At 40.5% G+C, this 288043-nt stretch overlaps 10 protein-coding genes across 10 annotated transcripts; 6 read left to right on the plus strand and 4 right to left on the minus strand.

Moving 5' to 3' along the window:
• Window positions 1-1744: 1744 nt before the first annotated feature.
• On the minus strand, window positions 1745-11155 carry dclre1a (DNA cross-link repair 1A (PSO2 homolog, S. cerevisiae)). The gene is made up of 10 exons (XM_070927575.1): window positions 10732-11155; window positions 9037-9963; window positions 8572-8997; window positions 8348-8481; window positions 7014-7132; window positions 6214-6357; window positions 5792-5937; window positions 4438-4592; window positions 3306-3447; window positions 1745-1911 (listed from the first exon to the last, which is right to left on the minus strand). The coding sequence occupies exons 1-10, from the start codon at window positions 11153-11155 to the stop codon at window positions 1745-1747; spliced, it is 2784 nt and encodes a 927-aa protein (XP_070783676.1).
• A 658-nt stretch (window positions 11156-11813) lies between these two features.
• nhlrc2 (NHL repeat containing 2) lies at window positions 11814-27926 on the plus strand. Its single transcript, XM_070927533.1, has 12 exons — window positions 11814-11976; window positions 14048-14200; window positions 16778-16827; window positions 17455-17860; window positions 19083-19204; window positions 19288-19417; window positions 21566-21659; window positions 21978-22209; window positions 24127-24249; window positions 24483-24692; window positions 24917-25130; window positions 27573-27926. Exons 1-12 carry the CDS (start codon window positions 11814-11816, stop codon window positions 27833-27835), a joined length of 2160 nt encoding a protein of 719 aa, XP_070783634.1. The 3' UTR covers window positions 27836-27926.
• A 6730-nt stretch (window positions 27927-34656) lies between these two features.
• Window positions 34657-35937, plus strand: adrb1 (adrenoceptor beta 1). Its single transcript, XM_070927109.1, has one exon. It carries the CDS (start codon window positions 34720-34722, stop codon window positions 35911-35913), a length of 1194 nt encoding a protein of 397 aa, XP_070783210.1. The 5' UTR covers window positions 34657-34719; the 3' UTR covers window positions 35914-35937.
• Window positions 35938-47002: 11065 nt separating this feature from the next.
• Window positions 47003-67923, minus strand: ccdc186 (coiled-coil domain-containing protein 186). Its single transcript, XM_070927128.1, has 15 exons — window positions 66917-67923; window positions 66410-66536; window positions 64976-65104; window positions 63533-63745; window positions 63128-63247; window positions 62065-62169; window positions 61224-61322; window positions 59586-59672; window positions 59355-59497; window positions 57466-57721; window positions 56861-57050; window positions 55487-55585; window positions 55092-55320; window positions 50024-50243; window positions 47003-48075 (listed from the first exon to the last, which is right to left on the minus strand). The coding sequence occupies exons 1-15, from the start codon at window positions 67909-67911 to the stop codon at window positions 47992-47994; spliced, it is 3096 nt and encodes a 1031-aa protein (XP_070783229.1). The 5' UTR covers window positions 67912-67923; the 3' UTR covers window positions 47003-47991.
• A 3152-nt stretch (window positions 67924-71075) lies between these two features.
• tdrd1 (tudor domain containing 1) lies at window positions 71076-80667 on the plus strand. Its single transcript, XM_070927414.1, has 25 exons — window positions 71076-71232; window positions 71447-71484; window positions 71598-71658; window positions 72197-72311; window positions 72456-72522; window positions 72617-72697; window positions 72797-72976; window positions 73083-73226; window positions 73428-73593; window positions 73735-73821; window positions 74194-74370; window positions 74457-74564; window positions 74935-75105; window positions 75416-75676; window positions 76023-76154; window positions 76263-76370; window positions 76584-76751; window positions 77025-77387; window positions 77466-77582; window positions 77677-77805; window positions 79270-79437; window positions 79559-79948; window positions 80198-80251; window positions 80402-80445; window positions 80596-80667. Exons 1-25 carry the CDS (start codon window positions 71076-71078, stop codon window positions 80665-80667), a joined length of 3558 nt encoding a protein of 1185 aa, XP_070783515.1.
• Window positions 80668-84457: 3790 nt separating this feature from the next.
• vwa2 (von Willebrand factor A domain containing 2) lies at window positions 84458-94124 on the plus strand. The gene is made up of 13 exons (XM_070927461.1): window positions 84458-84509; window positions 87501-87575; window positions 88281-88414; window positions 88495-88604; window positions 90244-90441; window positions 90521-90654; window positions 90806-90935; window positions 91285-91340; window positions 91462-91569; window positions 91684-92262; window positions 92932-93483; window positions 93711-93833; window positions 93976-94124. Exons 1-13 carry the CDS (start codon window positions 84458-84460, stop codon window positions 94122-94124), a joined length of 2400 nt encoding a protein of 799 aa, XP_070783562.1.
• Window positions 94125-95058: 934 nt separating this feature from the next.
• On the minus strand, window positions 95059-130586 carry afap1l2 (actin filament associated protein 1-like 2). Its single transcript, XM_070926587.1, has 19 exons — window positions 130443-130586; window positions 117080-117208; window positions 113644-113709; window positions 111374-111465; window positions 104026-104137; window positions 102622-102833; window positions 101397-101576; window positions 101153-101239; window positions 100876-100960; window positions 100639-100743; window positions 99889-100100; window positions 98572-98717; window positions 98366-98477; window positions 97476-97712; window positions 96958-97255; window positions 96335-96508; window positions 96063-96250; window positions 95772-95942; window positions 95059-95634 (listed from the first exon to the last, which is right to left on the minus strand). Exons 1-19 carry the CDS (start codon window positions 130456-130458, stop codon window positions 95608-95610), a joined length of 2649 nt encoding a protein of 882 aa, XP_070782688.1. The 5' UTR covers window positions 130459-130586; the 3' UTR covers window positions 95059-95607.
• Window positions 109001-110518, plus strand: LOC139302934 (kelch repeat and BTB domain-containing protein 13). The gene has a single exon (XM_070926589.1). It carries the CDS (start codon window positions 109001-109003, stop codon window positions 110516-110518), a length of 1518 nt encoding a protein of 505 aa, XP_070782690.1.
• A 7314-nt stretch (window positions 130587-137900) lies between the features above and the next one.
• On the plus strand, window positions 137901-196034 carry atrnl1b (attractin-like 1b). The gene is made up of 29 exons (XM_070926804.1): window positions 137901-138151; window positions 141497-141580; window positions 142281-142394; window positions 142560-142688; window positions 143195-143403; window positions 144160-144334; window positions 145117-145204; window positions 145664-145925; window positions 146661-146844; window positions 146950-147104; window positions 147660-147744; window positions 147966-148180; window positions 148499-148617; window positions 148932-149064; window positions 150811-150998; window positions 152365-152578; window positions 152710-152901; window positions 156406-156639; window positions 157891-158028; window positions 160375-160468; window positions 166843-166895; window positions 168552-168646; window positions 168969-169047; window positions 170953-171110; window positions 174355-174416; window positions 178436-178514; window positions 189067-189174; window positions 195171-195285; window positions 195565-196034. The coding sequence occupies exons 1-29, from the start codon at window positions 137901-137903 to the stop codon at window positions 195687-195689; spliced, it is 4137 nt and encodes a 1378-aa protein (XP_070782905.1). The 3' UTR covers window positions 195690-196034.
• Window positions 196035-208875: 12841 nt separating this feature from the next.
• gfra1b (gdnf family receptor alpha 1b) lies at window positions 208876-229010 on the minus strand. The gene is made up of 10 exons (XM_070926972.1): window positions 228971-229010; window positions 228331-228639; window positions 227279-227362; window positions 217281-217459; window positions 216462-216634; window positions 215708-215817; window positions 213922-214056; window positions 212418-212617; window positions 209735-209782; window positions 208876-209028 (listed from the first exon to the last, which is right to left on the minus strand). The coding sequence occupies exons 1-10, from the start codon at window positions 229008-229010 to the stop codon at window positions 208876-208878; spliced, it is 1431 nt and encodes a 476-aa protein (XP_070783073.1).
• Between the last annotated feature and the right edge of the window lie 59033 nt (window positions 229011-288043).

Genomic DNA, 288043 nt, shown 5'->3' on the forward strand with positions numbered 1-288043 from the left:
AAGACACAGCATTTTTGACCATTATCATTTCAGTGTTGTATTTACTGAAGCATAAGGTGAGAGCCAAAGGGTATCTAATTATAAAAAGTTTGCAGGGATTCAGTATCATGAATGAACCTGAACTTCCAGCTTCCTTTCTCACCTCATCACCTGCAGGCCAGAACGTATGGAGCCATCGATATCATCAACTCTGAAGAATACACAGGATTATACGACGTGAAGATTCTGTTACTCCAACAACAGACTCCTCATTATTTGTGGATGTAAATATCTTTCAAAATCAGACACCAATAAGACATACCTATTGACTGAAATAGAAAGGCATTTCAACGAGCGCCCCACTCATTCCAATTTCAGCTTGGCAAGAACTCAGGCACGGGAAGGGAAGAATACGATACACCATTATTATTAGAAATGGCTGACTGGGAATGGCTTGCTGTGGGCACAGACAGTAATATAGTGGTTATTACATCAGTCACCTTGTAAAGTGGGTGATAGGCATAATGACACATGTATGATTTTAAACAGGTAGAGAGCCAAGAGGCATAATGAAATAGAGATGGTTTTAAAACAGCGATTTCCATGACGTCTTTATCATTAACACTGCTGTGTAAAAAAAATCATGTACTCATAACAAGTGATGGAAACTTACAGGGAGAGTCAGTGTTCATAAATGTGTCAGGCAGCTCTTATGGTCCTCTTATAAGTGTTAAATGTGAAAATCAAATCCTCAATTAAAAAGTTGCTGTATACACCACTTACTGCACACCCTGGGATATATTGCAGGGATCTACAGCACAACATCAAACCTTTACAATCTACATTTTGACTTTCCTCACTCTTGGCCCCTTTGATTGAACGCACACAGCTCAGGCAGACGGGGGTACGCGGAGTACAGAGATTGAGGTTCAGAAAGCTCCATCTCTGCCGCCTCAGAGATAAACTACTGAAGCATCTGACAGCACATTCTTCAAGACAAGTTTGCCTTTTCAAAGCCGCTACACAACAGCAGCATTCCTCCTTAACACTACATCTGCCTGAAGAGGCATTCCTGAGGCTTCACAAGTTAGCCAACTTTAAAAATAAAAGGAACATGAACAGGTAGCAAAAGAATGAATGAGGGAAACATGGTAAAAGTTTAAAACGTTTATTTTTTTCAGCATAAACACTTTGATGTCGTAGAAGAAAAAAAACAATACAGATAATTTGGAAATTTCACAATTTCAAAGCAGCACTTGCAGTATATTCTTGACAAGAGGAACATTGGAAATAGCCACAGCAGGCAGTAAATGCATCCAATTAATTCAGTTCCAATGTATAATACTTCTGGATGACACGGGTCCAATTGTAGACATGATACATGTCATGTTTACAAAAAACAGCTTCCAGAGTTGTCATTATAATTCAGTCCATCGTCCATAAAAGCAGAACCAAATAAATTGGATCAAGATCGTATACTTGACCTTTTTTTTATATCGATGTGATTAATCCTGGATGCGTTTCATGTTCACCTACTTCATCACAACCCCTCGCTCTGCATTGAAATGCTAGTGTTATGAGCTCAGTAGTCTGAGGCAAGCAACTTAAAAAAAAAAAGTAATAAAATTAGTGTTCAAATAAATGTGGTCCCCATGGTCATACAGCATTTGAAGTATTGAGAATGAATTGCTTTTGCTCTTATGACCAATAAGCAGTTAGAGGGGATTTAGAGGCCAGCTGCAAACACAGTTCACCGGTAAATAAGCTACAGTTTAGCTTTAGTTTCCGTGAGCCACTCACTAAAGCACTTCTCCATAGCCCTCCTGCTAGCCCAGTTGCCATTGTTGACTGTAGGGATGATCTTGAGGGGCTGGAGCCACTGGACGAAACGCTTCAACTCCAGAAAGCTGCTGTGTTCGCTGTACGGGATTCCTGTCGAGAAAACAGAAGGGCTGTCATCATCACGTCCCCAAACGGCACATGAAAACAGATTATCGCTTTAGAAGTAATGCAGCCACGCTGAGAGCGATTCATAAGCCTGAAGATAACCCACGCTTTGACAAGTCCTGTAGGGAAAGAGGCCAGTGGTGGTTTTAGAACTGAACCAGAGGGACTTTTCAGACATGATTTTCACTTTCAAATTGGCTCATTCACTTTGATATTTTTCTTCCCAATTTCTCCATTAACGAACATCAAGCTCAGTGAATAGAGAGGAGATTTGGTTCATGGAGCCAGATGTCTAAAAAGTATGGGGGAGTCAGACATGCAACAGGGCAAAGTCTTACAAAAGGGGACCAGATGCTCAACAAAAGAACACCACGAGCTCATATGCTGAAACATTAAGACGATCAAATGACTCTCATTTCCTTTTGAGGAGAGAATCAGAGGACATCTTGGGACTGCTGCAGAAAGCTGCTGCCTCTTATTGGTCTTCTCCACAGGTTCAATGTGCTCCGCTGCTTTAAACAGATCTAGCTGAAACTAAGCCTACTCAAGTATACAGTCAATCCTCCCACATGCAGAGAACATTAGGAGCAGTAGCAGCATATGGCTGGGAAGAGCGAGGAGGAGGAGATCGACACAAGGCAGAGAGAGCGGGAGAGAGAGAGAGAGAGGGAGAGTAAATTGGCTTCCGCCTGACTGACACACAAACTGCTGAGGAGGAAGAAATGACACGCATTGCAAAAGCCTCTAGCTGGTGATTGTAGGTTACAGGCCAGATGGCTGATGCTATTGATGGATCTATTAAGAACATGAAACAGAGGCCAGGAGGAAAAGCAGGGTAATTCTGCAGTGGCAAATCAAGTCATGACCCATTTCAGTGCTGGGGTTTAATGCGAGGCTGCTGTCCATGACTGAAGATACGAGACCCAGCATTCTCTTGATTATGGTCCCTCTCGTCGCCAAGCTGAAATAACCTTGAGATCCCCCCCAACAGAGGGAGCTGTAGGCTAAATACAACAATGTGTTTTCAGCAGGAGAGAAATGTTGCTCTTGTGATCAAGTGTTAGCTCCATGTGGCTAAATGACAAGATTATATACCATTATATGTTTCTGCTTTTGGTCAGTAAAGGAGAGAAGGGCATTAACAGCTGCAATACCTCCAACCTTGCAGAAGACCTTCAAATACTATGAAACAGTGGTAACAATTACAGTTGCAGCTCTAATTTATACTGCAAAGAGAAGGATTTACTTATGAAAAACAACTCCTTGCCTGTGATTCACAGAGAGAAGCATCTTTTTACTCCCATGTGAATGTACATTTGTTATTCCTTCTGACAAATAACTGTGCTAAAACATGTCAGAGGAAAAAGATAAGTGCATACCATAGATGGAGATGTTGCCACTGATCTGAGGCTGAATATCTTCCACTGACTCCACCTGCTGGCTGAAGGTCCAGCCTGTGGGCTTGAAGGCCACCAGCCGATCGTACCGTCCTGAAAAGCGTGCCAGGTAATCCTGCAGTTTCTGGAGACAAGAATATAACTAATTCTGTTGTTGTCATGTTTGTGCATCTTGTGTGCTCATAAGACTTTACAGGTTACTACACAACACTGGGAAGCATCATCCTCAAATACTGAGATTCAGTGCTTCTTACTCTTAACTAAACCCAAGTCTCATTGTTCCTCTGTGTTTTTGAAAAGCTAACATCCAAACATGAAAAACAAGTTATTCATTTTCATCTCTTGTTTGCTGGCTGATATAAACAAAACAATAAGTTACTTACGATTTACTATAAAGTTAAAGCAAACATTTAACTTACATTGTGGTTTTATACAGTTTTATCTATCAATTTATTTCAAGGTGACTCTGTCCAAGTTGTAGTAGCTCTTCTTGATATACAAAAAGACTCACTACTCAAAGGTCTCATTGCAAACCTGAACTGAACTGAACTGCCCCCCCCCCCCCACCCCCACAAGTCAGCGTCTCTGTACTCAGTGGTGCTTGAATTATACCAACTCTGGGGCTGCTTATCTGTGGTTATACAGATGGCACATTTAAATACTTACATCCTTTTAGAGAGATGATGTGCTTGGTCATCATAATTAGCATTTCCTAATTATCTGAACTCCTGTCCTATGTACTTGCAGGTATGTTCATATAAATAGACCATAAGCAGAATAAAAGATGTGTTTGCACATCAAAATAAACTGTCCATAAACTTGTCCTTTCTTAAAACAAGAGAAACATTTACACGAAGGGTCTGCAGACTATATGAGGAACAGTGTATTGCTATATTAGCTTGTTCTATTACCCTTCATCTCACAAGTATCTCATCTCATCTGAATACCTGGACTTATAGGCAGTGAATACACAGTGCCAGAGGGACATGAGTCTGATGTGATATATTTGCCAGTTGTTTTACTCTAATAAAAGACTTTTACACTCCTGAGGGCCCAGAGTCCCGCCGTAATAACTGTTCTTTTCAGATCAGTTAATGGAAAATGAGACACCTACTTTGAAGGAGAGTTGCATCATGGGCAGCACATGGACCTGGGCTGCCTTCCAGTCAGTGGTAATACGTTGTGTGACTTGCTCTGACTCCAGACAGCACATGGTGTTGTATTTGTCTCTGGAGAGGCACACTTTAGACCCCAGGACCTCTGCCAGTGCTACGAATGAAGCAGAACAAGGTCTGTGTAAGAACCAGGAATGTGGGCAATTCAGCCTTTTCATTTTTAAAAGACCCAGTATATACTTGTGGTTAAGAACCTCCTGTTGTTACCCCCACAAACAATTTGTACATTTCTTTTCAAGAAAATGTTTACTTGCTCCAAAGAACTACAGCCCTGTATTTTATTTTACACCAACTTCACTGAACACATCGTACAAACTGCTAACAAATGTGGATATATTTCATCATTTATTATTTATTTATGTGTGTGTGTGTGTGTGTGTGTGTGTGTGTGTGTGTGTAAAAGCACAAATACTCTTGATGAATAACAGGAGAACAAAGGCGGCTGAGTTCAGTTTTTCAAATGTTTTGTCTTTCCTGGTCCAATTTCATACAGAGCTTGTTGAAGCAAAGGTGATTGCAGAATGAATGTGTGTTGTTCACTTTCTGTGACATTGGTTTTTTGATTGCTCCACTACACCAAAGTGGAACAGACCACTATTCATGCGTCACCAGGGGACCGTCTGCCTCCCCGTCAGGACAACACATATTGAGTGGCTCTCTTCTCAGAACAGACTAATCCACAATTCTCCACACTGCCCCCCAGTTTCAATACAAGACCTAATCTCACGTGACCTTTCAATGGGAGTAAAATGTCAGGTAGTGATATGAGGCTACAGAAACAGCCACTCATCTCATCTTCTCATCAGGTTTAAAAACGCATGTACATTGTGTGTCCAACAGTTGTGCTGGTGGTAATGACTTACTCCGTCATCAGAGTAATATCACTATTCCCAGAATTAAAATGAATAAATTACCATGTCATTTCCAGTAATACAATTAGCTATCAAAAAACATTCAAATTTTCAATCTGTCTAATTATCAGACTGATATCAACCCCATACCATTTTTTTAGTATAATTAATCACTGTCATATCAGCCCACAGGAATAAGTTTGATAGGAATCAATGGAAATGTTATTCCCACTACTTTTTTTTTTTTTTAAGCAAAAGGATGGCCAGAACATTTGACATCTATGTTATGTGTCTGCGAGTTACCCTGATTTCTGGAGGTGCTGCCGCTCTCTAATGAAATTACAGATATTTCAATTAAATTAGTACAAGTGCTAAAATGTATATCACATGGACCCTCAAGGCCATGCAGATGCAGAAAGTATAACTTCAACTAAACACTCACCCAGAAAGACCTTCTCTTTCCCCACAGAGTAGGATCCACACACCACGAGTGTACGTGGGTTGAGCGTCACCAATTCAAAGGCTGTGTTGGCTGCAAAGTTGATGGCCTCTTGCTGTCTGGGAAAGGTGTACTCAGGGCTGCAGTAGCTGCAGGGATAAGAGAGCTTACATTGAAAATCTGAGTTTCCTCAGGGCTTCTTGTGTGAGAGGACTGAGAACATGGAGTGAAAACAAAGTGCACAGTGTTCACATTTTAGCTACTATTGATCCACATAGGCTGAGAGGGGTCTTATTTACAGTAGCCACCCATAAAGGTCATACACACAAAGCTGAGAGCAGTGCAATATAACCATTGTCATTCGGCCATTTGGTAACCTCACTGGTATATTCAATGTGTACGAGAGGAGGAAGACAGATACGAACGTGGTGTCCAGGTAGAGCGTCTGCACCCTGCAGCTGAGTAACTCAGGGTAGGTCTCCATTGAGGGATCAGCTCTGAAGTCTCCAGTGTGGAGGACTGTCTGTCCATCGGGCAGGTAGAACAGCAGCATGGCAGCTCCTGGACAACTGAGAGAACAGACAGAGACAGGAGGTGAAGCTGGATATGTGAAAATTGAAAGAAGTAGTAACTGTGTGACGAGCATCTTCTTAGAGGCTTTGACTGTTAAGCCAAGTGTGGTCAATACTTTAGGCATATATATTAATTTAGAGTATAGAGTAGTGACTGGCCATCACAACTGTTGGTATAATTAGGCTTTGAATCAAAAGTAACTTTCAAAAACAGCTGACTGCAGAAAATGCCCTGTCATACAGAGTTAGAGTTTCCCTAAAAAATGCCTATTAGTATTCCTCAGTGAAACAATAACAATCTACTTAGTTAGCTTGGGGCTGTCTGAATTTGAAATGAGTATGACATTCTACTGAAATTCAATCTGCCTCAGTATCCTTGCTTCAAATGCTTGTTTCACAACTTATATGATAATGATGATGGTCACAGTATCAACTTTTTATGGTCATTTTATATTAGTGCATTTCTTGTGTGAAGTCACTCCCTTGAGTATCCTTTAACAAGTCATCAAACAGCTGAAACCAACAACCACATCTTCAGTGGCTGGTCTACCATTCTCATAATGAAGCACTCACTCCAGACAAACCATTTGGCCACTATTATGTAGCCGATCGCTACTTAATGGGTTGATATTGACGTCAGGTGGATGACTCACTGGTTGGCCTCCAGGAGGATGACCGTGACTCCCTCCACAGTGACCTGGGTGTTCATGGGGAGGATGTGGACATACTGCTCTGCCACCTTCAGCTTGCTCTTCACCAGGTTCCCTGTAATCTGAACCGGAGAGGCAGCTGTCAGCCAACATACACCTTTATGGTTTACTTACATACTGGGAAAAACTAAATGCTAAGTTGGAGTCTATAAACTGTACATTATTATAAAACAAACTTTTCTGGGCTGTTACCCACCTAGCGTCCGAGTTGAATTTCTGTGACCTACCAAACAAACAAACCCCCAATGGAGTCTCAATCAGTCCTTGTAAATCTGTTTTTAGTTGTAATCCCAAGAGAACGCACACTCCACTGAGATAAAACATGACCCATTTGACAGGAGAACTTCAGTAATATGTAGCCTCTTTCACAAATAGATTTTATACTAGTTACTATCTATTGTGATTAGTTTCAGAGGTATGTTCTTAAATATACCAGTAAGATATAGAGAAAATGTACAATACTTGAAGTAAAATACTGTAGACAAATTATATGTCTAATCTGAACCTGAAAGAGGTTCAAAGTCTGAACTAAAAATGTATACATGTTTGGCTATATATCTGAATTCATTCAGTGTGTTGCTTAATTCACACAATTAATTGGTTGCAACATTAGAAACAGTGACAATGTTATAAACAGAAAAAACAACTGATACCCACACAAACTAAATGTCCTGGATATGAAATGTTATGATCCAAAATTGTGTCAAAAAAAACAAAAGGTTTTCAAATTTCAATCAGCTCCAATATGGTCAGAGCCATTCGCAAATTGGTATTCATAGCTGCCAACTGCACGCTAATTTCTTCTAAGTCTGACTCAACGCAGTGCAGTGAGATAACAAATGGATCAGGCATTCACTGTATGAATTCTGTGGAAGAGAGCAGTCGGGAAGCTTTTTAATGAGGTGCAAATAAATAGGATTTTTGAAAATAAATAAATAAATAAAAAGTTTGTTGTAGCACCTTCAAAGAATAAATCTCTTCCATAGTATTCAAGGACTAACAGGCCTTTGAAGGGGAGACTGCCATTTAATAACTACAAAAAAAACTGCAGAAGTATCTAAACTGGCACACTGTTCCTCTCTCTTCCTGTATGAATTAGGAAACTGTGGGATGCAGTTTCAGCACAGGACTAAAATGAAATGAATTCGGGGGGGTATAAACACCATATCAGGCACTGAGCCACCAGATAAAATACATAGAATGAGCAACAACTAATTGAATTAAATAGGACATACAGGAAGCCATTCATATTTTACAATAGCCAAAACTTGACTTACTCTGTTACAGTAGATTGGCAATGTGGAGTTCCTGGTTAACCCTCCATAGTGGTCTGAGTGGAAATGCGTCAGGAAGTAGGCAGTGATGCCCTGAACCTCTCCATACCGAAAGGCATCTATGACAAACTTTGTGCCTAAGTAGAATTTTTACATATATCTTAGATTACAAAATTATTCATCTTCAAATTTATGCAGCAATATATGATATATGGTCACTCACTGACCTGGAATCTTCTTGTAGAAGGGACAACGTGGTAACTCTACTTCTCCATCAGTGTTGCCTCTGTTCCACCTTCTTCCTCTCCATCCTCTGGTCCTACCTTTCCCTGCTTCTCCCTGAGCATCCACTACATTACTATTATCTACAGTCACCGTGCCCTGTGAGGCGTCTGCAGTTGTGTCAGCCTTACTGTTTCTTTGCCTGCCTCTCCTTTGTCGTCTCTGTCCTGAGTTTTCACCAAGTGTTGGAATAGAGGAGGTGTCGAGTTCATGTGGTCCGCTCTCAACCTCTTTCTCCTTCAGTGGTTTGAGGCCAAAAAACACCCCGATGTCGGTCTGCTTCAGACAGGAGGCCTGACTTGCTTTGCTCTGGCCCTTCAGAGGCGGCATGTTTTGAGATCTTTGGACAACGGAGGTTTGTGATGAAGGCACTTGAGGAGAAGTTGCGTGAGGTTGCTCTGATTGGATACTGCTGTTATTCAAGTTTTTAAAATGCAGGCTATCTGAGCTTAAAACAGTTTCTCTCAGGCGCTCTAAAACAATACTTTGTGGAGATTGAATGCTACTCTTACATGGACTGATGGCACAGGTAGATATACCGTGAGCTTCTTTTTCACCTGTAGAGGTCGCGAGCTGATTGGTAGGTGGTAATGAGGTAACTGACTTCAGCTGGGTGTTTAAGGAAGCAGGCTCCTTTACCTGCACATTATTGGTTTCCAAATTATCTATAAATTCAGCGAGAAGCTCATCTTCACTTGAGAAACCATCACCGAACAGCACCATCGAGTCTTCAGCCTCATTTTCAAATGCATCATTATCAAAAAGGGCTTTTCTACAGTCACTCATTTTGACTTCACACTCTGCAGGGAACTCAGAGAGAGGAGAATAGGATATTGCATCATTGTTGTCAGGAGAAGATTCACTTTTGGATAAATCTTCACAAGCTTGTGTTGCACTCTCTGCCTTGACAGGAGTTGATGAAAGCTCTGTTCTATTTTCTTGGGAAGCACTGATAGACTTTTGGCTTTTAGTAGAGGACGACCAGCCTTTCTTTTTCTTAAAATCCTCTGGGCCAGGTGAGCGCAGTAAAAGAAGGCCATTTGTAAGTTTAGACATAGGTGGTCCAGTGTGATTACTGTGAGGGGAGACACTACAGTTGGATAAGGCAGAGAGACTGTGAGCACTGTCCTGTGAAGTCTCTAAAACAGAGCCATCCGCCTCATTGTTTATCGGTCCTGCGAGACAACTGAAGCTGGTCTTCCTGCTGGTTCCTGCCTGCTGGGACAGACTGAGGAGGGCTGTGTCACCATTTGCTCGACTGTGGGCCAGGAGTGTGTGGTTGAATTTCTTGTAATGGTTTGGAATGGTGGAGGAGCACTGGAGGCCATCAGGACATTCTGTGTGAACAGATAAAACACGTAGAAATTAGGCTTATATAAAATCTGCTTAAGCTGTTTGTTAATACAGATATTCAGAGACTATGACATGACATGATATGACATGGACTCAGCATACTGATTTGAAGGATGCAATCAAGCTGCATTATGGGAAAGAGTCTGGTGTTTTTAGAGCTCTGCCCATCCTAAAAGCCATGATATCTCTGCTTCACTGATTTTGACCTCTTGTGATTTTACTTTGTGGAAGTACAGTACTAAATAATAATAATAGAATAATAAGAATATTCCTCCATCTATCCTCCATTTAAGGAGACACCATGCGTGCACCTGCGTGCAGGATAATAGGTATGTAAAAGAACAAATACATGCATGTAGATAATTCGATGAGGGGTTTCTGATGCTGTATGTTATGTTTATCAGAAAGGGAGGAAGAAATTTTATAAGATAAGATAATCCTTTATTGATCCCTCAACAGGGAAATTACTTGTTCCAGCAGCATACAGGATAGTGCAATAGAAACATAAGTAGAAAATCAAGATATAATAAATAATAACAATAAAGACTGTTATAAAAAAGCTTCTAAAACTAAAAAACTGTAGTTTACCAATTTACAAATTCACAGAAGAAAAAAATAAAGGTAATCCCTTTAAAGGGTTTAAAGGGATTGTACTGTATTGCACAGAGGTGTGGTTTTTTTAAATTTATTTGGTATCAAGTGTGTCACTTTTTAGTGACTTTAAGTATGTCAAGAAGTATGGATGTCTGTACCTGTGCAAGTGTCCCTGGGGGTGTCAAGACATTCAGCAACATGCCATCTTTGAGTCTGTACCACCAAAATGAAAAAGGGCATCTGACACATGGGGCAAAAGTCTCCAGAGGATGGTCCCTCAGCAGCACTGTCTGTTTGCACCGTGCCATTAGCAGGAGATGACTTTGAGGTTACATTATGTGCCTCTAAACTGCTATGTCCGTCTGTGGTAACAACAGCACTACAATCTCCACATTCAGGTGTCTTGACTTCCCTGTCAGTTGACTTGACTGAGAAAGAAGTGTCTCTCTTTGAGGTTTTTCTGACAGTGCATCTTCTCTTAGTCACAGTTACAGTCGCAGACGGTGATTCGTGTCTCTTCTTTTTCTTCTCAAGAGGTTTATAATCCCAAATGTCATTTTCAGAATCGTCCTTCTGTGACATTTGCAGCAAAAGAAAGCGTAGCGTCCCTAACGTTACCCGACGACCTCCTCAAAACTCTCGTTATTACACAAGGATTGACGTTAGATAACATCCCGCAGTTGACGAAAAGAATACACGTTATAGTAGATTAACAACTACTGTCCTTGATATTGTGAGCATAATTGTCGCTACGACAATAGTTTATCGTTATTAATAATTACGATATGGAGCTATCATAATTTCCCCTAAAACGTTAGCTACATACTGTATGGTTCGCTAAGATATGTTAGCGCTTACCGCCACAGCACAGCGATGAATGTAACGTTAGTAAAGACAAGTAAAGAAACAGAGCAGCAACTTCCACATATTTTGCAAACTTGAATTACTTAATTGTTGAAGTTAAAGGCTGGGGAATTTACAAATATTTTTTTATTGATCATGTATTCAGTCAAGCTAACCGAAAATTCAGAAAAAAACCTTCTGGTGGATAATATTTATTTGCTGTTGTGTCGAAACACCGATATAAATCTTCGTTGTGAGTTTACCTAGCAGGTTGGTTCTATTTTGTACGTAATACGTCCTCTAACGGGCGTCGCTATTGGTCGACCCCATCGAGGCCCCGCCTGCGCATAGAACTGGCGTTACACCCAGCAACTAGTAACTATTTATTGTTGGAAACATGGCGTCCCAGTGCAGCCTCTCTACCTTATTCCCTATTCAAAGCCAGCTAGATTACGCCCTAGAAGAAGCTACGACGCAGCAAGAGAAAGAAAATCTTGTCTACCAGTATTTGAAAAAACTAGACGAGAGAGAGGATCTGAAGATACCCGATTTCCAGACAGGTTAGACCATCTAGCTTGCTTAGCACTGTGTGTTGCTCTACAGTTTGACTTGAGTTTGCTAACACTGCATTTCATCACAGGACTCGACATGTCCATACAGTGTAAATACTGAACAACCAGGGTTTCCTCTCCTTGTCTCTCCTGGCATTTAAAAGCCAACTCTGACGATTTTCGCCCTCTCTATGTGCCTCTCATAGTATCACATGCCTTCTTGTGTTTTTATAAGTTAGTTAGCTATCTCATCTTTTCCCAAAACAGTTGGTGATACAGTCAGTCAGAGAAGCAGCAACAAAGAGTAATTTCATATTACCTTCAGAGCAGCTGCTTTGTGTTGGTCCAACTTTTGAAAAAGTGCTTCCTGTGTGTTTTGTTGCAACTATCTATCAGCTCTGTCAGTCCATTTCTTCTGTCCGAGTTATTATTTCTTCAGGAAGCCCATATACGTCCTTCTCAGGGCTTTGTCAACATTCTCCACTGTAGAACCTTAATGCTACTTCCAATATAAGGCGTTAAATGCTTAATTACTTTGAAATTTAACTTATAATACACATAACATGTTCGTAATAGTCTTTACTTTGATAGCACCATCATATGGACATACCTCTGCTTCCTCTGTGGTTTTTGTTGTTCCTTTAACAACAGCACAACAATGGGAATAACAACATGACAGTTGTCTTTTGTAGCTGCTGTAACTACACCAAATACTATGAACAGTGTTGGCCCATGATTGACAGATGAAAAGGGTTGCAAAATAAAGCACAGTCATAAAAAATCTAATACTTCTTGTGTCAACACTACAGTTAGGTCCTCTGTTGAGGTGTGCATCATGTTGGCAATATCTCTTCACACCAGTAGATGGGGATCTACAGTAGAACACAAACAGCAGAATCAACAGGGTTTTATGGGATCATAACTGGGCTCCCAAACAACCCCTCATGGCAATTTCTTGCCAGTTTGGGTTTTATAATTATGGGATTATCCCTGACTAACCGGGGAGCACGACTGTAAAATGGTGTTGCTTACCTTAATTACAGAAAGTGTGTTGAAAGTTTAAACCCTCCAGAGCAGTAATATGGACAGGTGGTCAAAAACACGAATGGCGGTTCAAATCATTTGCTTTTAAATGTATTCAACTACTTCCCTTTTGCACAGTCAGAGACTTTTAAGACATACAATATATAACAATATAGATACATTTTATTTGCAGTTTTTGCAATTTTCCTTGGTGCCACAATCTGTTCTTCACGTAGACCATAAATGAATACCAGCTCAGTTTTACACCACACAACTAAGGAAGGGGTTGAGAAATAATTTGGGTGGGCATTTCCCTATTTATACGTTAAACTTGAGTGAAGCAGCAGCACATGGTATATGGACTGTTTTGGGTACCAGACAAGACCTGTAATCACTCTTCAACAAATAAAATGTTGAGGCTTTTTCCTCCTACGAGGCCTGTGCTTGCATCATTCTTAAAGCTGGAAAAAAAGCGATTAAACCTTTATTTAACCAGGTCAAGTGCTACTGAGATTAAGACTCTTTTTCTAATGAGACATTGCAAAGCTAGGCAGCAGAACAAGTAAAACAAAGAGTGTCAAACAGGCCGTAGAATATTCAGAACAAATACCAGGAATGCTGTGTAAACATGTTTGTGGGTAGAGTATAGAGAGGGTAGAGTATTAGTAGTACTTGATGTACTTGATGCTGACACTCAGTATGCTCTAAAATATGAAAGTAAATGTTTTAATCAAGCACGTGTGTTAAGTGTGACAAACATAATTAGACACAATCTGTGAGCTAAGTGTAAAAAATAAAAAAAACATATCAAACACGATCTTGATCTACAGAAATTAATTTATGGCATTTAATAGCTCCATAACACTTCTGAAGCTGTGAGCACTTCCAAGTCATTGCTTTGATCCATTAACTTTTATTCCCATGTGACATTAATGCAGTATGAGTCCAGGCAGATATACTGGTACAGTGATGGGCACTGTAAAGCATTTGCCTGTACTGTGACTAAACATAATTAATAAGATGACAGCATCATTTTCCACTCTGTGATTTGCTCCAGGCTTGGAATGGCTGAACACGCAGGAGCCTCTGTCTTTGAACAAGGAGTTGGCTGGTAAAGTGGTGCTGCTGGACTTCTTCACTTACTGCTGCATCAACTGCATGCACATCCTGCCTGACCTGCACCAGCTAGAGAAGAAGCACTCTGTCAAAGGTATGGACTTGCATTACCAGATAGCTATAAAAATCCTACAGGGTAAAATTCAATTCAAGTCAGGTGTCCTTATGATCCTTCAAACTGTCGAGTTGCATCACATACAAGGAATTTGCTTTGGTATTTTTGGTATTTTCATGGGATTTGCAGTAAAATGTATAGTCTCAATTTAACTGTGCCCAGTGTGTGTAAACAAAGGTATTATTAGTCCCTGTCCAGTGTTTGTTAGATTATAGCTATAGTTAGCTGTAGGTGAATTAAAAAAGTATCTACCCGTGGCAAGTTACCTTTCTTTTGCTCTGCATGTTGAATTGGTGGACAGTAAAATAAAGTACATAAGGTAGGTGAGAGAAAATCCTGCTTAGTACAATTTTCATTCCTCCTCTGCCAAATTATTAAAAAAATGAGTACTCCTAAAAAGCAGAATTGGCTTGCCAGACTGCACGTTTTCTTTTTTTTTTTTTAGGTATTCCTTAAAGTCAGACTGTACAGTTATAATGGTCCTCGCAGGAGGCAGCAGCCTACCAGGGCTTATTCAGGGTACACAGTCCCATTGGTGCCTTTATTATTTGTCATGCTGTGTCATGTGTAAGTTCACTGGGGCAGAGAAGCTGTAGTACATCAACTCTACTTCTCCCCTCCTCTTTTCCAAGAGTGTGAGGGCCCTTATCTCAGCTGTGAAGAGACAGTAACTAAAAATATTTCCACACTGCAGTGTTATGGGGCCCGTAATTGTAGCCTGCTGTAGTTCACTGTATGACTCTTTATATAGCCGCTCCATGTAAAGCATAGTCACATCCGACCAACTCCGGCATCCTGCTGGCCCTTCAAGGGATCATCTGAGGAAGCTGTGCAGCTTGAAATTCAGTTGTAAGCCAGACGGGACACAGAACACACACACTGCAGTGCCACCACATATTATCGCACTTGCCTTATCTTTGGCACTGCTATGGGTACATTCTGTTTGCTGCTCTGGTCAGTGAGGTGTGGGAGCCACCCTGTCCAGTCACTCCCACAGTTCAACCCCTCCCACCCCCACCCACCCACCCATCGTCACTGCAATCTGTGCTGGTGCTATACTGCTTGGCAGAGGCCATGAGTGACGAAATCCTCTGCAGATAGTGCGAGTTTGAAGGTTTGGAATTGTGTGTTTTTACTTCTGTTGAGGGCGGCTCAATGATGTGAGTTAACGTAAAGGAAAGAGTCCATTTATGGAGGACTTTCGCTGAAATCTAAATTGGAATATAAACACTTTGCCTGTTTTGTGTGAGATGAACAAACTAACTTAAAGTGATTGTATGCATCTTAATTATACGAGTAAACCATTTATTTGCTCATTTGAGTGGGTATGAGCCCAATTTTAAGTTCTCTTTTTTCATGATTGCAATTGATATACTATACTTTCAGTTTGTTGCCTGTATTTGCACATCATTCTTGTATTTTAACCTTTTATCACCGACTGTTCTGCCCTCCGGACTCTAGCGTTAAGTAGAACTTGCTTGTAATAAGTATCTTGTTAAAGAATATCAACATGTAATATGTGTATTGATAGATTAAACTTCACTCATACAACAGAAATCTTAAAAATAACGTGTCCCCTCATGTTTAAGGTTGTCTGGCAGTCAAACAATGTCATTTAAATTCTTGTAAACTTTTCCTTTAGACACTTGGGTGTTAAAGGGTTAACAGTTACATATAATCCAACTCTAATATTCTTTGAAAATATTATGATCATGCTTGATTCCATGTGAATAAAGTTTGTTCAGAATGACGAGGTAGCTTTGGCATTTCTGCTGCTCCGCCCTGTTTACATACAGTATTGTCGTGTTTTTGAATCAAGGAATGACATGAGCACAAAAGTGACCGTGTTTCAACAGAGAGTGCCACACTGATTGGGAAACAGGAAGGAAACTTGGCGAGATATCTGCCATGTAAGGCCATTTCTGCACAAATTATAGTACTATGAAAGAGTCTGTTCAAAATAGAGCATAACAAACATGTGTTTTCCACACCTTTGGGCCATTCAGTTGCATAATATTTGAACATCCGCTTGTAACCAATTGTCTCATTGTCTGTACAACTAGTATAGTGTTAGTAGTCTTTGAATGACTACTGAGAAATGACTGAGATAAACATTTACAGCCTCGAGACACTAAGACATTTCCAGGAAGACGTTATATTATGTTGAAGGGTCACTGACTTGATGACAAAACAACACCCTGAAACCTTTTCCAGTAGAAAATTACATCAGTTTCCCTTCTTCCACCCAGTTCTCTTTCTGAACGTGTTATTGATCAGGCTTATGCAACTTGTTGACACGTTGATTTAGAGGAAATATTTTCTAGATGTACGCAAGTTTGATCCATCGGTGTATCTTCCAGTCACTGTCACACAATCAGTTAAGTAACACATTGACAGACACTGCCTTTCTCAAAAAGCAAAAATATGTCCTGAAAATTTGGAAACAGCTAGTTTTGATTGTGAGCACAGTTAAGTCAAACCGCTTACTGCACTTTTGTGTTTGGCTGTTTATATTTTATATTTAGCATTTGTGTCTCTGTTTAATGTCTCTCTCAGATGGATTGGTTGTTGTTGGTGTACACTCGGCTAAATTCCCCAATGAAAAGGTAAGTGTTCACAGCATTCATCATCATTTTTACCATTGGGGTAGGCTGGTCTGGATGTTCTTTCTTTCTGCATTTTCATAACTGAAAAGGGCCGGCAAATATGTGTGATTATGGGCACGCTGTTAGATTTGAGTATGATGCAAGACAGTCCTTTTTCAAAATGAATCACTCTTTGCCCAAGCAAGAAATCAAAGCACCACAGCATTAATCTGTAATACCAGTATACCAGCATGAGAGTCTGATTTTGGCAGCTTGGATGGTATTTATCAGAATTATCATATCTAAAATGATTTTTGTTATCAGTTTAAGACCAGAAAACATGCTCAGATCTTCAGAAAATCCTCCCAATACTGTCTATCTTTCTCTTATTCTTTATGAGGCACACAATAATACGTGACGGTACAATGTGCTTGACGCACACAGATGCTTTTCTTTTTATATATGATAGCATACATTTTTGGACATTATAATCAACATTTTTACTTTTTTGTTATCTATCTACAAAATGATTAATTGAATAATCAAGAAATGAATTGAAAGATTAATTGATAAATAATTTATTATAGATAACAGATTCACAGCTCTTTACTAATTGTTGTTTGTGTGTTTGTCATCGGCCCCTCAAAGGTCGTGGACAACGTTCGCAGCGCTGTGCTCCGCTATGACATCTGCCACCCAGTGGTGAACGACAGCGAGGCGCGCCTCTGGCATGAACTGGAGGTGTCCTGCTGGCCCACGCTGGTCTTGCTGGGCCCACGTGGCAACCTGCTCTTCTCCCTGGTGGGCGAGGGCCACCGCGACAGGCTGATGCTTTTTACTGACAGCGCCCTCCGTCACTACGGGGAGCAGGGTCTGCTGAAGACACACACAGTGGGAATCAAGCTGTACCGAGACTCCCTGCCACCCAGCGTCCTGTCTTTTCCTGGGAAGGTGGCCATAGACGACAGCAAGAAAAGACTGGCCATAGCGGACACTGGGCATCACCGAATTCTGGTGGTGTCCTCGACTGGGCAGCAGTTACATGTCATAGGAGGTAAGAAGCAGGAAACAGGGTGGAGGTATGCCATATGTTGGGGTGTAAATTGTATAAATCAAGGTGTACCCAGTTTAAGTTTTGTGTTTCTTGAGTCAATTAACACAAATACATCATTTCTGACTTGGTGGAGTGAATATTTAATGTGTTAAATGCTGAAATGAAATGTCATAAATCGTTGTTATAATATGTGCTAATTTAAATGTGTTGTGGACAAAAATGAAGTATTGTTTTTTGCTTTGTAATAATTACAGTCTGCATTATTGATATTTTTAGATTAGTCGCATGCCTCAACAACCCTCAGAGGAACCACATGGTAGTCTGTGTTGTCCCGTAGACCAGCAGAGATGTTGGCAACAGCAGGGACTAGTACACTGTGGGAACTGGCACTGACCTAAGTGTGGACAAAATGAGGAGGGGGGGATGCAGGATTTGTATTATTATTTTTGTAGGATGACCTCAACCCAAATTTAATGCATTTATATTTCCGTAAGAAGTTCAAAGCAAATCTTAAAGGTGGTATTTATTAGGACAAATTCCTAAAAAATGTCTTTTGTTTTTGTTCTGTCTATAATGAACTGTCAATGAGCTGTGATCTAGAAGGTTGTGTCCTCCATTTAACTCTGAAATAGAGCACATCTCCCTGACCTAATTAGTTACATGCAGTATGAGCACATTAGATTAAATGGACCACATTCACAAATTTCAATAGTGAATCCACTTACAGAAATGAAAGGCCCTCCGTGTTCCAGCTGTAACTGTGCAAGTAGGCCTACATAAAGTAATCATAAAATCATCCGTCATATCTTTTGTTTTTCTAGAGTTTAGGCAGGGAAGATAAAAATGATCTTTTAAAACTGCTGTTCCTTAGTAACTATTCAATGTCTTTACGAAGCACATGAGACCACAGATGTTTAGTTTCACACAAAACAAGTGTTAAATACCTGAACAAGCCGGGTCTGATGAAGATGCATAAATTTCCCTGCAAAGCTTTATTATGACAGTGAAACATAAACATAGCCAACTGATCTGTCATCAGGGATGTATCCATGTTGTGCAAGTGTTTCTGTCCTTTCATCTTGGCTGATTAAAGAGTCCGTTAAAGATCTTTGGTGCATTTAGTATAGAAAAACACTAAACCTCTGGGTTTAAAATGACCTAAGTGAGGTATTGGCGCGAACCCAGAATCATAATTGTCGTTGGATTATCATTTCTGTCCCAGGACCTGAAAGTGGGAGACAAGATGGCGACTTGTCCGAGGCGTCCTTTAACTCCCCTCAGGGTGTGGCCATTAAAGGGGACACTGTGTACGTGGCCGACACAGAGAACCACCTGATCCGAAAGGTAGTATATTTTTTATTCAATTTGATGTCTCTTGATGTTTATCTGTACATTTATGCCTGTCTCTGTGTGTTTGTGTCTATCAGATTGACCTGTTAGAGGGACGAGTCAGCACTCTAGCTGGAGTAGGTTCTCAAGGCACAGACAAAGAGGGTGGGGCCTTGGGACCTCAGCAGCCTATCAGCTCTCCTTGGGATGTGACTCTTGGAGCTGCCGGTGAGTCTTGTGGTGCGGTCGGACTGGAACTTGAAGGGCAGCATTTTATTGTCTTTGCCCTCTGTGTCTGCCCTTGCTCCCACCGCCTGCCACACAGAATCTCCTCTATTGTGCTGTTTGTTTTCTTTCTGCATGCTGCTATATGATCAATAAATCCTAAGAGAGAGAGGTCGGTCACACCCTCTGTCTCAGACTGGCTGGACATTGAGGTGAAGGTGAAGTGTCTACATCTCATCCGCTTTGAAAAGACAGAGATTGAAGATACAATTACATTGTACACACACAAAATATTATAGCCTCCAACCTTTACCAGATCCACCTTCAAAACAGATCAGTTTCAATATATTACAGTTTAAAAAAGTTCTTCATAATTGCTTTACAGGACAAACTGGGAGCAAGTACATCTATGTCCTTCATTTTTCAAACAGTATTCCTGAACCTGATAGCGAATAGGAAAGGTGTCAGTGCACAAATCACACATAATATTTAGGGATCCTCAGAGGTGGATAGAAAATTGAACGGGCTAATTAAGTTATTGGAGGTGACTTTTTTGTAGGATCTAATTCATGGGGGGGATACTCAATAAACCTATTTGCAAAATCCTAATTTTAGGTCTACTGAAAAATTTTGAGGACAAAAATCTAAACTATGCAAGTCACAAACTACTGTGAAGTACCTGACAAGGTCTTTTATATTCTCACAAAGTAATCCAAGACCTCCACTTCAAAATCAAAGCCAAAATCAGTCCTCTCAAAATGCTCTGCTTTTATTATTTTTGCCTCGGGCTTTCAGACTTCCTTTATTGTTAATCTTTTTTAATATTTGCCACACAGTGCCTTCTTTTTTTATCGAAGCAGGAAGCTTTTTTAACTCAGCTTCTGAATCTCTCAGATAACAGAAGTGTTAGTGTATGTCTTGTGTTTGCCATCTGTTGGCATTCAGACAGCAGATTTGAAATTGAAATAATTGTTGCCATACACAGAGATGCTATGTCAAAATACAGTATTTAAAAGTTTAAAGGATTTTAAACAAACATTTACTTTAGATTATTGTGTCATCTGTTTTTCTTACAACTGCCTTGCCACATTGTTTACTATTAGGCGTTTAAGTGCTTCTTCGAGCCTCAGGTGTTGCAAGAGCCGGCAGTTGTAGTTGAAGTCAAATTTAAGCACGTGTTGGACTATCCTTGTAACATTGTGTACTCACTTAAATCAAACAGAAGATGAAAGTGTTCCCCTGGACAGAGTTGTTTATTTTGGCACTGTCCTCATCACTGTCAGTTTGCATTTTAGAGGAATGGTGATTGAATGATTGATTACAGTCTTGTGCATTTTCAAACGATGAATTATAGAAATGTTACCGCCATTAGCACAATTGTTCTGCCATTGCGTTTGCTCACAGCCTGTACGCAAGAGGTAATCAGTCTTAGTCACATTTCCTGCACAGGTTGATGAATGACACAGCCTGCTGGTTTGCACATCACCACACGGTCTGAGGGTGTGGTATCAGACCTTTTAACTCCACTAACATTGTCCTCTGAGAGTACATCCAGACACTCACTTGCATATTCATGAGCTATTCACTGTGTGTATGTATGAATAATTAAACTGACCAAATCAAGAGGACCCTGCACCTCTTGATGCTGTGAGTCAGGTGCCACAGCTGTCAAATGTTGCAAATGACAGTCCACCAGATGTGACGAAGAAGAAGCATTAAAAATACAACTGAGATACTGTATGTGTATCCATCATGATGACAGTACTGTCTCTGCGGAGCGCATCTGAGGTGGCATATGGCCTTTGTCAAACAGGCTGCCGTCACCTAGGCCTGCAGAGATGCATTTCTGACACCCAGCCCTCACCAAACAATAACATTGCTTTAAAATCAGTAGATGAGTAGAGATATTTATTTTGTGTCTACAAATAATGGATATGTTTATTTATAATAAGATCATAATTTTTCATAGCTCGAAGTAAACTTCACAAACACAACGGCAATTACGTTTTACCTTTAGGACAAATATTAGCACCTCTTCTGGATGATGTTGAGAGTGACTGGTAGACTGCCAAAAGCAGTGACACGGCACGTTTCCTGTTACTCAACTCAAAGAGTGTGTTTTTGTATGTGCGTTATGACTTGTATGTGTAGGCGGTGTGGAAGATAACGTGCTGTGGATAGCCATGGCAGGGACCCACCAGATCTGGGCTTTGTTCCTAGCAGATGGGAAACTTCCCAAAGGAAGGTGAGAGACTCATACATGACCACCATGGCCACTTGGCAGCCACCACCCTTCAAAGCCACTAATAACTGTTCTCTACGAATAAAAAGAATTAAAAGCAAATAAAAACTCTGCCCCACATAACTTGTTTTATGTCTCGTCGGCCATTTCACAGGAAATCAATGACAAGAGTTATGGAATAATATGTCAGCAGTAACCTAAAATAAACATTTCCAGCAGAGTGGATCTACATCATGAGAAATAATCAAAGTTTAGCATCATCAAAGAAGCCATGTCTATGATAGATAAAAAGTTTTGTCGTTGTCTTCTATTTTACAACAGTGAGTCCAAGGCAGGGACGTGCGTGCGATGGGCAGGCAGCGGCAGCGAGGAGAACCGAAACAACTCCTACCCCCACAAGGCTGGCTTTGCTCAGCCTTCAGGCCTGGCTTCAGCCCCAGAGGAGCCCTGGAGCTGCCTGTATGTGGCCGACAGTGAAAGCAGCACCATCCGGACGCTGGCACTGAAGGACGGAGCCGTGAAGTTGCTGGTCGGGGGAGAGAGAGACCCAATGGTATTACTTTGAAACAAACTATAAATTGTCTCATACCTAGTAAGGGTTAGGGTTCTTTTTTGTCCATTTTAGTGTTTCTGTAAAAGGAGAATTTCTTATCTAATAATATTAAAGACAATGCAGAGAACAGCAGCTTGAACAGAAGGTAGAGGAAATTTAAAGTCTCCTCCCAAAGCAGACTGCAAGACCTGAATAACTTCTCGTGCAGTACTCTCAATGATAATATGTCCTGTACCTGGCTCACCATCCATCAACACGCACTGTAAAACCTACGCATTAATCTACCACACTTCCAGCCATGGAAAACACTCAAGAAAAATGTTTCACAAAAGCTCTGGATAACTCTGAGGCACTCACAAGGTTTCAGGGTTTTCTCTTTATAGATAGAAAGTATTGATTTTAAAAAAATAAATCCATAAATAAACACATCTGCTCTTGTTTGTTGCTGAAGCAAATCCTTAAAACAATTTTTGGTAGTACTTTGATGTTCTGCCACACTGGTGTATTTTTGGAAGGTCCCAGGAGCTCTAAAGCTGGTAGTCGCCCATGAGAATGGGGAGTAATATAACTGGAGATTCATATACAGTTTATTCATCATGAGTGGGGTGAATCAGCAATTAATAAGTAGTCTGCTCCACCTCTAAAAGCTCACTAATTAACACATTATATCTTGTTTGTTTAATTCGTACAAAAACAGAAGTCTAAGTACAACAAGTTGTGGTTTTACTGGGGGGTTATGTGCTGGACTATTTCTTGGTGGGATGCAGTGATGTCCTGGAGTTGCCAGGCAACCACATTTTGGTTATTGTACGGATTGAAACGAGATATAATGTGTTAATTAGTGAGCTTTAGAGGTGCTGGTAGGTGTTACATTGTTAGTTTGAGGAAAAAGCCAGGTTAGCTGTTTCCCTCAGTTTCCTTAGCTTTATGCTAAGCTAAGCTAACGGCTTCTAGCTGTAACTTAGGTATCATTACAGTAGGTACCAGTCAGTACTTCCACGAAAAACTTTTTTCCTTCAGCATTACTTCGGGCACATCCTTCACACTGCAGAGCATTATCACTGTTCTGCTAATAGCTGCATCACAATCTTGAAACATAGGTCACACTCCTGCGGTGAAGATGAAGATCATCTGAGCGCGAGTGAACCTGCTGGTGTTTGCGATGATTCTGTTGCGCAATAACAGATTTTCCCAAAGATCTGATATTCTTTTTCAGCTGCCATTGGTGGGTGAACTCTGCAGCTGTGGGGAGAATCATGAGACTGTTTAGAAGATTGTTATCTTGTTTTCTTTGTTTATTGAGCTGAGTTATACAGAATTAAAAGTTATTTCTTTCAATTCTTTACATTTCTCACAAATTGGTTGTTTGGGTGTAATAGTTTTGAATGTAATAGTCTGTTTGGGTCATGTTGGCCTGAAACCATCTGTAGCACTAAGAGCGGTTCACAATTTGCTTCCTCCCCATAATTAGAGAATGTTCTCCTTTGTAGTATTTTAATGACATTTATCATTAATGTTATTGTACTTTTCTTCAAAACTTCAAAAACGTATCTTTCTGGTGTTTCTTACAAATGTGGCATATTAATTCTTGTGTTACCATTCTCGTATGAATTATTCAGAAACCTTTAAGATAATGAAACCAATGTTACTTTCATTTCATATGAAATCTAATAATTTACAGTCTATGGGGAAAGGCTTCAGCTTGGATTTTCAGAAGAATACCTGTTATCTTGATGGTTAAAAGGCCTCCATTTCTTCTCTTTCCAAAAATGAACATGTTTTAAGTTTAGTTTGGACATTCTGTTCTTTAGCCTACGTTGAGCTCAGACATAGATGTCACAAGTTTCAGTTTGGGCATTTGTACGTTTTTACATCTTCATTTGATCTCTTCTTAATGTGTTGTCTTCTTTGAACCAGAACCTTTTTGCTTTCGGGGATGTAGACGGTAAAGGGGTTGGCGCCAAGCTGCAGCATCCTCTCGGTGTTGCCTGGGCTCCTGAACAAAGCCTGCTTTATGTGGCCGACTCCTACAACCACAAGGTAACTGTTCCATGTCACAAGGCAGTTCAAAGCTGTAGTGTGCTCACATTTGATGCTTCCGTCATCATGATGGGCTCCTTTAGGTTGTTGAGTGGATACAAAGTGTGTATCTCCTTTTGATGTGAAACCATATAGGCAACATAAAGGACCTGACCTTTTTTTTTCTTTCTTTTTTTTTTAAATAACCCTGGTTTTCTTTTTGTTTGATTGGGTCTATGTGTGATTATGTTCAGATCAAGGTGGTGGATCCAAAGACAAAGCAGTGTAGCACATTAGCAGGGACTGGAGAGGCTGGAGAAACTCTGGGCCCTGAATTTAGCCAATCCTGCTTCAATGAACCGGGAGGAATCTGTGTTGGTGACAGCGGCAAGCTTCTCTACGTGGCCGATACCAACAACCACCAAGTCAAAGTTCTGGACCTGGCCTCCAAGACTGTCTCACTGGTCAGACCTGTGTGTGTGTGTGTGTGTGTGAGAGAGAGAGAAAAGCTCACTTCCAACCTTGACAAAGCGCTAAACATTTTGTCCACGTCTGTGTCATTAATCTATTTTAAAAGCTTTTGTACTATAAGAATTTGGATAAAAGGCTACAAAGAAAGGACAGAGTGTCAATAGCTTTCTCTTTGCTCCTCTTTAATCCAAACATCCAAATGTCTCTCCTTCACCAGTTCCCCATCTCCATGGACTGCACAGACTCAGTACCTTCAAAGCCTTCGGGTCCTGCCAAAGCCCCTACGCTGCCTAAATCGGCTGCCAGGAAAGAAATGCTGCCAGTGGCCGTGTCTGCAGGCCAGACTCTCGTCATGTCACTCACCCTGACGCTTCCAGAAGGAACCAAACTCACTGACGAGGCCCCCAGCTGCTGGGCTCTCTCAGCTGAGGGTGAGACAGAGTTCAATCATTGTTACAAATGTCACGCGTGTAAATGTTTTATTCAGATTCATCCTAAGTACGTTTGACTTAATACCTGTGAAAGGCGTCTTGACCGTTTGCTAAGCCTCACCCTGTTACTGTTGCTAAGTTTTCCGTTGTCGCATGGCAAATATGTAGTTTACAGTTATAACGGTGGCAGAAATTCTTAGTAATTTTCAAAGCAATGGGTCTTCGATTTCACACAAAGGGTGACTCATTTCTGGCCCGCAACTCGCCGTGTCGCTAGCATGTTTTATCGCAATTTGCTAGCTGAAAAGCATTCGCAAAGGTTAAAAAAATCTTGATATGCTTTTGCTACAGCCCCGTGTACACCCCGGTTTCTCCACCACAACATGTGGAGAAACCCAAAGCTTGACAGACCTGCTGTGGCTGGTTACGCCTGCTAAGCTATGATTGGTCAATCGCTGTTCGGGGGAGGGGTTTAGCAAACAGTCACTTCTGAAAAGATGGCAGTATTTGACAAAGACTTGACAAATATCTGGTGCAAAAGGTTAATGGAGGAGAAGTGGAGGGATTTGAGCGAGAGGACAGGAAGTTACAGTGAAAACAGACAAATGCCATTTCCACACTTCAGGAATTGGCTGCTTTTGTGAAAGTGCATTTGTCTTTCCGGTTGCCCAAACTCATGCTGTGCAAGACATGATTAATATATATTTAGGATGGGCCCTTCATATTGTTTTCAATAGGTTTTAGAAGTAAAAGTTATTTTTCACGCGTCAGAATCAGAGAAACTTGTTCTCAACATTTATAATGACCCTGTTCTGGATGTGAGCCTCTCAACCTCTTCAACTGTGCTTTATTTTGTTCTGTGATCCATGAGTCTGTAAAAAAAAAGAAGTGAATGATGCTTAACCTTCATTTTCACTGTACAGCAAGCAGATTCTCACTCTGCCGGCCCACAACAAGGATTTATAGTTCTCAGCTGAGGGACGAAGGAATATTTAGATCAGTCAGGGACTCTTTTAAAAGCACTAGTGAGGTTATACATGGCATAGACAATTTAATAAATGATTTTAACTGCTTAATGCTATTCAAAAGGCTTTATCCAGTGTTCTCAAATTGTAATCAACAGTAGTCTGACCCCAGGATCGAGTGTGAAGTGATTTGAGATATCATGTGGTTGATGGTGCGTTCATTACGTTTGAAACAAAAGTGTTTCCATCATTCTGAGCGATGCAGCATGCAGCCAGTGATATCAGCAGGCTATTTTTAGAAACATTTTGATAAGACGACGTGCCTTGGTTCACATAATTAGCCACCAGGCTATGTTACGTGATCCTCCGCTGTCCGATTATACCCAGTCTAGACCCATGCTGATTGGATCAGAGCAGAGGCAGGAATTTTAATGGATCATGTTAGACGTGCACGGCAGATTTAAATTGTTTTTTAGTGCCTTTTTAGAAATGGTTTCCCTGGGACCTCATGTTAGGCATCAGCTTCATTAATCACCGCTGGCATGGATTTGACGGTCTCTCTGGCATAATATTTTCTCACAGATGAAGTTCTAGCCTTTTCTTTTTCGACTTTCATTTATCTTTCAGTGGCCGTGTCTCTTTAGATGTGTATGTGCTTCTAAAAATATCCCCTGTGCTTCAGTAAATTTATGTCCCCACCCTCGCTCCGTCTGATTCAGTGGGATGATTTGGGTTTATATTGTAGAGGACTCCATTTAGCAGTGCTGTGTAATGCTCAGACTTGAGCCAATCTTGTACACAGGGTGCACCTTGCCACGCTTCACCATAAATTTAGATGCCTGACAGATGTTTTCATACAGACACATCTGCCCCTTCAGAACATGGCGCATTGTGACTCATCTGGGTCCAAGCTAACGATTGATTTTCTTTTTAGCCATGCTAGTGTTGTGTCTCTGCGAATGACAAAGTTAGTCGGTCGGGTTGGTCCCCCACTAAGCAACTATTGGATGGATTGCCATGAGATTTTGTACTGACATTCATGCTCCCCAGAGGGCGTATCCTAATGACTTTGGTGATCGCCTAACTCTTCATCTAGCGCCACCAGCAGGTTGACATTTGTGGTTTTGTGTTGTGACACATTAATCCAATACTTTGGTTTACGACCAAATACCTGCAAAACTAATGACCTTCCCATCAGCCTCAGCTGTACTTTTTGTTTAGTGCTTATTAGCAAATGTTATCATTGGGAGCATGACAACGTTAGCATTTAGCTCAATGCTGTGAGTACAGCCTCACAGATCTGCTAGGATGGCTGCAGACTCTTGTTTGTTAAATTACAAACAAAACATTAGCACTATTTAGCCGAGTTTTGTGCACAAACTTTATGTCTTTATTTAGTAGCCAGATTGTATCAGACTGTTGATTTTGTCCCTTTGAAAGCATTCAGACTACAAAATTCTGTTTCCTGTTTTCACAGGTAACGAGTGGCTGCTAGAAAGTCCGTTGGTTACTGGTGACATTGTGGATCTGTCGAAGCCCCTCTCCATCTCAAGCAAACTTCCAGCTGTTATAAAGGACTCAAACAGCAATCCAAGCCTCACTTTGGGTGTGTGGGTGTACTACTGTATGGAAGCAGGTAAAGCCTGTATGATGAAAGCAGCCTCCTTCACCCAGCCTCTTCAAATAAGTGCTAATCCTGGAGAGGAAGAGGTCACCGTGGCGTTGGCGCATGCCTTCTAAAACCTCTCACCTGTCTTCAGTCACAGTAGCCACAGAATCATTTTGTTCATATATCTGAAACAAGAAAACATGGATTGTTTCTGGCAAAATGCAGTTCATTCAAATCTGATTTTCAGGTTAATTTAATTTCAAAGTACTCAGAAGCCCCTTCAACAAAACATAATGCATCAGAGCTGTAATGTCATTGACTGTGTGTGACAGTTATTGATAGGAAGTCAAATCGTTAAATCCCCATGCATCAGAACACTCAAAGTTACCTTCTTATTTATAAAACGCTGTCACAGGACGAAATGATTGCAGGAAATAAAAGATATTCTGTGTATTCAATGAGAAAGGTAGAAATGATGATGATCTAATTGGCAGGTGGTGATGATGGTGTCAGCGATGGATAGACACATTTTCTGACATTTAATGATGTTGTGGAGGATTTAAAATACTTTCAGATATTGAAAACAAAGTAAAAAGCCGAAACCTCTGATCAGTTTCACATTTTCACCTGAACCGCCAGACATGAGACTATTTACCGTCAGATGTTGTGAACAAAATATTTAATGTTTTCACAACAACAAGAATTAATTATTGAACAATTTCTGCTTTTGAGAAATTAGCCAAAGTTTGTGTTTGAAACTATCTCTCACAAAAACGAATAGCAGGAATTTTAAACAAAAGGGAATTTTAATGGAGCCAATGTGTGATTCAGACTCGAAGAAGGAAGTTTTATTATGCCTTTGCTCGCACAAGCATTGCTTTTTGAATGCTAATATGGAGTTACGGCCAGTTTCTCAAAAATGTGATATTGAAATCCTTTCATAGGGATTATAAGGATAAAAGAAAATCTTAGACCTTTCCTTTATTCTCCTTCCGGGGGAAAGAAGTAAGTGGAAAAGGACAGAAATAAAACTTGAGAGGTTGATGAGAAGTTATATATGCAGAGACTCACATTTTTATTATCATTAATATATTAGAAATGTCCAGCTCCAGAGTATTCATTTACATCTTTTGTACTTTTTTTGAATAATATATTTCCATGTGTATGTGTGGTTGCTTTAGTTTAGTCAGTTGGATGGCGCCTTCAGGCGCACTAATCAAGCTTTCATAAATATTTGTGTCACCACAGACCGAGTAATCTTAAATTGTTTACAGTTCACAGTCTCAAAAAGGTTACGCTCATAGCTTAAAGCTTTGCTCTGCGTCTCCGCTTCCTGTGTGACTGATTATACTTTAGATTATTATTATTCATAACACAAGGAGCCCTTTTGATTTAGACCATAAAATACTGCTCTTATCTAAGTCATTAATAAAGTGCCTGTTTTCAATAAGGGGATGCAAGCTCCGAACACCGACTGACTGACTGACTTGTGTTAAGAAAACAAAGTCATATCAAAGTCTCTCTATCAAGCATTCACACACTTGGTCTCTAGATGAAGAGATGCTCTAATAATGCGCTACTGTAATCCGTTGTGTAATATAATATGATAATGTGGAAGTTGTTCTTGTCATTTTCCCTTATTGGTTATGAGCTTTTGTCAGAAATGGGCCTGAGATTGTTTTGGTTATCATCACTGTCATCATGTCTCACAACATAATTGTGCTTGTCTGCCTTTTTTTAAAATTATTATTTGGTTTGGATCGCTCGGCCCGAGTGCCTTTCTAAAAACGGGTGTTAGTGTATGGATGGCGTGAACAGATGACACTTTAACTGTATCAAAAGCAATAACAGTATATTTCTGTAATGGGATAAATGTTTTCTTCCCACAAGTTATTTATTTCAAATGAACTGAGAAGGTTCTGCCAGTGTGTTTTCTGTTATCCCTCTGGCATTTTTTAATGAACAGTAATGAGCTTGAGTGGCTGCTGGTGGGCATTAAGTTCCTGATATTGTTTTCCAGCCCTCACTTGATTTCTTCTCACTGTACCGCCTTTTCAGGCTCATTTTGGCATGCTTTTTTCTTCAGGGGGACCTTGTTAATACGTCTGCTTTCTCAATGCTGCACTTAAAGATGCAACAGAGCAACAGAAAACTAATAAAACATTTTTATCATTTTTTTTGCACTGTGTGTTTGCACTGAAGGTTAGGTTCGGTTTCCTTCAAAGACCATTGCTGCAATTCCATACAAATTCCTCTCATATTCTTTTAATACATTTCCAGGCTTTGAGAATCAGGTCACTTAGCATAACTGCACTTACTGCATTAATAAATTGAAAGACTGTAGCTCTGCTTTGTGAGATATTATCAGAAGCCTCACTAATGAGCTAGCTCCCTCCACACATTTCTCACAATACCAGGTTATATGTGAGCTGACCGCAGAGGACCGACCTCCTGTTCATCACATGCAGTAAATACTTCTCATTTCTCATTCCCTTTACTAGAAGCTGCACATTGCTCTCATTTTTGCAGTATTGACGTAATGACCACTGTAGGCTAGTTTTAGTCATAAACAAAATCATACACAATAGGCCTACAGAAGCATGTCTGCATGCCAGAAAATCAGACTCACATAGGTTTGTCAGTCTGCTAAGAGCAATAGTTATACCATGAAAAGTGATCATGTGACACCTTTTTACTCCACTACAAGTAAAAGTCCAGCATTCAAAACCTTACTTAACTAAATGTATGGAAGTGTTATCAGCAACATCTACGTGTATTACAAGTGCATTAAATTTGTATGTTGTATTTAATTTGGAAAGGAGCCATGTTCAATATTAAACATAAATGCTACCATTTGATGTATTGTACCAAAGTTAGCTTAAAGCTATTACATTCAAATTTAAAATCATCATATTTTTGTGTGTTCGTCCGTGTCTTTGCCCTCCGCCCCCCTCAGCTGCTCCCCTCGCCGTCGATCTGACAGCTTCATTAACCCTGTGTGATTCTGGCTGCTGTCTCGGCTGCCAGAGGCCACACACACAGTCTCATCCAACACCACCGGGGGAGTACACTAACACGTTTACGAGGATAAAATACTAAAAGGCCCTCAGGTTCAGGGGGAGTTTGGCATTGCCACCTCCTCTGTTTGCTGCCAGTGACGGTCCTATGTGGTGATATAACCGATTCAAATGAATCTTAATTTAAAAATAAGCAAAACCCTCAAGTGAGCAATAAGGATTCTGTATCTGAGTGATCAGATAAGAGCACACAGCTCCTTTCAGCAGCACAGAAAAGGCTTTTAGAAGCTCTCTCAGGGGCTTGTAACCGCTCTTATGGCACTCATATGATACGTGAAGCTGACACTGGCTAATTGTTACTGACCTCTCTAAATCAATTGCTCATAAAGAAAAAGTGAAAATAAGATGATTTAATTGTAACTGGAGTTATGAAATTATGTTGGCAGGGTGTTTGGCTATAAGTTCAAAACCATATGCAGGTTTAGTGGAGGGGGAAATCACACTTTTTACACATTTTTGATTGCAGAAACATTTATTCGCTCTTCATTCTGGCTGAGTGGGCTCCATTAAGATCATATCTGTGTGAGAGATAAAATATTATTACATATTTCCAGCCCGTGTGACAGTGCAGGAAGAAAGCTAACTCAAAAAGCAGGAAAAGGAGGTTTTATGTTGAATAGAGATGGGGGGAAAATGTTCTCCCACTTCACCTGAACACATCATATCAGTTTGTCTGCTCCTGCTGCTCAACTTCATTCTCACCTCTGCTGAGAAGCTCAAGTCCAATCTATAAACAGGAAGCCATCACCTGAAATGATCACCTTTGACCTTTGACTCGATGGCTACGTTGACAGGAGAGAGCAAGCTGCAACATCAAGTTGAACCTGCTCTATTTCCCTTTAAGCTTGCATGAAGTTATGTGGGAGGCAGCTGCTGTTCAGTGGTCGAGAGCACTTCGCTCAGCTTATTTTTGTGAAAGTGAGGGAGTAGCTGCATGAAAATATGTAAAGCTGAATTACAGCAAAGTGGTACAAATGCTATAAATGTAGCCTCTAAGAGACATCAATACACCAGCAAAGTTGAGAAACTGTTTCAAGGGTTCAAGGGCAATGTTTCTGAGATAACAGCTTTAGAAATACATTTGTTCAGCTTCAAATCCACCAGGATCAGATCACCAAAAGAAACTTTTACCTCAAGTGGTATCTGTTCATGCAGATGGTTTATGTTGTATTTGTCCAGATTTTTTTAATTTCTGCCACCACTGCAGTATGATGATGGAAATTAATTCAAGATGCTCACAGCACTGAAAAATGACATTTTAAAAATTCAACAGCAACACATCTGTCCCTGAATAATCCCACAGACCTCATTGTGAACAGTTTCCATTGGAACTACTTTCTGTCTAAGAGATCCCTGAGAAAGCATGGCTGGAGACCACTAAGCGAGACCTAGAGACCAGACATAAGCATGGAAGTAGTCAGGATTTTAGAAATACTGAGGTCACAAGACCAAATCCTCCCAAAGCAGTCCCCCCCGCGCCCAGAATGTTTTTTTAATTTTTTACCACACACCAAAAATAAAGTCTGCATATTTAATTTCCCACACTATGAGGAATACATTGTGATACTGAATCTTTTTTTATTTGAATTTATTCTGTTTTTGTGTTGTCGACACTAATGTGCACCTGGTAGACAGCTGTGTAGGAAAATGAAATCACGTCAGCCTGAAAGTGGTAAAATGTATATATAACCTCCAAATACCCAGCGTATTGTAAGCAGCCTAATATATCCACCATGTATTCGTTCTTTAAATTGTACCGTGTAACTCCTACCATGTTACTAAAACCCCACATTTTTATTTATATAAATTTATAATATAATATTTAAGTACAGTAGACATGACTTCTGTGTTGTCCATATTGTTTTGGTAATTTAGGTGAAACAACTCTGTGCCACACTTTCTAATAAGCTGTCTTCTCATGAAGTGCACTACTAATGGCTTTATTAATAGTTAATTAATCATTTACTAATGCTTTATAGGTCAGTTGTACGCTCTGAACAAGAACAAATTTTGGGTTTCCAAGTTATGAAAAATCCCTTTTACTGATGTTTATCATTTCTAGTTGGTATTAAGTTGGTTATAAATGTTGGTAAGTTGTTTGTAAATGGATTCTGGTCCAGATCAATGCATATCAATCAATCAAAAGGGAGTTTTCACAACCTGACAACCCAAACGTTGGTCTTATTAATGGCTCATAACTGATCAATAAAGCTTTACTAAATGATTTATTGAGCATTAATTGTAAACCATTTATAAAGGGTGCTTTGTTATTAAGTGGTACCAACACAGATTTCTAATAATAAAATAAAAAGTGTGTTTAGATCCATGAAACAACGACCACCAAGGTCATGAGCAAGGCGCTTAACCTACAGCTGCTGCAATGGAGCTGGATGTTGGCAGACTGTTAGGTTGCTCCCAAAGTCCAAACTGTATGAAAAAGCAACCTGTTGCTGAGACCTGACTAAGCTGACCGTCCTGGACAAGTATTTGAAGCATTTCTCAGAAACCCCTGGAAGCTTGGCGACAAGGCATTATAATTCCATTCTCCTCATATCTCAGTAAGAGAAGCCTGCTGCCTCTCCCAGCATGTAGGTGGCCGCGAGCGCCTGGGGTATAGATCCACGCAGGGATGTTGACTCTCTGAGACGAGCTTTGTTATGTTGGGTCAGGTCGTGTCACAGCCTCTGGCTCTCGGTCATCAGGTTCATGAGCAGGCGCGCTAACCAGCGCAGTCTGTGTGTCACAAGGCCGGTGCAAAATGCTTTCACTGATCATGAAGACGTGTCTTTGAGTTCATTTTGAGTTGTCAGGAGGCTCTCTGAAACCTGCGGGGAATGTCCAGATACAGGCTGCTGTCATTTCAACATAATTTCCCTTACAGTGTGAACATTAATGTTTAAATAACTGAAATTAAATTAAATAATTGTGTTGTGTTAAATGTCTTGTCTCTGCCGTCGTTTCTTTGTCTTCCAGGTCTTCTTTTCGTGCACAACCTTGGTTTTGTTTGAACTGTATGCCAATTCACACCCGATGTTCCTCAGCCTCAGTGGCTGCTTTGTTCAGTTTGTTGACATCCTGATGTTGGGTGGTTCAAAGCACAGAAACCTCGAACTCTTAAATCCTAACTCATCCTGCAGATAATAAACCATCTCAATTTGGATTTTAATGACCTGGAACTGACCTGGATGCTTTGTTTTATGTAATAAAGTATAAAACGAATAGTTTGGCTGTTGGTCAAACCCTGTTTTATAGTTATCTTGACTTGTGACTTAAGATAAGAAGTTTCGTGTAATACAGCTGCTGTAAAGCAAAGAGCAGATCTGTGGTTGGGCCTGACCTCATGGCCATGGAATGTGTTCTTTGTGATAAAAATATAAAATGGACAAGTGGAAAAACAAATCTTGTTTGTGATGGCAAGTGATAAAAACAGGGAAATCCCTGTAGTTCATAATGCCATGGTGGATTTTGGATTTCCATATTTGGCTTCTCATGTTCCCAAAGACTGGCAGATGTTTGACAGATAACAGCTTCAGATAGGAGGCTGGATGTGTCGAAGAGCTGCTCCCCAAAAATGTCCTCTTTCTTAATGGAAGTGTTGTTGATGTGCGTTAACTCATGAAGACATGTTGTGAAACTGAGACTGAATGTATCATTTTGGAGGTTCAGGTGTTGTTTGCTTCCTCAACTTCATTGTCGGGACAATTTGTCCGCTGAGCAGCGTTGATTGGTCCTGAGGAACAGTGATGTCACCGCCTGCTTTGACGTCCCGACCGGTGCGGCAGCTCGCGCAGGCTGAATGTGAGAGAGGAGCTTCAGGTGGAGTTGGCGCGCGACTGGTGTAGAGCTGTGGCTCGTGCGACCGCGACAGACCGGAAAGGCTGCCTTTGCGCTGTCTTGATGAGCTCGACCTGGTCCCGCACACAGCGCAGCAGCCCGTCATGGGGGACGGTGGCGCGTCCTCGCCGGTGAACCTCCAGAATGGCTCGGGGAGCGGCGCGTCGGACGCACCGGGCTCCGCCACAGCCGCGTCCGAGCAGTGGATGGCGGGGATGAGCCTGGTGATGGGTCTGATTGTCCTGTGCATTGTGTTCGGGAACATCCTGGTCATCGTGGCCATAGCCAAGACGCAGCGGCTGCAGACGCTCACCAATGTGTTCATCGTGTCGCTGGCGAGCGCGGACCTCATCATGGGGCTGCTGGTGGTGCCGTTTGGCGCTGCGCTCGAGGTGAGTGGCTCGTGGCTGTACGGCTCCTTCTTCTGCGAGTTCTGGATCTCCGTGGACGTCCTGTGCGTCACCGCCAGCATCGAGACCCTGTGCGTTATCGCCATAGACAGATACGTGGCCATCACCTCGCCTTTCCGCTACCAGAGCTTGTTAACCAAAGCTCGGGCCAAAGCGGTGGTGTGCATAGTCTGGGCTATCTCTGCGCTGGTCTCCTTCCTGCCCATCCTGATGCACTGGTCCCGGGACAGCGTGGACACAGCCTGCTACGAGGACCCTGAATGTTGCGACTTTGTCACCAACAGGGCATACGCCATCTCCTCATCCATCATATCTTTTTACATTCCTCTCCTGGTCATGATATTTGTTTACGCCCGCGTGTACAGAGAGGCGAAAAAGCAGCTGAGGAAGATCGACAAGTGCGAGGGCAGGTTTCACAACACCTTAACCGGGCTGACCTCCAAGTGCAAGAAGAGGCCGTCTAAAATCCTGGCTCTCAGGGAGCAGAAGGCGCTCAAGACGCTGGGCATCATCATGGGGACGTTCACCCTGTGCTGGCTGCCCTTCTTTATAGTCAACGTCGTGCGGGTGTTTTGCGCGGAGGTGGTGGACAAGGACCTTTTCGTGTTCCTAAACTGGCTGGGGTACGTCAACTCTGCGTTTAACCCCATCATTTACTGCCGGAGCCCGGACTTCAGGAAGGCTTTCAAGAGGCTGCTGTGCTGCCCGAGACAAGCCGACCGCAGGCTGCACATCAGCTCCTGCGACCTGTCCCGGTACTCCGGAGGATTCGTCTCCGCCCTGGAGCCCGGCACGCTGGGGATGTGGTCTGATTGCGCGGGCTTGGACAACAGTGACAGCAGCCTGGTGGGGACCGCGAAGCTGTCTCACTCTGAGTCACAGCTGTGAAGGAAAACATTCAACTTTTGTTGAGGTGGATTACAACATCCTGGGGGGGGGGGGGGCGTTGCCTCCTTGAGCATGGGTTTTAAAGGTGTGCTCAGGAGCCGTGGATCAATTTTATATTTGCACCAGAGAAGACAAACACCAGGCGAAATCAGCAGAAATGTGTTTGAAAGCCATATTTTTAAAAGAGGCATCAGGACAAATGTTCTCTCCAAGATGCGCAAATCTCTCCAGGACAGTTTAGCGTTGCATCCAATTTGCCAAATAATATCGACCCTCAAACACGTAGTGCGGTGGATCTGATTAATCACAACGGTGCATGCACTTAAAACAAGATCCACCTGACACTCTTGTCAAAGAGCGCACGGACCTGTATTCTTACTGTATTGAATCAGCAGTTCGGTGCTTTGTTGAGCAGGATGATCTATTAAGGGCCAGATGGTATCCTATGAATTAACCCCGGGTTGGTGATGGGTCACAATGTATTCTTAAGATGACCTCTCAGGCGCACTGCACTAAACTGGTTGTTATTTAAAAGCACTGGACATGAGCGAGGCAGTGACTGTACTGTGGTCATGTAGTGCTCCGCTCACAGTGTGTTTTACCTCACAGCCAAGTGCAATTCGTAAGACAGGTATTTGTTTATATTAAACATTGATGTAAAATAGACATATATTTATTCCGGCTGTCTTTTACAACTAAGAAAGTAAACGGGGGCTGATTCCCACGCCCTTTGTACATATTGTAGTATGTGGTGTTTAGTACTGAAGTGAGGAATTTGAGCCTCCCTCGTTGTCTCTCTCCTTAAAGCTTTACATGCTGTTGTGAGGTGGTGTGTTGACTCCTGTGAAATAAAAAAGGAAGTTCCATTGTTAATTACTGTTTTGAGATTCATTTGGAATTTTATTCTATTAATGATTTGAAGTTTACAGCTACAGTAATCATTGAAAACGCTTGCGGAGAAACCGTTTCCTTTCTTTCCCACTCTTCATTCACAAATAATTTACACAGATGAAAATGAAACCTTGAACAACAGGACATCGATTTGTGGCAACTGATGTGATGTTAAACGCCTCTGTGCTGGCTGGGACTGCTGAGAGCAAGTGGAATCTGATTGGCCTCTGTGGAGAGATGCTTTTTAAACAATGGATTTTATACATGTTCATGCACAGTGGATTAATATGGTCTTGTATGAAGCGTCTACATGTTTAACCTACTTTCATCTCAGCTGTGCCCTGATAAAGGTTCGTCCATACAGCACATCTGCATTATTTTAACTCTGCACAGGCAGAAATCAATCCATCCAAACACTGAACTGTATTTCAGTGAGATAATGATGAATTCAGTTTCAGAATAATAATTTCTATTATTTAAAATGTTAAAGAATTGTTGCTTTTTCACATTCAAATTAAATTGGACTATAAAAGGATCTAATCTGTTGGCTGTTTAATGTGTTTTGACATGCTTGTAAAGAGCAAAGAACATAAGTTACATGTGGCTGTGATTTTCACTATTTTAAAGGAGCACTGCAAGGACCTACTACTGCACTTCTACAAACCTGGGAGACTCATAAGAGACAGAGTTTGAAAAAAAAGAATGGTCTAAATCTGTGCAGCAGAGGCTGAAATATCCTGACTTTTAGTCCCTGGTGTGGGTCATGCTCCAAAAACACTGGAGCCTACATTTCCCATAATGCAACAGGATAGCATCTTTCATTAGACATCCCCTGCCTCTTAAACCCATCAGTTTGTAGCACAAGCTTTCCATTAGAAAAAAAAGTCTCAAGCCCAAGACAAAATAACCCTGATGACATCACGGTGACATCATTCAGGTTGAGGAAATTTAACTTCATGTGTAAAACCGATGGAGTGACGCTTTAAGTGTTTTTATGGTGCAAACATAAGTTAAACAGTTCAGTAGGTTTTACTGGAACATTATCAAAAGTCTTCACACATTAAGATATGTATCTTCTTGTTTACCTTTGCTTTGCCAAACCTGTTGAAATGGTCCAAAATCCGAATAGACCCAAATGTTTTGTTTTTTTTAACTCTTAACTGCATAAAGTCTCATTCAGGAGGTTAGATACCTCTTGAATATGCTGTTTGATTGTTTCATTCACCACGGGCCTCACTCTGAAGGCCTAGAGAAAATGTTTTAGTGAATATCATGACAGCTGGTGTTATGAAGTGGCTCTTACAGAGAGATTTCCAGTTCTTTCTGGGGAATATTAATTAGCCCTTAAGCTGGACGTCTTTAAAATGCATTAGCATGATGTGTTCGGCTAATGATGCTCTCCCTGAAGGGCCGAGCTGCGCATTTCAATTAGACCAGAAAAACTGAATGGAACTGAGCTCAGCTGTTTTGACTGATGAACATTGTTTAGATGTGATTGGCTGAACTAATGTGTGTGAATGAGACCCAGCTTTTAGAAAAAAACAAAACAAAAAAACAACAGCAGTGAGGCCAGTATCATTAATGGCCTCCTGGCAAAGACCCACTTCATTATTAAGCATTGTTTGTTTGGCAGGAAGTTTGTGTTTGGGCAGATTAGCAGTGGGCTCACAGATGGAGAAGCTAATCAGCGGCTTTAAGAATAATTGTTTCAAATTGCATGTGTATGAGTAGACATTTTGGCTGCTCCAAGTCAAAGTAGATGAATTGATAACATTGTGACCTCAGTGGTAACGGAGGTAGTAATGTGACTGGTCAGTGATTTATCCCTGGTGGAGTATTTGACAACCAAATTTATCAAATCATTTCTTTAACTGTTAATAGGCTGAAATATGTTAAATGATGCACTGAATAATATTCATATACTTCTTGAACTGTATTGTATTTGATGCTATTCAAACTTGCTCATATTTATTTATTGTCTAAGGAATGTGGGGACACTTTACAAGACCAGGGGGAACCAAAGGTCCAGTCATTTCCCCCAATGAAAGTCCTCTTTTCCCAAATGTCACAGGAATAGTTCCACATGTTGCAAAGTACGCATATTTGTTTTTTTGTCGAGGATTAGATGAGAAGATTGATACCAATTTCTCGTCTGTACAGAAAATATGGTATCAGTGGTATCAATCTTCTCAGATGACTCCTGGCAAGAAAGCAATTAAGCATATTTGATCCTGTTCAAGCCAGCACCTATTTACTTCAAATTACCATGTTATATCTTATTCATTTAATCCATACAAAAACTGAGGTTAAAAAAAATGACAATTCACCATTTTACACGTTTTATTTCTTGGCTGGGAGCATTTGCCAGGCAACCAGCGGAGACTCCAGGAAGTTACTGCTACGGCCATTAAATAGAAGGTGGGTTTTGAGCAGAGCCAGGCTAGATGTTTCCAGTCTTTATGCTAAGCTAAGCTAACTGGCTGCTGGCTCCAGCTTCAGATGCAAGAGTGGTACCAATCTTCTCATCTAACTCTCGGCTAGAAAGCAAGTGAGTGTGTTTCCCAAAATTTGGAACTGTTCCTTTAATTGTATTTTATTTGCTCCTGTACTCTGTCAAACATATTCAATGCCCTTGGAATATGGGGCCATTTTACAAGACCAGGTGCAACCAAGGTGCACTCATTCCCCATTGAATGTCCATATTCCCAAACATTAATGCACCCCTAACCTAATTCAAACGTGGAATAAAGTCACACATTTCCCATGGCCTCCCAAAATCACCACCTCAACTGAAACTTTAAAGCATTGTCAGGAGTAATTTCAGATCTTCTCAGGCAACAGGTGTGAGGTTTCATTCAGTTATTACATGGACTGAACCTCCTCTTGTCCAGCTCATAAATATTGTCTCTGCCAACCACCTCCTACTGCCATCTGTACTTAATTAAGGACCAACACAAACAGCATAATCATCAAAGAGAATTGAAAACATTCAGAGGGCGAGACTGCTGTGTGAATCTTAATAATCTTATCTTTTTCCAAATGCTACTGTGATATTGATGATATTGAAGACACATTTGATTTATAACATATTTTTCAGTGGACAAGCCTTTAAAGGCACAGTGCGTAATTTCTGCCGCTAGGGGTCTCTCAATCAAAACAATAACAAAAGACGTAATCTGATGACATCATGAAGTAGCGTTGGATAATGGGAGTTGTTGTCGTCATTGTTAAACAACCACCATAGCTGATGAAAATACATCTGACGTGACTCAGGCAGAAATCAGTTTTATTCACATTATTTAATTTAATTCTAATGAAGTAACTCTAGCTAACGTAGCGATAACTTGCTAACTTCCAATTAGATGAAAATAACTTTATGTAAAGGGGATATGACGCCATTGATAATGTAAGTATACAGCTCAACAAAATTTAACATAGGACTAGTCGTTTTTAGACATTTCATTAAATAATGATTTGCCTCGTACAAGCACTGTGTACAAAAAAACAACACTATAAATCAGAGTCAGTTGAAGGGGACTTACATAATACACAACATTCACTGAGCTCCTTTGGTGACGAAGGACTTAAAGGGACCAAACAAAGGACAAAAAATAGGATTTGGACAACAGAGATGAGTAATTCAGCTAATTACAGCAGAGATCCAACAAAAACACAATTATGAAACATGATGCTGTAAAATGCTCTGCAAATACTGTCATTTACTTCAGGAGGCGGTGGGAGGGGAGCTCATTCCAATGCAGAGAGTCAGAAAAACAAAACTGTAATTTTTGAAAATCAGAAATGTCAGCACCTGGAGATAATTATTGCTGATTGCTCATGATTACAACCTTATCAGATCCCAACAGATGCTAAATCCATCATGAGCATGAAAGTGTACCTTTCGCACCCCATTTACCACTTTTCAATAATTTCAAGTATTTTGTTTGTCCACATCAAAAGTAATTAAAGTGTAGTTAGAAATAATGTATATATATGTAAAATAAAATCTATCTTTGTTAGCCTATTAACCCCACCAATTAAAAACCAAGTGATGGACAGATGATGACAGAAATTTTGCAAAATTTATTTTTTATTCATAGTCTTATTCATGAGTGGACAATATAGCTAAATGACAAGCATGAACTTGTGGAGACCCTGTAGCTGGCACACACCTCTGATGCAAAACATTGATAAAACTCAACTTCCATTGGCAATTAAATGCGCTGTAACCCAGTAAGATAAAATTCCCCTGTGATTCTTTCCACTCTAAATCACACTGCGAGTGTCGAGGTGCGGTGCCAAAAGCAGGTGCTACGCTTCATGTGTCCATCTGTTTGGATTCCCATGTGAACTTGGCGCTTGGTGGCCTCCATCTGCCGTACTTTGGCTTGCTTTGATTTGTGGCTCACGTAAAGATTTGGCGAATGTGGTCAGTCATGTTCAGCATTTGTGTTCAGCTTTTATAATGTAAACTGTACTTACAGGGATATGAACTAAGAAGCTGAGCATAGCACACCCATGACTACATAACTCGTTTTAGAAACATCCACAATCCACAAAGTAAGAAATAACAAACGTAACTGGTCCATGTAAGGTCCATTTGTCAAACATATGTCTTGATACAGAAAAAACCTTTGCATGAATAGTGAACTGGGATCAGATTTTGTATCAGATTTGGATAACTGAGTTTACAAAAAGACTGGTGACAGATCGTAGCTCAGCATCTTGAAGGGAAACACTACTTTGATGTACATGTAGAATTTGACAGTGAATAAGATATGATTATATCGCAAAGCAAGTCAAAGCGGCCTTGTGTCGAGTGTTTTGATTTGCTGACTGAGTAGTGCACAGGTTTGTCTCATTAGGGTCCAACACACATCCTTTTCCACAGAGTGTTGATTAGCACCTGCTTGAAAATGCAGAACTGATTGTGAGCAAACCAACCAGGTACAGCTGAATATGCAGTATTCCTCTATATTTTCTCACTCACTGGTTTCTCACTTCAAATGAGAAACCTTTGTCACAGCCAGAACACTGACGCAGTGAGGCTCCAAAAGACTACCCTGGCTTTCTTTCCAAATTGTACCTCGGGGTGCCAACCTCATGAGTCTTGAACTTTCAATAAGCTGATGATTCAGCGTCTGATAGTGCAGGGGTCCTTCTTGATGCCTTGAGTTTTTGTGTACAAGATGACAATGTAAATGTACTCATTAAAGGAGTAGTCCGACATTTCTTTCTCTGAGAGTCAAATCAGAAGACACCACTCCCATATCTGTAAATGTGAAGCTAAAGCTGGGATACGGTTAGCTTAGCTTAGCATAAAGTCTGGAAACAGAGGGAAACAGCTAGCCTGGCTCACGGAGAGTTATGTTCTTGACCGGGTACTTTCTGGGTTTTATTTTCATCTCTGGACAGAACCAGGCTAGCTGTTTCAGCCCCGTTTCCAGTCTTTATGCTAAGCTAACCGAATCCTGTGTCCACCCTCATATTAAATGGACAGATTTGAGAGTGGGATTGATCTTCTCATCTAACATGAGCAAAAAAGTGTATCAGACAAAATGCCAAATAATTTTTTAGCGGTGTGTCAAGTGTATTATTGAGTCCACTTCTAACCCCCGGATCTCTAACCTACTGAGAAAAGAGTAAGGCATGTGCTACTGCTAGTTGGCGAGTTATCTTCTTTTCACCAGCTTACAGAAATCTGACCGCTATTATCACACATGCAAGCATTTTTAGTTACAGATGTTTGTCGTTTAGTTTTGCAGCCCCTAATCTTTTTGAAAGCCTTTTTCTTTTAAAAAGTCATGTTAACAGCCCTGGCCGGTTGGCTGGTCTTCCACAATAACATTGGGGTTCGAGAGGTGGACTTACACACCCATGATGAATGTTCAAAGCCCTTTGAGAGGCCAACCTGATTTCTAAAAGGGGAAAAGTGCCCTTTTGCAAGACCACCAACTGACACTGGGGTTTTTTACCCCTCACAGTAAAGGCCACTGGGTCACACCAGTCGAACATCTGAATGCCTGCTGACCACCTCAACTTTCTGCAGCTTTAGACAATCAATTGCTCATTCTGGAGAAAAATTGCCCCTGTGACTGATATATATTATTATTACATTTTTACTGATGCATCAATGTGTAAGTAGCATTTTACTGTTGTAGCTGGTCACTGTGGAGCTATTTTTAACTACTTTATATACAGTTAGGTAGTTTAGTCCACTGGTTTCCAACCTGGGGGCCAAAAAGCTTTTTCTGTAATATCTTAATCTGAATACTATAGTAGCTACAGTACAGCCATTAAATAATTGTAGTAGAGTTAAAAGTATAAAGTAACATTAAATGGAAATACTCAAGTAAAACACCTTCATCACTGTCAAGGCCCTTGTGCTGCCGTTCTTGCTGATCTTGCTGACTCTTTGCACTCAGCACTGACCCAAGGCTTTGACCCTTATCTGCCTCCAGCATTGAGATACAGACAACACTTTCCAGACACATGCCATGGGTGCAAATTATGTAACTAGTATATGGGAGTTCTGGTGTCAGTATGAAACAAAATACATTTCATTCATGAATCCATTCACGGGCGTGTACTGTGCTGAAACCTGCAGCTCTGCACTTTTTTATAAAATACTAAACATGAAAAAATGTTTAGTTTGCTAACTTATTGCAGCGCTGTTGGAGAAAATGAATCCTCTCAATTTTCACTGAAGCGTCTGAGGAGGCAGAGCAGGAGAGTGGCATGCAATCAAAGCATTACTGAGAGGTTCCACACATAAGAGGGCTGATTTCTCTAATGGGATAGACGGGATGGATACATGAATATTCCCAATTAAAGAGTCTATTTTTGTACACAGACTCACATTAACACTGAAGTTAAAAGACGATAAGTGGACTGAAACCACACTCATTATAGAGACTCATTCATATTCAAATGTTTTTTTTATCTTAATGTTGCAGCTGTAACTACGCCTGAACATAGTAAACAAAAATAGACTGAGAAGGACAGGCTTGTTATCTCCGCACCTTGAGAGCTACTGTCATGGTTGCCGCTGCGTCTAAAGGACACAGGCAATGCTTTATGAATTCAAGGGTGGTCATCTGGGCTGATAGGAGAATCCATTATCAGTGAGCTAAAAATAGCCTGTCAGTAATCATTGTCCTGAATTGGATATTTGAACCTGCCGCTGTGCCTGCAGAGAAAATGGGAAATTTCACCCATTCATGACAAGAATGCCCAAGGAAGCAAAATGTCTTATTTTCCTGTTAAGTGATATATTATTTTAATGGCAGACATTATCAGTTGGTCTGTAGGTGTTTCTCAATGTCTGCACATGTGCATGCGTGGGAAAGAGTGATAGAGAAAGCTCATGCATGATGTTAAATTCTGATGTGTGCAGATTGATGGGGTGACTCAGGACACTGTTCAACAAAACTGCTTTTATAACTGTGATTTGGATCCAAAAGAAAGGACATGGTTCTCCATGTGAACTAGAGCTGTAGCGATTAGTCGATCGACTCATTTATCAGCAACTAATCTGACCATTGATTCGTCGTTTTCAAGCAAAAATGTAAACATTAAAAGAGCACTCCTCCAACACTGTCAGACTCACAATGGACAGTTTTTATAAAAAAAGGTTAGTGATATTATAATTGAACATGAAGCTATTTTAAGACAACACGTGGGCTTTAGCTCTAGCATTTCATGGACCAAACAATCCAAACTCCAGTGCCCTTAATAAACTGGGTTACTTACACAAGAATGACGCTTTCACTTACACTAAAATGACTGTGGAGGAAAGTTGTTTTGGTTTGTGGAAGTATTCCCCATAGCATTGGGTTTTAAATCATCTGAAAGGCTGCCTGGTTTGACTGACAGTGGCGCAGTGATGTGCGTGACCTCCAGCACCGCTGACACTGCTGCTTTTGAAGTGGGCCCTAAAGCTGCATCGCACGAAGACTCACTGTGTGAGAGGTCATCTGTGAGCAAAATTTACCAATTACCTTAATTGTACTTCGTTCCACTGGAACCGGGACAACAGATGTTGTTGTCGACCTTGTCTTTATGGCAAAAAGACAAGACCACTGTGGAACATTCAAGAGACAGTTAAGACTCATCTCCTTTTATTCCCTGGAAACACCATATATACAATCATATTCCAGAATCAACATTTTTAAAAACATCTCATCATAATTTTATAGAATGACATATTTACAAATGTATATTATACTCACAGTTTGGATATTCCACAAAACATAGAGAGCGGGGGGGGGGGGGTCATTGCACAGCAGGAAGAAAAATAATCTTTTCATTTGAAGTCACATTTTGACACACGTTTGACACACCACTTCTTCACATCCATAGGCTCTATTCATTCATCCACACAATGCTGCACCATGGCTTTCGCTTCACGGCTGTGGAAACGTGTAAAATCTTGGATCAGCATGGTTCTTACAGGTGACACACTGTGTCCAAATCAGAAGAAGCGTATTAGCATGCCTCTGAGAATTGTGAAGAATTAATTAGGAAATCCCATGCGAGTGTTTTGCATAGGTTGTATTTTACTGCAAAACAACAAAAGCTGCTCACTGATTTTCACCTACTCAGCAGCAAGTAGCTCATTTCTTGTGATGCATGAAGACACCCAGATGAATTTATTCTGAAATAATCAACTGGCTTGATAGAAACTGAAACCTAAATGTAGTGTGATAAAAGGCAAAACTGCAACCTCACTGAACCTTTTGGAGTTTAAAAGGTTACCAAGTTTCAATATCAAGGAGAATCAAGATGTAATCTCCAGGTTGGCTGTCTGTACGTTTACACACTGATCCCACTTTGCAAAGAAATCAGTTTGGATGAAATAAAAGAAGTAGAGGTACATCAAACAGCGAGCACCCAACTGCAGAAACAGGGAGGCTTTGAGGACTCCATGACCTCAATCCTGGAAACTTTCATCTCTATTCACGTAGTGGGCCTTTTCAACATTGCCTCAGGGTGTATGGGAAGGGGATCGGCCTGTAACCATTCATGGCCCATAAAAGACGGTTTCTGATTGGGGAAGAAAAAAGAAAAGAGATGGAGGCTTATCTTTTGTGACAGCTTCTGGAATCAGATCAAGTAAAGACCAAGGAAACTTTAGTATTGTTGAATCAAACTAGTTGCCTGCTCTATAGCCTTAATCCCGTGTGTTTGTACTAAACAGCTGTGAATGAGAGACAGGAGCAGTATTGTTTATGGCTGTGAGGTGCCAAGCTTCAGGTGTGTGTGTGTGTGTGTGTGTGTGTGTGTGTGTGTGTGTGTGTGTGTGTGTGTGTGTGTGTGTGTGTGTGTGTGTGTGTGTGTGTGTGTGTGTGTGTGTGTGTGTCTGACACACTCTGGTCTAAATGCAAATCATGTTTAACCCTCTGGATGGAACAAATGTCATGGTCAATCTGCTAAAAGCCTATAAGCCCTGACAGCTGAAGCATGTACACAAGGTGTAAACACAAAAGCTTGAGAGGTTAAAAAGGCACACATGCAGCCGTGCATACACACACACACACAAACAAAATTTGGACACTTAAATATTCAGCACAGTTGCATGTTGCATGTACACAAGCATAAAAACAGACATATAAAACAGAGTACTGGCGCATAAACACATTCAGAACAAAAACAGAAATCAATGAAAGGAACAGAATTGCACTTTGTCCCTGGATATATTTCTGTAGGTTCCATTGGCTTTCCTGAGCTACAGCTACACATCTCCTGTCTTCCCTCCGATTCCTCTAAACTTGATTTACTTCAACGGACTCAGTGACACTACAAAGAGAAAGGAGTGTGATAGGAATACCTTAACATTTGTCTTTTTTTCCCCCCACCAGTTTGTATTGTGCACACGGTGCAAAGAAAGTTGGTAGTATGCTTGTGCTCGCGGTTTGAAATAAGGAAGGATGATGATACTAACAAACCATTTTTAGGGAAGCTGAAACATAAACATCTTTAGATGCACATGTCTGATTAAGATAAGTTGTTGCTGGTACTAATGAAATTCCTGCATCAGGAACATTTAAACCGGTTACAGTGAAGGAAAAGCAAAAGTGTTCAAGGTATTCGTTACTTTAAATTAAGAGCAATGATTCTAAAAGAAAGGTGTCTTGAGTGAAAATGCATAATTGAAAACAAATGGATAACCAGACATACTAAAATAAAGATTCAACTTTGAAATGAAAATAAATTAAAAGAAAATAACATTCAAAATGGCTAAACCAAAGACCAGCTCTACATTTCAACCTTAACATGATATTATATTTGTCATTTTACACAGCTTAACATTAGGATACTTGCACGCTTCATATTCGGCTGCGTTCACACTGTCTGCTTCTTTTACGTCTAGCACCGGTGTCACACAGATGGGTGGGTCTGCTGACGTGAGGCACCTTGCTCCCCCAGCTCAGTCGTGAAGTGCTGTGCAGAGCAAGAGATGATGGAAAAAAAAAATGCGCAGGTGGCACGCAAGGTCCCTGAACAAGCCAGGGCTGATCCGTTTTTTCACTTCTGCTTCTCAAATAGGAGTGCTGTGTAGTCAAGCTGAAGAAGCAGTCTTTCCAAAATACATTTGGCTTATTGGCAGATGGACATCAGGAGGGAAGTAGAGAGAGCATGCTGGGCGATGATCATCTCATCTCAGTTTACTTACTGTACGGTGGAGAGAGCAGTGAGTCGCTGTGAGGAGACAATTCATTTTCTATACGATGAATTAATTGGCAAATTTGTTTTACTATTTCCCAGGTAGAATTTGCTATACATTCATAATTATGGCATCTTTAGTCAATTAATTTACAAGGCAGTCAGAGTTTCAAGCTCCAAGCAACTGGCCCGAACATTTTTTTTTTTTTTTAATCTTGGGAAGGCTCAGGGGAGACGGACATTTAGCCAGAGGAAGATTTGTTGTGGAAACGAAGGTGGTACAATGTGGATGGAATAATGACAGTTCAAGTAAGTTCAGACAGGTCAAAATGGACAGAAAGTTCAAGAGGTCCTCCAAAAAGCAGCCTGAGGTGCTACTGGCACTTACAACATTCAATTTGCTCCTTCATATGTTGGGAGAATGAGTGTGTGTGTATTTCATTTTGCTGTTCCTTCAAAAATGATGGGTTTCCTCGAGTACTTCTTGTTCCTTTATTTCCCCTTTTCTGTGATATGGTTGTGTCACTTCCTCCTTACTCCGTCCTCAGGGTCTCTCTGCTGTTTTATGAGCCTCTCGATCTCGGCCCCCAGCGTCTGCAGATTCTCCTGTTAGAGAGAGGAACGACTTTCAGACTCAAATACAACATCTAAGTGACAGCACACGAGAGGGACTGGTGTGCTGTGGCTGTTTATCAGCAATAATAGAGGAAAAACATAAGTAAAATATGCTCAAGCATTTTTGACTTTCTGACATTTATTTCTGAGTGGAAATATTCTGGGAAGAAAACAAAGCATCTTCACAAAAACAAAAAGTGTAAGAATAATACTCTGATTTAAGATTGCCCCTCTCTTGACTATTGTGTTGGTGTTTTCAGTACAGTGTGGTTGAAAATAGGACACATTGTTTCCCAAGAAACCACTTGCTGCCATCTTATACAGTATGAAAAACATTCATCACAGGCTTGAAAATTGCTAAAGCGCGATTATCCATCAAAGTAATTGTGCAGCCTTAATTTGGTTTTGTCAGAGTGTTTTGTTTTATTGTCATTTTATTGTGCCCATGTTGAGTGTTTTTATATCATTACTTCCTGATTGCTGCCAATCACCTTCCATCCACAGAAAGTTATTCGCCCACTGTATTCGACGTGGATTCGAGATGCGTTTGACACTTTGCAGTACGTAGAAATGGTGAAACAAAAGTCAGTTGTATTGCAGTACATAAAGCATGTGTTGCACACTGACTTTGGAATCAGACAGTGGTAAATGGGTCGTAACTCAATTATTAATTCTTCCTGAGGTTAACACACTAATACATATATACTAAGGACAATGAAATATAAAAAATAAATAAATAAATAAATAAATACTCCAGCTGGGTGGTTAATCATATTTCATTGAGTGGAAATAATCTAGTCGCAACAGGCTGCCAGAAGTTTTCTTATGGGTATAGTGTATCATCTGGCAAAATCACCTCTTAAGACAGGCTGCTGTTGTAAACTGAGACCTGAGACTTGAGAGGTGGAACGGATTCATTCATTTAACACATCACATCACGGTTCAGTTGAAATCCTAATTCAATTAAATTATGAAAAAACCCTCAGGTGCAGCAGCTGGACTAAGCTCACACACACTGAGGATGAATACTGTGAACATACTGGCTTAAATCAACCATTTAAGATCATGAACCAGTAAGGAGGAATAGCACATCTCAGTTACAGTGGGGCACGATTTCCTTACATCAATAATGCAGGTTCTGAATTAGACCAAGATATCCATCATGTCATCTCTCTAAAAACTGAGACACTTGATAGACAACCTGGTGAGCACATTTGTCCCGACAGGACTGACAGCTGACAGATGAAACGAAAAGTCACATATAGACGTGCGATACCTGCTATGGCTGACTTTAAAGGTTTGGGAGATATGACCCAAATGTCAGACAACCTCTCTAGACAAAAAGAAGCAGCTGGCTTGACTTTCCCTGTGCCCTCATTAAACTCCCCTTTTATCCACAGGCATATGATTTGTACAACATTTTCATTCTGTCCCTGTTCTGTTGTTGTTTAAGTAAAGCTGTCAAGACGACATTCATTGGCAATATTAATATTGATTTCACATTTTAACTGTGCTATTTCTGTTGTGCAATCCCTTTTTTTTTTTAAACCTGATGGTTTAATGTTTCATTTTTAAGCCATTTGTGACTTAAATAAACAAAATATTCCCCATTAATTCTCAGACAAGTATTCAAGCAATGGTGTCAAAAATATACAACATAAACAACAAAACACAATGGTTTGCATTAGGATTTGTTGCAGTTAATGTATAAAGATGTGAAATTATTTGTTTTAGACCAGAGAAAGCAAATGGTTGAAAACACAATGTTGAAAGGTAACTTCCATGTTTCAGCAGAAATTAATAACTCATCAGGTCAAAAACACAAATATACAAGCTTAAACAATTAGCATCAATATTACCAACGCATGAAAATCAGTTTTGTTTCTGCATTTGTAGCTCAATACTTATGGAGCATGATGCCTGCTGGGGGAGAACTTACCTTCAGGGTAATGTTCTTCAGCAGTGTGTCCTCCAACACAGCCTGCAGCTTCCTATTGATCTCCAGCGACAGGTCCAAGGTCAGCCCGCTGTCCGCCGGGTGGGAGGTGTAAAGCGAAGCCATGATGCCTCCCCGCCGGCTCAGGTGGGCCTTGTTAATGTCTGACGCCTCTGACGAGAGGGCGCCTGACTCCTCTCTTAGGACATAGCTCTGGATAATTCTGTGGGGAGGAAGAGGAGAAGATGAGTCAAACGGAGCGCTTCAAAAAGGAGGGGGGGGACGAAGTGAATGCACGGCATCGGCTGGAGACTGTTGAGCAAAGAAAATTGAGAAAGTGGGATTTATAGGTGGGAGCACGGAGAGCTCCTACAGAGCAATAAAACCGTTTCCAGCGGCAAAAAGCGGCGGACATTTCTGGAATAGTAATTCCAGTGGGATGGCTTATTGAACTGGTGTGCACAGGATGCATTCAGTCATAGTTAGCAAGATTATTATTGTACCAGTCAGAGGAGGAGAGGTAATGAAAACGGCAGCATTAAAATGGGCTGCCAGGATTCAATTAATCAACTACATGCCTGCGTGTGTGAAAGTGAGATAAATCTTCATGCTCATAATACATTTTCTTCTCAATAACAACATTGTGTGGAGGTTAAACTATGTTTGTGTCAGAGAGAGGGAGAGGAGAGAATTCATTAGCTTAACAGCTCTAAACTTCCTGTTGTCCAATTTTCCCAGCGCAGCCCCAACACCGACAAGCAAGTGAGTTTCTGTTTAGAGGAAAACAGACCCAGAGAATTAATTATTGCCTCCTACATTATTATCTTTTTCTTAATATGAGACCAAAGAGAAGGGGAAAATAATACAAAGCAATATTCAAGCTAAAAGGAGATGGTTAAGGAAACTCATTCATAACATTTTTTTTTTTTGTGCACTGCCATAAGAATTAGGATGCTCAGGCTAGACTCCAGGCAACAAAGATAAAAGAGACATGTAGAGGGTTGGAACTACAAAGCTTTTGCAATTACAACTGTATTCTTAATTTTCTCTCAAGACTTGGAGCGTGGGCAGGTGAAGAGGGTTGTGTACGGTCCCACAGAAAAGGTCAACAACCTCCTGTATATCTCTTGAGACAGGTCAGTAATCAGTATTTCAAACCTGCTCTCAACTCGGCTGTATACCTTAAGCACCAACCTGGAACATCAATGATATTCACCCCCCTACTTGAATTGTTTAGTTTAAAATACAGGTTGTGTCTGATCTCTTTTTTTAAAATAGGTGGGTAACTGCAGGATGAGCAAAGGGACGTTCCTGACCGTAAGAGAGATTCTGCAGTAGTTCTCAAGATAACTGGAATGTAGATTCACTGGAGGTGAATACCTAAATGTTGCAATCTCTACTACCACAATCTCTACTGCTACTGCTACTACTACTACCACCACAACTACTACTACTACTGATCAATATCTAGCTATCAAAAATGAAAAAAGGGATTAAAAAGAAGACCACAAAAGAAAACGAAATGAATGGTTTGTGTACTACATCCTTAAGGATATCCCCTCTCTGTGCTGTGATGGCCTTGATTCTTCATGTGTGGCGAATAGAACAGCTCTATGCAGATACACAATATTACGGTCTATAACAAGTCAATAACTTTTTAGTTAATTACACTGACTTCCAGTGGTCTCTTTAAATGTTAAGCGCCAAGATTTTACATGGGATTGTCATTCATCAGGGACTACTAAGTGACTACAAAAGAGCCCGCTGTTGAAGTATTCCTGTTTGGGAAAGCATTTTATTGTTGCGAGTGAGACCTTGGAAGGGGTGTAAAACATGTCAGTGAATTCTGTTAAAGACATTTCAGAACCATACATTAATAGTGGTGGCCATTACCAATATAAAGCAGCTGAATTGTGTTGCGCACACTACTGGGTATGCAGCAGCCTGGGACACTTGAGTCTCAAACTTACTTAAAATGCAGAGGTATTTATCTGCATTTTACCCTGAATGAAGAAAGAGAATTTGCCAACTGTGCTGGTTGGAGTGTACTCTGAAGAAGGGAAGCTTAAACCAGAGAGAACGCATCAATTTCAAGCACTCAAACTGGATCTCAGTATTGACTCTTACTTGCAAGAAAATCAGTCCAATCTTTCACAATGATTAATGTGTTTTCTGTCTTAGTATTGTAAGTCTTTCACAGACGTCAACCCAATATCTGTGCATTACACAAAGCTAAAACTATGTTGCAGTGTGTGCATTACAAAGTAACAAAGCAAATAAGTCTGTGGTGCAAAAAAATTGAAATGATGCAGTAGCTACGTACATTATGCAAGCACTACAAAGACACCATCATCATAAATCGTCCCCATCCACACACACACACACAAACACCTGGGTTTGCACAGACATAAAATGAGACTTACCTCTGACTAGACTTGCAAGGGTCCATATTTGGACCCCAGTTCCATCACGACAGTGTTTAGTAAAAACAAAAAAAGTGACAGAAATTAAAGATGTGGCCACATGGTGTGCTGAACGGCATGCACAGGTCGGCGGGGAGCAGGGACGTGAGCAACAGGTCGGAAGTAAGCAAGACTATTACTTATTTTTGAATTTGTGAGCGATATGTCCATTTTTTTCCCAGCTGAGAGAGTGTGCGCAAAGAGGGCGGCAAGTCAAGCATGCATGAAACGAATGAATATGTTGTGTTGGACCATACTAGAAAGCTTAGTTCTTAAAGTGACTTAACCTTGTGCCCAAAAAGTGTCAAGACAGAAAGAGAAGATGCAGAGAAAGAAAGATATGCCTGCAGTCTGAAAACGTTTCAATTATCAAAGCCATGTTTTATCTCAATCGTACACAGAACTACACAGACTAAAACCATGAGGCAATTATTATTTTCATGTTGAAGCCTTTTTGTTGCAACATGCTCGATAAATGTAGATGATCAAATCTAAATATATCCTCTGTATTGTTTAGAAAACAGGCTTACATATCAACTAAAGCATCAAGAAACTCCATGATAACCTTGAAAGGATCCATTATAATACATCTTACCACATTCAGCAGATGTGGATCCATAATAGCCTACAACAGAGCTCATATCGCTCTGATTTGCAGTTACCACTGATTACAGGCCTAACAGAGTAAAAGGGACACTCGCCAGATACATAGTCGTCCACATCTCCTGGACAGAAGGCCTCTTCCTGCTTTGTTGTCATCTGGTTTGTATTCGCATCATTTTAATTCAAGTCACACAAATGGACCATTTAGACTTAATGGCCATAAAGTAATAACCAGGTGTGGGTATTGAAGGACAGACATCATTGCCCTTGAAGCATGATGCTGTCGTTTCTGCATGTTTTAGCTCATTTACTGCAAATCACATATACTGTATGAACATTGCAGCCAATGCCCCGTCCAATAGGACGCTTGAACACAGTGCCATAGTTGCCAAATGTTGACCCAGAATCCACATGTTAAATGAAGTAAGCTGCAGATTGCATAATCAGTCTTCTCAACTGCGCAATCTTTAGCTTTCTCCTGCAGTTGGCAATGCACGTAACAGAGTTTTAAGCTCTGTGATTGGATGTTTCTTATTGAAGTGCACCTTGTAACTTTTACTTCCTAAGCCATGGGTACCTGAAATAGCCCCTCCCACTTCGCAACGCTATATTCTCTAGAAAATAGTGGTATGATCATACAACAGATTGGTAAAGAAAATCAAACATTAGCCTATCGACTTTCTTCCACTGTCCACTACACTTCTGCTCCCACATCTCTGTCTCTTCCTCTCATCACCTGCTTCAGGCTTACAGTTAGCTTGTCGGTATTCACCAGGCTGTCCTGGAGGGATAGGGACAGAAAGGCAAAAAGGACAAATTCACCCCAGTGTAACACCCCCCCCCCCCCCCCCCCCCCCCCGTAGAGATTTTACAGAGCTAAATTTAGCCCGGCAACCGTGGGATTCGTCCTCAATTTTAACTCTTAAATGTAGGTTGAGGCTAAGGCATTCCATCCAAGCGCATTGCTGAGAAACGAGAAGTATTATCTGGCAACAAGACCCAATGTGATGCAGAACTTTAATTCGTGTTTGGAGTAATCTATGCTGATCAATGAATAAGATTTTACTCAGTAGAGAAACATTTTTCCATGTCTTAAGTCCCTTTGATTGTTATGTGGAAATCTCATATCCAAAACCCCATTTTATCGGGGCATTGGCCCACAATCCACTTCAAGGCCTAACCTATACATAAAGTGGTGACGTGACTGAGATAGCTCTGACGTCCTTCACATTGTCTCTTTAGTTTAGTTGATGACCATGAATACGGATGGAACATCATTAAGGATCCATACTGATGCATGGACACCCCCCCCCCACATCAGCTCAACTATAAATAGCTCTGAGTGAAGTTTGTCACGAATAAGAAGTGCGGTGCGTGAGTCAGAATTTAAAGATGAGAGAGAGACAGAGATGGAGGTAGGGGTCCATAAACTGTGTGTGTAAGCATACGCTGTCTGTCAAGGTCATCTGAAGTTCCAGTACACCAGGGAGTGAGGTACGGTGCGCCTAAATCTTTGGTTCAAACGTCAGTAGTTGCATTGGTCAGTAGTGATTCAGTTTATCTATCTGAAATACTAAAAACAAATGCTAGTAGCTGTGCTTAAGAAAATATACACTGCAACAAGTTGTGATGTTATCACATGAGGTGTTGCTACTTATCTTTAAGGCTCCATAAGTTTCCACAGGATGTTTCAGGGTACCAGTGTACAGAGTATTTGGTACTTTCTCATTAGTGAGCAACTTTTTATAATTTGCTGACTCCTCTTGTATAGTTAAATGGTTGCTGGTTGTGGTTTGTTCTTTTGTATCTGTTAAACAAGTTGCAGTGCTGAGAGGTTGACAACCTTAAATTATTACAGCACTACTGTTACATTAAAGCTGCTGGAGGGTCTAAAAACACTGTATTAGATGTCTTCTAGCATTTGCATTGGGAGTGCTGTCCATTTCCAAACTTAATCCATCCATCAGTTTTGTTTGAGCTCCCTGTATTTGGTCCAGGCCACTCACTTGGTCTTTTTGCGGATCTCCTCCACCAGTTGCTTGATGTGATCCTCCATGAACTCAATTTTTTCCTGCTTGCGAGCCAGGGCCTTTTGCAGACGGACAATGCGATCCACAAGCACAGCCTTGTCGACCTCTGGGAAGCTGTCCACGACCACCACTGAAGGGCCTGACTGGCTCTCCGGTGACCTCTCTTCAACACCACTGCTTCCACCGTGGCGTGCATTCAAGGAGCCTGTGGAGTGGAGGGGAGGGAGATCAAGATTAACTTAGAAAATGATGTGACTTTGGTCACACTACCTTTTTTTGGAGGGACATTTATGCCACCAGAGGAAAAACTTTATAGGATGAATATTGGAAAAACAAAATTCTTTTATGATATGTATGTGTTAAATACTAACCAAATCCCGAAGTAGTACCTGAGGAACTTGAGCGACTGCCCATACTGCTGGCATCCCGGTCGCAGCCTCCATTCTCAACCTGCTCCAGTCTCTTACGGGCTGTAGAAGAAGAGAAAGTAAAGACTTCCCTTTAAGACATTCCACCTTTACATGTAATAGGCTATGACGAGAAGATATTTGGTATTTTCACATCATAAATAACTTTCAGAAAGCTGAGCAGATGATGTTCACACAAGGCTAGTGTTGAAATGATGACTGGGTTTATGATTTAAAAAATGTACGACAGCCGTGCAAAAATGAACTGCGTATGAAAGCTTACAAACAAATGATTAGAGGAAGAATCCCACAAAAAGGCCCAATAAAAGTCAAAGCTAAGCATCACTGCTTGACTGAACCCACTGACTTTTCCTCTCTGAAGGTGTCTACCTAAATAAATGTGACGCAGGTAGCTTTTGAAGAAGAGTGCGTGCTCAGCAAACCTTCCATGCATAAACAAAAGCTTAAAATGAGTGTACTAAAGTCAGAAAGTGCAACTGCAACACTGATGAATGATCACAGGCTCTCCTAAGAAAAATATCCTCTCTGTTCCACTAAAAGTGAAAAGCTTGTGCATACAAGATAATAGTGCTGCTGAACTTCAAGACGTAAGGTTACTGTGTGCCCAGTGAACCAAGTAGGGGAAGCTGGCTCACTCTATTAAGTATAATCCCAGCATGAGAAGAACATTAGCTCTCTATACACGGCACCTATCTGCACACTCCCATCTCCCTTGTTTCTAATCACCCTCCACTTTCTCCTCTTAATCTGCATGTGTGACCTGATATTAAATCCTGAGTACGGACAGTCTCTCAGTCGAGCCATTCCATATTAAAAAGATAAGACATCACAGTAAAGTGAAACTAGATGATGGACACAGTGGCCACGGCAGGCCTGGAAATAATACAATGTTTTTGATACCTAGCAATTTAAATCAAATCCAATTTACAGTAATTCTGACACATGGTATGCTATTTTCTGTCAAAATATGTGACCGCACGGGACAAAATGTGGCATCAAAAAGAACTGCCTACGAAATAGACCAATACTAAAAGCCAAACAGTTATAAGATGTTTTTTCCTTTAACTGTGATGTTACTCTGAATACTGGATTACATCACTAAGATATTTCATTGCGCATAACAGATCGCAACTGGGCAACAATTAATGTAACATATCTTTTCTATAGGCAGTGCCACCGCCCATAGCCACCTCCTTTCTGAGCCACATGGCTCTCATAAGGTGTAACCCTCCTTATCTGCGAATGAAATACTAACATTAAGTTGGGTACTGTACCATGAAGGAGCTACAGAAATATACTGCAAGGTGGTTTCCTAACCTTGTGTTAGTTGTTTCGTCAGGTCCTTGATGTTGGCCGCTTGTTTCCTTTTCTGTGTCACCAGCTCATCCCTCAGCTCTTCAACTCTGGTTTTTAGTTGGGCCACCTCTGTCTGCAGTGCTGCCCGCTCCTCCTGCAGTCCCTGCACCTCCTGCTGCCTCAGCACCTCTTCCTGTTTCAGCTGTCGTGACTGCAGGATTAGTGGAGACAGAGGGAAAAAAATTGAGGTATTGTGGCGGTGGCTGCTCGTTCCAAAAAGAAAATTCGCAGTCTAGCAACCTGTGAACTGAAGGAAATATAGCACAAAAGATATTTCCTGAATGTCAAGCAAGAAAATATCACTATTCAAGGACACTATGTTCTAGGTCAGCTGTGTCAGAAGGAGAAATCATTCACTCTATAGTTCATTTGTTCCAATGTTTGACTATTGAAAAAGAAAACCTTTAAACTGAGACTGACAAGGGACGCTAGAATCAACACATCTGAATGTGAAGCATTTTAGAAAGGCACTCCTACAAGCGGATTCAGCCACTAAAATCAGGTTAGTTTCAGTCATGTCATGTATCACTTCTATATGTCACTCTCTGCGATCAAAGTTCCCCGACCTTGTCATCTAGCAGCCTGTTGGTCTCCTCCAGCCTCGCTTGGAGCTCTGCGAAGCTGCTGGCGAGCTGATCCAGCTGAGACTGGAGTGCGTTGCTCTCTGACTGGAGCTGGGCGTTCTTGCTGCTCAGCTTCTCAGTGAAGCCCAGTAACTCAGCCTCACGCTCCCTGCTGCCTTGTACATCGCGCTGGAGGTCAGCCATCTGGTTGGCCAGGCTGTCCACTTCCTCGCGAAGAGACGTGATCTCCTGTTTATCACTGCGTGACAAAAAAAGCGATTGCCAAGGTTTTAATAAAGACTCACATTAAAATGGGCATTCATTACGAACTTCCCTTCGTGTGTGTGAAATGCGTACTATTAGGGATACAATTAGAGAGGAGAATTGTATGAAAAAGAGAAAATTATACTTAATAAGATAAAGACATTGGCATAAGCCATTTTGTTGACATAAAGATCCAATACAGAAATACATAATTTATAAAACTACTGACTTGAAGGACAGAAATGCTTGAAACATGAGTACATGTACATGTTCAAATAAGCCAGTTCTTTTGCATAGGCATTCATATGAGCCACTGAAGCTATAGGCAAGCTGAAATGACAGAAACAGTTTGATTCTGACTCACAAAACAACTGGCAAAAATGAGCCATACATAAAGTGTCAGGATGAAGGTCACAATCACAATCTTCACTGGTAGTGAAGTTGTCTATGGACCAAAGAACTGGTGGCATCAAAACTGGTGGCACCATTCGCACCAACAAAAAAAATGTTGGTGCGAATGGTGAAAAAACTCCCTGCTGCTCAAAATGATGGCCAGAAAAAAGAAAAGTAGAGAAGCTCTCGCATGAATCTATTCGGGTTGGCGCCACCTACTTATGGCACGCTGGCACTCACAGAAAGCAGCATTTTAATAAGTGGAAAAGTTTCTCTATCAAGTCCTCTGCACAGGGCCGATGGAGCCACAGAGCCACACACCCCACAGAGGGACCTGAGTCCCTCCATGCCCTGTGTGCTATATCTGTCCCTGGCCTATCTTTAAATTCTTTGACAAGGAAAAAAAAAAAAAGGGACAAGAACTATATTACAACCTGCATAGTTCTGTCAAAACCAATTATGCTTGAATAGTAATACAGGTGCACAAGTGAAGTGGTGAAACTGGCCTTCACGTTCACCTACATCACGCACAGTTGGATTTGTTTAAGCATGTAACACATTTTAAACTACGATGAGAGACTGTCAAGACCTGGATGCTTTCATTTAGTACTTAAATGATGGTAATGATTTTATTTTCTTAGCAAAGTCTAAAGCCCCCCAATGTATCACCATCTGAACTGGAAGATAAGACTTCAGTAGGACAGTCACTGTATCCTACCGTTTTAAAAACAACTCTCTGAGATGTATTTGATTTCAGAGCTGTGGACATCACACTATGCTGACATTTATTACTGATTAAAAAACGCTCAACTAATGTCTCACATGGGCATTTCAAGCAAGTGAAGGCTATGTTCAGTTAATTCAATATTGCAGCACATTGACTTAGAGGGAGAGATTACTAAAGGCAATTATTTGTGCAGTAAATACACGTTGGAAAACTCAGTGTCAGTAAATTTCTTTTACACTCAGTCATCTCCATCTTCCAAAAGAAGCAGTAAATGATGAGGTTGTGATGGGGCAACACCTTAGAACAAAACACAGTATCTGTGACCTCTGTTAATGTGTATTACCCTGCAAATGTATAGACCTTTACTCATTTCCTTTAGATGCTGGACATACAATACTGATCCTATAGTGCGTATAATTGATTTTGCTCCCTCTCACACAGTTAAGTGTGTTAGCTCTTACTCTCAGTGCTGTTCCTGCATGATCAGTGTGAGAGTGTGTGTTGGTACCATTGATGCTGTTCCTGGAGTGCAGTGATCTCTTCCAGCTTTTCTCTCTGGCGGCCGATCTCAGCTTTCTGCCTGTTGATGATCTCCCTGTACTTGCTCAGCTCGTCCTCCCAGCGTGGACGCTCGTCCTCCAGACACTTTAACTGCAGAACAACAACACACACTTATTAAGCTGAAGACATGATATCATGTGCACACACACGTGTCCAAGCACTTATCTGTATGACAAACCTTGGTGCGTAGAGTATTGAGCTCATCCATGCCCTCTTTGTAACTCCTTTTCAGGTCATCCAGCTCTTTGGCCTTCACTCGGTGCACCTGTCAGATGCATTAAGTTCTACATTAGTTATTTATCCACTGCTATGGTTTTTAGTCTGCTCATTTAAGCAATTTCTGTTTCTCAACCTCTGAATCGTGTCTATAAAAGGATAACAAATTCTAAAAAAGCTTACTTCTCTGCCACTTCCAATTGTGATCACTAAGATTTAATACACATTACCAATTCAGCTCAATTATTTACCAATCAACTTAACCATGAGTCACACTTAAAAAACAAAACTAATGAGAAATCTTACAGAAGCATCATTTCATTACAGATGCATTTCCTGGCAATCAAAGTATGGCATTCATTAAAATTATTTTGCTTATGCACTCATTACTCAAGCAAAAGCAAGGCTTAATAATGTTTCATCTCATCTTTTTAACAAAGTCATTAATGGTACCACTGCCAGTCAACTTTTCCAAGAAGCTATTAGTAGCCTGCGGTATCCAAGACAACATGCCAGTAATGGGGATGCCGGTAAATTTACTGTCTATGTCCTCTATTCATCCCATCTCATCCCATCCCATTTTCGTGTTACCACCCACACAGTAATGGAAACTCAACTGTTTTGTTTGCATTATTTATGACTGACCTGCATCATAACTTGAGCATAACACACATACTAAAATAAACACAGGCTTTGACCAATTTATTCATCAGTAGGGTAACGATATCTGTGCAGATTGTTTTTAGGACTTGGATTTTAGCAAAGTATCAGTGAAAGTTTATTGATAACATAAGTTAATCGTATTAATATTTTTATGACCAAATTTCTGACAAAAAAATAGGTAGGATTAAATGAAAAATTTCAGCAAAAATGAATACATCAACATTCAAATTTAAGACCATTTAATTACTTCTAAAGGCCCAATGTTTGTACAATTTAATTCACACATTTTAAGGACTTATGAAGACCCTGGACAAGCAAACCAGATTGTGGAATGATGGCAAGAAATGGGTGATTTCTTCTGGGTTGTTGTTGAGACGCATAGCATCGTATTGATTATTTCTAGGCCATTTATTTTTAAAGTGCGATTCCCCTCAGAATGGGGCAGAGAGAAAAACAGGCCATTGTATTTGGATTGAGTCCATGTCTGCGCCTGTGTCTGCCTGTAGAGCCTATGTGCCAGTTTGTTACTCATTCCTACTTAAGGCAATTACACCTCTCAAATTGATGAAAACAGCTTAAAATAAACATTTTTACTAGAAGGGCTGGCATCAAGGCCATCAATAAAAAGGCTGAATAATGGTCTGGCGGAACAGAACTTTAGTCAGAGCTCTAATTTTGAATTAACAGCAAACCTGCATTACTGTCTATTTTGTATTTCTGGTGGATCATAGTCACATAGATATAAATAGAAACAAAATAATAACATGTGTCTGCAGGCATGCAGTTAGCATAAACTACTAATGTTTATGGTAACGCTGCTTAGCTTCACATTTTGTCCAGGATTTTAGGCACCCGCTCACTAAGCTCATGTATACACATTGATGACTTCTTTTGTGTGTGTGAGAACGTCTTTGTATGTGTGCACAGTGGCTGTCACCTCTAATTGGTCTGTTTGTTCCTGCTTGTGTTTCTCCAGCTCTCCTTTGGTCTCCCTCAGTTTAGCATCCAGCTCGTTGGACTTGAGCTCCTCTGATTCCTGGAGGAGAAACATCACAACGGCTGAAACAACAGTAAGAGGGGCTGACATAAAAAGAAGGCTAGCCTGGAAGAAAGAGATGTATGAAAGCAACTGATAATGGCAATGAGACGCTAAAATATAATTTCCATGTTTGCAACAAAGATATCTGGAGGTAATTCTGATTTGAATTCAATTCACCTCTTACAGTATACTTTCCTTTTTAAATAGGCCAATATATAAAAAAATGTGATGTGTTTTGTTGTTTTTGGGAGCTTCACGTCATGTTGTTTTATTTTGACGTCTTGTTCTGTTACATGCTGGCACTGTTGTCTGTGTATACACTGGTAACACACTGCTGGTGTAAGAATACAGTCAAATGAATCTTTCCCACACAGACAGAAAACCTAGGCAGCTCTTTACTACCATCATAAGGTATGAATGAAAACTGCCGTTCTCCTGAAGCAGAATCAATCATGTTCTTCAAGCGTCTTCTCGTGTTCTACCAATCAGATTTGAGCAATTTAAATCTTTGACCAATTGGTTAGTTCATTCAGGGAGCAGGCTAACTGACTGCAGTCACAGATTTTAAAAAGCACTCAAATTGTGACACTGCCAAAAAACATGCCTCCATCTCCATCTCCGTCATTCCATGCACACAAATCCAGACATGCACTTTTTTTCTCGCACACAGATATTTTACATTTGCTCACATTATTGGTCACAAGCCAACTAATACTACCTTGTGATAAATATCACAGACCTGGTATGTTCGGATCATGTCCTGGCAGTTCTTGCGGATCTGTTCAGTCTCTTCTTTGGCCTGGGCCAATTTGGACGAGGTCTCTCTCAGTTTGTCTTTAGTTTCCTGCACACAAATTAACATAAACATGGTTTTGTAATTATGACACTAAATGAAAATGTAATTTCATTTCAAAGCAAAGCCTGTACTGTACAAAGTCATAACAATGATTTGTAAAACGGTTCCCTGTTTTGTGACTTATTTTTCTGGCAAGTGCATACAGAGAGTGATTTACACACACATCAACCACACAAACCACAACAAAGAGAAACATTAGCGGCTCAGCTCCTATAGCCTTGAGCAACTACAGAGGTTTTTGCTTTTCCCTCTGTTTATAGTTGTGTATTTACTTGGAGGCAGTTAAAAATAAAAGCATTATTTTGTAATAGACATTTTCAAAAATAGCAACAATGTTAATGATGATTTCCTTGCAGGATCATTACTGTACCATTTTCACCCCATTTCATTTCGCCTCTGAATCAAAAAGACACATCTAATCATATTTGGTCTATTCACGCTGCTGCAGACAAAATGACTGAAGGGGATGTCATTTGTATCCTGGAAATAGGCACATCTTTGACAAACAACAGGCATGGCTTGTAGATTAAATTAAGAAAATCAACATTATCCAGACATTTAAGTATGCTCTGTCAAAATGATGGGCAATGTATACACTCTATACTGGAGCTGCAATGCCTTTATGTAGTCCACTGTGTCAGCCATGTAAATTTAGCTATTTGTATTCAGTGCATCATTTGATTATAATTAGACTGCGGCATGTTCAGGTTCATATCCACGTAGCCTCCAAAGCACAAGAATATTATGAACAAAGCATTAAAATATAGTGCTATCTTCCCTTATGTTTGCCTATAAAATATTTCCTCTATCATATATCACATTTGGATTGTGAATTGTTACGTGTTACTACAATTCTGTTGAAAAAGTATACTTAATCTCAACATGACTGCTTGATAGGTAACGGGTTAAACACCAAATAAATACAAAAATAGCAACGTCACATTACCTTGTGTACATCAGCCTCACTCTTTAGTTTGTTCTGGGCCCATTTAACCTTAATGAGATGGGAGTTGATCTCCTCCTTCAACTTTTCCACCTCTCGTGTCAACCTGCCAACCTCGCCTTCCTGAGAACACAGAGAGACTGGTATCAGAGGCAGCAATTTATTCTAAATTCAGTCAATTTACAACATAAAGTACACTGCAAAAAGTTCAAATGGATACATCAAAACAACAATGTCATGTCTTTGTCCCGTACAGAAAATGTTTTACTGTTGTCAGAAGTTAACTTTCAAGCTAAATGCAAATGAAACCTGGGTAAGCAGAGCTGTTATTGAGTCTTTATGTCCTGATATAAACAGTTTTCAAAATAACAATGCTTTAACAAAGCACTTAAAACTGACAGTATTTACCTTAGCATCATACAGCTGCTGCAGCCGGCCTTTCTCCTGAGCCAGCTGGTTTCCTCTGAGGGCCTGGCGGTCCACCTCCTTAGTGGCTTCCCTCAGTCTCTTCTCCAAACTTTCCTTATCCCGCCTCAGGTCCAGGGCCTCTTTCTCCCCCCGCACATATTTCATCACCATGGCCTCCTTCTCTTGGCGTGCCTCGTCACACTTCTTGTTCACCTGAGATGATTGTTTATATCATGAGTTAGCTTCATATAATTCCCCGAAAGAAAGTTGACTTTCAGGAGAGAGGGAGAAAGACGGATAAACTCTAGAAAAGTTGCTGTGTGCGCATTTGTGTGTTTAAGAATGTAACACAATGAAAATAGGCATAGCCCATTTTAGGTGGCACAGAGTTTCTATAAAATGACATGAGCAAATGTTTCAGACCTCAGGGGCAGTCGATAAGAACTGGATCATCATCTTCATACAAGGGAGGACTGATACAAGGGAAGGGTTTAAAAGAGATGACTGAGTGCCACATCTACCTCGCTTTGTTCACTGGACAGTGAAATTAAAAACTGCCAAGTGTGACAAAAGTGTCAGGAGAAAAGTAACCTACATGGTTTCAACCAGGGGTGCAAACTACTGGATGAAAAATGTGCTTTCCTGCACTATTCACTTAACAAGTGATTAAATCTGCAATAACAAGAGTTTGGTGTGCAAAGACCTTGACCGTTCAGCGGCTAGTTTTGTGCAAACGTCTTCAAAGATTTGTGGGATACAGTGTCTGGCACGAACCAATGTATTTTTGGCCAGTTGTCAGTAACCTTTACTTTAGCTATTTCAGCTTTAGCAATAATTTAGATCTAAAGATGAATACAACATTTTTTATGTAAGGTACTACAAGTTACTTACTGGCAGTGATATTGATGCATAGACATAAACTCAGTTAATAGATAGTGATACTACAGATACTGCGGGAGATACTCAGCCTGCAGTTTGTGTGATAGTGATGCAGCAAATGGGATCAATTAACAAATGGTATTATAACACAGTACAAAAAATGTGCAAGTGAACGCAACATCTTTAGTATATTTCAGACAACTGATTCTTTTCTCAGAACTCTTAATTAAACATTGAAAATCCATTTACTTGTATATGTACAATATATCCAAATATAGGATAGTGCTATCATTTTTATTATAGCTATATTTTTTTTTAATCTAAAGGCAAAAACTGAAATTCACTGTATATTAAATCAATACAGAAGTGTAATTTTCTACCATAGTCCAAAAAACTAGAAAAAAAAATTGCCCTATGTTGAGTAAAAACATTGTGAGTTAAGTGACAAACTCAGTCTTTGTTCCACAAAAAGACAGACACGCAAATAAGGGTCAGACTGGGACAAAACTAAGTTGTGTGAGCAGCTTATCAAAGACTCTTCCAGTATCTGAGTCCCAGTTATACCTGTTCTAGTCGGTAGGTCATCTCCTTCTGCATCTGCTGAAGGGCAGCCTTGGCTGCCTGGTCCTGGTGAATTAGTTTATCCCGCGACTCCTTCAGTTCTTTCAGCAGCTCCTCCACCCTGCCTTCCAACTACAGAAAAAGGCAGTATACAGGGTAAGCAACTTGTTGGGCAACATGTAAGTCTGGGCCACACCTTGACTAACCTGCTTCACAGGATGACACCTGATACAAAATGTTGGAGGCTAAATAAATGTAGACAGCACGGGAAGAGGAAGGCAGATTGGCATTGTTCTATTCCTCGAAATCAGATACTTTAACTGGAAAATACGTCTGGCAAGATAATTCAAACATAATTACATATGAAGGAGAAGATCGTACCTGTTTGTCTTAAATATGATCAGTGTCGATCTGACTGTTTCATGGTATGGCATAAAAAGGCCTCCTACACCCTTTTGCTTGCACAATTCTTAAACAAACACTGTTACCTAGAAGGCATGAACCAATTTTGTTCCTTCTATGGCAACGGCAATGGTAGTGTCCAATGAATAGAGAAGATCCAGTGGATAGACAAGTACTTGTGTTTTGGAGTGCTATGTAGATAGTAAGCTTTGTAAATCAAAAGGGTAGGACACAACCACACAAAAAAAGACAGAAGATATTTAAAAAACACACAGAATTCACACAAATGAGTACAGCCTTTGATGCACATGTGGCATGATGAATGCTAGTAATCAGAACTGTGTGTCCTTTTCTTCTCCCTGCCAGGCTACTTTATTTGACTTCCTTAATTACCAGCTATCCAGGGCTAGACTCCACATTTAATTGAATTGGAGTGTCACTGTGATCGGTGCTGCTGCACACCATTTGTCCTCTGGTTTGTCGGCACTAAACGCTCGCCTATTAGAAGAGATATAATTGGTCCTTGAATTTTCTGTATATTAAAAGGATGATTCTTACCTTTTTTCCCAAAATTGAAACTAAATGAATGTCGAGTGTGCAAGTCTATATTTTGGATGAGGACATATTGTATTAGCACACATTTTTGGATGCCAATACTTAACAGATAACATAAAGAATAGCTGATTGAGAGCAATGCTCTGATAACGATTAAGGTTTTTTCCTTTGTCCGAGCTGTAACAGTTCCTAACTCTGAGCTTTATACAGCACAAATGAAAATATTTGCAAAAATGCAGGTGCTACTTGATCACAATTAGCAGAGATCAATGTCCGGCAAAGGAAGTCAGACAAAACACTGCAGAGGAACTTTTCTGTGAAGATGAAAAACATATGGTGAATAGGCTTTCTTTTTTTTGTAAAAACCGATTAAAAATAGCTTGGAGAGTCAAGCATGGCATCACTTGTGTTTGTGCTCGAAAACAGTCAGCGCCAAATGACCATGAACAACGTGACTAGAGCAGAGAGAATGAAGCTAACCTTTTTAATGGTGGCCATGTGCTGCTTTTCTGTCTCTGCCCTCTTTTTCAGCTCTTCCCTCATGTTGTCCTTCTCTGAACAAATACCCAGGATCAGCTCCTGATGCCTCTTGTTCTCCTCAAGCAGGCTATACACACAGATACACACAGATACGCACACACACACGCACACAATACCAATTCAGGTCAAGTCCACACAAAGTACTGAAGAATTTAGACTTTTGTTATTAAGGCCAGAGCAGGACAGGGAAAATATGGGGGTTATTCTGTGTCATTTAGACAAAAAGTACAGTTTCATTATTGCAAAAAACGCTGCTTGGGCTTTAAAACAATTATTCTTTAGTGCTTAATAAAGACAGAAAAAGAAAAACAATAGCAATTAGGAGGTAGGTTAACCTCTTGCTGAACTGACCATTACAATGGAAGCTAAGTACTGTACAAATAGCAGTTTAAAATGATGTGATGACACCACAGTGCATCAACTGTAACTGATGAAATAACAGTTTACCTCTGAATAGCTTTCTCCTGCTGTGCATACTTGTATTGCACACACTTCTCAAAGACCACCATGCAGTCCTCTTGGTCTGCAGGGAGTCCATTGACAGGTGGGCTCCCTTTCCTCTCACCTCCACTTTCACCCTCGGGCAGCTGACAAGCCAACAGCTCTGACTCTAGCTCATCTAGCAGTGACTCCTGTGACAGCGAGCGCTGGATCTGGGAAATAAGCTTTCGGCTGCAATCAGTGTCATATGGACTTGACAAGGAATGTGAGGGGGCTGAGATGTTGGCACTGGTTTGTGGGCTGGAAGCAAGTGAGGAGCAGACAGTGTCTGAGCTGGGGGTAGAAGGGCCATTAAAGATGCCAGATGTGGTTGTCGAGTCGCTGGGGGAGCTTTTGGAAGCGCTTTGAACGGTAGAGGATGATGGACTCGCCGCTGAACCACTATCATCAGCAGGCGATGGCTCTGTGGAACAATTTGTAACTAAGACTGACGGCTGCTCATCGCTGTTTGGAGAGGTGGCATGAGAATGCTTCACTTCATCAAAAGTCAATAAGGTTTCTATCGTCCCTTCAAGAACAGAAGGAGAGCTTTCCACCACATCATCCGAAGTAATGACTCGGGCTACCAAAGCTCCACCAGCCTCATTTGAAACCAGCCTCCCACCTTCTACGGAAACTGTGCTGCCATCACAGCTGGTATCTGCATCCAACTCACTCCCCTCTACATGTTCCTGAATGCATGTTTGAGCTTCCGACTTTGTCTTTGTGTCCGTCTTAACATCTGTCGTAGTCTTGATTAATTCACTGTCACGCTGAGCTTCATCTTTTGCCTGACCGCACTTTTCTGCCTCATCTGCACTGCTGTGAGAGATTTCTTCCTCCTCTTTTATGTTAGATGTTCTGTCGTGAAGCTGATTCACTGGGTGCGATCCTTCCGACACAGATTGAACCTCGGATCCTTCCATCATGTGTGTATCTGAAGCAGGACCAGGCTGTTCCATGGCCCCTCTCTAGTTCAAATCTGGATGAGACAAAGGGAGAAGCAGACACAGAGGAGAGAAAGGGAGGCTGAGTGGGAGCAAAGACCAATAAACTGTTTGGGTTTACATACATCGTGTGACAACGGACAAATTCCTGCATGTCACCAATACAGCAACTTTGAGATTTTTGCATGTTGTTTCTTCCTGGTTATGAGGTACAATCTTATCCTTGTGTTGAGCCCGGAAAAACCCTGACAATCCCAACAATAAGCTTCACATTTCCTCATGTTAGGTAAATTTATCTGTTACCAAAAGGAACACATAACTCGAAGATATGCCCAACAGACATACACTTAGAGGTGTGGTCTTGTCATCACCTGTAACATAGTTTCACTTGCAGGCATGTGTTGCAGAACGTCATTCAACTAAGATAGGTATTCAAGATCATTGCACAGCATCACTGCATTTATTATCAAAATGTCCATTCAGAGGTCATGGTAAACACACTTGGGAGGATCTGACACATGTCAGTCCAAAAGGCAAAGAACTGTAAAATGGTTGACTTCAGTTTTTAAGTGTATAACTTTTCTAACTATTTAATATAAAGCAAGATGAAAAACCATAAAGCATCTCCTAAGGGCTGGTACGTGACAGGACACATGGTTCCATTCTCATATTTACTTTTAAGAACAAGAAATTCAACCTTTATGGATTAGCTTGATAACACTTTTCTTGTTCACTTAATCTTTGGGAAATGAAGTAAATTAACCAGCAACTAGGCCTCTGCTCACTTAAACCAAGGGAAAAACTAATAAACAAAGTAGTCCTGTCTCACTTTGGAACATTCAGCATTTACACATTATTCCCTTGGACTGAAAATGGCTTTGTCAGCGTCTACTTTGTTATTAATCACTGAGAATTGCTGGAGGCCATGTAAACTTTAACACAGCAGGCTGAGTTATAGTCTTTGAGAAGTGATATGTAACTGGCAGAGGCCCCTTCCTCTGTTACACCAGGTTTCCTGATCCAAAATCCCCTCTACACGATTCGTCATACCTCTTTCAATACCATCTTCTCTGTACTCACTACAGTTGTCCCCCTCTGCCCTATTAGACAAATGGGGGACCAACACTATAATTCTTACAATAAAACCCGGAAGCCTTATGCTTCATCCTATTGTGACAGATGGAACATAGCAACATACAGCAACACAATCAAGCTTCTCATGTTAAGCAATGAAACCACAACAGCCAAAACACATGCAATGCTGTTGATGCTCTTGTGACAGGTGTCATGCCATAACACTGTCAAAAGTAGTAATGTCGTAATGTCGGCCTGAAACACACCCTTAAGGTGTCCATGCATCGGGTAGGTTACTGTGTAGTTAGCAAGCAGCAGGCCAATGTGCCACTTGTATTTACTGCCGTTTTATTAACACTTCGGTTCATTTAACGTTAGCCCTACCAATGCTGACATTAGCTCGCTAACTTTAACTAACTGTTTAGATAGCCAGGATAAGGCATTAAGAAAATACATCACCTGCCGTAAAACACGGCACACGCTATAACACTGCAAACAAACGATGGTTGGTTCAAATGGATTTAACGCTAAAAAGCAGGCTGACATATTGTATGGAGACACCGCTTACTTTAGCTAGCTAAGCTAACGTTGATAAGAGAGGCGTTAGCTAGCTAACATTACAAGTACAGTCGGCTCACACTTCAGCTAGCGTAGCTAACGCTAGCATCTATCACAAATGACAAATAAAGATGGTTATATTTATACCCACCGAAAGCGAAAAACCCATGGTGTAGTTCAATGCGGAGACAACCGGGATAAGAGTGAACTTTGAGCTTTCTGCCGAACCAGCTGATAGCCCCAACAAGTCACTTTGATATGACACATCAACAAATATGGCCACTGCGGGAGAAACGATGAGGTGATACAAACCAATGAGAGTCCAGTGAAAAATGACGTTGGTCTGACGTTAACATACGACAGGTACACCTCCACCTTATTTTTTCTAGAAAATGTAATATTATTACATAATAATTAATTTATAACAAACAAGTACACACACCAGAAAAGCACATTAAATACCACACGTGTCTTGTACCGTTACTGTTGAACTGACTGGTAAGCTGGGTATGTTTTTGCCAATCTGATACCAAAACCAAAACTAAACTTTTCTCAAAACCTTATATTGTTGAATATAAACCTTCAGCGTTTGAATTTTCTTTTAAACAAATGGCTTGGGTATTAGGAACTATTCCTCAATAGAATGCAGTACAAAATCAACAAAAATATGAATTAAATCAGGCAATATCTAATCAGACATTAGACATTTAATTTTCATAGCTTTTGGTGCTTTGATACCGTAATTGTTTGTACTGGTTTACAGGTGCAGTATGATACATATAGATTTTAATATAAGAATATATATTATCTAATATAAGAACGTAGGCAATGAAATTGATGTGGCTGAACACTCACTGAGAGGAACTCTAGGGCATTGCTGTTGGTTTTCTATGGCCTTAATAATTGTACAGGACAAAAAACATTTTCAGATATTCATATATTGATGAAGATATGCCTTTATTGATCCCCAGAAGGGAAATAAAGACAAATAGAATTTAGAAATAAAATATATGGATATTATACATAATATAAATATAGTCGGTCTTAAAGAATTTGTCTTCATTCTTAACACAGAAGTAGGAAATTAATTTCATCCTGACCTGTTGACCTAGCTGCAATTGAGGCTACTGCGCATGTGCACCACTCTCACCTCTTAACTAGTGTCGGGGAAATACGTCTTTACAGACACGTGCATTCAGCGGGTAAAATATTGACCGTGCAATATAAAACCATCAAGTTCATATATTTTTTTTGGGGGGGGGGGGGGGTTGTATATTTAGTTCTGTCTCGTATCATAATATTATTTTGGTTTGTTGTAAGTTTTGCTCAATTATCGCCGTTTGTATTAGCTTCCTAATAGCTAGCCTAGTTAGCGAGCTAACTTGTCAGTCACCGTCGAGTGAACATAACATTAGCTGTTTCATCGTTGATAAGCTAGCTAAGAATGCAGTGTGTAAACTATCACTTTGTGCCCTTTTCGTGCTCACATCATATCTTAAAAACCTGTCTGACTTTACATGACTGTTATTATGTTGACAGGTGTCGCCATGTACCGCTCATTTTCTTCAAACCTGGTTCGACCCAACCTACCCTTGAGGAAACCATCATCGAGCCCCTTGTCTCTCTCCACCTCGCCTCATCCAAGACTTCCCACCATGCCCGATGCAACACCTGTGCGCCCCGAGTCACATGCCATTGGAGACGGTAAATCAGTGCCATCATTATCAGACAACTAGCTAGACGAGCACACCTGTCTGGTATACCTGTTGTTTTTCAAATTCGGTCAACCGTAGACTGCGAATAGTAACTAAACAGCAATAAAATGTTTTCCGTGAACACGGTAATGTTATCAGCTACTATATAATGTTTCCTCCAACCTTATATGTCACCAGGTTCATTCCAGTTTTCTTTTTTGCAGCTCCTGTAAATTCAGCAGTCAGCATGGGAACATCTGCAGTATGTAACAAACTTTCTGTTCTTTATTCTTGGCTATGTCAATGTGTTCTGTTGCAGTGAAAGTCCTCTCTCTGTGCCATTTTCCCAATTTTATTTTTTTTCTGTCTTCATAGGTGTTAGGATCCATGCTACCAGCGCTGACTGTATACTTCTGCAACTACTGTGGTCAGCAAGGTAATGTTGTCTCCATTAAAGTCACAACTCTGCGTGGATGGATATGAAAAGTTCCTGCATCCTTGCACCATGGAGAGCCAACAGTATACAAGCATCCATCAACCTGCCCTCAATCTGCAGATAAAAATCAGCCTGAGGAACATTTACATTATCTATACTAATGAGCAGTAAAGCTTCATAAAGAAAGTTCACTTTCAAACGAATGTAACGTATTCAAATGGATTTTTAGTCAGAGGTTAGAGGCTTGCCAATGATGGAGGCAAATTAATCACAATATTTATGAACCTTTTACATAATTTCCTCTCAACATTTAAGAAAATGACAGTATAAGAATAATAAGTCCTGGAGTGTGCCATCCCTTTTATGTATTGATTTGAAATGCATCCTGTCACTATGGTGCATGGTATGCAGCACATTTCCTCATGGTGGTTCTGTGAATGTCAGCGTTCTTGTCAGCACAGCTCAAGTGCCTCTTGTTGCTTTGTATTTAAATTCCCTGCAATTACCAGATTCTAAATAATTTGTGTTCACTTGACAGGACATTTTCGGTGCAAACGCTGCAAGAAGGCACCTTACTGCTCTGTGGTGTGCCAGACAGAAGACTGGAAGGCACACAGACACATGTGCAAGTCCTTTGATCCAGAACCTGCAAAGTAAGATGGGTCAACCCTGCGTACCACTGACTGTCAGCTGTTTTTTTAAATGCTAACAAAAAAGTCAGTTTGTGATTTACCTGCAAAGAGTTGAGTGATTATAATAAATAAATAAATAATGTGCACTTATTTGTTAATCTAAAGAGAGAAACCAAAGGAAACCACAGCTTCGCCAGTGACAGGAGACAAAGCTAGCCTGCTTGAGTCAAAGGTAATTCCCATGATTTTGAGTTCTTCTTTGCATTTTCATGACTTGAAATAACAATATGTAAAAGATTGTGATCTATGTTTAACCTCTGTTAAAGCATGGCGATGCATTCAGCCTCAAGAGGGTCTATTTGAAGGACTTGCATATGACTAAAGTCATTAAGGGAACAGACATCCAGGTACAACATACTCAGTTTGCCTCAACATTGACCGATCTAGCCAATGTTGGTAAATACCAAAACACAGTGTCTCTTTGTTGTAATTTTGTGTGGTATTAGGCATCTGTTGTAGAGTTCTACAGCCCTGGCAGGTTTTTCCTTCTTGCCCAAAGCCCTGAACAGCTGGAAGCTCTGCAAAGCATCAGCACAGAACTTCAGAAAATGTACAGCTGCCCCTCAGTGACGACACATGTACCTCATGTTGGAGAGGTTTGCGCAGTTCAGTTCTCCTGTGATATGGTGAGCAGAAGCCTTCTCAAGCAATCTGACAAGAGACAAGTTTTAATATGCTTGTTGGCTGAGTCTTTGACTGTGCCACTTGTGCTTGCCTCTTTTTTCTGTGTAGAACTGGTACAGAGGCCTGGTACAGACTTTGGCTACTGACCAGAAGATGGCTAACATCCTTTACATTGACTTTGGCAATGAAGAGGATGTCCCTGTGGACAGGATCAAGCCCCTGGCTGCTAATATCCCACCCTTTTGTCCATGTGTGAGTGCATATTCACACTACTCTATTTAGTGGGCCGTCCAGTGTTGCAGTGATGGGTGTCAAAATGTGATTAATAATGCACAGACAACTGTCAAGGTCATAACTTTCCAACACACAATCTGCTACTACATAATGTCCGCCAGTTTGGTGGTGTCTTGTAGCTGGCATGATGACACTATTACTTGCATCTATTACTTCCAGGCAATGGAGTGCTGTATCGCTGGGGTGGTGCCAATGGCTTTCAACTGGTCAGGCGAGAGCTGTATTGCAGTGAGACAGCTGTTGGCCGTCAAGACTGTGACTGTTAGGCTGGTGGACACACTAGAGGATGGTCGCATCCATGCTGTGGATATCCTGCTTTCCATGGGTAGGTTTTATAGAGTTAGGAAGGCTGTAAAACAAGATTTGTTTATGATGGTTGAAGTGAGATTTGTGATAGAGATAGACCTACACAGGCAAAAGATTTGTCAAAGTTTAAACCTATTAAGACTTTCCCTGTGTCTTTTAGGAAAGCAGTTGAGCACATTCCTCATTGAGCATGGTTATGCAGCACAGGAAACAGTCAACGCCAACACACCAACCGAGCAAGAAATAAGTAAGACAACTTCATATCTACTTAACCGTCCCATCTCAAATCAGTCTGTAGACCAGGGCTGTGACATACGGGACAAAACTGGGGGGAATCATTACACATCCCTGTTAAACTGCACACTTTGCTGAAATATGTAATATACACATTTCTTAGGTATTAACAGTCATGTAAATCATTTAATTTATACCCAGAAATGTGAAATAAGACAATGCATTTAGCATCTGACAACATTGGATTGTTCAGCAGGCTCCACATTTGTGCTCTAAGTCAGTGCTTTACTCCATATCTGAACCCTGGACAAACAGAATTAAATGTCTTTATATATAAAATAGATTGTATCATTGAAAATATAATGAAATATTTTATTTTCCTCAGAAGCCATGGTGAGTGCATCCTTGGAAAACTTCAGGCGTCTCTCTGATGGGAAAGATGACAACACCTGGGCTCAGCCACCGGAGCCACTGACACAGGCAGTGGGTGACTCCTTCACTGTTGTGGTCACCCACCTCCAGTCACCCGATGAAATTATCGTACAGAAGGTAGAGAACGCTGGTAAGTAGAATTTGTTCTGGTACAACTTGCAGTTAATCTCTGAATTTTGACATGAATCATTTAGCTTGAGAGCTTTTGTGTTGCAGGAGTGATTCAGGAGTTACAGTTGAAGCTGAGGGAACACTGCTGTCAGATCCCAGCCCACCAGAACTTCAGACCAGCCCCCGGCACAGTTTGCTGTGCCCAGTTCTCAGGTACAACACATGTACATATTGAGAACATGTCACCCTTTTGACACTCTTTGCAGTATAAGAGAGTTTGGTTAATGAGAATGGGCCTGATTGGTTATGCCATCTACTAAAGAAACAATACATTAATACATGATGCACATTTTAAACTGTTTCAGTTGAACAAAGATTTATATTTGCCAAAAGATAAATGTATTCCTTTTCAAAAATTAGTTTTTATGATTTGAAAGTGGCTCAAACTTACCAATTCACAGATTAAATATAATGAGCGTGACTCCCCTGATTCTACATTCAGCTCTCAAAAATGATGTCAGTAGGTTCCCGTGGTAGACCTGCTTTGTGAATCTAAGCTCTGACTTCTGTGCCTTTCTTCCAGAGGACAAGCAGTGGTACCGGGCTAAAGTTCTGGCTTATTCATCAGAGGAACGCATCTGTGTGGGCTACCTTGATTTTGGTAACTCTGAGGAGGTGGATTTAGACCACCTGCGGCCTATCAGCACTTCACTACTGGCCCTGCCCATGCAGGCTGTGCCTTGTGCCCTAGCAGGTAGTATATCCGCTGTGAAGCACATTTTAAATGTTTAAATGTTACCAAAGTGCATTTAACTGTGTTTGATGGCTCTGTATTGAGTCACACGTCTAAACATTATTGTCCTTTCTTTTATCCTGTAGTGTCACTAAACTTTTCAAAAAGTTTAACCAAAATGCTTATATTGGAAACTGACCTGTACCTATACATTCCTTTTATTAGAAGAAATCTATATCCCTAATGCCAATGACACTGTTAAAAGTTTGAATAAGCATTACATAATTATATTTGCTATAATTAACACGTCTGTCATTGGGCTCCTTTCCAGGGGTGCAGCCTGTTGGGGAGAGCTGGTCAGGGGACTGCCTGTTGGCCCTGCAGCGAAGGGTATCGAACAGAATACTGCGCATTGAGATCCAGGGAGCGTGTGATGGCAAGGCTCTGGTGGCCATGATTGATGAGGCCAGTGATCCTCAGGCCAATGTAGCTGAGCTGCTAAGCTCCGCTGGTTTCGCTGCACCTGCTCCTGTTACCACCAGCAGCGACCAGCAGGCTGACCAGACAGCGACTGCTGCTGTTGAACCACATGGTAGGAAGCGTCTGAAATGAATCTCAATTACTGTGATGTGAATTAAATCAAGTTCTATCTAAAACAGTGAAGCAACAATTGTTCCTTTTGAGAGTGTTTGATAACTTTTCAGGTTTTTACGGGATATTGAATATAAGGGTAATGTTGGTCTTTGTGGCTGCTGTGCTATGCCATGTATCATAGTCGCAATTACTCTTCACTCATTGATGTAAGCATATTTATGCAGCTGTTTGAACTACTGCTTTCAACTGAGAATTTTGTGACAAGCCTTATTTTGTGTAGTGCAGGTGGGCAGACAATTAAGCCTATATGTTATTCATTTTTTGTGCTGAAATGTGCTCTTCAGAGCCCACCCCAGCCTGTGAGCCTCTGGTGTGGTCTTGTACTGAGCTTCCCACTGACGGCCAGACGGTGGCACTGCTAGCCAGTGTCGTGGAGAACCCTGGAGAGTTTTACTGCCACATCAACAACCCTACAGGTATTGTTGTTCCCTCAGGCTAGAGGGCCACCATTATTAAGATGTGACCTTTTCTCATGACACAACAGTTTATTTTATGTATTGTGTGTGTGTGTGTGTGTTTGTCAGACCATCAGCGGCTGATAGAGCTGGGGACTGAGTTGAAACAGCATTGTGAGGCGAAGGCCTCACTTTTTGTGCCCAAAGTGGGAGAGCCCTGTTGTGCCGTGTTTCCTGGTGAGACTATCCACTGTACCACTGGTTCTGATACTGTCAGCTCATCAGACTGCTAACACATGAAAGGCTTGTTACATTGGCATATGAGTCAGAACAAGTTATTTATTGGTTAGATTATTAATGCTAATCTGGACTGTTTCCTAACATTCTTGATCAGATGACGTTGAAAATGAAATTTAGTCATTTATTTATAGTGTGCTTTTTGCTCCCCAGGTTATGGAGCGTGGTATCGGGCTATGGTAAATGAGCTGTCTGAAGACAAAGTGTCTGTAAACTTCGTGGACTATGGTTATACCATGAAATTGGGAAAGGACCACCTTCGATCCATTACATCCCGACTCCTGACTCTACCCTTCCAGGCAATTCGCTGCTGGCTCACAGGTACTGTGTGTGTGTGTGTGTGTGTGTGTGTGTGTGTGTGTGTGTGTGTGTGTGTGTGTGTGTGTGTGAGAGAGAGAGAGAAACTGCTGGTGTAAATAAGAGAGAGGGAGAGTGAAAGCGCTTTCTCGAAGTAAATGCCAAATTCAATGCTTTGTGAGAGTATCTCACAATTAAATTTCTTTATTGGGGATTTGCTGTCTCCTCCAAATATACCCCCACAAAAGGTTTTAACATTATGTTTCTTTTTGATTATGTGTGTGTGTTTGGATTCAGGTGTGGAGCCCCTGGGATCAGAGTGGAGCAGTGAGGCCCTGCTGTGGTTCCAGACTCTGGTGGATGGCGAGCAACTCTCTGCACGTGTCCTTTCTGTCACCAGACAAGGCTACGGTGTGATGCTGGAGAGCAGAGGGCAGAATGTGGCAGCTGCCCTCATTTCTGAGCAGCTAGCCAAAGCTCCTGGAGCAATTCCCAAAGAGACACATGCGTCCACAGGCTCTGGAGCCAAACCCCAAGAGAAAATAAAGGAAAATGAGCGCAGCCAAATACACAAGCAAGCTTCTAACCAGACAGGAGACGGTTCCAAAGAGACACCAACCGAAGGGCCGACTGCAACGCTATCAGAAGGTCAGCTAGAGTGTAGGTGTCCTAAAGATGAAACAAAATGATTGATGATTTGAGGAGGCTGATTGAAATAGTTTAATCTTGTTTCAGCAGTGCCATTTTTTCCAGTGGACTGGAAGACAGTGGAGCTGCCTCTCAACGAGACCTTTCAGCCTTACTTTGCAGCTGTCATTAGTCCTTCACTCTTCTACCTGCTCGGTCCCAGCCAGGGTCAGAACATGCACTCTCTTCCCCATAAGAAGATGCACTCATGATGAAAATGTCATACTCTTTCCTGTTGTGATTGCTGTGTGTTGTTGTGCAGTGGACCAGCAGAAGCTTCAGGAGGTGATGATAGAGTTGGCTGCCTACTGCAGCAACAACCATGCCTCTTTATCCTCCACTGTCTTGAGCAGACCAGCTCCTGGGGCTGCCTGCTGTGCCCAGTTCTCTGGTGAGGAACACTCGTACTATTCCTTAAATACATCATACAAAAGTCCAGAGATACACTTTAATTTGTGGTTTTTCTATCACATTTCCAGATAGACATAAGGCGCCTGCCCAAATTGTAACACGCGTTGCTATAGCATGCAGCTCGTCACAAGGAAGCCTTACTGGCCTTAGTGTTAGTCCTGGCCTCCATCCCCTCCGCTGCTCATTTCCCTCCAGAACGTATGTCACGCTTCTTGTTGTTGTCCAATGTATCTAGAAGTAACTGGCATCTGTAAAACCATCACAACTGTTGAAGAGACAGGTAGTGAACATAACCAGTAACAAGGACACTGACAACAGAGGCAAGGCTCTTCACACTACTGTAGACATGAATTGAGTGAGTGAGCCGAGTCCGGTGTGTTTGTAAGCTTTGCCATGAGCCCTTAAAGCCACTAGGCGTCAGACAGGTACATTTTAAGTGAATGACTTTGTGAGCAAGCTTCTGAATCCGTGAGGTGTTTCACATCCTAACATGATACTAAGAGATAACGTCAGAAGAAAGTAATAAATGCAATTTCAAATCTAGCCATGCAATAATAGCTAACAATGTTGATATATCTAGACTTTTAGTAAACACTTATTTAAACAATGTAATCTTGTTTGAGAAATTTTATGTAACAGAACTATAGTCGAGTTCCTCGAGGTGGATTCATTTTCACACCATGGTTTATGAGGAAATTGCATCCAGAGGTTAATAGATACTGTCAGAAGGGGAAAACCCTATCGCCCAGGCAGTATCAGTCCCACACACTGTTTAATGATTACAGGCAAGAGATCCTATGAGGACCAGCTGATCCATCATTGAGATATCCCCCCCACACACACACACAATCTGCCACTATGAATTCCTTTCTCTCATTCTCCCATCCAGTATTCATGTTTGCTCTCTGACTGTGCTCGAGACCCCACCTGCAGTTGTTGCCCCTGCAGAGCTAAGCTGGTAATTTGGTGTCTGCTAGTAGATATAATTACACAGTGTGTGTGCAGCCGTGCGTAGGAGCGGCTCTTCTTAAACACAGTATGCAAGTAGGAGACTATAGCCTGGCATACATTCCCCAGCTAACAACAGGGTCTGTTTTTAATGGAGTTTTCAGTGCTGTCTGTAGGTTTTTAGCTGGTAAAGACATCATTTTTTAAGGGCAGGTATGTAGGTAGAGTCATCTTTGTCAACAATAAAAGGCTAATGGTCGAAAGAAGATTAGTTTGATTTTACTACAGTCCAATTTTTAGTAAATCATTTGTTGAAATTTCATAGAGGCATGAATGCACAAGCAGATCAAGGCAGTAAAATACACACTAAACACCTTCTGGAGGTTGTGACATGAAGGTAAACAGATATATGTCAAAATATTTAAGCTGGATCTGTTGGTGCTCACAAAACTGGCAATATATGCAATTACACACCGTGGTTGGACTTTTTTTCCAGCTGACAATAAGTGGTACCGTGCAGTGGTCCTGGAGGTCGGAGATAATGACTTGAGTGCCATCTATGCAGATTACGGCAACACTGAGAAGGTGCCGTTCTCCCGGATCTTGCCCATCCCCTTGCACCTGCTGCAGCTCCCCTTTCAGATCACTCGCTGCACCCTCACCGGTAAGGCAAAAGGGATGTCATTCTTGTTTTCTGACATCATTTCAATCTTGACCCCAAATGTTCGGGGCTGTAGCTTTTTACTCCCTCACACACCCCTTTGCCCCCTCTCTTCCGTTTCCAGGTAAGGAACACTTCCCTGCAGAGATGCCAGAGGAAGTGCAGCAGATGTTTCAAGGCCTGCTGTTGAATGGCGTCCTCGCCACTGTCCAGTCCTTCGATGGCTATGCTAATGTGCTCTCACTCATTCTGCCCACTGAGAGGGGCGGGGGACACCTCACCGCCATGATCTTGGAGGCACTACAAGCCCAGGCCAAGAGTAATCCTCACCCATCCACCACACAGAAGGCTGACCAAACTGACAGCGGCACGTCCACTGCCAACACTGCAGTTGTACCTGACTGCCCCCAAACGGGGCTGGAAAATCCAACAGCCACCACTTGCCTAACCATAACCCCAGAGACGACACCCCGGACCCCCCAGCCGAAGAACACTTCTGCAGTGTCAGTCAATGGTTAGTCAAGTCACAATTGATTTACTATTTACTATTACAATATTGCTTTGCTTAAAGTGCTTAATTAGGTTCAAATTAGTGGAAAGCAGCAGCATGTAATGATTATTTACATCACTGATTTAATCTATTAATCTTTACTGATTAACTGATTAATAAATGAATCTAAATAAATAAATGACCCTGGAGGGCTCATGAGGTATAGCAAGTGTTTAGATAAAGCAGCAGTTCTAATGATATTTTGTTTTTCAGAAGATCCAGCTCAGATGATTATTGAGCAAATGGAGCCTCCGTGCAAAATTGATGGTATGTATGCTTTAAAACAAGAACATGATCTGTGGCTGCTTAACTTGAAATGTTTTAAACTTTTATCACACTTTAGAGTTTTTGTTGTACTGCAGTTAGTTTGTGAATGTTCATGATAGTATAGCTTTCACTTGGCTATTTGAATCCCAGATCCTCAGACCTCCGGCTGCTGCTGTCTCAGCCTGAAGACTAAGGTCAGAGCTGATTTCACTGTTTTTTGGAAAGCATGTCTGAACTCATGACATACCTGTAAAGAGAACGTTTGACAATATTGATAATGAGAACGAGCAGCATTGAAATTTGAAGTGCAAATGAATAACGTGGGTTTTTTTTTCCTGTCACAGATTGACCACCTGGAACAGTTGTTGCAGCTGCAGCTTTCTCTCATCAAGCTGTTATTGGCACAGACGAAATAAGATTGTTCACCAACTTGTTGAAATCAAGCGTGTTGTGTTTTTCCTACACCATGTTTCTTTTAAACAAGTTTACTCTGAATGTGGCCTGCAGAAGCAGCCACCCAGTTTGTAATTTGAATTTAGTCACCTTATTCCAGAATCTTGCCAGCTTTTAATTTTAATTTCGTCTACTCTGTTCAGGGCTTTTATGTTTTTAACCTGTGGTTAAATTCCAGTGACCTTTTCACTTTTTAGGTTTTAATATTTCTGGAGGTTTTCAGAAAAAAGAATTGCTGAATGCACTTATTAGGTTTGTTAAAGTTGGCAACAAAAAAGAAGTTCAACCTCAATTATCCAAGTGTTGGTCTCCTGTAAGTGTGCAGTAACACATGCTGTGCTGCCATCTGTTCTTTTGTTCAGTCATAATCACCTGTTCAGGTGGGATGTCCGGCCTGATTGATTTATGTTTGACATGTGTTTCAGTTTTAACATAAACGATTCTGTGACAAAATGAATGCGGCGAAGTGATTTTATTTTGTGATGTTTGGCTTCATGATACATTCCTGTAATTCAGATGAGATCGAAGGAAACAAGAATGCCAAAAATGCTCGATAAAATAAAACTATACATACAATATAAGTACTATAGTAAATTAACATTAGGGAAATATATAGTGTAAATATATATGTAAAGCAAATGTGGGGATGAGAATGGTTTAACCCGTGAATTAAAGTACTTCTATAGATTATAAGCAATGGACTGCATAAATGTACGTCTGTGTGTCAGTATTATGACAATAAGCCTTTACAGTGTGAATTCATTTCTCTTGGAGATGAAGAAAAAACTAATAACGAGAGCACCAATGGGAGCCGTTGCAATGCTCCTTGGCCCCTCCCTGACTCCGAAGCCGCCCTGTACGGGACGAGAGGAGGACAAATGAGACCGCACCGGTGCAGGTGCATCAGAGGTGGGCATGGCGAGTGGGTGGGGTCGCTGCTCGCCTCCAGTCCGGAGGAGAAAACCCCGGTGGAGCAGAGCAGTGCGGAAACCAAGAGGTGAGGGGAACCGGTGAGGACCGCTTTCTGAAGGAACAAACCCAAACAGTGTGGACACTGAGCAGCGCTTGGTAAGAGAAAGGATTTTGTCGCTCAGAGGGGAGAAGCCTCGGATGGACTCATTTTTTTTGGGGGGGGGGGGCATCTTAATGATTTTCACTGATGTGTGACTTGATACTGGTTTCTGTTATAACAGATGAAAGGGTTACAGTTTTGTGAAGTAGCCGCGCATCGACGGACTATCGTACAATTTCATACAATTCAAAGTTGAAGGAAGTGTGATGAAGTCCGTCGGTGTGATGCATTTCAAGTAAACGTCACATGAGAATAATGAGCTCGTCTAAAAAAAGACTGCAGGTAATTAGACCAACAACGGCATTTCTTCTGAGTCCTGAAGTATGCTGACAGGTTTCAATTAGTTTGGCTTCTTGAGTAAACCTCTTCTCCTGTTGCATGTCAGGGTCATAACCTCTGGCCCCGTCCCAAACCTGCCTCAACCTTTGGCACATTTAAGAGTGACCAGATGGAAGATAACAGGCTGGAAGTTGAGCAGCAAGGAAAATAAACATGTTTTGTGTAAGAGCATGGCTGAGTGTGTGTGTTACCAGTTTCCTAGTAGGGAAATGTCCCACTGGAGACTGGGGGCTTTACATCCTCTGTGTGTGGTTGCAACACATTCCCATGCTTAAATACACACCATTTGGCATTTTGAATTATAGTTAGTCGAGGCTTTTAATCAGACAGTTCTCACATTGTGAAAACTTTTTTTTTTTACACATTTGTTCTCCAGTTGATTTAAAAGTGGCTATTTGAGGTGACTCACCCTGAAATAGTCTCAAACTGTTGTGGATGTTTCTCAAAGAGACGCACCTCCAAGTACAGGTTAGGAGGTGTTAGGATTTTGTATGAAGTTGGTCCAAAAACTAGCGCTCCTTTGTAATTATACACTGCAGAGTGGAGGCACTTTCCAGCCTGTCAAGCAATTCAAAACAGACTGCTTGGGCCTTCCTTGTTTTTAAAGGTACATTTAAGGAATGTCCCAGTTTGCGGTTTTATTTTTAATGTTGTCCCTGTAGATAAGGACTGACAGCCCAACGTATTAGTCTAACCATCTTAAGTCAGAGATCACTGAAATGACCCTGCTTTGGCTTTATTGTCATTGCTGATTTTGATTATCAGTGACACATGAAAGCAAGATAGGAACATATAACTGATTAGTGTGTTCTTTGAGTTTAGCTAGGGCCAAACATGCAGCCAGACAGAGCAGAGAGGTGTTCACTGACAGGCAGAAAGTGAGGAAAGCCGAAAGATGAGGGGTGGAAGGATCCAGAAGAATGCCTGTGAAGAGGGAGCCAATATTGAGACAGGTGTGTGCAGTGCACGTGTGTGTGTAATGTGTGTTTTATATGTAGGCATGCATGACTGCTTCCTCCTACAAGCATGCGTGCGTGTGTGTGCACCCCCCCGGCAGTAATGAAATCTCTTGTCCTCGCAACGTATAGCGAGTGAACAAATAGAGCATCAGTAGCCGCTGGTGATGTTTATCAGCCCCAAGCTTCTCAGCCACTGCATGTCAGCTCTGCAGATCTGTATCGCAGACACACAGACTCCTCTTAAAGAGAGGCTCCGTCCTGCACACAATTCTATCTCTGTCTTAGAAATATACACAGATTTACCTGTAGGGAGGGTTTTTCTGGCACGTCCGTCCCCACCACACACACACTTCAGCCAAAGACAGGATATTACAGCCAAGCTTATCAGCAGCCAGAGTTAATCAAACCTTATCTGCAGCCCCTCAACTTCTTACCCAGCAATGAACGTACAGAATAAGGCAGGTGATGTAGATGTCAGGCTAATGGAATAGTTAACATGAAGTTATGTTGCTCACTCAATTACCAGTTAATCAGGTACACATATGTAATTTAGTGTAGCAGCCAGTCCTGTCTTTGTGACGTTTATAATAGTTTCCAATGATCACAGGAAGGGGCAGGAAGGTCCTGATTGGCCATGTAAAGAAATATTTAAAATTGAATTTTGAAGAGGGGTGTTTGTCTTCAGGGTTGCATCTTTATCATTTGTCCACATGCCCTTGCAATGATGAGCCTTCACGCTGGCAACCCACCTCCCAGGTGATCACACTGGTGATCTGTGGACACTTTTACCGCCCCTGTAAGCTTTCTCACCACACACACACAACAAAAGGAGATGAAATATTGATATTGCTAATCTTTCTGACAGAGACAAAAAACAGTATGGTTCACATGCTGGTGTCAAGTCAGTGAAATGTGTCTCTGTGTGTGGACAACTTTGTATAGTGAAGTGTGTCTTTTGTATGCTGTCTGACCTCATTGGGGTTCTCTGTGAAAGGTCAGGGCTTGACCTACACTTAGCTGTGAAAACATGGTCAGGCTGTACTCAGGTTACTACCTTGAACACTTGACTTACCTGGTCAAGAAGTAAATGTGGCCTCTGGCTAACGTGATAATGACAACAAAGACAGTACTTTGTCTTTCTGGACTCCCGAGGGGTACCAAGATAAATCTGTAGGGTCACAAGATGATTAAAGGGATAAGAAAGGTTTCTAAAGCTCAATATTCTGTTTATTCTTTCCAACTTTCCTGTAATTTTTTTCTTGTGAACAATGTGAATGAAAAAAAATCTAAATATAGCAATATATCATAAGGTCAAAACCACCGCTGTACACGCTCCTTCTTTTCAGTGTGTGGCTTTTTGTTTATTGTTCCAGGTGTTCCGTCATGCACCCTGATATCCGTCTCTCCCTCCTCTTCATGCTGCTGCTTCTTCAAGGTCGGTTGATTGATTTTATTACTGTTTTGCATTCAGTTTCAGGTGAGGAGTACTTTCTGTACCTCTCTGGTATTCAGAGCCTTTGGATCAAGGGTTGTTCTAATTACTGTTTTGGGATGTTTGTGATGTACCCATAATGTTTGGTCACTTAAAAACCATTTGGAGCATACAGGAAATATATAAAATCTGACAGCATACAACCTTTCACTCATGTTTACAAACTGTTTGTTTCAGTTAGAGTTAGATGAGAAGATACCACAGCACCCAGCTAGTTTAGCCTAGCTTAATGACTGTAAACGGGTGGAAACAGCTAGCCTGTCTTTGTCCAAAAGAAACAAACTCCACCTACCACACCTCTAACCAACTCACTTACCAAAACATTCTGTAGTTATTGTTCAACACTTCGGGAAATAAGCTTGTTCACTTTTTTGCAGAGAGTTAGATGAGAAGATTGATACCTTGTGTATGTCTGTGCGTTAAATATGATGCTGCAACCTGCAGCCAGTTAGCTTAGCTTAGCATAAAGGCTGCTTGAAACAGCTGGCCCGGCTTTGATTTGAGATGTAAGTTTGTGCTCTGCATGGTGGGAAATGTGTGAGGCTTCACCGATGCTCCTCTGGTCAACCTGAGATCCTTTACAAGATATTTTACTGCTTAAACCTGTCAAGTCTCACTGCACTGAAGAATTCCCATTATCTTCTCCCTCAAAGTGATTTCCTGCCTCCCATGTTTAAAATGCTGCTTGTTTCCAGGCAAGTCAAATTTTGCATCGCTTTTATAGCGTATCGTCAGGACCTGAGAGTATCGGTATTTGCCTGAGGGGAGAGGCGGGAGTCGTGGGGCAATATAATCTTTGAGTTGTTTTCAAAAATGACAGCTTTAGCACCATCTGAAGTATTTATTACTGGCCATTTAAAGACTTTGAACTTGAACAAACCAGACTGTTTCACCTTGTCAAGACGAGCCCCTCTCCTCCTGTGCTGACAACACAGATAACATGTTGCAGCGCTTCACCGGCTAAGATGTCCATGTAATCCAGCCTGTCAAATTACATTTCCCAGATAGGTAGAAGTGATCCTAGTTTTAATCTCTGATTCCAAGAGAATATTCCTTGTATATCCCAGACTCTGGTGGGATTAATGCCAGTTAGACACAGACTCATACATTTTCAAACACAGACATTAAAGACACACTGTCATTTTGCTGGAGGCTCTTGGCTGAACAGACAGACGTTTTGTTCAGAGCGGTGGGGCCCCGCTGACCATGAGAGAGCAGCTTGCCAAGACCCGAAACTTTCACTGTCAGAAGGACTTTGGGGCTGGACTGATGTTGCAATTAGGGGGCAGATGAAAGGGTGAGAAAAAGGTGGGAGCTGAGGCCCCTCGGTTGCAGGTGGTAGTTTTCTTTCAATAATATGTGTTCTGTGGGTTTTACTCTTTAATGTGTCCTGACCTCGTGCATTTTGCTTCTTTCCTCCAAAGACTTGATGATGGAAGACATTTCAAAATCAGAAGATTTTTGCTTTTACTATTTAAACATTGTTAATGAAGAACAACACATATGTTTGTGGAAGGGTGCATACTGTATGGGGAGTGGGCCCTCAGGTTGGCTGGTGGCCCAGAAACCACCCAGATTAATTACCACCAGTAAACCCCCAACAAACCCCACCACAGAAGGTTGTTTTCGACCTCCATGCCAGATGAGCTGGACCATGTTTGGTTCTTCCATTCCCTTTAGTTTTTTAGGCCTTTTTGTCATTATTTTTTCATGCTTATGAATATGATATTTACCTTCAAAAGATTTATCGTTGCTCTAATGCAGCTTCAAGGGGTCAATGCATGTAGCAATTTGCTGCATCTCCCTCGCTTTTGTCAGTAGCGGTTGCCTCCAAGGACCTCAAATGTCAGGAAGTAATGAAAACATAGGAGCAGGTTGGTGGTGGTCTATTTGAAAGGAAGATAAAAAAGGACCTCTGTAGCTGCCCCGACTGAGGCCGTGCTTAGCAGAGGGTTAGATTTACGCTTTTCTTTCCCCAAAAAACAAAGAAGATGAGCAGAGGAGGAGGACAAAGTCAATGTTAGCACTACATTCTCTGTTGCAGACATGCCCTTATTTCTATTGAACTTTTGCACCTTTCTTAGATGTTTTCGTCTTTCTTTGTTGTTTTGCTCTTTTGACAGACGAATCACCTATTTCAGCTAATTAGAAGGCGCTAAATCAACACAAGGCGGACAGCCCCAAGCATTACAGCAAAGTTGACGGGAACAAACCGACAATTTCCTCCTGTGCTCTGACGGACTGTGCTATTCAGAGAGTGGAATCTGTTTAATGTGGAGATGCTTGTTTGTAAACTCACTCAAGCGCTTTGTCTCCGTGCTGGACAAACGCCTCTGTGACCCGTCGGGGTTACCAGGGGCAACTAGGCGTGTTCACATGGATTTTTTTTTTAACAGGAAATCACATGTCACTCGCTCCTCTCCGGGCTGTACGTGTGCCTAAATAGAGCAACGTCCTTTCAGTGAATGCAGGGAAAGAATGGTTTTCTTCACTTGTCCACTCACATTAGCCTTGAATGCTTAATTATCCATCACAGACGGGGTCAAGTGGGTGTGAGTGGACCGTTTTGGCATCCCATTAATTATTTTGTTTTACTGTTTCTGAAGGCTATAATGATGGCTTTTGAATGACACAAGGTAGATACAGTTAGCATGGAGAGAGCTGAGGTTTACAGTTCAGTGTCCTTATTTTTCTTGCTTAATTCTTTCCTATTTTTTCTTGTTTTCAAAGCAAAGATGAGAGAAATAAATATAACTTTGTGTTGCAGAGGTTTCTTTAATGTTATTCTTGAAAAAACATCACCTGTGTATGTTGTCTAGAGTTTTTTTGTGCATTGATGGTTTATGGTTGGCCTAACTGCTGTATCTTAATGTCATATTTTGGAGCCATGCATGCGGACATTTGACTGACCTCTGTGTTGTTTGTCCCTCCTAGTCCAGCAGGGCACCTCAGTGCAGGAGATCCAATCCAGCCATGAGAACATTGTAAAGATCAACTCTGCAGGAGAAAGTGAGTACCTTACCAAAGCCACGTTCATCATGACAAAATGGTCAACAAATGATACACCGGTCAGTGTACCGCAATAAGATATACACAGTTCAGTCAGAGACACTTAAATCAAGGAATTTACCATTCATAGCAAACGGTTATACATTTAGAAAGTTTAATGTACGATGCAGTTAAGTTATAATAAATAGCTAATAAATTGTGAGGCAGAGTGACAAGACTTTGAAAGAATCCTTTGAGGTGCTGGGTGGTCTTATTACCCTCACGTCTGTGTCACAGTGTAAAGTGTTTGGAGGCGACTTTCCCACAAGCAGACAGAATGAGTGACAGACAGACAGACGGCACACTCTGCCCGTCTCTAATGGCCGTCTTCATGATCGGCTGCACATTCTAACATGACAGCAGCACAGCTGATTATTTATGCCGCCAGCGAGTACCAACGTGTTTTGGAGAGAGACAGAGACAGAGTTTTATTTGCTTGGTAATGGTTTTGTGAGTGTGCTCCTGGGAAAAGAAAATTGAGCTCTTCTCTTATTATGTCATGGTATTATTTTCATCTGCAACAGCCCATTTGATCACTAACCAGGATAATCCCATAATGCCCCTATAGAACAATAGAATAGGAGCTCTTTGCCAGAAATGCAATGAAGACAATGAATGAGTTTGTGCCTACGTCTTGTGTTTAACTGTGTGTGTTTCCATGGGAAGTGATGCAGTGCTCAGCAGCCATGGATGTCCTCTTCCTCATGGATGGTTCTTACAGTGTGGGGAAGGGCAGCTTTGAGAGGTCCAAACACTACGCAATCAAACTCTGTCAAGCACTGGACATCGGACCAGACAAGGTTTGTTTCCTTTCTCTCCTTTTCTGGTCTCTCCCTCTTTCTCTCCTGTCAATCATCATGTTATTCCTCTTCTTGTCCAGGTGCGAGTCGGCTTGATTCAGTTTGGTTCCACTCCTCGGCTGGAGTTCGCCCTGGACTCATACACCACCAAACAAGAGCTGAAGAAGCACATGAAGAAGATTTCTTATAGGTGTGTTTCTCCTCTCATCACACCCTCAGACAAATAACAGTAACAAGTTTTGGGATGCAAAAGACTATGAAAGAGTCTCTGTTGTTTTATGTTGATGACACCTGAGCAAGTTCAATTCACTGAAGAAGCTACATGTCTTCTAGCAACTTTATAGGGACAATTTTCATATGAACGTCTATCAGAGGTGAGGGGGAATTGTACAACAACAGCATGGGCAGAAATCACAGTAATTGCTGTGTACTTTATGTACTGTACAAACAGGTCATTAACAGTGACGAGAACCTTTTTATGTACTTTTTATGTAACTTTTTTGGCCTGCTAAAACTTGTCACAATTCTCTAGTGTAGTTTCAGGACCACAACAGGATTGAATGAGTTGGCAATAATAAAGTGAGTTAATAAAAGGTTTATTTTATATGTTTGACAAGCTACATGATCTGGACTGGGTTCAGTTCAAACGTGTGCTGAAAGCAAAACACACACATTTAGACACATTCAGAGGCAAAGTAATACAGATGCTCCCTGGAAAGAAAAACAAATTAATTTCAGATTAGACCACAGGTGGTCACTGGATATCGGATAAGTCCATAAGCCAAGGAAGAGGAAGGTAATTTGGCCAAGTGTGTGTGTGTGCGCGTGTGTGTGTGTGTGATGACATTTTAGCTTGCCATCTGGTTTGAAATGGCTACCCATGTTTTGAACTTATTAGCTGTCACATCGCCTAAAATCAAACTAGTACTTTAGAGAGTTCAAGTGTAGCAACATACTGAAGGTGTATGTGTGTTATAATGCACTGTTTTTAATTACTTTGCTGTAGTTTCCATTCAAAACAATTCTTTATCCCTCGACTTTACTTTTGAAATATGAAACTCCTCTTCTGCCCAATCATATGAGCAAGAATATGAATGAATCAACGGCACTGCAGGAGATACCTCAAACAGCTAGAGAAAAATAAGCAGTTGATTTGTTGTTTAGTGGTTCAATGCACTTGTTGAAAGCAGTCGTCTGCTTTCAACAACTGGACTTGCTTTTTCAAGGATTTAGTGTTTCTAAAAGGTGGATACACAAACCCAGTATTGTAAGAGCAAGTCTTAAATGGGATAAAAAAAAACACATTCATTCTAAGATACAACACACAAGTGTGAGTGCAGTATGTGTCATGTAAGATATATTCTAAAACTGAAAAGAGAAAATCTGTACACTAAGAAAGCAATACATTCAGTTGTACCCGTCACTACCTTCATGTCACTGATTCTGTTTGAGCAGTACTTTCTCCTGACAGTCAGGTTCTGTGAATCTGTTTCTTTATGTCTGGTGGAAAGACTGAAAGCAGCTCCTGCTCTGAGTGACATTTATGTCTTTTTGAAAAAACATAATAGCTTTTAAATGGGTTTTTTTGAGCCCTGGGGTGATGAAACATAGCCAACAGCAACAAGCATTTTTAGTCCAAGAACTAAAAGAGGAATCCAAAACCAAAACTGATCTTTGGTTTACTTTGGCAGTGATATGCAGTACGTTACTGACTCTGCTGGCTTCTGTAGTACAGTACACATTCTCTAATCGTTCTGTTTCAGTATTCTAACAATAACTTGAAAAATCCTGTTAGTTCTCAACACTATTCCCAAACTCTGAACTCCCAGGGGAGGCAGCACCCAGACAGGCCTGGCTCTAAAGTACGTGCTGAGGAAGGGCTTCCCAGGCGGCCGTAACTCCTCCACTGCGGCCCGGATCGCCATCCTCCTATCAGACGGGAGGTCCCAGGGCAACGTGGTGCAGGCGGCTGCACAGCTCAAAGAGACTGGCGTGGCCTTGTTTGCCGTGGGCCTTCGCTACCCCAGGTAATACATTCAGCTAATACATTCAGCTACTTCTTTTTGTTTGCAGGGCGGCTTTTAAAAAAAGTTTTTGGTTTTCCAGGTGGGAGGAGCTACATGCTTTGGCCAGTGAGCCCATGGAGAGCCACGTCTTCTTCGCCGAGCATTTCTACGATGCTGTCAACGGCCTGTACACCACACTGACCGCCTTCTCTGTCTGCAATGCTACACCTGCAGGTAGACTACACCTTTCCATCAATTATCCACTTGTATCCACTGATATAGACTTAAATTATTAGTTTGGTAATTCTTGTCCCCACCTAACTTCCTTCATTTCCCCATTTACCCCATCCCTCGCCCCTCCCGACCCTCCTGTGCTGTTCCCCAGGCTGTCAGGTGGAGTTGTTTCCCTGTGAGAGGAAGACACTGGAGACAGTCAAAGAGCTGAAGGGGAATTTCATGTGTTGGAAAGGCTCCAAGGGGTATTCCCCGTACACTTCTCTCTGTCCATACTACAGGCAAGTGTACATAAATGCATGAATAATGCAAATATTCTTGTTGTCTTTCTCACCTTGAAGTCAAAAATACAGTCTTTATGACAAGATGAGTTTTGAATTTCAGCACTTTTACAAGAGAAAACTCGTCCCCCTATTCACTGCAATGTGAGGGTGTTAATAAAAACAAGCAAGTGTAATTGAGTCAGACCTTCCCAGGGCAAATTAAAATGGTCTTTGACAAAATTAATTTCACAGCACATTGAAACGCATGTAGAGCTCCCTATCCACAGAACCATCATAAGTGTTCATTTGATCTTCCGAAGTCTTTTTCACAAAAGCTAAAATTAAGTGAATTTTGTGTGTGTTGCAGGTACAACAAGGTGTACAAAAGACACCAGACCGTCTGCCATCGGACTATCTGTCCAGGTAACACCACTGTTCTTGCTCTGTCTTTCTCTCCTTTAGATGATGTGTATTTGCGTATGTGCCAGGCTGTTCATGTACATCTATGCAGCCGTTCTCTCTCTCTCTCTCCTCTGTACTGCAGATCCCTGTGACTCTCAGCCATGTCTGAATGGTGGAACATGTGTATCAGAAGGTCCGGAGGGTTTCCACTGCGTATGTCCACCTGGCTATGGAGGAGACCCACACTGTGGTCTGTGCACTGTCTTTATACTTGCTGAGATATTAGCATCACCCCTATCTCTGATTTTTAAGTGATGTCTAGTCTTAAGAGAAGGAACTGACTCGAGCCTCCATCCCTCCTCAGCTCCTGCGTTATCGCTGGACTGCTCTGTGGACTTGCTGTTCCTGGTGGAGGGCTCTGCCAAGCTCACCTTGGAAGGCTTCCTCCGCCTCAAGTCCTTCTTGAAGCGCTTCCTGCAGACCGTGATCGGGTCCGACAGCCCCAGTAAAGTCGGCCTGGCGGTGTTTGGTGGAGAGGCCAGAGTCGAGGCCCAGGTGGGCAAGTTCAAAGGGGATCTAAGGGGTCTGCTTAAGGCTGTGGAGGCGCTTCAACCCATCGGCGGCGAGACCCAGACAGGCCAGGCACTTCGCTACGTCACGCGTCACGGCTTCGTGAGCGTGCCGGTCTTTGCTGACGTGACCGACGATCTCCCCCGCGTGGTGGTGCTGCTCACTGCCACTCCTGCAGCTGACGATGTGGTGGAGCCCTCTAAATACGCACGAGACAGAGAGATCTTCCTGATAGGGGTGGGACCAGACTACTTAAAGGGACAACTGAATAATATCACAGGAAATCCCCAGAGGACTATCACCTACGCATCACCTGAGTTGAGTGCCAAGATCCCTGAACTCAAAGCTAAGATCTGCAGCGTGGATACACAAGGTACTGAATGACCAACATAGTACTTTTACTTAAAGGGCCCCTGTGGAGTTTTCTTATAAACAAACAAAAGTTATGTTTACATTCAACGTGTTTAATACTGAAACATTTGTAAAGCCGAAGTTTCAAACCAGCATTATTTACATCCATGTTTACCAGCAAGCAGTGTTCCTCCTCACTGCCTCTGCTGGCACATTGCTGCATATCTTGGTGTATTACCGCCACCTTTAGGTCAGTGGAATGGTGTGAAACCATTGGCAGGACTGTGTATCCCGTCACCCGTGCAAACATGTATGTGCGTGACATAAAAAACAGCTCAGAGTACCTTTAACAGTCAGTATATATGCAGAATATTCTTCCCAGGCTGTATATAAATAATTTACTGTACTTAGTACCTAATGAAAAATATCCGTTGTTCCAAATGTGAAGAATAATGTTATTTTATGGTCATTCGTTTTGAGAGAGAGAAATACATGCACATCCAAGAAATCCACGAAATATCATGTAAAAAATATTTTCAAAATCTATTAAAAATCCTTGGATCAGCGCGTAAAAGATAATGTTTAATATTTCAAATCTCCCTTTTCCTGGCTGACATGTAGATAAATAAACCCTCTGGAAAAGACATTTTAGGGTCTTACAACATAATTCTTTGTCTTTCTTGTGTTTCAGGTTGTCTGGGCCAAGCAGTAGACCTGGTGTTTGCCCTGGATGCCTCAGGTGGCGTCGGCCATGATAACTTTGCCAGCCTGCGTGACTTTGTGCGCAGCCTCAGCGTCCAGTTCGACGTCAACCGCGATGTGGCTCAAATGGCACTCGTGGCCTACGGTCGGAGAGCCACCACCGTCTTCAACCTGGACACCCATGAGACCGGTTCTGCCATCCTCAAGGCTGTGGGTGACGCCAGCTACATGGGTGGCGTGGCTTCAACAGGCGCAGCTTTACTTCATATCCACTCCAACGTCCTGACAGTGGCTAAAGGTGCGCGGCCCGGAGTCAACAAGGCCGTGGTGGTGGTGACGGACGGTTCAGGCGGGGATGACGCTGTTGTTCCAGCTCAAAAGATACGAGACGACGGAGTTTCACTGTTTGTGATTGGTATCGGAGATGTACAGAGGGAGAGGCTGCTGAAGATTGCTGGTTCAGAGGAGCACATGATCTCGGTGCCGTCTTACGAGGATCTCAAGTACTTTGAGGATGTTCTGGTGCAGATGCTGTGTTCAGGTGAGAGTACCGGGAAGTACCTCTGTTACCAAAACTTTGCAGGACAGCTTGTTCTCTCCTGTTTTATGGATAAGGAGTAAATGATTCATTAAGAAAAAATATATGCAAAACATTGTTTGTGATTTCTTTTCTGTATTTCCTTTCACTAAAATGCAGATTTGACAAACTAAAATTGACAAATAAGAATTGGTTAATCAGCTGTTTTATGACACATTTCTTTCTATTAGAGGCTAAAATGCCAGTAAACCTGTGCAAGCCCAACCCATGTATGAATGAGGGGATCTGCCTCCTGTCCGGAGGGAGCTTCCGTTGTCAGTGCCAAGGCTACGAAGGACCACACTGTGAAACAAGTCAGTGGCATTAATGAGTCTTTATCTTCTTACTTCATTCCTTTGTTGCCACCTTCCTGACCATTTCATATCTTTTTATCAATCAAAACATTTTTTTTTAACTTTCAGTTTCACTTAATCTTTTTCTGTGATTTTTCCATAGGAAGCAGCAGGCCTTCTTCCAGAGGAGATCTTCCTCGGCCTGCTGGTCTCAGGAAGAAGAGCAGGCAGAAGAAGAGCCACCAGGAGCTCCTGCATCACTACAAACTGCATCGCCGGAGACATGCTGCCGGATACACCACACACACATAAGCACACATGCTATACACAAAAACAAGCCACTTATGGACACTTAAGAACCAAGGATGTATGCGGGTACGCCAAGGAGTAAAGGGAACACTGATGTTAGTTTCAGTATTTAAACTTTCACTCGAACTTCAACAAGTGCCTTCACACTGTATGTATTTGTACTGCAGTTTGTTTTTGTCAGCCATCGCTATACTCACTGTTGTGCAATTGTCTCAACCTGGTTCTCTTGTCTATTCAAAGATGTAAACTTTTATATTATATTTTAGTGTATATCCGTGTCATGATTTTATTATTATCTTTTGATGTATAATCACCACAACCTTCTTTCCTCCTTCCAACCAAACCAAAGTTATACCAAGTGCCAAATATAATATTTTGACATTCTTCTCTACAAGGGGCCTTCATAAATTCACTGATTGTGGTTTTTAAGATTTTAAAAAGATGGTTGTTTATTCTCACTAATGAACAAAATTATTTTAGAAATATATGTGTTTCCTTATCAGTTATATTAGTGCTGTATAACACACGTTTTGTACTTAAACTTAAGCTGTATAATGGGACAAATATATGATTTGTCTATCCAGCTCCAGTAAAAATGTCTATATTTAAATGGTAGAATGATTCCACTTCTAGCTAACAAGCTCTAAAACAGTATATTTGAAATGACTAGTCATTAAAATTCGTTTAATTTAAAATTTAAACACTTTGAACCTTTAAAAACGTTTGCCAGACGAACATCCCCTTCATGAATGCTTTATTACTTCATTAGTGAGAAGTGAGTTGAGTCTAATTACCCTTTCAAATTTTAATGCTGCAGGCTTCAGTGTCCTTTGCATTGTTACTGCAGTGAACCTTCCCCATTTTCAACAGACCGGCCTGACAGATGTAACGTTAAAGGCAAAAAGAGACATTTTCATAAACAAATTTCCAGCCAGTATTGTCGTCAGTACATTTTTATTTGAATAAAAAGTGCATTTTTAGCTAGCAATACAAGCCAAAAGGCTGAATAATGGTGCACATATATTTACATCTTGGCTACCAGCATATATGAACCAAGCTACAATCTAGAGTGTACAAAATGGCCAATTTTGTAGAGGGGTGTCTTACTGTCTCAAACTTCAGTGGTTTCAAATGTTTGGCTGTTTTCAATGTTGAAGCCACCCGTTTGTGCATCATTATCAGGAAGGACTGTTAGACTGGCCAAAATGCTACTACTTCGATATCCTCCCTTCAGCGAATGGAGAAAAAGCAACTTGAAAAGTCATTGAAACTAAGATTATCCAGTGGTATTTGAGAAGACGGCTTGTGCATCTCTCTGATTGGCTCTTCATAGTCTTGGCAAGGAGGCGACGAGGATGAAGGATCCAGGGAACTGAGGGTGTTGATTTAACTGTCTGGTCTGTTAACTCAAGGACATGTTGTGGACACAGACCAACAACATGAAACTTGTGGATTTGAGAGGTCAAAGGGCACTCAGGTTTTCCTTCTAGGTGGTGGATTTCTTCTCCCACTCCTGTTAATACAGAAAAGGACATTTAGATATTTTGACAATATAGAGTATATACAATCATGATGGTACTTTCTGAAATATGCAAGTCTTGTTCCACTGAAGCATGTGTGCCTTCAGTGTATATACATCTACAGTCTCACCTTAGCTTTCTGCAGGACTTTGCCTTTGGTGGCCATGATGGAGGCAGGTCTGTTCTTTAGCGCAGAGGCAGAGTTGACTGGGGAGGCCGGGTCTGCAGTGACGTGGCTGTTGGAGGGTTGGAATGATGATGATGATGATGTCTGGGGAGCAGGCAGGGTTGCTGCTTTAGGCTGAGGGTAAAATGGTAGACAGAGGTAAAGATCAAATTCCTGTGTTCACTCTTATGATGAAGCGCTGATGGTGCTCTGAAGTTCTGCATTCATATCAATCAATAGAACCAGTACACTAACCGTGGGTGTGTCCTGGAGGCTGCTGTCCAGTGTGGTTCCCAGTGTGAAAGGCCCCGACTCCACCTTCTTCAGACTTTCCTTCACTTCTACCAGCCGTAGCTCCACCTCTACCCTGCGGTGCTCCGCCTCCCGACACGCCTCCTCCTTCTGCTTCAACAGGACTTCTAATGAGGCCTGCTGCTTGGGATCTGAGGATAACAGACTGACTGTCAGTTCGGCAGATCAGTGTAAACCTGGTAATCATGGATGTGCCACAAGAAGTGCAGGTGTACCTTGGCAGGCGCTGAGCTCCTCTTTCCTTTCCCTCCTCTCCTTCTTCAGGTTTGCCAGACTGCTCCTCACCTCCTCCCTCTCTTTCTCCAGGCGGTCGCGCTCATCGATGTAGCGACGCATGTCTGCTTCTGTGCGGTTCTTGCCCAGCTTCCCTTCGACTGCACCGGGACACCCTGGAAATTAGAGATTGAATTTTTATACACATTAGCTCATCTACAAGTAAAACAACATCCAATATTTGTCATGACATTTGCCCAAGAAAAAAAGGTGCATTAATTTTCTCCCTTTGACTGTAGAGGGTACAGCTTTTCACTAGAGGGAGCCATGGTAATGTAAGATTGCAGAGAAAGGGAAGCATCTCACTCAGTGTCGAGGGAAACAATAATTGTTACATTCACTCACTTAAAGTTCATTCTTTTAAGACCCCTTTCTGCTTGATGTTGAAAATGTACTTTCCAAATATCTTACAAAGTGTGTGTGGAGGTGGGGATCGTGATGCCAAATGGGTTTGACATGCTCGCAACAATGCAGGTATAGTGTAGTGTTGAGTACTAATAAATTGTCTTCTATTTCTCTCTGTTGACCCAGGACCTAGCAATGTCCCTGTGTTGTTTGTCCTCACCTATGGTATGTGCTTTGGGCCGCAGGGGTTGGGGACTGTGAGGGAGCCCGGAAGCAGTCTGAAACGCTGGGCCTTTATGGATCTGTACCCCGGAGGAGATGAAGGCCTGTGGGATTCCCAGGCTGGTCCTCTTGGGGGTCTCCTGGCTTTGGGACGAGGCCTTGACTGGCTGAGTTTGTGGCTGCAGTGGAGTGGGAGTCAAGGGGCGCTCTTGTTCTGGTTTGCTGGTGGCAGGGGTCGAACTTGTTCCATTTAACACAGGTGTTGAGTCCAGCTCAGTACGGTTGGTTGAAATGACCTGGAATTAACGCACAAAATATAACATATGAATGCAAGTGTAGCCTTTTCCACAAAAAGGTTTCCGTTCAGAGAAAGGTCAGAAATGGAATTTAGTAAAGTAATATATCTGTTTTGGTATACTGAATACGTGAGGCAGTGATCGTTTGGGGTTTTAACAGCTGTTTGCTTCAAATACAGCAAATATGATCTATACATTTCAATACATCCGTATTACCTACCTCTTTGATTTGAGATGAGGGTTCCTTCTGGTCCTCTACTGGGACTGGCGAATGTCTAGAAGTTTCTTTGGCAGGGGGGGGTTTACCCCCACAGGACGTATGGAGGAAGGAGCGCACAGGGACGAGGTCCAGGTAAATCCTGTTGTCAGTGTCCTGTTCTGTTCCCACTGAGCACGTTTCATTATGTTCCTGCAGACTGTTGTTTTCACTGTCTGGCAGGCCGCTCTCCTCAGCATCCTGTGTTACACGGGAATAGGAAGTTATGAGATGAAAAGTGGCCAGATGAAGTGAGTCCATGTAAAAGTGAAACTGAAATTTACAATTAATTTGAACACAACAGAGAGGCTGCAGGTTTTTATTCCCCAAAAAATTTGATTACTTTCTTTGCTGGTAGTGGTAACGAAGAAAACACATCAATGTTTTTTACATGAATACTTTTCATGTAATTTGTGGATATTAGAGATGAAACAACTGATTTATTGATTAGTCCATTAACAGAAAATCAATTTGCACCTATTTTGATAATCAATTAGTGTTTATGTCATTTCTTAAATGCAAAAACTCACTGATTTCAGCTTCTAAACTGCTTCTAAATATCTCATGGTTTTCTTATTCTTCTAAGAGACTAAACTGAGTAGATTCATTGATAATGACAAAAAACATTAGTTGCAGCCCTGATGGATATATTGATCACCTATTGCTAAAATCATATTTTTTCCTTTTTTAATGTGGTAAATCCTGAAAAATTAACTCTTCAAAGCAAAATAGTAAGCCACATTTCCCCCAGTGTGATTCCTGTTTGATTCCCATTACCAGATCTGTGATCTCAGGTGTCTGAGTTATTTGGTTCTACATAACTCGATACTCTATTTGAATCACAGCAGACATACCTCTGGATCAGCTATCGACGCCACATCATCATACAGTTCATCAGAGTTGTGAGGAATGGAGGGTGGGGTGTCTATGTAGGTGTTTGGCTCTGAATACCTCCTCTGCATGAAGCTAGAGAGACACACAAATACACAGAGTATGTAAATAGTATGCAATAAAGTATGCATAAACCAGTGGGACCAGCGTCCCTTAAAAGTGGACTTACTATAAGGAAGTCTTGGCAGCACTGACGATGCTGGAGATCCTCTCAGCGTTGACGTAGTCGTATGTCAGCTCCTCGGGGTCCGTCTTGCTCCCCGTCTGTGACAGCAAGAGGCCCAGCCAGTGGCCCATGTCTGCAGACGTCTTAGCCTGAGAGAGAAGAGGAAAGGACAGGAAGGGAAAGAGTGGAACAAAGTGCATTCAGTACATACCATGCACTTACAACATCGTGAGTTTAAAACCAGTTCATGGTTTATGTCGCATACCATCTGTCACTTCGTATTAATAAGAAGATTGCTTCAGTATTAATTCCCAGCAGTGTTTCAATATGCAAAACCTTCTAAGAAGTGAAATGTCTATCCTCAGCTGAGCAGTTCTACTCATCTAAGAATGCAAGAAACAGCGAGACATAGTGAGCTCGGGCGTAAATCAGCAAACGCCGCACAATAGAGTGGCAAAACAAGTAGTCAGTGGCACTGATGCATATAAAACAGCACTTTTTTAATAACCATCCTAAATTACACCCATAATAAGACAGTTTCATGAAGAGACACAACAGCCTATTAAGATTTTGGGAGATTCAAGCAGCTCATCTAATAGAGCTGCATGAATTACAGTAAGTGATAACCTTGTTGAAGTTTTGTTTGTTTTGGTTAATATGGGACGTGTTTCAATTTGTGAAATAAAATGTAAAAAACCCACAATAAGAAAAATAAATAGATAGAGCCCTCAAGACTAAACATTAAATTCCATTGCCTATGACCAAATATGCACTGCAGCAGGGTGGTACTGGAAACCTAATGAAAAAGGGCGTAGCATTGGTCCCCCAAATCCCAGTACATCCACACCCTACACACACTCATATGCACACAAACAGGCAGACCACCCTTGTGCGCACACATATATTACATAGGCTAAGTTTGATGTCAGCAGAAAGTGTTTCCCAAATGAGGACATGTCAGTGTTTAGGATTCCTATAAGTAGCTGTACACCATTTCTCTTGAAGAAATGCTGACGTTTGTTTTTTTTCTCCAGACATTTTGCCATTCCAGACATGTTAGACTTCTGGTTATTTCTCAGAACAACAGTGAGCCGCCCTCTCCTACAGGGTAAAGCTAAAGTAAGCTCTCATCTGAGGCAAGCATGAGCCGAGGAAACAGGAGGAGACAGTATCACATCAGATCTATTTTCAGTCATCTTCAGTACAGAGTTTGTCTGGCTTGTAACCCACCAGATAAGTCTGAGACCCATTAAGCAACTGACAACTTTCACTTTGGTGCAGGGATGTTGCAAAGCAGCAGAAAAGACGGTGGTTGCCTACCTCTAGGGTTGCCAGCTGTGTGCCGTCCATGTCAATCCTAAAGGAGTACAGGTGCTCGGGGCTGGGGTCGGGCAAAACACTGCAGCCCCCAAGGGTCACAGCTGGCTGGCTCACTTTGTTCTTGCCCTTGTCCTGGTAAAACCATAGCTGACCGTTCTTTATAAGACACCAACAGGTCCGCCATTGGCTGTTCACCAACACGTTGAGGTAGCCTGACAGAGGAGGGAGGAGGTAACTTCATCTCAGCATCTCGTACTGTTTTATGTTACTCAAAACAAGTTCTACGACCATTAGACTTCACCAATGGTAATCCATGTTTGTTTAATGTCATAAACACATTGGTTATTATTGGTTATTGCTTAAATCAGAGCTAACAAATTGTTGTGGTACTATCTCGGTGGCTGAATATGATCAAAGGTACAGTGTGTCAAAAGAAACAACTTTTTCACTCAAACCTATGTGGCCAAGACAGTAAGTCTCCAAAGTGCTGAGTTTTGTAATAAGAGGGTCTAATTATAACAACATTTTTAAATCAGAAGGCTACGTAGGAGAAAATATTGATATTTAGTCTGGTATAACATAACCACACGTAGAGACCTTCACCAGACCTCCCCTGCTGGTATGAATACCATCCAGCAAGGGCTACAGAACAGAAAGTAACTGTGTCAAAGGATAGCAGCTGTACCTGAGTGACAGTACACGCTTTGGGATTTTATAATTTGGCAACATGCACAGTGGATCTCTGCTCACCTGAGGTGTCCACACATTTCTCTGGGCTCTCTAACGAGGAGGGCTTTTTCTTTCCAATGTTCATGAGGTTGCTGAACTTCAAACCTGCACCATATTTTTTCTTCACTGTGGAGGCAAAGAGAAGTAGGAGAAGTATTCTTGTTTTTAAAAATCATTTTTGCCATCGTGAACCCATATTTTATGGGTGACTCAAGTCTGCGTAGCAACTGAAAAATAAAAAGCTAAGGAGTGACTCACCATCTTTGATTTCGGGAGTCTCAGCATGGCTGTCAGTGCTGCTACCGCTCTCTGAAGCCACTGAGTATCTCTCACTCAGCTCGCCCTGGAAGTTTATATTAACATTTTAGTCAATTTATGTTCATCCAAAATACAAATCAATTCTACAAAGATAGAAAAAACTAAAACTGTTACTGAGCCCTATGGTTTAAGTAGAGCCTCCTCAGACCTCTTCCGCAGGTTGTCTGATCATAGAACGACAGGTACTCTAAAGCACATACGTTTGAAGTGAGTGTACCTTTGTACAAATGAGCCTCGGGGAGTCAGACACAGAGTGGTGGGGGTCACAGGTATCAGCTGACCTGGGACTGATCTCCTGAATCACCTAATGAACAAAGAGGGAGTTGATTAATGTCATCATCAAAACTGCAGAATTAACTGTAAAAAAAAAATGTGTCAAATCATATGATGAAATTCATCCTTCAGCAGCAAGTTGAGTAATGATACTGCTCCACACAGTTTCTAATTAGAGCCGTGCTCACCCTCAGCCACTGCTCTATCTGCTCCTTGCTCTGTAGGCCCAGCACGATGGCCTCCCCTCCCACTGGAATGATCTTCAGTTTGTGCTCTTTCCTCTTCAGCTGCTTCTCCTTGTAGACCACGCTGCAGCCAGACAGACTCACATCCAGCAGAGGTGTCTGCTCCTTGGAGCTCTTATAGCACTGAGAGAGCCGGAGATAACGCTGATTTAACTTGGTGATTGTACAGTTTTACAGCTGACTGTAGGCAAAAGCTGGACAGTTTAACATGTACAGTATTGTAGGGACGCATGTTTGTGGAGGTGTACAGTATCTTTTGACAAATATCAGCTGTAAATGAAGCAAAAGAGTGCAGTTTCCACTCTATGATGTATAACCAACATATTCTATTATAGCATAATAGACTTTTAGTTAGTCACAGGGTCAAATGATTCCAACCTGGCCCTCATGTGGTTTTCTACTGGGCTGTATTCAGGGGAATTTTGTCTAGAAGTCTATGAGTATTTAGACATCCTTACATAACATGAGTCATAGCTGAATGGTTACAAAGACCACACTTAAAACCAGCGGGTCATCAGCCGGCGTGCTAACTGTTAATTGAAAGGCTTCTGGTGATGGGGATGGGAACCCTGCAAGTAACAGTCAAACTGAAATAAGTTCAAATTGGTCATACTTTTCCTGGTTTGATATTGTTTTGAAGCGTCCACAGTAATCCAGTAATCATGTTTCATGACAGGCATTTGACATATAAAAGCAAGAAAACCACAGGTGTGATTAATAACATTAAAAGAACAGTCAGAAATTATGAGGAAATACACTCATTCGTTTTATTTCAGAGAATTGAGACGATACTAATGATGATAATACCACTCTCTTGTCTGCATGGTCAAGGTAGTATTAAGACTGGAAGCAGGGGAAAATCAGCCCATGATATGCTATCCTACTACTACATTTGTTTAAAGGTTGATTTACTGGACTAATATTTTCCATTCTAAAAATAAGTGGCAAAACAAGGACAACATGTGACAGCTAAACATGGAGTTTTAAATATATTTTGAGGGATTGCTTATTTTAACATTATCTTTTTTTCCCCATGTTGACTTACATTGAACTGTTAAAATTAAACAAACCCGACCGTTCATAAAACCATCTGTGCTCATGAATAATTACAACAGTAATTGTTGTACACAAAACTTTAATTCAGATTTTCACACAGTCTTTAACCCACCAGCAGGCGTTGGTCTTTGATGACACACAGCTGTTTGGCCCACTGGCCCAGCCACTTCTTCCTCCACAGGAAGGCACAGATCCGAGCGTCCTTCATCAGCTCAATGGACGCCTCCGCTGACGGCCACTGGTGCTGCGCTGACGGTGACTTTCCTCTGGTCACTTCCTCCTCATCGTAGGACTCGTATGAACTGCTAACTGCCTCCCCATCATCTAAGAAACAAACATCAGAGACGTGATGCTATAACGGAAGAAACTAAAACAAAGAGGAGGGGGGCATGAGTAGCAGCAATACACTGTTAAATGAGTTTGAATGATGTCAGTGCCTGATTTCTTGATCTTGATAAGCTTCCTCAATGGAAGAGGATTTCCTTGCAACAGTCAGGCTGCAGATGAGCTGTTAAAGTACTGCTGAAAGATGGCGACAGGAAAAAAAATACCAAGATCAAGATATGATGAAAAGGAAAACTAATTTGGGAAATAAGATAAGATGGGACTGAATAATGACAACGAGGACTGAGGGCATGCTGATTGGCCCGTGCACATTCTGACCAAGACCAGACCAGACCAGACCAAGACATGCCATACACAAACACACACACACACACATCCAGTGATAGAGAGGTAGCTACCCCTGTTGATCACAGCATAGACCACACTGTCAGAGCTCTGCACTCGCATCCAGGGCCCTGAGAGGAGGCCAGAACAGTCCACATCTACACAACGTCAAAGGAAACGTGTAAAAATGTACATTTGTACTGAAAATGTACAGTACAAGAAGAAGAAGAAGAAGAAGAAGAAGAAGAAGAAGAAGAAGAAGAAGAAGAAGAAGAAGAGAGTAGCAAGATTGAAAAAAAACTGAGGAAAAAAGTCTTACAATATTTATATTATAGAAAAGATCAAAGTAAAATTTGCTGTACATGACTACAATAGAAGCTTAATAGAAACCCCTCCAGGTGTTCTCCACGTTGTGCTGCTCATCAATGCAGCAATTCTGAGGAAATACCATTAGCAGTTTAGCTTTCAGCTGAAGCTGAATAGAATGTGGTCATGATATATTATGCCGTAGGTCTTGCAGTGCATGAAACCGCTTTCTCAGAAAACCATTTTTCCTGTAGCGGGTACGTCAGCAAGTGTCACCATTGTCTGTTTCCATTATGGTTAACAGCTCAAGCTTCAGGTTTTCTGAAGAACAAACAGAGCTGATGACTTCCCCCACACATCACACACCTTATTTTTCAAGAAGAGATTCCAGGGTTTAATGACCTCACGATGGTGAGCTACCGGTATGTCCTTGATGAAACAGTCTCAAATGACGTTTCACAATACTACTGCAGCTGTCCTTGGCAGTAGTATTGCAGCAAGGACAGTATTGAATCTAACAATCCTGGACCAGAGTTCTTACCGTTGAAAGTTTCCTCATAGGGCTGAGCCTCCTCATAGTAACTCTCTGTGGTGTCTATACAGGCTGGAGCAGGAACTGCAGGTAAGGGGAACGGCTCCCGACCCACCACACCCTGACAGAAGAGAGAGGGGTGGGAAAAAGAGAGAAGAGGGGTGAGGGAATGTAAAATATAACGTTTTATCTAGCAACTTAATTTCTACAACCATATAGCCTCCATACAAGTATGTTGGATGAATGCCCTGAAGAGGAAAATATCCAGGTTAACAGCAACACACACTCACGCACACACACACGCACATTATTAACATGTGTGCTTCCCCCCGGGCTGAACATGTGGCTAATCCAGCTGTCACGTCAGGAGCAAGTAGGGAATTCCTCATGTAACCAATCCTCATCTGACCCCGTGCACTAGAGAGTTACATGCTTGCCTTCAGGGAAGAGTGTGTGTGTGTGTGTGTGTGTGTGTGTGTGTGTGTGTGTGTGTGTGTGTGTGTGTGTGTGTGTGAGTATGGAAAAGAGAGGGAGAGCATGTATTTTATTGTGTGTGTGTGTGTGTGTGTGTGTGTGTGTGGGCCCTGTGGCTTTCCTGAAATCAATCAGCAGTCTGGCTTCACTTCTGTCTTTCTTCTCATCTCCTGTGTGGTAAAGACTGTCTGTCTCACGCTCTCCCCATACTGCTGGAAACCACCAGACTCTCTGCTGCTTGGCCGCTTGAACAAGTCTCAATTCATTTAGAATATCTCCATTACTTTCACACTCAAACTTAAAGTCAGTTCATCAGCTGCATGATCCCCAAAAACAACATTTTGGAGACATCTGTCATCACTGGAGTTGGTTAAAGATGGTAAGTTGTGAATCTTGAAGCATTTCTTTGGATACACCCTTTAAACATGTTAAATGTAAATTCTGTTTGTCAAATTTAAATGTTAAAAATGTAGAAAGGCAAAAGACCTGTTGGCATTTAGTTTACAGTACATAATACACACAACAAATGTATATACACAGCTATGTAGCTATGTGGATGGGGCGACAATATGGCTTTTCTTTATGATGCAAACAATACTGTAAGCATCTTAACTGACAGGAAGGACATGATCTAGACTATTAAACTAAAGGGTATTTTTTAGGTGTGTGTTTTATCATTTATCAAGTGGCAGCAAGTTGTGCTGATCATGATCTTGTGGGGTGTCATACATCCACACATCTGCAGAAAAATTCTGGAGAAATTATGAAGAAAGCCACAATAGATCCAGTATAAAAATGTTTCAGGGATACAGTCACAGTTATTTAATAGGCAAACACTCATTTTTTCTTGCACAACGGCTGTTCTGTAGCCAATTACTCAATGATGCATGTCTATGCTTTAAACCCACTTCCGTCCACATTGGAATTACACCATCAGGTGTTTATATGTCAGGCATTGAAAGCTCACTTTCGGTGTTGAAACATAAACTTCCCACCAGTTGGAATTTCCTCGATGGAAAACATTCTTTATCTCCTCAGCCTGTGAGCACAAGTCTCAACTGTCACACGTCTATGGTGGCAAGAAGAAGATGGGAGATATGGCGCAGGTTTTGTCTTGGTACATACTAGAACTAAGATGACATACCAGCTCTAAAAATTCAGTTGCTGAAGATGAAATTTATGTATTTTTTCCAGTATAATCAGCAAAAGGAGCAAAGAGATGGATGATGGAGACAGACTTCCATAGAGGGAGGATTCTTTTGAGGCCAAAGAAAGTAAAAAGAAAGTGTTTAAGGTACACTTATGCCTCTCACATATAAGGCAAAACATATAGGATAAGCCACCTGAGGACACACAGGATCATATATTCATGTTGCAGAAGTCTGATGTTGCTGGATATATTTCAAAAACAACTTTTTTCTTTTCTCAAGTGAACTCTGTGAAACCCTTTGTGAATGAAAAAAAAAGTGATTTCTTAACTATGTCTAATATTTCCTCCCACCACTGATCTGAACATGCTGTCTGTATTCCTTCATTTTCACTTTATATCCCCCCAAGGCTGTCACATTCTCTGCGAGATCACAGAAGTGTGAAATATAACCCTTAAGCAGAGGAGCTGCATATATCATGCAAACCATGCCTGAGGGAGGCTGGCTCTGTGGAGAAGTTTGAGCCTTCACAAAGTTGAACATCTTAAAGGATCTCGTAAGATCAGAGTTTGTTTAATTAAGGGTGGAGATCAGTCAAAACTGCTTAGTTTCCCTTGGATGTGGCAATGTTTGATACGGCAAAAGCTATTCCCTCCCTGCAATATAACTCTGATATCAACTCTGGGAGTTTGATCATGTTTGGAGTGTAGCAATGACAAAAATGAATACAATTAAAGAGCAAAGAGGCAGTAACATATTGTGTTTGGTGATTACCAGACTGCGGTGGGTCTTCAGACACCACGGTATGGTGCTAATCGAGTTACTGGTTCAGCTTCAGATTTACAGGACAACAAAATACTGAAAAACAAATCATATTTGTCTGTTTGTATAAAAATCCCTAAATCATAATTTCTGATGTGGGCTGATCCCATTAAACAGGGAATCCCCAGCTTGTGAGCTCTTTTCCCACCATATCGCATCAGTGAACTAAGACATTTCCAGTAACACACAGCAGATGCAGTTGGCTGTCATAACAACTGGCGTCATTTCATGGGCCACATACAGTCATAGTGATGGAGACACTGTTTGTGTGATTAGCCTGCATGCTGGAAAGTGGAGGGAAGGATCCACAAAGAAACGCGTGGGACAGAGATGTTATCGCTGCGGTAACACCAGTTATGCATTATGGAGCTGCTGAAGACTTTTCAAAACGCAAGTATCAGCAAATACAAATGTCAGAATGTCATATGACTTCAAAATGATGCAATGAGAAGCAATTTTCTTTTTTAAAAAATGGCCGAATGTGAACTGCGAAGACTACACCTATTTGACTGGCTATGATCAGACTTGTCAAACACAGGTGTGACTAATAACACGAGTAATGGTTGCATTCCACTTAGGTGTGCCAATGCCAAAGCCTTAGTTTTGTGCGTACACCAACAGCTAAGTGGAGCAGAGCCATCGTTAATGATATTAGATACACCTGTGCTTTTCATGCTACGACAATGTCTGCAACTTTCTGGTTTATTTAGTCCCTGCCACTAATCACAGAGGAACAGAGTGGAATTATGCCAGTTTCACAACAATATGTCACTAATACTTGCAGATTAATACATTTTTTGTTCATAGAGTGCTTTTTTGATGATAAATTTAATTTAAATGATAAAATGTAAAAAAAACAAAAATAAAAACCTTCAAACTAAATCCCAATGAATAGGGAATAGGGGATATAATGATTACACTACAGTTTATTTGGTCATTTTGTGATTTTAACATGACCAAAAACTAGACTTAATCTATTTGAATGACCATAAAAGAGATTCTTTTTTTTTCCATTATATGACCCCAGAAGTAAGAGACACAGCTACAAAAGCTCAAGAGCTGACAGGAACTTCATAAGAAAAAGTGATTCTTCTGGGGAAAAGACTGTAAAGTATAGTCAACAGCACTAACAGTGTAAACTGCTCCACAGTGGAAAAAAAACAGCAGTTCAGGCATCTGTTATTAATTAAAACAAAGAGCCAGGCATTCCAGAGCAGCAGCAGCCCCCCGGACCGCACACCCACCCTTATCTCTATCTTCTTTCTTTTTCTCTCTCCGTTTCACTCATCTCTAAAAAAACTGCATCTTGCCTGTTGCTCCAAAGAGGAGTATAGTGAGCCACTCCACAGAGCAGCTGGACTGAAACAGGGGAAGGGAAGGGAACATGCCTGGTGTGTGTCTGTAAGTGTACTTCTCCCAAAAGACTTTGCAATTACTCCAGTCACTTTAGCCCCTTCCTTTCACTTCTCTCACACACACACACACACACACATCCTCACCACAGAAACATCGGGTAGAAGGAATGGATCGAGGAGACAGAGCATAAATAACAAAGCAAGAAGAGGGGGCGGCGGAGGAGGAACAGGGGTGTGGTGGAGGGGCTTTGAGTAAAGAGTGGGAAAAAGAGCCCAAAAAACGAACAGTCAGAGGAACATGGAAAATCCCTGGTTCCCATGCCAAGACTCCGGCACACTGAAAACACACACACACACACACACACACACACACACACACACACACACACACACACACACACACAGTGTATCTGAGAGCCTGCTGGGAGCACAGAGCAGAGGAGAAGGTAATGATAAAAATAATCAGTGTGGCTCAGCTTTGAAAAGACAGATTGAGGAGAACTCTCTGGGCCTTTGCTATCTCCCCAACACTTGTAACATAGTAGATTTTTGGTTAGAAACACTTATGTAAGTGAAATTGTATTTTAAGCATGAATGAAAATGGAAAAAATAGAAGAAAAATTCACATGACACAGATTTTGCACACACTGTATTTATTTTTCCACTATTTTGTCTTGGGAACACTTTAACCTCCTCTAAACCTTTCAGAGTTTTGGTTCCAGATTTTGGCTTCCGTCCATTTGTACGCACAAATGTTTACGAGTAACCAACGATAAATATAGAAAATATGCATGTACAAAATTGAAATAGTCACGTAAAAAACAAAAAATGAATTTAAAGAGGCAATGCTGGCAGATAACGTAATCATGAATAATTCAGCAAATACTTATGCTGGCCAATTACATTGCAGAAATGATAATCACCAGTTGCCGGCAGCCACATTACCGCTTACTGTGCATGTCGACAGTTTTCCTTTCCCTGCCTGACGCTTGAGAGTGGCACAGCTGCTATCTATAGTACAACTCTATTTTCAGACCATGCAGACAGGACGCAATGGAACTCACACAAACCTTTATTTACTGTCCAGTTCGGAGGAAAATATGGCTAATCTACACTCGAGTCACACACTTTGTTGTCCCATGAGAGCCTGTTTTAGGAAGAGAAAAGAGCTGGGTTTAAGAGATCATGGAAGTGCCTGAAGGCCTGGGAGTCAACCAGGATATTCATGCAGAGAATACGACCCTTGATCTGGAGCACAGAGAGCACCGGGCAGGCTGGGTGAGAGTGAGGGTGGAGGGGAGCTGGTTCACTGTGGAGCGGGCCTTGCTAGCGAGGCACAGCGACTACTTCTGTGCTCTCTTTCACTCTGGGATGATAGAAAGTCACCAGGACGAGCTCCACCTGAAGGGAGGAGTGCACGCAAGGGGTTTCCTCATCGCCCTCGCTGTCTGCAGGGGAGAGGATCCCACTATCAGTGACCCGGATGAGCTTGTAGAAGCTGTCGAGTGTGCTGCTTTCCTGCAGGTTGCATGTTTGGTGCAGCATCTTTGTGACATTATCGACTCAGACAACTGCCTCTTACTTTACCATGCAGCCTCCATCTTTGGGGTGCATACACTCTTTCACAATGCTGCTCTTTTCCTTTGCGATGCTTTTGATGATTTGAAGGAAGCAGCAGAGAGTACAATCCCTGAAGACCTTCTTCAGTATTCTCAATCGTTGTCTCCTGCTTCTTATATTGCTATAGGCACACACTCTCCTTCAATGGAACTGCTACACGACTCCTTTAGGGTTGTTTGCTACCTTGATGAAAAAGAGGGCAAGTGGGAGCATATGACAAGCCTTCCAACTCTCTGTAGCACCTCCATGGCAGGAGTGGCAGTGCTTGACAATCGATTGTACATTGTGGGGGGAGTTTACGGTTATGGTAAGGACACAGTGGACAGCAGCTTCTGCTACAACCCTGAGTCAGGGGTTTGGACAGCTTTTCCAGGTCCGCAGCAACCAAGATATGACTTCACCCTGCTGGGGCTCGAGGGCAGACTCTACGCCATTGGCGGCGAATTCCACAAACAGGTAATTTCCACAGCAGAGAGTTGCGACGTTGAGAAGGGAGAGTGGACATTTATAAAACACGCACCAAGACCTATAGCATCCGCAGCATGTGCTGTTGCAAGGCGGCGGATGTTTGTTTGCTTCTGGAAACCACCAGACACCACAGATATCTATGAATACATACCAGTGAAAGACGAATGGAGACTTGCAACCACCATGATCAAACCACAAAGCTATGGCCACTGTATGGTGGCCCACAGAGACAATTTGTATGTGATGCGCAATGGGCCTTGTGACGACTTCCTGCGCTGTCTGATGGACTGCTACAACATCACGACAGGCCAGTGGACAGCCATGCCCGGACACTACATCAACAGCAAAGGGGCGCTGTTCACTGCAATGATAAGGGGCGACTCCATGTTCACAGTGAAACACATGCTAACTCTTGAATACACCATCACTGGAAATGGATGGAAGCCCCACAGGCAGATGAAGGGATTTCCAAAGAGTGGTTCACTGTGGACGTGTTTACTCAGGCTTCCCAAGACAGGACCAGTGACACCACAGCTGGATGCAGAAGGGAAGGAAGAAGAAATGTCTTTGCCAGACACATCTGAGGGACTTCTGGACGCAATACCGCAACTGTGAAATTACTGCTAAACTGATGAAAAAAATGCTTTGTTATTCGGGGTTTCTAAACTGGAATATAAGTCTAAAAAAAACATGATTCTGGAGAGCATAGTGACACAAACGTTGTGCAAACACATGCACTCACACTTGTACACGCACACACGTGCTGACACTAAACATTTGTTCTGATTAGCAACAGCTGCTACTGTAGTTTATATTAGGGGAGGCCGCATTGCATGAGTGTGTGTGTGCAAAGTTCAAAGGCACTGATGGGATGTTCGAAACCTCTCATTCTCTACGTTTTTTTTCCTGAAGTCACACTGGGCCAATTCAGGAGCCACCGGCCTCCCAGTCTACATAAAACACACCACAGCTCTCTCACACACACTCTTGGATACTCACTTCCCCAGGTTTGTTGCCCCGTGAGTGATTAAATACCTGTTTCTGTGGGAGAATAGATTTCACATAGCCTCAGGCTTGTGACTCTGAAGGTTGTGGGAAATGTTTTTGACTTGTATGACCACACACTGCATTTGTTTTAGTATATTAAAAGCCAATGCAATTCTCTGGTAACATGTGATATCAATCTAAAATACTTATGGTGCTTAGTGATAGCAATGTTCTTACTGTAACAATATACTGTCAATTACATTTAAAGTCGGAATTTGTCTTTGGGTTCCTTCTGCATACCATTGAATATCATGATTTAAACTGAACTTTCCCATGTACTTTGTTGACTTCAGCAGGCCTACTGGGGTCAATTATACTATTACCATTCCCACCAGTGACAGAGGCTCAAAAAGCTGTGTGTGCTAAGGCAAATCATTTCACATGTAAATCCACTCTGATGGAATCGAGCTGGTAATCACTTACTGCTCTGGGAGGCGGCAGGTCAGGAAGGCTCTTCTGTGGGACGGGGATATATTTTGCTGCTTTTCCGTTGACCAGGGCATCTGATCTGTCATCTATAGGTCATGAAAGTATAGAGTGGGAGGTCAGTGAAAAACAGAAATCTTAACTGTTACATTTATATTGACTGTTGTGAAATGAATACACGGGAATTAGGGATAAATGAAAGAGTGTGAGTCCCATTTATGTCAATTTCACTATTCACTAAATCACTATTTCCAGATGTCTCCTATACGTATCAGTGCTTCCTGGTATCCCTAACCCTCGCTGTGAGCACAGACCCTTCATTGTTCTTTACAGTGACCACATCACAAAGTTGTATGGTTGCAGCAACACTATACAGCAAAACACAGACAGTACAGGATCAAGAAAGTTGACTTTGCATGAGAGATTAAAGAATTATGTATTTCAGTGGATTTGCCCTTTCATTAACTATGGCCAGGGCTTAATGTACATTAGTTTCTGGCTTGTGACCTCCTCAAAGAAGTTGTTAAAATAATAAAAATAATTAGTCTCTTTCTTGCGTTAGAGTTAGATGAGCAGATCGATACCACTCTCACCTCTCAGCTAGGACACAGTTAGCTTACTTTAGCTTAAAGACTAGAAACACACGGGAAAACTGCTAACCTATTTTCAGACCATGTAGGTATAACATGTTAATCATTGAGCTTTAGTCTAGGCTAGTTGTTTTCCCCTGCTGCCAGTCTTTCTGCTAAGCTAAGCTAACATTCTGCTGGCTAAATATTTAGCAAAGAGAGATAAGGGTGGGTATCAATCCTCTCATCCAAGTCTCAGCAAGAAAGCAAATAAGCGTGTTTTTCTCAAAATGTGGAACTTTTCCCTTAAAACAAAGTTATGTCCATAGGGGTGCTTGAACCGATGTGAATAATGATACGTGGATCAACATAAGAATACAAGTGCAGAGCTTTGACACAGTTACTTTAAACATCTTCTCTTTAAAGGTTTCTTAGTGTAAGCTTCTCTGTATCAAACTTGAACTTAACTGCTGAACGTCCTTAAGCATTAGATAGGGAAAAGAAAAAGGCTTGAACATCATTGCCCCTCATGACTTTATTGCTCAGGACATCAGGCAAAACTTCCATTAATGTACCTTTGCTGCACGTAATAGTCTTCCTCATCATTCGAGCTGACGCTGAATTACAGCAAAAACAATCCGTCAGTACTCCCACTCATTGTGCATGTAATAGCGATGAGATAACTATAGCTTCCCTTTTTGAACAATGTTTTACTGTAACATTAAAGTCTAACATGTCTCTCTCGCTTTAACTGAAAGAGAAAGCTCAGATGATCAATAATTAAGAAACCTCAGTTCTCACATACACAGCCCCTGCTTTCCACCAGTCTCTGAGAAAGAAAGGTTGTGGCTTTGCAAGCGTTGCTGCTGAAAATATGTGCGTTAAGTCTACTGCTCACTGAAACCACATTCTTCAACACTGTCCAAACAAAACAGGTCAGTCTCAGATGGTGAGGAGCTACGAAGAAACAGACAGGAAATGGGGGTGAGAGGAGGGGAGCTGAGAGGGGGGGGGGGGGGGGGGGGGGGGGGGGGCTGCTTGTGGCCTCTTATTCTCATGTCTGCTATTCATTTGAATCATGTCAAATTGAGTATGAGGTGCTATCACGGAACAAGTATGCACTGGTGTTTGACCAACTTGGATTTAAAATGTAGTTCCTGGTTGCATTTCAATTCAAAACAAACATCCTTTACAGATTATGCATTTGAAATGGTGAGATTACAGTTATCATAATTAAATAATATTAGATATACCAAAATATACCACTAGATATACCAAAATATTGCACATTTTGACCTGCTGGTGGCAGTAAAGTAAAGAGCCCACCAAAGTCATTAGGATTCATCGTGTCTGCACCATAAATATCTGTACAAGATTTCAAGCCAATCCATTTAATAGCTGTTGAGACAAAAACAAAAATTGTCAACCTCACGTTGGTACTACAAAAAAGGATCACTAAAGTCAATCATGTCCTCTGGGGAGCATCCATGCATGTATAAAAGTTAATGGCAATCCATCCAACAGTTAGACCGCCAAGTTGCTCACATGGCTAAAAATGCTATATTGTGTCATTATCCCTCCTTTTCAAAGGAAAGAATAAAATCCATTTCTTCATAGATTATATTTCAACCACTTTTTAGGAAAAAAATCCGAAAGTATCAGTATCACACTTCGGAGGGAACCTTTTGAAACTCACACCTTTGTCGTCTTTGTCCTTCCCAGAAACAATGACTTTGTTCATGTAGATATACTCCTCGTCAGCACCTGCACGGAGACAGCAAAGGGTGGTTAACAGTTCGCATCAGCGTACTTCAGCAAAGACAGTTTTACTTTGTTGGTAGTTACCACAAACACAAACATTGTCTTAAACTGAAGAAACGTGAAGCCATTCAAATACAACCAGACAAAACATGTATCATAGTAACATTTACAGTATTTTTTACAAATATCCTTCTACAGTCTCTACATTTGATAATAGTAACAAAAGGAGGAAGGTTGTCCAAATTGCTGCACCTCTTTAGCCCATACAATCTCAAGAAGAGCGCACATATTTTGCTTCCGATTGGAATTTACCGATGTGAAAATCTGACTCCTCCTTAGTGCCAAACAAACTTTCATTATGTTTGTCAAAAGTCCAGGATTAAAGGGGAACTTCACCCAAACAAGTGGCCCATTGTGCAGACAGATGGGCCCATTATTGACACCCACCCTCACCGTGGCCAGCATTCATCGGACATTAGTCAGAAAGCTCCTTGCCTGCACAGATAGAGCACTGTGTCACTTCTATCTTTGAAGTTTGGAAGATCGTATAACTAAATATGCAATGGAGCTCGTGAACTTGGTCCATCTGCTAAGACCAGTTTAGACGTCCAAAGAACCAAAATTAGGAAATTATACAATCAGTTTTTAGTTTTATAGGCAAAAAAAGTCAGAGAGTCAGAAAGAATAGTATCTAATTAAAGTATAATTACAGTCATAGCTGTGGTTTCCTGTGACAGCAATAAAAGCACCGTGATTAGGAATTTAAGTGCTTTATCGGGGCTGTCATTAGAGACTGAACTTGACTTCTCTTTGCACTCAAATGTAAATATTTACGGGTCAGTGTGAGCAATGGTACCATTTAGGCAATAAGCGGAGATGATGAAACCTCGTGTCATACACCAATTGCTGAAGTCAGCTTAGTGAGAAAAAGGCTGCGTTTGGTTTAATGTCGGTCTTCACATGGAGGAGTAATTACAAGCTGGCGAAGACATCGCCATTGCCACATAAACAGTTTGAATGAATGTCTTTTCTCAAACAATAAACCCAGTGGTTTTGGCGTCGCGGGCTCCAGCTGGTTACTGTAACCTGTTATGGGAATTTGTTCCGGAGCTGTGGTGCAGTTTTGAGGAAGGTTGTTTCATTGAATTCAATATTTTAGCTGACAAAGATTATACCCTGCGAGGAAATCAAACGAAACTCCAACCCTGGGTGATACACTGGAGAGGGTTTCTGCTTTGAAATAGATATTGTGAGGTGAAACCAAACAACAGCAGAATGAAAACGATGTTTTGCCTGCACAGTGAAAACAGATTTTCGGGGAACAGGGTTGAAATGCTATTTATAAACTTCTGCTCAAAGGAAGTGAGCGTCCCCAGAGGATAAATGCAGCTTCGGAAAAATGATACAGCTTGGAGCCAGGAGAGGAAGTACGGAGAGACGAGTCCAGGACCTGAACATGGAAAAGCATGACTGCTGGTGTGTGTTGACAGAGACAGAGAGGGAGTAGCAAAACCCATATTGGCTTTTTCAATCTAAAAATGACAGTGAATGTAAAAGAATTGGGTCACTAAAACAGAATGTCGAGTTTGTTGCTCAGAACAAAGCAAAGATCTTGAGCCAGTGTGGCTTCTGGACATTTTTACTGTCTCATGGTTTCAAAGTAAAGCTAAGATTTCTGAAGGAGCAGCAGCGTGTCATTCATTATTCCCATTTAATCACACACCTAGGTGCTGATGCCTGGATGAGGCTCAGCATAGCACTGGTTCACATCGTAACTAACTGACTTCCTGGAACCGTAAATCACATCAGCCCACCAGCAGTTGCCACATTTTCATGTTGAGTGTCGGAGCCAGTGAGCAAGAAAAACAAACTTGTCTTTAGCTGTTTGACAGGATACGTTAACAGGCCATGCATCATTTTATGATGAAGCAAGAGGCACTTTGTTTGATCATAGCTCGCTTGTAAGAATAAAACTAATAACCACAAAATAAATGTCAATCTGATCATTTTGCAAGGGAAGTAGAAATGCAGGCACAAATATTTAATTCAGCCACCACAATGTGGTTTTCGGCCACCAAAATGGGATAAAAGACCCCAAATGTATTTGTTATATAGAAGCCTGCAAGAGTATAATTATTACATGGCGGTTACTGGGAGTTTAAAAAAGCAAAATAATACCAGAGTGGGTTGCTTGAGCTCAGTGAGTTGTGGGAAGCGCAGGGCATGACCACATGTTACATAAGGTGCTTTGCATGAGGTCAGACTTACTGCCAGTCATAAGCTCTTTGAATGACCCATATTTATTTGTGGTTAAACCTCAACCAACTTAACTGTCATGTAATCACAATTACCACAATGTTAAGAAATATAAATAAGGAATATTGAGGAAATGTTTGAGACTACTTATTTTGTTTTAGAAATGACCAAGCTCTCGTTGAAAATAGCCGTCATCTTGATCCCTCTAATAAGGCGCCTTTAGCAGATAAGCAGATAACGTACCTATTTGATAACTGACTTTGCTTTAGTCAATTAAAAGTGACATTAGGATCTGAGAGCTTGCCAACAAATACATTATTAGATACAAATATTTACTCATATTTCTTGGAGATGGAACTCTACAGTAATGATGCCTTCATGGGAGGTAAATGTCAACTCATAACACAGAGCAGGCAAGATTGTATCTCTCTGAGGAATGAAAGATTGTCTTACAGTGAAATAACCAAAGAAAAAGCACTGTTTAACTAAAAATGCTCAAATAGAAGGTTTTCAAATGTGTTTGCCTTTGGTTGACTCTACCATCGTTCTACTCTCTTTCAGACTTCAACTTTTTTTCCAACCACTTATTTCTAAACCAGGCAGAACACATGTAAATTTCCTAATACAACTATTATGTCATGAGGTATTATGACGCCTAAGACTTGTTTGTCTTCCTCCTTTTCTCTATTTTTAGTTGCACATGCCAAAAAATATTTATAAATTTCCCTAAAAAATCCACCAAATTCAGTTCCTGAATTCATTTGAATTGTGAAGTCATGCAGTTTCCAAACTGTATTTCCTTATTTATCTACACGGCCAGTTCTAATATTTCTTAATAAAATTAAGGGGCTTTGAAGGGCAGTGAGGATGTTATCATCTAGTGGCATGCACGCCTTATAGTTTACTGACTGGTCTGCCACAAGCGGTCCGCTGAACTCAGGCTGATTCAGTGGATGCTTTCCTGACTGCAATGTAAGTGAGGCTATTAATCTACATTTTTAAAGCAAAAAAAGTGCTCTACTGTACTAATATGCACTACACTTTGAAAAGTCTTGTCCATAGTACCTTCCACTTTTCTCCTCAACAACACTTCTATTCTGAGTTTTTTCCTTCATACCATTGGAGGCTTTGTAGGACTGGAGGAGATCAGAGAGCAAGCCCTTCTGGATGGTGGCATTCCCACTCAGGGTCTCCTTGTCCAGGACGAGCAGGAAGCGGTGGAGCTCCACCAGGAGCTGGTCCAGCACTGGAAGCACAGACAGACAAGAGGGTCTCAGAGGTAAAGCAAAATAAAAATTCCTTTATGATAAATGGTACTACAGATTTCTTGGCATGAAAGTATTTAGGAGTATTAATACAATGGCTTTAGACCAGAACGGTCACAATTCCCATCAGCAAGAAAAAGAAGAGAAATATATGTGAAGTTTCCAGGCAGAAATATTCAGAATATTATGCTTTAATTTATGGCTGAGAACAGGGAGTTCAACTCAAGGACTTGTCTTTTACCACTGAATTTAGTTTGTTAGCTATTTCATTCTCACGGCTTGGCTTTTGTGCTTCAAGCAGTGTGCTGTATGCCAACATTTAACACGGGAGAGACTCTTCAGAGGCTTTTAGCTGGCAACAGTCGATAACCATTCAGACTTTATGTCATTCAGCCACTACTCTCATCCAGTTGCTATTGACAGTTGCAAGTCTATTTGAGGTTGTTTTGGGAGTTGCACGAGTTTAGTAAAAGGTCAAGTCCAGGGGGGCGGGAGGAGGGAGGAATCTGGGCCCAAGTCGGCGGGGGCCACCGTGTCTGGGTGCAGCCCACACACATCCTTCAGGGGTCAGCGCTGAGCTCACAGCCTTCTCCACTGTGTGGGGAGCTCTTTGTGTTTCCCTTCACTGTCTCTTGGCCTCATGAATAGGCCCCTTGCTACAGTGGGCCTCAGTGTGTGAGCACTTTCGCCAAAAGACGAGACAGAAGGGGGATAAGGAAGAGAGACAAAGGTGGGGCTAATATCAGAGGGGATGTCATACTGTTCTTAGATACTGGAATGTATGAAATCCCCCACAGAATCTGCACCGTTACCTTTTGATGTTTTTTGTAGATCATCACTTGTTTCCACTTAGCTGATGTTAAAAATAAACACAAATCTAACCCCACAAGACATGTGTATATACAATTAGGGTCAAATGTAAGTAGTTGCAGTACTATCCTCAATTAGCATAAAAAAAGCTTGAGCTCACTATTTATAAACCTCTTAACTTGTCTAATTTCCTAAAATCAAGTCAAAACAATTTTACTAGGAATAGTTTGACATTTTAAAAAGCACACCTTTTCGCTTGCTGAGAGTTAAATGAGAAGATCAATACCACTCTCATGTTTGTGCGTTATGTGTGGAGCTAAAGTGAGGAGACAAATAGCTTAGCATAATGATGAGCATAATGATTGGAAACAGGAGGAAACAGCTAGCTCTCTCTCCAAGTTTTAAAAAGACGGCTTAACTTCAGTTTGTGTACAGAATAAACAGACAACTTACAACATAGTTCTATACAGTAATACATTAACGCATACGTACTAATAAACTCCTGAAGTAACTGCCTTCTCACTGAAACACTGGACACATCACAGGTGAGTCAGGACAGGAGACTTTGTACCCATGACTGCTTTAACTAAAACTGTGACAATGTGAAAACCATCTGACTCTACTCAAGAATTGAACTTTACTCCCCATAAAATAAAAATATCACAAATCGCACAACTATTTTAAAGATAGTAAACTGCTCTTCTCTGTTTGAACTCTATTAAAACTGTCAGTTAGTCTGTTTTAGTGGCTCCTTCCGGCTCAAACTGATTGCTAACTGAGCCTTTGCGGAGGAGTACATTCATGCCCCCTCCCCTCGTTCCTACACTCCCACACATCAAAGGACCTCTGCAGAGGGGGACTTTTCTGCAAAATAAGGTGTCAGACTCCGGTAAGCTTTGCCTTTTGGAGATGACGAGAGGCTTTCCCAAAGCTACAGCAGGCTGGGTTGTTTTTAATGACTCCTGCTCAAGCTGAGTCAACTTCTGCTGAGAGGCCCCGTGGTAGGAGGACCCACGACGTGGAAAACATCACTGGTTAGGACACATATAGACACACACGCATATGGTGCGTATAGTAATTGAAATCAGCTTAAACAATGATAAGGATCCTTAGAAACTTTTACTGACTCCTCTCAATGTCTCTATAATGATTAAAACCACACACATCCACTTTCACTACATTTCCAGTAGTTGTTTAGCTGCTAGTGTTTGGCTGCTCAGTATGAATCTAAACATTTTTCCAGCTTCTCCTCCTTGTGTGTTTGCAGAGATTGACTCTGATGGCCTTTTGGATTGGGGGACCCTGGGAAACGGAGTCAGCTGACAGGACAGGGAGGTCTGTAGGTCTCTGTTGGCTACGGGTTGGCCAGACTCCCACTGCACATCCAGAGAGTAACCGCAGCCTCCACAGCATAAACAATTCACTTCTGTAGAATGGCCAAAATGAGTGTTACAGTGTTTTCAACTAAAGAAATATATTTTTGTAAAAAGGGCAGGTAAGAATAAAATATAGAGTACACTTTACAGCATAGAGTTTGTGTCAATAATCAGTTGGAGGTTTTCAAACACCCACATCAGGCATAAGGGGAATTTCTCTTCCTCATGCCTGAGGTTGTACTTCCTGGTTTTTGTTTGATTTCTCCCACACTTGAGAAACACACACATATTGTGTTTGATAAAGTGCTCTGAATTGCAGTCAGTAAGGTGTATTTGCAATGCCTGGTTAGGTTAGAAAAGGAGCACCGACACTTATACTGGGAATTTGTTCAATACTTGACTGTTGCTGTTATTTTTGATGCGAAACAGTGACACAGTGGTTGAGATTTGAGTGGAATCCACCAACAGATATAGGCAAGATCCGATCAGAGACTATACATAACAAATGTTTCATGCAATATTAGTTGTAAGCCACTGAAGTCAGTGCTGGTCTCCATCTGTTTACCTTACCTTGTCTGACCCTGGCCGTGGTCGATAGAAAAAAGGCTCATTCTTTCAATTTGGCGGAAATCTTTTTTTATTAGCCCTCCAAAAATAACCAACAGAATCTGTGAATGTCTTAGCATGCAATATCTATTTATGTCTATCTGTGCATCTGGACTACAAATGATGTTATGTTTAACAGCCTTCAAGCACAGCTGCTAACCTCCTGTCTGTCTTGTGAGGAGGAAGACGATAACGAGGTCTTACTAAAAAAAGAAAGAAAAAAAAAAAGGTTTCACCTTAACTTTGCATCTTAACAATATGTTCATGTGTCTTAAAACAGAAAAAAATTCATGTTATATCAAGTCTTCATTGGATCACACAGAAGGATAAATCATTATTAAGACTCATGAGGGGATCTGGGGACAAAACTAACTGAAACAAGTCCTACAATGGGTCCGCTAAGGAATGAAATAGACAAAAATAGAACAGCTTTCATAAAGTCTGTGTCAAAGTCATTGCTGAATACTTTTCATTCAAAGCAGAGAAGGAATTGGACTTGTCTGTACCACCATTCTCCTTGTCAAATTTGAGCAAATCTTATGCTGAACAAGAGGGTCTTGTCAGGATCCTGGCAGCATTTCTTATTCTGAGAGGCTTGAGGTCCTGTATCAACACTGACGGGCTACATCTTAGCAGAGACGAGCGCAAGCATTTCATGTTATTAAATTAACGTGGCACACATTGGCCTCCCATCTTGGTCAGACTGCTTCCAGGTTAAATGGGGTTACTCCTGGTGGGATCAGTCTCGAAACATGCTGGGCGTGTAGTCTCTCCCACAACAGCAAGAAGTACCTACAGTGAACAGTAATGGGTGTTTGGAACGACACTTCAGCCCTAAAAAGAGTTTTACACCACTGGCATGTTCACCAAACCATTAAGTTGTCACCCGAGTCCTCTATGTAGCAAAAACAAACTCAATTTTTTACAATTTTACCATCTTTCTTTTTTTAATGTGTACTTCTACTTGCCTTTTCTCATTTCTTAAATTACACAGGCCCCATTTTCACGTTCCCTCTCGGCTTTACATCACCTCCCTTCATCTGTCCTACTTTCAAAACAGCTCCTTGAATTCCAGCAAATCAATTCATGCTCCAGGAAATATTCAGTTTTTCACTGATGCAATGTTTGTGCTCCTTTCAAGCATGTTTACATCTGTGATCAATGCTGAACAAGTCAAACTCTGCCTCACAGTGTATTATTATGTTCGTATGTCTTTTCTTTCCAAGTGTAGTGAATGACTGAGTTATGTGACATACAGCAACAGGCTATCAGTTGGCACACCAGTCAATTGTTAATTGGAAAACAATTAACTGTAAAATGCACAATAACAAAAAAACTGCTGACTTTGCGCTGGCAACCAAAAAAACACCACAGTGTTTAACATGATTAAGTAATGAAGGGACATTAAATCAGACTTAACCGACTTAGCTAACTGCAAAACTATCTTTCTCTCTCTTGAGCAAGCCATTCGTGAACTCATAAAACTTGTTTACAACACAGATATCACCATTACTCATGATAGAGATTAACTGGCAGTTTATTTGAATGTGATTTCATCTGTTTGGCACCCTGGTGGAGCAGCTGCCCCAGTATCCTCGGTAGGGGAGACAGCAGTCTCAGGCTACTGTACTTTGTCATATCAGATTTGCTAACACACTCAACATCTTGTTCATTGGTAAATCAAAATTGAATTGTCCTTCACAGTTTTGACCCAGTGTTGGGGTTATTTACCCAAACTAAAATACGGTTACTTTGACTCAGTGTTAGACACAACAAGCTCAAGGTTTACCATAAAACTGCACATGACATTCAAAACTGCAAAGGATAAACATATTATTAATAATCAATAACAAATAGTGACTTGCATTTAGTACATGTCACTGCAGTAGATTACAGTTCACCCCCACATACCACATTTTAGTTTGTTTAAATAACCCATCAGTAATATAAAAAACAGCCCATTGTCTTGTTTGGTTTTCTACCCATGGGTACTGTGTAAAGTTAACGCAGCATTGTGTTGGTGCTATATTGACCCAAATTGGGTTAATTTCATGTGTGTTGAGTTGGTAGAATACTTGTCTATTGCTTATTTGTATGAGTATACTCTAAGTAAATTAAATAAAATGTTGAATTAAACAATTCATCATTAAAATCCATGCCTTATATAAATATATATAACATTCTTATGAATAAGAGAAGACACATAATTCCATTTGGAAAGAAGCGGATGATTGGTAGATGTAGTAGTCCCATGTTGCATCAAATGATACAGAGCACTGATCCTATCTAGTGGCCATCTTGTGACTGACAATGACAGAGCTACAACCCCACCCAAAAGAGAAGTGGTGGAAAAATGGAGAATTGGAACCAGTAACCAAACACGGCAGTAAAATGTTGGGGCGATAGCGCGGTTTATACATTGTCGCAGATTCAAGACAGGAAAAAAAATGAAGAAGAAGCCGAGTAGATTCTTTTCTTATCATCTGACTTTTAACACACCAAACTTCCAGGGGAAAACACACAAATGACATTGACCTTTGGGTCACTTTCAATTCACACATCTGGAAGAAGGTGCCACGTATGATTGGTTTGTTCCAGCCTGGCCTCTCTCTGGTGATCGGGGCAGATTACTGGCTGATGGCAGCGCCTGAAATAAAGGATCAAACACCGATTTGATTGGTGCCTGATCGCTATTGGCAGGCACTGGTTCTGTCTCCCTGCAACATGCTGGGTTCAGCTGTGGGGCAGGGACTGCGTGGACATGACTGGATTAATCCAAGCTGTGTTTTGGTGTTATTGCCGTAGAAACCTGAATAAAAAAAAGCGGGTGTCAACTTGATGACTTCAGAAAATGGGCCGCCTGTGTCTGATAGCAGCACTGAAGGAACTTGGGAAAGAAGTGGACAGAGTGACACAAGAGAGAAGAGTGAAAAGTGAAAGAATATATTGAAGCTAGAAGCAAGATAGTGCATTAAACATTGCAGGTAAACATTTAGTAAAGAGTTTTAACATAAAGGCAGAAAATGGTTTTGATACGTCTGTGAGTGGAAATTAAAAGAAACCTCACCTATAATAAGAGTTAGCAAATATCGTTATCCCAGGTTTATTTGGAACAAATAGTGTGTAAAGTTAAAGAAGCCACTGAGAAATCTCAAAGGAACAGTGAAATGTTTGTTGTTTTGTCCGAGCAATATCAATCTCTCTGTAAAGGAATCTGAAGTGTTTTATTTCACTTTAACAGGTCGTAGTCACAACAGCCCAACATCTGTAAACATCAGCCATTGTTTCGTCTCTCTAAAGAACAGGCCTGTGCAGTCTTAACTGCACTGGACTGCATGTACCTTTATAGCACTGCTCTACTTATGTTAAGGTGCACAGTCATTGGTGTTTACAAGTATAGCATTCAGCAACACAACAGAGGCTGCAGAGAGAGTGACAACCTGAGTTAAATACAGCATGGTTCAACTTAATGATTCTCAGAGCTGGAGCTATTAATGCAATTAATGAATATTCTGAAATTAAAATTATGGAAACAACTTTGGCATGGTTAAAATGTTGCGGTTCAAAAATGAAATCTGTGTCAGCCTTGCAGCCAGTTGAGGTCTGAAAGGAGGTCATGGCTGAGATCATATACTACTGACAGGAAGTGTTTTGTACACTGTGGGAAAAAGTCTGATGTGGGAGGAGCTTGAGGTTGTCCAGTGGTTCGGTCAGGGAAAAAGAGTCTGCAGAATCCACTGGTTTTAACTCTACAGCGGCTTGCAGAGTCCAGAGAAGAGGAACTCAGGGGAATCAGTTGCTGTTTGGTTGAAATGAAAACCTGCAGTCGACTCATAATGAACTACTGTAGTGTTGTCCGTTGTTTTTTCCCCACTTTCTTTTGGGTTTGTTTTTTCTTTTTCTTTCTTTTTTGGCAGATAAAAAGTCTTGAGGCGCGCTACTATGGCACCATTGAATATTAACCAGGTTTGATCGATATGATTAGAAAAGAAACAGAAGCTCCAATGTCATATGAGAAAAAAGTTGAACAGTGAAGGCATACATGTAGGCTTAAGACACTGCAAGTAAGAAAGACTACAGAGAGTCTGTGGGCAGACTTACAGCAACACTTGCACTTCAATCTGTGGCTCTGAACTTTTACATATACTGAAGACGGAAGCTGTAAAGAAGCAGTCACTTATAAGTTTCTCCTCTTTCATCTTCCCTCTGCCCCAACTATTGAATCTTGTCTTCATTCATGTCATGCTTTATCTTTCCCAACACCCCTTTCCTTTTTCAACTCTTTAGATCTGTGCTGTCTCACTTATATTGAGGCTCACAGCACGGCCCTTGGAGAAATCAGGCCGTTTTTATGGCTGAAACATGCTCTAAAAATCCATCTACTTGAGCAACTTCATCTTGATTAGGATGCAGTGCATGTTACTGTAGTCCCTGCAGATAAAGGCTTGAGCTGACAGTTCAACATTCTGGCTTAGAGCAAGTTTGTGTGTGTGAAAGAGAGTGTGTATAGAGCAAAGATGTGGGAAGTGAGAAAAAGAGCAGAATGAAGATAAAGTTTGGAGGATGATGCCAGAATCTTTGTCCACAAAAGGTTTTTAGAAACGTCCTGGACCCGAATGTGCCTACCTGTCAGCTTGTCAACCAATACCAGAAGCTACCAGTCTGCCTACCAACACCTGCCTGTAAGCTCATTTATGTACAATAAGTCATTGAACTGCACCAGTCTGCCTGTTTCGTCTTTAGGTCCTTCCCCTTCCATTTGCACTCCCAACCGTGACAGAGGAGGAATTTCTGTAGCCTGTTGCTAGCTCAGTTTAATGACAAATGAAATGTTAACAGTGTTATCAGTTATCATTTAGACAAATGAAACAAGATGCAAGACAGTTTGTATTACACGAGAATGTTAACAATGCTGAAAAAAAGCCCTTTTACGACAGCTGTGGGGTCAAAAGCCAAAAACTTTTCTTAAATGATGTAAAATGGTGACAAAATTGGAAAGTGAAAGTTTAAAGTATCATCTCTTAAAGCTCATCTAATATTTTTAAATGAACAATGGATCAAATGACTAGGAATATCACCAGACTCTGCAGTTTCCCTCAGCTCTGTGGAGCGTTTTAGTCTCTTTCTGTTTTGGTTTTACAGCCAGCAACCTCATTGTTTTGAGTCTCACCATTCTCAACGGTTCTCTACCGTTCAGGAGTTGGTGGAGACCAAAACAGAGCTAAATAAGAGAGTGAATATTGGACTTACATTTGCAAGGTTGACAGACACAGGACTCCAAATGAATGCTAATGTTGCTCTGTGTCTGTTGGATGTTAAAATAAGCAACTTTTTGCTAATACATTAGCTATGTCAACCTTATTAGGTAAAGGTGTGTTTACAGCTTTTTGTGCTGCCCTGAAGTGGTCAAGAATGCAATTAATGCAGCTTTAAAGATATTTTTACATCCAAAACAAGCTTACATCCAAACAGCATTAACTGACCTGCGTGCAGAGCAGTACAAAGGGCAGAAAACTTAATGTACTGTATGCTAGTTACCAATTATGCTATCTATTTTGCAAGGAAATAATAGTAACATAACAGTCTTAACTCTCTCTCTCCCATTGGTTTTTTAATGCAGCACCATGCCTTCATCCCTTCGTCAGTCTTCCTCCTCACTTACATTCCCTCGCTCCACAAGACTCCACCAACAGTCAAAGGCATCATCCTGTAGATGTTCTGAGGTGTGTGGGATGTATATGCATGTATATACCCCTCTGTGTGGGCATTAACCATCAGTCATTTTTCAATTAACATATACTGTGTAGTGATAAACAGATTCCTGCTTTAGAGGCCATGTCTTGGAGCTTTACAAGGCTCCACAGTCTTGGCTTGATGAGAAAGAAAGCGACAGACTAGAAGCAACTGCTGACAAATAAAAACTAACTAGCAATGCCGCCTCAGAGTCACCCACATAAAAGCTTCTCTGCTTAGTTATTATCCCACAGGTAAGTGGCCAGGAGGGCTGCAGGGAGAGTAAGACCTAGTGAGAGTGCATATGTGTGTGATTACAAGTAAGTAAGCTCCTGTTCTCCTGTTCTTAGTACCATTTCCTTCAAAGGAGTACCTGGTGAGAAAAAAAACACAATACAGGTCTGATCCAGAGCTCCTGTATCCAATAAACAAAGCCACGTTTGATGTGTTGTAAATGAACAAGAGCAAGACCCAGAGGGAGAAAAGGGCCAAACTCACGTGGAGCGCTGCACCGCCACAGATCAGGAAGACCGTCTTTCTTTTCATCATTTTTATAGCCCAGTCCAGCTTCCTGAATTACCCGCAGCCACTCACTCCCCGTTGGCAAGTACAGCCCATGACACACTTACACGTGAACCAGCAGACCCCATGCTGGCCCGACGGCCTATATCTTTGCCTGCCTCTGCTGAGCTTATGGGAGGTCAAACCCACTGACTCTGTTACATTGTCATGCTACACTGAAAAGCACCTTTGAGACTCTAATTTTCAACTCATAGTCAAACTGCACAATTTATTTTGACTGAGAGTAATTTTGATTACTGTAGGTTATTACGACAGCACCACCAGTACTGAGATACACAGGTCAACAAAAGTGAAAGTAACCTTTCAGCAACAAGTGGTTTTGACATTGTGGACTACATCAAACAATACAGCACATGCAAACATTTTAAGCTTTAAAACCATAGCCATAACCATACGAATGGTACAGATGGTTGTAAGCTGCATTTGAACTATAGTTTGTTCATGCTAGAGAGGCTGTCTGCATCCACTTCAAAACTTCCTGCCACAACAGATCAACAGGTCTTCAGACAAATAACTACAGGACACTGTACAATATATTATAGGAAACCATCTGGAAAGCTTGTGCTGCTTGCAATAATTAAAACTAAAAGATATCGCGGGGGGGCAGGGACTGGAAGAGGTGGGATGTCACGTGACAGAAAAATAAATATAAGAATATATCTCAGCATATCTAACTGTGACAAATCGCCAGCAAGGCTGAGTGGCGACGGTGTATCCAGCTCTCTTAATACATCCGTGGGTAAACATTCAGCATGTTAGCATCCAGGCATTAGCATTTAGCTCAAAGCACTGCTTGTGTCCACAACCTTACATAGCCGCTAGCATGGATGTAGCCTTGCGTCTTGTTTTACTACATCAAAAAGTACACACAATGCTGTGCACATAAACATTTTATTGTAAAGAAAAAAAAGATTATATTTTCTGCCATTTCTCAAATAGTGGTGTGAACTTTTAAACTGCAGTTTCTTGTGTGTCAAGTGAATAATCCACTGATTCAAAAATGTCCATCAATCAAATCCGTCTGCCTCCACTTCTCTTGCATTTTGTTTTGGCAGTGCTTACAGAATCAGATTATTGTTGGAGAAGACGGCTGACGCTGGAGGCAAGAAAAGGAGCCACCATGGTAGATCCACAGCTGCAAGGAACGTGAAGCCAGCGCAGTAAATTCAAAATAGACACGCTTTACCCAGAAAGTGGTGGGATCCACAATAACATGGAAAGCAAAACAAGCAAGGGCATGAGGTGGCAGGCACTGATTGACAAGGAAATGATGATAAATACTGGAGAGAGAAAAATAAACAAACATAGCCATTCCTTTTATGGAAATATCTAGGGGAAATTACACTTTTAATTATTTCTATATATGTACTTGTATATTATTTAAGTAATGTTCCTTCGTTTTTAGTTTGTCAGGTGATCAAGATACAGTAACCAGACAGATGTACACAAAGACTGCAGTGCTCCAATCATTTCAGGGCGGCGCTGCTGGAGTACGTCCTCTACTGTAACAATGACTCTCATCACAGCCCAATGATCATTCAAACCAAACAGCTCTCAGTTCACTAATTTGATCCTCATCTCTGGCTGAAGGTGTGAGAATCAGTGACGTGAGCTGCTGAGGTGTTCCTTTTGAATGAAACCTGCATCAGGTTTGAGAAACACAGGAGCATATCCAGAATACTAAACAATGCCTTGCCTTGTTATTGGCCTCCCTGGATTTTCCCATGTTTCCCTTTACTGTACCTCCTCCACTGGCTGCCTGTGGCTGTTAGTATCTAATTCAGTGTCCTGGTGCTGCTGCATGCAGCTGCCAAAGGAGTGCACTCCAAACCTTATTTCAGCCCCACACACCAGCTCACTCTCTGCACTCTGTAACTACCAGGTGTAGGATCATTGGCCTGCATCTCTCAACATGCCCTCGGCACTCTCTTTCTCTAATGAATGACATCCTCATTACTCAGGTCTTCCCACTACCTGCCCTGCAAAATGTCTTCAGCTTATATTTGAAGCTCCTGTCTTAAACCAAAATTGGTGATTTAGAGTGCAACCATTCTCTAAGTTTTGATCAGTTGAATGCTCACCTTTGAAAAACACTTTAGGTTTTAACATACTGACACATAATGTTCAGGCAGGAAATGTGAACAAGTGAATAACACTGGGGAACACAATTTTTGTTGAGTTAGGTCTGACAGCTGTTTTTAACTAATTTTTGGGTGCGGAATCCAAAACTGATCTCAGTTTTTCTCTATCACATCAAGTTTTTGAACTATAGGATCCCCGTTTTCTTAAAAAATATGAAAAATACTGTACTTAACAGATATGTGTGTGATAGTACTGACCTATTGGGAGCTGCACACACCTCTCACCGCACTGTCTCAATTGTGACTGCACAAACAAGTTGCCACGTAGCTGTAGATGAGTCCAGTCGTAATCAGCTGGCAAGTCTTACTACAGCTAATCAGTGGAATTTTGCTTATCTGGAGGGTAAGCTGTGGAGAAAAAACTTGACGTGCTAGAAAAAAACTGACTGCAATTTTGGAATCAGCATGCCAATTCTAATTTTAATCAGCATAAAAATCTAACTCAACTCAAATTGTTCCCCAGTGTAATGTAGCTCACCTGCTGGACAATTAGTGTAATCTCTGAAACATTCATCACTCCCCTACATTTTGTCAAAATCTAATCCATGTATACTCAGATATTGCATGTGATTGGGGCTGCAACTATTGTCTTAGATGACTAATGGTTTAGTCTATAATTAGACTAGATTAGAATATTTGACATTTTTGCTTGTAAATGACTCAAACATGCAGATTAATTCAGTCATCTAATCAATCAATTGACATATTGCTTCAACTGTACATGTGATGGATGTAGATGAATGATGAAATGAATGAACTGAACACAGACCAACAAGCCTCCACTGCAAATTACATTTTTATACACAGAAAAACTCTGTGTTTGGCTGCTTGCAACACTGGCTATGTAGTCGCAGACAGTGGGAGTAAACAGCCTGGGCTGTCCAGTCAGCTGGAGATCGGGAATGTTGCAGCAAGATTGTTGTCCTTTAGATTGTGGAGATCCCATTCCAGTTAGACTAGTCAGCATTGTTTTCAGTCCAGCAAGTCGCCTCACCCAGACCAGTGAAGGTGAGGGGAATTCGTAGTGTGTTGGTGGTCCACAGTTGTGTTTCTCCCATCAGTGCTGCGGTCCAAAGACAACTAACCTCCCAGTTAGCCTGTTTTCTTCAGATGTTCTGACAGCAAGGTGAGGTGCACGTCATGGGCAACCACTCCACTAGTAAAAGTAATTTCAAAATCTTTGTTTATGTCAATCAGGAAGTATTAAATGGCCTTGCTCATCCCTCATGGACAAATAACCACAGGAATTTGAGGAATGCTGTGAGAACAATGTTGCTGCTATTGGAATCCATCAGTGGCCACAGTGTAAACTATTTTATAGAGCCCACTTGGAGGGGAGGCGGCGGTCAGGGATAAGCCACACATCTTCATATTGTTGGTGACACAGGGTGCATTCAACTCTTAGTAGTTTCAATCTGAGGACTCGTTGCCCAAAAGCAGCTTTCTGGTTCAACAAGACAGCCTGTCTGTTTTAGTAAGCTACCTAACCTAACCCACCCCCAGAGGAAATCTAATTATCAGTATTAGTGGCAGGTGACCAATACACAAGCCAATATGTGAAACAATGTGCCCTTACAGAATGGATCAGCACTCAGATCGACTTTTCATAGATGTGGATGCCTTTAAATGTTCATGGTGGCATCCCAGACTTTAAATCAAAAAGCCAAAATATCAGATTTATTGTGTTTCTACCTGCTTCTGGCAACATGCAAATGCCTCTCATGCATCCAAAATCAACAAACAATCAAACAACTGTCATGGGGATGACTCATTATGTCATCTGGATGTACGAGTAAACAGTCGGTTTTGGTGTATTGAATCAACATTTATCACCAAACACTGTTGTAAATCGGTCGCTTTCACAGCGCGTTCATACAGATGCGTTGACAGCGATGACACGGAGACACCGGAGAAGTCGGCGGCTCTGTCTCACGTTATTGACGAAGCTCAGCACGAAATCCTCTTACCTTTGTGCTTCTCCATTCCCTCGCGCGGACACTCGCAGTTTCACCTCCTTATCCTCCTCTCATGAAAATCAAACAATCCCAAAAGTTTGCTGGCAAAGTTTCTGAGTGATGGGACAGCCAACTTCTGCGGAATGCAGCCCGCCGCTCCCGTTTTCAACAATGCACTGACTGACTGACTGGCTGGCTGACTGGCTGGCTGGGCTCGAGTTTTGTGACGGAACAACAGCGCTCTCCTCTTCCTCCGAGTCTGCTGTGCCGCACCTCCTCCGGTATGCAGCATCCACGCTGCAGCTCGGCTGCTCCGTCAGCGTGGGGACCTCCAGGTGTCGTTCAGAGGCTCCCACAGCAAAGTGAGGAAGAGTTTGACTTTTCCTCACTTCGGGAGAAGTTGTCACACTGAGAGGATGGCGGCGCCATGGCCTTCTTTCTACTTGTGTTCTTTTCTAATCCGAACTAAATTGTGTATATAATCCTGCAGTCTCAAAGGCATCATTTAAATTAACACACATATCTGAGGTTTGTTTGGGGCTCAGATTTAGTTTGTTTCCTGCCATAAATCTTTCAATGTTTATTTTAGAATAAACCCATAACATGTTTGAATGATATAATGAACGAAATGTGCGATTCCTGTGAGAACTGTGGATTCATTTAGTCTTTAGTATAAAAAGCATGCAAACACACAGCTCATCTGCAAGTAAGGGTAGATAGTCTGCCAGATCAGACTGAAACAGAAACAGAGGAAATGGTGTCTGAGGACAGAACTGGCCCATGTTAGGTGAGAGTGATCATTTTATGCTGCAGCTCAGACAATCAGGGCGATTATGTGGTTGAGCAGCAAAAGTACCACTTGGTCATGGTTAGTTACTATTGTACCAGTCACGTCTAAGATAAACAGCAAAGATAATACGGCAGGTGGTAGCCCTGTGATGTCATCTGATGCTGGTTAATGATACACTTTCTATAGGCTAACTGCAACAGACAGGAGGGGAAGAGAAGGGGGCTGGGGGTGGCCCAGAAGTTGACACAAGCACCTTCTAACGGCAATATCTCTCTCGGGCTGGGTCCTCTTGGTGAGACTGTTGGGACAAAGAGACACAGACAAGTGTGCACACGGAGGAAAAAATACTTCAGCCTGAGAGGAATCCAGGAGGATCAATACTACTTCATGCATTCCTTATCTGAACTTGAGCTTGGACTTTGTTCATTTTAGCTATTGCATACTCGCAGGTGTTTTAACATTTAAGTGACATTTTCTAGTCATGAGACACATCTTACATATTCACCCACCCTCTGTTTTTTACGGTCAGGGTCACAGGGTGCTGCAGTATCCTAACTCAATGGTCAGAAGGCATCCCGAAGAAGTCACTAGTCTTCAGGGTCAGACAAGGTCAATACAGGCAGTCAAACTCCCAATCCACCTGACTTGTGTGTCTTTGAATAGCGGAAGGTAATCTTACCTATGAGCTTCCACGCGATTAGTTCCTCTGGAGCAAATAAGTTGCACATATTTTCCCAGTTTGATTCCAACTAGTAACCCTTTTGTCAAAACCTAGTTCCTCCAAAGATACAAACTTTGCCACTGGTGGCGTCTCTTTTGCTGTTTCAGTCACATACCAACACTTATTGATGCAAACGTATTTGTGAGCACTGATGGCAGTATCTTTACTGTGCATGTGTGTGCCTCTGTGTGCGTTTGAGGAGTTCAGGTGATGTGTGTGAATATGAGTTACAAAATAATTTTCTCATGTGAAAATACAATGTTGTGCGTCAAATTGAAATCACTGTGATTTGTGTGTTGATGTGATTTTTCCTCTATGTAGTAAATCCATTGAGGACTGTTTATAATGGGAAGTTTTATTAGTGTAAACCTATGAGTATAAGAGCAGGTTTATATGCATCTCTGTGGACTGTATATTCCAATAATAACATCATAAACTGTGTACTTGCCAAAACATTGTAATCATAATATAACACTGTTTACACTTGATATATATAATGTGCCATACCATGTAGCCTTCATTGCCTTTGCGCTTTAAGTGTAGGCCTAATAATAACAGAAATCTAATAGTAATAATGACAAGACAAAAGATACAGTGAGTGCAAAAGAGAAACATCAGCGGCTTTATGGGCATCAATTTATAAAAAGTAATGAGTAATGAGTATTTCTTTGTGAAGGTCTCAAGGGTGCATTTTGAATTCTCCGTGAAGTCCTTATAGGTTTACTGTGTTTTGGTAGACTGACATAGCATGACGTTTCAGCTTACATAATCTAAATCAATGCACTTGTCAGTTAGGATTACTTCACAGTCAAAATACTGTAGGATAAGCTAGTAAGAGCAATAAGAGACCAGCATTCAGCAGGGGTTTTATTGAATGTACAAAAAGTCAGTCAGTATGTGTGTGTGTGTGTTAGCTGGAACGGTAATTAAATGCTTGAAAAGTGAAGGGTTTCATATGAAAATGAATTGTCTGTATTGCCACAAAAAACAGTGGGTTGTGTTGTTTCTTCAACAGTTGTGTCCTTGAACAATTCAAAGGTGATGTGCACAAACATGTTGAGCAAAGACAAAGCCGAAAGTGTGTCCAACTACATGTGAAACTCCACAGGGGCTGGTTTCAGGATGGTAAACTGACTCAAAATGTTGGCAGAGCAAGTTTTCATTCTGAAGCAACTTCCTGCTTTTGTGTCTTCATTTATAGCAACAAAGGCTGATACAATATTTGTCTGATACAGTGGGACAGCTGAACGATCCTCAGTGTTTATGTCATGAGCATTTTGTTTGTCTTCACTGTGGTTTCAGGAAAGAAGGGTTGACTGCGATTATAATCTCATTTTTAATTTCTGACTGAATACTGAAAACATTTTAATGTATGCAGGATGTGCAGAGACATCTATGCAAAGTCATATCAAAATTGTGCTGAGTCAACCTCATATCAAAAAGTGAACATGAAAGACAATGAGAAATGTTTATTTTGTTTTTGACAATAAAAAATCTTGATTTATAGTCCACTTAGTAGCTTTTTTCAGAGCTTTCAACAGCATCTTACTGTCTTCATCAGTGGATGGAGCTGATATCACATGATAGTGTGCTCTGGAAAAAGCTAGTAAGTGGACCTTGAATGAACCAAGAATGAACTTGAACAAATCTTTTCACTTTTCTTTTCGGGCAACTACAATGTACTGTAACTATTCAGCTGTTAGCCTGTTAGTCTGAATCTCTGTGCAGACTTCGCTGCACTTCAAACAGGTTTGTTGAAAGTCAACAGGTTTTCCCTCTACACTCCATCGTGTAGCCTTGAGTGAAGGGGGAAAGTGTGAATGTGAGTTAGGCATGATGGCTCAGCATGAATTGAAAACGAGGGTGGTCTGGCCTCTCTCTCCACCACTCTGTCTCTCCACAGCTAAAGAACTGTCTTCTTAATCCAGCAGGGGAATTCCTGTTGTGCAGCAGACCTTTGGAGGCCCCTGGCTGCACGTGTGTGTTCAGGTCTTCAACATTCAGATTTGGATGATTTAGGGTCATCATACTTGTCGCTGTGTGTGAGGTATTTGTATGTAGGTGTGGAACAAGGGTGCTAAAAGTGGGACACTTGACATTTTGCCAGATTACATTTTTGAGTCAAAGGTGCAACTGCGGACCAGGCTTCTCTCCTCTTGTCTGCTGCTGATTGCGGCACAAAGAGCATTCCTCAGCTGTGAATCAGAGGACAGAGGTCACTGACTCAACTCCAAATTAGCACTGGACCCTCTTTGATTCAGGGGCCTCTCCCATGTTTGCACACATATATACAGACACATAATGCACCACCAATCCCCTGAAAAGAGACCCCCCATTTATTTAGTTATTTTCATTTAATCTAGCCTAAACCATGTGCCTCCTCTTACTGTCACGTCTGGGAATTTCCAAAGAAAGTTGAATCCACTGACTCTGCTGTACCTCCCTGTTGTTTTAAGAACATTTTGACCCAGAATGCAGAGGGCACTGGCTTCAGACACACTACACCTTGTAGAGATGGTGCTTGTTTCCCTGCACCACAGAGGCGTGGGCACCTGACTAAACGGCAAGAGCCTCTCCCGCGGCTTAAGTAGAAGAGTGTTAAGTCATAGCGCGATAATATTGTTTTTGGTCCGTGTGTGATCAAGTTCACGGTAACCCTCTGTGGAAAATAAACAGTGGTTCTTCAGATTTCAAAGTGTGCGCGGATGACTCATGTGAAGGCTGAGAAAATGTTGAAGCAATACTTTTTTTGTGATGATTTAAATCTCCAGGTAGGTTTTGTTTGGGGAACACTGAGAGTGATTTTAGTAGTCCAAGCTCCTCACAGTCATGTCTTAAATGAGATGAGAAAATGTACTACGGTATAATGAAATATCTGGAAATCTGTGCATACACGTATTTCTTTACTTCTTTGTGACTGTGTTAAAAGGATTGTGTCTTAAACGTTAAGAGTCTATATCAAACGGGATGCATGCCCCAACAATTTCAATAACTAAGGAAATTGTCTCTCCAATATGTAAAATAACAGCATCAAGACTTCAAAGTCTTCAGATTACACTTTTTGGAGCTGATCCATTGGCAGTGAATCAGTGACTGACTCAGTGAGCTTACAATACAGTACGTGTTGTGTTTGAAATACATGTTATATCCAGACGAAGGCTTCCAGCTGTGAAACTGAAAAACCCTCCATATCCCAGTAGAATCACCATGGGTGACATGACAACATGTGGCACCGTGTGTCACAGTGACCCAGCAGTTGTTCCATTATTCGTTGTTACTATGTCTGCAATACAGCTCCAGGATTTATTTCTTGGGTAGTTTATGGAGTGACAGGTTTAAATTTACAAAAGGAGCTGAGTTGTGTAATTTGCAGTAATGGAATAATGTATGTAAATTGGTCAAATGGTCAGTTACTCCTGCTATATTTTACCAGCCATATACTTTAAGGCTGTAGTTTTTGTACCGTGACTTTATGTCACTGTGCAACATTGCCACCTGCAGGTGAAGAAGCAGAAGGGTGGACAGCACCAGTAATATGAATCTTTTAAACATGCATCAACCAAAAATGATAAATAAAGAATATTAAAAAGACAAATTAAGCATTTTTCATTCCCAATACTGTCATTTTGTAACCACTGTAAGTCCTCCTGACACTCTTCAGCTTACCAGCACAGTACAAAAGGCTACAGACAAAAGTGTAGACTCTCTTTATTCGTCATCCCACTTTTCACCATGGCAACCTGTACATCACACAGTCACTTTTTGGGGGTGATTTCAGTCAAGGGTTTTATGAAATGAACTGGGAATTGTTTCAGAACTTTAGGACAAACTGACCCAGCTGAAGATGACGGGCTCCATCTGCCACTGAATCACCATCTGTATGAGAGACACAGCCAGAAGCACATCTCCGATTTCTCTTCATCATACAGCTGAATACTCCACCAAAGTCCTGATCTGTCGGACTCCTCAGCTTCTCAGGTGGCACCACCCTGAAGAGGTCTCCTCTAAAACAAAGATAAGTGCTCTCTCAGAGAGACACGCTGCATCGGGTGTTAGGATGGAGTCAGAGCACAGCGTCCTTGAACACATAATGATTGAGATTTTATTAAAAAGCGACTGTCACTCCTTGACCATGACTGATTTTTTCCCCAACCAGTAGTTATTGAAATTTCCTCAAGTAGGATGAGAACATCATTTTCATATACAAATCGACCCAGCGCCACACGTACTTTTAATGCAGATGCAGAGGTTCAGCCTCTTAGCTTTGGTTCAGTTCAGCAGGTCAATTGTAGCTGTGAAAATTACCTTTTCGGATCCCAACCAAGAGCTGCCCTGCAAGGAGCATCACTGACTATTTTGTAGCAATTCTGTTGACAGCTTTTACCGTCCCCAGTGTCACCTCTCTGGTTACGTTGTTCAATGATGTTCCATTGAGAGCCAACAATACAAAATGTATGAATATAAGATAGATACAGACTTTAACCAACACATCACATTAACTTGTTTCACTAAATAGCATAACTTGTGTGATAGTTATTGAACTGATCTGATGTTTGGCTGGATTGAACATCTTCACCCCCAATATGTAGTCCACAGTCATTATATTTTTGAATTTGAAAAAGGTAGACAATAACAATTTTTTAATCAGTTTTACAGGTTCAAATAAAACAAATGATAGCCTAAAATTAACAATGGAAATTATTCTGCAAGGAGAGGAAAGGTCTTATTGATTACGTGTACCTAAATAAATGAAAAGAAAGCATACTGTTAAAGATATATATATATTTATGTGGCTTAATAAAAGGACAAAACCATTAAATGGAGCTTTCCAAAATATTCTTGTCGACTTTAAGGAAGATGTGACTTCTGTATCTTATTGAAAAGTGGCCTCTGCTTGTGATATATTTTATATTTCAAGGTCAGAGTACAAGGACAACAAAGACACAATGTGACTATGTGGTTTTGAGTATATATTTGGAAGTCTTCCCAAATCCAGACACATTCAGCTTTTAAATGCCGCATAGGATAGTTTGGTGGGTTTTTGACACTGTACCTTTAAATAGAACCCGTTTGCAGTACGCATGCGCAGCCTGTGTTTAGTTTTCTCCAACCTGAGGAACTGTCTAGTGTCGTTGCGCTAGCAAATCCATCGCTGCCACTTCTTGTCATGTTTTGAGAGGTGCTTTTTTCCCAGTGGACTACAAGGAAACGCCACCACACAATGCTGCCAACGAAGTCTACGTTTGAAGGTGGTTAAATGTACTGTGGGAATAGACCAGAAGGATCAACAACAGTTCAAAGTGTTCGCTCAATGCCCCCCAGTCGGCGAGAATAGCCTTCCAGTTCCCACATCACACCACATCCATGTTGACTGCGGCAGCCCTCGCACTGGGTCCGGGGCTACAAACACTACGACCCCTTTGTTCTGTGGACAAGATCCGGCTAAATTGTAGCGGCTTGTGGAAGGACCACTGCATGTTACAGTGTTCATCCCTGTTTCAGTCTGAAGGATTGTTTACGCGTTAAAATGGCTGCTGAAATGGCATTTGGAAGAGAGTGGTGTTGAATCAATGCAGCAACATTACCCAGCAGAGGCCAAACTGCAAATAAGCTACATGGGCTAACAAATTATGTGTTAGCTTGTCACAGTACAGTACGAGTTATCTGCTTTATTAGCTTTAGTCGATGGTCGGTAGGTTGAAGGGAATTCCTCCCACTCCAAATCTATGCATGCGGTTAAACAAGCTGCTTTTAAACAACTCTTCGCTAACATTACGTTTTCTTAGCCATCTTGTAAGCAGGCTTAGCTAAGCCTTAGTTTGAGTATGCATAACACTCAACGAATATGCAGGACTTCTTTGTTATAACAGAAACAGCCTGAGTAACCGAAGCTTCCTCCCAAAGCAGACCTAAAGGCCCCGGTCTTTTACTCGGCTTGGTCGACCTGGGGGGGAAAAAAATGGATCCTGGGGGGAAATTTAAGACTATACTCTTTCTTTTTGGACCGAAACTAGCCACCCACAGCGACCTGCGGGGTATCAACAGATACTTGGTGGTCTATGTTTTGTTTTACTTTGTGCTGTTCACTCACGCCTCCCCGGCGAAACCGTGCGACAAGAATTGTCTCTCTGGGAAATGTATCAACGGATCCTGCGTCTGTGATCGAGGATGGGTTGGAGACCAGTGCCAGCACTGCCAAGGCAGGTTCAAGTAAGTGGCCATGCACAACACATGTTTTACCTTAGTATTTCATCTGTGAAACAACATCACATTACTTGTAGTGTCATGATATTCAGTTTTAAAATGATCCGAGGCACTCATAGTAGGGTGATCGAGTACTTGCTGTTTTCCATGAAACAGTGTCAGTAGAGGTCATTGGCACTCAGCAAACAGACCTGTGTGCACCCAGCCTTTTTGGGAGATGTGTTGCACTTGCACACAAACATTAGCTTCTTATATGACAAACACAAAACCCTTTTAAAAACTTTGTATTACTATTTATTCTCAGTAAAAAAAGCTGACTGTATTTGTGAAATAGCCAGCAGCCTGGACAGACGTGTGAGCTCAGTTACTCAGAAGATACAGGGCTTATTGTGATATGTGACCATCATGAAAATGCTTGGACAGCTTTGGTAACAGGGAACCCAAACCCCTATTTATGGGTGTAATAATTATTTTCTACATTGATTAATCTAGCAATTATTTCCTTGATCAATCATTTGGTCTCTAAAATGCCAGAAAAAGGCCCATCACAATTTCCTGAAACCCCAAGGCAACTTCTTCAAATTGCTCGTTGCGTTTGACTAACAGTCCATAACTAAAAGAGATTCAGTTTAGTACCACAAAAGGCAGAGAAAATTGGCTTTTACAATGAATCCCAAAAAGTTGCAGATTGCAAAACGAGTCGTTTGGTGGAAATTTCTCACTTTGCCTGTAGCCCGCCTCAGTTAGTCATTTGTAATCTATCTGTGTTCACTGGAACACAGTGAACACGTATTACCAATATGCCTGATGTTTAGTCTCTCCATATGACTTAGTTTTTTAAAAGAAAGTGATTGGGACTCTTGGGTGTCAGTGAGAGGAGTAAATGAATGAATGCAATTACCTTGCACAAGCCAATCTGCATATGTGAGCATGGACCAGACAATCAAGACTCTAACTTGCACTGTTATATTGACTTACAGCCTGATGCGTTTGCATTGATTCCAAATAAAATCCTTAAACAAAAAAATACTTTTGCTTTTGCCAGAGAAAGGAGGCCACCGTGGCTTGGAGGAAACATCTGCAACTAATTGATATTGCATATGCCTTGCAGCCTATGTGGCGATACAATAAATGTCTATTGGAAGAATGTAAATTGGAAGAATATGCCTTTCAATAAGCACAGGTAGGTGCCACGACACCCCCTCCCCATTAGGTGCATTAAGGAAAGGCAGGGAGACATTGTCAAGTGACCAAAGAATAAACGTCAAACTGCTATATAATAATAATGTTCATCCTGACAGGAGCATCTAATGGCCTTTCAGTACACCTGAGGTGCACTCTGTGGTACAGAAGTGCTTTGATCACAGTAATTACCATTTCTCCTGATGTGTCTGAGGTTTTGAATGGGTTGTCATCTGGCATGTTGTCAGGGAATAACCTCCCATCACCTAGAAACAAACGACTGAAATGTGAGAATTCAACTCTTAGTGTCTCTGTTGTTGGTGCAACAGAGACGCGGACGCACATCCCGGTTAATACGTGATCGATTAAACATTGCTGCCCAGCACCAGAAACAAGTTGTGACTTCCTTCTTAAAAAGTGTGAAGTCCTATCCTGAAAGATTACGTCTGCATCACAGATTGATTTCTCGGTAATTATGTGTTAAAGTGTTTAGTCTTAAATATAGAAGGACTGAACATCACAGTGGTGTGGACAGCAGGAACACACAGAGTCTTGAAACGTTTAGCGTCAGACTCTCGCTCGGGATAGCATTTCCCCGGGAAGTCCAAAGTGCAGCACTACAAAATGCATCATTCTTGGATGTCTGCACAGCCGTAACTCATTGCTGGTTGCGTGCTGCTGGCTGTTTAAACTTTTCACCTCAATCAACTGTAGTAACTGTAACTAGACTTGCATAAAAATCAATCTGGCGATACACCTCAAGCATATCTATTATAATATATGCTTTTGTGATGTGAATAGTAAACAAGAACAAAACTATGTTTGGGGAAATGTTTTAAGGTTCATGTCCAGGTTATTAAATGCATACCATTTCATTTTTATGAGATTATCACCCATCTTTAGTCCATTATCCTGTCAAAACCTCTGAATTGAAAGTAATCTTATATCATGTTAAGTATCTAAAACAACTGTTAAGGACATAAAATGGAATATAATTCAGTTCCTGCGTGATCTAGACCACCTGTGAGAGCTCAGTATGTGTTTGTGAAGCCTTCAAAGTCAGAATTAAATGAACCAGGGCTGCAGTCTTTCTGCGATGTCATGAAAAAGTAAGGCCTGAACATTATCAACTGACAGATACTCATTTCATGTATTTGACATCCAAATGAGTTATAGTACAATCTGTTGCAACACCAGAAAATCTAGAAAATACTTTTAGTTAGAGAATCTGTCTCATCATTTTCAATTCATTCCCAGTGTGAACGCACAGTTTTGTGGATGGGAAACGTACAACTCTAATTTATATATGTATAAGGGACAGTGATGAATGTCCTTTTAAAAGTCATCTGTCATTGTGACACATGACTGTGGTCTCTTCGTGTGAAGAATACTTTGTTGGGAATTGTTTCCAGTTTCAGACTTGAGGCATGGGCAGAAAGGAGCAGAGGAACCTTTTTAAGAGACAGCTGATTGAATCTTTTGGTCGTGACTGACTGACTGACTGACGGACGGACTGACCTTGGGCTGACTGCCAGATTCTTCTTATCTGGAATCTTGGGAAGTGAATGCCGTGTGTGACACAATCATTGGACACCTGAGTCCACATTTATACGAGACGTTGTACCAGGACGAGACATCTGCTCATTAAAAGTTAGTTGGTCAGAGTTAGTACCTTTGTTGAAAAGTTTTATACTTTCAAAAATGTTTACCTGCAAACTCTTACAAATTAGAAATCAGAGGACTTTCCCGCAGGTCTAATGTTTGACAACATCAAGTAACACTCTTCTCAGCGCAGTTGAAGATGCACAAAGTGTTTGTATTGTTACGTCTTGATGTCTGTTCCAAGTAATTGTGCTACTGGATTTTCGACCCCTTTTTGATCACCACATGAACAGTCTGATCACTGATTGGGTGTCGTCTGCTGTTTCAGGGACAAACCAGGAATAAATGCAGGACAAGGTTGAAGGGTGAATTATGTATTTGATGACTCAGAGAAGGTCCACACAACAAATGAGATGATTACTTGTGATCAAAGATGCTTTGATTTCCTCTACTTTTGTGGCTTTAACTTGGAACAATACTTTCCTGTCTGCAAACATTGAATGCTTTACACTTTCTACACGAGGCAACATTACTGTGCTGACTGTGCCGACTTCTTTGATATTTCAGGTTGACGGAGCCCTCAGGATACCTCACAGACGGTCCAATCAACTACAAGTACAAAACAAAGTGCACCTGGCTCATTGAGGGCTAGTAAGTACTTTTTGTAAATGAGTATGTTCCACTGAAGCTGAGGATGCACGGCCGCATTTAATTATGCAGCGTAAACTGATTAATGCAATCAAATCACGCCAATCAGCGTCTCTGTTGAAGTATGCCTTTTCTGCTTAGTCAGTATAATGTAAAGCAGGCTCTGGCATTTTGAGGGCCGAGAGTGTTTGTCTGTGGAGCTTTGGTTCGACTGCTACATTTTAATCAGCAATTATTCAGAGAGAGGACGAATCTCTGTACCTGTTGCTTTTATTTGTCATGGCAACCACGGTCACTGTGAGGACAGAGCTGTTTATTACCAGGATGGAAAGAGAGAGGATGGCCTATCATCCTTAAAACATTTTGGGAAAAACAATATTTATTTGTCTCTTTTACAATATACTGAGCAGTATACTTCAAATGAAACTTATTTCTTTTTATCTTTTGGTTAAATGATAATCTGTATACAGTGTGATCACACTTATGCCAACGCTTGATGAATACACTTTTAGGAAAATTAATTTCTGAAGTTTATGAATTATATGAAGTTATTTGTTGTTCAGTTATACTCAAATTACGTCATGGAGTACGGATGGGATGTGTGGATAAGAATAATTTGTCAGTTTTATTATCCATTGATACTGCTACAGTTAGAAATGAGGCCTGAATCCTGCCAACTACTTTTTAATTGTTTCTTCTGCAGCCCAAATGCAGTTCTTCGGTTAAGATTTAACCACTTTGCCACAGAATGTAGTTGGGACCATATGTACGTCTACGATGGAGACTCGATATATGCTCCACTGGTTGCTGTTTTCAGGTGAGAAACTCCAAAGTGATGGCTGTTTCATTTACGTTTCATTTAGCGTAGCATGTGTCGAGCCCTTCTGATTTAGCAGAGAGTTGTGGGTTTGTTCCTGTAACCTTAGAATCGGTGTGCGTTATGAGAAAGAAATGCCAGTGAATCTTCTGCGTTTCTCTACAGCGGTCTCATCGTGCCAGAGACACGAGGAAATGAGACGGTTCCTGAGGTTGAGACAACTTCAGGCTTCGCACTACTACACTTTTTCAGCGATGCTGCCTATAACCTGACAGGATTTGAAATCTTTTACTCGTAAGTATCCAGCCTCTGCATTTGAACTTAAACTAGAAGCAGCACGTGCTATATAACCTTACACTGTGTATATTTTTGTTTATCTTGTGTATCTATTTTTTTTGTTCCTCAGAAAGCATCAGCTCCACTGAGGTTGTGTTTTAGGCATCAGCTGTGTTAAAGACATTTTTCAGTTTTTCATTGGTGTCTAATTTATTATAAACTACGGTGGGCTGTTTTTATAGGTCCATGTATTTCTCCTAGCTGCTGATGGATGGTAACATGTTCCAGCAACAAAAAGTCTGGGACAAGGGCTTTTCTGCTTGGCTAAGCCCTGCAACAACAATCACTGTTAATGACCAGTGACCTGCTCAATAGTTTTTCATCTTACCAATCCCCCCCCCCCCCCCACCTGTGCCAAATGCTGGATGATACTCATTAATCTTCCTCAGCCTCCAAGTAAAGGTCTTTAAGTGGCCTAAATAGTGCATACAGTGTTGGCTAAATGAAAACATCTTTCTATCCAGGATCAACTCTTGTCCCAATAACTGCTCCGGCCATGGGAAGTGCACCCCTGGTAACTCGGCCGCCAGCAGAGTGTACTGTGAATGTGACAAGTACTGGAAAGGCGAGGCCTGTGACATCCCGTACTGCAGGAACAACTGCGGCAGCCCAGACCACGGCTACTGCGACCTCACCGGGGAGAAGCTGTGTGTCTGCAACGACAGCTGGCAAGGTAAGAGTTAGCTTTGTCCAAAGCCGATGGCAAACTTTCACATCCAAAAGGAACGGCGTAGTGAAACTTCTGATTCACTGTGACTCAATTAATACTTCCAAAAACAACAGAGCACCTGTAAAGTACTGACACCTAATAAGAAAGACATAGTAGACATAGTTTTTTTGTTCAAATCATCAGTGATGAATCTTACGCAACATACTTTTGTAATCACAGTGCTGCTGCTCCTCCCGCGTCTGCTGAGGCGATTATGTAGTAAGATGTAATGAAGAACGTGTTAGCAGACAAGTGTGAACAGCTGTGTTGTGTTGTGTCATAATGCTGATTGGTAACACGTCGATAAGCCCTGTGACAGTGCCTTATTATGTGCGTCCAGCTGGAGGGGGCCCGAATGCTTTCACGTGATGAAACTTGACAGAATCATTAGCAGAGGCATTTTTTTTTCTCAGCACTGCCTTCATTGACACAGTTTAACATATTCACACCTCCCTGCCTGTCATGTTCGTTTAAAGGATTGGTCATGCTTTTGTTTAGTGGCATGTGTGCTCTTCAGAGTTCCACTGAGTAGGTATGAAAATATGTGTCAGGTGCTGCAGAAAAAATTCCTTCCTAAAAGAATGTAGAAAAAATGTAGTTCCTCGTCTTAAAATAGTGCAGCTGTGAAGAGGATTTTAATAATCCTCATTTTGAAAATTTTGTTGTTTATTTTCAACATGAGCCCTCAGCTGTAATTTCTCTCTCATCCTGTCTTGTAAGGCCCCGACTGCTCTCTAACCGTTCCTTCAACGGAGTCCTTCTGGGTCCTACCGAGCGTCAAGCCTTTTGGGACATCACTCGCCAGAGCTTCCCATAAGGCCGTGGTGCAGGAAAAGGTCATGTGGGTGGTCGGTGGATACACCTTCAACTACAGCTCCTTCCAGATGATTCTCAAGTAAGTCGTAGCATAGCAAGCAACATTTCTGCTCACAGTTTGATACACTGTGTGTGTGTGTGTGTGTGTTTTTGAATGAAAACACATTGTTAATTAATTGAGAACAACAAAAACTACTAAAGGAGGAAGTGCGGAAAAGCTGCTGGCTTCTCAGAATAGGTCAAGCAAGTCCCTTGAGAAGACGCAGTGTCGGAGCAACCTGTTTCTCTTTGTCAAACCTGGTATGGGAGTTAAGGTTTCAGCGGGGTGCTTTGTGAATGTATAGGTGGTTGGGCCAGTTAGAATCGAGAGTTTAGTAATTAGTGTATTTAGTGACTTCTGTCTGACTTTAGTCGTGTCCTGGCCCAGAGTTAACTGACAGTTTGGGTTAGGGTGCTTGGACAAGCTCTCGCCATCTGCTCATTGTTTGTTCATCATCAGGTGCTATGACTCCTGAGGAAAATAGATTCTGGGCTCCGAAAGTATTTTGAATAAATGGCCAATGTGTGATGACGACATGACCAGGTGTCCTGTTTTACTGTGAATGCCTACAAACATTCATCAGCGTGCAAAACCTCTACCTAAAAAAAGACTAAAGTGGTACCTCTTGGCATCGAGGAAGCTGCTACCTTTTGTGTGTCTTGATTAAATCAGATGATCATGAGGTAAAAATAGATTATATGAATTCACAGAGGGACAAACTAAATGTGTGCAGTCTTTTTAGTATGCAGGTAATGAATATATTTTGTGTTCTGTGCGCATTTCCATACACATTAAAATGTGATGTTCTGTTGCTTCTGCAGCTACAACCTGGAGAGTGGCATCTGGAACACAGTTCCCATCAATAGTGGCCCGGTGCCAAGATACGGCCACTCACTTGCTGCCTACCAGGTAAACACACACAGATATGCCTCAACCTCTCTGGGTACACAAGGAATTTGGAAAAACCACAACTGTTAGCGGGATCGAGGGAGAAAAAGCAATAAAAGTCTCGCTTTCAAAGGAGAATTGCTTATTTTCAGTATTAACACGTCATCTTTGAATAACTACATGCTGTAATATATCTTCAAAGACAAAGGTGAGAGACATGTTTTCTTTTGCATGATCATATATCCTTGAAAAAATACAGTTTCTGTAATATTCATCTTAAATTTTAAGATGAACAAGCTTCATGACTTGTGGCTCCATAAACTGAACAATAAATATATGAAGGTTTGTTTGAAAAGGTCCATTTCATATCATGATGTTTTGACACACTTTAGCCTTTGTCTTTCACTTTTATTACAGCACGCATCAGCTTCTCTGCCTGCTTGTGTAAACATGGCTGAAAATCTCTCCTCTTCTTCTCAGGATGATATCTATATGTTTGGTGGGAAACTGGAGGCCGGCTGGGGGAACGTGACAGACGAGCTGTGGGTGTTCAACGTACCCAGTAGGACGTGGCAGCGGAGGAACCCTGTGGTTGGCCCACCGGCCCAGTCTCAGATCTACGCTGTGGAGGGTCACTCGGCCCACTGCGTCCTGCTAGATGAGGGAGAGGCCATTATGCTGGTCATCTTTGGCTACTCCCCCATCTACAGCTACGTCAGCAACGTGCAGGAGTACAACCTGAGTGAGTCACAGCTTTAAGAGCTGATGTCATTAACATTTTAGATTTTAGACTCTTTCTGTATCGCATGACATCTGGTGCATTGTAGGAAAAGGTCTCTGCTTATTAACTTAAACACAGCTTGCTGGCTTTCATCAATAATAGTTGAATGGAAAATGATAATACTGAATTTGTTTGGATCTGAAGATAATCTACAAATAAAACATTTCAGGCAGTTTTGATGAGCAGTACTGCTTTTCAGTGTTTGAAAATACCAAACATACATTCCAGGCAGCCTCAATTGGCAGTAATATGCATATATCGTCTTAATAAGAGAAAAAAGGTTGACACAACTAGTTTTTTGGATAATGTTTTGATTACACTGAGCATTTAGTATGGCTTTAGTTTAAAATAGCAGTGACAGATGACTAACCATAATTTCTAGAGTGCTTTGGATTTTTTTTATTGAAAACGTGCCAGAAACACTCTTGTTAATCCAAAAAACACCTGTTCTCTCTGTTCTCAGTGAGAGAAAAAGTTAAAATCATTCATATAAAGTGCACACAACAAAACAATGCTAACCATTCCTGCCCGTCAGTTTTCGGTTTCTGCCAAAGAATCTCAATATTTTAAGGGTCCAGCTGTCTCCAAATGATTGAGGATGAAGTTGTCTCTTTCATTTGTTAATACAAGTAGCTTTTTTTGATTTGAAGGACTGTTCTTCTTCTGTATTAAATGTTTCCTGTGTGTCCTTGTCAGGGTCCAACACGTGGTTGGTGCCTGAGACCAAAGGTGCCGTCCCTCAGGGAGGTTACGGCCACAGCAGCACGTATGACACTGCCAGTGGTAGTGTGTATGTCCATGCAGGCTATAAGGCGCTGCCTGCCAACAAATACGGCCTCGTCGATGACCTCTACCGCTATGACGTTAACACGCGGACATGGTAAATCAACACCTAGACACGCATACATATGCTGCTTTGTCTATGTGTATGACACGTTTTCTTGTTACACTCGCCCTTGACGCACTTGTCATGCATGTGTTCCAGGTTCATTCTGAGAGAGAGCGGCTTTCCACGGTACCTGCACTCGGCTGCGCTCCTCAGCGGCACCCTGCTAATCTTTGGTGGCAACACACACAACGACACGTCACTCAGCAACGGGGCCAAGTGTTTCTCCGCTGACTTCCTTGCCTATGACATTGGTAGGACTATTATTGTCAACATCATGCCACAATTTGAATGGTGACCTCTCCAGTGGTTTTATTATCAACTTGAATAATGTTTGTTAAAAACTCTCTCTTGTCACATTCCAATCCCTATTTTATACGTAATACTACTTCTATTCAAAATCAAAGTCAAAATGTTTTGAGTGTGGGTGAGGTGCTTTGTTGAATGTTTCTAAATGTTTTAGAGGTCATGGCAGGTGGGTTTTTAATAGCACCTAATGAGATTGCTATAATTACATTTTGAAATTAGATTTGGAGGGTTATTTACCAATATTGAATCCACGTATGTGACAAAGCTTGCATATAATGCTTTAGTTCTTCCTCCCTCACTAAGTGTTATTCATTTAATTCTCAACATAACCAACAATTGTAAAAAGGAAAATACTGTATCGTAGACAAAACAGCACTATGTATGTTACTGCACACAGGGAGGGCAGTCGTGACATAACAGAAAGCTAATTTAAATTTGTCTGCTTCGTTAACTACAGACAAAACAAATGCTCCCTTTATATGTTCTCATGTTTCCGTCAGCTTGTGATGAGTGGAGGCTCCTGCCTAAACCAGACCTGCACAGGGATGTCAACCGCTTTGGTCACTCTGCTGTGGTCAGCAATGGGTGAGTCTCTCTAAGTCAGTCCAGGGTTGGACCGAGTGCCGTAACATTGTGATTTAAAACTGTTATGAAAAGGAAATTCTTGTACCTTTTTTATAGGAGTATATACATGCCTCACAATATTTCTTTTTTTCTGATTCAATTACAGTTCTTGCATAATCTATAATAACACCTTTATTGTGTTCCTTATTGTTTACACTCTGCTCTCATGTTTTCTTTGCCAGGTCCATGTATGTGTTTGGGGGCTTCTCCGGTGTGCTGCTCAACGATGTGCTTGTTTACCGACCGCCCAGCTGCCAGGCCTTCTTGACAGAGGAGGGTTGTGTGAAGGCTGGGCCAGGGGTCCGCTGCATCTGGAGCAGAGGCCGCTGTCTCCCCTGGGAACCCAGTCTGGCTAATGGAAGCCTCCTTCCTGCCTCATTCTGCCCCCCTAAAGCTGGTGAGGAAGACATCCAAACCTTTTTGCATACAGAGCTTTAATTTCTGATTGATTCCTCCTTTCCAAATCTACCAAAGAATGACTGGTGGTCCACTTTTGTATGCAGAATGAATATTTTTCAGCTGTTTCACACTTTTCCACAAACTGATTTTTTCCCCTATTCCTTAGAAACTATTTTTCGCAAGTAAATACTTGAAATGCATGATTTTGGAATCTATACACACACACACACACACACACACACACACACACACACACACACACACACACACACACTAATTCCTTCACTCTGTTATCCTTCTCCCCATGTCTTTTTAGTCACTGTGGATGAGCGGTGTTACCGGTTCTCAGACTGTGCCAGCTGTACGGCCAACACCAACGGGTGCCAGTGGTGTGATGACAAAAAGTGCATCTCTGCCTCCAGCAACTGTACCTCTGTGAGTGGTCCAACAGGGGGCGTCAGAGCGCTTCTGTTCTTGTGTTCAGCTCCCTGAAACACTCACACACACGAACACTTTTTTTCTCAAGATTTTGGGAGCTGGGGATATTGGGGCATCATCACTGGTGAAATCAAGTGATAATTCAGGTTTAACTTGGTGATTATGGTGCCTCTGTTTATTAAAAATGTACTATTCTCCTGCTGTCCTCATGTTGCACATTGTAGTTTAATCAAAAAGGATTGAGTTTGAGAGGTGAAAGATATTTACTCACCATCCTCCTGTCTTTTCTCTTCTCTCCTCTCTTGCTGTAGAACGTGAAGAACTTCACTGAGTGTCCAGTGCGGAACGAGCAGGTGTGCAGCAAACTTGCCAACTGCAAGAGCTGCTCGCTGAATCTCAACTGTCACTGGGACCAGAATCAGTCAGAGTGCCACGCTTTGCCTGGTGAGATAGGACGTTGGACCACCCAAACACATTTCCACGCACACAAACACACACACCATCTTATTGAAGGCTATGGATTCTGTCCTCACACATGTATGAGATGAAGGTCAGGTATTCAATGTGTTGCAGTCAAGGATGTTGGGATTGTGGGACAACAATAGATAAATGTACTTTTTTTTCCCCTTTGTTGCTGTAAGTGTAGCACTTATGGTTGTCCATGACTCTTCTCCTTGATCTCATGGATGCAATTTGATGAGAGTGAACACTTCATAACACAAAAACGGTCACTCGCGTTGTGAAATGATGTTGTGTTCCCTGTAATGAATGACTCCACTGACATTCAGACCTGAAGGAAATATTTAAACAGATATTCATTAAGTTTTACTCTGAGGATTTGTACATCTGATTTAACACAGCCTCTGGTGTTTGTACTTCCAAGATGTCATCCTGATGTTGTTTATCAGGTCTGGCAGTATATTTAGTTTGCCTCTCACCCTCTACTCCTCCCACATGTTGACTGTGGCTGAATCTGAAGAATTGGTGCTGTCACTTTATCCATAATTTTCTGTTTGTGAAGTCTTGTCGCCTAAGGGCTTGTTGCAGCAGTGGGAGCCGCAAATCACATATGCGCGCGTATGTGTGTGTATTTCTGATGCCTGAAACGGAGGTCTCGGCACGATTCTCACACACACACACACACACACACACACACACACACACACAAAATGCATACATGTGTCCACGTGCACTTGTACACATACATCTAAATAAGCACCCACCATATTTTTATGAGAACCAGTTATTAACAGGCAATTTGGTCCAAGAATCATTCAATATCTCTGAGGCAAATAAGTGCAGATTACACTCACGCTAAATCTGTGACATGCACACACACACACTAAGTCCTGAATCTTTAGTCCCCTGTGGTTTGGAAGTAAGCTGAATTCCTGCAATCTGCTGTCATGGCTGTGTTCTCTACTTGTGGCCTTTTTTCTTGGCACAGTATGTTGAGCAGTATTTAACTAATGTTCTGATTTTAAGCAGCTATAATTGATATATTAATAATAACAATGTAAAAAAAATGTTGACAATGTGAATTGGGTCGCTCGTCATAATGAATCTATAGAGAATTATCAGCTGAACCTGCAGGTCTCCTCAGGTTTACGGGGCTTTATAGCGAGTTTCAGCTCATTGTTTAGCTGTCTGGCCTGAAAGTTAACTGTTGGTTCAGTCTCACCGCTCTCATATCATCGCCCTCTGCAGGCAGCTTTTGTCAGCGAAAAAGTCTAAAAACCCACTGTACACTACCTGCTCAGCACCAAACCGCAGACAGACACAGTTAGAGACCAGCTGGTGAACACAGTTGAGCATTTAGCAGCTAAAGAGTCAGATATTTCCTTCAGGAGTTGGTAGAGACCAAAAACAGAGGTAAAAGAGAGTGAATATTGGACTTACACCGCAATGTGGCCAGAAACATGCATGATAATGTTGCTCCGTACCTGCAGGATGTGTAAATAAGTTAACTGTTCGCCATATCAACTTAAAAGGTGATGACATGTCCATGCCTCAAAAAGTGGCCAAAAAATCAGTTCCAGCAGGTTTAAATTTCATTTTCAGATTTAATTTATTTTTCAAATTTGAGGGAAGAAAAGTCTCGCCAAAGTAGTTTCACGTGTAAAGGCTAGAGGAGAATAGATTTGTATATTTTTACTAACATCCAACGTGTCCTGTCATCCCCTTTTTCAGCCCAGCAGTGCAGCGAGGGATGGAGCCAGGTGGGAGAGGCCTGTCTGAGGATCAACTCCAGCCGCGAGAGTTATGACAACGCCCAGCACTACTGCAAGAACCTTAATGGAAACATCGCCTCACTCACCACCTCCAAACAAGTGGACTTTGTGCTTGAGGAGCTAAATAAGCTCCAGCAACAAGACAAGGTAAACATAAATAAGTGAATAAAGGAATTGTGACATTTTGAGAGTGACGTATAGACTAAAAAAAATGTTTGGTCTTGTATTGTCTGGAGTAAATACTGTATATCAAATTCAGTCAGAAATATTTAAAGATATCCTCAGAAGCCAGCTGACAGAGAAGAGCAGGGAGTGGTTATCTGTTAGGCGAGCCTGACAGTAGCTGATTGAGATGATTTTTCTCCTGATCACCTTTGTACTTGTGTACTGCTCTGGTTTCTGGCTGATTGCGGCCCTCCTTATGGCTTTTGTAATTTGTGTCTTTCAACCATTTTTCATCAAATTGTTTTCCACTTGGCAGTGCCTCAAACTGTATGGTTTGTTTTTTGACTATGACGCCATTACAAGTACACAACAATGCCCGGCTTAGGTTTCTGAGATACTGCACCTGATGAATCAGACTGCGATAATCACACTTCACTTAGTTTTTTTTTTCTGCCTGGTTTGAATTATTTTATCCTTTTTGTAACACAGTCACACTTTCTTCTTTCTGCTTTATATAACAAACCAGGGCCACATGACTCACTGTCTGTAGGAACAATCATAAGCATGTCTGGTATCTAAGATATTGACTGCTGAGTCTGGTTTGCTTGTAGTTTTCACTTTGAAAACTTTGTATAACTTCCAAATTTCTTAACTTTTATATAGTGCATATTTTAAGTTTTCTAATCCATTCTTAAAAAGCAAAAATATATAACACAAATATGTGTCAACCTTCCTCGAATTTTTAGAGCGACTAGGCTTCAAATTCTTTTGACCCATACTGTGATATGCTGCAACTGGAGATGTCCAGTCTGCCTAGCAATGCAGTTGAGAACAGCTCATAAATTATGATTTGTTCATAGTCCTAACAACATCATAATTCAAGCCTCTTCATCTTTAATGGCAATGATGAAATGCGCTTTTGGGCACCTTCTCATCTCGCCACAGCTACACATCCTTCTTGCACTGAGAGAAAATTGTAGAGCCTACTGCTGATTTTACTTTGGTCATGCCTGCCGCATTCATGAGGATATCATTTGTTGTCAGCGTGCTGAGTTGAGACGTGCCTGTTTGTTCCAAACAGAACCTTGTCGTGCCATTTCCCATCATTTTCCCATTACATTAAAAGTTGAATCCTGAAGGCAAATAAGGCATCATATCTGTGAAATTATTTTCAGTAGACTTTTAATGGCATTCTTGGTTCCCAGGTGTAAATACTGTAGCCATTTTTTTCTTAAAGAGCACAATGGAGCAGAAAGGGAGGCACAGTTGTGAAATTTGATCTTACATTCGAATACCTAGTGGCTTTTTAGGCCTTTTGTATGTTTAGCTTTTTGCCGTGTCTCCACAGCGGCTGTCTCCCTGGGTGGGCCTGAGGAAAATCAACGTGTCATACTGGGGTTGGGAGGACATGTCGCCCTTCACCAACAGCACCCTGCGCTGGCTGCCTGGCGAGCCCAGTGACTCTGGATTCTGTGCCTACCTGGAGGAGCCTCAGGTGTCGGGCCTTAGGGCCAATCCGTGCACTGCCACTGCCCACGGCCTCATCTGTGAAAAAGCTACCGGTGAGAGACACGTGCACACATATACTACATGAATATCTTATCGGTTTGGAAAAATGTTAACATCATACAGGAATTACAGTCTGATTTGTAAAAAGACTCATTATCCTTCTGTCTTGTCCTATCCTGTCCAGGAAACCCCAATCAGAGTGCTCGTCCATCCTGTAAGAAGCCTTGCTCGGTGCACACCAACTGTGCCAACTGTACCAGCCAGGGCATGGAGTGTATGTGGTGCGGCAGTGCGCAGCGCTGTGTCGACTCCACTGCCTACGTCATCTCTTTTCCCTATGGCCAGTGTCTGGAGTGGCAGACTGGAGATTGTGTGGGTAAGTGTCTTTTACTGAACTTAATCTAGATGAGGCTTCTTTGGAGTCTATAGTCTGGCATTAAGGTGGCCGGCAATAAGCTTTCCCAGATTGGCTTCTGTAAGCAGTCAATATTCATCATGGAGAGAAAGGAGGCTAAGGGAGGAAAACGGCTTACAGTGGAAGGTGTTTGTGTTGGAGGGAAAATGGTATTAGTTTCCTGTGATTGGCTTTGGAAGCCGTTTTTGGTTTGTAATGGCCAATTACTCTCGCATATAGTCGCCTCAACTGTTAGATTTCCCTGTTGACCGCGCTGCGGATGTACTCTTTAGCATTAGCTGGCTTTGCTGTAAGTGGTTTAAAGACCTACAGATGCCTACAAATAATTTCACTCTGTGAAGGAGAAGATAGCATAATGGCTGCTGGCTGCACATACCATAATGTAAATGTGGATGTTATTGATAGTGAACTTAGCTTCCATTGCATTAACCAGTATTCCATAACAACAATACTTGTTCAACAATAAATACCAAAGAGTCTATAAAACCCACAAAATACCATTCTATTTGAAAATAGAGTTACCAAGACACACAGTGGAAAATAACTTTGAGCTGTTAACGCTCCAAAGATGACTGTACTTTGGATGGAAAATACTTAAAATAAGCTATGTATGTACATGTCCATGTCATCTTTTTGTGCTTTAGAGAATGAAACTGCCATTAAAAATTGTTCCGTCTTACAATTTGTAGCCACTTCATCCTTGAATATCCTGTACATGTTTTCTTAAGTGCATACTGGTACATAAAAGCACTTTTGCGGATAACAAAATAATATGAATAACTCAGTTTAACCTCTTTTGTTCTTCATAAAACTCAGATTATGAGGTGCTTAACACTCAAGACAAACAATTCACACAGCGTCAAGCTACAGAGAAAACAGCAGGATAGATAGGGTAATCTGGGAACAACAAAACATCTGCTTTCTGTTATTCTTATTTATTATCGTGAAGTAAATGAAATAAGGTACTGGACACATGCAGAGGTACATACGTTTACATCAGAGAGCTCCCTCACCTGAAGGTCAGTGTAGTCGTTCAGGTTGGTGCTGTTGTGCTGCGTGATGTATGAATTTTACCCACAGTTGTGTCAGATCATAAAAAACATCTCAGGTCAGTTTAGTGAGTAACAAATTTATTGAGCTGAAGGGTACAGTCTCAAATTCATTTGTGTCAGTTGGTGTTAGGTAACCCAGAGACGCTTCTGTACACTGTGGATATTTGTCTTGAGGAATTTGTCCCTTTGGGCGTGAAGGACGGAGAAGGGTATCCTGTAAATTCTCCCTGTGTTTTCTTCTCTTTCTGTTTGTTCTGTCTGACTTTGCTCCTTCACATTCACTCTCAGTTTCAGTCACCACTTAAGACTTGAATGATATCACCTACTTTAATTCCTTTCTCCTCATTTTCAGTGCATAGAGAAGCATGCTGAGTACACTGCGTGAACGCTCTTAAAACCATAGACCTAGGATAAAATATTCTGTAGTGTCGTTGCCTGCAGGAGGACTTTGAAAGGGCAGACTGTGATGTGTTCGGTGGTTTCGTTAAAGAAAAGTCTAATTTTGCAAATCTGAGATTGGATAAGTAGCTATTGTTTGTGAGTTTCTAATAGTTGGTAGTAGTTTTGTTGCTTTGCTATGTGAAAGAACTCTTTATTTATGGCCTTCAGCTGCAGGTCTAGTATTTCTACTTGTCATGTAGTAATCCAAAATACCTCTTCAGCTTCTGTGTAACGCATCACATCTGTGCCATGAACACACTGTCTATCTGTTTCATCAAGACGGGTCAGAAAAAGTGAATCCCCTGAAGCTGCATTTAGTCCAGACAGAATCCCTACATCAACTCCAGGAACTTTTTGTTCCTGCAGTTATGCTGTAGGTGACTGGGTGTACAGTGGGAGAGTAGAGCTGAAATAATTAGTTAAGTTAATTGGCAACTATTCTGATACAGACTTGTAGGGATACTTGTTGATTTAAACCATTTGTCATCAGTTGATGGGCATTAAAAGACCTGCCAACACACAGAAGAATCTGATTTTGCTCACATTGCTCTCAGATACGCAAAACCAGATATTGAAATTGTGATGTTTGATCAATATTCTTTGTAATCTCTGTTGTAAAATCCATCACATACACTTAAAACAGTCTGCAGACACAGATTTAAGTAAATGTAACCACAGGAGATGTTGGACAGCAAAGTGGATGTAGAATAAACTGATCTTATAAAATTTGATCTTCTTGAGTTTGACCTCAAATGTCACATTTTGATGAGGCTTCAGACTTGTTGTGTTGTGGAGAGAATCTGGGCAGGAATAAAGGTTATATTTACTCAGCTGGTGAAAACTGTTAACACTGGATGAAGCGAAACTTATTTTTCTGTACAGACCCAGTCATAATCACCATCCAATTTATGGAACTGCCTCAGGCATCAGATTTAGTTGTTCATGTTCACACATATTGATCTATCTGTCAAAATCCACGTGAAAAGATGTAAACTATGTTTTTATGGCAGATTGTTGTAGTTCAGCATGCTTTTGTCCTCGTCCAGCTGCTTCTTTTCTCAGTATGTTATGTTCCAGAGAAATCTGCCACTTAGGTCCTGTCGTCAAAACACACTTAAATGGCCTGACTTTGTACCGATTGCTCTTGTGTTGTCATGGTTACACATCCATTAGCAGAATAACTAGAGATTTGTTTGACATAAACTGTGGTAAAAGCACTCAATGTTTGTCTCCTTAAAATAGTAGTGGCATTTCCCCCCCTGCAAGCATCTGTCTGGCAGGCAAGCGGCGACGCTGAAACTTGTCAAGCAATTTAGTGGCCATAAAGTTCACCCCCCAACTGACAAAACGGCATTGCTCCCTCGCTCCCTTGGGTTTCTGAGTTTAGAACAAGGTGCCACTTCACACATCACATTTAAGCCTTTCATTGAACTTTGCTCAAATCACAAACTTTTCGCTTGCCCTGGTTTGCTGACACATTTTCTGTCTCATTCTGTGGCCTTTTCCCTTCTCAATCAGCTGTTTAATGCTAAACACTTGCTTCTTATCTTCTTATCTGCTCTCAAGTCTGTTGTCCTGACAGTTCACTAGATAACCAGTTTGTGTTCCAGTGCAAAGCACCTTAATGCCCCTTAATCTGCACGTCCTGCTAAAGGCTAAGAAATGACTGAAGCTGTCTGTTTCCTTAAAGCAACATCCTTCAGGATTCTGTTTGCTGCAACATTGGGCCGTGTTGGTTTTAGTGCTTTGCAGTGTACATTTTGCATGCTGCTGTTTGTTTCAAGGTGAATGTCCGGGTAAATAAATGTTCAAATGAAAAGAAAGGGACAAATGTGGCTAACAAACGAAGATAAACAAAGTAGTTACGGTAGATTCAATTTGAAATAAGGAGTGCAGCAATGATGGACACTTTCCAATATGATACTGGTAAGAAATACATTGCATGTCTCTCACCCTTCTCCTCTCCTTTTAGCCCAGAACTGTTCAGGCCTGCGGACATGTTCTCAATGCTTGGAGCAGCCTGAGTGCGGCTGGTGTGGAGATCCCAGCAGCACAGGGAAGGGCCTGTGCATGGAGGGCTCTTACCGGGGGCCAATGAAGAGACCAGCGAAGCAGGGCCAACAGGGCCAGTCCCAGGACATGAGCCTGGAGCTGGGTAGCTGCCCCAAAGACAAGGGCTACGAGTGGGCCTTCATTCACTGCCCTGGTAAGGGATCCACTTCCTGTCTTACTGAAATTACAGATCATGTGTATCTTCTTGAGAGGTTGTTATTACCTCGACTGTCACGTCTTACGTTTTAAAAGATGTTCTTATCAAGGATTCCGGTTACAGCTTCCCTATGCAACTAATCCCTCCCTGCTGACTCCATGCAACCTTATGCTAGTATGCCATTTAATGCTTTCATCAAGCCCCAGTCCATACAACCACGTCATGTAAGATGATAATATACTCACCGCTACAGCAGTTATTTGAGAGTGTGAGGCGTGCTCAGTGGCTCATCGGTATCAATAATGTGTAAAAACCTTTAGAAATCTGAAGTCACGTGTAAAGAATATTGGTGATATTTTACCTTTTTAGTAGGATTTTAAACCTGTGGGTCTGAAGCCTAGTATTGTACTGCAACTGATACTGTTGTTTCTACGTGTGGACATTTTATGCTCTAAAGTCTGTGACGTCGTATAGTTGCACAGTTTCATGTAAATTAAGAGAGTGAACTGTAAAACATGCAAAAGGCAGTGCCCGGGGTAGGAGTGCCTTTTTAAAGCACTGAATTATAGCGACCGTCCTACCATCATGCACCTTTCAGAAGTAGGGGTGAAATTGCATAACTAACCTCAAAGGTGGAATTAATTGTAACAGTGTAAACTTACTGTGGCTGAAAAATCAGTCTTGCATGAAATAAACACTTCTTATTTTGACATTCTTTTTCATTAGATGTGTAATTTGTATTTCCAATAGGACATTCAGATGTAGGGTTATTAAAAGTCGCAGCCATTAAAAATATTTTAAAAGGCAAGTCTGATTAAATAGTAATTAATATGACATGGCAGACACTGACAGCTCTAATGGGTCTGTTGCTTTTCTAGGAAGCAATAACAACAAGCCTAGATGTAAGTGTTGTTGGGCTGGTGTCAAATCCTAGCTGTTTATTGGCTACAGGGAGGACAATCAAAATTATTGTGTGACTTAGACACAAACTATTAAAATAAACAGGGTCCTGTGTAACTTGCAGAGATTGTGACTTCAAGAAATTCACCCTTCTTGTCCCAAATCCATGTGAGTTCCACCTTGCTCCCTGCCCCCCCAGTATAACCCAGAATAAGGATACAGCACCATTTCATATTCGCTTATTTCCTAAATACCTAGTTGAAAGGTATTTAGGAAGTTAAAGTGGTGAAATTCACTCCGACCCTGCAGTTTGCATTAATGTATAACCTCCCTCTGTTTCCCTCGCAGCGTGCCAGTGTAATGGCCACAGCACGTGTGTGAATGGCAGCGTGTGCGAACAATGCCGTAACCTCACCACCGGTCCCCACTGCCAGACCTGCATGCCTGGTTACCATGGAGACCCGACCAACGGCGGCAAATGCCAGGGTGAGTGCCGCATCGCCACAGAAAATTTGTTTTTCTGCTCACGTAGGACTTAATGGATTTACTTGTTGTCGTTTTGGTAAAGCCGTCTAACTGATGTGGTTTAACCCTCCCGATAGTCTTTTCTCAGCCATCTGTATACGTTTCATTTCAGATCAGCATTCAGTTTAAACAAATACAACACAAATTACATTCTCTTTTATTTGGACTACACCTGCTGTGTGTGGATGATGATTAAACTTTTAGAGGAATATCATCTACTTACTGAATTCTAATTAGGGTGTTGCGTGATAAACATACCCAGCATCAAACATATACAGCATCATAACCAACAGAGGGCACTATTGCTTATTGATTAGGATCTATGACAATTTGTCTGTCCTGTTTGATTAATGAGAATGTTACTCCATATGTTGGTTTCATGAAGTGTTAACAGAAAAACAGCTAAAGGCAAAATAGACGTCTGGTCCCTGTTGGTTTATGTTGGCTGTGGCAACTCAGTTGGAATACCACTCTCACTACAGACAGTGAAATTAAGATTAACATGTGTTTTCCTGACGTTGGAGTGAACGTCAAGCTGATGTGAGAGCTGCAGGTGAAGCTGAAGGTCAAATGCTGACTTCTTGTGTTACTGTGGTTTTCCGCACCTTAAAACCTTGCTTTGTTGAAAATAGAAATGCGTCTACGTCATGTATTTTGACTTAGGATGAAGGGATATACACACACACACACACACACACACACACACACACACATACACACATACAGGACTGTTTAGCTTTATTAAACACTGATATTATAAAAGTATGATATGAATTCCAACAAATATATCTGCAATGATTCCATTGTTCTACTCATTTTCTGGGTGTGGTATTCAGGTTTCTCCCTCTGGATATAAAACTGTTTTGATTGAATATTTGAATAGCACATGATGCAGATTTATTATCTGTGTCTCCTGCTCAATGCAGAATACATTTTCTTGAGTGACTGCAATCCATAATTTATACAGCATTCTTGTTTTCAAAGCAAGGCGCATAATGGATGCTGAATTTAATGTGGAAAATGGGCATAAATATTAGGTTGTTAGCGTAGTAATGGCCATTTAACCAAAGATAAACTGGCTGTATGTGTGTTTTATAACAGTCTCTATAAGTGTCTTTATTAAATAAATTGGAGATTGACTTAACACTGGTAGTAGAGCTTCCTTGTCAAGAGGAGATTTACACACACTCGTCCCTTATGAGACATGAATAGCATTCCTGAGAAATTACATGGAGGCTATTGTTTGACACACTCTCACACACTCTCACACACTCTCTCACACACACACACACACACACACACACACCTGGGAGCTTTACGGTCTCAGATGCCGTGTGTTAATGCATAGGTTATAGCCGTAACCTGTAAAGTGAAACTACACAGGTGAACATCTGTGAAGGGAATACGCTTATTATTCTTTCGGAGCCCGAGGACTCAAAATCATTATGTGTCATTACTACATGCAGATAGACCCATGCTTTCATGTGAAGTCAGGGGCTGCATTGCATATTCAATGTATACTCAACCCTCCTATCCAGTGTGACTTGCACACAGTACAATTTAAATCTCTGTGTCACCAGCTGTCAATAACAAGAATTGTAGGAGAAAGTGCTGAGACACTCAGTTACAAGCAGTCCTGTCACCTGAAATATTCTTGGGAAATGTGCTAAGAAGCACCTTTTTTGTCCTGCAAATGAAACCTGAAAGTCCGCCACAGTAGAAGTACTTAAGGAGCCAATTCACTCAACTCTGACACATCTATTGCTGCATTGTATTCCACACACACACACACACACACACACACACACACACACACACACACACACACACACACACACACACACACACACACACTTCTTGCAGGTATCATGGACATATTTTTCTCCATCATGTATCAGATCTTTGAGGTTCAGCCAAATCTTTTGGGAAATACACTAGTTTACCATCTTACCCAGATCAATATCAATTTCATCTCTGCGTGTTCAGTACAGCAGAAGAGATGTTGGTAGCCTAGCTTAGCACAAACACTGCAAGCAATGGGAAACTGCTAGCCTAGAGCTTAAAAGCGGGGAAAAACAACTGATATTTTTTATGATTGTGGGAATTGTAGGCTTTATTGTGCCCTCAGGAGCTCCTGAACTCAAAGGTTTAAACTGCCATTGGAAATCCCTAACTGAGCATGTGCAAACTAAACCTTCACTTTATCCACATTTTTAGCTTTGGTTAATGCTAATCATTAATGCCTCTGTTCCCTCTGTTCTCTCTTTGTTACCCCCCCTTCCATCTGTGTTTTGTTGCCCCTTCCAGCCTGTAAGTGTAATGGCCATGCAAGTGTGTGCCAGGTGTTAACTGGCAAGTGCTTCTGCACCACCAAGGGGATCAAAGGAGACCAGTGCCAGCTGTGAGTACTCAGACCTCATGCTTATACACACACACACACACACACACACACACACACACACACACACCTACAACCATGAAAACACAGAACTACCTTGCAGCCCTGTTGCATTTCATGGTATACCTTTTTATTAGTATCACATTAGGTTATACTCAGTAACTCTAGCCTCAGTTTCCGAAAGTTCAGATATGCAACAGAGAAGCCAAATGAGAGATACACCGTCACTGTTCCAACTGAAATTCACTGACTTGAGGTAATGTCAATCAAAAGTGAGTCTCTGGGCTGCCTGTCACCAGGCCAGTAATCACTTGGGATGGAGCCCTGATGAAATGCTCGGGGCTATTTAAGGGAAACCCATTTTGACAAGTGATACAGATACGTACAGGATGGTGTTATGGACCGTTTATGATGTTTTGCCTAACAAAACTGAATATTGGTTATGTGTGGTTCCAGCACATTTTACGATGTGTCTGCATGTACACAAAAACAGAGCTTCCTTAAAACAGTACAGATTCAACTCAGCCCCTTGTGGGTGATTTAATATGGTCGGACAAAATGATTGATAACACTGCCTTGAAACAAATGATAATATATAATAATGGATGGTAGGAGACCCAAATGGTAACTTTTTACAAAAGGAATCCTTAATATTGTACAAATGACTGTGCAAATGATGAAGGATTTTTCTTTCTCCACGTGCATTTGTCTGTTTAATGCTGTCTGTCATGTTAGAGCAATTCATTCATTCATTGGTGTGGGAGTGCTGTCATGGATAAGTCGGAAAGACGCACAAAAAACAAGAAACTTGATTTGATTTTGAATCATGACACAGTTTGACTTTCAGTTGCCCTTTTGTTTTAATGGGACCCATAGACTGCGAAGTCACGTTTCACACAACAGCAACAACAAGAAGTACATTTGCAAATCAAATTGAAATGACCAGTAGTGATTCATGATTTTCATGATGCGGTTATGAGAATTGATTTCTAATCACGACCCTTCTCTTCCTTCTTGGATGTTTTAATGATTCGGTGGTGTAAAAACAGAGAGCCATCATTTGGCATTACTGGCCAGAAGCTCCACCTACAGCACAATTTCTGCTGACGCGGGTGTAGAGGACCATCTCCACTTAGCTGTCTGATTTCCCAGGTGTAAGCAGAATGGACACGGATGTTTTTAATACTCCTAATGCAGTAAGAGTTACGGAGGGGTCACCCACACACACCATGCCCTGAGTTTCCCCTCTCTCTCTCTTTGTCTCTAAAAATCACAAGAACAGTGTGCGCTTCAATCAGAATCACGTAGTCACTTTGCCTGTGCTCAGGTTTTGTCATCAGTTACACATTTCACACCATACTTAAATCAGTTTGAAGCCTTTTGATAAAATAGCGTTTTAAGTTTAGTCAGCCATACTGTCAGAATGATTCAGTTGAGACATTTCATCGCTGAATACAATGACAAGATTTTAGTCAGCAAAGGTCACATACAGTAGTCATGACACCGTTTAAAGTACGCTGTGGAGTTTTCTTACAAATAAACAAAAGCTGTGTTTACATTCTGTTTCTCACCAAAACACATTGTGTGCATCCTTGAATAAGACATTTGTCAAGTTGATTTTTTTTAGTGTAGTGCTTCTCGATGTCCTGTTTTTTTTCGTGAATACACAACTTGAAAGTCCCCTTGAAAAAGAATTTTGAAGGAGTAGGCCAACTTAAAATAACTAGTATGTAGGGTAGGTAATGAAGTAACTAATAAATGTGAAAAATTACAATATGCTTTGCCAACACGGTACAAATTGTTAAGCTGACAAAATAGATAGTCTTTATTGTCCCAGGGGGAAGTTTGTTGTCCCAGCCTGCACATGTACATGTCTCACATGGGACAAATACAATCCCCAATTCTGAGAGAGTGAACAAGAATCAATGCATGTCACATCTTTTGTGTCAAGGGCAGCTGAAAGCAAAGAAAACAAAGCTCAGAAAGAAGAGAGGCTGGAGGAGAAAAAAAACCACTTAATGCTTTCTGTTGACTTTGACAGTAAATAAATGACACTTTGCACAAATGACAAAATGTCACATTCATTTCTGCTACCAGATGGAAAGCAGTGCAGAGCAGAGCAACACACGGATAGCAGGTGGCTAACAGTTGATACAAATGACTCAGTTTCTACCCCACAAAATCAAGAGTGGGGCATCAGACCAGGCCAGGCACCAGCAGGCCAATCATCATCAGCCATTTAGAAGGGAGGATGTGCCCATACAGCTCTGGAACCAGCTATGGGACACTTCCTAAAGCCCATTACTGATTATCAGCTTCAAATTTAGCCAGCAACATAAACCACCAGAATATGTTGTTAATTCACTCCCATTTACAGACTGTAATTAGATTAGTGCTGTCATTATCAACAACCGCTATTTCTGCTGTGACTTTAATCTCAAAAATCAAGATGCATTTTCACATTCAAACATGTTAGAGTAATCAAGTAATCATGTTTTTTTTCCAAGTGTAATATAATTAGCATGTGCATGTGGGGTGTTTTGCTGTTCCCTATTTGTAATGTCATTTCTGGTATCTCATTACATGTAATCAGCGTCTCCCCAACCCCCGTCAGCCACTCACTTGCACCGTCCCCAGCAGTAACCCTTAAACAAAGACCTCTACACAAGGGTACACAAATATACACACACATGCACGCTTTCACACATGCATGCACCGCAACCACCGATGCCATTAGGACCTCCCAATAATAGCTGCGGTAATGAAGTGAAAGGTGCATCAGTGCAGAATAGAATTGTTTCTGAAAACAATTGATGAGGTCTACGCTGCGTTACAGTGATGAGTCAAACAACAGCGGTTAGGGAAATATTTCTTATTATAGTGCTCATTCGAATGCGTACATTATTCAGGATTGTCTTGCGCTGGAGGTAACGGGGAGGCAACTCTGAGAGTATGCACATGTGTGTGTTTGCTCCAGCCTGCATATGTTTGAAGGACATTGTGTAGGTTCATAGCACATTTCTTCTGTTGGTGTGTGTGTTTTGCCTGTTAAAGCGCAGTGTGTGTTAAAGCGCAGTGTGTGCTCAAGCACAGACAAAGGTTCAAGTGTAGATCAAATTAAGATACAGCAGAGGGGGATTGCCTGAAGTTCAGATGTGTGCACGCATGCATGCAGGTGTAGATTAAATTAAGATACAGTGTAGAGGAGTTGCTTTATGCACTTCACGATGAGCGTGCGGGTGCGTTTGTGTTTTGCTGCTGCAAATGCCAGGCAGCCGAAACGCCCCAGGAGTGATGTTCTGTAAGGTTCAAAAGCCTGTGGCGGCATTTGTCCTCCGTCCTTTGTACCGTGGTGAAAGAGCACTCTACCCTGTCCTTTCCTGTTTAGTATTAACAGTGAGAGTGGCGGAGCTGGCTCCTCCCCAGCTCACTGTCCTGCCCCCATTAGATCATTCCAAACACTGATGCTTGTCCTTCAGGATTCACTGATTAGATAAAGAGTACAAAACCTTCTTGATCAGGTCAGCTAATGCATTTACTGTGCATATAGTCAGCAGCTTCAGTAAAACAGCTGCTGGCAACATGACAGTATAAAAGATATATAAGCATCATCAATATGAGCAATCTATAATTCACTTTTTAAACAAAATCAGAGCCAAAAAGTTAGTTTTACAGCGTTTTCTATTCTACATTCTGAATGTTTTTCTCTCTGGTGATCTTTAAGGCGTCGAGATGCGTTGCCTCCACCCGCATCTGACTGACATTTTTGGCGACACCGTCTGTCTCGTGAATCCAAAATGCTCCCAAACGACCGAGGCATTATTTTTAGTGGCAGAGTCATCCTCATTCACTGTACCATCACCAGCCACCTCCTCCTCAGCGGCTCATTCGTGTCTCTCAGTTGGTTTTGCTCCTCTCCCCTGTTCCCTCCTTCGCTCGGTGTCCTCTCTGACTCCTTGACACTCCGCCTCTGATATTCACATTTCAACAAGTTTAATTGGTTGTCTGAAAGATAAAACAACTGTGAAACAAAACCGGCGTGATAATAGATACCTTGTATGTTTGAAATGACCCAGTGCTCATGTGTGTTCTCACAGCAGTGGGATGGCGAAGTAATGGAGACTGTTAAAGATTAAGACACAGAGTGAAGAGATGCATTAAAAAGGAGATAAGGAAACACTGTAATCCAGTGAACGCTGCCATATGTCCCTCTTCGTTTCAGGCCTTTGGAAAACCATGAGCCTGGTAAAACACTCATGCACACACGCACCCTCAGAACAGTCGATGGCACTCAGAGGATGTTAACAAATTATTTTGCTCGGCAGCACATCATTTAAAAGTCAGACTGATGCCACGATATCTTTGTTGTTGTGTGAAAATTGTGTACAGTCTTCAACTGAGCAAACTGCATGACCTTACAGCACCTGAGAAACCCATTCATGTCCTTCTATTTACAAAATGCACAGGAAAAGGTGTGGGTTAAGGCTGTTAAGACTTTAAGAAAAGTATTAATCCAACTCTGACGGACAGTAAAGAGACTTCCTCTCAAATGGTTACTTACCCAATAGAATACAGTATGTGCTCCAGTGAATCACAGCAAGGTTTAAAATCTTTTCATTGTCAAGAATCAGTTTGTGTTTGCCATTTGTGAAGACAGTGGCCATGTTCAACACTTTAAGAGTGTTTGTCTACTAACAACAATGGATTGGAGGCAAATGGAACCTAGTAATTGTCCAATTTTCACACCATGTTTAGCCCTGGGTTAGGACCCTCATTAGCTGGAGTTATAGATTCATTGGCCCAGAGCTTACAGTCATTTCACACTTGCAACGAACACAAACCATGGGTTAAACACAGGGTAATTATGGTTTATACATATATGTATTTTTTTTAAATTGTGGGTCTTAAATTCAAATTGTGATTTGGTTTGAGTTAAAGTACATTTATAGCTTTAGTTTTCTGGAAATTACTTTTTGTTTACCTCTTATTTGTTACAGTTTTACAGTTGTAAGAGTTTTATTTTTTGCTTCTGTGTCTTTGAAGGGGAAAATCAAACTATATTGCTTCCTTCATGAAAACCAATAGTGCCCTTATATGTCTTGTATGAATTAATACACCTAACAGTGAAAAACCGTTTCTAAAAAACTCTCTTAACAGACTGAACAGTATAATTAAAAATGCAAGGGTGCATCATTTTGAAAGCCATGGCATGTCATTGCTCTGCAGAGTGGACTGCATCATTTCCTCCTGATGTTTGTCTCTTGTGTACATCAATATCTTGATCTGTACAATCTTTATGGTTTCATTTTCATTTCAATTGATTTTTTTAAAGATTTATTTCATTTAACGTAATCCTTGGGGGCAAATGCACCCATCTAAGTATGTCCACTAAAAATGCTTGTTTTTGTCACTGACAGGCTCAGATACTTTCCATAATGCTGTCAGACACTCAGAATAACAATCTGAGCCTGTCACTGGCAAAAACAAGCACTTTTACGTACTTTGACGTGGCGCAGTTGTCCCCAAGGATTACATTGCAGCCCGTTTTACAGCTGCCACCTGAGGTGATCTACTGGGTGAAAACCTTTTGTACCTATTGATCATTTAGACCCCCAAAATATGTAAATAAAATAAAATAGGGCCCAGGTTTAAAAATACCAGAATTATCCTTTAACACTGCTGTGTCGAGGGGAGAATCAAAAGTAATTGGGACAATCGTCTTGCAATCAAAGGTAAACAAGTCATGTGCTGTGAGCGTTGTGAAGATGTTCACCCTGAGCTCTGATTATCAAGTCTGAATCTTAAAGCACTGAGTTAATAAACACGACGTGTGAAACAAAGATAAACTGGCCCTGGGCTCCGTCTAACCTGTTTTGAACTTTGCATTCGCCACTCACCAGCTGTGTATCTCTGAGACTTGAATGAGCACCGTCTTATCTGATCCATCCCCTTTTTAAAAAGGATTCACCTTGATTGGTGGTTATTCTTGATTTGGCTTTCACATCTCAGTTCAGGATTATGCATCTCAAATAATCAAGTAGGAATTGATTTACATAAATTGTGTTGTTTGCTCCAAGGATTTTAAGGGATTAAACTTCGTACATTACTTTTAGATGCCACACTGTGAATAGGTGAAGTTTGCTGCATGTTGCTGCGTTGCTTTGATAAACAAAAGTTTAAAAGAAATGTAATTAATGTTTGCAAACTATCAGATGATTTCCTCGTCGTCAGAAGCAAGAGACTTGATGAGGCGCCAACAGCAGGAGCTAATGCGCTGGCACTTGGCATACACGGCTCCTGATAAGAGACATTCTATCTCTCAATCTGTTAGCACTCTTCTTCATCTTGTTCACTCCTCTCTGTTTTCTTCACTGCAGATGTGACTCAGAAAACCGTTACCTTGGCAATCCACTCAGAGGAACCTGTTACTGTGAGTAAATCTCCACTGGACGAGCTACTTGCTGGAGAGACAGCTCATATGCACTCACAGCGACACACACAAACACTAACACACACCTCCTTGATTATTCTCGGTTATTCTCTCTCTCTCTCTCTCTCTCCCTCTCTCCCTCTCTCCCTCTCCACTTCCACCCTTCCGCTCAGGGCAGATGGAGCATTTTAGCACTTTGGCACCAGGGGCGTTTGTTCGGTGACAGAATGACTTGTCGTGAAAATGTCAAGTGCATCAGAAGGAGTGAGTGATTGAGCTAATCAAGGAGACGGAGGAGTAAAAAAACTCTCCACTTGTCTGCTCTCTCACTCAATCACCCACCTACTCATTCATTCATTTAGAAAGTTGACTAAACGTTAGTTTGACTCGAGTGTGAAGTACGAGGAAAATATATCGAGGTGTGAGTGATGCAAAAAGCTGCATTACGAAGAAGAAGATTACATAAAGTTGACACCCAGTGCCGAAGAGTGGAGTGGTGGCACCTCTGCGCCTGTGTATACTGCACTGTATGTTGGTGTTTGTGCTTTGTGTGTTTATTTGCATGATGCCGCGTCCTTCACGGTGCTGTAGTATATCTCCCTTTCAACAACACTCCGCTACTGACAACAGAGCCTTTGCCAAGCTTTTGTCCCTTTTTTTTTTATTTTATTTATTTTTTTTTTTTGAAATGCCATAGCCTGACAGCAGGCTCAGTGAGGAGGAGACAGGAAGTGAAAGCCTGGAGCTTGCTTTAACCTCTGCATGCCACTGGGACTTTTTCTTGAGCTCTGTTACGTAGCAGTGTAAACATGACACGCCTGACTATCTAAAAGGCCATTGAGCGGCACGTGTGACGTTATCCTGCTACTTCACCGCGTGTATTAGCTGTAACAGGTACTTTTGAGCTGTCGATACGTGGCAATTTTGTTTGTGGATGTTTCAACCACTTACAAATATCCATTTTGAACATTAAAAGTTCAACAATGCAGACCTTCTAGATCTCTAATATTTCAGGTTTGAAACATGAACCACATGCCCTTCACACTGCATGATTTACCACGCCCACACACAATTGTATCCACCCAATTGGACCCTCATTTTAAAGCTGACAGTTGGATTTAAACAAGCAGGTCGGACTTGGGCTGATAAATTATATCATCTTTTAATATGCCTACTGGAAATTTAATCATCTACTGCCCCAGTACTCGTAAACAAAAGAAAATTAAACATCCACTGTACAAATCTGAGGATAAAATCTAAAATGTAATTGCCAATCTACATCATGTGTATGTTCATACTTTACGCTCTGTGGCCACTATTAATGAATCGTTTGATACTTTATTAATCGCTGCAGGGGAATTTTTAGAGCATGCTGTCAGGGTCAGGTATTCCTACTTCTGCTTGATGAGAAAATTGTACACCCTGATTGCAGTCATTGGATTTGATTACAGACATTTTGATTTCACTTGTCACCATCAGTCAGTCTACTGCTTGGAAGTGTCTTTTGATCCTATCACACTGCATACATCTCTGTATATTTATGCTGTCATAGTAGTCTCTAGTAGTGTAAGGCACATCTGGCAGCTTAGAGTGCATTCCTCAGAAGGTTGCCACTCCTTTCCATGACCCTTCTTTCATGTCTGATTTTCTAAACAGACAACCTCCTGATCGACTACCAGTTCACCTTCAGCCTCATCCAAGAAGATGATAATCACTACACTGCCATCAACTTCATGGCCTCGCCTGAGCAGGTAAATATTTCAGAAATTAAAGTTCTCAGTCGGGCAACAGGGGCAGTGACACCATGCATTGATCTTTTTTTGACATGAGTGCAGCAAATCTCAAGTCATACACTGCCACATTTAACGTTGATGATCATTGATTGGTGATTATAAAGATGCTAGAAAGTTGCACTAGGAGTCTGGAATGGCCCACAAATTGCTAAAGACCTCCTGAATTCTGAATTTCATAACATCTCTGCTTTTATTATGTGCTTTACTGTAATGATGCTCAGTTTATCTTATATTTAACTACATTAATGTTGTGGGGGTTTTTTTTGTTCTCCATCTGAAGGCTAACAAGAACCTGGACATGTCCATTAATGCTTCCAACAACTTCAACCTCAACATCACGTGGTCGGTTGGATCAACAGGTGCTTTTACTAGATTTTGCAGTTTATTTACTGTGTAGTAAAAATGCCCTGCTGTATTTTTTCTATTTGACAGAGATCTTGACGAGGGCTAAACTGTATATAAATGTTATATACAATTAATGTATTTATTCCAGTCTCATCAGTGTGGATTGAATGATCAGTTTCTTATTTCAAGTTTAGTTTTAAATTAAGTAGATTCATTTTCTCATTGTGTTGCAAATCCACCCCATTAGTCTGTGAGAATACATATTCAAACAGTTTAACACACTGTCTTCTGCATGAATATGTGGAAAAGAGCAAAATGATTATGCAGCAAAGAAAATGTTTTATTCTACATCTTACTAATGGCTTAGATGCCATTAGAAGTTCTGGTCAAAAGGGAGCTGGATTGTAAAATTGAGGACATCAAGAGTAAAGTCACATTTGATTATGTATATAAACATTTATACACAAATATTAATTGCAAGGTCAGGAAAGCAGATATTCAAAATCTAAGAATATGCCCTCCTACCACACAAAATGATATTCACTCAGTTCGTCCCAAGTCCCTAAATATTACATTATCACGTGCATGTTTCAGTCATAACCCTATTTTATTAGTGACCATTACATTTTTTATTGTTTGTAATGACAAAACAATTTCTAATGTAAAGGAGTTGCTTTAGCTTTTTCTTTCTTTAAATCAAAATATCATCATTTAGTCAGTTAATGTAACGCAGACACAACAGGAACAATACGGCACCCTCTCTTGTTATTGTGTACTGTGTCACTGTTGAGTGGATATTATAGGTCCCCTGAGGAAAGACACCCAAGGACACTGCAGTTGTCCAGTGCCACTGTTTATCTCCCGCTCTCCCCTCCTCTCAAGTCATCTGCCACTTTCTCCCTCCCCACAACACTGACATTTTCCAACCGCTAAAACACGTTAACCTCCTGTGCTCCCCTACACCACCTTAACCTTTTTTTCGGAGCGCCGTCATTAATATTTGAAGTTGGGTCCCCTTCTCCCCGCAAAGATATTGTGTCTCATAAGGAATGAGAGCCTCTTCACAATCGACAAGAGCGTGGAGCGCCTTTGGGTGGGAGGAGGAGGGTGATTTCAATTAAGATAAACGCGCTCACGTAGCCACACTCAAGCTGTCATTTTCACTTCTTTTGTTTCAGAGCTGTGGGTTGGAATGTCAATGTTGAGGCCCCACTGACATGAGGAAGAATAAGAAAGGACTTGAAATATTTAGATAGACAGAAAAAAAGACTTATTTCCTACAGAGTTTTGGTTGGAAAGGCATTTTTATTTCATGATGGGTATAAAGACTCATACATAAACAAAACACTCTCTAAAGTTTATACTTCAGCTTTGACCATATTGAATTTTATTGAAAGAAAATCCAATCATCCTGTCTTGAAATCATGTCATAAAATATTATATATATACTAACTACCAGTTTTGGACTGTTGTTATATTTCCCCCTAGAAATTAAATAACACTTATAACGCTTATGAATACTGAACAGTAATGGACACAAACAAGTATTTCCACCCCAAAGGCATAAAATGCTAAATTCTAGGTCTCAAATATACTAAATGCATTAGCTGATAGTGGTGATATGGATTCAAACGATGAATATGTGTTAATATGATCCAGTCATGACCCATGGACAGCAGCATTTCAGTCCCTCTTTCAAGCTGTGCTTTTCTCACACGTCTTTGTCCATTTAACAATAAAATATGGACGGCATGTGCAATTACACAATAAAGCTCTACTCTGTTTTCGATCAACCCTCCCTTTTGATAAACCCATTAATGGATTCATAATGATACGTTGCAGCCAGTCCAGCTCCATCTCTGTATGTAGGTAAGGTCTCTGATGTCAGCGTGCTGAACATGAACTCTTTGTCCCAACAGCTGGAACCATCTCTGGAGAGGAGGTGCCCATCGTGTCCAAAACTAACATCAAGGAATACAAAGACAGCTTCTCCTGCGAGAAGTTCACCTTTAGAAGCAACCCCAATATTACCTTTTATGTCTACGTCAGTAACTTCTCATGGCCCATCAAGATCCAGGTGAGGACTGTTTATGACCTTGGACTGACTTGTATGAGGCAGATAACCAAGTGATCTAATCCCTTTTCTGTTCTGTGTTATGTTCTCACTAGGTGTGTGTGTGTGTGTGTGTGTGTGTGTGTGTGTGTGTGTGTGTGTGTGTGTGTGTGTGTGTGTGTGTGTGTGTGTGTGTGTGTGTGTGTGTGTGTGTGTGTGTGGTCATCTAACTTCTAGTCCTACATACATTAAGAGAGCAGGAGCAGCCGTCTTTGCAGATGCTGAGCCCCTGTTGTTGTTCAGGGTGAATTCAAGTGCACTTTATTATTGTAATTACAGATTTAATGAGCGATGGTTAACGCGCATAGGTGCACAGCTGTTTTTTAGCGGGCAAAAGCAAAGCACCATTTAACCTTTTCTACCCTTCTTTCTGAATGGAGGAGATTGAGGCTTTGTGGTGAAAGCAGCCAAAATACAACACAGTGGAAAAATAAATACCATTTTGCTGTCAGTTATTTTGGGGTTTGCAGGAAAACTGAGCGATTAAGCTTGTGTCCAAAAATATTCACAATTTAGTTTTACAGGCAATAAAATTAAAATGGGCTAAAGGCCATGAGGTGCTAATGTGCATGAAAATGAGAGACTGAGAGTGATGTGCAGTGATTTCACAATAGAGAAACCACTGAAGTTGAGAGAGAACAGGGGTGTTCAGATATAGGCAGTGCTTTTTGAGTTGCGGTTCTGACAAACAAACATGGTCTCTGACTGATAGATAACTGGCTACAACTGAGTAAACATCACTTAATTTTACATCCATTGTAGAGTTAAAAAAAAAAGGTCTCACAAACTATATATATATTGCTATAAATTTGTAGCACTTGTAGCTTTAAAAAAGTATGTTGGATATGCTTGAAAATACATTTCAATACAATCAGTTCCCCTGTCTAGAAATGTCAGCCGAGACCAAAACAGAAATAAAAGAGAGTGAATAGTGGACACTCAGGTGGCCAGAAACACGACTCGATCAACGATAATGTTGCTCCATATCTGCTGGATGTGTTTGCTGACAAGTTGACCACATCAACTTAAAAGGTGATAATACAGGTGATACTATGTGTATGCCAAAAACTGTATTGCTAAAATGGTATGTTTAAGCGAGAAGCAAACACTTACTCAGAAATGTGACACTACTATCATTCCTAATAATAGCACACCATTCCCCTTTTTGCTAATTAGCCCACTTCCAAGTATTGATTTTTACATTTGTTCTTTCGCTCGCTCTCACAAGGTAGATGGGTGGACCATGGTGGGGTAACAGGATCTGCGGGGTCAGTCCATCTGTGGAGGTGACCCAGTAATAGTTTTCTATTAGATTTCCTGGCCAACAGTCACTTATTTATTATGGACTGGCCTGAGCTGTTAAAGCAAATAGCTCCTGTAACAGGATATGGTCTCTCTTCCCTCTCACTCCTTTATGATGCAGGGGTGAGAGCGCAGACCTGGATGAGATAAAGCAGAATTTGAGAATGCACTCATGAGCCTTTGTGTTTCGGGTCCAAGCCCATAAAACAAGCATTTAAACATGGGTAAAGATAGCAAGGGGAGGTCTTGAGCTAAGATCTTTGTGTGTCGTCATTATGGTTATAGTATAATTGTTCCCCAAGAGACTGTTCAATGTAATAAAAGTCCACTTGTAATGAAAGTACATTCTCAAATGATGACATTGATCGGCCGAGATTGAGGAATTGAAATGAATTTGACCCTAAGCATATTGCTTTGACCTCTTATTATGTGGAAAGCAGGGCTGCAAGTGCTAAACAGAACTGTCCCACTTACTAAAAAAGCCAGCAAAACATCTGTGTAATGTGTGCTTTTGAGTCATGTTAGCCATGTCAGTGAACATCTCAGTTCAGATCAGCGATTCTCATTTTCTACTTAAAAAGGTTGAAAAAGTCAAAGGCGGGAGAAGTTTGTGAGGGTGATGAAGTTGCCAATAAAGAACATCAGTCCAGTGAAGACTCCTGTCCTGCTACATAACCTTAAACATGCACTTACTTCTCACCTGCAGCTTGTCTATTATAGATAATCGAGGAATCGGAGAGAGGGATGCTTTTTCTTCTTCTCTCGTTAATTCAGTGCCTCCGTCCTGTTTTAACAAACATGTTTGAATTCTGTCTCGCCATTAGGACAAAGATGTCAGTGATAGATTGAATCACCAAAATAAGTACCTTTCGAATTTCTCTAAAAGCACAATTTGTGCCCGATTACCCAACCCTGGTGCTATCAACAAGGCCCAACGCAGCTGCAGATGGCGTTGTGTTTGGGTGTCTAAATGGTTTCAGGGCAAAATGCCTTCAAAGCATCTACAGTAGATAATGTGGTCTATCAGATATGATTTAGCTGCCAGGACTGTGTGTAATCCCTCTTTTAATGAAGGTGAAACATATTTCGGGCCCATTATTCACTGGACATGCTGCTGAAATAAACACACTAATCAGCTATATAAGAGATACACTGTATGTTATTCACCCTGACAGCAGATGGCATGTTGTGGACATTATTGAAGCATAATGAAAGTGTATCATTTTATGTTTTATATATTTTGTAATTTATTGGAATGTGATGTTTTATTTGTGTGTTTTTACTACTTGTAATGCAGGAACAAAGTTATTAAAAATCTAAATAAGTCAGTATTTTTCATCACTGGCCTCAAGTCATTAAAGAAGAGCCTGTTGTTGGTTCAGAATACATTAGATTAGACATATTTGAGTCAACTCAAAAAATTATATCAATAGATGAACAGGTGATCGGGAACACTGTTTTTATCTTGTTCCACTATATTCACACACACACACACACACACACACACACACACACACACACACACACTTTTTTGCACAAGCAGAAGCTTTTACAGAAGATCTCCCAGACGATCTTGTCAGTGACCTTTCAGCAGGCCCATCTTGCTCTTAATGCAGACTTGAACTGTTGACACCATATCGTGTTAACCCTTTCAGAGCGTCCCAGATCAGCTGGGAGAGCTCAGTCAGATTGAAATGAAGTTCACTGAGTGTTTTAAATCATTGTTTTTTTTATTTTATGAACAGAGATTTTATTCTTTAGTTCAGGTTGGAGTGACTGAGAAAAGTCTCATTTATCTTTTTAGTATGGTGATTTATACCAATGTTCATGTCATGTTTTTACTTTCATTTTTAATATGACTGCCCTGGTATTTGTAATTTCTCATTGTCTTCTTTTCCTCCAATAGATTGCCTTCTCCCAACACAACAGTATCATGGACCTCGTACAGTTCTTTGTGACATTTTTCAGGTGAGTGAGTCAAATATTTATACAATTTAAGGAGACACACTCAGTCATATGTTTTAGCTGTTTAAGTGTTCAGCAGTCAGAAAGCATTATCCAGAATTTGACCCACCACCTCTTCATTCTCCACTTTTGCCTCTTTGGGCTCATTGAGTGGCTTGTTGGAACAGCCCTTTTTAACAGAGCACATGTAAATGCTTCTTGTGATTTTCCTTTTTCAAGTGGCAAATTAACTGCCAGTAACCATTTAAATAGGTGCATATTGTGCCATCTGAAGAGAAGGCATGGGCGATCACGATATGAGGGCTCGTAATGATTTTTCATCCTGAGAGCTGCGATGGAAATCTTTTCTCATTGAAATGTTTCAAATGAGTGAATTGAGTTCTCTCAAAAGCACAGAAAAGTCAGAGGATGTGAGTATAATTGGAAAATGTATGCTATAAGTTTAGATACTGGCATTTTTAAAAAGCTTCAAAAGATCTGCATTGCTATGCGAAAAAAACCCACAGCTGATATTAATTGTTAGATTTGGAATACAGACACATGCATAAATCAGTAGTTAAAAAGTTAAGTTGATTTTAAACATTAGATCAGTGTCATTGGTTCACACCTAACACTGATAGTCACAGACCTAAGCCATGGTGCAATATCTGTGTGTGTGTTTATGTTATTTCAAGGCGTGCTACCCGGAGTAGCTGATGGACTAACACATTATCTGTGTAGCTGTCAAGGTGGGAATAGAAGACAGCCATTGCCCAAGGCACCTGCCCATCATTGCCCAGTGCACAATAACTTTCCTGAAAACGCTGTCACACAGTCTGTTATCTGCTACCTCCATCCGATCAAATTACAGTTGAATAGCCAAATCCAGGGATTCTTGGAAGGAAAGGGGAGAAGGACAGAGCTTATTTTATCTAAAAATGTGTCCGACAGCGACTTGCATCATTTGCACAGGAAACCATTTTAAATAGGGTCATGACGCAGGCACAGGCAAAAAAAAAGTTGCAACAGTTTTGCTCTTTTTAAAATAGCAAATGAGTGATCACTTTCCATGTGCCCACAGAATACTTCCTTTAGTAATTTGTTTTTGTGTCGTAAAATATATTGAATTCTACAAAAATCCAATGAAAATCAACGGCAGCATTCCATTACACAGCACATAGCTTTTCCTGTTTGTCACCTTGTTCCATTGGTATGCATTGTATTGTTTGGTTTCTTTTGTTGTTTCCATTGCAGGTTATACTAATCCTCACGAGTCTTTTCTGCATCCTTGTTGTCCAGTTCTCACAGACCCATAAACTCAGGGGAAAAAAGTGAAAGGCCCTGATGCAGTCACAAGCATTTTTTCTGTGTTTGTGTGTGTGTGTGTGTGTGTGTGTGTGTGTGTGTGTGTGTGTGTGTGTGTGTGTGTGTGTGTGTGTGTGTGTGTGTGTGTGTGTGTGTGTGTGTGTGTGTGTGTGTGTGTGTGTGGGAGGTTTGAAGGGGATGAACCTGCGGGAAACATAATCAGCCTGATGACAAAATGTCAAATCACCCCACAGGGTTTCTAGACCTCCTTGTACGAGAGATAGAGGGTGAAGAAATGACGGCATGACTGGGAACAAGCTCTGTTTTCTCCATCTGCTGTTTCCTCTTCTGACTTTATTCAAATATCAGCTCACCTTTTTCACTACAAGCCTTTCAGACAGCAAGTATTTTTTTCCCCTCATTTCCACATTGCTTCTTCATCTTAGCGACTTCATAAACAATATTTACTTGCACAGTGCTGCCTAAGTTGAAATCTAATTAGAGTCTGATTATTTTTTTTATGCGTTCTGATTAGATGCTGTAGAAACTCTCTAATAGGATGCTGCGCTATACTTGCAGTGGAACCCCAGGGTCTCATTTATACTTATTAACAAAATCAGCTTCATTCCAGTCACATCTGTATGTGTGCGTGTGTGTATACAGTATGTGCACGTTAGTGTCATTTATACCATATATGTGCAAGCAGTAGACTTTAAGAAACATGCATGCACATATTATTCATTATTCATTTATCACCAACTTCAGTCATAAAACTGTCAGGTCGAATGACACCAGACAAAATAGACTGCTTTTCTGAAGTCTAAATACTTTGTATGTCACACATTTCTTTTCTTTTTACTGAGCTTCTTGCAGCTTAAAAAGCCTGTAGAAAGCAGCTATAGATATTATTGATTGTTTTCCCTTGTGGTAACTGAAGCCTTGTGGTTACAGATATGAGCATGTAATTAAAAGAAAGCAGCATTGAGTTCAGTTTCCTTTCTCTCAAAGGCCAATTTTCTTACGTTACACATTGTATGACATTATCACCATCAAAAAAAGGACACATTTAGCTGTCTACTATTAAAAACACATATTAATAATAACAATGGTCTAAAGAACAGTGGGACATGAGTACGTTTGGGTGAGTGATTTACAGATCAACCTATCCCACGTCCATAACTACTTGTAGAAAACTTGAGAGCATCTTTGTGTAAAGAATTTGTCCTTCACTACCTGAAGGAGTCAGAACATGAATGATTGCAGAACTCCTTTTATTAACAGCAGAAGCAGAAGGAACAGCAAAGGGGATTTAAGCTTCTTTACTGTCGAAAATAGTCACGATGAAAGCCAAACATCTGTCTAGGGATTTTTGTCACTTCTGCCTCATGAAAATCTCATTGAAGCCCCCACAACACCCCCCTCCCATTCACTGTTATCTTCAAAGGTGCTGAAGATGGTGCAAGTACTTCTAAAAGAATGAAAGGGTTCCCAGCTTGTGCACCTCTAAAATAAATTCCACGTGCAGTGATGAGATGTTTGAAGCACCGAGTCTCCCATCACTCAACACTTTAATCCCACTTCCCTTCTTTTTTTTTTTTTTGCTTGGTCCTTGTTGCTTTAACTGTAGAAGAAGAGAAGCTGTATTTTTTTTTTTTTTTATCACGTTCCTCAAAGCCGTTATCGTCTTCTTCCAAGATCCTGACCAATGGATCTAGCAGGTGTGGCAGGGAACTTGAAAGCCTTTTCAAGTTTTAAATATCTAACAAATGAGCCCATGGAATCAGAGCTAGTCATGTGTCTCTGGTGAGATGTGTTTATTGGACCAAAGTGCTTTAGAAATGTGGCATGTCCCTAAAGACAAGGGCTCATTGGTCGTATTACAGTGTGTGTTCCTAATCCAAACATGACTGCTTTTGTTCCTGGACATCAGGAACAGGATCATGTTCACTTTGATTTCAGTGAGTAGAGAATAATTAGAGGGAAATTATGAAATACTTTTCATTTAAAGTAAACTGACACCAATACATGACCTTTCATTTTGTTCCGTATACTTTTACCTGACCACAATGTATGCAAAGCAAGCTAGCGTAACATACTGTAGATATCGAAACCATAAATATATCCCCTCTTCGATACTAAATACCCCACACAGACATGAAACAGCAGCCGCCACATGTTGCTGCAAGTGCAGAAAGTCTCTTCAGCACATAATAATCTTTACATTCTCATCTGTCACCAGGATAATGAAGTGGAAGCTCTCAATCAGTCATATTTTTCCATCCCAGTAGCGCTTGGACCTTGCTGAATTTCCCTTGACTAATGATTCTACAGTTGGGTTATTAATTGAAGTAATCGGCCAAAATATTCAGTCTACTAACAAATGAATGTGCTACCTCGTCATATCATCTTCCCAGTTTGGTCTTTTTTGAAGTTAGAAGGAAACTTGAAAAATTGAAATATTGATTGTAAATAAATGCTTGGTTAAAGCCAATCCCACGTGAAATAAAGGGAATATGGCCTTTACATGTACAAAGTCATAGCTTCACCAAAACCATGCAACATCTGGTTTTGAATCCAGCTAATTGTATGTTGTTCAATTTGTTCTCCTCTCCCTACAAGAGAAAGTATGATGTTATGGAGCTGCACCCTGTATGCAAAGGATATGCAGGCTCTTTTTCAATGACAGCTGTTATTATAAAGTCATCTGGCTTGATATTGGTTCCTCTCTTTCATTCCAGTTGCTTTTTATCACTTCTCCTGGTGGCTGCAGTGGTGTGGAAGATCAAACAGACCTGCTGGGCTTCACGGCGGAGAGAAGTAAGTCCATAAAACACATTTGGTTGACATGACACACAGCTGACCAGCGATATTTAAATATCTCCCAGTCATTATGTTAACTACTTCAGTTCCTTAGACGCTTTTAGACCGCCATTCAGAGCAGGTCTGTATCTGCTAATGGCAAATGCTTCTTTAAGTATGACGTCCCAGTATTTCGCTTATTTTGTCAGAAATAATTATGGTTAAAAGTGGATGATAATTCCGAGAAATTGTGGATTTAAGTTAAATGGACTAGTGGAAAAAGTATGAAGAGAAAGTATGAGACACTGCGTCTGGGTTAAGGAAAAGAGGATAGAATGAAACATTAATATTCAGTGTCGATATGAAAGATGGGGTTGAGAAAAGATGGAGATGAAAAGGGGTGAAAGATGAGATGATTGGCAGTAGAAATTAAAAAAAGAGGGTAAGAAAGATACTGCGCAGGAAATGGAGGAAGTGTAAATGTATGTAAATTCACCTCACCGCCCTGAACCCAAACTGCATAGGGTGGTTGCTGGTTTCTGTAAGAGCAACCATCATTTCCATCTCTTCAGAGTGAATCCTACATTCTCCTGGATGCTGTTTGATACTCAATAGCAGGAAGTTTAATTTGGTCCACATCCAGCCTTATGACCGGCAGTCAACGAGTAAAGCTCCCACAATTCATTTCCCCTTTGGGGATGACATTGATCATCATAGGATCTGAATTTTATATCCTCTAATTGATATATGAAAATAAACAAGAATGATAGCTACCGTGACTGCGAATCATGCCTATCCAAAGAATTAAAGTCAATAAAAATTAATGCAGGCAGATGGGCTCACGTCATTGAAATTCTGCTCACTGTTTCTGTCTGCTCTTGGCATTCCTATCATCTGTTTGTCGCTGCCCTTCAGCTGCCAGATGAAAACAGATAAATAGTTAAATAAAAATCTCCATCTCTTCATTTCAGGTGATTGGAAAGTTTTGTCACAGGAGTAACAAAATATTGGCTGGTTTCTAGTCAGTGAGAAGGACTGAAATATTTTTATTTGCAGATGACACATCAGTTCATATCTATGAATCAATGAGTTACTCAATGAATATATATATACATCTACTGTATATTGTATTGCTCTTGGAGTGCACATTCCCTGGAGTCTGTCCTTCCTTGTCAGTGTAAATTTCAGTCAAAGCGATCGTAAACTCATTTAATAACAGGACATGATATTTTTTTCTCATTGAAACATGAGCCAATCCATAAGTGAACCATACATTTCTCGCTGTGCTCATATTTCTGAATTTGAATCCATCCTACACCCTAAAATCCACTGGTATTCTGTTGGGATTTGTTAGCATCTTTTGTTGGCTGCTAAGGCGAAATTAATGAAGGTTTGATAAGATTTAATGCTAAAAACCTGTAGCTACAACATGAGTTCTGACCAGTCTAAGATATGAAATTTTGGTAAAATATTTTCACTTATGCAGTTAAAGCCTGTGGAGACCCTATTTATGATTCATTTCAAAATGTCATACTAATAAACAATGTTCTAGAGCGTTTAGATTTCTGTTACATGGCTTTATTAACCTAATAAAGACAGTGCCGTAAGGTTCCTGTTGTGGCATTTTCAGGTGCCCTACTTTAGAAGAGAAATTGTAAAGAGAAGCGTTGTGTTGGTCACCTTTTCCTGAAAGCTGTAACAGCCTGGAGGGTGTTCTTCAGTGCTATTATGGGTACTTCAGCTTTGCAAGTTGTCTTTAACTGCTTCTCTTGGCCACGAACTAGTCAAGGCTAGTTTTATGTCAGAGTATGACATCCAGTGCATCACTTATTTAAGTATTTGAGTCTGAAAATGTTTTTTTGTAGCTATAAGGTCAAATAACTAAGAACTACTTTTAAAGCCTGCACACCTCGTTCTGCAATCAATGTAAGCTTTTCATGGATCCAGTCCCGTTTGCTCCTATTTCCACCATTTGTAATAATAAAAAATTACCCATGTAGGATCGCGTAAAATATCGCAATAAAATATGCATTTTAGATGGAATTTGATTTCTTATAACCATAGATAGAATAAAAGTGGTTCAGCTGGTGAAATCGTTGCAAAAATCCTGTGAACTTGTATCCTTTACAGGTCTTGGGGAGTATCACTGCATATGTGGGGGAAAGCTGTATAAAGTATTCATGGCTCCAGAGGGATCTGGGGGTTTGGAGTTCGAAGTGAGCTGACCAGACCTCTGTAGTCCGCTCCTCATCTCTGCTTGAGGCTAGTGGCTCGAGGCTAAATTAGCCACTTCTAGCATAACACACCTGAATCGTTGCTCGGATTTTCATTGTGGGTTATGTAGGTACCAGGCTTTGACAAGGAAGAAGAATACTTAGAACTGAAAAGACGACATCTCTCGTTCTGCTTTGTCAGTTTTGATCCTTTTATTTGAACTGTCCACAGTGAGTCCCACATTGTTACGGGAGTGCAATGCTAAATCGGTGGCCTGCTCTTTAAAGTTGAGGGAGTGTATTCAGAGAAGCACAAGCCGCTTTACTGTCTCAAATTATCCAGCATCAGCAAACTATTATTCTACAAATCATTTCGGGGCAGGCCGGTGATGGAATTCATAATAAATGACTTGCCACAGTGCTTGTCAGAGGAGACATTTTAGGTTGCATACAGCGTTCTGTTATACTAATGTGAAGTTATAATCACGAGAGTTTCAGTGGAATTCATTACTCACTTGTGTTTAGACAGTACTAAGTCTTGTATGATATTAGATGAACTGATTGGGTTCCGCCAATCTTGTCCATTGGTGAACTGATTGGCTTTTCACTGAGCATTGTGTCCACTTAATTTGAAAGGGCCTGTGAACAGCCCCATGCACTTACGAGGCTTGTCCAAATATGGAATGGAAGGATTTGGGCTGGAAGCCATCTAATGCTCACAAGCCCCCATCTGACATAAGGACATGGAATAAACGAGTCTTAATGAGGCTTCTAGAGATAGCAGAGGCAATAATGAGACACTGATCCAGCCAAGTGGCATATGGATGTCTGGTACTGATTGAACTTTTGAATGTCTTTCATTGGCTTTCTGGAGTGAAATCTGTGTTAGTACGTCTGGGTGGTGGATCTGAAAAGCAATGTCTTTATATGAACCAGTCTTTCTCAGCAGTTTAGGGTTTTTACTAGCAGTATTTGACGAGTATTTGTACATAACCAAGTTAGCATTGTCTGTATGTAATGACGGAGGATAGAATAATAAACACTAAGAGTCACTCACAGACTTAAAGCCATAAGGTGGTAAATGTGTAATTCCTTGTATTGACTTAATCTTACAAAGCTGATCTTTTACCACTCTAATGCACTAATTGGATAAAGGCTTTCTTTTTTGTCAGGAGTTGAAAGGACTTAGTACCAAAGGTGCAGCTGTCGTATTTGAATAATTTTAGTTGAGGATAGGTGACGAGACTTGGATCCTGAGTGGGGGGGTGGGCAAAGGGATGAAAAGACAACAGCTGTAAATGCCACAGAGGACGACAAGGGCTGACCTCTTTGAAGCTACCTGTGGGGGGAACAGATGGGAGGGGGCGCTGACATTTCACGAGACCGCAACACGGAGATGTTTTACACACAAACATGTGGATGTATCTAATGCAGCCCCTCTCTCTTTATCTCTCTCACATGCTCATACAAACACTCGCAGAGACGCGGCTCACACACACTCAAAACATACGTACTGACTGTCGTGTAGAGCACAGATGTTTTACTGGCACTCTAAAAGCACTCAAAACTATCATTGAGCAGCGGTTACCATAAAAAGGACCATTATTATTTTCAGCATGTTTAAGCATACCATTTAGTTAATCCACCAGTAACTAATTAGCATCTGTTTACTGAAAGCTATCATCAGGCCATAGAAGTTGTCCTGGCCATGATGTTGGTCATGGCTGTGGCCAGTTTGTTTAAACCTGCCTATTGTCTCAGCTGAGGACAAGATCAGAATCAGAAATACTTTATTGATGCCCGGGGGGAAATTGTACAGTACTGGTGCTCCCATTCAAGATTAGAAAGCAGCATAAATTTAGAAATAAAAGTATGTACAAAATATAAAAATAAGAAATAGAAACTAAAAATATACACATTTACAATATTTAAGTGAAAAATAAAAGTAAAAAATATGTACAACAACAATGTATATGTATGTCTATATATATATATATATATATATATATGTCATTTAAGAATAAGTAATATTGAGGTAGTATATGTAGAAGATTTCCAGTCCGTTTATTCTGAGTGTCAGTGACACTCAGAGGGAGGAGTTGAACAGTTTGATGGCCACAGGCAGGAATGATTTCCTGTGGCGCTCAGTTGTACATTTGGGAGGAATGAGTCTCCTACTGAAGGTGCTCTTTTGCCTGACCAGTACATAATGGAGAGGATGTGAGACATTGTCCAAGATGACCCACAGCTTGGACAGCATCCTGGACATCCATCGCTATCTGGACAGCAAGATAGTGATGAATGTAAAGGCTTAGTGCAAGGGCTATGTTGTGTTGTCCGTAATGGTGTGTCACTGATTTAGTTGAGGTCCTGTTTTCTTCTATATGTATGCTTGGGTTCTGTCATTTATTTAGCATTGTTAGCAGCATCTCTCGGGGTGGCAGTGTAACTGTTGGATGGATTGTCATGCTACTGACTACCGACAGATATTCATGGTTCCCAGATGACATATCATACCATGATGATGTAATGAATAACACGCTAAACTTAACATCAGCCTGTTAGTATTTTCATTACGAGCATGGTAGGATGTTGATGTTAGCATTAGGCTGAGTTAGCCTGAGTGCAGACTCACAGGGGCGCTAACATGGCTGTAGACTCTTAGCAGCGTTGGTGGGGGTGTGTTACTTCAGGTGCCATGAGGCATGAAATATGATCCAGGAACTCCAGTTTTGAGCACAGCTGTTTATGATTTTCCATGACAGGATTTCACAACTCTTAGTTATCTTGGTGACAATCATTTAATCTTTTGCCCACTAGGAAATACAGAAATACACTGTTTACGTTACAAAGTAATCTACCAGGAATGTCTGCTTGCACATATTTGATTGGTGGATGAAGTCACATTGCAGTCTGGCAGAAGTTGTGTTAGGTACATTTTTTTGCTGGGGGGTTTTGCCCTCTGTGTTTGCACCCACTCATGTATCAGTCACTTCAAAATGATCGTAAACAAACCCATTATGATTTAAGATTGTCAAATTTGATATTACTGTATGCTTGCTATTGCTACTAATCACCCCCATTGTCACATGTCCCTCTGCAGGCTTGGCGCAGTCCCACGTTCTGCTCTTCTCTTGAAGAGCTCAATCAGCAGTCATCGATTGCTATAATAAGATTATCCTACTCTTAAGCCCCTGGTCACCTTGATTGTCCCTTGTTCAGTTGAAAGTTTGCACTCTAATAATTTCCCCTAAAGTTACAGATGATGGAGCATAACTGTGATTAGGAGTTCAGCTTATGTTATATCTTACCCTGAGAAGCTTAGAAGTTGTCCCACTAAAGAGTACAACAGAAATATAGAAAGACAACAAGGTAACATTGAATGAATATTTTATGTTAAAATTCAACTTTATTACTTTACACAACCGCAATAACACATTCATATTTTCTAATGAGTTCTTTGTACTTCAGCCTACACAAAACCACTCAAGCGCACCAGCATCATATCAGTGTGGTATGCAGTGGCAGTCTACTAGACGGGATATCTTCATTTAGTAATCGATTCAGTCCATTAATCACTGTGTGTGTGTGTGTGTGTGTGTGTGTGTGTGTGTGTGTGTGTGTGTGTGTGTGTGTGTGTGTGTGTGTGTGTGTGTGTGTGTGTGTGTGTGTGTGTGGATTGTGAAAGCACGCTTCAACATGCAATTAAGCAGTCAAAAAATGGAAACTGCCACCAGAAAACACACGTTGTCATTTTTCACATTTGCTTACTTGTTAAAATGAACATTAGATGATGTTTTTCATCTCATTGTGTTTTTATTTAAAGGGACAGCGGCCGTGGGTACAGCCAGTGATCTTTGAAAAGGACAAAGTGACCTGCTTAGGTGTAGAATATGCTCAGAGGCAGGATGACACTTGCCCTTTTATGGAATCCAATGAAGGGAACAAAATGCTGTATTCACAAGACAGATAATTCATGCACTCACTTGCCAAATTAATCAGGTTGCAGACCAGTGCACTGCATGCCCACCCTTATCACAACCGTGAATGGCTCCAGCTTGTAGTCATGACAAAATCAGTCTGTCATTGCACAAATGTTACTTGGTTTTACAGAGTTCACTCTCGCCTTTTGTCATTAACTTAGTATTCATTTCTACAACCTCTCTGGTATTGTACTGGCCCCTTTGAATATTTGATGTATTCCCAGCACATTTTGGATGCCTGTGCCGGACACAGAGCAACCCATTCCCTGACTTTGCTTCTGCTCTTACACTTTGTTGCTTTAAATGAATTCTGCAACATGATAAATACCATTACTGCTATTTGACATTTAGGACGAATGTTGTTGGATTTGAAGCGTTTGTGTTGGCAACCATAATAAGCTGTGAGCTTGTTTTCTTGTTTTGCAACAACCCCGCTGGGCCCTCCATCCAGCTTTTATCTTTTCGAAAAGGGCAAAAAAAAAATCTCATTTTGACCCGCGGTGCCCCAGCAGCTCAAATCTGTAAGTTTGGTGTTGCTGGTTTGATGTTTAATAGTAGAGATGTACAACAATCGAACATAAGCCCTCAGATTTAAAGTTTAAAAATCAGAGTTAGAAAAAGAAAAATCAATCAAGTGATCAATCTCAATTTCACATGGCTGTTGTTGTTCTCTCTCAGCTTTACCTCCCTTAGGGAATGTTTTCAGAGTGATTCAGCAAAGAACTGACCTGAACTTTACTGAACTTTACTCTCATTCATCAGTGAGTGTGTACGTCTGTAAAGGAATGGTTGCGTGTTCAAAATGCTTCAACATGGGCTGCACTGACACATTATTTATGATACACAGAACATATAAAGCACACTGACCATATTTCATTTTAACCTTTTTGCATGTTGGGGTGCTTTTATTTGATAGACACATCAGAGAGGGGGAGGACGGGACATTTGACAAATATATTGTGCAACCCAGGCAGATATTTGGTATACACTATATACCCCTCTGATGGACCACATACTGACACATGCATCCATGTCTTGTCAGCTACAATAAACACTTATTTTTGAACATTGCATAGAAAACAGCAGCTACGACAGTGTGTAATAATGTTTATCACGGTTGAATCTGCAAATTGAATTCAACACGTAAATCAATAAGGAATTGTCCAAAGTGAATGTCATCTGAAACTGTTAAAATAAATATCCCTCTTGTGTGTTGAGGACAAAATGAAAATTAAATGCATTTCGTTACTCTGTTGTTTGCCATTTCAGGTTTTTCAGACAGGTTAGAGTGCATTTATTTTAAAAGGTTTATTAATTATGAGCTATGTTTGAGAACATGATGTTTTGATCCATTGTTTTGTTAGCCTGTGTGAGGTCTTTTTTTAATTCAATCTCTACAAAAAGCCACAGATGATTGAGGCTGTGGTTGAAGAACTGCCTGTGCAAGAATTAGTAATGAGTCACTGTTAGCTCACAATATCTAATAAGATTTTTGACATATTAATTGAATACCACCATCACTTTTAATGTTTTCCTGTGTACATCCTCAACAGAACTTTAACAATGTGAAATGGATACAGGGCTCTGACATATTCTTTTTGTAAACCAGTCGTATAGATGGAGTCCTTGATACCACAAGACATTGATTCAAAGCGTCTTCTACAGATCCCCCCCCCCCCTCCAGACCTCATCTGAATTTTGCCAATTAATAGCCAGGCTAATGAATACTTGAGTGAGGGTGGGGGGTGGGGGTCTGGACACGAGAAATCTCAGGGTTCATTACCACACCAAGGACAAATTCCTATTCAGGAGTGAGACCACCAGAGAACTCAACGCTCTCATACAGTTGACCCAAACAGGCACACAGTTTTATTAAAGATAGAAGATTAAAGATAATGTGAGATAACTGGAAAGTGCTTGAAAATTATAGATTTTCTTCTTCTTTTGTAGGATGAGCTGAAGAGTTGTATCATTAGGCCGTAAATACTTTTTCGTTTTAAACCTTATTTGACCAAGTGAACTAACTTTTAATGTTATTTTTAGTTAAACTTAACTGTTTTCTGGGCAATTGACTTCGCTTAGCCCCGCCCACTTAGTTACTGTTGCTATGCAGCGAGCTTTGCAGTGTCGCGTGGCACATGTGCAGTTTACAATGACAACGGTGGCAGATTTCCACATGAAATTCTTGGTCATTTTTTAAACCAGGTCCCTGATTTTAGACGGCGGAAGACAAAAGCAGGCTTCTCATTTCTTGCTGACGACAATCACCTTGACGCCTGAAATGACAACTGTTGCTGGCAGATTTTTAGCAGCTGTAGCTAGCTTGCTTCGTAAGCTAACATTAGCTCCATGACTTGAAAACACCGTCATGGTCTGACATGTTAATGTCTCCTGCTGACATATTTTAAAACGAGACAGCTATAAAAGGGGTCTTAAATGCACTTGATGGCTACATGATATCGTGCTAAAAGACTGACGCAAAGCTAACAGTCAGCATCCTCCCCATATCCCATGTATAAGACGGGGAAATGAAGAATCTACATTGTTTGCATTGCAGTGTAGTCCTCGTATTACAAGACGACAATACAATTATTTCATTCCAGCGTAACCATGTTTGCCTGCTTGGCTTACATTCTTGGGCAATAGAGATTAGATTTAACTAACGTTAGCTTACACATAGAGTAGCATTCAGGACATGCTTCCACACAAGGGGGAGTTACTACTATACAGTTAATCTGCTATCACCAACAGGGCTTTTTGTTACTGTAATGTGTAATGTAATGTAGTTACCAAATGAAATGCTCCTTGGCATTGGAAGTAACGCTAGGTAGTAAGCTAGTTAGCCAGACGTGCTAAAGTTTGCAGCTTATGTTTGAGCAGTTAAACACTGTTAAAATTCATTCCTTACACTTGTGGTCTTGTGTTTTTGGTTTTGGAAGGGCTAAAAACTAAGAACACCACTCTTTAGATAGCAAATGTCCGTAATACAAATTCATTTTTAGAGTTTTTACATGTATACTATATGAAGTGTATTAATATTACATTTGTATGAAGTAGTTTGTATTTTTGTGCATATGTAGAGACAATATTTATTGAACTTCAGAGAAGTGCAAAGGAAGGGCAAGTTATGAGGCCGATCATCACAAACGCTTGATGTGCTTCGTAATCTGAAGTACAATTAGATCTTAATGCAGCACACTTAAGCTCATCACAAATCCAATACCAATCACTGATGTCCTTGGCACTAAAATGATGGCCTGTTTCGATATTGATCAGACACTGCGTTGCTGATGAAAGTGTGGCACTAGTTGTTTTACAATATTGATTAGTGGGGAACAAGAGAAGCTATTTTCTGTTCAGTCTAAGGAACAGAAAAGGTATTACTCTTGGGCAGGAACCTAAACACAGCATTTCTGTGTAGAACCTTTGAGAGAGTTCTATGTTTCTCTGTGGTGGTATGTGGGAAATGAATTACAGTAAATATCATGTTGCAGGCTGCTGTGATCAAATCAATGAATATAGATAAATGAATTGATAGTATGAAATTGATTTATTTATATCCCTATTCCTAGTATTTGTAGTGGTGATGTTTATAGTGCTGTCGTATTACTGAAGTTTGCATCATATTAAAACATACATGAATGGAATGGACAAAATACAAATAATATAATACATATTTTTATATTCCATTCAATTCTATTATATACATCTATGCTGAAGCTGAATCTGCCATTGATTTTTAGCTTCATACTGAAGTACCCCCGAGGGTGTATATTACTTTATTATTACTCAATGTCACTTTCTCATTTTTAAACCCTTTAACGTATATTATAGATATTATAGTATTTTACAGCATCTAATCAAAGACCAATATCACTCTAAAGATCATAGCCATAGCATAGTCATTTAAATACAGTATCATCATTAGAATTCTCATGGATCAATGTTGGATCGATGACTGTGAAATTGCCTGTGATTCACACAATATAAAATTCACAAAACACAACTATTTTTTTTTAAGTGTGTTGGGAAAATCTACATATTTCAAGTAATAATGACTTAATTTTAAAGAGGTGGATTACATTTAATAACCCACCTGTCTTTATGTATTAATAAGATTGCTTTGGATGATAGTGATGTCCTTTTAAGTTTTTAATTATTAAGGGCTGAAATTCTAAATGTGTTTTTTTTTTGTCTTTTCAAGACCATTAAAAATGCAATGTGTTTTGGAGGTTTTTAGATTTATATTGTATATTACATGTAAATAATGTACACTATGAATCATTATTTCAGTAGAGCATATTTCTCACTCTATTGTTTGATTGGACTACGTTCTATGTTTTGCTCATCTGTCATCTGTGTTTGATATTACAGCAACTGATGAGAGAGCGTCAGCAGATGGCCAGTCGTCCATTTGCCTCAGTTGCTGTTGCACTGGATGCCAGGGGAGAACAAACAGAACTGTTGCAGCCTGTGGTTGATGTGAGTCCTGCTCGCTTGCTTACACACACACACACACACACACACACACACACACACACACACACACACACACACTAAAATGATTATCAAACTTATGCAATGAACTACAATTACTACAACTACAACAAGAGTCTTCCATACTGATGGCTGATTCTGACCATGTAACCCCCATTTTGTCATCTTTGGACAGGAGAAAGTGCTTCTACTGAGATACAGAAGGGACACAGTCTCGAGACATAGTTTTATTGTGCTACATAATTACACCTTATTGTGCTGTACTCCATCAACTCATGCATTCCACTCGTAATATATCAGTCTTTTATTCTCTCCCCATGTCAATAACAAATCTGCCAGTGATGGTCCTTTCTTGCCGTGTCCCTCTTCTTTATATGAATTGTCCTCTGTAATCAGGGCTACAGACTTGGAGACATTTTTTCAATCGATGTTTAAAAAAAAAAAAAAAGAAAAACATCTTTTGTGTGAAGTGATGTCATGATGCCAAGATTTATATAGATTTAAAAAAAGTTTTTACGTTTTTTATGGTTGTTTTATTCCTCTTACAAAGAAAACATGGTCACTAGTAGTGATGAAAAGCATCACTTAATTGGAAAGGGATTGCTCTGATATTAAAATGGTGACATCGGGATGGTTTTTGGAACATTATATTATTGTTCTGCGTCCTACAGTTTGTATTTTACCATTTTGGTAAAATATAAATTAGGCAAAATTTGTCCTCTTGGGATGTTTACTGGGAACAGGCTGCATGGTGATTTTGCACACACATTTTGATGAACTTGTCATCATACCATACATGCTCACATGCGTTTGCACGTCTGAAATTTTCTGTACTGTCCAGTTGCTACTTCACCTCTTTATTCCTACGATGGGAATACAAATACAAAGTAGAGAAGAAGTCTGGCAGTCTAGGACTCGATGCCACATGGGATAAAAGCGTAGCTTAAAGCAATATGGGGAGCTACATCCTCAAATTGACATCAGAGAACCAACAGTTTTTCCTCAGCCAGGGCCAGCTCAGTGTCACCTGCCGCTGAGAGAAATAAAATCACTGTGGCAACCAGCAAAGAGGCACTACATTAGCTATTAGTGTAGCGCTGAGTGGTACTCACCATGCATTATGGTATTGTGAAGGGCAATGTAAAGAACAAAAGAGGAGAAAAACAATGCTTCTTTGCTCTCTGAGTGCACTTTGTTGTTGCACTCTTAAAGCAGTGAGGTGCAATCTGAAGCTGAAAAGTGTTGGAAACCACTGCTTAACCTTGATATAAGTAAAATGTTAATCACATACTTCAGTGGGACGCGTGTGGCCGTCTGTTATTTAATAATTTATTCCAGCCCTCCCCCTCCTGCAGAAAAACGTGTTCTTGCTATAGAGCGCATTGAGGTAGAGACAACCACTGGAGAGTATTGCTGTAAACAATGTCCCAAGCTGTTTTGGAAATGATAACCGGAAAAAAGAACACCTCTTCAGTCTCCTGTTTCTCGACCCTTTCAAGATGCTGGATGAACCTGCGAATGCTTGACTTTCAATTTCACTTAGATGTCCGTACAGCTTTTAAGGACGTTACTATAAAAGTATTGTTGCAGGAAACACCTGAGAACTTTGTTGTTTTGGAAATAACTTACATGCCTGTGTCCTAAATGTATTTCAGAGAAATTTGGGTTCCAAACTTATATGCTGAATTTTTCATTGGCACCTACCAAAAGATATGGTACATGGTAAATTAAGCATACAAGCACATTATCATACTCAAGTAGCCTTTGCCAGGTTTTTTAAAATGTCTTGGACTCATTGAGTGAGAAAAATCGAATCAACATGGTTTCAAATGTGCAAATGCATGTGTTGGACCACATACAGCTCCATCGAATGGCTTTGCACCAGCTGAAGGTGAACCATATGAAACGAGCCTAATTCCCTTTTATAAAGGTTAATTGGTCAGCATCTGGCACCACTTAGCTATTGGAAATATTTGTTGATGTCAAAGAGGACACTGATGCCACACTAGCATCACTTGGTTTCCGATTTGTTTCACCAGCTCTGTTTGTACTTTGAACTCAGACCCACTGACTTAATGCAGGCAAGATAAACTGTATAGATAACGTAAGCATATATGCAGACACATAATGCAGAACAGGTCAGTTTGGAAGCTTGAAATGTTCTATTTCAGGGACAAAGTTCAGAGTACATTTTTGAATATCATAACTGCACTAATAGCTGACGCAGATGTCTGCAGTGCCAAAATAAGCCCTCACACTCATTCCAACACTTGAAAACATTTAAGAACTTATTCTGTGATTGTACTGTTGGCACTGTTCTCGCTGCATTAGTTAGTACCAGCTCTCTGTCACTGCATCTTTGCAGACCCTCCAGCTGGTCTGAGAGAAAATGAAAACAGCGTTTGTGCCCATTTCCTCCATTTTTTTTTGTCAGTTTAAACCCCCAAGAGATGGCCATTGCTTTTAGTGACCACGATGTCAGCAGCTGTTGGACAGAGAGCCAGTCAGGGCCCAAACACTGCAGGCCTAGGCCTCGATGTCACAGATGTCTCTATTCACTATGGACATTCAACATATGGAACCACTAACGGACAGCTAGTATGATGGATGACACCTGTCAGCAGGGGAAAGCAAAGCAGATACATTATGTGTGTATTTGTATGTGTGGGCATGAATGTTTATGTGCTTGGCTGGTTATGAATGACCACAATGCAGTCCTCACGCTTGATTATGCATAGTAAAAATGCAGGCGGTGTAAACCTTCTTTTGAAGATATAAAAATGGACATCACAATTTTAGAAAGCCTTGATGGGGAAGGCAACCCCATCATTGAAATGGAGTGAAAAGATTATTAATGTTTTCATTTTCCTCTGCATTGTAGGAATACTTCTGTTATCCCAGATTAAAATAAGCATTTCACAGAAAATGAGAGAGAGCAAGAAGAAAAAAGTACAACAAACAATGTTATGTGGAATTACACACTGTTAAGATAGTCATCATTTGGTCATTAAGTGAATTAACGTGAGGTGATGGTGGTAATACTGTGTATTTAATATGTACAGTCAAAGGTTCAACAGTTACGTTTGGAGTGACAGTGCAGACAGGATCTGTAAGCAAAGGGTCCTTTAATGTAAACAGAGTTCATGGGTTTACCCAGAGTAGAGTAAGTAGAGTCCTTCCCAATGCTCTTCATGTACAGGGTAACAAGTCCATAGCTTGCCTGGTGACTGGTATAAGGAGAAAAGAGCTCTGCAGAATAACATAGCAGCAAAGAGAGAAAACAAACAGCTGGCACATGTATCAAATAGCAAATGTCTGATTGAATATGGGCTAAATGTAAAACCATTTTCATACAGTGTGTTTAACAAGATTTTACAGCCATGCTGGCGGCTCTGTGAGGTTGAGCTAAATGCTAATATATCTTAGTTAAACGTGGCGACATTTACTTATTAGCGTTAACACCAACTACAGCTGAGGCTGATGGTAATGTCATTAGTACTGAACAAATTAAAAGTTTGACCTGGTGATGGCGGTAGATGAAAAGTCAGGATGGAAGGAAGTTATAACAGTTCATCCCCAGGGGAGCACGAATGTCTGTACGAAATTTCATCTTGAGCCGTTCAGTAGTTGAGATATTTCAATAAAGATAAGAAGATAGGACTTGTCATCTATTTAAATCATCTATTTGAATCCTTACACTTCAGTTTAATAACTTCACCAATGACTCCACTGTGTTGTAAGTATTTCATGACGACCTTGCAGTGATTTATGTAAAGATTGAGACAGTATTTCTACATATGCTGTACAGTAGTGCTGCAGTCTTACAAACCAGGATTTTGTCTCGGTGTTACTGATTTATTTGGAACAGCTGTAATGCAAGTATAGCTTGCAGTGGAATCCGCTTTAATCAAAAATCAGCATGGGTTACATTAGCTCCCTTGCATGAATGTGGCTTATATGGCTATTCATTAGAAGAATCACTTCAGTGGTCTTGAAATGGCTGGCGATTTAATTGTCCTTTATATATGGCCCTCTCGATCATGAATGTATCTGAAAAGATGCACGAGAATTCTGCGTCCTGATCATGTGGCGTAATTGGGTTGAGTAATAATGCACATAAACAATCTGTCAGTCTCCAGCCTGCCTGCAATACAGAAACGTGTGTACACGTTATGCACAGTGCGATTCTCGTTTTTTTTATTGAATTTTAGCCTCTTTGTGTTTCACATGCTGCCTATCAAGGTTTTGAGTCATTCAGAGCATTAAATATAGTGTAATTGTACGTTAGAGGCAACTTGACTTGATGTGCAGTCTTGAAGATACTTGAGGCCCCCTGGACTAATGGATGTACCTATGTTGTCCTTACAGTTAATGCTTTAAAGCTAAGTATACGTTAGTTATATGGACTATAAAGGAGGATAAAAACTGTGCTGGGTATTTAATGTACTTTCTATTTGCACTCTGGTCTACCCTTCCATTTCTTTTTTTATTTCTTCACCTTTGTCCGGCTCTCCATTCTCCTCATCTTCCTGTCCCTCTGTGTTAGTTCCAGCTGATTAGTAGCACAGGCAAATGGAAAACAACCCGGGCCAATGTTGACAGCATTCATAACCTCAGCAAATGATTTGAATTCTGCAAAGAGGGCTCTATTTTCATGAAGGACAAATCCAGTACCTCTCAGATTCAACATTCAATAGCGTTTGTTAGTTTGCCATGTTTGTATACAAAAAGGCCTCACAAAAATGAAACATTAAAACATTTACTCCTTTGACTGTAGATCTAGTTCATTGTTAAGCTAACTAATCGTTAGCTACACCTCCAATTGCTTGACAAACATGTCAATAAAATATTTAGCAGTACAGTGTGTCCTGAAAGATCCTCCATTCATACTTTTCCCTCCTTTTTCAGAGTCAGTTAGGAAAAGTAAAATCTCAGTAAGCTAAAGATCCCAAATGGGTTGTGACCAAGCTTATGGATATAACACAATAGCTGATGCATGTATTATTAGAATACAAAATAGCCAAACATTGGCTTATTGTATTTGGGAAGGATCTGGCTGAACATGCTGTGCTAACCAGTTACAAGTTTTGACGCTCAGTGTGTCATTTATACTTAACATAATACTGTGTATATTCAGGATAATATTCAGAATATCGAAGTATAAGAATAGTTTTTCGAGTCCAAATTAGCATCAGTGTTTTGTTTTTTGCTGTTTGCACAGGGTGAAATATTCCACACACATTCCAGTGGAACATGTTACTACAAACTAGTGCACCCCACTCCTGATTCATTCATGTTTTAATGCATGTGCTTGTGCATCCCTGTTTTTGTACTGTTTTGCCTCTGCTGACTGTCTCATCTCCATTTTAAATCCAGCCAGACACAGAGAAAAAAAAAAGTCAATTCTATTCAGACGTGTTATTAGTCCCCAATTTCTATCCCCTCATCCAAGACATGCTGTGAAACCCTTGACATTCATTATCGGGATGACATGTTTTTCACGCTTGAGACAAGCAGTTTTGGCCATTAACTCCGAGGGTAGGTCATTGCCTCGACACGTGGACTGTCTGACAGGGACACACACCACAAGTGTTTTTGTTGTGTGACCAATCGAACCATTTGTCTCAGGAGGAGGGTGTCTCGTCTTAAACGCAGCAACTCCAACAGCTAATATCGGTGACCCAAAAACGAAAATTCAACAGCACATGTGCCATTGCAGACAACTTTCCAACTGTGACTGTCACCATCACTTGGATTTAAGCTTGGTTGGTAAAGCAGAGGTGTGCCAACAAAGAGATCCTGGGTTCTTCTTTTGCGTTCTGTCCTTCACAAATTACTATTATTGGTGTTGTCTGTCCAATATTTTTACTGTAAAATCCAAATAAATCAGTGAACCTTTTTTCTGTTTTTGGAAAGTTAACTTTGACTTTCTTTCATAGTGAAATGGTGTTAAAAATATGTGGTTTTATCTCTCTTCCCAGGGTGCACCTAAACCGGTTGCGATGGAGCCGTGTTCAGGAGGGAAAGCTGCTGTGTTGACGGTCCTCATGCGTCTGCCCTCTGGGCCCTCAGGCTTACCTCCACCAGGACAGTCAGGTAACACACACACAAACCAACAACTGTCATCCATTTTTCATCCATCTTGTGCTCTTATTCCTGATGTTATCACTGAAAATGTGGTTCCAATTCCCACAGGAAAACTTGCACTTGGAAGCTGCAAAATATACTTCATATAATTGGTTGTTTGTTTTTGTTTGAAATATTATAGAAATACCTGTATTACCCATTTGTTTCTTTTTAACTGACCAAAGCAATTTGTGGAAATTGCCTGTTTTTCTCCACCCTCACATTTTGCCTGCTTTCTTCCTTCTTTAGGAATCATCGTTGCCAGTGCGTTGATAGACATTTCACAGCAGAAACCAACAGATTTCAAGGACAAGTCCCAGGCTTTAAAGAACCGAAAAACCCTTCCTCCAGCACACCAAGGCACCTGCGTCTGAGTCTCAACCCGTCAATCCATTGGGTCCCTTTTTTCTACCATCTGAGGTCATATTGTTCCAACATGCCGCAGGTCCCAGTTGGAGGCCTTTCCAGAGACAATACATGGCTACATGAAGAAGATTTCATTCAGCTGCTACCACTCAAGTTTTCTCTGAAACTTGCCAAGTCCCAAGAGCACAAGCCTTCGTACCTTTTCTGCCCCGCTCTACTCTGCATAAATCAACCTCTGGTCACATGATCAGAAACCACTTTTCCTCCACCCACTGGGCCCAAATCTCTTCCCTTCGGCTTGGGCAGTCATCATGGCTAAAACTTCGTGTCTGCGCTAACAGGGAACCTGCCTGATCAATGACATCAGAGACAGATTATATTCAGGAGGATTAATGCACCCATCAAAGCTTCAGTCGTTAATATTTTGTGACACCTCTTTGTCCATGAGGGAAAAGCAAAGGTGTCTGTACATTGGGTTATATCAACGTTTAACTGATTTCCCTCACACCGTGTTGGAAGTTCAACAGATAGTTTAACAAATAGATATCCATTAAACTGCCTCTGGGGTTTTTGTTCTTTTTTTTGCTTGCCAACAAGTGGTATTCTATGGTGCTAAAGCATTTCGTTTTTACGACAAGCCTGACTCTTAACTCAGCCTTTGCTGTATAGACTGAATTCATTCTGCCTTTTTGTGGGGAGAGCTACGTGCTAGGCCAGGACTCTTTTTAACACCCCGCCACATGATAGTGTTGACAACTAGAGTATTGCGTCACACCTCTTTTGCCGATTAGCATTATTGATCTGTTTAAGCATTTAGTGTACATATGTATCATCCACCCAGCTGAAGCTAAAGTCTGTATTTTCTGTGGAATACATATACAAATGTGGCAGAGATATGGGACTGCAATCACTACCAGCGGCATGTGGGTGAAGACTGCAAACTGGAGGAGGAGGAGGCACAAACAAATCATCAAGTCATCAAAATAAAGCATGGAAAACTCCAAAACTTACGAAAAAGTTAGATGCGTTTTATTAGCAAACGGGAAGTTTCATTTGTTCCAAAAATCCAGATTTTTTTTTTTCAGTGTGCTCGCTGTTAAAGAAGTTACAGAGAAACACTGAAGTTTTGGTCAATTCTTTACTGTAGGTTGTTATTGTGTTGTTTTGCTGCGTGACTTGGAGATCAGGCTTTTGAACTTGCCCTTGGATTGGTGAGGTGGGTGGATGCCATGTAGGAGGAAAAAACGTCTGCATAATGAAATTAGACCAGGGACATTGTGCTCCTCTGGCTGTTTACTAGTTTGTTTTGTAAGTTTTTTTAAGAGTCCTCTGAAGCTATGACTTTATTTCCATCTTTGAGTACAAGGAGTTACGTTACCTTTTTATAATGCCTTGGCTTCCCATGAACTTCTAAGGAGGGGGCATGTTGATCTGCAGAATTTTAAAAGCTGTCGACCATTTTTAGCCCCAACTCCACGCTGAGCTGTACAGTGTCTTGTTGGAACAAATGTGAGTCTTTGTCACTCTTATCTCTTGAGATTTCATGTGTTTGTCAGGTTTTTATGACAGAATGGCAAGAGATTATCATTTATTTTAGGCCTTGTCACCTGTTACTATTATATCTATGATAAATTGTAAGTCTTTTGCTACACTTGTGAAAAGAGCATTTCTGTTGATATTTTGTTTTGATATTTAACAGATTCCTGTGTAATAGCGCATTTAACTTGATTATATTGTTGACTGAAATTAGTCGTTTTAATGTCGACTCCTTTTTGAATTGTGCATCTTTTAAGGACTGTATGGGCATTGTCTTTTTGTTGCAAATTGGTCATTATGATGCTTTTCATGAGGATGGTATGCCAGCTAATGTGTTTTTTATTTTGTGTTTGTAGAGTACTCCTATAACAGTGTCATTACACAGGAATCAGGGTCTCACTGTACCGTGAAAAAAAAGATGATAAACTGCATATCAGTAATCTTCAGTGTATTTTAAAGATGGACAACATGCCAGAAAATAAAAAAATACAGACCTGAAAATCGTCAATGTGTCTTTTCGCGCACAGTACTTAGTAGTAATAGTACAGGCGTTGAATTCTACAGTATATTTTTTTGACTGCCTGCTCATGTGTCTGCCTGTGTGGTGCTTTTGTCTCTGAAGCTTAAACCTACAATTTGTGATTGCATTCTGGTGCCCACTGTTCAACACTGGTTGATTGCCTCAGCTAAGGATAATTATTCCCTCTGAAAGTGTCTGAGAGAGAAACCAAAACCCAGACCTGAATCTTGGTGTATTTTGTGCCAGTGCAAGTTTGTCTTAACAGATACAGTAAACACAACAAATCGATCGTGAAAGTAAAAGCAAAACATGCATTTTCTACATAGTTCTGTCTATATAAGTTAAACTGTCTAAAATGTATGAAATACTTTCTTGGCTGGTACTTTCATAAAATGTTTACTTAAAGGGATGCATCTAAACAGTAAAAGACTGAATTAAAATGCACTCACTAATGAATTAAAAGATTAAATCATTTTCTCCACCATTTGTGGAATAAAGCAATCAAAGGGTCATTGGCTTTTTTGATTTAATATTTTTATGTTTTATATACTTCTATACTTAATCTTTGCATATGTATCTGCTCAAAAATGACATATCGATGAACCCTCTTTCTAAGTTGTTTATCATCTAATCTGTATTGTAACAGGCAGAAGGACTCAAAACCCAAATGCAGAAATTCAGCAGGCATGCATGTCGGAAAACAAGCAAACCAATGCAGAGTGACTCAAGGTCAGGAGTCAAAAAGGGAAAGGTTGGTTAATTATACAAATACATTTATAAAACCTAAGAAAATTTCAGACAAGCAAACAAGGCAGGTAACTAACTTTTTTCATTTATTTTGATTTCACCTGCAAGCTGCACTGCAAGCTAAATGTGCAGCATTAGTCTCTTTTAAAGATCAACCTGATATCAAGAGGTTTGTCCTTCAACGTGCCCACACCTTTCACAGTGCCTGTGCTCCCTCTTCAACATCAGTGGTGTGCATTTGAACGAGGATGTAAAGATAAGGGATGCAGCCTGCCAAAGTGCTACTCTGGATAATCCTCATTTATACTCAGCAGTATACGTATTAGCTGCAGGCGCTCTTGGAGAAAAGCCATTGCGGTACCCTAAAGGAGTGTTCACCGTGTGGGTATATCATTATGTCGTTGATGTCAAGCAAAGCAACCTGATAAACCTGATGAGGGCACGTATATAATTTTCTATTCATAGTTCAGATTTTTCACAATATCTCTTTCAGACCAGTGATTTCTGTGAGTCACTAAAACATGTTGCGTCAAACTCGCCCAAGTACCAAACATGCACTTTGAACAGAGGGCTTTTTTTGAACTCATCCCCTCAGTTTTCTGTGAAAGGAGAAACCCTGTGTGCACTTCTAGCATGTTACAGGGAGGTGACAGCTCTGGAGGTGACAGGTGCTCTTAAGCATTGCACACATTTTATAGCCCTTGTGGCTGCCAGTCTTACATGTGAAGTGCTGTATGACTCCCCTTGAATCCTCCCCTGCTGTTTTAGTGATGTTGACAATGGACACAATGAAATGTCTTCAAAAAAAGGAACATTAGTGCAAATTTTGCCATTTATGCAGCTGCCAATATAGTCACACAATGACTACTGAATGTTGAATAAATGAAACATTGTACAAACAAAATTGCTAGCAACATATTTCTCAATATATTTTTTTTTCTGAGGTTTGTTCATGCTTAATATGTCTGTTGGAATATATTTTCTGTTTCTCATTGTGTCTGTGTGATTTTTTCCCCGTGTTGTCCTCTGACCATTTGATGACGTGTCATGCATCACTAATGCATCCCTTCTTTTTCCAGCAAAAGGTAATTAATTAGATTATTGGAAAAGGTGGAATATGTTTTTTGAAAATGATACTTAATGTAGACGGAGTGCAGACAACCTGAAACTCAAAAATCAGGGGGATGAGAAAGTGTAAAAGAGAATTTGCAAATACTTATTATTGATTCATGAATGTGAGCCAAGACTGGTTGAGATGTTGAGGAGTTTCCACATGACAAACTTTCTATTTCTGGCCCTTTTCAATTATTGCGGGCAGTAGATGTCGTTCCATTTCAGATTGTGTGACAGTAAAGTAAAGTTTTCAAGTTGTTGGTCCCAGCACTGATGAAGAGCTGATACAGTTCTCCTTACAGATATCTAATGCAGCACACCATGCATATATGTACATGTGTGTATATATACACACTCACTGAGCAGGTACTTGTGAATATGATCACTCGGTAAACTGTTAATATTTGCATGTGAACACCAGGGCCAGCTGATTGAAAAAGATCTAGGAAGGCACTAAAATCTGAGGGCTTGTGACCAAACAGGCTGGTGGCTGTTCCAAGGTGTGACTGGCTGTTATTTTTCAAAATGACAGTCAAGTGTACAGAGGTCACTGCTAAGTACTGGAGAGGGATGTGCTGAAAATATTCAGAGTGACTGCTGTGCTGAACACTGAGTCATTGTTGGCAAACTGATTTCTAGTGCGGTCCAACCCTGATGGTCATGATGGCTGGCTTGCATTGGCTTCTTTTCTTCCCATGTTTTGGGCAGTTTGCCACATATATTTTGATATTTTTTATCATAATATAATGCAGATATGTATGAGTGTGTCATGCCTAGTGTCAGCAGTGTTGCAGACCTGGGGGGGGGGGGGGGGATTACAAGTATAGCGTTCTCTGAAGAATGGAAATTGACACCCAGGTATAAATTATGGAATAATTATGTAAATACTGAATGCTACTTTTATTTCCTTTTTTAAAACCTTTGGTTATAGTTACATAAGCACAGTCTTTGTCACAATAACACTTTTGTACCAATGTTTTAAGGATATAACTCTTATATTCAGCGATAATATAACAAACAAAGCCAAGCAATTGCAGCAATATTTTAGGATGTGCCCTTTATTTACATTGGAATAGTTTCATTATTTGAAAATACAATGTGTTTGCCTTCCTAGCCAACGGCTCCTGAATGAATTATAGTAATTTCTTGAACTCATCATTCAAAGCTGAAATCTAAATTCTACTTTTTGATTTTTACTTGATCCCTCTACATGACTATCTTAAGAAAAGCAGCTGCTCAAGCAAAACACTGTTATTTATGTTTTTCTCCTCTGGCGACAAAGTCAAATCACTGTGTTAGACTTTGAAAGGATGTCCCAGTGTTTTGTTTGTGGTGCTAAACCAAAGTCAGATAGTTCCAACGTTGAATACCCAAAGGCAAAGGGTAGCACACACACAGATCTTCAGAACAAATTTGACAAATCTCAATTTTACTCACTGAAGTTGAGATTAGTCAACTTTGTCCTGAAGACTTTTTACCTTTGGGTTTTCAATGTCACATCACTGTGCATCAGTGCCAATGTGTGTTCCCTCCTTATTATAAATATGTCCTATAATTCAGTCTCCTTTCTTGTTGTCTTGGTAACATTATAAAATGTTCCCAAGCTAAACCGGATAAAGTAGGGGAGACCTTGATCTTGTCTTTTGCATAAGTTGTCACAATGCACTTAATTCAACTGCGAGATGACACTACATAAGTCTGCTTTTGGTAGGTCGCACCGACTATACCAGGCTAAGAGTTTACAAAAGCATGCAAATGGGCGGATTGCCTCAGTGCAAAATATGGGTCAGTGCAGAAATTAAGTTCCCTGATTCACTTATGATGGAAGAGTATGGATTTTTATTCCTGTTTGTCTTGGTTTGTCTCTAGTATCACCAAGAGATGGTGATTAATCTGTCACTTTCAGCAATATAATTCATGGGGGTGTGTCAGAAGACAAATCTGCCAAACCATCCAATGCAATCCCGTTGGATTTTTTCCCTCCCTGCTGGAAGAATTTGAATGCCAGCGCACTTTGTAAATCAAACTGTTCTGGCCTTAACCTCAGGAGATATTAATGACAGTGTGCTTTACATATAAGGGAGGGCAAAATAAATGAGTGAATACCTGTGAGGCCACTTCCACCTCATGATAACTAATGACATTCTTGTAGGATCTACATGTGTTCTTGCCCAAGGTTTTTAGAAGCAAATCTTATGATCTTTAGAAGTGAAGCTCCTATTCTGCATTTTCACATTTGTTGAAACTTCTGAAGGTTTCTCCATAGCACAGAGGGATGCTGTTGTTTCACTGCAATACTTCGGCCAGCAGTCCTTCAGGCATCTGCCGCGATATAATGCACAGTAACAAATGACTTACAGCCTCATCCTCACATACAGGGTGGATTGTAATGTAATGTTTACAATACACCGTACTGTATTGTTGCAAAGCTATTATTCTCAGATGATTATAAAAATGGCTGCAGAAATGGCTCTGTGTTTACTTTCATGGAGACAAGACTAGAGGCCCATTGCTCCTGTAGAAGGCAGCGCTTGAGTTGTTTTTTCATGCTGTTCGCTGAAGCTAAAAACAACTTCCCATATTTTGGAAAAGTTCTTCATTAACGGATGTAGCACAGTACATTACACAGGGCAGTGTATAGTATAGCAGCCAAACAAGGGGTTACTGCCTCCCACAGTTCAAAATCAATTCAAAATCAAATCAAGCTATTAATGCTGCATTCACGCCATGTCGGCAGAATGGGAAGAATGGGGAGCATCCAGTTACGTGTAGTCACCATGGTCGTTACACCAAATAAATTAAAATATAGCCTACATTTGTCTTTTTTTTTTTGTCGTGGTATAGATTTGTAGCAGTTCATTTACAAGATAAACTAGATACAAAGAAACTACGGTGGCCATAATGCTTCATTTTTAAATAGTTGCGTTAATCGTATAATGTCAATTATTGGACTTCACCTGCATTTAACTTCGGCGCAATGGCAGCAGCCATTTTGGCGCCAGGTAATGGACACCTGTGTATTAATTTTCGCCACCTGGGAGATGTCTTAGCTGTCAGAAATTCTCCGTATCTTTTCGGCTAAAAGTGATATTACGTGAATTACACTCGTTTACAAACTCTTCCGTAACTTTGCTGTAAATACTGCTAGTTTACCGCTCGACATGTAACTTTAGCATTATAAGTGTCGCTTTAGGTCGGCTTTATGGAGAAATAGTTGTTGTGTTTGAGTTTGAGCCACAAACTTGCTTTCAAAGTTTGGAAGCGGCCTGTTTTCCGGGGGCTATGGAAAACCTTGGGACTACTCCGCTGAGATTTTGAGGATAGCTGCATCTTTTCAGCAAGGTAAGACTTTGCTGCAGTCTGTGTGCAGTGAGTGTTTGTGTGCTTGGGAACATCAAGTCAGGCCATGAGGCTGCTCCTCGTGTGTCTCAGATGTGTCCTGACATCTGCTAGTTGCTCCTTTTCATCTTTTATTTTGCTGCCTACATGCAGTATGTGCAGTATTTGCTTGGTGTTCTTTTTCAAGGCTGAGCTCATTCGTCTTTGGTTGTTTGGCAGGTGCATTATGGTATTTTGATTTACATATTGGTGAAATATGACTTCTCACATTAGGTATCATGAGTGTTGTGGGCTGACTTGCAGCACATTTCCCTCTTGCTGTTCCTGTTGTTTTGTGTGGTCTATCGTCTTCCTGCAAACTCAGTATAGTATTGTATTTTGTATTTCACTTCAGGGATGCAAACTACTTTGTTGTCTTCCACACAGCCCATACACAACACCATTTCTGGTGGCAAACTTAACTTGGCTATTGCACGATCTTCACAACTTTTCTACACGCATCATATCTGCAAAGCATTCATACATTTCACATTAAACCAGTGGGTTTTTGTGGCAGCTTACTTTACCCTTCTGCCACACTCAGCTGCCCTCAATGCCAACCTTAAGATATCAGTGTACTGATGGTCATCTGCTGCTTTTCAATGTTACGTAACATGTCAGAAGGCACAGCTCCAAACAAGCAGAGTGTGAGATGAATATGTTTATGTTGACTATTTTTTTTTTTTAGCTTGCAGCTGCATAAATGGATTGCTGGATTTAGATTTATCCACTAAACAGTAGCCTATACTCTGCTTGTTGCTCTGTATGTAATCTGGCTTTGAGGAGGACTTTTACCGTCAACACTTTCTGTTGTGCTGAGCTGTGTGTGTGCTTGTGGGAAGTGACAGGGTCAGAGCCTAGTTGCCAAATACCAACTCTGTACATATTTTGTTTTGACATAATAAATCTGTTCTATGTGAGTTGTCTGCTTGCTGATATCAAATAGCCTGAAAGCACAAGGTTTACTCAACTAGAGTCATTCAAGGTATCATGTTTGTGTAACGATTAGCCACCAGCTGGGTGTACAGCCCTTTCCATGAAGGACATAGCCACTGTGTCAAGGTCTCAGATGTAACTGCTGTAAGCGATGCTGCCTTCAAAATAAAGCCTGTGTCACGCTTGACAAAAAGAATTACTATTGGGGGGACATATTTAGCAGAATATCGTCAAATGTTTTGTTATACCTGACACAGAACAGATTCTTAATATGACATTATGCAGTAAGAGAGCTGATTAATCAGCTTCGTGTAAGCTCAAAAGCAGCCAGTTTGTGACCAGACAAGAAAGACACTGCCTTAGTAAACACAGATAGGAAGTTAGCTAATAGTTGGAAGGAGAGACTGCAGACTCTCACGCTCTTATGGAAAATGAATGGCCACTAGTAATTTAAAGGGAAGCTGGAGCAAATGCTCATGTGGGGAGAGTCATTACTTTGATTGAGAACAGCTGGTGTCATATTCTCCAGTTTCACCCCAGGTTGCCCTTCGTGGAAATGGTGCTCTCCGTGGTGCTGAACTACTGGCTAAGTGGCACGACAGTCCACAGTATTGTGTTTGGTATTACTCACGAGAATGACTCAGGTTCTTCAATCAGGGCTTTACTTTTTAAATGTCCTTTTTTCGTCACAGGCGAAGAACAATGGGACATTTAATGATGGGTAACTCTTAGCATTGAGTCTGTCCATTTGATCTCAACAGAAGACATAAGATTATAAGGTATATAAGTGTAGCCCCAATATCAGATAAGTCATCACTTTACTGTATCATGAAGTCTCAATAGGTTACATTAATCTTATATAATGCCGTGAAAAACTAATTTCTCTGAAATTCCTTTGTCATTCTAGTTATTCTTGAATAGTAGTGCTGAAATGATTAATCATCAACAATTTTGATAATCGGTGAAATTGTAAAGTCATTTATTAAACAAAAATACCAATCATTTTCTGGTTCCAGCTTCTCCAATGTGAGGATTTGCTGCTTCCTCTCAGTTTTTATGTCATTTTTGAATTGAATATGTTTGTGGTTTTGACTGTTGGTTGGACAAAACAAGACCTTTGAAGATGTCGCCTTGGACTGTGATGGACATTTTTCACTTTTTTGTGACTTTTTTATAGACTTAAAAATTTGTCACTGAAGTGATCAAATCATATTAAGGTCAACAGAGGTTGATGTGTCTCTCTCCAGCCTGTACATTCAAAGGTCATCTCCAGCGCTGTCATATACTCTGGTCTATTTCCTTAATCCATCCAGGAATTTAAAAAGTTTTCAGTCTCGACTTCTATCTTTTCAGTCAAGTAGAGCTTATGGTTTTGGCCTCACTGTGCAATCAACGAATAGCATTAGTATTATCTCTTATCTTTGCCCCTGCACTGGTCTGGAAAAGATGTGAGGGGAAGCATCTCAAAATAACTGATGCCATAGAGTGTTTACTGTTAACAGTCTGGCACACCTTGACATTTGGGCACAACAAAAAAAGAAAGTAATAAAGCGAAATTGCTGCTGCTGTCCTAGTTAATGGAAAAGGTGAAGTCCACTGAGTGGTTTCGAGGTGCTGAAACAATGTTGCTGGAGAGGTCAAAGTTGCAGTAATTAGATGTGATTCCTACCAGGCAGTGCTGCTATGATTGAACTGTTTTATCAGTATCCTTTTTAATCTATGCCAAGGGTGAACATTTGGGCATTTGAGCAGACCTGCAGTGGTTTTATAGTCATGGGAGGGGGAGTCTCAAAACACTTTCTCGCAGTCCTCAGGGCTTTATGGCAAGGGAACAGTAAACCTGGAAAGCAATAATAATTATCGTAGGTTTAATGACAACTATTCTTGTCTCGAGGCTTCAACTATTATGCGCGTTGCATTCTTAAAACTTAAGCAGTTAATGTCATTCACATCTCTGAATGTAATAGTACTACAACATAATCCCATGAAGAGGTACAAGAGTTTGTACATTTAAGTATACAGTGCTGGGGTTGTTTAAGAAAGTCTCCTCCTTTACAACATGTCTAATATTCATTTTTAGAAACTGAAACAAGATGAACATTAACTTAAATGAACAAGCACAAGGACATTGAACAAATAAAAATAAAAATGGCCTGTTTCTTTTGTATCTTTTAGCGATGGATAATATATTCAAAATGTTCAGAATGACTTTCATTTCCATGTTAAAAAGCCCTGTCCTTGATTAGTGTCACATGACATTACTCACACAGGAGTAAACAGGAGTGCATTTGTTAGGTATTATCTTAATACACATTTGGTGCTCTAGTGAGTATTTATGGCAGCTGAAGGAACATGTCAACTATCGTGGCTCATCGCTACCATTTTCAGATCCCTACAGCCAACAGCCAGTTAGCTAAGCCTAGCACAAAGACTGGAAACGGAGGGAAATAGCTAGTCTGGTTCTGTGCAAAGGTAACAAAATCAGCCTACTAGCACCTCGAAAGCTCACTACTGGGACCAGTAACTTCTTGGAGTCTCCACTGTTTGGCTGGCAGCTGCAGTCCCAGTCAGGAAATACACTGGCACATAACCCCACATCAAACGGCAAATTGTCATTTAAAAATAATGTCATTTTTAGCTGTTTCCCCCTGTTTCCACTCCCTGCTAATCTGAGCTACAATGGGTGTTGGCAGTAGGTTAGCTGTATATTTACAACAGATGTGAGAGTGGTATAAATCTTCTAGTGTAACTCTCTGCCAGGAAAACAAATCAGCATATGTCCCAAAATGTTACAACTCCTTTTTAAAGTGCACATTTTCTTAAAAACATGTTTTGTATGGTCTAAATTATCACAAGGATTTGTTAGAAGTAACGTGTTAGAGTCTTTCCCATCACTGTACTTCTCTCCTGTATCAGTTAGAACGGACAGTTGTCATTTCCATCTCATGCATAACATGAGGAGGATATTTTGGACCTTTCGGTTCTGTGACATGTCTAATAAATCTCAGACTCTCTGTCTAGGTCAAGTATTCCATCACTGTGCCAAAACAGGTGGGCCATATTCTTGGCAAGACGTGTCCCCCTCCTGTCCGCTGAGCAGTCTGTCCTCTATAGGCTGCGTCCTTGTCTGCCTGTGTCACACCGCACCGGGACTGATGTGATCTGACTGACAATAGCGGTCTGTCTGCCAGGTGCTTTCTTATAATCCTGCTTTACAGGAGTCCCTCGTAATTGCTAAAAGAACAGATGAACTAGCATTGGAGGGAAAAGAATATGAGCCAAAAACAGGATGTATCATTCGCAGTCAATTGTAGAAACCAGCATGAGTCACCGTTCACCATTTTTATTTCAGGTGTTTGGCAAACACTGAACAGATAACCAAATTTTTATAATGTTTTTCATGTCTACTTGTACATAAAGGTGGCCTCCTATACGAGATGTCTTCAGGTTTATGCTGGTGATATCTATAGGTCAAATCAGATAAACAGTTATGTAGTATTTTTTACCAAAAAGTTTTTTTGGCCCTTTCAAAAGAAAACAAACAAACCCAAATCTGATACAGACACATTTTACACGTTTTTTAGAAATGGCAAGGATGTTTTAAAAAAACGTTTTCAGTGTTCACTGTCATTATGTTGTACATTCTTTTAATGCCTCTGATAATTAGGGTGTCAATAAGTACATAACAACAATGTAAGTGTTTTCATCTCCTCCATTTGCATCATCAGTAATTGCTAGCAATTAATGTCTACTTTTGGCATTTGCTCTACTTGTGGGTATGTACACATTCTTTATTTATCAAACCCCTGTCCTTCTGCTGTCTACCGAGACAAAATAATGTGTAGAAAATAAAATGAAATAGGGGCTGTCTGAACAATCTGGATCAAACCATCAAAACATGTTCACTTTCAGTAGAACAGCAGAATAACATTACTTTGTTTTAGCCACTAAAGACACTTTTGTAAATTCTTTATGTTCTTGTTGCTGTTACAGATAGTTTGATATTCCTCAAGAAAAATACTGTTTAAGTTAACATTATGCACTTTGCAATCAAAATATAATCACACAAGTCGTATCTGTAACCACATGAGTAAAGAACCATACCCCATCACATTTTATAAATCATAGCTACACTGGTTAAAGCTGAGAGGCCTCAGTCACCAGATACTAACATAGACTCTCAAAAACATTACAGACAATACAAGCTAACAGCAGCATACTGTAATAGAGTGTATGTATCATATGTACAAAATGTTCTCAGAGGCGATGTGATCCACAAACCACCATAACAATCAAATAAATCTACAAAACTGATCTATACATAGTAGTACCGAACATATAGAAGAGAAAACCGTTTGTCTTCTGGCTGATATGTCTTTGTCCTTTAAGGATACTCTGACAAAATGTTATGGGCTTTTAAATGAGTTCAAATGTTTTATGAATTATATTTCATACAGTGTGTCTATGTAATGTGTTAGTTGTCCATTGTGACATATTGTAGATCAACACTTTTAGATGAACACTTAGTTTTCCTTTTGTTGAACTAAAGCAAGTTTATTAGCAGGACAAATCAAAGCACAGCTATGCAGAAAATGATCCACTTTCCACTTCCACTCCTCAAAACACTGTTCAGCACATTGGTTGTCCATTCAGTCAAATGTCCACTGATTGCACACGTTCCAAAGAAGTGAATTTATTCACATGGTTATCAGATCACAGCGTTTAACTCCAAAACACGAGTGTTCCTAAGTGTGAATCTGATTCTTGAAGTCACCAAATTGCCCCCACGAGGCATGGAAGGCAAATTAGCTGATATCTCAGTAACAGCTTCAGCTTCTTACCATGCTGTGTTGCTCATTTCCATTTCAAGAAAAAATGGAGGTGTCACACTTTGGCAAATGTCTAAATTAAAATGAGTTGAATCACTTCTTGGGATAAGAGTGTTGATCCATAGTCCTCAGGTCCTACAAAAGCTGGAAACCTTCAGGTGGCAGTACTATTGGTGTTAAAGCAAAGGCTAGTGCGAGGAGCATACTTGAGGGGCGTAAGCAGGTGACGTCAGCTGCTGAGCTTCTAGGTATGGCATTTGAGTCACTGGACTCATCCAGTTGATGGTTCTGAGGGAAAAGACCACATGGTTAGTGTTGCATTGAGTGGAAAAATATTTTGAAATGGATAATACATTTTGTTTTCTGTGGGCTTGACCATGAATGTGAGCTTTAAAGGTTCGCAATATGGTTAGCTTGTATAACTACAATCATGGCACTAGATTACTATACCTTTGCAGGGTCAATAATATTACGATATACTGCCGGAAAAAGGTTTTTACACATGGCTGAGGTGGTGAAGCTTCTGCTCCACTGAAGAGAGTAACAATAGTGTGGATCACTGAGGAGACTGTAACGTTACTCAAATAAATACATGATACAAACGTAAATGCCATATTTCCATCATGCTTTCTTTATTGTCCACCATTTCATGTTTGACTGGTGCTCTTTTAATTATGTCACCTTGCTGTGCTCTCTTCTTCTGCAGTGGTTTAATGGCACCTGACTGGAGAATTAGCACCACCCACTGTTTATCTCAATGCACAGTAGTGGATGGAGATGCACATTAATTTGCATTTTCTTTTTCCTATTTTCTGGATTTCTTTCTGGGTTAAAATGTGAGAGAGAGACTTTTCAAGTTTGTTTTTTCGACTGTAAAATGTTGGGCTTTTCTGTAACTCTCAAATATCAATATCTTTATAGGCCTCACAAATCCACTATTGGTCGGGCTCCAATAGGGACCTCGAAGGAATGCACAGTAAAAAACAATTCTTACCAAACAGAGAGAAGTATCCACTGTTAGATTTGAAACCAGTTTCTGGGCCTGAAAGGAAGAGAGAAGCGAGAGAGAGAGAAACATTCATTTTGGTTCTTTTTTGATTGTGTTTGCTTGTCTCTCAAGTTCCCAGACTGGCTGATGCAAAAATGCTATGATATACAGCAGACTGCTTCTTCGACATTATCATTCATTTTGCCAGTCTCACTGTAGTGGAATGAAGAAATTGTCTTGGCCTGGAAGTTGAATTGTGGCTGAAGGAAGGGCACAGTCTTCAAAGTAAAACAAGGTCAAGCTAAATTACTGCATCAAACCAAACGGCCACAGTTGTGCAGCAAAATACACACAACAATAAGATTTATGGTAATATGTTCAGTGCCGACCAATTCCCATAGTTTAGACCTACATAGACCTCTTTGTATAATCATCCTCCTTGAGCAAGATGTTTAAGATTCGAGTGTGTGTGTGTGTGTGTGTGTGTTAAAGTTTGTCTGTGTGAGATCCCCTGTTCGTGGCAGCTCAAGGTTATGACAGTTTAATACATTAAAACTTTTCTCAGACTGCTCCAGCCACACATAAAAACACCCACACGCATTTTCACATACACACAAACAAATGCACACTCGCAGATACAGAGATGGAGCACAGAAAATGATTAAGTGACTGTATAGCGGTTTGGGAACATAATAAACACTCCACGCGTTGGTTCTTAAGTAGAAAGAATTCTATGAACCAGGATCCTGGAGAAGAATGATTAATTGCTCTATAGGAGGTCTTTCCTCCTGGTGGATGTTTTTACTGGTGATAAATCATATTATCGCTATTAAAAGCCAATATGATATATTGTCCCGCTTAAAGTATGTGATATTATCTCATTTAAAAATATGGCCCTATTGTTTTTATCAGGGGAGAATAGCAGAGGTCTGAAGTGTGTGGGGGAAGTCCAAAAGTTCCAAACGAGATGGAGGTACCGATAAACAGGTTTAAGCAAAACATGCAATTTATAATGTTAAATGTCAAAATCGGCACATTGAATTGATTTTCTTGAATTCTTGAATTGATATCATTATCTGTGACTGCTATGAACATTTGTGGTAGCACGTTGGAATTGTTTTCAAATGAGGTCTCTGAGATTTGTGTGCTCATGGATGTGGTTAGACACATTCGAATGAATGAATTGAATGAGTTAGATCCAAGAAAAAATGTCAGTCTAAGGCGAAAAACTATGACTACCTCTGTAAATGACTTAACAGTGGCACCACAAAGTCAATTTAGTAGTTAGCTGTGTTGGAGCTTTCTATCATATCATACATTCTTCCAGAAGATTTGTCTGAGCACTTGAAGGACTTCTCACCCATGTGGGCTTAAAATTTGTGATTAAAAGTTTATTCTTGACCATAGTCTCTCCACAAAGTTCATTTAGTAGTTGTACTGGAACTGCAAATTTATTTGGACAATAGCATGACAACTATGCAAACGTAATCTGCTGAGGAATATCATGTGATGTGATCCGAAGCTCTAGTACTACTAAGTGGACCTTGTGGCGAGATTGTTTGGTCAACTAATTCACTAGTAATCATGTTGTTCACTTGTTCCTGCAAGTACAGGAGGAACAGTAGAGAGATGTTGATTGAAGTTTCAAGTTTGAATTAATCAGCATCGACATTTTTATTATTTAACCATGACCAGCTAAAATTGTTACAAAGCTAATGGGGATTTAAGTAAACATAAACCTCAATCTGGGGGACAAGAAATTTGGTACATCCTCACAATGATACTGTGTCCATGTGTGTGTGTGTGTGTGTGTAAGACACACTACCCCTGTGGGCCATTTCTGATGTTACTGTGGCAACCAATTAGCTTTGACATGACAGCTTTGGAAAGTCTGAGTCCACACTGACGTCTCATCTTTCTGCCCAGGAGGGGGGATTCTGTGCATGCCATCATAAAACCATCCCCGATGCATCAAGGTGACAGAGCCAGACGTCTGACACTCTGCTCTGAATAGATCTCTACCTGATGTTTACGTCTCAATTTGGATTCAGGAACTTTCTTTCAGAAGTTTTGAGAGGGTTCTGTTGCCTTCAAACTTTATGAAGACAACAACCTGAAAATTCATCAAAACATTTGTCATTGCTTCAAAGGATGTCCTTTTCATTTTTCCCTTAAAAACTGCTTGGTAGAAGTGTTGTTTTTAGACAAGAGGCACAGCCGCTAACTGCAACCAAACTACTGCACTGAGAGAAGTAGTTATATGAATTTTTATTCCAGCAAGACCAATAAAGTTTCTCCATTAATGGGATCAGTGAAGGTATAAGCTAGCAGACTGTCTGAGTCAGATCAAATTGGGTTGCTCCATTATGTACAGTTTATATTGTCTGTAAGCATATGCAGTCAAGTAAAATATACTGCTGAGTGGCCTAGATTGTGGCAGGTATTTTAAGCCATAATGGAGTAAAATGAAAAATACATTAAATAATTCAGATAAATGCAACTGGATATATCATTATTTTCAACCCTGCTCTCAGATCTCATTTAGTAAAAAAAATATGCAGTTATTTCATCTCCACTTCTCTCTCTACTTCTATTTATCTTTTATGGCGTGCAATTTTTATTTTGAAATATAACATCAGCGTTTCAGGTCAAACACAGAAAGTCTTAAAACTCTCTACTTTTACTTCACCTGTAAGGTCCCACAGATGTGATATAATGAGTCGCCATCAAGATCCAGTTTGGTCATGTCCGTCAGTGCATCCAGTGCATTATTGGTTCGGTCTTTACCCCTCCGGGTGATGCTAGGCTCTAGTACAGTGGGCTGAATCGGGGGTTGGGGTTGCCAAACTCCAACATCAGTACCATTACCAAATGCCTGGATGGCATTACCTGCAAGAATATAATGTATTAATTAGTGGCATTCTTGATCCTGCACATAGGCAGAATCTGTGTTTTACTAGACAGTATACAATTAAATAGAATGTGACAGGAACAATTAGCACAATTCAGAAAATACTGTACACATATGAGAAAATATGCATCCAATGTCATGACTTTGGTTCAACTGTAACATGTTATGCCCTCTGAGCCCGGTTTTTAAATATATATATATATATATATATATATATATATATATATATATATATGTTACATCTTCACATCTAACAAGTTAGCAGATGTCTTGTGTTCTTTCCTTGGAAAGAAGTGCAAGTTGCATAACCCAAAACATTTTGTTAATGTCCAACTAAATGCTGCTTATATTTGATACTTAAGATAATTGTGTAGAAAAAGAAATTACTTGACCTTTCTCAAGAGCATTTTTAAAAGCACTTTCTGCCTCTAATAACTATGATTCACAAAGCTGTACAAAAAGGAACTTCACAACTGCCTGAAATGAGAAAACTTCAAAAATAATTCTTGTGATATTATTTTCATAATTATATCATTAATTTGACATTTAATCTAAGATACCCTTCCCTGAGCATAGTGTGGGTGAAAAGAACTCCTTTTTGTATCTATCTTAATCATAGTACCAATTGGGCATGAGTTACTGTCAAAGCAATTTAAGGCATTGCAATTCAATTAAAATTGCTCTATGTTTGAAATGCCACTCATTGCTACTCATACGAGTGAAAAAACAAAAGAAATGCTCAAGAGATTGTTGCTTATACGGCAGTCAAAATAACAGAAATGAAATGAACGGAAACTCACGATAGACCATCACATGCTATTCCTGTTTCAAGCCATTATCTCCCAGCCTACAATTTCAAAAGGCCAATTTACACTGGAACAGGATCTCCCAGATTGGGACCAACACTTATTTGACTGCATACTTTGTCATCCTCAAAATCTGTAAATAAATGTGTGTAGGTGTGGCACCGTCCATAGTACTGAAACGGAGCGGAGGAGATTGAACGATGCTACAGAGATGGAATTTGGGAAACTTAGCCCAATAGCAAGCTAAGGTATCAGGATTAAGTAAACCATTAACTTCATTTCCCGAATTCCCACACAGTTTAGTACATGCAATGGTTCAGACCACAGAGTAGGATACATAGGGGGGACGTAAACAAAACCTTCAAAAAAGTGGTGTGTTGGCTTCCATTAAATATATATCTGTGCCCAAGGTGAAGAATAGTGCAAGGTAGGCAGGGAAATTTATTTCAGTAGTATGGCTAAGTATGGGAACTCACGTAGGCATCGATTGTTGGTGAAAAACTCAGCAAATCTTTCACAGTCCGGCTTGCTGTTCCCGCTGCTGCTGCAGTCGCACCACGGTGACAGGCTAATACCAAGTGATCGCACATAATTGGGTGTCATCACCGTACCTGCAGCATAAAAGAGAAGAAAACTATTGTTACTCATTGCAACTGTTGTCTCATTATCATAGCTGAAACGGGACTCTTTTGGTTTAGCCACTCAGTTTTGAGGCTCCACACAGTGAAACGTTCAGTCTGGAGACTGTTGTTAAAAGTGTTTTCAGGGCTGCTGTTGCTTACCATCCATAGGGAGTCAACGGTGGTGACCAGGCTGGGGCACATTGTACTTCAGGGGCAGAAACTCAAATGGAACCATTTTAGTCATCTTGATATAACTGAATGAAACTGTTTTTAAAGGGAGCGTGGGGTTGAGTGTGTGCGGAGATAGAGATGAGTGGTTAAACCGGGGGGGCCCCATTAGAGGTTGTAACCTGTGTGAAGGGGAATATGACTGCTGCAGATTAAAATGTCTGTCTGCTGAGTTTGCAATTGGTCACTGTTGCCCTGCGTTCAAATCTCATTACTAAAACTCAGTGGGACATCATTTTTCCTTTCCACATAATGAAGCCTGCTGATGGAAGAAAGACTGAACAAAAGGAAACGAGTACTTATTCTGCACAGTGCTATGATGTATGAACTGTGATGTCATGTACACCCTACAGATTTGTAATTTATTGAATTTGATTTAAGCTGCCTGGCTGTCTAGTTGATCTGGTGCCTTAATCTCCGCTGTGGAGAATACATGAAGATCAAGGTACTTGTTGCTAGTTAACGTCTGTAAATGAACTGTTATACAGCTTGCGGGTTAGCATACATGCAAGAAGCAGTTCCTGTGCAAGAATGTAGCCTAATTTATAATAAAACTCCATCGTATGTGTAGCCTGTGTTGTCATGTGACAATTGTGTGTTCATGGTTTGTTAGATTTCTAGATTCATGACATACTTTCTTTTATGTTTTAGACACTACTAAACAAAAAACTGTATATTTACTGTATTGTATTCATTCTGTAACAAGTGTATCTGTACAGATAAGTAAATTATTCAACCCTAACTGTGTGTCTTAAGAAGGAAATGGTTATTTGGTGACTGCATCGTAGTAAGAAGTACAAAGATTTTAATTGCTGTGCAGTCGCTGTGAGTTGTATCGCTCTTCAAGTTGGGATTTCTGGTTCGTATTTCGTCTTACATAGTGACACTCCCACACCGCCGCACAACCCTGCGCTAACTGCCACAACGCCTGATTTGGGGTGAATTCAACCTAAGCTTCAAAGAACTGGCTTATATTCTGTGAAGCTGCTTTCGAAAAAGAATCACCACTTCCACACTTTTAATGGGTTCCTATTATCTTTTGCTTTAGGAAAAACATCACTTCTAATCAAGCCGACAAAAGCTTCACCCAAAAAAACAAAAGAAAAATCAAGATTAGAAAGAAATACAAACAAGTTTGATGGCTGAAAGACTGACTGACAATGTTTATAATTTGAAAAACTGCATGAATTTGATTTTCATTCCCTGTGAGCTTCTTCAGTTAGGACATTTTCTTATGTACTTTCCTTGCCGCAAATTCATCTGAATAGATTTCATAGATTGTTGAACAACCAGACACAAAGCAAATGATAAATTCCATTAGTTGTCCTTTAGGTCCAGGTGCCACTCTAGTTATATAATTAAGCTGGCAAATTCTGAAGCCAATTTTAAAATGTGTCCGAGAATAACTCACCAATAAGGCCTGAGTAAGACAGCAGACAGTCAGCATAGTTCTCCCTCAGACAGCCAGATATGGAGCGAGCTTCAGGCTGACAGTTGCTGATGAAGTCTGCCAGCCTTGACCTAAAAATAATAGAGATACAAATTATAGATGCTAATTTCCTGATGCTGTTATTAGATGTCAAGCTTGTACTAGACTATATGCATTGTCACATTCATAAATAATGGTTCAGTACTTTAAAACCATGGACTAACAAGCATAAAAAAAATCAGTGATGTGGAATATAGATTTAAGACGTAAAATTAATCCTTCAATTAATGAATTTCTACAACCTATACATTATACTATAACCTACTGTATACAACTGCAGCTAACTTGCAGTTATTATTAGTAACTCCTCTCTGATCACATTCTTTAATTAAACTGTCTCAACCTCAGATTTAAACCCACATTTTCTGTCAATTAACATGATGAAAGTTCAGTTCTCAGTTTGTACTTGCACTCGAACAGCAGTTATCGTTTCTTAAAATAGACCATCTGAATTACTACTGAAGACCTCTGCAGGTGATATGTGCCTCCTAGAAATTAGAATTGCTTTTTTAATACTTAGACATAAGAGGTAGGCAACATTGTTGTTACACATTTTTAACAACTGAAGGTGTGAAATCATGTTTTCTATGGCAGTAAAAACAAACATTAGTAGAAAAAAATATATTAAATTGGAAAAAAGATAAAGTTTATTATGGATCCCTCTGTGCCTTCATACCTGCAGATGTAGTTGGTCTTGCATGTGTTCTGAAGGGACAAACAGTTAGGTTTGTCTTTATCCTCATAGGAACAGACGGGTACAATTGTTTGTCGTCTGCGTTCTGCACATGCTGTCTGATCCCCCGCGGGACAGGAGCAAAACAGCATCCCATAGCTGTATTTATTTGGAACCTTTATTTTGGAAAGAAGAACACATGTGGATGCAGGTGGTGTTCTAGCCTGGAGGGCCGCAAAACTCTCCTCTTCCTTGCTTTCTCAAAAAAAACAAAAACTTTTCCACTCTTCAACTTTTTTTGAGTATTTGAATAACCTACCTTATTTATTATCCACAAAATGTGAACTCAGAGACTTCAGACGCACTATGGCTGCCTCCCAATGCGAATAGCAACTTTAAGTGCAGTTAACCCTTTAACACGGAGTGTGTCCTCGGCGACACATTTGTGCAAGTGCACTTTGGATTACCATAAATATGTAATGGTTTGCGCTATCGGAAAACTTCCAACGGTTTTGGAAAGCTGAGACGTTGCGCTTTACAGCCAATATGGTGTCATTATGGTAATTTCACTCGCGCCTCTCAGTCAAAATCAGCAAAAAAGTCCAGGTGGACATTTTGAGGCTTAGGTTTTAAAGGGTTAAATGTTATGATAAGTAACCCAGACTTTTGCTGAGAGATTGGATTCAATGTCAGCTTAATGTGAAATTGCACTTAAATAGCATTTTTCCTTTTGATGTTTGACATGTATGTATGGATATTGGTTTGAGCAGCAACCACAAAAAAAAACTGCAAATAGCTCTCACAATGAACATGCTTAATTACCTTGTCAAAGAACTGTCGCAGGGCCTTGTGGCATTTGCGCTTGTTGCAGACCTCAGAGGCAGACACCCTGCTAGTACAGGGGTTGATGTAAGCTGAGCGGTATTTCTTACATGTGTCATTCAGGTTACAGGCCTTGGCAGCATTCAGACAGTTGTTCTCCTTTGTAGATGCAGGCTCAGCTAAGAGAGAGGGGAGACGCGCATAATTTCATATTTCTTTACGTAAGAGTGATTGCTTTCTTTTGCACAGGTTACATTGTTATTACCGCATCATAAATTATCAGTACTTCAAAATGAACATAGTTGTGAGTGAATGAGATGAGAGGATACAGTGCAGCCAAGAGACAGAGACAGAAATGTTTGATAAAATATTTGAAAAAGACAGAAAGACCTCATGAGGAAATATTGTCCTGCAGTGCAATTTCTTAAGGAGATGTTACACTCAATCCTCATTTCCACCATCATTTTCACTATTAATACAGTTCTATCCACAGTCCTAAGGAAGTTTCTAAGTATCTCTTAGGTGCATCGGAAAATACTATCTTATGTAATTAAGGAAGATAAAATAATAGCCATTGTACCACTATTGACATAGATTGTCCAAATGATGGGAAGTGAGTATGCATCCCACAGTCATAACCAGAATTAAGATTTACACATTGTCCAAAAATTGTCCACTAGATATCTTTTTATGAATTGAAAGCCAGTTTCTCCCAATTTTGTACTAGAATTGCATCATCTACTGTATGCCGGTCTGAAGCTGAAAACTGTATGAGAGCTCTGAGCGTTGTTGAACTCAATCATGCATGTATTTGCAAACATTATACAAATTGTGTGGATATATGAATTATTGCACCAATTTGATGCTCCAGTTACTGCATTTATTGCAGTTGCTTTGTTACACGTTTGAACTCTAAATTCTGTGGCTAAATGGTGTACCTTAGGTTATTATCAGATCCCCCTCTCAGACCTCATTAGGTCTGGCATTTGTGATCAAACCCCTGTATGTGCAACACAGAGCCACAGTTAGACCCCACTGACCTCTCATCTCGCCGAATTAGACAGAAGCCCTCAAACCCTTAATATTCAGAGCATTACCCAAAAGTACACCACTATTATTATTATTATATCCCATTGTGTGTTTGTGTGACTCTTCATATCTTATACATATAATTCAAGGGTAATTTTGTTGTCCTCAGCCTTACAGAAAACAGAAATGTACACTTTCAGAATACAAACACCTGCTCTGAGAAACCATGTCACCCATCTTTGCTTCCATCCCAGTATGTCTCTCCTTCCACCACAGCAAAAGCACTGTGGCCAACTCTCTCATCTCATCATTTATCATTTGTTGTAGTTAAAGTCCTCTGTGCTCCACTGCACAGTAACACAAACTGTATCCTCAGCTTCGGCATGGAAGAATGAATTCTGTAATTCTGCCTTTTGAGGTGGAATTGAAGCTCACTGCACTCTTTCATGCACCACAGAATGAGCCATGATTAAATCTGAATACATTCTTGAACCTTGGGTTAATCACATATTACAAAACCCATTACTTACATCTGACAAGTGCCTAGAAATGTGGGCTGTGATCCCTTAGTGGCTGTTTGTTGCTCTTGGGCCATAGGTGTGACAGTTTTACCTCAATTACTGTTATCCAGAGGGAACTGCTTACCTTCGATGTATTAAAAACACACTTTTTGAAAAAGTTCTTACTTTGAGGACTTGGATTAAAACATGGTTATATACGTGTGTGCATGTAGCAGACGGCCTGAGCTAAGTGTGAGTAAGAACGTTGAAGCTGTAGGTCACAGCATGACTTCATATAGACTCAACACCCCACGGCAGGAGAAAACCTTTTCTATCGGGAGCATTTTTGCATTTAATAAGCAAATTCTGAGGTCATATTTTCTCTGTTTCCAGAGTAATTCAACAATTTGCTACTGTTTGAAGAGCATCATGTCCTAAAACAACACCACTTATCAGAAATGTGATTCTATTAACTAATGTTGGCAATGAGTTATATAAACAGAGCTAAGTTGAAGATTGAAGATCGTTACTAGTTGTCTGTGCTGTTTGCTTTGATTTAGTGCGTACAATCACTATGATTGTAATGATTAGAAAACTTCTTTGCTTGTGTCTATAATCATCTTACTATCTTAATGAGCTATTGTCATGTTTCTGTATAAAATGCTGAGAAATGCCAGACATGTTTAAATTGATCTCACAGAAAAAGCCAACCAACTCCAAAAACGGTGTAAACGTTCACGAATTTAACTGAACATTATTCTAGTTTCTTGCATCATTAGTCTATTGACCTTACAGTGCATAGCATGAACTGCAACCCTATATGTCCGCCAAAAATATAGCATATCTTGTTAAAAGACCTACAGGCTTAAGATAAAAACAAATCTCTCTAAGCCATCTTAAGTTGCACCCCCTGAGCAAGGCCACCATGTTGCCATTGATGTAGACCAAATAACAAGCCAGTGTGGCAAACACTGGAATCTGACCCTTTGACCTCTAAACAAAAGACCGCCAGCCAGGTAGGGTTGAATATGAATCTAAAAGAAGAGGTTAATTATGGTGTCCTGGGGGGCTGCGTTCATTTATACAGTGAATGTGAGATGTCCAGGGTTTGTAATGCCCAAACTTATGAAATTCCAGTGAAGGTTTAGCAGTGTATATACGGCATTTTCATTTACTGAAAACTCTTTCAGATAGGTGGGCTTAAGCATATCCAAATTTTGTAAACTTATGTGACACATGGCATGCTTTTATGTTGGAGTATTGGCCCGTGAGATCTCAAATGCAGTTGAGGTCAAGTCTAGACCATGTTATTGCTTGTGCCTGGTGAGAATGAAGCTAAAGAAATGCGAGAGTATGGCTGCATGGTTTACAGCCTTCACGTTTCCTGTCAGGAGTGTCTTACGTCTATGGATGCAGGCTTACATGGTTTAATCGTTTCTAAAATAAAGAGCAGCAACAGAATTTCCTGGACCACAGCCACCATTAAACATAGGGGCGAGGGTAAAGTCAGAAGCAGTAGAGCTGCTCCTAAAACTCTATAGGGTTTAATTCCAGTGTAGCACTTCTGGATAATAATGTTCTGCCAAGCAAATGCTCAAGCCTACCTTTTCTTTTTTATCTGAATATGTAATTCAAGGGTATGGATAGGAACATGTGCCCATGGAATTGTCCTTTTTATCTGTGTCTGACATGAAAATCCCATATCCAAGAAACACAGATTATAGTAACACAGAGCATTAGTGTGACCCGCAAACCAAACCTCAAGAGCCAGCTGTGTGCATGCAGATCTAGAGGCAACATGCATTTCAAAAGTCTGGATTACAATGAAGCCCACTGCACATGCTCAGTTAAAACTATTAACTCACTGAAGATGACCAGCATTGTTGGGGGCAAGCCACTGAAAACAAGCCAAAAAACAGGGCTGTGTGTAAGTTTAGTAAATACTGAATAGGTATCAGGGTTTCTGATTTTACTGATCTTAATTAATTAAACATCAATAATGTTAAGTGCAGACTTAATAATGTTTGATTATGGTGTCCTTTGGCAGTTCTGTTTGTGACTGGTTTTAAGAGGTTCTAGTTATAAATTCTTAGGATTTATTTCTTAAATCAATATTTTTATTTTTTAGTTTGGTGGTAACATTGCCATATAAAATTAAGCATCGCCTGCATAAAAAGGTGATTTATTGATACTTGGAGACAAACTGTGTGGTGAGTTTATTTTCTCAGAGCTCAAAGCTGAATGTTTTCAGCAGCCAAGTGTGCATATTATGTATATTTGACTTATAATGTTTTCTGGTCGTATTACGTGCCTGATTCCACAGTCTATTTTTATTTCCCTCAAAATTCATTATCCCAAATACTGAAAACCACAAAATGATTTTATTGCAGAGTCTCTGTATGCTGCCCATGGTCCAATATCCTCCTTCACAATGTATCACTGCTTTACTTGATCCTTCGAAACCTGTCCCTCCACTTAGTGCCCTCTTTGTCATCTCCTATAATGGAAAGAAAACAGCAGTGGTCATAGCCCGCTCCTTCATGGCACCCTGCCTTCTATCAGGCTTCCTGCCAACATCACTAAATCCACCCCACTGTCTCAGTATTTATGAGCAGACCCGAGACCCATTTATTAAGTGCACCCATGTAATTAGCAAAATCTCACTTAGTTTCTATCTCACCAGCTATTCCCTTCCTTCATTTAATCCTCTACTCAGTCATTCATCCTGTATTCATTTAAACAAAAGTCCAATACCCACCGCATTGCTGGTGTCTGCCATATGATTCTGATATGAGCTCACGAAGATGCTGATGTTGGTCTGTGGGACTCATGTGGCCCATAGTCTCTTGATCTATGTTGCCAAATTGTATGCTGAGAATGAAAATCCTTACAGACAAAGCAATGAGGATAGTTATTATCATGGTTATGTTATTATTTCTTTGGAACCCAGACTACCCTTTAAAGTTTCAGGTTGACACACCATGTTATAACATCTCCTCCTTCAGATTTGACTCATTGGTTATGAAGAGAAGGTTAAGTTTGTGTTAAGATGACTGGACATACGGCACTACTGTGAGTGCAGGATATATTACTTCAGCAGTAATGCACACAGTATGAAAGAATTTATGCGTGTGTGTGTACATGCGTGTTTGTGTGTATGGCTGCACCGTGTTGATAGCTCACATCAAATAATGCCATGCCTGACTGAAACCATTATCCTGTGTCACCTGCAGCCTACAGAGTTTTATTTTCTTATCTCAAAGCCATGATTAGTCATTGCCTGCATCACTCATGGTTGAATATCCACTAGGCTTCCTACACACAGCTTGTCATGGCTAAACCATCAGGTACACTCATCTTGGTGAAGAATTTCCAGCTCTCCAAGCTGCTTTACTGAGCCTTCATCTTCCAATAAGATTCATATGTGTCAGAGTTGAAGGGAATGCTGGGAGTGGGTTAGTCAGTATGTTAATGGCTGTGTGTGTGTGTGTGTGTGTGTTCATGACTGATGAACATGCATCTCCTTCAAATTTTATTTTAGATTTGCATGATGTGGCCAAATCAAAGTGTCAAAACAGGGCTTTTTCAGGTGTGTTACACCTCATTTCAAGGCATTTCCACTCAATACAAGAATACTTACATGATGTCTTTCACACACAGACTGAACGTCATCTATTGTGACTCAATTTAGTTATGTTTTTATCCATCGTGCCAATTTGCCTCTCATTCACATGAGAGCACTTTGGGGTTCAGTGTCTTGCCCAAAGACACTTTGACATGTGGACAGGAGGAGCTGGGGATCGAACCGCCAACCCTGTGATTAGTGGACAACCCACTCTACCTACTGAGCAGCAGCTGCCCCTTGACACCCAATTTGGTTGTACAACAAAGCAAAATACGAAATCATATCTCTCCCACATAGATTTTGAGATACTTGAGAATGCCTGCTGCTGAAAAGTACAGCTTTTGCCTCCAATTGTAATGCAGTCCAGTGTGATGGACGTGAACTATTGACATTCAATTTTCCAAATCCAAACAATTTCCATGACATATATTGATATCGGGAGAATTGCTTTTTGCTGTTGTGATTTTATTTAAGTTTTGCATGTTGCCGTCTCAAGTCATTTAAAGGCATTTTCTGTTGTGTTCTAGAGGGGGTGGACATAACACCTGCACAAACATACAGTATAATGCAATGTCATGTTGGAGGTGGTCATTCATCATCTTAGATTATATATTTGCTCAGATATTCAGATGTTATATAAAGCAAACTTATTATGCTTTCTATTATGAAGAAGGAAAAACTCTGAAATGCAGTATTCTTGCTGATAAATAGAATAAAGTTTTGTTTGTTTCACTGATTACGCGGCATCTAAGTGAATTTCAAACTTCTGAATCCACAACTTGTCTTCTGTTATTGGGTTTTGAGCTCCCTCTGGTTAACTCAGTTGGAATAAATTGTGTTATTCTGCGGTTCCAGAGGGGCAGAGCGAAAACAAAAGTGAAGTGTGTGAAAGGAAATGCCTTCATATGATTCGCTGATATGGCTGAAAGCAGTCTTGTGTAAAAAGGATCAGCAGATTAAAAGTGTTTCTTCTGCTGATGGCTACTCTGATGTTCAGCTGGAGCAGTTTGCTCATGTATGCAGGCCGGGCCAGTGACAGAGGACAAAAACTACAGAGGATTAATGTTTTGGTTCAGGCAACTAGACCCCACTGAATTCTTCTAGAGGTCTTTGCAATGGAAAATCATCACGCCGAGCTTCATCTCTTGTTCACCGACTCGACTCCCTGTAAGACTACTGATGAGTTAGGAGGATGTTCTGGGAGGAGAGGGAAGAGATGCTCTGCTCAGTGGTAGGGCCAGTACGAGTGGGATTCCCCTGCTCTGGTCTATAGTGGTTACAGCATCATAGGAACATGAGTGGCAGGAGTTTGTTGATGGAAATTGAGTACAAGAGGTGTGGCTATATTCACTATGGCTCTAATACTGATTTACATTGTCATATTCCTAACTTTCAAAAAAGCACTGGATGCAAATGTATAAAACTAATTTCAACATTTTCCATTTGAAGCATTGAGAACATACTGAAAGGCAGAATGAAAGGGCTTATTCCCTTGCTCATTCTAATGTACAGTATGTGCTACTCCAAAAGTCCTCTTAGGATGTAATCTAATACCGCTGGTATGACTCGAGTGTTGAGGAAATGCAGTATCTTATGTGTAATGACTTGGGAATGTGATACTCTGCAGGAATCCTTGCTTTTCTTAACTCTCTCTGTGGGATTGCAAAGAAGCATAAGCAAAAAGCAGCAGGTACATCTGGAATCACCTGAAGTTGTGTGTAGCTCAGTGTCATTTAGTAAAGACTTTGAGTTTCCTTGTTGATGGCCTCAAGTACCCCAGGAAATTTATTTTTAAAGACATGAACACTGTGTGGTGTACAGAAGCTCTGTCGGCATTGTGTTACGTCTCTGAAGGGCACTTGCTCATTGATTTTCTAAATGATGCAGCATTTAATTTCAGTTGTTCCTGGAGACTATACTCTAGCAGTTACTGGCTTGGATGTCACGCCTTTCAGTTTTCATTAATAATGTTAAAAATACATCATAAGTGAAGCTTTCTGCAGAAGCCATACATGAAGAAAATTGACTAAGGTAGTACTCAAACCAGAGGAGTCATACCAGTAGTCTAGCATGAGGAGTAGGAAACTAATTATGGTGTCTTTGTTTTTAGCCATACTTGAGGCATGGCTCTATGGATGACACTGTCAGTCTGTTGGTCGGTCAACCACTTTGGTCCAGACTGAAATATCTCAACAACTACTGGATGGATTGCCATGAAATTTGGTACAGATATTCCTGGTCCCTGGAGGATGAGTCCTCATGAGTTTGTTGATCCCCTAACTATTCCTCTCGTGCTCCTCGCAGGTCAAAGTTTTTCTAATCCTGTTCAAATATCTCAACATTTATTTGATGGATTAGCACAAAATACATATTGATAATAATGACTTGAGGTTGGCATTTGGTTTGAGTCAAATGTCTCAACAGCTGTTGGATGGATTACCTTGAAATTTGGTACAGACATTCCTGCTGCCCTCAGGATGAATAGCAAGCACTTTGGTGGTTCCCCGACATTTCATATAGTGCCATATTCAGGTAAAAATTTCAATTTGTCCAGTACTTGCAAAACTGATGACATTGTCATTATCCTTATCACGTTAGCATGCTAAATTAAGATGGTGAACATACTTGCTTAACGTCAGCATGTTGGCATTGTCATTGTGTGTGTGTGTTAGCATTATTAGCATTTATTTTGAAACGCTGCCGTGCCTAAGTACAGCCTCACAGGGCTACTAGCATGGCTGTGGACTCTTAATCTAGTTGATTTCTTGTTGCTAGATATTTGTGTTAAGTCATGTCACTGTTATGTACTATGGGAAAACTCAGGAAAACGTGTACATGTAAAGCTATTACATAAAATCCAATTCGTAGTTGAGGGTTAAAAGAAGTCAGTAGGTAGGTGCATCTGCTCATTTCATAGCCATCATGTCTTATGATTCGATTTTCAGCCATTCAGAGTGATGAACATCACGTTTTAGCAGTTGACCCATGGGATATAGTCTGGATCATTCTATACTGACTCACGTGCATTATTTTACACTGCGGATGGCCTGAGGCCTGGCTTAGTTGCAGACAGGAATGAGGTCACTTATGGCAAATAGATTCCTGATATCTAATCCATTAAGTGATTTTATTTTTTCTCAGCGCCCCCTTTGGCTGTTTACACACCGCTACTGGCTACTCAGCTCCAGCTCCATCTCTGCATACCGATTAATGTTGCTCACATACTCACATAAACATTGGTGATTTCTTATAATAGAAGTTAAACTGCCATGTCTTCCACATTGACAGTCACTGACTTTGATAGAAGAGCACATTAGCGGCAGATCAGACTTTTGAATATATCTTAATCAAGATTAAAATATTTCACATCCGTCCAGTTGGATCTGCTGTCCCATCTAAGCTACATCAGGCAAATTAGTTTGTAGTTAAAAAATTACTTGGACATTTCAAGCTGCTCATTCTTCTTGGCCTTTTAATAATTCCTGTTTTGTTTTACTAGAATTCCCATTATCTGAAAGCCTCATGAATCCTTAACCACTTTCCAATTTCAGTTTTCTTCTAATTCTTCTTAGTTTCGCATTGCTAGGCCTATCTCCGCACTACATTTGCACTATTCCAGCGGCAAGGGGAGAAATCCGAATTCCAATAAATTTTTCTTTACTCTCCTTTTGAATTACAGTCAACCATTATGTCATCGCATGTGGAGCAGAGCCACTGTGATACGCTAAGTGGATTCAATCACAGCGAGAGCCAGAGAGGGAGGGAGAGCCAGAGAGAGAGAGAGGGAGAGCCAGAGAGAGAGAGGGAGAGAGAGAGAGGGAGAGCCAGAGAGAGGGAGAGGGAGAGCCAGAGAGAGAGAGAGGGAGAGCCAGAGAGAGAGAGGGAGAGAGAGAGAGGGAGAGCCAGAGAGAGAGAGAGGGAGAGCCAGAGAGAGAGAGAGAGGGAGAGCCAGAGAGAGAGAGAGAGAGAGAGCCAGAGAGAGAGAGAGAGAGAGCCAGAGAGAGAGAGAGAGGGAGAGCCAGAGAGAGAGAGAGGGAGAGCCAGAGAGAGAATCAAATGACCATTTTTTCACTGAAATGGTAGCTGGCCAGGGCAGCAGACGCCCTCCTCCAACCAGAAAGCTCAACATTGAAGGGTGCCAGAGAGTGCTGCACTTGTCACACACACACACACACACACACACACACACACACACACACAGCTCTTGTTCGATCAGTGCCATTGAATGCAGACAGATGGTTAATTGCTCCTCTGTGTATGTGTGTGTGATCTCAGCTAAATATGGGCCTGCCTAGGTTTATGCTCCACCTGCATTGACATTTGAGGGTACATGTATGGCATTTAGATTCACAACAACAAACAGCAAGACACATTTCTGTTCTTTTTTGTTTTTTAAATCCAGGCATTCATCCCAGCAAGCTCCTGGAGCTCAAACAACACACGCTCTACTCTGAAAGGATGATTAATTCACAACTAGCACATAAATGCTACTTCCAGCATTAGTAGTGTGACAGTGGGGAAAAAAAACATGCAGACCTCTCATCATGGCTATGAGAGCCGAAAGTGAAATATACTAAATGACTCTGCTTTGTGCACGGTGGGTCACAGTGGCAGATAAAAGCTTTTGTGATGGATAATGGGCGTTGAAAGCTGCAGCCTGAAACCAGACAGCAGTAGAAAAGAGTGGTTGTCAAATGGTGACAGATTTGTAGCGGCGATGTGGTGACTTAAGCTGGGTTTAAAGCACAACTGAGAAATAACAGCTCTCTGTACACAGCGACTTCACTTTGCACTTAAAAACTTAAACTTGAGGAATGTCAGCCACGTATAAAGCAGCGTCTTACCAGCTATGATGGGGGCCAGACGGAAGATATCTGAGAGCCGGCTGTTGACTGGTTCGTACGGAGAGTATTCCAGCAAATCATTACCTGCATGGGAAAAAATGTCAACAATATGTGCTTGAGATGATGTGTGTATGTGTAAACATATGTATGTGTTGTGGGTGGATGATATCTGATACTCAACAATGTCGATTATACTCAATTGGTAATTGGGTATCCCTGTTAATTACTCCATATTACATGAAACATACATGAGTGCTGATTATATAAATATTGATATGTTGTCATGTAATTATACAATACAACTTTTGAAGAAGGTTGACCTTAGAGAAAATTGTACTCAAGTACACAATCTGAGGAGAGGTTGCATCATTACACGTCACAGCAATGCATGTGTGGCACAATGGCAACACGCATTTTCTCTGAAAACAAGTTATCAGCTCAAACTCATAAGAAGACCAGTGGGCTTCTGGACGTTGCTCACTGCAATTTGACTGATTTACAGGAAAAGGAGGATTACGTCGATGTTATTAGTGAAAGTATGTTTACTCAGTTACTTAACTGAAATACAAATTTGAGGCACTCTCCTTCCTTTTAAGCTACTTCAGACTTCTATCACCTTTCAGATGCAAATGTTATGCCTTTCACTCCACTGCATTTATCTATTTCTTTGCAGTTTCAGATTTCACACACAAAGCATACAGTATGGTGAGTTTATATAATAATGCATTATTACAGATTAAACTACCTACCTTGACCAGCTTAATGCACATTAATGCATCAGTGATAATTAGCCAATAGTATAAAATAGTATATAACAATGACAGACTGCCTGCGTAATATGTAGCCACTGTGCTTTTTCTTTAGACACTAAAAGTACATTTTTCTGATGACATTTTTGTACTTTTGCTTAACTAAGATTTTAAATGCAGGACTTTTACTTGTAATGGAATATTTTTACAAAGCAAAAGGACCTGAGGACTTCTTCCACCACCATAAATACATTTTGATCAAATCAAATAATGATGAATGGTTTGCTCTGAATCAGTGCATACCCTGTAAACTCTGAAATATGCTCCAAAAGATCCGGAGACAGTTCTTCTCCTTCTTCATGCCTCTTCTACACCTGCAGTTGTAGAGGGGGCTCTGCTTCATGGCTTCTATAGCGCTGCGACACTCGCCCTGCGCCTCTGGACCGGTGACCGCGCTGAAGTTGCTCTCCCTCCCCGCCACACACTGCCTCATCGTCCGGTACTTGGTGCTGCAGCTGTACTCCTTTAGACATTGTTCGCTGGCTTTCACGCAGTCCAGGCGCACGGAGCGGGAGGGCGAGCTGCCGTCACCCCTCAAGGTGAACACTGAGTCTGGGAGTTACAAGAAGGAGGTCAGATCTGTGCTCACGATGTCAACTCATTTGCGGACGTTGTTCTGCACACATAATTACATTATTTAATAGGAGAGTAATTCATGGTATTGTTGCCAAATAACACACAAAGATGCACTGAGCATTAGACTTAAACTAACTAATTAAACTTTCTGAATGCTGAGTATTCGCACAAAAATCTGAACAAATTTTGGTGCCACTGTGTGCTGCATTTATTGAGTTGAACTGTAAAGGAACAGGTATATAGCCTATATCAGCATATATTATGGTCTAAACATTATAGGAATTCAGCAGATGAATGCGTCACTTACCCAGGAAGGACAATATAATGACAAAAGTTGCTAAAATCATTGCGCTTTAGGAGGTTAACGTTTTAAAGAGGTGTTTCGGGGGAATTAAAAGAAGTCAGGCGAACTTGTCAGACAGATCCGCTTTTCCTCGGGTTGCACATGATGTGAGTTCAAGTGGCGATGCATCCTGTAGATCCAACAGTGAGAATCCCAACTCCCGATCCGAGTCCAGCAGCTAAGACCACATCGTGCAAACCTGCCCGAGTTTTGGACGATAAAAGACAACAAGTGAGACGCAGAGAGACGCGCCGATGGTGGACCATTTCCACTTCACTCTGCTCCCATCTACTCCTCCGTTTGTCTGATCCGACACGGGGGCTGCCAGTGAGGAGGGGGGGGGGGGGGGGGGGACAAAACTTTACACCAATCACTTCAACTTATTAGATTAATTAATTTAATTGTCCATTATAGCCCTGATCGGCCTGCAAGCCTGTTTAAGTGATACATCCCAAAAGCTGGAAAATAGATCCCGTCCAGCAGGTGGAAAGACAAAACAACGCCGTTTGATCGGGACTGTTCTCCACTCTGATGAAGAGCTCAGAGGCTCGGCATGCGGCGCGGGAGCGAGAGCGTGACGTCATGCGGCTATGCGCACAATAACCTTAATAAACCCATTAACAGCCCCCATTTACATCAAACTGCTCAGACAGTCGAAACAAATTGATGGCCAGCGGCAGCAGGTTACATCTGAAGGAACACTTCAGCCGGATGGAGTTCACTTATTAACTGTGTGGAAAATCAACATTTATAATAGCTCATTATATATTTATGTAACCTGCAGGCCCGCATAACATGGCAACCTAACATTTAAAATGTATCTCCTATCAAACGGCTAAATTGCAACGATTTTTAAGTGTCTCAGTATCTCACTGAAGGCAGTGTAAGTCTTTGTCCTCCTGAGCTCAATAGCATGCAGCACTTTAATTTGAAGGAGTGGGTAGCCTACAACTGTTTTTGTTTTGTTTTGTAGGGTGCTTAAAAGTTTCAAGGTATTTCCCTCCCTCAAATTGAATAGCACAAATGGTGAGTGGAATTGGGCAGGAAAAAAACATCATATTGCTTCTTTATCTGAAATTGCAGTTACCATATAAATTGTGATAACTGTTCACCGAACTTTTTCCATCAAAGTTTGTTTTTCTGCACTGAAAAAAAATCTGATTTAGAGAATGAGTGAAAAATGAGACGGTAGCACTCAATGATTTACTGGGTAAAGAACTTTGGGATCTTGCTTTGCAGTCCATATATCCTGCACAACAGAAACAATTTAATTACTTTAAACACCCCTTCCACCTGTATTAAATTTACAGCATATATTGTGTTTCATTGCTACATGTTATGTATGATATGTTCTGATTTTATATGTAAAGCTCAACTATCACTATCCACTTGAGATTTTGTGTCCCCTAAATCTATAGGAAAAGACCTGCAGTATGTCAGTGTTTTGTCCTTGACCAGTAAGACACTCACTGCTCAGCATGTAGGACATCTGAAATAGATAGTGCCTTGCTGAAAGGCACTTCTGCAGGGTTTTCCCCTGTATTTCATAGTGGAAGTGGGCAACTTTGCCTGAAAAAAGACCACCTCTGCTATCATCAAAAGAAATAAAACATAAATCTCAATGGAAAAGCCGAGGCTCACTTCACACATCAAACGCCATACACTGCATTTAATGAGCGTGGCTATTGTTAATGTTGTCACCTACAGGCTAAACTGATCAAAATGTGAGATGCGTCAGGATCAGGGTGGCTTCCCATTTAACAAACCAAAAAAAACCAAACACCTTTTCATTTATTTATCATCCTCTTTATTCTCTTTAGTTTGCCTTAGGCCACTCTACTGCCCCCGAGCAGCACCGACGCTGACTTCCTCATGTGTATAAACAAACCAAAGAGTAAGAGGAAAGATGCCGCTATATCAAGTTGAAGCACAGATTCATTTATTTATATTGTAGAAAAAGAAAAACGATGAGAAAGACATTAGGCTGTCTCTGAATATATAAGAAAAAACGTGAGGATGGCCTCATTACAGAAAAGAGTTCAGAGAGGGATCCCCACAAGCCTGCTGAGAATGAGACAAAAAAGTGTTTTGTAAGGCTGATTGTTTTGAATTGGCCCAAGGAAACTTCCTGTTTTGATATTGTGTGGTTTGTAATAATTAATTAGCCTGTTACCTCTGAAATAATGTATGCTGTATTATATCATTTCTTTTTTTATTGTGGAAGTCATGGGGAAAGAAGTATTATTATTGTTAAAGTATTATGGGTTTTTTTGCTTCAGGTTTAAGCAGAAAATTCAAACGTCTACTATCGTATACGAGTAGCCTGTATAAAGGAAAAGAGTCTCGCTGACGGAGACTCTGCCAGCAAATTGAATCGATTGGAGCATAACTGATTAATTAATTTTGAGTGCCCAGTGGATTACATTAGTATCAGAATAATAAAAGTTCATCTGACTAGATTCGACTAATTCATGTCACATTTCCCGTCCTAAGTAAAAGACAGGCATTAAAGACATTGATTTGTCTATTTACTGTGTAGCGATGCAAAGATGAGCAGGCTTTTTGTCACCTCATACAGACTTATAGCATGAAAACTTCAACACTGTACATAAACCAGCTCTCATTCAGGTGTATTCAGTTGTATTGTTAACCACATGGCAATTTGTCATCTCTAATGAAGTGTTTAGAGATTATTGGATGGGCTCTTGTGAATGCATTGGGCTATTAGACCAATAAGTCAATATCTCTCTGTAGAGGCTGAGCTGCGTGAGTGCCTCCACTCATAGACGGTGCTAATCATTAAAGATGTATTTCCTACACACTGGGCTTGTTAAAGTGGATATCAGAAGTCCACGAAATCTTTGTTCAAATTTCAAAGTCAAAGGATTTTTACTGACTTAGCAAAGCAAAAGTAAAGACATGATAGGTTTATACATTAAATGTTAACTTGCAATATCATCGTGCCACTATCACTCAGTTAAAGCATATTTATCACACAACATATCAAATAACCATACAATGATATAGTATTATAGCTTTAGGATGTGATTGATTAGTCTTCATTAAAGCCCCAGTGGAGGTGAGGAAACGGTCAGTTGTTAAATTTCCACTGACAGTAGCTGATGTTGTATTTCCTGCATATGATATGTCCTACTTAAACAAATGAAAAATCTATACAGAATCAGCAACAGGGAAGAGGCTGGAGCTCCCGGGATCCCTCGCTCATTCATGCCAGGACTCTTTATTACCTTGCAAAAGCTCTCTCTCAGCATTATCCATCTCCGACCCTTTATGGTGATCATTCATTTGATGTGTCCCCCAAGAACACCGAAGCCTTCGCTGCACAACAACACTCACAGGATGAGATTTATTAGGGGCTAATCGATATCATTGTATATCACAAGATCAACACTAACCAATTACCGGGTCCCTAGGCCAGCCTCTGCACCTCTGACAGGATGCTCTAACTCACTTCATGTTAAAAGGATTAATTTCTTGTTAAAGGCCCAGTCAGTCATTTTGTTGATTGTGTCACAGGTATATTAATATATGTAATTAAAGAGTTGTTTTAAACACACATTTTATAGCATCAGACAACATTTTGAAAGTAATACTAAATGCAAAATGTATTTTTTATGGTATCAAATACTCATGTTAAAAGTTAAAAATGTGAATAGCATGAGGAGCATCAGAATAGAAGAGTGGCAGCTGTGTATTTAGCCATGTTTTGGCTCCGTATGGTCCCAACACAACAGTGTGTCGGGACCATACCGCGGCATATGGATGGACAATATGTGTGTTAATTCATTTTTGCCAAAAGCCGGCAAATCAAAAATGTGGTAAATACGAAGGACAATGGGTGAGTTGGTTACCAGTGCCAGTGTTTGCATCCATATAAAGTGAGGACTTTGTGTTCATATGGATGTTTTTATTCATAGTATGTTTTATAAGAAACAATCTTTTTTAATACTGTGATATTGACTGTATCTCCCAGCAATACCACCAATACTATTCTTATCTCTTCACCAGCAATATACACACAGCATTCTAGCCTATATAGACAAATAATTTCCAACTTTTTGGAAGGTGACCCTTGTCACAAACTCGCAACCCGTTGTCAATTTGCATATCTCTATGGGTTGTTAGCAGTTCAGCCAAAGAGTGATGTTCTCCCCTCAGAGTCATTTGGAGTAGTTGCTGTTTTATAATAGAAAATCAAAGAGAAAAGTCTTAAAAAATAAACAGAATTTGTGTATCAGAATATGCTTTATTTTCTCATTTTATGTCTTTACAACCATCTCGAGACCCCTCTGATTAACTGTATCCTGCAACCCCTTGGAGGGACCCAGCTCCACTGCCAAAGACATCTACCATCTAGTGGAATCAGAATAGGCCAATGCATTCATTGTTTTTAATATTTTAGTTCACTGATTCAAAGTCTTTTAACTTGAAAATTAAAGCCTATGTTTTATTTTACCCTGTTTTATTTGTGGTTGTAATGTTTCCTCTTTTAAGTTGATTATGTTAGCTGTTATTTACAGAACATGGTACTATTAGATAAATGAGCTTTTTGGGAGGCAAAGATTCTATTATAAGCATCACTGATCACATTGGAGAAATAAGAAGGATGGTGCAGCTTACAGCCTCTCGTGAAATAAAAAGACACTACAGCACCATCTAGTGGAAAACATAACCCTGCACCTGCTGAATCATGGTCTACTTGACATGACTTCTACAATTTCAGACATGCTCTCTGAGAAATTAAATGTCTTTTCTTTGATAGTTAGTAGATAGTAACAATAATTGTGCCACTGCAGATATCTTTTATTTGAATCACCACTAGAATGGAGTGTTATTTGGCCCCAAAATAAAAGTTATATTTTAGATATCTGGTAAGAGACAAACAAACAAACAAACAGACCTAAAATACTTAATAAATTCAAGGTGAAATCAAATAATGATGCCACAATGGAATGGTTTTCTGTTGTTTTTATTTCCTGAATGTATGTCATCACAGGGATATACTGGTGTTTTTTTAAGTTCTCACAGTTTATTTGCTGCCACATCTTCTTCTTTACTTGTTCATTATTTGCTCTGTATTGTCTGTGTCACTGATTATTTCTGTGACCCGCTACATCTGTCTGTGGTGGGCCACTTGCTGTGCAGTGGACCCACAGGACCCACCAACTAGATGAAAGATAGAATTGGATGAAAAAATACTGAGAATAAAACAGATTTAATCTCTCACATATTTCATTGCTCTCTCTCTCCACGTTACCTCAGTCTGTCTGTAGACACATTCTTCTGAGCACAATAACTCAAGAACAATTCAGAACAGAAACTCCATACTTTTGCCACAGGTTTCCCCTGGAGAACTGATGATCTGATTAGATTTTGGGAGCACCTTGCCGCACTCATTTGCACATCAGAGATGCACATGGAAAAATAAAGCAGACCATTGAGCAGCTCAAATGCCTCATGTTTAACTCACAGCTTCCCTGAGGCAAGAACAAGGTCAGTTTGGTTGTGATTAGCATCGAGGTAAGGTTACTTTGATTAGACTAAAGTAATGGGAACAACTGTGAACGCATCTGTTTGGACAGAACAAGAAGAGACGTGTGTCCTAGAGCTCTAAAACTCATCTCTCGTTTCCTCTGTGACCCAGAAAAAACATGTTTGTGCCGCCATGTTTCTTGCTGTGTCGGTAATGCAGGGGAGAATATGATGTGATAAAACACAGCAGAGGATCATACGTGCGAGTGAAAATGTGTGATTACAAGCAGCAGTTTCAGGTTAATGTGTGTTTATTTTGAGCTTATTGTCCGCACTCAGATGTCCTACATGTATAAGGCATATTGTGGGCTAGTATACATCCATCTCCTCAGTAGCAGGCATTCATTATTGATGAAGTTGTAAATAAACTGTCTAAAACAGCCTCCACTTTCCCTGGCTACCTTCCCCTTTACCTGCATTCCTCCACTTCAAGTTACTTTCTGGTAGGACAGGAGTGGCTATTAAGGCAGGTAACAAAAGAGGAGCAGTGAAAAACCTCTGGCATGCAACCAAGATCTGGTTTGTTCTGCTTTCTTTAGATTTAAGGTCATTGTGACTTGTGGGGAAAGGAGGACAGAATACATGTTGGCAGGAATAACTGATTGTTTAGTACAAAGAAGGTGTGTCCAAAATCCTTTTCCAGAAATTCCAGAAATTAAATTCTCATCTACTTAAATTTTAATATGTTGCATAAAATATTTGTATGTATGTAAATATTAAGAGTTTGAATGTATTTTATTTCAGTTTTTGATCAATTCTAACATTGCTTTTGAGAGTGAGCATCAAGAAGTGCTGTTTAGCCTCAGTCAGTTTAATCACAGTGTCACTGTAACTGCTGTCTAAATTGTTTGGAGATCTTGTGGTGATGGGGAGGGTTTGTTCACTGCCGAGCTGGGGCTGGTGTGGCACAGTTTTTATCTGCTTGTTATAAAATCAGTAATAAAAAATTGATCACAAAATTCCCCATGTAGGGTAACCCAATTCTTCAGGTTAGACTTCATTTCATAAACCTATTTCTAACTTGCATGCAAGTCGCAATATAATTTTAGTTACTAAAACAAAACAAAACAAAAAAAAACCAATCACAAGCACTAAACAGCTTGTCGAACTGCATGAAATTGAATACATGCAAATTTGCTGCATCTGGTGAGGGTGTTGTGCTGTTTTGGGTTTTATTTGAAAAGTGTTGCTGTATTGTCAATGATTTACTGCAAATTACCATATGACCAGTCAACAAATGGGTGCACACACACAGAAACGCCCAAAAGTGTGCACACGGCCAGCTGGCATTTAGGAAAGCAAACAGGCAAACATGATGAGTAAATTGCTTCATGGCACGGCTATGCTCATTTGGCAATTACTCCTGTGTCAGCTGTTAGTAAAGAGCGTTCTATCATTTAATGCTTTCATACGGCAAAGAATCGGTTCCTAACTGAGCACAGCATGCATGCACAGCAAACACACTGTCGGTATTTGATCTGCTGTGTGTGATAACCCCAGCAGGGGGCAGTGTTGTTCCACCATTTGGAGCGATGCAAAGACTTGAAGTGAAGACTGCACCTCATTTCATAACACCACGGTGGAGATAATCTTAAAAATAGTGCTGAGTGCTGCACACTGCCATTGTCTCATCGCCTCAAATGCTCTGGGAGAATTTAGCCATCATGCGACGATCTTTCAAGCTTCATTTCTTGAGCTGCATTTTCTCTCCCTCCAGTTACATTGAACCAAATTGACAGTCTAGGTGTCAGAGCCAGTCATGTGGAACAGATATTTCTTTTTTTTCTTTTTCTTTTTCTTTTTTCTTTTTCTTTTTTTTAACTGTAAGCCTGGTATTTATGGTTTCCTTTTAACTCTGCACATATGCACATAGACAGAGTGTGTGGGCAGAGTCACAGTCCTGAAGGAACACCACTACCAGCCTGCATGATCATATAACAGGGCTTCACTGGTACTTCACAGTTTTGTCATACTGTATATGTTAATTTTAGATGGTCCAGTTCCAGGTGGCCCCAGCACCACAGAAATGCTGCTATTGTTTTAACACTCCACAAATATCCTGCAGTGTTATCCTGGTGGAGGGAGAGTCTATATCTACAATGCACAGCTTTGGACCAGGGGCCTCCAACATTGCTTTACCTCCCTTTCTGTTGCCCGGGATGTTTTGGCCCCCAGTAGGTTTTAAGTGAGCAAGACATATTTAGGCTTGTTATAAACTTGCTCCATTCTTGTAGAGCAATTATAACAAGCTGCTAGCGGTTGCTCCCATTTGGGATGCTTCCAAAGTGGTTATGTAAGATGGTATTTTCTGGGGATTGCATACAATTTCACATGGATAGTGCAATATTTAAAGAGCCAGTTCACAAAATTGAATTAATAATCTATCCAACAATGCTATATGGCAACCTAAAGCACAGCTCGGGTATAGTTATTACAATGTGGGAACACACTAATTGTATTCATGCATATTGATTAAGCACCCAGCACGTGAAGGGGGGGAAAAACAATGAGCAGTGCAAGTTTTAAAAATTAAACTTCTGGTCAGCCCTTTTTAAGTTCATCCTGACACTAACATGAGACCAGAAACACATTGTCCTTTTATGTCGACATTCATAATTGCCCAATTCGTTCACCGCTTCCTAACTTTTTTTTTTATACTACAGTAAATAAGGAAATAAAAGAATAATGTGACACAGAATAACTGATCCATTATGTATGTTGCTGAAAGTGTGATGGATTTTAACACAAGCTAACTCTCATTAAATAATCATCAGTCAAAAGGTAAATGAGATGGTTATGTTGTGTTTTTCATAATTTATTGAAAAGTAGATTAACTCATTTCCAAAACTCAATAATGTTTACAGGATTTGGACACGCTTTTTCCTGATGTACCTTTTGTCCTGGCATGAATTCAATCTTAATACACCTTCCAGCCCCCATAAAGACTTCATGTCTGGTCTTGTAGTGGGATTATAATGCACTCGTGTGTCACTTCTGTGCAGGCAGCTTGAATATTGTTCTTGGCTTTTGCTGTTTTCCTTCACCATCACTTTGTCCTCAGTATCCCCGCTTGGTATTCCCCCCCACACTTCCAATTATCCTTGACGTGATAACACACTATAATGTGACACACAAGGGCAAACGGCTACTCTGTCTAGAAACAGATCTCCCCCGGACCATGTCGTCCCTCTCCATATTGGTAAAGAAACTGTCTTGAAAGTCGTCATTAGCCAACAGATCTTCTGATTATCACGCACTATAGTTCTGAAATACCTTTCATTAAGTGTTTTTGCAAGATAGCAGTAAACTGACTACTTCTGCAGTTCTGAAAATATCCTATCACAGACTATTTGATGTCATTTAAAGGCAGAAAAGTAAAGTGAGCCACCTGCATACAAACTAAACCCATGTAGAAGTAGTATGTGCTGCAGGAAACTAGCAAATCACTAGACTGTGAAGGCAACAATCAATGCTCTAGCATACAGTTTTACCACCAAAATACTACTGACAAAATATGCATGCAATCTGTATTATTAAAACTACAACCAATTCCAGCCAACATGCCCGTTAATGTACAAATTACAACATCTAGTTTATCAGAGACACACTGTACCTGTATCAGCCAACTCGCTGCAAGCAATAGCAGGCACTCACTGCTCTAAATGCTACCTTTGACAATGCTTTACTGCTTGCTTTAAGCTCTGTCCACAAATGAACAAACACATTGATTTACCTGGTAGAGTTGAAGTTGGCTTTGCTACCCACTTCAGCGTCCAATTTCCACGGCACACCAGATCTTTCACAGCTCCACTGTACCTCTGCTGCCTCAGACTCTTTTAGTTCCACAGTGATTCTGTAAAAATGTTAGGTTAAGTGTTGCAAAAAATGTAAATCATTCAGTCTTTATAGTCAGAAGAGTAAAAATGCTGGACCGCGATTAGACAGCAACAGCAACTTCTCTGATTTAAATCTGCCCAGACAAAGATTTCAGCTGGATATATCAGTTTAAATCCAGCAAAATGGCCTTCCCTGAAACTGACTGTAGGGATCTTGATTAAGTTTAACCTTGCAAATAAAATCAAATTTTCAAATGTCTTCATTAAATGTGTTTATTGCCTGAATTTGACATAGTGGTAATAGTGGGGGTCATTTAAAGTTGAAATAAGTCAAATCTTTATTGTTGTTATGTGGACGCTTTGTGGTGAAATCACACACTTACTGTAGACAGAGCTGCTTTCCATGCACTACTTTTGACAATATTTATTGCAGACCAACAACAGGGAATGTGAAACAACTTCTCATTCGCCACACTACATGCTTTGTAATCTTTGCTGTTATTTCAGAAAGCATTCAAGTGTTGAGGTTATATTTTATTGTTTGTTAAAAGAATGTTTACACAAGGCATTGTTCAGTAACCTTAGAACAATGAACATTATCAAGGAACAACTGTATATTGTATCCTAGTTTTTCTGGTTTTCCACCACTTAATGGACTTAAATGGGGTATTTCATTTACTAACACATTGTAGGCAGTGAACTCTGAACCTTAATGGGGATAATGCTGTGCTCTTGCCAGCTGAGCTGAACAGCTACCTACTATATGCTTATGTAGTGTTTTCAGTCGTGCATTTTCAGCAAGTATAAAGAGCAGCTCATACTGTAAGCCGTAAGCGGTTCCTTAAATAGGATCCTTACGTTTTATTGGTCTTATATATTAAATATCTTATATCCATAGAGAGGCGAGACTGATGGTGGCTTTAGGCTGCAGCACATTAGAACAATGTGGCAAAGTTTTAAAGTTGTGGTACACATTAGACAATGCCTAAAAAAGACATTAAAAAGACAGATTTTGGCAGATGAATCACAACAGCTCATATGTGACTTTAAAAGTGGTTTATTCATTTCACTACCTGCCTATGTGATGAATTACAGCATGTAAAATGCAGCATTTTCATCATCACATCGGCTTTCGCCACCAAATAAAATGTCATCACGTCCACCAGCAAATGTCACCAATCAGAGGCACAGTTTTGATCGCCGCTGTACTGCAGACTGAAGCTGGAACAGCTACTGAGAAGGAGAAAATTAATGAAACAAGCAGAACATAGTCTAACATGATCCTTTGAGTCTAGTCTTGCTGGTTCTTCCACTGAGGTGTGCCAATGTTAGCTGTTTCCAGGGGTGGTCTGAGGACAGGAGTGTTGACGCTGTTCTTTTCCCACCTCGCAGTAAAAAGTGCACATCCTGTTATTACTCAAGGTAAGGCCTTTTATATGGTGCATTAAAAGAAAAATCCTGGTGTGATTGGAGTTTCTGCTTATTTCCTGCTTGCCTGCACAGCTGTTATCACTTTGTGAGATACAGTTTGCTTGTTTCGTTTGTTTTAGATGTTCTTCAGTCAGGGTAAATATTTTGAAGTAAATACGGTTTGAAAATTGGTCTAAAGGTGTAAAATGGGGCATAACCACAAACCTAGCATTACGAGCATGTAAACCAACAATTCATAATAATCTAAGAGGAAAACACAAAAGCAAAAAACTCAAACGAAGGCACTCCCTCCTGTCTCACCTCCATTATAATGTCGTTCCTGTGTGTTAATATGAAACTCTGAGTGGAGCCGATGTTTATGCCCTATTACTGTTCTGATGCAACTTTGAGAAAATGTGATTTGCGGCCTGCTGTTCACTTTGATGGATTGCTTTGACCGCCTCAATTAGATGTCTCCAGAGTTGTTTTCTTTGGCTTTAGGAATTGAATGAGGCAAAGAGGTATGACAAAACCGATTTTTTACAATGCTCTCCGTCATGGTGCGTGCATGTAATTATGTCACAATTGACTTTGGCAAGAGAAAGTGAAAAATCAGCAAAAAGTCATCTTACACTGGAACTGACCTTATAATATAGACCTGAATCTAGGTTTTTCTCTCCTTCTTTTGACTTGCTGAATGTGTGCAGACTTTATTGTGCTGCTTGTGTTTGCTGCTTCAGCTGTTCTGCCACTTATTCATGGAGTGAACCTTCCAAAAAGGCCTCTTCCATCTGCTCGTCTCAGTCCTCAGGGTCTCTCCACCTTCTTTATCACTGCTCACTGTGTTCATAAACGACCGATTCACATATATTGTTATTTCTACAAACGTGTAAAAATGAAATTACCAAACCAATAAAGGTGCCCTGGTGTCCCTATGCCATCCTCCTCTTAGCTCTACAGAAAGGAGTTACCCCCTGACTGTTTGGTCTTTAGCATCATCTTTAATCTTGCATTTGAACACCTCGTGTAGGCTAGATAGACTGACACTGTGTCCCAGTTCCCTACTGGATACGAGTTCTATACAGTATATGGTCATCTTTGTAATGCCACTATACTGTTTTTGCAGTTAGTCTAAAACAATTAGCTTCTTCATTTTCTTTATGCATTGCATTTTCTGATAATAGTGTTCATCATCAGCGTAGTCAAAATTCCAACTAATTAAATATGTAAACTGACATGTTTTCAGTACGCTGAATGTTTTCTAGTGTGAGCACCCCGTTTGAATTAGCATATAGTATGAAATTGGGACACAGCTTGTGGGCCACAATCTCTCCCACACAAAGACACACTAAAAGAGAATAAATGCGGGACTCCAAGCCATTTCCTAGGAGTTAACCATTTTGCTATGCAGCGGATAGCTCATACTTTCAAGCGCTGAATTAATCGAGTCAACAGAGCAAATCACAGGTACCGCAATTCTGACATACCTGGAAGGTCTAACCTCTCTGTCTTTAGTGCTTTTAACCAGGGACATGCAGACTTTAGTGGGTATAGAAGCTCAAGCCTCTGCCCCTTTGCCCTGTGTGTGGGTGAAGTGCCCCCCTGGACCAAATTTAAGAGATAATAATAATTCTAATTGTAGCATTGTTTTGCCGCTGCTGCTAGTTATTGTTATAACTATCATTGTGAAAAATCCTGACAGCCTCAACCCATTCATTGAGAGCTATCGGCATCTTAAGTGTCAGTATTTCTACCTTTCAGTGACTAAGTTGCAGGGGACCTTTTTTCCTTTCCATGTTCTGTATTTTTTTCTTTGTCTATAAATGACCTGACACAAACTGGTCTTCATCATAATGCAGCTGATTTGCGAAGCATTTATGGTTGGTTTGCATGGTTGCCTAAAATGTGGGTGTTATGATATCTCATTCTTAATCATTAGTTGTTAAGTTAACACATAACACATTTAGTTTGCATTTGTGGTCAATGTGTTGTAGCAGTTAGCTTTGAACCCTTGTAAAGCCTGTTAGGATCAGGTTTTAGTAGACATCCTGGAGTTTCTTAGCACTGTATTTTAAACACATTTTTAGGCAATCATCTGGTTTGTTCGGTAACCGTTTGATACACAGCGCTACAGTTATTAAAGCATTCATACTGTAATAATAATGGATGGCAGTGGTCGGGGTGAAGCACAGCCCTCCCTGTAGCCTCTCCCCACCTATCCAGACACTTTGATGCCCTATGATAAGCTCTATTGCCATAGTGAATGCTAAAGGGGAGATTGTGCTCCCTGCCATGATGGTTATTTTGCATATTATGCTGTAGTACAGCTTTAAAGCACATCTCAGTATCTTACAAACATGACAGATGTTTGTGCATGATGTTTGGAGCCCTGGATTTTAGATTCTCGTGTCTTATCACACTTGTCCACATGGCCCTTTTCTTCAGGCTTGGTGTACATTATACATTACAGCTGGCTTATATGCTCTGTGAGCTGTCATGAGTTTACACAACACTATCTTTTATTAAACAGTCGTGTCACTGGCTTTCAGTGTTGAAGTTGTATGTATTTGGATCAGGCATGTGCATAATTTAAAATAACTCTATTGCAGGATATGTATAAAAATATGAAGCACAGCAGCCAATATGTTCACCATTCTCCTGCCTACTTTTGTGTAGAACATTAATTGTAGGCCTTTTTAGGATGATTATTATCCATCGTCACAGACAAAAAAACATGTAGATACTGCAGTCTGTGTTTGGAAAATCTTATGGGCACTCAGCTTTCTTAGTCATTTGAACTAAAGAGATACTTTCATAAAATTATTTTAAATTAAATTCATTTAAATATGTGATTTAAAGGTAGTTTAACCACATCAAATCACATGAAGTCAGAGGCTGCAGAGACAACGGTTACTGCTACTCTGCTAAGCTAGTTACAGTAAGCTTGTTACCTTCTAGCAGGGCTAGCTTATCTGATGTTCCTTTTTTCTGTCCGTTATGGTTCGATTTAGCTACTGCCTTAATTACGTGATATAGCAAACTCAATTATTAAGATGTTGGACCATTAAAAAAAAAATTTCACCCCAGAATTACACATTTTTATGGCATAATAAGTTTAATATGGTAAAACAAATTTACCAAAAACCAACTATGTAATTACTGCGTTTTGGCTTTGTATGTATTTAAAGACAACAAGAAATCTAAGTGATATGAATGACTGAATTCATTTGGTGTGTGTTGATTTTAATAGAGATACCCAGACTGTGAGTCAGTCACAAACAACCTCAACGCATAAGATGCTGTCTGGCCATACCGATATCTTTTCACAAATAATACAATACTCATCAATCACGCTGCGACAAAACAATAGCTGAACCATTTCAGTTGAAGTGATACAAAACATTTTGTGATCTCTGATTGCACAGGGAAAATGCTCAGGGCGACTTTACAGATTCATCATTCAACATTCAAATACCATCCCTCCGACTATAATCTTATCTCTTTAAAGCTCCCCTCTACATGAATCCTCATACCCAAAACATTCCCCATATAGAGACAATATGATCATATGCAACAATTTATGCCTTTTGTCTTAATCTAAGTCTGTTTCTGTGTTGTGTAAACAGATTAGTGGTTTATGTATATACACTGTCTATCTGTTGTGGGCCTGCATGCATACCTGTACGCCTCTATAATTATAAATCAATTGAAGCATCTCCAATAATATGTTTGCCATACATCGTCAAAGGGGATTTTAGTGTCACAAGTCTCATTTCTATTTTACAGAATGTTGTAAAAATGGTCTGTTTGCCAATTATTGAATTGTATATGCAGATCTTGCTTTTCAGTACATGTTATGGTTCTACATTGGCCAGTGTAACACAAATAACACTTCAGATGGCATCACAGCTTGTGATTAAGAAAATAAAATTATAAAATCAAAACCCTTAATTAAGAATAGCCTTAAATCTGCTGGTGTCAATGTTACAATAATTATCTTCAGAGTAGATAATTATCAGTACTGTATGAGGGCCTCTAAGTATCCAGGCTGCCCCATTCTTGCAAATTTAAGTGGTAATTGACGCAAATAAAGGGCCGAAGCAGAAAATTAACAAGTGAAACATTAACATTACTTCTAGACTAATGGCCAACCATTGTAATGATGATCGACAGTGGACAATGTGCAGCAGATCAGGACCTGGTGAACCTCAGCTCAGCCTTTTTGCTTGTCTTGCATACTATGCATACAGTATGCTTATGTGGGCTTTACAGATGGCAGTTGGTTCAGCCTCAGGCGACACACCATCTCAGGATAGGTGGCTCATCAAGATGACTGACAAGTGTTGGAGAGGAACTCGTCCTGCTGAGGAGGGAGACGCTGAGACCAGACGTGTAGCATAGGCAGCAACCTCAGTTCTACTTCCATCTTCACTGAGACGCCACTGGGTAGATTAGAGTGCTTCGGTTTTGGCTGAGAGTCAGTGACAGTGTTTCACACTTTTGTTTGCAGCAAAAGACAGTTGTTGACTCTACAGTATTGCAAGAGGGATGCCCTGCCTCTCCACTTTTCCACTTTTCCAGACAAGGAGTCCTACAGGGTGGAATAACAGCATGTAAAGTACACAAGTACATTCTCCTGTTCATAATCCAGTTATTATTGGCACGACTAATCTCCCTACATGAAAGCAAAAAGTTGGTAATTATAATATAATCCAAATGTTTTTTTTCTAAAAATGATGGGTTTAAAAGCTTGTGTAGAATTTAGTGTTATTTGATTTAACAATAATTATTAAACTATTTTATTTGTGCTTTTAATTGTAGATTCAAAATACATCTTTCAATTTCTCTCAGCACGAAATTCAAATTAATGTGTCGGTCAGCACCCCCCCTTCCCCCCCTCCTCATTATGTGACAGGAATTCACAACCACTGATTAACTCTATTACAACAATCACTTTTGTTCTGGCATCATTGAAAGCAACGGGGACAACATTTCAACACTTCCAGAATGGAATAAAGCACAGTGACATTTTGGAGTGACAGTGAGGTGTTCTGTGAAATGTACAATATGATCTCAGTAAAAGTATGTAGATGAGTAGCTTGTGATGGTTTGAGCTGCTGCAGATGTTCCGCCAGTAGGAAGCCTGTGATGTGCTTTTGATTAAAGATAAGAACCACAGTACAGCAGTGTAGTGGGTACATAAATCAAAAGACAGATAAGCGATATGAGATACTGCCAGTTCAGCAGATGACACTTGCTACTTGTTTAGACTGCATTACAGCGGATACAGTATTGTTAAAAGGTGGCATGTGGACTATTTGCATGCACTCTTACATTGTATGCTCACTGGGCTCCAACCAAAAATGTGGGACTAAAAAAAAAAATTGGCTCTCTAATCCAGAGGATATTAAGCTGCTTCAGAGCATTGGCGTTATATTTAAATTATGCTAATTCAATTTAACAAAGAGCATTGCCAAGCAAAGCTCAATGGTTCCCACACACCTGTTCAGTTTGGATGGAACGTTTGGTTCATTTTGAAGCAATTTGGCTTCACAGGCATGTCTGTCAGTGGCATCCTTCTGTATTCCAAAGCATAAACTGCTGCTTTGTGACATTTGATGCCAATTTTCAGCATTTGTAATAAAAGCAAAACCCAAAGCAGACTCTTAAAGATGGGGACAACTGATATAATAAGTTGTGATGATTTTAAAGCTGTACTGTTCATTGTATTTGTTCCAGTTTAATGATACGAGGGCACAGTGTTTACTGACCCGGTGCGAGAAGGGCTGAGCAAAGTAGGAACATGCATCACTACAGCACTGGCAATGAATTACAAATGAGAGAAAAATAAAGGAACGACGAAAGACTTCAATGCTTTTATTTCATTGTTAGCATCCATCACGGCTCAAATTGAGCTTGCTCACATGAAAAGAAGATGGCGTTAAGACAGCTTACAGACAAAACATCTATACTGTGTATCTCACGATAGCTTGGATTTGTGGCAGTGTTTCTTGGAAAGATGTGGAGAAACCAGTGAAACAAAAGGTGTAAAGGATATTCTGTTTCCCGGCACACTGAACATGAGACGCACCCTTAGATCAAAGTCATAGCAGAGTAGTGCTTTGGCTTGTATCAGACAGCCAGAGTTCAGCCAGGGTAAGAGCCCTGTTCATTTCTCCTATAGACAACGTTTGAGTGGCTTGTTGAGCCTTTCTCCAACGTCAGCCATAGTTTCAAGCAAGTATAGACTGATCTGCTGCAGCATATACTCTAATTTCAATCTCTGCGAGCATGACTGTGCAGGATCTGCACATGCTTCACCAATCATTGTCTCTCCGTCCGCCCTGGCAATATCTTTCCCCGGGGAGGCTGCTTGACTCGTAGCAGCAGATCATTCTTGCCTTCTTTGCAGAATTTTCCTCAGCAGTATATTTATACAGGAATGCCTTCAGTGAAGGCGCAGATAAAATGTGGTTGAATATGTCATCATCCATAACATCTTTAACAGTGGGATTCCTTTCTGCAGCTGTAGTTACAGTAGCTTAGTTTCAGGAAATGAGTGGAAAGCTAAGCAGCAATAATGCCAGCTATTCTTAAAATCTCATGCAGTCCCACAACTAATCAACACCATTCATACAAGCGTGGAGTCTTCGAGCACTTAATACATTTTTTTTGTACATTCCCATTCAGGGATATAGTGGACTGGAGTGTATTCAGTGTTTACTGGGTGGAAGGTAGTGAAACACAAAGCGAAACCATCAAAGAGCCGACACAGAAAGGCCGTTTAGAGTCTCCAGTGACTTGCTTGTTAGAATGTGGAAAGAAACTCATCCAGACTTGTCATTCTCGCAAGCCTCCATGTTGCTCCTCCAATTAAGATATGTGATGTAATTATGGCGTCGCAATAACTGACACCCAGAGATTGAAAGACCGTAACAACTTTAAATATTTCCAAGTGATTGATGGCCTCAGGACAAACTGTATATAATGAAATGTTTCTTTAATTTGTGTTTTTTGCTTTCCTTTGGAGGAAAATGTAATTACCTGGGTCTTCCGTCATTCATTCCAATATCTTATTATAACGTTTCACTGAGGTCTGACAATGGAGCTGTGTGCAGGTGCAGGATGATCTGAAAATTGCCTCAGAAATGCACAGATGTATTTTTTTTCCCCGTAAACTTTATTTATGAATATAATTTTTAAGCAGTTTGTGCAATATAACATTTCTATTATTATGTTAAATCGTGTTTATAAAACAGCTTACTTTGTTGTTACCAACGACACCAGGAAACGGCTCATCTTTTGATCATGAACATGAGCTTCTAGGCGAAGTGATCCCCTGCCTTCAAATGTGGTGCTTTCAGTTGCGTCTCAATAATATCACCAGGCAGCAAAAAACTTCCTGTGTATGACATGAACCAGAATTCAAAAACTCCAAATTTAATGGAGACCCAAAATGTAGCAGATTAAAAAGAAAAACTCTGCATTTTAAGTTAAAAGTTTAGCATTTTTCAAAGCCTGAAGATGAGACATTCCATTGATCTTCATCCTCTGTAACTCCAGCTTGTTTGTCAAGATGTTCAGAGTTTTTGACAACTGCTACAATCCAGCAGCTATGCCTGCTGCACATCAAACGCTGCTCCCAACAATGAGCAGTCTGCTTAAGATTCAACTAATGTTGATTCTGGGATCTGATACATGCATTCTATTCATATCATGTCGTGGGAGAGGAGCCCTCCAAACGATCACAAGTTAACATTTTGAAAAGAAAAAGGTTTTCTACTACTCATTAAAAAGCAATATTCAGCATTCTGTCACTGAATGTGACGTAACGAAGGTGCAATAAACAAGATTTTACAAGCTCATAATGTACAATGACCAGCATATATAATAATTTATCTGTATTGTGGAATGATATATGTAATTATAATGTAGTTCAATAAAAGTGTAATATATAGTTGATCATAACATTAAGGGCAACAACACTAGAAAAACAACAATTTAATTAAATTCTGGTGCTCATCCACATCAAAGTTTTGGCCTTGTGACCTTGTGTGCTAGCTGTGTGTTACTTTGATTTTTCGGACAAAAAAGACCTCCAACAGATTCAAGCTAGCACTGACACACATACACGGGCAGAGACGGATAGCAATGAACAGAGACAGGCGCGAGCACAGAAAGATGCTCACAGCGAGAGACAAACTGAGGCCGACGTGTGCAGACGAACAGACTGAGAGCAACCCACGCAGACAGACACCGGCTGAGAGTGACCCACACAGATACAGCGGGACAGCCAGTGGAGACAAAGGGAGGACAATCTGTCGAGCAGCAACCGAAGGAAGCCTTAGAAAGATGTTCATCTTAAAAAAGGTGTTCATGATGCCAAGGGCATTAGTGCGTCATGATAAGTTGTACTGTACATCCCCTGTGCCTTCTAAAAACTGCGGTTCTGTAAAAAACGTGAAGTTGTTGCTTATCCTGGCTTGTTTCAAAGTTACACTCACAGAACTCACACTGTTCTCTTTTGTTGCATGCTTTCACATGTGAAATATATTTCACTATAATATAACTACAGGTGCCTATGTGTGAATTTCTCACTTGTGAAATGTGTTTTTTATTTGATATCACATGCGATGATGTGTTTTCACATGTTATGTTTGAGAGTAAAAATTTGGGTGTCACATTTAATGTGAAAATGTAACACATCCCATGTGATAATGGATGATGGAAGTCTTAAGGTTGTGACCAAACGTATGAAAGTCTGGAAATAAACCAGATCTAAGCCATGGCTTACGGCTTCTGCATATGAAAAAGGCAACAGGTAATGGTTTAGGGAATTATAATGTAAACAGTACGTATTGTACTCTTGTGAAACTGGTAGAGAGTGGATTTTAAATGTCTAGAGTGCAGCAAAGTGTACTGCCAAGAGAAACAGGGGAGGAGATATTACATCTAACACCATCAATCTTCTCAACAAAAACAGTTAATAACATCTCTCGGTGGGAGTTCATTGTGCGGTACAGTATGCGCTGCTCAATAAAAAGCAGGTAATTCAGATTAGTGGCAATATATTAAAAAGATGAAAATGATTTCTCATTGTGTGGTATGTAACTTATCTCTGCACAGCAGGAAGGACACGCTGTAGGAGATGGGCCTCTGGCTCTACTTTTAATGCTACAGAGCTTATAGTGTAATGTAGACCAAAGGTGCTCAAATGTTCCCCTCTTTGAGAGATAAGTCCTGCAGTCTATAAATTGATAAACGCTTTTATCACGCTGGCACTCAATTGTTTAGCTGCTGTTGTGATTCCCGCTCAGGATTAATACAGTTTCTCATCCAGCGGCAGCGACTGAAACGTACATTGTAGATACAAAGGGAGTGGGTTAACCCGGGAGTCACATGCTTTCCAACCAGCACTCAATCCCCACCTGCTTGTCAAAGATAGCAGCAAACATATAGAAGACTCTGAAACGTTATCAATATGAAATTATATCAAGTCCAAAGCAGTGTTGACATTTCTAATTATTCTTTTAATCAGAAGATTTCTTCACATTTTCACATTGAATTTACAATGAGAATAGATGTTTTATTGAATGTCGGGTCATGCCAGATGCCTCTTGATTGTTCTAAAACTTTTGTAAAGCCTCTCGCAGCCGATTGCTCAACTATAGCTATGACACAATTAAAAGACCGTTTGATCATCTGTATTAGCATTCACTTTAGATCAGATGACAAGATCTGAGCCTGCGAGGTCACTTTGTCATCAGTATTCCCTTTTGCTCTTGGCCTCTGACATCCTCCGTCCTGCAAATTACACCCTCTGATGCTTCAAAGAGCACCGTGACAAGCCCCCCTCTGACTCTGACCAACTGCCAGTATTTCTAGTCTGGGATTGACACTTTAAATGAAATAACCATTGAACAAGTAGAGCAGAGGCCATCTTTGTCTGCGCCGAGGCATCTGTACCCGCTGAGTGTTAGACAACAAAGAGCCATAGGGGGCCTTCTTGGGTGTCGATGGGGGTTTGGTGGTGTGGGGGAGTAAGTCGCTCTGCTCAGAAATGTCACATCTATGATTGTCTGTGGTGTTTTATGCCAGAGATGCCTTCATATCTTTGAGTGCCCGTCAGCGGATGAGATGCCTGTGGTTGTGTGTTTCCGACGTGTTCAGTACACAGTTGCAAAGGGAGTCACGGGAGCGTAGTGTGTATGTTTCACTGTCGGGACAACTGTGGTTGACAGATTTACAGGAGATTGGGTTTAGAGCTGTAAAGCTGAAACCACTATTTGTGGACCTGCAATATGGTTGCATCTAAAAATAAAGACCTTCTCAAATGCAAATATAGTATTATTTCTGATTCTGATTCTGAAATACCATACTATATAATTGCAGTGTGACTGAAGACTTCTCTTTAGACATCATACAGCACCAGTTTGTGTTTCCTCACATACACATATGCCCTTATTAACAGTTTGTCACCTTTTTTTGTTATGAGATAATTCTCTTGTCATGATATATAGGTTGTGACATTTGTTGTCACCGTACTGTCCGATCTTAGTAAATGTGCAGTATATGTTTTTCACTTATCACTCCGTGGGAAATGTATCAGCAGGATATTTACACCACACAGTGTCATGAGCAAATTCAATCTGCAGACAACTGATTGAGCAATTTGCTCAGCAATTGAGCACAATAGGCCATCAACATGCAGGAATACTAATGTATATCACAGACCTGGGAGTGATGAGGAGTTGCAAGAAAAAGGCAGTGAGAGGTTGTATTTCACCACTGATGATACAGGGTTTGGCAAACACTGTCAGAAGGGCACGGAGGGCTTGATTTGCCTGATAACTAATGCTTTGTATGTTTAGCTATAACAGTTTGTTTCGATCTATGTACCTTAAATTACATAAAATCAAAACCTTTGTTTTTTTATTTATTTGTGTGATCCTGGATCACAGACTTGGTACCCAAAAGTAGGCTGAGGCAGACGGGCAGTAGTAAAAGAGGCAGGCAGATCAGAATAAAAAGGGCGTTAAGCAAAGTGATAGTGGTATATGCCATGTTTTACAAGTGACAGGTAGCTGTCGTCTGTACTCCGAGGCTGACTATGAGGGTCAGGTGATGAACAGAGGCAGGAAGCTTGATAGTGGCAGCTGGTGGACAGGTGTGGAAAGGCAGGCTTGGAGTGACAGGAGGGTGTTAGTGTGCCTAACACAGATTGATCACATAAAGAAGAGTCAGAAATAAAACACAGGGTGCGGCAGCTGTCACCATGACAATATAACAGTTTTTATGGACGCAAACTGCTTGTAAAACTTACACAGTATCTGCAAGCTCAACTGCACTTTTAATCCAGGGATTTAGTGCTTCTTAGTGGAACATTTCACTTTACAAACTTCTAAATAACTTTAAACCACAATTGTGGAAGATTGTTTACTGGGTGGGAATATGTATGAGATGATGCACAAAAAAACATCACAACAGTTTTGAGTTTAGCTGAAATTAATTTTTAAAGTTTAAATCACAGAGAGCCTCAAAAATGCTTTACTTAGTCACTGCAAAACAAATGAAAACAAATTACTCCTCGCGTCCTTCTTGCAAATGGTAAACATGAAAAGGGAAGACATTGTACATTAAACATGATTAAATTCCCTAAAAATAAACAGTATTTTCATGCAAGACCAAGAATCTCAATGGAAACAAAGGAGGTAAGAACAAGGGTTTCAATGTATATTAGGCTTTTTAATTCCTTATCCAATATTTCCAGAGACAAACTGAGCTGTTATTAAGCTGAAATGAAATACCCTTATCTATACATATACATATACTTATGGGGATTTGATGAACTGTGCATCTTACACATGTGCCATGATAGGGGTAGGTGATATGGCCAAAATCTTCTATCACGATATATGTAATTATATATCACATATATATTAACGGTATACATCACGATACTGTAATTGTTCTGAACATTCAATTAAGAAGTGGTTTAAATTAACCATACTGTACTTCATGCTCTGTATTTATAGATTCACTCCTCCATGTTTTCTTGTCACTCTTCTGCTGCGGTTTTAGTTTAGAGGTGCGTTACTGCCACCAACTTTCGCTCTCACGTCACGTGAGATGATGGTAAGCAGTCCTGATTAGGTTACCTTGCGAGGTAGTTGGATTTGCGAGACCACACGAGAATCCAGCCCTGATTTGCTACATAGCCTGTCCCCAATATATAGCAGAGACCCTGAGTGATAGCTCCCGCGGTGCAAACGGTATTGCCAAATCTACTGGTGGACACATTTCTACTGTCTCACTGTATATACCATCATATCAACCATCTCACTGCCATAATGGAGGGCATGCTGTTTAACCTGCTGTAGAATAATGTTTAGCAAAGCAAAGACATCCCACTCCATCGGGGCATCTGAATTTGTGCCCTTAGCCTGAGGAAAGCCAGACACAAGGCACGAGTGGCTTTTTACTTACACTGCTGTGTCCACCGGGAGGGTAAAGGGTTTCGATATGAATACTGAGTGGAAAAACAAGAAACAAGACATCCAGGACTCAAACACTGGGAGTTAAAATAGGTTATTGGGCGTAAACATACCCTCTGAAGGGATGAATAATGTAAAATAGGCTGGTTAGTTGTCAAAAGAAACTCCTCATGGATTTTGGGTTACTGCGATCTGCTTAGTTAAACTGACTTTCTTCTCATTAGCAGTTCAAGGCGAGCTACCTATTCATGAGCTCCCATTAATTTTCAGTGTGGCTTCTTTATTCCTCTTGTATTAGCCCCAATTTCAGATGGACAAGAAATGAGAGAGAATCATTTTTGCATGAGGCCTGACCTACATGACAGGAGAGAATCACTAAACTAGGTTATACTTTGATGCAGAGGAATACTGGCTTGGCTCCATGTTATTGTATTATTAAACTGTTTTGAGCATCTGCTGAAGTGACCACTGACATGATCAAGTGCTAGGTGATGCTGTTGCCAGACATGTGTACGCATAAATATGGGACAAGCTGGAAGCAGTTTACAGATGTATCTTGCATTAGTAAGGTCCAACAGATAGAGAGAGAGCAGAGATTGCTGGAGAAATGATACTGTAGAGGTAAAGATTGTGAAACTAGTTTGATCACACTATTGGAAAATGGTCTGGCACCCTGCACTGCAAATTTAAAGATCCTAACAGATCGTAGAAAAGCATCTTTCTGTGAGGAAATCTCAAGGCACTGACTACCATATTTATTTCACTGGAAAAACCTAATTTGAAACGTTTTTAGTTGGAATAAAATGAGAATATAATTCTACTGTAGTCATCCAGTGTCTATAGTAAAAGGAGCCAGAGCCACTGAGTTATAATTGTTGCAAAATCAACTTGACATTAATTTGGGCGACCATGACAGCGGGACCTCGGAGTTCAGGGCAGGTGGGAAAAAAAGAAAATCATCTGTGTACTGGCTTGTTCTCGTACCCCATCATCACTGCCTATCAAATTAAAAGCCCCCAATTTCAGATGGACAAGAAATGAGAGAGAATCATTTTTGCATGAGGCCTGACCTACATGACAGGAGAGAGTCGCTAAACTGGGTTACGCTTTGATGCAGAGGAATACTGGCTTGGCTCTGTGTTATTGTGTTATTAAACCATATTATTAAACTGTCAGCATCTGCTGAAGTGACCACTGACCTGATGGAGTGCTAGGTGATGCTGTTGCCAGACATGTGTACGCATAAATATGAGACAAGTTTGCAGAGAGAGAGAGAGCAATGATTGCAAGAGAAATGATACAGTAGAGGTAAAGATTGTGGGTCCACAGTTTGATCACACTATTGGAAAATGTACTGGCACCCTGCACCGCGAATACAAAGACATAAGAGATTGTAGAAAAGCAAACATCTTTTTGTGAGGAATCTCAAGACACTGACTATCATGTTTATTCTGTTTTTTTTTTTTGGAAAAAAAAAGAGAATATAATTTTGTGTCTGTCTGTAGTGTGTCAGAGCCGCTGGGTTATAATTATTAATTTGAGTGGCCATGACAGCGGGACCTCGGAGTCGAGGGCAGGTGGGAAAAAAAATAATAATCTGCGCTCCCATACCCCACCATCACTCTCAATCAAATTAAAAGGCCAGAGTCTACGTCTCCCTCCAGAGTGTCAGGCCCCTCTTGTCAAAACCTAACAAGTCATTTGCTGAAGGTTATTGTTATTGTGTGACATTTAATCCAAGTCATGATATTAGCATAATTTCCTGGCCAGTCTTCTTAACCTCTAGTCCCCTTTAATTGGTCAGAGCTTTTTAATGCCCATGTTTCACAGTGTATTTCTCATAATTGTTACGGCTGCTGGACATTTTATAGACAGATACTGTAAGTCACTATAGAGGGGACTCCATGAAATTAACAGTCAGAACACACCCACATGAAAGATATTCTCCTGAATTTGTCATGGGTTTTGTTGTAGCTCTAGCAGACTGACCGTCATGCTTATTACTATCTATTGATGTCAGAGCTGATGTTGATTCTTGAAAAGCAGCTCTGGTTAGTGTGCACAATGCAGCAGCATAAAAACAAGCCATCAAGTGTGCAACCGTCAGGGTTCAGATGTGATCCCTGACAGATATGTGGACCCTGCGGCACCTTGCTGTGTGTGTGTGTGTGTGAGCTGTGTGCTTCCGTCATCTCTCGGTAATGTTGTCTTGGAGATGTTTTAACCCTTGGTGCCATGTGTATTGTCAGGAGTGGCGGTTGGCCACACTGGAAGATCTCAGGGCTCACTGAAAGAAATGTGGGCTTCATGCACCTGCAGATTTCTGTCTCAGAGAGAGGATGGCCGACCCAGCAAATGGAAAAGTGGTCTATTTTTCACTTTTCATTTCATACGTCTTTGCCTCTCCTCTTCATCCCGCTTGCCTCTATATTCAATTTCCTTAATGAGACCCACACTAAAGCAGCAAACATGATGAAATACAGTCTAAAAGTAAATTGTTTGGCAGAACGATCCTGGCAATATATTGCAAGCCTTAATGTTCAATTTTGACTGAATGCACCCACTTTTTAGAAAAACACCAAAGAACACTCAAAAGGCTCATGCAGAAACAGAATACTATAGAACTATAACAGCCGTCTTCACTGTCCCTCCACTAAACACCTCCATTACATCCTTCCACTAAGAGAAATATAAGTTGACTGAAGTCAGTTGTTACTGTTCAGATGGAGGTCATATTGCGGTGACTCACGATTTGAAATGTTTTCCTCCTGTCCACTCTGACATCCACAACAGATCTGAGTCCTGTGTGATCCTTGTGTAGGCTCTAAGCCTACAACACAACTTTGTTCAGCCTGTAGTTTTGGCACAAATCTCGAGATGTGAATCGTCACACAATATTAAGCTTCAATCTGCAGAGAAACGTCCACAAAACAGTCCGCGCATGTCCAGTACTCAGCCATGTTTTGTGCTCCAGGATTAGCACACGTGCTTGTTTAAAGTCTTCTCACACTGAACCCCCAGTAAACACATTTATACTGTATGCTTTATATTCTTAGAGCTCTAGATGTTGCTGTCTTTGACCTTGTGTACACTGCCGTTCATGAATCTCCTGTTTACGTGAAATTGGCATTTTAATGAGGACTTCTGCCGAGTGTAAAGGGTTCACTGCAGAGCTGTCGAAGCTCCCACAGACAACAAACTAACACGGGCATAGTGGCTCAACATTAAAAAAGATTGTATAGATTTTACAGCCCTCCTTGCATGTGGACTAGTGTATAGGCACCCCCATTAGTTCATCCTTCACCAGGACTATTCCTAGTCTCAATTTGGGAGGCAACAGACTCTTTACTTCCCTGAACGTTAAACACCTTCCCTCCATAAATGTTGAGCCAGATTGTGTTTTCTCCATCCTCCCATCTTTTTATTTGCTAACTAGCCTGCAAGTATCCTACATATAAACAGCAGCAGTCACTTATATTCAGCTGCAGTTTGGCCTTGAGGATCAGGTCACAGGGCGGATTCTTCCTGCTCCTCAGCAGCCAAATGTAATGTTGTCCTGCTACATTTTTTTGTTTGTTTGTTTTCTTTTCATTCTTTCCTCACATAAATTAGCCAGTAATCGACCTTCGCTTTTCTTTGACACAATTTCCTGACCTGAAAAGCACAGTGGAAAGAAGGTTCCTGGTTCCTGTTTGTGTGTGCTCTCATCCAAAACTGACTAACAGAAAACTGTCATAGTAAGCGTAATAGGATATTTTATCAACCCATTAAAGAAACTTAATTCCTACTAATTATGCACAATGTGCAAGTCTGCACATTAATAGATATGCATTGTTACTTCTTATTTATTTGAAAATGTATATCTCATCATGAGGTTTTGAGTTTTGACTCAACACAACAGGAAGTTTAAACAGTTAGATTTATTGACAACAGATGATGTGCAATAAATCTAATAATCTATAGCACTTTTACATTTGATTTACAGATATTTGAAAAGAGGCTTGTGAATATGATTTACAATTTCAAATAATGAAATTGAAATTAAAAGCCTGATTCTCTGAAAAACATCCTGTAAATTAAAGCTGTCTTCACTTTTAAACTCAAAGGGTTGTTTGGCCTCAGCTGACGGGAAGCATGCCCCTGGCTAAAGGTAATGGCGACACCTCTGAATAAACAATTGTCTGGACAAATTTCATGAGCCCTCTTGTGAAGGAAAAACACATTCAGCCACTTTCTCTACCTGTAAGGGAAAAAATCTCATTACAGTACAACCACTCTGGTTTGTGCTCCAACCTCCTCCCTCTTCATTTAATATCTTTCCTTACATTCCTTTACATTAGGTGGTGGCAACATACTTATAATGTCCATGAGGTTCTAAGTCAAGAAGATAAGAGGTGATAATTTGATTACTGTACAATGAAATTGATCCCATTATGAAACAAAGCATTTGAGATTAATTGAAATCTGATTGTTAAATCCACCATTGTGAGGTGGATTGAGATGCAGATGTTAAAAGGTGTGATTGCATCCGTCTCTCATACGTATATAAGCTTTACTCGTCCCAAAAAAGTAGCCTCTACCAGGTCTGTCCCCTGTGGTAAAGGCTGCTAAAGTTACCCTGAAATTACACTGACATTAGCCGTCCTTCTCCCTGTTTCACTGAAGTGACAGGAAATAGTGACTCCCAGCTATTTCAGCACACACACGGTCGTACAGGTACACCGTGCTGTTGTAGCCACTGAATAATGTAGTGTGAATGATTGCCCGTGAAGATGATAAAACGATTGTCTCACTCTTAGTCTATCCATAGGAGTCATCCATGTGTTTGTGTTAAAATGCAAAAGTGTGCACATTGTTCTTCTTCTGGTGTTACCAAACAGCTTCAGGTGCATTACCAGCACTTTCTGACTGGAGTGGTTCTTACGCTAATTTGCATTTTGCTCGGTAAAAGCTAAGACCGGTAGCAAGTGTAAATGGGACTATTGACCCTCAGGTTATTGTCTGGTGCTGTCCAGTCCAGTATCATTAACGGCCGTCAATTCTTAAAAGAATGTGGGTTCTCATCCAGATATTAACCTGTTACCCGCTGACTAAACCAATTCAAATAAATATGTTTTTGCAAATTCACTACCCACTGAGCAGCAAAAGTAGCTGTCAGATGTTGGTTTGTTTACAGGTGAAACTGGGAGCTAGCTTGGAGCTGTGGATTTGAAAGTGAGAACATAAGATGCTTAAAATGACATGGTCAACAGCAGCAGTATTTTTGTGTTGGACAAACTTCATGTAAGGCTGACCTGCCACAAAAATGTGCATTTTGAAAGAAAGAACAGACACTGCTGCAGGCCTACTGAAAGGTGAATCAGATGATACAGGGTCCTGAGGAAAAATATTAAAAGCTTGATAACATGGCTGAGAGCAATACAAGGAATACCAATGAGTGACCTCAAATATATTTGTCATTGGCAGGAATAGGCCCATCTGTTAGCTAAGCAGGTATAAAGGCTTGACTTGTGAATTTGCTCCTTTTCATGGTTGCAGAAGCAGAATATACTTAAGCAAATGGCTACGCCATGACATAGAGTCATTTTCTTGCAGAATCCCTTGCTTCCCAGTTGTCTGCACTATTGTTGTAATACGATTCGAATGATTTCATGAGGATCCTTTCAATGGTTGCATCTTGTGTGTGCGCAATGTGGCGGCAAAATAATCATTAGGGTGTCATTACCTTTTGCAGAGAGATAATGGCATTAAAACCTTATGATCCCCATCCAAGGCTGCTGTTTGCCCAACAGAAGTCAGCCAGAACAATGGTTCTTTATCTTCATCTGTTGTGATCTACTTCAACAAATGAGATTATTTCTGCCTCTTGAACATTTTTGACGCAGAGAAACACCCACATCTATGGGGCAGGAAGAATGAGAGGTTAGGCAGTGCTACTGAAAGGTCTCTTAACTAACCAAAGACTGTAGGCTTAAGGGTTTTGGAGCCAGTTATTGACTGAAGGGGTTAGTGAACCCTGAGCACAGGTAACAGGAGCTTATTTGAGATGGCTTCATTCTACCTGTAGCGAAAGGTTGCACTAGGAGGCAGCCTATATTGTCTGTGCCATCATCCACCACTGAGCATGCATGCATCCAGCTTGCATGCTATTTTTCTTTCCTACGGCTCTGTTTCTCTCCTCCCACACAACCTCTCATCTCCTACCAGGAAGTATAGCTCTAATGAGGGGAGGAAGAATTATCACAGAAGGAGGAGATGTGTGCAGAACTTTTTTTAAAACTGTTATCATCATGAACATCCGTGTCGAATACATATCAAGTGGCTCAAGTGGTAAGCCAGTTTCTGGGCTTAATAATGTTGAATCATGCCCAGCTGATTTAAGGAGCAGAAGGCAACAGATTTTCAAACAGTGTGTCATTAAATCCAGTCTTAATTTGCATTTTATACGAGGTATTACAGTGGCAAAATAGCTGTATGTAGGAGTTTAGGATTAAACCTATACACTCACGTACATTCATGTATTCTAGGACAGATGCATCTTTGTAGAAAACATTATTTCAAGCAAATATTGTCTGGCATCTATGGATCTTATTGTTACACTAATGTCCCTTTAAAACACAGTATGCTGTATGTAGGTCAAGCAGCTTGTATGTGGTGAGGGGCATTGCATACTTACTGAAAAGTTACTCCCATGTTTCCTCTGTCCAAATATTTTGACATCCGTCATAGCAGTTCTGTCGGTCGGCATGATGGTAGGTAAACATCAGTTTTCTGAGTCACAAAGGAAACACGGAGGTAGAGATGATGGAAGGACGAAAGGAAGGACACTGGAGAGAAGGAGCTGGGTATGTCTGAAATTAAAATGGTCAAAACTGATTCCTGGGCAAATGTTTACCTTTCTGAGCATGGCATGATCACAGATGTGTCCACATCTACGCCTTGCGACTTATCCATCCTGTGTTTCCCACAATAACCACATACGTGAAGTGATCAGTATTTTAGTGCCGTTGTAGGAAATGTCACCTCAACAATTCCAAAAATAATCCCCACCAGAGGTGTTAGTCGTTCCATGTGCTCTTCATCCAGCCCAACATGAACACTCTTTTATTTAAAGTTACAGATGTTGGGCACAAACCAAGGCACACACCTTTTTTTTATTTATTCTCTCTGAAAACAAGTGTTCTCTGTGATTTCAACTAGGAGAAGCAGAGATTAAATGGTGACTGAAGAGGGACTGTGGACTTAATAGCACAGCATTGGGGTTTGGAGAAAGGAGAAGAAAACAATCCAGTTACTCAGGAGGAGTCACGTTTTGCCTGGCCTTAATTGGTTAGAAGAAATGGTTCTCCAACAAATGGCTGTGGTAAGCTTCGCTTTGTAGTGTGTCCAATTCCTAATGCTTCCCCCAATCAAAAGGGACACAGATCCATTTATATTTAGTTTAATATAATTGTGAAATTAGTATTGCAGTTCATCTTGCCATGATAAAACAGGCGCATTAATAACCAATTTGGAAGTAATATAGATCTGCTGAGAGAATAAGAGAGGCCAATGCATAAAAGCTCTTTTGTGTGAGGCAGTGTTGCTGCCATAGCAACTGCTACCTGTTTCCACTCTTTGATCTGATTGGAAGTCATTTTTTTTCTCCCCTTTACACTAAAGTCAAATGAATTAAGAGTCAAAAAGAAATTCATGAGGAGCTGCAACCATCTTAACAGCGTGAGAGGAAGCAGATCAGCCTGGATGATTTGTAGGGAAATAAGCCGGTAGTAGTGATAGTGGAGAGAAGGGGATTCTGGATATATCTAATTTCATCCTGCTGGTATACAGCACAGATAATGAGAGGTTGTGCCCTTAGATCTACAGTAGGCAGTCACTTCATGAAACCAATGATGTGGTTCATCTGTTCTCTTTTATACATGCATGTGCTGTTGCTGTTTCTACAGCATTAAAGAATCTTTTGGGAAATACACATATTCACTTTCTTTCTGAGATTCAGGTGAGAAGATTGATAGCTGGCTGGGCTCTGACAACGTTAAACTGGAGTCTATCTTGTGATGGGATCGCACCAGCAGCGACACCCATCAACATGTTGACGTTCCCACCCATGAGTACTCAGTAGTCATTACTGCATTATTACATGAGAACTAAGTACTCTTTGGGCAGAACACACACACATACTATCATAGTATTTTGCGCAAACATCCATTAAGAACGACCGTTAATAGTGATCCGTGACTTCAAATTTACAAATCCCCTACTTCCGCCACGCTTGCTTGGACCACACCCATCTTCAACTCAGCCTTTATTTTGATCTCAACTACACATCTGTAAAGTTTTGTGACACTATCGAGTTGACAAAATCTGTCCACAGCAAAGTACTCAAAACCGCTTCTGTGGTAGTTCCTTCTACAGTAGGCGTCTCCAGGACCACATTTTGCCATGATGACGCACACACAGACCTCGCTGTCGTGGCTGGTATAAATATTCCTACCAGCGCATCATTTACTCACTTACTGTGAAGAGCGTCTTTGGCTATAGCCCACTTGTCTGAGAGCCTCACTGTGACTCCGGGAAGACACTGCGCCCGGCTGTTGTTGCCAGTAAATAGTTGGATGAAATTGTCTTTTTTAGTTTGAGATGCAACATGTTAATTACTAAGCTTTATTTATGCTAAACTACGCTAATTCCCTCCTGCACCATACTTTAGGTACAGACATGAGATTGATATCCTCCTCTAACTCTGGGAGAGAAAGCAAATAAGCGTATTTCCCAAAATGTTGAACCATCCCTTTAACATCAGGAAACTCCATACTGAAAAGTATCCTGACAACCACCTAGCTTTAGCCAATAGTTTTTTTTCTTCACATCTCTCTGGGGGGCATAAAGCAAACTGTCTGACACGTGAATGGCATTACCATTCAGATGTGACAACCAATCAAAACTTTTCTCTGCCTGGCCGAGTGAATACTCGGCAATACATGGAGACGTCCCAGGCCTGCTGGTTACGGCTTGTTACTGAATTGAGAATTAACCAGCAGAGGCGTGTGGGGCTTCTGATAGTAATTACAGAGTTATAGCCACCGAACACACAGCTTGATGTTTAACAGTCGGCTACACTTGCCCCTTTTGTCTTGAACTCTACTTCTCTCACTCACACAGAGTTCACACAAGGCTCAATCAGAGAGGGAGAGGCATGTCAGCCTTCAGCGTTTACATATATTCATTTAAATGATGATCAATGCAAAACTATTTATGGTTATTTTATACACTGGCGTGCCTCTCCTGTGCAGTGCTACCACCTACCTGTGTGCACACTGGAGACACATTTAGGCTATAAGCGTTCTAACGAGGGTGGTATGCTGGCTCAGCAGTTAGCACTGTAGCCTCACAGCAAGATGTTTGTGGGTTTGAATCGTGGCCCTGCTCCTTCTTGTTTGGAGGCAGGTTCGCCTCCTGTGTGTGTGGGTTACCTCCGGCTGCTGTGGTTTCCTCCCACCATCCAGGCACACTCGGGTCAACATGAATCTCTAAATTGCCCAGAAGTGTAAATGTGTTGCCTTTGATTTTTAAGTTTTTGTCCTGCTGTTCACTCTTTACATGCTGGGGCAGGCTTACAGATACCCATGACTTAAAGAACAGGCAGGAAATTGTGTAAATCAGAAAAGAATATCATATTGTGGAAAGAGACAACAGTTACAAAATCCTACATTTACAGAATTGCAAGAGTGAAATTGGTATTTTGTCACTGTCCATTGAAGTGTTTTAAGTCCAAGTTGTGATTCATGTTTTCATTTTGTCTGTCCTTCTGTTGGTTGAGGCAGTTTTACATCAATTCAACAAAGTCTACAGCTGGGTTTGAAATCTTTTCTAAACCAGTTGGATAAGCTGAAAATGCATAAATGCATGGTTTTCAGCCTTTGTAGATGTTTCTTTGAAGTACCTGAAAAACCTTTTGATTTTGAACATATTCATGGTTCTTGCCTAACTACAGCTATGTATCATATAGGTATAATAGCGCCACGAGCTATGTGTGCTATAAGCTTGAATGTAAAGATGATGAATAAACACCATTTACTGCATACAGAACTACCTCATGCATTTATATGAAAGAAAAAAAGTGTGGGCATGGAAATCAGCTCACTGTTAGACACATTCAGATTGAAATATTGAGGCCTTGCTTCACTGGGACACTTTTATGGCGCATCTGATATAAATGACTTATCAGTTTCACAAAATGTCGTTGAACATCAACTAAGATAAATGCTTTTGTAGTTTGAATTATGAAGGAATCACATTAGCAATGTTCAGATGCAATTTTCAGTTCTTTTAAGTCACTTCAAACATCTGTTGAAGTTGGGATCTTGCATAATTTAACAACAAAATCGAGTGGGATCTCTGTTTTCCATCTGTATGTCAAAACTTTTTCTTTGCAAAGGCTGGCATGGGTGTACTAGATGGAATTGTGAAAGGACATCTAAGTTTTCTTTGTCCCACAACATTTCTTCACTCTCGTCCACAAGTCAGTCCATGCACTCTTCCACCTATCCATCTGCTCACCTACACGGCAATCACATACAGTGCTTCACCAAATGTTCATGTACAAATGCTTAAAATAGGCATGAATCACCTACACTGGGAATCAGATTTGTGGATTAGTCCTTCATCACACTGAGTCTCCAGGGTGCAATCATGTCATCCGCAGTAGCGCTAATAAATACCAAGCTCGGTTCACACCACGTTTCGCTGCGATGTTGATGATATCAGAAGCATTATGCATTTCTGCCGTGATGCTGAGCAGAAAGAAGAGTATCAGGGTTAGTGGATCCGTCAGCGGTGTGTTTTTCTGCGTATTTGCGAGGAGGGAGAGGCAGGAGGGTTAAACTGTGAAGTCTATATAAACAGATGATATGACAAATAGATGATGAATGGAAACGGAAAATAGAAGTGGAGGCCAGGATGCAGTTGTGTGACGGCGAAAATACACTGGTGTAAGAGAGAGAGAGACATTATGGAAAATGATTGTAGCTCATGATGAGGTGGAAAGGGTTTTGTTTGTGTGTCATTTCTAGATTTAAAAAATCACTCAATTGTAAGGGATTTTTATGTCGTAATTACCTGGAATCTTACCGAATTATCATCTTTTTTTAACTGCTTCATTCAGTCGCTGACAATTTAACTACTCATGCCTGATTGCAAAGGAGCTCTTTCATTTTGGCAGTAGGCCAATTGGAAGAATTGCTAATTATTACAACAGGTTAACCGCCTAAGTAGTGTATGTGCTTCATCTGTTGGTTGTAGTGGCTTTGCTCTCATCTAGATCAATCTGGAATCATCATGGAAATGTTGGCTTTGGTGTGTCAAATCACAGCAGCCGAGTTTCCGGAGTCTTGACATCGGACTTTTGGAACATGAGCTTTTAGCAGAAAATTGGTGACATTTAAAAGAGAACCTACATGTTTGAACTGGCTCTAAGTAATTTGAAAGTATGTTTTTCCACCCCTATCTGTCAAACAGTGTAGGTCAGGGTTGTCAAACTCTATCTCTGAGAGGGCCACACTGAGGAATTACAGAGCAATGAATTAATGTCTGGCTCTAGACTGGAATCCATTATGATACCATGAGGATGTTTTAAACTCTTGTATGGCGTACTAAGATCTTAAAGCTCTTTAGAGTCATAATCGTTAAGATTCCTTAAGAACAATTAATGTAGTTTGCATTTTGTAGTTTGCATATAGCATTAGCCATTAAACGTTACATTCTGTAATTACCTCCCTAAGAGATAATAATATATGATTGTTCTTGTTACTGGCGGAGTCCGCCATTCCCACGTGGTATTCAAATTGCCTACCTTTGCACGAGAGATTCACTGTTTACTGTTCATTCTCCCAAAGCCAATCAGAGCTGTATTAACTTACTGCTATTGCAAACCGCTCGTTTCCTACTGCTGCTGCTTCACATTAAAAGCACTCAACTGATGAAACGCAGGGTGGCTTTTGTCATTAAGTAGTCACAGGAAAATCTGTATTTGGCAAATGTATTTGTCAGCGAGGTTAGCACAGACAGCCTGTTCATCGAAAATGTGTCTATAAAATGTTTTTTTGACAGCAGATCAGTTCTAAATATTGCAGGGAATTAATGGAACAAGAAGGAGCAGCCACAGTCAGCTGTTAGATGAAGCGCTGCAGGCGACGGGCTGCACACCTCTGACTTCTCAGTAACCAACTCCTTTCACTGTGCCTTGCTGTTGTGTGGAAAACTACTCATGCCGTGCACAGCATGAAATCAGATCGCTGTAGCTCAGGAAATGATGGAATATCGACTGACTTCTTTATTATGACGATTTGAGTTTGTTTGGCTGCTCTGTAAATACACACACCTGAGTAGCTCCTCAAGGAGTGTTGCCCCTATAATTGAGGAACCTGTAGTATTTAAACCTCACTTGCTGTTGCCACCTGTAACGATGGGTGTCGCCCAGTCAATGAGGACTGAATTGATTTAAGCAATAGTTTGCATTCTGGGAGAAGTATTTTTCTGAGTTAGAGTCAGAAAAACACATTTTTGTTTATGTCTGCATGTAGTTTAAAGATATAGAATACGGGAAGATTAGCCTGTCTTTTACTTTGCTTTAATTACTTGATCAAATAGCAGCCCTGCTCAGCCACTTTATAGTGGTTAGTGTAACTATTTACTATTTATGTAGCTATTTGTGATAGTAATTAGGTAATTGTTTTTAGTTTGGTTAAAGTTATCTCATAGAGGCACAAAGAGCTGTAGGTACCACATATGTGTGTGTGTGTGTGTGTGTGTGTGTATATATATATCTATATATCTATATCTATATATATAGATATATATAGATATGTAATAGAAAGGTGAAAATTTTTATTAATTAGGAGGTAATTAAGATGTATTAACATATGTATCACTAGAAGCTCTCATACACTGTACATCACTCTACACATTTTCTTTCACACAAGGTTTACTGGGTGTGAACTGGCAGCAGATTTGCAGATCATGTCACTTGATTTGTTGAGAAGCTCGTTTTGACCGAGGGTGACAAATAGGAAGCATCACCAATCATTGGAATCTGCAGGGGTCAGTGGATGCTAATGAGTGGTAGCCATTTTTCAGACTTCATTAATTGCACTTTGCAGTGAGTAATAAATGCTCCTCGCAGCAGTGTTATTGGCTGGTGGGCAGAGCAAACAGCCACAGCCATTGATCAGACTCGGAGGACCCACATCTGCTGTGTTTGTTTGCATGGCTGCTCCTCTGTGTGGCCCTGTCTACATTTCTTTGACCTTGGGGATTCTGTGTTTCCTAGTGTCTGTAATGGTGTCTTTTCCAGCAGCCTCGTATTCATAAAGCAGATGCAAGGCCTGCCCCAATCTGTCCTGTCGCTCTGTACCTGCAACTATTTAACAAAGGTGAAATTCCTTTAAAGTCAGTTTTGACGATGTAGTTCAATGATTACAGACTCAAAAATGCAGGCAATGTGGTTTGAATTTCAATGTAGACTGACTGCTATTGCCCACACTATGATGAGAACTGTGTGGACTCATGATGTGACAGGTGGCTAATGGGACACTGTACACCGATCATGGATTGAAGCTTCAACATAAAATGCCACTTGCTCCAACAAATAATAACGCTCTCGTCCAAAATCTCTTACCACAAAAGCATCAAAAGCATAATCGAAAAGCACTCCCTCTTCAAGGACAACTCAACAATGTAATAGGTGTTTGGAACTGTCTGGACCTGATTATTACATTACACTCTTGCCAGGTTGCTGATCGACATTGCATGCATCGCCCCTCTCAAAACAATGCTCAAATCCAGAGCTAGATTATCCCCCTGAAAGAATCACAACATCAGCCTGAAATGTGAGAGTCAAATGTGGGTGGCATCCACCAGACTTGTAGTCGGCTATCTGCATATGAAAGACTTACCTCCCACAGAATGTAAACATGTTCTGAACTTACTGCTGCTAATTCTGGGTTTTTGCTTAGCGTCACTTTTCAACTCAGAAACCTCACTGCTTCTGCTGTTCTGCTTATTGTAAGTTTCAGATCTGTCTTTACACTTTCTGTTATTTTGCTCATCTCCAGGGCCAAAAGGCTAAACTTATTAAGCCCCTTGATAACAATTTAACAGGAGACCTTTGGTCTGTCCTCCTGCCCCTTAGATATTATTGCGACTTGATTTCTCAGGGAGGTGATGGAGAGTTTAGGCTCCATCTTCTGTTACAATTATAACTGTATTTCAGCTGGTTGCAACTCTGACTGTTTAAACATGTCAAGCATTCATTCTCTTCTAAATGACTTCTCTCTTGATACATACATAAATCCTGTATAATTACAAAGCTTAAAAGTCCAATTCTAAATGGGGTCTTAACAACCTTTTTCTCACCTCATCTAATTACTGCAATGAATAGATGTGTAGCTATTTAAATTCATCTCGAAAGAGTCACAAAAGTATAATATTAGTGGAAATGTGTGTGGGGGGGGACGGACGAACACAAGCACTCGATATTGACTAGCAGCTATGTACAGCGTGCTAATCTCGACAACCCACCTGTATTCTAACGTTAACTTTTAGCTATCCTTTTTAGCTAGTCTCTTTATATGCTTGCTAATAACTTATTTGAAGAGTTGGGTCTGTGTTAAGAACATAGATAGAATCACCTTAACTTATCAGAGTTAAGGTGTCCATGATACTCACCATTCGTGAACTCCGGATCGATTCTAGTCAGGAATTCGGCTATCCGTCTTCTCTGCAGGGAAAAGCCTCCTGTGCATGGTGGAGAGGAGGGGCTATTTATAGATGGGTCCGTGGTCAATGTGAGAGAGAGAGAGAGCGAGAGAGAGAGAGAGAGAGAATTTAAATTGTAAAAAAAAAAAGGAGATCAATATGTGGCAGTCAATGTTGATATTGTGGCACAAATAAATCAATGTATAGGAAACACTGCATCAGATTGCTGTTTGTGTATTAAGATGTGAAGTGAATTGGTAGAATCCTAGTCCTGTATACAGACAGCTGCTGTGTCGTGATCTGTCCAGTTTGGTGTCGACTACACATGTGGTGGAACAGGAAGCAGTTTGTAACAGTTGCAAATGTAGACTAGATGGCCTAAAGATATGTTTTTAAAATTGCATGCAGTCTGAGAGAGCACTGCAAGTTTGATCGTCATTTAGCATTTGATTCAGCAATTTATTTATAGAATCATCAATCAGGCATTTTGAAAATGTCTGGAATTAACTAAGCTTTGAATAAGGAAACACACTGTTGTGGTAATGCCAGTGACAACGCCACACACAGTCTGAATCCACATGCAATAAGAAACTATTAGACAGTGATATGCCTTTCATTGTTTTGGCTCTCCACACACTGCACTCAAAATAAAAATATTGGAAGTCAAAGTGTTGACTTTCAGCTTTGAGACTGTTTGAGGGAGCAGAGCAGCAGGACAGAGATCCTAAACATATACACACAAGAACAAAGAGTTATAATGGCCAAACAATTGAGTGTTTTGACTGGCCAAAGCAGTCTTCCAACCTCAATCCAAGTGATCATGCATTTGATTTGCTGAAGGCCAGACTGCAAGCAAAAAGCCCCCGAAGCAAAAAGAGAAGACAGTGGCAGCACAGGCCTGGCAGAACAACACCACGCAAGATAGCAGTGTCTGCTGATGTCTGTCGACTGTAAAGGATTTACAACCACGTTTTCAATATGATGACAAGTTTGTTTGCTTGGCCATTTACTTTCTGCCCCCCAAAATGTTGTGCAAAAAAGGGCACACTGTTGCTACACTGTTCATTGGATGTAAATATCTTCAAATTAAAGCTGAAAGTTAACACTTTGCTCTAAAAGTAATTGTTTCATGTCAAATGTAATGTGCTGGTTTACAGGTTTAAAGAAAGAAGGCAATATAATACACAAGAGTTTTAACAGCTATTGATGTACTGTAAATTCTGGGATTATTGTCCTGCATGCGGAGTACAGGTACAGGTAGAGCGAGACCTAAACAGCTGGAGTTTCTCATTCTTATACAGTCTTGGCTTCGTAAAGCAGCAGACTAGCGCTGAGTGAGATAACACAAGTTTTCAGGCAAACCTGGACATCAGTGCTAGCTTTCCAGCACTATAACAGTAGATTTTACCACAACAGGCCTACTGATCAAGATGTTAAATATAGACGCAGTAACCTTGGATTAAACAATGACGCCCTGTGACATCACCACGTCTTTTAATTTCTATATAAGTAAGCGTATCAAAGTTAACAGTGCATTGGTCAACCAGCGAAGCTTTCCGTTTCCTTCAAGAGCAAAGGGAAGGTGGAGACTACTGATAAGAAGAGTGGAATGGCTTAGAAATTACATGCTTTATATTAAAATCCTTTTAGCTTTTAAAAAGTATTACTGCCACTTGTGGACCTTGGATGAACTTTTAGCAATAAGATGATAAGGGAGGAAGCTTCACTGCCTCCTAAATGTTGACAACTGAGAGTACAGGTAGCAGATAGTATTTTTTCTTCTGTGTTGTTTTAAGTCACCTATTCTTGTCCAGGTTAATCCAATTAAGATTAAAAATGTCTTCAGTAGCAGCCGAGACAGGAGCCAGAGCAAAAATATACAGTTGAATAACTTCATAAAAAGCACATGACAGAAAAGGAGCCCAGAAAAAAAGGGAGAGGGCAGGAAGAGATATTGAGATAGGAAAAGTGACACAGTCCAATAAAAAGCCAACCAAAAAGTTTTTTATTAACCAGAGGATGTTTGAATTGTTACTGAGAGGAAACCTCCAAAATAAAACAGCAGGAGCAGTTTCAGCATTTCAGCTGGAGATAAAGTTACATTGCAAACAGCAAGTGGCAACACTCATCCGTACCTCATAGTGGATGGTGATAGTTTTGACATCAGCAAGGTACACCATTGACTCTTTAGGACAGGAAGTTTGTAACTCACAGCCCAAAATACACCAAGGTCAAGGTATTGTTTCTCACATTCTGTTGCTTAGGATTTGTATTGAGTCACTGACAGGAGACAAACACTATGACTTTCAAGATTCAAGTGTTGCATAGTCACATAGCTTTTTGGGGTTATGTCCAGAAGAACATCCTTAGAACTGACCTGTATGTGTTGGTATGTATGTATGTGCAGCGGTAGAAGAGTGGTTATCAGCATGTGCACTTCAAAACTGCAGAGTATATACCCACCTGTCAGTGCTTAATGCACCCATCTGTTAGTCCTGGAGACAACAAACTTTTCAAAGGTAGTCTGGCTACCTACTGAACTGGCATTAACAGTAGAAAACTGGGGTGGAAAATGTTCAAAACTGCTCTCTCTTCCAGTGTTATGAAATCCTTTAACATATTCCTGGATATGCACCAAAACCTAATCACTTGTTTGATGCCAAACTTTCCTCCAAATTTCATTGAAATCTCTTAACCTTTTTAAACAAGTGCCAGACAAAACAAAAAAAGCAAAAAGGCTGAAAGCATAACCTCCTGCTGCAATAGATTTAATCCTCAGCCAATTTTTTTATATATTTATATAAGAATTTATACATTTTGAGAAATGGACTAAATAATATATGTGGTATGAGTGCCCCTGACAGCTGCTGTAGCTCAGGCAGCTGGCTCAGACTTCCCCATTGCCAATTTAAAAGATTAAATCTTGGGTTTGGATATCCAAATATGGAAGTGTCTATTCTTCAATTGGTTTCGTTGATTGGCATGTAGAACTTGTCAAATTAGGCAAAGAGCCTTTGAAACTTAATTTCAACATGAAGCCAAGATCAGTCCAACTTATGATCTAGAACTATTTGGCTCAAAACCATCTTAAAGAGCTGTCAGCATGCTCCACCAGTCACCCGAATGTGCAAAACACAGACTCTTTTGAATGCTTAACACCATCCCTGCTGACCTGAAGACTTTTTAATATTATATATGTCATGTGTGTAACTATATTACTGGTATAGTTTATTTATTTTTCCCTAAATGCTATTTGAACAAATTGGGGGCACACATTCTCCTCCAAGTCCAATGGCATTATTTATTATCCTACTTGAGAAAAGCTCCTTTAAATTTAAGGCTTTTGTTATTCAAGGTTAAAACTCTCTGTTGTCAACTCCTCGCGTTTCCCTGGTAACACTGGGGGAATCTGACTAATGCCCGGATCAAAGTCTTTGTCGTTTCATTGTTATCACCAGATTCTTGTGTAATGAAAACTTAAAATTAGACTTCACTGTATCACAGCACACATCAAACTTACTTTATTAAGTACATGGCAACAAGTCAGAACCTAAAGAGGTATTTTAGCTCTATATGGCAGAATTATGAATATTACATAAAATGTACTGCTGCCCCACTGGGATGTAATTATGCTGCTGAATTCAGCCAAACTGTACTTTGTTGTGATATTTCTGTTCTATTTCCTAAATTAAACTGCATTCTCCTACATAATGCTGTGACATTATGGAAATAAAGGAGTTGAGCTTTTGGTCACTTCTAAGCTGCCTCTTGTTCTGATGCTATCATCAGCTTTGCCACATTTCTAGCCAGTGCCTCCCGCCCAGGAGCTTATAGATGTCCTCCTGCTGCTGCCCACCTCACCTGTAGCCATCCGCAGCTTCAGGCTCGGGCTTTGAAGCATTGCTCAGGTCCCCTCCACCAGAATACTTCTAGCACAAAGCCTGAGGACGAGTCTAAGGTCAGGACCTTAGGAAGAGAGGGCTCAGCCTTAGCACTGAGATAAAATTCAAATCGCACGTCATCTCCCCTCATTGCTCTGTTTTTATTCGAGGGTTAAAAAGCCCATTGTGCCAGCCCACTGCATCCTGCAAACTTTCATGCTATCTTTTTGTGTTCTCAGTATTTTGTAGATTCTATTGTATTTTCAGTTTTGCAAGATACCATAATTTACAGTATTGTAGACAAGTATATATGTATTAATTTACACAATTAACACTCATTGTATATAGCAGGCAACAATTGTCCTATTTAGCTGTGAAGATGCTTGATTCTGTCGTTTCTTTCAACCAAAGCACGCTCCAGAATGACACACGCGCTCTGTGTTGTAAACTCAGCTCTGCAATGCAGTGTCTCATTCATGCGGGTTTATACAAGGCCATGCATTTTAACAACTCAGATCAGATCCTTGCGAGGAGTACTGACTGTTCCAGCTCCACTGGAGCCCAACAGGTCCCCCGGGGGGGGGGGGGGCTCGAAAAAACAAAATTTGGCGAGCGAAAGGTCTGCGCTTCAGTTTGGCACGTGGACACATCACACTTCACTGTGTGTGTGAAAGGCTGAGTTAAAAGTATGGTTGGCTTGTTGGAGAGGGCCAAAAGACTGGAGAGAATTGCCACGAGCAATTAAGACGCTCTGAGTCAGAATGTGCTATTTCTGCTTCCTTTTCCACTGAATAGTCATTAGTCAATACGCTCATGGTGTGAAAACAGAAAGATGGATAGACAGATAGACAGAGGCATATGAATAGTTGGTCCGTTGGTTCAAGCAGCTCGTGACTTTCTCTGACTACATATTCATAAATTAGTCCTGAAATTTGAAATGTACAAAGCAGGACAGTATGTCTGCTTGGATGAATGCATGTGTACATGTTTGCATAGCAAACTTTGACATTATTTATCTGCTCTGCTGATTTTCCTACTTACGCCGCCTGCTGAGATAATTTTCATGTTAAGGTCAGTCTGGTGCTGTTTCAAAAACGCCTCTTATCTCGTACGACATTTCCTATCCCAGGCCTCAATTTTTTTTAGCACCATTTTTAATTCTCGCATCCTGCTTTGTCTGTAATTCCAGGGATGGGAGGGGTTTGATTAACATGACATGGATGGGTATAAATATTAACGCACTGTAAATGAATATGATGTTCGTTGAAATAATTCTGCTGTCTAAGGTTTCTGACATTCCTGAACCACTGGTGCATTCTTAGTTTAAAACTCCAAGTAGCTACAGTTTGGCAGGATGTTCCTTTGCTTTACTTGATAAGACAAAAAAAAATCAAGAGTAACAGTAAGAAAATCATAAAATAATGATGCTTTCCAAGTAATTCCCTGGTAATGTGGGCGAGAGACAAAAACTGTAACAGTTAGGGCAACTCCACTCTGAAACAACCTGCCTGACAAAACCAGGAACTTCTTTTAAAATGCTTCTAACATATTGTTATCGAGAGCCTTTTTCATAACTTTATTTGATCCGGTTAATTTGCATGTGTGTGAGGAAATAGGCTTCTCCAAACAAAGGAAACGCCCACATGTTCTTAACATTAATGAATTAGTGTTTGGTCATAGCATACTCTGTGTTTTTACTTCTAATTGCAGTTTCCTTTTTGTTTGGCCAACAAGTATTTACACATTGTTGTATTATGGCACTGGGCCAACACTTGCTACACCTGCTGTAAAGTTGCCAGTTATGGCTTTCAGGCTTCTCACCACAGTGCACCTCATTTGTTTGGAGCACATCTCAAAGAGAGCGATGGTGAGAACTTTGATACTTCTTCAAACATGTTTTCTGTTTGTAGTACATGCCGATGTTGTCAGAGAAATTTCTTTTTATTGGTAATAGCTTATTCCGGGACGTTTCTTTGGATGCCAAAGCAAAGCAACATTATTTTTGTGGATGAAGTGAACACACATCTCTTCTGCTTTGTTTTGAAACTTACTGAGGTTGAACGTGTAGACGTGAGAGCTGCAGTGTTGGTCTTGAGGTGGTGCGGATCGTTGCTTTTAGCATGATTATGATCGTGGGGTTTTCGATAAATGGTACTGTGGTCTGAATAAGGTTGTTTTCATCTTTGATCATTTCTAAGTCTAAAAGTTTGATTCAGTTTAGACCTGTTTCTACATACATACAAACATACGGTAATACATAAATGTTTGTATTCTTGACTTGATCTAAATTTTAGGTTACTAAAGCATGTATGCATGATGTAATCTAAAGCATCACCCAAAGGAAGTGCAGACACTAACTAGCATGACTAACTTAACATTAAACAACTTTAATGCAACTTTGTGAGTTACATCTGATTTCATCTTGAACCTCATCAGCTGCATCCATTTAAGGTATTTATAGTGATGTTTCTGAATGCTGAATCTTTCTATGAGGGTGTTTACGAGGTCACTGCTAACCAATGTGCATGCTGAATCACTGCCAGTGATTAGATAAACCTTCTGATTGTCTTTATACATCTGCAAGTACACAGGGGATTATCTTAATTTTAAATTAAGGGCTTGTCAAGACAGATCTCATTCCAAATGACTTGCTTCAACCAAAAAAAAACATTTTACAAAACAAAGGCAGGAAGCTGCATCTCTCTCATATTCTTCTGAAATAAACATTAACATCTGTAGCAGGGTGTCTTGAATGCCCCACATCCATTTCCGGCACCTTTTTTCCATTTAAAAAACAGAACTTAATGAACAGAAATGCTCTGCAGCAGACAACACAAATGAGGCGGATATGTTAAAAAATTAAAAGGAATAAACACACCTTCCCCCTGGCGTAAAAGCCTCAGTGGCAAAAATCACAAAGAAGAACAATAACAGAAAATAGTGAGTGCTTCTGAACAGAGATATAACGAAGATAAGGTGTTATACAGTATGCAGAAATGTAGGATACAACGTATAAGTAAAGGAGAGAATGCAGTTTATATGGGAGAAAGGAAAACATGTATAAAACGCAGTGAGATTTAGGATTGGAAACCATGTATCATGAGTTATGCAAAGCAGGGATTTCTTGACTGATGGAAACAGAGATGGGGACGCAGAAAACGTGGCACATTTCTCCTAAAAGAACCCCCAAAGATTAGAGAAAGGCCCTCTCAGTTTTAACTGCGGCTACAGTTCCATTCAGGTGTGAACGTTATGGCTGCATGCTGTTAAGCCTTCAACTCCAACAGCCGCGGGGCATTGTCCTGAAGTTTCCTGCAATGTGAAAACAGGAGACTATTGTGGGATTTAGAGTGAAATTGAATGTTGTCTTTTGTACCTAGGTCAGTTACGGGGCCTGGTGTTTGAAATGAGAGATAAAACAAGGAAATCACCCAGCAGGCATTGAGCAATGATTTTCTCATCTATCACCATGAGAGATCATTTCATTCCAATTTGTCGCTGGAAGGAGGAAATAAAAGCATGCAATCACCTCAAAGGGCTTCCTTTAGCTTTACAAAACATTTTTTGTTGTCTGGAAAATAAACAATAAATACGGGTGGTCGTTTGCTATGTTTATACAGTAGTCTTCTGTTCCGCACAGCACTAAATACCTTTGTGAAGTCCTTTAAACACGAGAGGAAATACAGTTGAAATAAATCATGAAATTGGGAGCACATGAAATGGATTTTAAAATGTGACTCTTATTTTGGTGAAAACAAGCAGGACATGTTTGGAAAATAGACAATTATTTAGGCTACAGTAAACTAGGCAATGACCAATCACATAACTTCAAAGAATCACATTAATGAACACCTATTCTTAAAAAGGACCTTTACCTTTTTTTCTTCTTATCAAGAAGGCACTTTCAATTGTATGTTTTAGTGAATTAGGCCAATCACACATCCAGAAGGCTCTTTCACTTTCCACACTGATAAAGTTATCCATTAAAACACATGGTGTGCAGAGTTTTGCAGTGCAGACGCAGACCTCTGGGAGTGCTAAATGTACACACAGATTGGTTAAAAGTGAGAATTCTACGATTAAAGTAACTACTTAAAATGGTTACAACTACCTGAATGACATCTTGATAGAGGGCAGATTTGTCTGATTTCTGCCAATGAATCTACACCTGATTAGTTACCCATTCCCAGAAGTATGGGTATGGGTATCTAATGGATTTGGGTGTTTTTAGGTGGGGTGCCGGTAAACATTTAAACTTTTTTCAATTAATTGTTTTGCCGTAAAACAATGAAAAAGTCTGATTATTTCATCATTGATTAATTAGATTATTATATCAGATTATTTTCTCAATTAATTGATTAATTATAATTTCTCACAGCCCAAGGAGAAGTATCAGATTTCTTGTTTTGCCCGATCAGCAGTCACAAACCCAAAGATGTTCAGGTTACCATCATATATAACAAGAAAAAGCATTAAATTATCACATTTGAGAAGCTGAATGTTTTGATTATCAAAATAGTTGCTTTTATTTTTCTGTGGAACGACTAATATTTTTTATTTCATTTTATCTTGTTAAGCGTGTCTGAGTACATTGAAAAGTGACATGTGAAATGAATGAAAATTGTTACAAATTCATTTTCTGTCAACTAATTGTTTAATCAACTAATGCATGATCTCTGCTGTAGTAACACTGTTTATGTCTGTCCACCATGTTGTCCAGTTATTTGCTCTGGATGCTACATTCAGCATTGAGTACTATATTTAATATTCTCATACCTGTATGAAGAAGTCGCATTCTGTGTCAATTTATCACAGCCTGATGGATAAATTCACCCTTCTTTAAATAATCGCTGAAGCTTCTGAAGCCGCCGTCTTTCCTCTGGACTTGCACATTGCTATGGTTACAGGCAGTGTTCATGGCTATGTGGAAAAGTACTGTATTGACTTCTTCACATAAAAAGTTCTTATTTCACTTGGCTCAGCTGTACTGCACAAATCCAGATTCTCTCTCGCAGTAATTATTGTTTTCAATCCCAAACCCTGAGCGTATGATCATAGCCTCTGACTCAGCCTGTGTAATGATACAGTGATTGCTTTACTGCTGTTGCTACTGCAACACACAAAAAAATGAAATCAAGAAATTTGGAATAAAGACCAAGAAGAGTTCGGCCTGTGGTCCAAACCTGAATAAATAGGAGAATGTTGACATTCATTAATTATTAACAGGGCCCATACATCTATTTTTGTCAACAATGTGCTACTTTCTGGCAGATTTGGTGACCGGTGTTGATAGCAGGCTGTTACTTTGGGAGTTGTTACATGTCAGTGAACCTGACAGCCCATTTCAGGAGGCATTTGTATCACACGCAGACTGAATATGGAAGTTTCACAACATTGTCCTGGTTCTTTGTTCATCATCACACTCTACAATTAGTCCGCTGTAAAGGTGTTGATGTTAACAACTTAACTCTCTTCAGAAACTGTCCATGTGCACATGACTTTCTCATACCATTTATATCTCGGTGTGACATCCCTTGTCACTTCAATTTAATCAGCTCTGGTACTGCTCGTATATTCTTGTTCCTGTGCATGACTGTCTGATGTTCTGACTGAAGAAATTGTTGTAAAGATAAGCATCAGTTTATACTCTGATCGCTGCCCTCGATTTGGTTTCATTTTATTAGAATATGAAATATGAGAAAGAATGTTGGTATTGGTAATTGGAGACAAATACAGGCACTCAAGTCTTTACTGTGCATACAGTAAAGGGTGTACACGCTAAGGTAGTCATCCATCAGCTTGCGAGTGTCTAGACCTGCTTCTGGTGTTATTAGCGAGGAGGATGGCATTCAGGGCAAAAAGTGTTCATTATGAGGCAGACTTGCTCCATGGGTATGCCTTCCAAGCAAAACACATTGACAGTGGAATTTGTCCTTGTTGAAAATATCAGTGCACAAGAATCTGCTGTAAGGGATGTTCTGAATAAACCGAAGTAGAGGCTGTAAAAACACAGCAACCTTGTACACTGAAAGCTGTCTTAAAGAGAAGATGTCCTTCCACAAGATTCAGGATAAGTTAGTTTAATTGGTCCTTATTTGAAACATAGAGGAACATGTTGGGATCAAAAGTTAATTCAAAGGTTTTAAATTAGGTATTATACTTAATATTTAAGTATATAATGCATTTCGTTTTCTGCTGTAGCTGTTGCCTGAAATCAGTCAGTGTTACTCAGCAATGCTGGATACAGTTTTTCAGTGCCTGCAGCAAGGCCTCTGATTGAATTGGTCAAACTGTAAACACTTAAAGACTAAAAATTAAGCGTGAAATAAACAAATGACTATTCAACGTCTAAATATCACAACATCAGAGAATAATGCCCACCATACTAATATGATTGTAGGAAACATAAACAACCCTATTTTCCTTATCAGTACCATTGCAAATCTTGCCAAATAGCTTTTTACCACTTTTTTTTTTAGCACCATTCAAATCAGCTGTGATATTCTGACATTTTATAGTAAAAACACAGAAAGGAAAACACATACAATACTTGCACAATGATGATGAGACTCAAAATGTAAAAAAAATGTAAACAATATGCAACATTGTCATCTAAACGAGAAGGTGCTGCCATGTAATTTATCAATCTAGAAAAATTGATCTGTCTGCCTCAGAGTTGGCTCCTGTTATGCATCCACCGCAACTCCACACACACAATATCCAACATAATCAAATCTCAACCGTCACAGTATGTATGCTAACCAGAAATAAAAACCTACGCCTTCTGTCTGTGTTTTCGCTGGCTCCCTGTAAAATCCTGCGTCTAACCTACAAGATATTCCCTGTCCCTGCTCCTCAGTATGACTTATTGACTCGCTGCCTGTAAGCCCAACTGCACAGTTCTCTCTCAGGTTGCAGGACAGCAAGGAAATCTGTATATCAGAAAGAAAACCGGTGGGGGGGCAGACACTTTTCCTGTAGGCCTCCTAACTCTGGAACAAGCCTCTTGTTCTTGTCAATGATTCAGACTTGACAGTTTTCAAATCCACACTCAGGAACTGAGATTCAGCACAGCTTGCAACCTGCAGCCTGTGCTTTACTTTCCTCTCCTGCAGACTGTGCTGGTATTGTTGGCCGACTGGATGTGATTAGTGGATATGCCGTTGTGTGTGTGTGTGTGTGTGTGTGAATGTGTGTGTGTGAGCACACACAGACAGTGATATACTGTACACATGCGCAATCACAATTACACACACTCTCCCTTTGTCTCCCTCTCATGCAAATTAGCTAGTCTTTACTGCAGCTGCCTTTGTCCATGTCTTATTTTATATCTTTTGATTTTGTGTTCATATCGACATTTTCGTTGCTTTTCAAACCTTAATATAACCTAATAACCTAAATATACTCAACATGACACTCAACATATACTCTGACATTGACCTACTGTTTCCTCTTTGACCTCATCACCCTGAACAATATTTCAGGTAAACTCTTTAACCTATGCCTTATTTTTCAACCCTATCACTAGTCCACCGCTACGGTCTCAACAATATCTCAACAACAGCTGGATGGACTGCCATTACTTTCCCTCGAGCACCACTATGTGTTTACTGCTAATTAGCAAATGTAAGCATGCTAAAACCCTAAACCAAGATGGTGAACATAGTAGACATGCTAAACATAAGTTTGATAGCATTGTCATTGTGAGCATGTTAGCATGCTGATGTTAGTATTTAGCTCAAAGCACCTAAATGCGCCTAAATACCTCCTCAAAGAGACGTTAGCATGGCTGTAGACGCTTAGTCTAGTTAAACATTCAGTGTCAGTGTTTTTTGAATTTATTCTTTCATAGATTATTGTTATGGAAAATGATTGAATGTCAGTGATTAGTGTGTTAGGCCACTATAACACTTGGTAAAGGTTAAGGAGAGATTGAAGTTATGGTTTAAAAAGAAGTGCAAATCACAAACCGTGGTCTTCTATGTGAAAGACGGACAGGACCACCCACCACCCCAACCTCGACACCCTTTTTGTCCGCCTTGTTCCATAAAGGGCACACTATTTCCTGCCTTGGCACTGGACGTAAATCGTGACCTGCAGAATGGTCCAACATGAACATAAGTCAGAGAGATACTAGACAGTATTTTCCAGGCGTTTGGCATCATGCTGATTGGTTTTGATGGAAACATTGCCACTGTAGCACCACATAATGTACCTCCAGAAAAAAAATCCATTCCAACATGTCCACTGACAACAGAAGCACTCACAAAGGAGTAACCCTTGTATTTACATAACCGTGATTTCATAACTTGTTTACTCTATGACTGACAAACGTCTGCCTTATTCATGTTATGCAAGAAACTGAAGAAGCTGATTTCAAACCATCTATTTGAAAGAAAAATAAGGCCAGAACAGAAAAATGACTGGAATGTTCCCTTAAGAAATCAAGTTTTTTCACTAAAATAGGAATATTTACACCAGGTGTTTATAAAGTATATGGATATTAACTTGTGCTACCTTAGCTATGCCATCATATGGTTCCTAGAATAGTCATGAGATAGATTTCCATATTTTACACTCCAGCTGGTGGTTTCTTTTCAGTCACTGGCTCTTGCTCTTCTTGGCTGCTTCAGAAGAACGTCTGTGTTCTGCTGTAATCCCAAACCACAAATCCCTGTAGACGCTCGCTGCTGCTAGGCCACCATGATGAGCCTGCAGTCCACGAGGTCTAGGATTTTTCTGGGAATCCAGAGCTCTCAATTAAATGTTAAAGTATGGTTGCTGCAGAGAATGTATGATGACAATGGGGCTTCTGAGACTTCTCTGAATGTGGTCTGCTTTGGATGTGGGTGTCCCTTGGCTGAGGAGACCCAGTTATTTGCCTTAAATGAATTACTGGTCTGAACTGCAACTGAAAAAATAGTTATCTCTCACCTTTCTTATATTGGCATATAATGATTGAGAGGACAAATTAAAGATGTGTTTTTAATTTTGTTTCCTGGTAATCTTGACGTAATTTGTTTTTTCGCTCACAAAATAATTAATTTAAATTCATTTTAAATAATAAATTACACTCACCCTTAGAGATCGGGTAAGGAGCTCAGACATCCACAGAAGAGCCGTTGCTCTTTCGCGTCAAAAGGAGCCAGTTGAGGTGGTTCCGGCATCTAATCAGGACGCCTCCTGGGCGACTTCCTTTGGAGGTTTTCCAGTCACGTCCAACTGGTGGGAGACCCCGGGGTAGACCCAGAACACACTGGAGAGAGTATGTCACCTGGCTTGGGAACGCCTCGGGATCCCCCAGGAGGAGCTGGAAAATGTGGCCGGGGAGAGGGATGACCCTGGATGAGCAGCAGAAAATAGATGGATGGATGGAAATTAAAAGTGATTTAATGAGTGTCTCATTATTTTACAATGTCAAGTAATGTCATACTCTTGTGTATCACAAACATTGAAGCTGTGGAAACTGTTTTATTATTATTTTCTCTGAATAATGATCCAAAAATTATGAATTATTTTGAATTATTTTAGTTTGATGGAGACCTTATGTCTGTGGGTTAATTATCTTCATATATGTTTTCCTAGGAAGTTGAATCTAATATAACTGAACTCAGAATTCACAATTTGAATCATGTGAGTGTGTTAAATTCAGTAAGTGTTAAACCTGAGAGAGACTGGCGAATAGGTGTTTATCAAACCTATTCGTGCTGGGATAGCTCTGCACCCCCCATGTGACCTTGAAAGGGCCAGTAAAGAAAATGTAGTGATATCAATTACATTAAAGTTACAAGTTACATTAGAAATTACAAATAACATATTTCATTTATTCAGGTTCTATTTTTCCCAATTCAATATGAGCATTATAATTCCATATATTCAGTATTAGATAAAATACAATATATTGGATAAATGAATAGATAGATATAGCCTAGGATCTCATTCAATTTCTGTCCTCACAAACCACAATTCTCAGGTGTTGCATCAGCAGGAAGATGTCAAAAAAAGCAGCCCACAGTGTACTTTTCAGCTGTGCTAATAGACCACAGAAGCCAAAGTTTTGAACAAACTTGTGCTCAAGGAAAGGTTTGCCTCAAGTCATCTTTATGTATCATCAATTAGCCCAGGATAGAAACAGTCCAGAGGTGCCGGTATCAGTCTGCCTGGACCCAGATGACTGATGAGTCAATCAACCTCAGAAAACTGGCCAGACTGAAATGTTGATGACTCAAATTTGATGTTCCAACAAAAACATTGACTTTAACATTGTGACAATGAAGGGAATGAGAATTGATCTCTGTTGAATATCGATGTATCTAATAACAGAGGGGCCAACAGAAAATATTCTTTCTACATTCGATGGATTACAGATTCTGTGACATGCATCATCTGTGCCAACAATGCTTTCTGTAATCGGTTTGTATTATGCGAGCACCAATTAGTAGGTTTAACTCTTGCTTGTTATGAAGCCCTAACTGGGTAGTAACTAAGTGGTTGCTGACCACATGTATCCTCTAACTGACTGCTAAACGCCGCCTCGAGCAGCAATTATCCAATCATAGCAGCTGAGGCCTGTCAGTCAGTGGATTTCTCTACATGTGGAAGCAGTGTGCATGGGGCTCTAATTAGAGCCACACTTGGTATTTCAAGAGTTTTGAGGGTGGTGTCTTTCTTTTTTTTTTGCCTTTCCAAAAACAAAAAAAATACAAGAGCAATATGGGTTAAACTATGTGTTTATCTGCTCGAATGGAAGTTGCAAATGTTAGCATGGCTGGCTAACTAGCTTAGTAGTAACCAGGCGTTACTTCACAATCAAGCAGTATCTGTTCAGGAGACAAACATACGAGCATTGAAGCATAAAACCACTGTATCGCTTGTCCAAGTATGTTTTTCTATAGTAAGCATCAAAACATTCAAGAGTTATGTTAGAACAAATCTGCTCTGAAATACACAATATCATGTATTTAGCCATCAAGCACATATTAAAGAACCTTTTACAGGCTTCTCATTTTAAAACCAGTCAGCTGGAAATAGAAAACAAAAGCTGGTGTTATCTTATCTTACGCCAGCTACATCTGATAAAATCTGCTAGCGACAGTTGTCATTTCAGGCAACAGAATCCGGTTGTTGGCTAAAAATGAGAACCCTCCTTTTGTACTTCTGTGTGGAATCTAAAATCCATTGTTAAAAAACATTACTGTGAATTTCAAGTGATAAATCTCCTACCGTTATCACCGTAAACTCACTTTAGACTCTTTACCTGCAAACACACATATCTCCTCTGTTGTGTCATTCGGTCATCGGTCATAAAGTGTCATTGAAAAACTAATGTTACTGTGGCTCCCACTCACCTACAGCAAGTAGAGGCTTTAAGACAACTTTTAGCTTCACAGCGGAGAAAGAAAAGTGCTTATCTGTGAGAAAAGCTGCAGATTCTGTCTTTTTTCTGTCAAGTCTGAGCACTGATATAATTTGAGAGTGAATGCCTTTAAAATCTCACCTTGATAATTGCCCTTTTGAATTCTCTGCAGGAGGAAAATAACAAAATTATACCTTTATGCCTGAATCTCAGTAATGGGTAGTGCTTCTTTAGCTAGTGTGTGGAGTGTATGTATGTAAGATGAGCAGCTCCATTTGTTAGTGATGCGAGATCAGAAACTTACAAAACAGCACACGGAGTGGCCTAAGGTGTGCAGGATGCATTTTACTGCTTAAATTCAACAATTATGTCTGTTGTTGAGGCACCATCAGGATCATCACCTTCATCTATGCGTATTATTAACCTACATGGAAAACTGGGAATTAGCGAATCAAAATGTTGGAGATTACAAAGGGATTACACTGAAAACTTGATAGCACTTGAACACTTGCAGCACGATAAAGGTAGAATGACATTTTTGCATAGTGCAGGCAGAGATCAGCGAAACACGAGCAGATAGGAAAGTCCTCATGCCGAGCAGTTGTAACGCAGATAATTAGGTCCACTGAAAAGAATGTTTTCTGTGGTTCAATGAGAGGCTTGTCTATCAGCAGTATAAAAAAAATGCTGTTGGCGTCAAAGGATATCTTGTCCAATATGAGGAAAAAAAACCCATCTGCCTCGTTTAAGGCAAAATGTATGTTTTTCTGTGCCACTTCTGGTAACTGCAGCAGCAGCAGTGCAGTTCATCAACTGAGGATGAATGGTCCAGTAGAAACTATTAATTATTTTGAAAAATAACTCGCACTGAAATGAAGTACTTTTCAAAGCTTTGCCTCTGCGGACAGATTCACCTTAAACCAAAACACACACTTTTATTCAAAAATGTATTAAAATTTGGTTTCTTTCTTTTCTTTTTTTCCCACAGACTCACAGATAATTTAGTTCCATCTTGCAGTCCTCTGAACAATAGTTCCACCACTCAGATCTAAAATTGAAGATTTTCTGTGGACAAACATCTTTACAAAACTACTTAAGATATGCATAAGTAGCATTTTCTGTATTCATTAGAAATTATTTGGGTGTTGTGAAAAATAGTCATTTTTTCGTAGGAAAGCTTCCACCTTAATATTACTAGGGGTGCTATCTGTCTTCATGCTGAGGTGGATATCAATTAGGTGAGCCAACCATGTAATTGATTTCCACCCTGTTACCTTTAGCTTCGCTATTTGTGATGTTCAGACATCGCTACTATTGCCTGTCTTTTTCTGCTGCCTTGTGTCAACACTTCCACACGTACATGCACTTCATTACAATCACGGGAATAAATATGATCTATGTAATCCATTTAGGCCACATGAGCCGCCGCTCATTGTGATTTCATTAACTCACGCTGCACACGGGCGTAAGACGGACACCAGGTCATTACCAAGTCACTATTACAGCCATTATAATAAAATCAGATATGAGAACAAATTACATTTTTGTCCGATCTAAATGACTGTCTGATCTGCAATGACTGCAGCCTGACCAGCCATTCCTCTCACGTAACAGGAAAAGGTTGCATGCACCCCTTGCTCTTGGCAATTTGAATAATTCACTCAGATGTGTGGATGCGATTGGTCCTGCGACCTGTGTCTGTGCGGTCTACCTCACTGTATGCACCGAAGAGATAAGAACGTGAATCACAGACAAGAGGTACCTCAGGGAGGCTTGAGGAGCGGGGCAGAGAGGGGCAACCGGGGGTCAACTACCTGCCCAAGAATGACAACTCCTGCCAAGGAGATGTGGGAGACTTACAAGATAAGTCTGGTTTTTTGATGGGTCCAGTTTTTGAGAGAATATGATAAGGTATCTGACTCTACACGTTGAAAAGGAAATGAAACCTATCCAAAACTGTGCCATAACAAATCTGAACCAAGAATGAAGAGAGAGCAAATCACTGGAATATCAGAGAAGAAGTCAGAAGTAGAAATGCTTGTAAGGAATAATTTCAGAGCTATGAGTACTTTTACCAGTAAGATATTTGCATGTCTCTTTCTTCACTCAATACATCAAGCAGCTGAATTGTTTAATTTCAGGTATTCTTATTAAATTCAGTCTAGCAGATTCATGGCTTAGTCTGCACCTGCTTCATTTGGATCACATTAAGTGAAATTAGCCAAATATCTCATTTCCTGCCTGTGTTTTGTGCACCAGCTGTCTTTCTAACTTTTCTAACTTACAATGCTGGTAATATTTTAGCCCAAGACCACCTCGTGTTCTTATCTTTGTAATAAAAACCATATTGATGTGAGATTGAATTTTTACGTTGGGGGACATCCCAGCTCATGCTGGTAAGATGTTTTATCTAACAGTGTAAACTGTGAGTATCTTTGTATTCACCGTGACGCTGTGATCCACAAAATTAGATTGAAGGAAATGGACAAGCAACCGCAGCAACTCAATGGGAAACGCCAGTGTGTTTTTCCACTGATAATTGTAAAAGATCACAGTTTTGATGGTGAGACACCACGTGCTCGGCATGTATACTGTGTTAAGATGAATTTCCTTCAGAGAGATAAGTGTGAGTCTGTTCACTTGGATGTCATTCATAAAGGCAGTGGCCCACAGAGAAAAGAAAATGAATTCTGACTAGAGGATGGAGTGATGAATGTACCCCTTTTCGATCCTCCCTCACCACCCTCTTTAATATTCTGTCAACATAAACGATGAAGGGTTACTCATAGAAATAAAGAGGCAGAAAGGGAGGTAATTTTACTTGCAGCCTGCAGGTCCAATAATTTGTTTTGTGGTCCTTCTGGGTTCTCACGTACTCTAAAGGCAGCACTGCTCAATGCTTCAAGGTTAACACTGAAGTGCTGTTTTCATCTGCACATTCCTGGAAAAGCAGAGTGCCTCAGTCACTAAAAGCTCCTGTCTCTGTCTGCTGCTCTGTGTGTGTGTGCCTGCAAATGAGTGTGTGCACACATGCTCGCCTTTTCTTTCTGCCTACACTCATGCACCATCTATCAAAAGGCCCCTCTGTTCCCAGAAGTGGAAAAAGGAATGTTATTCCACCACAACCTGTTGGGGATACAAACACAGAGACACGTATCAGGCTAAGTTATGTTAAATCTCAGTCATGCCATCGTAGAGTTAGAGCTCTATGATGGCAGTTACCTTGAAGGACCACTGTACAGTGTGTGTGTGTGTGTGTGTGTGTGTGTATAAGTCGACAGCTTCCCATGTCGTAGATCATACACTGATAAGCTCTCCGCTGACTTTCTGCATGTTGTTACCCCCAGAGGTGAAGCGGACAAGATTAAAGTGAGGAGGAAAGCCTCTTACACTGACCAACAGTAAACATCAAGGCCAACCTGAGATGTGTGGAACTCCTATCACACCTCACCAATGGCAGGCCTACCTGACATGACACCTTTGAATTCCTATCCATGTGAGAAGTTGCTGTTTGATCATTACTTAACAAAAAAAAAAAGATCCTCTTGAAAATGGGTCGGCAAAAAACAAAAAGAGTCAGCAGTGGGAGTTACCTTGATGCTCTCAACGCAACGACAGGGAGTCTTGAAGTACTGGCGTCATAAGGATGATAATATGGCATTATTTTTCTTTTTGGTGCTCCTTTTGTTTCCCCGCACACATCACGATGGCTGACTGATCTGAGGGTTTCTGGTCTTTGAATGAGAGCTACTGAAATGTTCAAATCCCACTTATGACAAGCACCTTTTTTGAAATTTTGTTCACTTGGCCATTTCCCTGCAATTCCAGACTTTTCAGATACAGAGTGTTGAGAAAATTAGTTTGCTGCCTGTCATCCCACCTCTCAGAGAAAGATAGGAGGTAGGTAGGCCCCGTGTCAGGGATGTTGTGTGTGACAGTTTGACAGCTGAAATGCTATTACCAGGGTACCATTTTCCATCTGTGCTGTTATCCTCCAGCTTCTTTGGATAACGCTTCTCTTACCAGTCATCATGTACTTTGCATTGATTATGCTTCTGCTTGAGTGCAATAAGGCAAAGGAAGGTCTGTTTTCTGTGGGAAATCACATATCTTCTTGATGCCCAGTGAACTTGTTTCAGATGAATTAGTCTTAAAAATCTTACTTTGACGAAAAACTCTTAATTCAAGGTCCCCTTACTGGCTTTTTCCTGAACCTTTCAGTCTCTTTTCAACTGTTATTAAGTGACCAACTTCCATACTTAGGCCATGTGAGGACAACTAAGCTATCTCCATGACAACTGAGCAAACTCCATCTGCTAGGGAAGACCATGAGACAAGCTTTGGAAAAAGAGGATTTTTGTCAAATACTGTTCCAAGGTCAAGAATGAATGAACTCTGTATAATGTTACTATTGCGCCTTTATTTTTTGAGGCCTGGCAGCACAAAAAGAAATCTAACTCTTAACATATGTCTGTGGCTTTTTTTTTTTCAGTACAAATCTGTCTGTTTAATATTTCACTGTTCTGTCAGGGAGCATTGTTGATAACACAAACAATTTCAGATATACTACAACTGCAGAAAAAGAATGACTCATGTCTCTCTGCATGTGTGCTGATGCTTGTCAAGACATGTAGAAGAATCAAAGCAAATTACTTCACTCAATTCGGCAGAATCCACATATTACACTGATACGGTCAATGTTCTGTAGATGTAATATTGAGATGTGCCAATCAACTAATGATGAGCATTAGACCAGTGGGGCTCAAACTGTCTAAACTGTGTTACACTCATTAAAAGGGCAGTTCAGGTTTCAAATCTCTGACTGTTTCTATTCATACATAAAACATAATGTGATGTTTTTGCATCGGAGTCGCAATAAGGCAATTTAGCGCCGTCAGTGCCATCGAAACCTAATGATATGATCATTCTGTTTTATTATTGTACACAATATTGTTGTCCAGATCAATGGTTGCTGAAGTTTTTGTGTCTGATGCGATGCATAACAGTGCACCACAGTTCATGCACTGGACATCACTTCAGAGCTGCAACGATTGGTCGGTTAATCGGTTAGTCGATCAACTGAAAAATTATTCGGCAACTATTTTATTAATAATTAATATGTTTTCGGACAAAAATTTCGAGTATGAAGATTTGATACTTTCTCTGTTTTACATTGTAAAGTGAACATCTGTGGGTTGGTCGGACAAGAGTTTTCAAGTGTTTAATTCACTATATTAGCAAAAAAATGGATATGCAGGCAATTTAAGATATATATAAATATATATATATATATATATATATATATATATATATATATATATATATATATATATATATATATATATATATATATATATACACTGTCTTGATTTTATAAGATAATATTGATCCATATCGCCACTGTTTATTGATTTTAGCAAATTTTTCTTACTAATATTGTAACACTGATTTTAAATTACACATTTATTGTTGGCTAGGGTTTATTAGTAAGAAAGGTGATTCAAAAAAATATATTCAAAGCTGTGGCATAGTCTGCTACATTGTGAAATAGGAAAAAAAGTTTAGATAGTATAAGAAAACTCTGTACTAGTTCAGCCAAGAAACGCATTTAGATGGGCTGAAAGAGTTGATGCACATATAGATAGGAGTCTATCTAATTTCTCTAACATTATTCCATCAAGTTTTCATTATTGTCATACTCATATTGTCAAATTTCCATGGAGTGAAATTCCTTCTATTATACTTTTGTTAAA

This window comes from Enoplosus armatus, chromosome 20 (genome assembly GCF_043641665.1).
Source record: "Enoplosus armatus isolate fEnoArm2 chromosome 20, fEnoArm2.hap1, whole genome shotgun sequence".
Lineage (NCBI taxonomy): Eukaryota > Metazoa > Chordata > Actinopteri > Centrarchiformes > Enoplosidae > Enoplosus > Enoplosus armatus.

Bases quoted from the DNA above. Each gene is read 5' to 3' on its own strand.
- dclre1a (XM_070927575.1), bottom strand. From the start codon at position 11,155: ATGTCACAGAAGGACGATTCTGAAAATGACATTTGGGATTATAAACCT. The intron at 9,964-10,731 runs GTACAGACATCC...CTGTTCACACAG, and splicing joins CCCCAGGGACACTTGCACAG to AATGTCCTGATGGCCTCCAG. The intron at 1,912-3,305 runs GTATGCACTTAT...TTTTCTCGACAG, and splicing joins TGGCAACATCTCCATCTATG to GAATCCCGTACAGCGAACAC.
- nhlrc2 (XM_070927533.1), top strand. From the start codon at position 11,814: ATGGCGTCCCAGTGCAGCCTCTCTACCTTATTCCCTATTCAAAGCCAG. The intron at 14,201-16,777 runs GTATGGACTTGC...TGTCTCTCTCAG, and splicing joins GAAGAAGCACTCTGTCAAAG to ATGGATTGGTTGTTGTTGGT. The intron at 19,205-19,287 runs GTAGTATATTTT...TGTGTCTATCAG, and splicing joins AGAACCACCTGATCCGAAAG to ATTGACCTGTTAGAGGGACG.
- adrb1 (XM_070927109.1), top strand. From the start codon at position 34,720: ATGGGGGACGGTGGCGCGTCCTCGCCGGTGAACCTCCAGAATGGCTCG.
- ccdc186 (XM_070927128.1), bottom strand. From the start codon at position 67,911: ATGGAACAGCCTGGTCCTGCTTCAGATACACACATGATGGAAGGATCC. The intron at 59,498-59,585 runs GTTTGTCATACA...GTTGTTCTGCAG, and splicing joins TCAATACTCTACGCACCAAG to TTAAAGTGTCTGGAGGACGA. The intron at 57,051-57,465 runs GTCGGGGAACTT...CTAATCCTGCAG, and splicing joins ACAGGCTGCTAGATGACAAG to TCACGACAGCTGAAACAGGA.
- tdrd1 (XM_070927414.1), top strand. From the start codon at position 71,076: ATGTACCGCTCATTTTCTTCAAACCTGGTTCGACCCAACCTACCCTTG. The intron at 76,371-76,583 runs GTGAGACTATCC...TTTGCTCCCCAG, and splicing joins CTGTTGTGCCGTGTTTCCTG to GTTATGGAGCGTGGTATCGG. The intron at 76,752-77,024 runs GTACTGTGTGTG...GTTTGGATTCAG, and splicing joins AATTCGCTGCTGGCTCACAG to GTGTGGAGCCCCTGGGATCA.
- vwa2 (XM_070927461.1), top strand. From the start codon at position 84,458: ATGCACCCTGATATCCGTCTCTCCCTCCTCTTCATGCTGCTGCTTCTT. The intron at 88,605-90,243 runs GTGTGTTTCTCC...CTGAACTCCCAG, and splicing joins ATGAAGAAGATTTCTTATAG to GGGAGGCAGCACCCAGACAG. The intron at 90,655-90,805 runs GTAGACTACACC...GCTGTTCCCCAG, and splicing joins CTGCAATGCTACACCTGCAG to GCTGTCAGGTGGAGTTGTTT.
- LOC139302934 (XM_070926589.1), top strand. From the start codon at position 109,001: ATGGAAGTGCCTGAAGGCCTGGGAGTCAACCAGGATATTCATGCAGAG.
- afap1l2 (XM_070926587.1), bottom strand. The intron at 104,138-111,373 runs GTAAGTGATTAC...CTCTTCTGTCAG, and splicing joins ACCTGCCGCCTCCCAGAGCA to GGTGTGGTGGGTCGGGAGCC. The intron at 95,635-95,771 runs GTGAGACTGTAG...CTGTATTAACAG, and splicing joins AAGTCCTGCAGAAAGCTAAG to GAGTGGGAGAAGAAATCCAC.
- atrnl1b (XM_070926804.1), top strand. From the start codon at position 137,901: ATGGATCCTGGGGGGAAATTTAAGACTATACTCTTTCTTTTTGGACCG. The intron at 160,469-166,842 runs GTGAGTACTCAG...TCTTCACTGCAG, and splicing joins AAAGGAGACCAGTGCCAGCT to ATGTGACTCAGAAAACCGTT. The intron at 171,111-174,354 runs GTGAGGACTGTT...TTCCTCCAATAG, and splicing joins CATGGCCCATCAAGATCCAG to ATTGCCTTCTCCCAACACAA.
- gfra1b (XM_070926972.1), bottom strand. From the start codon at position 229,010: ATGATTTTAGCAACTTTTGTCATTATATTGTCCTTCCTGG. The intron at 216,635-217,280 runs GTAATTAAGCAT...TCCAAAATAAAG, and splicing joins TGCGACAGTTCTTTGACAAG to GTTCCAAATAAATACAGCTA. The intron at 209,783-212,417 runs GTGAAGTAAAAG...TCTTCCTTTCAG, and splicing joins ACATCTGTGGGACCTTACAG to GCCCAGAAACTGGTTTCAAA.